Source organism: Mus musculus, chromosome 15 (genome assembly GCF_000001635.26).
Source record: "Mus musculus strain C57BL/6J chromosome 15, GRCm38.p6 C57BL/6J".
NCBI lineage: Eukaryota > Metazoa > Chordata > Mammalia > Rodentia > Muridae > Mus > Mus musculus.
In genome coordinates, this window is record NC_000081.6 from 57,668,394 (window position 1) to 57,956,751 (window position 288,358).

General features: G+C 45.8%; 3 protein-coding genes across 13 annotated transcripts in view; 2 read left to right on the forward strand and 1 right to left on the reverse strand.

Annotated features, from left to right (window-relative positions):
- The first annotated feature begins 26,273 nt into the window (after positions 1–26,273).
- Zhx2 (zinc fingers and homeoboxes 2) lies at positions 26,274–171,439 on the forward strand. 3 transcript variants are annotated; one of them, NM_199449.2, is made up of 4 exons: positions 26,274–26,611; positions 94,253–94,326; positions 152,639–155,358; positions 170,198–171,439. In NM_199449.2, the coding sequence occupies exon 3, from the start codon at positions 152,844–152,846 to the stop codon at positions 155,352–155,354; it is 2,511 nt and encodes an 836-aa protein (NP_955520.1). In that variant the 5' UTR covers positions 26,274–26,611; positions 94,253–94,326; positions 152,639–152,843; the 3' UTR covers positions 155,355–155,358; positions 170,198–171,439. The 3 variants fall into 3 exon arrangements, with proteins under 3 accessions (NP_955520.1, XP_011243990.1, XP_011243991.1); XM_011245688.3 differs by lacking the exon at positions 26,274–26,611 and adding an exon at positions 26,812–27,393; XM_011245689.3 differs by lacking the exon at positions 26,274–26,611 and adding an exon at positions 93,743–93,920.
- A 29,669-nt stretch (positions 171,440–201,108) lies between these two features.
- Derl1 (Der1-like domain family, member 1) lies at positions 201,109–224,025 on the reverse strand. The gene is made up of 8 exons (NM_024207.4): positions 223,750–224,025; positions 215,042–215,153; positions 211,607–211,671; positions 210,656–210,682; positions 210,092–210,187; positions 209,025–209,077; positions 207,104–207,214; positions 201,109–203,513 (listed from the first exon to the last, which is right to left on the reverse strand). Exons 1-8 carry the CDS (start codon positions 223,900–223,902, stop codon positions 203,375–203,377), a joined length of 756 nt encoding a protein of 251 aa, NP_077169.1. The 5' UTR covers positions 223,903–224,025; the 3' UTR covers positions 201,109–203,374.
- A 19,266-nt stretch (positions 224,026–243,291) lies between these two features.
- Tbc1d31 (TBC1 domain family, member 31) overlaps positions 243,292–288,358 on the forward strand; it is a 58,384-nt gene continuing 13,317 nt past the window's right edge. For 2 of the 9 annotated variants that reach the window (NM_001081396.2, NM_001167679.1), the window contains exons 1-16: positions 243,806–243,998; positions 247,577–247,723; positions 251,538–251,653; positions 254,564–254,742; positions 264,139–264,290; positions 267,698–267,857; positions 269,509–269,709; positions 272,230–272,406; positions 273,977–274,056; positions 274,140–274,286; positions 280,556–280,689; positions 282,582–282,715; positions 283,240–283,419; positions 284,363–284,595; positions 285,095–285,247; positions 286,880–287,015. In NM_001081396.2, the coding sequence (NP_001074865.2) occupies positions 243,922–243,998; positions 247,577–247,723; positions 251,538–251,653; positions 254,564–254,742; positions 264,139–264,290; positions 267,698–267,857; positions 269,509–269,709; positions 272,230–272,406; positions 273,977–274,056; positions 274,140–274,286; positions 280,556–280,689; positions 282,582–282,715; positions 283,240–283,419; positions 284,363–284,595; positions 285,095–285,247; positions 286,880–287,015 (2,406 nt within the window). In that variant the 5' untranslated portion in view covers positions 243,806–243,921. Of the gene's footprint in view, positions 243,999–244,571; positions 244,720–245,461; positions 245,578–247,576; positions 247,724–251,537; positions 251,654–254,563; positions 254,743–264,138; positions 264,291–267,697; positions 267,858–269,508; positions 269,710–272,229; positions 272,407–273,976; positions 274,057–274,139; positions 274,287–280,555; positions 280,690–282,581; positions 282,716–283,239; positions 283,420–284,362; positions 284,596–285,094; positions 285,248–286,879; positions 287,016–288,358 lie in introns of those variants that run through there. The other 7 variants (XM_006520702.3, XM_006520700.3, XM_006520698.3 and 4 more) reach the window with 7 other exon arrangements.

Sequence of the window (288,358 nt, forward strand, 5' to 3'; positions counted from 1 at the left end):
GGGTAAGTGTAAGTTGTCTTTAAGGGTATGGCCCCAGGTAGTTCAACCACATCCTACTAGTTGACTCCATCCTCAGGAGTATATAGACAGCAGAAATGGGACTCAGCAGGTTTTTTTAAAATGGACTCAAAGTTGAGAGGGTTGAGGTTGAGAGAAGCTGGGGGAGGGAGAGGGGATTAACTATAACCAGAATACACTATACACATACTGTACACATGTATGAAAATACTGAATATTTAAAGGTAGAAAGCAATTGAAAAAGACATCCTGACATCAACCTCTGGCCTCTACATACCTGTGCACACACGTGAACACAAACACGTACAGTAAATACACGATGCACACATGCCCAGAGATATAAATAAAAAAATTTAAAAGAAAATAGCATAGTACTTCCACCTGCTGCCCAAATCTTCTTGCATAGCTTAAATCCTCTTACGTCACCTATGGTGCCTCACAGTGTGTGGTGGTCCTCATAGAACGGATTGACAGTGACAAGAGAAACATTGTTGCCAACATTCTCAGCACAAACACAATGTTTCTCTTGAATGTTTCTGAGCTGCGGTTGGTGAAGTCCATGGAGGTGACTCTGTTTCTGAATTATGCATTGCTCTAGATCCGATCACTGAGTGTGAGTGCGTCACAGCACATGTGTGGCAGTCAGAGGACAACTCCCAGGAGGCAATTTTCTTCTTCCACACCAGTTCCAGGGATCAAACCTCCACAGCAAACCCCCTCCTTGCTGAACCATCTCACTGGCCCTAAATGTTTTTTTTGTCTTTTGGGTTTTTTTGTTTTGTTTTGTTTTGTTTTGTTTGGGTTTTTTTTTAGTTCAAATGAAAAAAAAAATGTAGTTCATGACTTATGACTCCTTTTGTAAATAAAAAAGAGGGGAACGGGGCTGGGAAAGAAACTTTGTAGGAAGGTTTTGAACACACCAAAGGGTAACGAATGCTGTGATGACTATTCTCTGTTATATTTAAGTGGTTTTCTCTGTTATATTTAAGTGGTTGTGATGTCAGCTCTAACGTTCTAGCATCCTGGGACCCTTTTTGGTAACAACAGGAGGATGACTTCAGACTCCACTGACCGTCCAGCTGATGACATGGCAGATCTGTAATGCTGGCATCCTCCATGCAAACCCTGTGCTACAAATATTAATAGAAGTCAGCCGTCATCATCCCTGGCACTGTCACAGCAGGCCCAGACAAGTGCTGGGACGAGAGAGCAGGGGGAACAGAGAAGGAAGCCAGAACATGGCATGCAGCACATCTGTGAAAAACTTAGATCAACCTGGGTTATCCAAACCTGCCGGATGTTGTGGTTTGGATCTGTATCTCCAACCCCATCATGCTTTCAATTCCCATTGTCTCCTTTCTTATGGGGGAGTGTGGAGCTTTCAGGAGGTGGCTATGCTAGCTGACAGAAAGGGGTCACTTAGAGCAGGTCACTGAGGGCGATTCCTCTGACCTTGCCCTCTTTTTCCTGCCCCACTATTATATGAGCAGCCTTTGCCAAATGCTCTCACTGACACGAATTTCACCTGACCCACTATTATATGAGCAGCCTTTGCCAAATGCTCTCACTGACATGAATTCACTACACTTTCCCCTCCGTGATGACTCTCTGAAAACAGGAATCAAAGACATTCTTCCCTCCCCCCAGTAGTTTGGGTCACAGTGATGTGAAAGTAATTACAGCAGTAGGTACCAGGCTGCAACTGGGCATTCGGGGCTGGTTTGGACTCTTATGTGAATTGATTCACATAGCCCCTTATGGCCAACATAGTGCAGTAGTGACTAACCACGGTTGTCTCTGCTTAAGAGAGGACACAGAGGAGCAGAGAGGTTAAGTAACTAGCCCAGGACAACACAATTAGTGATCTCATTCCACATCTGGGTAGAGAGCTTTTGCATTTGGCCTCAGCTTTCCTGTGTATGTGTGACCCCTAGGCACAGAAAGGTTTGTGCATAAGACATCATTTAGTGGTCTGTTTGTTGCTTTCTTACAGTCATGTGTAGTCTACCACACTTGTCAATCTGCATGTACCATGAGTGTCCCACCAACATCAAAACCCACAAACCATGGGGTCTCGCAGTACACACTGAGCACATTTATGTGGGCTCTGGGGAATCCCCAGCCCTGAGAGCCCTGAGAGCCCTGAGAGCCCAGGCCCTCTCCAGCTCCTGCTAAGTAATATTGCAGCAGCTCATCTTTTCCACTTAAAAGCCGGCCAAGGCAGGCATGATGGCTCATGCCTCTGATTCCAGCACTCAGGAGGCTAAAACGGGAGGAGCAGGAGATGGAGGACAATGTGAGAGACACACTGAGACTCGGAAACAAAAACAAAAAGTAAATATACGTTTTATTGGGAAAATGTAGTATCATGCAATAGATTTTTGACCATGACTTCCCTCCCCAAATTCCTCCCAGATTCTCTCCCACCTCTCTCTCTACCCACTCAACTTTGTATTCTTTTCCTCTCTTTCTCTCTGCAAAACAAACAACAAAAATAAAACAGACACACACAAAAACAATCAAACAAAAAAATGGAAATCAAAATAAACAAGAAAAAGATCATGAGACAAAAAAAAAATACACAAACAAAGCAAAAGGAGTCAGAAAGTATACAAAATACTATTGAGTTCATCTTGTGTTAGCCAGCCACTGTAGGACATGGGGCCCTGTAGTTAGTGAGACTCCATTGGAGAAGACTGAGTTTTCCTTTGCTGGTCGGTATCAATTGCAGATAGCTTCTTGGTTAGGGATAGGAGACCATGTCGACCTTCCCTTCTTAGTGCCAGGACCCTGGCTGGCTGGGACCAGTGCAGACCCTTTGCACAATGCCACAGTCGCTGAGTTCACATGTGCCCCAGTCCTGTTGTGTCTGGAAGACACTGTTTCCTTGGAGTAATCTATCACCTCTGGTTCTTACACTCTTTCTGTCTCTTCCTCTGCCAAGATCCCTGAACACTGAGGAAGGGCTTTAATAAAGTTAACCTATATAACTGAGTTCTCCAAAGTCGCTCTCTCTACTGGTCAATTGTGGGTTAAAAACAAAACAGCCTGGCCAGTGGTGGCACACACCTTTAACTCCAGCACTTGGGAAGCAGAGGCAGGCAGATTTCTGTAAGTTCGAAGCCCGTCTGGAGAAATAGCCAAGCTCCAGGAGAGCCAGGGCTACGCAGAGAAATAAAAGCAGAACAAAACAAAAATCTAACCAAGTAGTATGGGCACAGTTATCTGCATGAGAAACAGAAATTAGACACGATGCCAAGAGTAATAATAATATTTATTATATACCTTATAGACCTATAACTTAATCCTCTCAACGGTTCTGCAAGGAAGTAAGTTATCAGGCTCTGCTGCCCCTGTCTTTCACATAGAAAACAGACAGTGGAGAGATGAAGTACACTCCACGGGCTCCCAAAAACAGGAATAGTTGATTCTGTATAAATGTCCCACTCTAACCCCGGTGCCTACACATGACGCCACAAAGACCACCCTGAGAATCCTAAGGGAGCCAGGACCAATTCAGTTCAATTGATAGTTATCAATTACACGTGTGTATGCACAGTATTGTAGTAAGAGTTGACAACCCAGTGATTGAAATAATCCTTGCCCAATGGAATTTAAAGTTCAATAAGAAAAGCTACAGAGTATATTTATCCAGCTACTTACTGCTGAGCATCTGCTGCATCCCTGAGACAGGTGCATGGAGAAGAGATTTGGAAAGATTGTAACAGCTAGAAGTGATGGCTGAAGGAAACTGTCTTCTGGACATAACAGGACTAAGGCATATATGAACTCACAGAGACCGTGGAAGCATGCACAGGGCCTGCATAGGTCCCAGCCAGGCATCGTCCCAGCACTGAAGAGGGGAGGTAGAACTGGTCTCCTATCCCTAAGCAAGAAGCATCTGCAACCTTTTGGTACGTTTGAGGCTGGTGGTCCCTTGCTGGCAAGCATGATGACATGTTTTTCAATTCCCCAGATCCACATGGTGGAAGGGAAAAACTGACAACTGTAGGCTGTCCTCTGACCTCCACATACACTCTCCACCCCCACCCATGTTCAACACACACACACACACACACACATCAAACAAAAGAGTGAATAGGAAGGAAGGGAAGGAAAGAGGGAGGAAGGAAGGAAGGAAGGAAGGAAGGAAGGAAGGAAGGAAGGAAGGAAGGGAAGATAAAAAAGAAAAGTCTAGTTGTTTGGTGAATAGAAAAGGTAGACTTCTTACCTTCTTAAGATCAGAGCATTCCACGATAGTGGAGATGATCATTCTAGACAGAAAAGGGCCATATTCCATTCCCACCCAGGTTATGCTGATTGTCCTCTGGTCCTCTCTCTAGCATCACCCGACATCACAGAGTTAGGTGTACCTTCACAGTCCAGGAGCTTCCACCCCGTGGGGCACTAGCAAATGGTGTTGTGTAGCTTCCCCCTCCCCCACTGTGCTGAACCCCAAGAGTTCTGCACTGCTCACCAAGGGAGGTCATGGCATTTTCCTCACAACTGCTCTCAAGGAGATGAATTTCAATTCACCCAAGTTTCAAGAGGACTTGTGTTGGTGAGCAACAGTTTGTCGCAGGAGAAAGGGACAGAGGGGGGTTAAAGGCAACGTAAAGATGCTAAATCTCTGCTCCGAATGTTTGGGAATAAGGAGGCACTTTTTCTTAACTGAGTACCTCAGAACTGGGACGAGGAAGGGTGTGGTTGGAAATTTTCAAATGAACCAACAAACAGGTTTCCTTTCTCCTGCCCAGGAAGGGTGACATGCCACCAAACCGTGTAAATCAGAGGGTGTCTGTGTTTGGAGATTCCCCATAAGTGGACCACTGCCAGAGAACATGTTCCTCACAATGCATGCTAGGGTATAGATAGTGCCCTGATACCCATTTTTTTCCTCAGGCTGGGGTTTAGACTTCAGAGGACCCAAAATTTAGCTGCCCTTGTGTGCCCTCAAACTGTTATAGCTACCTTCCTGCCAGGGGGCACACATCCCACAGCAACACGAAGTTTCCTCTTGAAAATGAGTCATATTGGAGAAAGGGCTCTCAACAAATACAGACGTCGGCAACACTGCCATGGAGAACACGAGCTGGGGCCGTTTTCATGGCTAAAGATCAGAAGCCCAGATTTGCTCCATCCACATCTTTTTCAAGTTTGAGGTAGAGGAATGGTGGCCCTAGAAAGTTGACTCCCTAAGGACACGGCAAGCATGTCCTCTGACTACCTCATTCACCTGCTAGCTCTTTCACCTGCTTCGTACCTTAAGAGTTTCAAACAGTATAAAAGAAGTGGGATTAGAAGTTAGAAGTGAAGCTTTGAAATTCTGGTCAGTGCTCGTGGGAATGCTTTCTCTCTCTCTCTCTCTCTCTCTCTCTCTCTCTCTCTCTCTCTCTCTCTCTCTCTCACACACACACACACACACACACACACACACACACACACCACACCACATACACACACTGTAACCCTTTAGGGACATAACATATATCAAAGGCAGTAGTCCTTTCTGTGAGAATGTCCACACATTGTCCCTGTGGAAGAGCAGCTGAGCAGATTTCATAAGACAGTCATACCATAATGACTATCACAAAGGCACAGGTGCTCCTCATAATCCTAGGGAACTGTTTTTCTAACATGGCCCTTTAAGGGATCTGCCAGCGGGACTCAACTAAAAACCCAGGGTGTCCTCTGTGAAATGAACTCTGAGATATTTAAAGGAAAAAAAGGAAAGATGACCAACAACAGACCTTAGGAACTGAAGAACAACAAGGTATAAGGACCCATACCCCTGAGTTTTTATAAACCCTATATTCCTGCAAAAATGAATGGGAACAGAAAAAAAATTTTAAATACCAGTAACTTAATCAAACTTTACTCAGGACAAGGAACTTTTAGACAACTGTCCTACTCTGACCAAGCCTCCCCCTCCCCCCAAAAAAAATCCTTTAGACCAGCCCCCTCCACGCCACACCTAATAAATAATGGAGCTGTCCACCACCAAGAGGTCATAAAAGGCATACAAAGAAGACAAAACTTTCATGGTCACCATTTCAGTGTCGTCCATGGGGGTAAGTGGACCTCTGACTTTTCCAAACAGTCTGAGGAATGAGGAGACCCAACTGGAAGTTTTGACACAGACCGTTCATAACTTCACGTCAAGCCTCATGGTGTCAGCGGAAGCAAAATGTGAACCATGTATGTCCAGTCCTGTTTAGAAGTAATTGCCTGGGTTCTTTCCAGCTTCTGGCCATTATAAATAAGGCTGCTATGAACATAGTGGAGCATGTGTCCTTCTTACCTGTTGAGACATCTTCTGGATATATGCCCAGGAGAGGTATTGCTGGATCCTCTGGTAGTACTATGTCCAATTTTCTAAGGAACCGCCAGACTGAATTCCAGAGTGGTTGTACAAGCCTGCAATCCCACCAACAATGGAGGAGTGTTCCTCTTTCTCCACATCCTTGCCAGCATCTGCTGTCACCTGAATTTTTGATCTTAGCCATTCTGACTGGTGTGAGGTGGAATCTCAGGGTTGTTTTGATTTGCATTTCCCTGATGATTAAGGATGTTGAACATTTTTTCAGGTGCTTCTCTGCCATTCGGTATTCCTCAGGTGAGAATTCTTTGTTCAGTTCTGAGCCCCATTTTTTAAATGGGGTTATTTCAACAGAGGAATGGATACAGAAAATGTGGTACATTTACATAATGGAGTACTACTCAGCTATTAAAAAGAATGAATTTATGAAATTCCTAGGCAAATGGATGGACCTGGAGGGCATTATCCCTAGTGAGGTAACCCAATCACAAAGGAACTCTCACAATATGTACTCACTGATAAGTGGATATTAGCCCAAAACCTAGGATACCCAAGATATAAGATACAATTTCCTAAACGCATGAAACTCAAGAAGAACGAAGACCAAAGTGTGGACACTGTGCCCCTTCTTAGAATTGGGAACAAAACACCCATGGAAGAAGTTACAGAGACAAAGTTTGGAGCTGTGACGAAAGGATGGACCATCTAGAGACTGCCATATCCAGGGATCCATCCCATAATCAGCTTCCAAACGCTGACACCATTGCACACACTAGCAAGATTTTGCTGAAAGGACCCAGATATAGCTCTCTCTTGTGAGACTATGCCGGGGCCTAGCAAACACAGAAGTGGATGCTCATAGTCAGCTATTGGATGGATCACAGGGCCCTCAATGGAGGAGCTAGAGAAAGTACCCAAGGAGCTAAAGAGATCTGCAACCCTATAGGTGGAACAACATTATGAACTAACCAGTACCCCGGAGCTCTTGACTCTAGCTGCATATGTATCAAAAGATGGCCTAGTCGGCCATCACTGGAAAGAGAGGCCCATTGGACATGCAAACTTTATATGCCGCAGTACAGGGGAACGCCAGGGCCAAAAAGTGGGGGTGGGTGGGTGGGAGGGTATGGGGGACTTTTGGTATAGCATTGGAAATGTAAATGAGGAAAATACCTAATTTAAAAAAAAAAAAAAGAAGTAATTGCCTGGCCGGGCGTGATGGCACACACCTTTAATCCCAGCACTTGGGAAGCAGAGGCAGGCAGATTTCTTAGTTCGAGGCCAGCCTGGTCTACAAAGTGAGTTCCAGGACAGCCAGAGCTATACAGAGAAGCCCTGTCTCGAAAAACCAAAAAAAAAAAAAAAAAAGTAATTGCCAAGCAGAGCAAAGTCAAGGACAGATGAGGAAGACACAGGAATAGAAATCATATTGTTTAAGAAAATAAAATTTCCCAAATGTGGTAAAATGTATGACCATATAGGTAGTGGACTTTCAAAGGTATCTACTTAGAGCCAAATGAAATAAGGTCATCTCTTCATGTGTTACAGTGAAACTCTCAGAGGTCAAGATAAAGAAGAGATCTTGGTAGCAGCAAGGGGTGGGGCATGGTGGTGCACACCTTTGATCTCAGCTCTTGGGAGGCAGAGGCTGATGGTCTTTGGGGGTCTGAAGCCAGCTCAGTCTGCATCACTCTACATGGTTCACAGAGGGAGTTGTAGCCAGTTACTGAGACCCTATCTCAAAACACACACAAAGACAGCAAGAAAAAGAGGAACTCCGATGTGGAATCCTCAGCAGAAAAATTAAAAGCCAGGAGACAATAGGAGATAATACATACCTTATTCAAGATAAGGAAGAAAAAAATAATAAAGTCTCCAACTAAAATAGCATACCTAGAAAACGCTTCCCTTCAGAGATGAAGGAGCGATAAAGACTTCTCTAAACAAAGAAGACCTGGCGTACTTTATCATCATTGCTCAAGAGAATCCTTTAAACCAGGAGAAAATAATTCTAACAAGTATACAAAAAAACCAGCCAAAAGCCTAAAACATGGTGGCACATACCTTTAGTGCCAGCACTTGGGAGGCAGAGGCAGACAGATCTCGGTGGGCTTCAGGCCAGTCTGGTCTATATAGTGAGTTCTAGGGCACATAGAGCTACATGGTGAGACTCCATCTCCAAAATGCAAACAAACAATAAACCACAAGTACACAGTTAAATTCAAAACATTTTAATAATATATGGAAGTTAAAAGATGATACAGCTTTGTAAAGGAATACATGATATAGGAATGTTCAAATTGTCGTGGCATGTTGCGGCCGCCAGCAGCTCGCAACATGAACGGTTTGACTGAGAAGGCTACTCGAGCTGTAAGAGAGGAATCTAGACGGGGCGAAAGAAGAAATGGAGCTAAGACAAATTCATTCTGATCAAAGCTCAAATTTTATTGTTGGGACACTAGTTATAAAGGAAGGGGGAGGGGACCCGATTCCCGCCGAATAATCTCGGGTCTAGTAGAAAGGTGCACGCGTGTGGCTCCTCAGGTTCCAGCAGTGGGCGTGACAAAACAAATGAGCAGGAAGCTCCACCCCGAGCAGACAGGTTTCAGGCTGGGGGAGGAGAGACTACAGTGGCAAATCTTCAAAGTGTGACTAACGTTGATGTTGCTTTCCTTAATATCTGTATCTATAGTTTATGTTCATTGTAACAGTATTTATAATAACCAAAACGCTGATCAACCTTAGTTGAATATCAGCAAGCAGATGGAGAAAAATGTGTGTGTACACAGTGACATGTGACTCATCCATTGAAAAAAGAATGAAATTCTATTATTTGTGACAATATGAATAAACAACTGTACGTTATGTTAAGTGAAATAAGCCAGGCACAAGACTGTCACATAATTTTCCTAGTATGTGGACTCCTAAAAGCATATCTCACAGAGGTAGAGAGTCAAATGCTGCTTATCAGAAGGTACAGTGATAATCTGTCTGTGCCTCTTGGCTAGGATCAAGGGCAGAATTACAGTGAGAAGAGGAAACACGGGAAAGGACTGGTCCAAGGACTTACAATCACAGTTCAGAAGGAAGTGTTCGAGAGACGTACTACACAGTGAAGTGACTATAGTGAATTCTTTAAAAATGCAAAGACAAAAACAGATGTGGCTTCACAGATCTATAATACCAGTCTTCTCAAGGCTGAGGCAGGGGGATTCTAAATTCAAGACCAACAGTAAGAATCTGACTCAGAGGGGGGAAAAAGTAAAGAGTTACAACTGTACACACATACACACAGAGAGGCGGGGAGAGAAAGAAAGATAATTACATGTGTTTTGTAATTCTTAATTAGCTATATTTAATCATTCTACAATTTATATGTACTTCAAAACATGTTGTTGTATATGATAGGTACATACAATTCTATTCAATAATGTAAGACATGCCAAGTGAATCCAGGTGGGATTATTGTGTATACATCAAAAAGCAGAGTAGCAAAATCCAACAGAATGGAAAAGTAATTGGACAGATCTGTAATGTTATCCGAAGATTGCAACATCATCATTTCAAAAATCGTGTTTTCAATCTAACTAGAAAAGAAAATGCAGCTCAATAATATTATCAATCAACAAACAGGACTGAATAGACATTTGTAGGCTAACTCAAAAACACAAAATTCACATTTTTAGTGTTCATGAAGCATACAGTAAGTTAAGCCATATGATAGGCCACAAAGACTTTAACAAAGTTAAAATAATAAAAACCATGCATAATATATTCCCCTAACCACAGTGGAGTCAAACTAGAAACTAACACAGTAAGATAACTGAATAACTTCTGAGCACTTGAAAACTAAACAATGTTCTTCTACATATCCCATGGATCAAAAAGAAAGTTTAAAAGAAAATACAGACTAACACTTGAAGTACCAAGTTGTGAGACACATCTAAAATAGTGCTGAAGGCAAGTTTATAAAATTGAATACATAATTGGGGCGGAGAAAGTATCAAATAAAAATTTTAAGCTCTTCCTGTATCAGGAACCTGGAAAAAGTAAGAAAAAACTCAAGAAGGAATTATATTTTAATGCAAAACCAGAAATCAATAAACTAATGGAAAAAAATTCTTTACAAGCATGAAATTAACAAACCAATAAGACTAACACAGAAGAAAAGAGAGGATACAGACCAGTGTTTCAGGAATAGAACAAAGTACCACTAGAGAGTCAGCAAAACATCAAAGCTCTAAAAGAATACTAGCCTACTCGAGCATAGCCTCTCCTTTCTCCCCGATTCCCTCTGCCTTGCTAAAAACCATTAGCTTACATTTCTAAAGCCTCCAAGATCCCCCTTACATGAGTATGACCAATTTCTTCACCTGAGGTCCAACTATCAAAGTATTGAAGTTCAGCAAACTAAAACCCCCTTTGACTCACCGAATTAACATGGCCACTTAAAATTAAACACCTCATCATGACATAGGGTTTTCCCCTTTCACCTTTACAAACTGCCATTTGTCTAAATGTCACTTCTATTTCCTCACTATCCAGAGACAATACTTTGTGCCCCCAGAATAAATATCCATTGCCTCTCTCCCTTGCCCCTTTTCCTCCCCTCTGTTTTGTTCCCCTTCTCCCTCTTCCTTTATCGCCTCTTTGTCCATTATCCCTACCCTCTGTCCCTCTGGGACAAATGAATCTCCTTGGTGCTGAGAACATGGTCTTTGTGGTGTCTTGAGCTGACTTCTGAAGCTCCTTACAAGCACTGCACACATCAATGTAGCAACTCGAACTCACTGAGTGAGTTCCTTTAAAACAGAAGCCACCACTGTTTGTTTATTATTAAACACCTGAATGCCTGTATAGATTTCAAGAAAATTTAATTAATGATTTTAAAAATTTTTAAAAAGAAGAGGAAATTTACTTTCCATGTATATAAGTCCTCGCTGGGCAACATACTGAATGCTTAAAGAGAAACTAGAATAATTCTGTATGACATCTCTCTGGAAATGAAAAGGACATCTTGTTCATTTAACGTAGCTCAAATTATGTCATACCAACCCCATACAGAGACCATATTGAAAATAAAACACCTAGTGGCATGGATATGGCTTAGTCACTAGAATTACTTCTTGCCACACAAATTTGATAACCTGAGTTTCATCCTTAAATCCAACAGCAGAAGGAGAGAACCAACTGTTAAAGGAGTCCTTTGGCCTATACACTTGTGCTATGGCATGAACAGCCCTCCTGCCACATTACCAGGGCATACACAACAACAGAAGTTTGAAAGTAACTGCACTGGACGGTTTTGTGTCAATCTGATATAAGCTAGACTCATCAGAGAAGGAGTCCCCATTTAAAAAATGCCTCGAGGAGATCAAGCTGTAAGGCATTTTCTCAATTGATGATCAATGGGGGAGGGTCCATTGTGGGTAGTGACATCCCTGGGCTGGAGGTCCTGGATTCTGTAAGAAAACAGTTTGGGCAAGCCATATAATGTAAGCCAGTAAGCAGCACCCCTCCATGGCTTCTGCATCAGCTCTTGCTTCCAGGATGCTGCTCTGTTTGAGTTCCTGTACTGACTTTCTTCAATAATGAACAGTGTAAACGTGTCTTTTATTTGCCAGATGTAATTGTCATCTTGAAGGCTTACTACTGAATAAGCTCACCCTTTCTAACTCTTTCTGAACTCTGACTGGCTGGTTCAACTCGGCTGTTCTGACCAAAACTCCTCTCTAAGCTAACTGATTCAAAATGGCTTTTCTTGGCTTCTGACTGAATTGCTCTGCTTGGCCTCAAACTAACTCTGGCAGTATGTTCTAATCTTCTGGCTTTTACTCTCTGGCTTGTTCTGTCTGCACCTGCAATATCTCTCTCTCTCTCTCTCTCTCTCTTTCTCTCTCTCTCTGCCTGCTCTCTTCCATTTCCTCTCTTTCCTGTCTGTTCTCCTGAGAGTTGAGTGTACCTGATCTCTGACTCATTCTGTCTGTTCTGTCAAATCTTTCTCTGATTTATCACTTTGTCTGCCCCACAATTAGATGTCACTTTCAAACATGGCAGCTTCCTTCTACAAACTAATTTTACCTACTTCGTTTATTGTTTGGGATTAAAGGTATGTGGCATGTCTGCATTCCAACTGGATCTCACACGGATCTTGAAGATCTTAGAATGTAATCCCTTGCCATAGCAGCCATGTTGCTGGGTTAAAATTCCTCTACAGGACAATATGGAAATGATGGATTGCTCATTGCTTTATGCTTTGCTAAATTTCTTATAATGCCCAGAATCACCAGCCTAGGGAATGGCGCTGCCCATGGAAGGCTGACCCTCCTACATCAATTAACAACCAAGACAATCCCCTACAGCCATGCCCACAGGTCTATCTGATCTATATAATTCTTCAAACCAGGTTTTCCTCCTGGACAACCAGGTTGTGTTAAGTTAACACTTGAAGCTAACCAGGAGCCAGACAGTGGTGGCACATGCCTTTAATCCCAGCACTTGGGAGGCAGAGGCAGGCAGATTTCTGGGTTTGAGGCCAGCCTGGTCTACAAAGTGAGTTCCAGGACAGCCAGGGCTATACAGAGAAACACTGTCTCAAAAAAAAACAAAAAAGAAAAGAAACAAAACAAAACAAAACAAAACAAACAAACAAACAAAAAAAGCTAGACAAAACTACTTTGGATGCAGACAAGATGGACTACCAAACACTGAGGTCCAGTTTGAAAAATAGTTGGGCAGTTCCTTCCAAAACCAAACATGAAATTACTCTAAGAACAAGCCATTGCAAGGACAAGCACTTACACTTTACTATATAAAAATGGGAACACAAGCATTTATCACCTCTTTATTCATAATATCCAAAACAGGAAAACAACTCAGATCTCCTCCAACATACTAAATCCATATCAAAAACAACAACCAAAAAAATTCCTAAGAATAAAAAGAAATAAACCGTTGGCACATGGGACAACTGGAATCAAACCACGGAAAGTGATTCTAAATGAAAAATGTCAATCCCAGAAGGTCACGGATTGTATGGTTTCATTTACAGATGATTCTTGAAGTAATGAAATAAAGAGATCTGTGGGGGGAAGAGGACAGAGATGGAAGTGGGGCTATAAAGGGCCTACCCAAGGGACCCTCTGCTATGATGCCACAATCATCTCAAAGAACAACTTTGAGGAACTGCAAAAGAAACCATTAAATTCCACAGACATAAAAAAAAAGTGCATGCAAAGTCTGATGAAATCCAAATAAAACTTTTGTTGATATTATAGTAATACTTGTTTGCAACTTCCGAAATGTTATCATGGAGTGATGGGAGAGAGTGCATAAGATCTCTAGGTACTACTATTTCTTGTGACTTCTTGTAAACCAAATTATTACTCGATCAAAATTTGTAATTTTTACATCCACACATATATGAATATGTGTTTGGTGTATGTGAACACATGTTTTTGAGTGTGCATACCTGTGTGTGTGTGTGTGTGTGTGTGTGTGTGTGTGTGTGTGTGTGTGTGTATGATAGAGGATAACGTGTTCATCTTCCTCTGTCATTTTCCATCTCTCACTGAACCTGGAGATTGCTGTTTAGGCTAGCCTGGCTGGCTAGCAAGCTCCCAGATCCATCAGGCTCTGCTTCCCAACATGGCGGTTACAGATACATGGTGGCCAAGCCCAGAATTCATGTAGGCAAGGGGATTTGAGCTCAAGTTTTCTTGCTTACATAATAAGTGCTCTTACCTAATAAGCCACATTCCAGCTTCCAAAATATGACTTTTCAAAAACCATTTAATACTTTTCTTAGTATCAATCAATTCTCTCTCTCTCTCTCTCTCTCTCTCTCTCTCTCAAATAGAGTCCCATGTAGCTCAGACTGGCCTCCAACTGCTTCTGTCTTCCTAGTGCTGGCATCACAGACGGTACCACCATGCCTGGCTGCTGTCAACCAATTCTTAAAAGATCACAGAAAAAAAAAAAAAAAGATTCTGGTAACTGGGTTTCAATGTAATCACCACGAAGCTACATGCACTGCCCTGAGAAGAATGTATTCTGCTAAGTGCATTTCAGATAAGAATCAAAGTCTGTAACTCATACGTTCAAGATTTAGGATGTTGTCAGTTTGGGTAGTACAATTTCATTTATATTTTGTGCTCACGTCCAGCTCTTGTAAGAGAAGCAATCTTGGGCAGTTCAGCTTTCTCCCTTATCTCCTTTCCCCGAGGTGACAGGATAAGTTCTATGTAGAGCCTGGATTAATTTGTTTGAAAGAAGGAAAGATGGTGCCCTCTTTGGTTTGGTTCATCTGCCCACACTGTGGCCTTCTAAGGAGCCAACAACCCTTTCGTTGTTGTCCCTCAGTCACTTGTCCCTGCAGAACTCTACTGAGTCAAGCTGGGGCTCCCCTTGCAAGGCCTCCCTTACACTCATCACCACATCAACACCATCTCTTCTCATTTCCTATGGATGCTGTAAGTGACTACCACAAGCTGGTGTCCCAAAACAACACGGAGAGTTTACCATTTAAAGAGTTTAGAGATCTGGCATGAATCACAAAGGCCCAAGCCAAGGCTTTGATTTGATGGAAGCACCTGCAGAGAGTCTTGGTTTCTTGCCTTGTTCTTATTCTAGAGGCTATGGACATCCCTGAGGCACCTGACTCCCACTACCTCTTATCTTCTTATAAAGAAAAAAAAAAACTTGTTATCTCCTTATAAAGAAATTTGTACAGAAATTAACTCACCATGGTGTTATGGGATAATCTCCCATCTCAAGATTCTTAACCACATCTTTAACGTCCCCTTTGTCATGTACAGGGACACTCACAGGTGCCCGGGATTAGGATTTAAACACCCTGTGGTGGGGCATTACTCTGTTCCCATATCACAAATGGTACTTTTGATCAACCTACTTTTGACCCTCCCCTTCACAGATTACTGTTTGAGCACAAACTACCATGTTATTATGCCTATGGCATTAGGTTCCATAGTGAAGCAGAAGCAATAGAGTGCAGCCATGATACAAGGGGCTTCATTGGATTGTCTTACATGATAGTGAATAGTCCAAGAGTCTGCCCAATCCAAGAAGCTGGATACAGCAGTCATAATCTGTGCTTAAGGCTGGGAGCTCCCTGGAGAACTGCTTGCACCGAATCCACCTGAAGGGGCTGACAAAGATGGAGTCTGACACGGGCTAACGGGGACAGCAGTCACAGAAAGAAAAGGGTGCGCAGGTGCTCACACACTAGCTTCATTTTCATTTAGGCTACCTATTGGAAGGTGCCACCCACATGCAAGGCAGGTTCCTCAGTGATTGTGTGATGTGTCAATTCTCTCCAAAAATGGCCCCAAAAGCACACTAGAGCCTTTCACCATTCCTGGGCATCTGTTCATCCAGTCAGGTTGACATCACAACTAACCATAACACTCAATTATGGCTTCTTTGGCTCAAACTTGGGCAGGACACAGTGGGCATGCCTTGGCTCTGCTCTGCAAAGTCTTGTCCATCCATTAATTAAGACCCAGTACCCAGAAGTGACTCAGCAACCAGACAGCTGGAGTCACCATCACTTCCCATAGTTGATGACAGTGACAGGATGGGACCCAGCTGGGGCTGCCGACTCTTGCACCTGTATGGAACCTCTCCCTGCTTGCAGAGGTGACCTCACAGTACTGCATCCTCCAGTGAGTCACACTCCTTACACAATGGCTGCAGACACTAGACCCTAGTTGTCTCACTATGCAAGCTGCTCCTTCTTAGTCTTGGAATTCACATAGAATTATTTCTGCCACAGACTGATGGTCAAAGCGCTTGTCAATTCATCCAAATTCAGAACGGGGGACATAGAAGGGGTAAAATATAATTTTACAGGGCAAGCAATGGGATAGGACATGTGCTCTAACTCTCAGTTTCCCCTAGGCTTTACTATCCATCCTCAGAACACTACTCAAGTACAGCACCAGGTGCCCTGACCTCTGATCTCACATCTTCTTGATCATCCAGACAGCAGGAACACTGTGACTTTCCCTGGGGAATTGTGAGCAGACATCTATTTGACCTTGATAAGGGACCAGTGATAAACAAAAGAAATAATTCCACCCAAAACTAGTTGGGTGTTAGTTACAGAAGTGTAAGTGAGAGGTTAGTTAAAAAGTATAACTAATTGTTGTTACATACACACACACACACACACACACACACACACACACAAAACCTAAATATGCAAATACAACCTGCTTACTCTGTATGTTACTTGTATATGTATAATTTCATGGATGATCACTGGTATTGCATAACCAAATTTTAAACAGTTTAAGAAATTGAAGCTATGAATTTGAGAGGAAACAAATCAGGGTACGCAGGAAGGATTTGTGGGAGAGAAAAGGAGAGAAGAATGTGATATAGTTACACTTTACTTTCATATATATTTATTATATGATTCATGTATTAATATATTAATAAATATTTATTTTTATTATTATAACAAATAATAAGTAAACACAGTTGCATTACTGAATAACCCAGCACAGGATGGGCAATGACCCATGGAAGCTGTGTCCCTGGAATTCACATCCCAACTTGCAGGCAGCTCTGAGGAACTTAACACCAGCACCCCCTGTTTATCTGTACTTGACAAATATTATCTAAGAGCATTCATCTGCTTAGGATCAAGACCTGTGACTCCTTCACGTAAGTTTATCGGTTTGTTAAGAAACAACTGATACTAAAAAAAGAAGAGTAGCTGGCCCAAGCATCACAGAGCAAGAGGCCCTTTTTCTCTTGTGCTGGACTGATCTGTGATCTCTGGACAGCACACTCTGTGGAGTTTGGCAAGGAGAGTCATAATATGCAGACAGAGGGTGTAGACATCAATACAGGGAAAATAGCTCCCACTTCACAGATCTATGGCTGTAAAATGAGCCACCCAAAGACTTAGTTAAGTAAGTACCATTCTACCATCTTATGACCCTGCAGGTGGAGTGGGTTGAGCTGGGAGGTCACACAAGGGAAGGAAAGATTGACAGAAGACTTCTTGAGAGAATATCACACTTAGCAAAGCTTCCATTTAAGAAAATATGTAATTACACTACTTATTTATATTAGTTTATTTATGTGTACATGTGTGCACATGCAGGCATGCCACAGTGTGCTTGTAATGGTGGTCAGGAGACAAGTTGCAACAGTGAGTTCTCTCATTCCACCACGCGTGTCCTGGGCCTCACAGGTCATCAGATGAGATAGCAGAAGCCTTGGCTTGCAGAGCCATCTTGCCAGCCAGCCTTCAGTTCTTGCCAGTAAAGAAACTTTACTTTTGAACTCCATGTGTATTTCAACCAAATGAATTTATCCTAAGAAAACAATTGGAATGAGAAGGAAAAAAAAACCCACAGGATTTTCCATTGGAAACAACTGTAGTTACCCAATGCCCAGTAGTAAAAACCAGTTAACCCCATGTGATCAAAGACAGTATTTTAGGAGCCAATGCCCAGAAACCAGGTAGGATTACATTTAAATTCATCTACATCACTTAATAGCAAGATGATCTTGAGCAAGATACTTAAGCTTGTGAAATCTCAGTTTCTCTACAAAATGAAAAGAAGGCAAAAAAAAAAAAAGCACTTTTTGATGATTCAGTGAAATGATGCATGTGAAATCAAAGTAATTGTAACTGGTATTCCTGAAGGCTCTGGTGTATTCGAGCAAATATTTCTCGATGTCCTCATTCCCATGCAAATACCACTTCCACGAACCCATGTAGCTAACCTTTTTATTAGTTCTGACCAATGATTTGTAAGTGAGAACAACATGTGTTACCTCCCAGCCAAACATTTTAACTGTTGGTAAAAGATCTTTTCCCTATTGTGCAACAATCTAGCAACATTTTGTGAACTCTGTAATTGTTTTTGTTAGCCTGAGTCCTTGGGTGTTTATGATGGTCTATCTTCTTGCTGATCCTTCATGGATACACTGTTGTAAGGGCAAAAAGTAGATCCCCTGATTATAAATTACTAAGGTAGAGGGCTATTTGTTACTGCAACATAAACTACCCTGTTGTGACCTATGCAATGCTGCTGTTCAAACTTGCAGCAAACATTATTATGACAGCACTAAAATTAGCAACAAAAATTATGTAAGACAGACTCATGGCACACATCTGCAAACCAGCAGTTGGGCAGATGCGGCAGGAAGATTATGAGTTCAAGACGAGCCTGAGTTATAGAGTTATTTGTTAGTTATTTGAGGCTATCTTCTCACCCGACATAGGAAAATTCTCCAAAAAGACAGTATACACTTTTTATAGATGTATTTATTTTTATTTATATGAGTACACTGAAGCTGTCTTCAGACACATCAGACAAAAGAGGGCATCAGAGCCCATTACAGATGGTTGTGAGCCACCATGTGGTTGCTGGGAATTGAACTCAGGACCTCTGGAAGAGCAGTCAGTGCTCTTAACCACTGAGCCATCTCTCCAGCCCAGCATATAGTTTTTTAATGATGAAACCCAGTTACTATATAGGGGATCTATTCATCCTGAAGATTTTTTTAACATCACAGCCACATGAAATATTCTTGCAGCTTCTATGTGGTTCCTTCATCTCTCATTCAATCATTGGCTCAACAACATGTCTTCCTATCCTTTCACCCAACTTTGCCAACCTGTGTGTATGCATGGAGGGGTGGTGCTGAGTGGGTGTGGGAAATCTGTAGTGTGTACAGAAACTCATTGCCCTAGGCATAGAGAGAGAATCTTGAAGTTTACATCCCATGAAAATAGGATAGGCTATTTTATTATATATTAACGTATTATCTGATCAAATAGTTTAAACTCTGCAGAATGGAAAGTGCTGTGAGGAACAAAGTAGACACACACACACTCACACACACACACACACACACACACACACACACACACACAAAACACACCTTACTTGTAGGGCTGGAGAGATAGCTCAGTGGTTAGAGCACTTAATCTCCTCTTCAAGACCCAGGTTCAATTCCCAACACTCACATGGCAGCTTACAACTGTCTGTAACTCATGTTCCAGGTGATCCAACACAAGGGCACCTGACACCCTCACACAGACATACATTCAGGCAAAACACCAATGCACATAAAAAATAATAACAATGAAAATAAACAAACCGCTTTAAAAATCTAAACTAGAATGTATGGGAAATGTTTACATTGCCTTCTGCTGGGTGGTACAATTGGTTGATTTCTATCTATTATTTATATAATTTATTTACTTTTGTTTATATATCACATATGACATATTATATGATAACATACTGTGCTATTAATAATTTAAATACCATTAATTCATTTTCCTTATTTGTTGTCTTTATATTTATCTAATGTAGGATCCCTTCAACAAAAACTAGATGAGAATTTTCTAAATTTCAGCAATGAAAATATATTAACTTTTATATGAGAAGTGAGACAGGTTATATTTTCTGATCCCTCAAAGTAGGTTGAGCCTGGAGGCTCAATAATTTGCATTAATTATCTCAACATTCCTAGGAGTTGAGTGTTTACCATTGTCTCCACTTACTCTTCATAGCTAAGGGTTCTAAAGTACCGAGAAGTGAGCAATGGAGCCCAGATTCAAATCCCAGAGCCTCTGTCCCAGCTGTGATGTAACCGATTGGTCAATGGTACATCAGTATATCATGATGAGTACTTAAACTCTTGTACCAGTAAAGGTGTACAGTCCTACGTCATGTCTTATGGAGTGCTCGTGAAAATCCTTTAAAGAAGGCAGCAGGCATCGCTTCCCCACTTTCCAGGCAGAGTTGCAGACCCATATGCCTCCATCATGGCTTGGAGCAGGTGCTTCTTGCTCCCACAAGTCTTCCCACAATGCTCAGGCATGCTGATCTATCTTAGCTCCTTTGCATATCTACTGAATACATAGTTCTGTTGCTGTATGTTAGCTGCAGGTTCTGTTTGCAAGCAAATCTGTAGGGGTGTGAACACCAGACAGAAGTTGGGAGGCTTGGGGTCTAGACTTGGCAGCATTACCAAGAACCTCAGTCTGTGCACCTATAAAATGAGCGTGTTAGCAAGACAGAAAGAGGCACCAAAGGACCAGTACAGAGCTATTGTTCTCATGCTGGAGATCTGGGTGAGGACTGCCTATCTGTACATTGTCTCACCAAACACACAGCCCCCACAGCCCAGAAGCAGGTGGGTGGGGTGGGAGAACAGCCCTTGTGAATCCATTCCAAGTAAGCAGAAGATGTAGTGGTTGATGTGTTTATGTTCTGGAGATCAAACCCAGAGCCCCACCACCTGAGGCAAGTACTCTATCAGTGAGCTACATCTGCAGCCCCAGAAACTGGTTGCTCTTGAATAACAGTGGTTCACTTCATTCATTCATTCATGCATTCATTCATTCATTCAATAGTAACTTGGGAATCCATCCTGGGCACTGAGAGCAATTCTGATTTCTAGGGTTCTTTACACTGAACTAAATAAAGTTCCTGCAGGTATGAACCTTAGATTCTTGTAGGGATACAAATGAATAAATGAATCAATAAGTAGATAACAGGAAGCCACTCTTCCTGGTGGTAATTGTATCCACACTTCTACAAAAAAAAAAAAAAAAAAAAAAAAAAAAAAAAAAAAAAACCAAAAACAAAAACATGTCTCTCCTAAAGGCTATTCTTAGGGCAAAAACAAGTGGCCAGCTAGATATAATGGCACAGAAACAAAAGGATGCAAAGTTCAAGGCCGGATATAGCTACATGGTGAGACCCTGCCCCCCACCCCCAACAAATACACACACACACACACACACACACACACACACACACACACATACACACACGGAAGGTAAAACCATTTGCTGTGCGAGTAAGGCTGATCAGCTGAGTTCAGTCCCTAGAACCCACATAAGAATCTGGATGTGGAGATCTGCATCTATAAAACAGGAGGCAAAGACAGAACAAGCCAGAAACTCACAGGTCAGTTAATCTGGAGTCTTGGGCAACATCAGAAACAAGAGAAGCCCAGCCTTAAAAACAATGTAGAAGGTGTATGCGTGCACACACACACACACACACACACACACACACACACACTAATAATTATAATAACAACAACAATTTTTAAATAAAAGTTTGGATTTAAGTCATAGTTCTAAACTTAGTCCATGAGTTTAAACTAATTACTATCATTATCTTTACAAGCCTTCAACGGCATCCTCTATAACCTGATGATCATGGCTGCTCTGCCTCCCTTGTAAGGTTGACTCAAGGTCCAAGCCAGCCAGTAAAGTCAAACAGATAATAACCTCTGACTTTCTCCACTTACAAACTTTTGGTTGTACACTCTAAGCAAGTTCAAGTTGCTACTAAGTCAGGCTTGTGTTATCAAGTTGGAAACACTGTCAGTCTCAGCTCGTGCCCAAGAGCACTGTGGGATTCCTTTCAACACACTGTACAGTGAATATCGCCCTTTCCTAGCATAGGCATTGAGAAGAGGTTGGTGGTCTCTCATTCTTGGCTCTGAAGACACAGGGCAAAAGTTGGAGTTCAGGGTCTAATATTAGCTGGAATTGCTGTGTGACCTTGGAGAAGTTTCTCTCCTTCTAAAGATCTGTCTTGTATGTTATGTGTATGGTTTTTTTAACATGTGTGTGCACTGTGTGTGCCTGCTACCTACAGAGATGAGAAGAGAGCATCCAGGAACTGGAGTCACAGATTAGTGTGAGCTGCCAAGTGGGTGCTGGAAATCAAACCTGGATCCTCTAGAAGAGCAGCCAGTGCTCTTAACTGCTAACCCATCTCTCCAGACCCCTGGGGACATTTCTTAACCTTCCTGATCCTTAAATTCTTGTCATCAATACAGTGGGGAAATCGTGATTGCAATCGAAGGGAGTCTAAGGATTTGATAAGCAATGCCTAGCGCCCAGTAAGTCCTGTTGCTATTAAGGAAGACAGTCCCCAGAAGCAGTAAGGCTGCTCCTGCTGAGGTGGGGCTGGGTAGGATTATTAATTCTGCCTCTGGATTCTAAGGAACTCACAAAGCTTAGTTTCTTCCACTTGCCTGTGCAAGTTACTACAGCTCTCTGTGCCTCTTCATCTGTGCAGTGAGGATGGGGCACACACCATCAACAAAGCTTATAAATAACATGAGGTCCAGAGACTCTGGAATCCGCACACACACACACACACACACACACACACACACTCACACACACTCAAGAGCCTTTCATGAAATCCTCAAAGTCAAATTTATTTTCATGAAGCTGGAATTTTGCTTGCCCTTTTGACTCTTTTTCTCTCACTGGTGTCAGCAGACTGCATGACATGTTGGGACATTGCTTTGCAGTGCCTGATGGGAAGCATGTCTGACAATTGTTTTGTATTTCTCTCTCTCTCTCTCTCTCTCTCTCTCTCTCTCTCTCTCTCTCTCTCTCTCTCTCCCCCTCCCTCCCTCCCTCCCTCCCTCCCTTCCTTCCTTCCTTCCTTCCTTGCTTCCTTCCGTCCTTCCTTTTTTGGAGGAAAAATAAGCAGACCTGGAAAAAAAATGTGTTAAGAGAAATGAGCCAGAGTCAGAAAGACAAATGTGAATGTTTTCTCATATACAGAATCTAGATTTTTTTAAGAACATGAAAGTAGAAGGTGGAGCTGGCAAGATGGCTCAGTAGATGAAGACACTTGCCACCAGTTATATGAGAGTCATGGCACACAGACTCTGAGCACACAGACATTAGATAGATAGATAGATAGATAGATAGATAGATAGATAGATAGATAGATAGATAGACGGATGGATAGATAGATAGACAGACAGATAGGGTCTGGGAAGGGAACCAGCAGGTGATGAAGATTGTGGCGAGGGATAAATATGATCAAAATAGTGTGTGTGTGTGTGTATGTGTGTGTGTGTGTGTGTGTGTGTGTGCGCGCACACACACACACATGGGGGGGAGCGCAGGCACACATGTGTGCATGCGCACAGGTACTCAAGGAGGCCAAACCGGGGGAACAGATCTCCTATAATAGTTACAGGCATAGTTTCCTGCAGTCTGTGAACTGTCCAGTGTGAGTGCTAAGAACTAAATCCCATCCTCTGTGTGCTCTTAACCTCTAAGAGCCTCCTTTTACTGTTTTTGCTTCGGCACTGAGAATCCAATGCCTATTAAATTTTGGACCATTTAAAGACGTTACAGCACAGAAGCCCTCACCCCTCCCATCTCTGGGAGATGTGCACCCTGAAGGTACAGATCCTTCTGGGGTCACTGGCTTCCCTCACCCTGGCTTTCCCCATGCTATCTATATACAACCTGTTACTCAGCTGGAAGCAGGTGGCAAGGAAAGTCTCTCTTATAGAGACTCTTCCTAAGTGATTGCTCATCAAGAGGAAGTGGAGCCTCAAAATAGGAATTGCTTCTTTAAGGTTTCGGCAATTTCCATGGAAACAGCATGCTGAGTATACCTAATTTTAAAGGGCTGGGGGTGTTGGTGGAATGACCTGGAAGGGCATGCATAACAAGATAAATGGCGAGAAGTGTTGAGCTGGTGACAAGTTTATTGTTTGTCTGTTTGTCCTTTCACTATTCTGGCACACCCTTAAGTAGGGTGTCTTAGTTACTATTGGTGTTGAGATGGTAAAACGCTATGACCAAAAGCAATCGAGAGGTTAAAGGGTCTATTAGGCTTATAGGTTAAAGTCCATCATCAAGGGAAGGGAAGGCAGGATCTAAAGACACGCCCTGGAAGCAGAAACTGAAGCACAAGGCATAAGGGCTAGCTTGCTCAGCTTGCTTTCTTATACCACCTGACCCGGAGTAGACTGCTCCTGCTCACACATCAACCAAGAAAATGCCCCATAGATATGCACCACAGGCCAATTTTGTGTAGGGAATTCTTCAATTGAGGTTGCCTCTTCCCAGGTGACCCTAGATTGTGTAGAGTTGACAAAAAAAATCACCAAACTCAGTTAAAGATCCCCAAATACTGGTGTTGGATAAAAGTTGACAAGACTCTCAGATCATAGGTATCAGATGAGTCTGAGAAAGTCAGGGCACGATCCGGATTATAGTCACCAACAAAGATCTGAATGGAATCCTCCTAAGAACCCCGTCGGATTTTGTCTCTCGTAAGAAAGGAAGCACTAAAGCCAGTCCACAGTCAGAATCCGGTTTTCTGGGCTTTTAAACCTATCTAGGAAGAAAAAGACAGACGGACAAAGACGAGTGGGGGGCAGGGAGAAGAGAGAGGCAACCCCTCCACCCTCAGTTAGCAATAACCCAACTAAAGCTGGAAGGCAAGTAAGAAATTTAGCATGCGCGCTGATTTAATCTTAAATAGAAAAAAAAAAAACCTAATACGAAAGAAAAATGCCAGCAGAGGCTCCCTAGAGCCGTGACCATCCATCAGCCCCCAAAACCAGTCTTCCTCTAGACTAAGTCATCGCCATTGGCCACCCCGCAGTACACAGCCACCTGTTGCTGTCCTGGCGCCCCGAGCGGAGTCGCAAGCGGCCGCTAGAGTTCGTTCTAATTCCCCGGAGCAGAGCTGGCTGGGAAGCCGGAATGCGATGCGCCTGCTAATCCGCAGGATGGGAGGCAATTCCGCAGTCTTCAAGTCCCAAGCCCTCTGTTTTCTCCAGTAACTCCTAGTGTCAAATCTGGGTCCCAGAGTTAGCCTCCACCCCCTACGGTGGGCTCCAAGAGCGCTCACACCCAACAAATTCCCAAACGCCCCCAGAATCTGCGAAGGGGGAAAGGGTCTCTGAGAGCAAGAATGCACAACGCTGACAGGTTGCTAGGTCCGTCATCTTCCCTCGGATGCTCCCTTAGAGAATTTTAACCTTGCGTGATCGCCGGAGCACAGCAGCCGGGTCTCTAGTTCACGGTTCCCAGGGCTGCAAAGGGCAGACACCACACACACACACACACACACACACACACACACACACACACACACGCACGCACGCAGATGGAGGGCTCGTTTGGAGACCCCTCTCGCCGGGAACGCGGCTGTCCCAGCTCCGAAAATGACCCGTCTCGCTTCTGGGGGACTCCAGTGTGCGCGCTGCAGGCGTGTGCATTTTCCCGAAGCTGAGAATCGCTGTGAATTCGGGCCACACAAGTTTGAGTCAGCTCCCCGGGTGTCTTTGTTTGTTTATGGGTTTGGAGGGAAAAAGTTTGAAGATCTTTAACCAGACTGAGCTCAGGCGCAAGCGGAAATCCCCAGCAAAAGTGATCTAACTTCAAGTGGTTATGTAAGTGGGGCGCCTTCTTCCCCGCCCTATTCCCAAGCCCTCTCATTACTATTCCGGGAGTAAAACGCATCTCGATTTAAAAAAAAAAAAAAAAGAAAGAAAAAAGTTTTAAAGTATGTTGTTATTTTCTTTTGCCAGAAGGCGGGCGAAACTCAAGCAGAGCCCAGGGCGCGTGACGACCCCACCCGCGTTCTGCCCCCACGCACTGCAGAAGGACCTGGAGTCTGGGGTGTTGCTGGCGCCGGGCAAGCCCTAGCGCCCTGCGGTCTCACGGTCCGCCACTCCACGTGGTGAGGATCAACAGTTTGTTGAGCTCATCAGTGACACCTTGAACTTTTCATAAAGAAAATGGGTATTGCACCGAGAGGGTTTGGCCGCGGCAGCGCGCCGGGTCGTGCTCAATAGTCAATGATCTCGCTTGCGCCTCCCCCACCTCTTCCCGCAAAAATTCCAATGAGTCCGTTACTGGACTCAGACTTTTAAGCACTCCCCCCCCCCCAACACCCGGGATGACCACTCATCTGAGCCTTTAGGGGCAGCCTCCCCCCACCAGCAACTCCCTCCTAAAAATGACATTTTGCCGAAGTCTGCGGGGGGGCCTGAATTTCACTTTGTAACTTTCTGCGGAACCCGAGCCCGGGTGGCAGCTCCGGTGGTGGTATCGTATGCAAATACGCATGCTGACGTTACAGATCATGTGGGTTTTGGCGTAGATTCCCCACTGATCGAGGCATTTTCCCCCTTTTTTTCTTTTTTCTTTTCTTTTTTTTTTCTTTTTCTTTTCTTTTTTTTTTTCTTTTAAAAAATTCGATCAACCGTTCTCCGTACCGGGGCTTTTTTCTGTCTATCTGTCTGTCTGTCTGTCTGCCAGGCTGGCTTTCCCCCACCACCACCTCTTTCCCACGGAGCCCGAGTCGGGCGCCGGGTGGGGAGTGGGGAGTGGGTGGGGGGAGCCAGCAGAGTTCCATTTTGGAACGCCCGTGCCTCGTCTCCGCGTTCCCAGCCCGGGTCCCCGCGTTCGCAGCCCCGGCGCAGGTAAGAAACTTCGCCCCGGCGCGGAGCACCCGCAGCGGGCACCGCCAGCCCGGAGCCCGACACGCCGGGCGCCCGCCACTCCAGCCCAACTTTCCCACCGCCGCCGCCGCTCCCGAAAATGTGTTGTTAATGGGACTTGGCCGGGTTAGGAATGGGGGTGCGCGGGAGGGGGGTGTTCAGGCTTTTTTTTTCTTCTTTTTTTTTTTTTTTTTTTGAGGGTGGGAGGAAATCCGCGGTTTCGGGGAGAGGAGTACGGAGATTTTTTTTTTTTTTATGAAATAGTTTTGATTACAAGTTTGGATAAATGGAAGCCAGACCGAGGAGGAGGAGGAAAAACATGTCTACGTTTCCCTATGTCGACATAAGCCACAAAAAAATATGGCGTCCGCTTTCGACAGGGCGTTACGTAGACTCGACTCTGTTTTTTATTTATTTATTTTGTGGCCGGCTTCCTGCCTTCTTGGCCAAACTGCGGCGCTTTGTGCAAACCGGGCAGGTCCCGCGGGGACTCCACCGGGACGTGGCCCCGTCTCGGCGCTTTTTGGAAGCCTGGGGGCTGCGTGTGGCTGCACCCCTCCCTCCCCCGCTCTCCCCTCTGCTCCCCTCTCCTGGTGACGATTCGCCGTAATGTGGTGGCAGGAAGCATGACGCCGTGTTGAGGCTGCCTCTCCTCGCGTCGCTCCCGGTGGCTGCAGGCGGCCGGCGCGCAGCGCGGCGCGGGCGGCGGGCGAGGGACCTGCGGGCAGGGCCTGAGTGCGGCGCTGTGCCCACGCCCCGCTCAGGTGCGCGGGGAGGGGGATGCGGGGGACGCGCGGACCCCGGGGGCCCTGCTGTCCCTGGCCTGCCGGGACCAGCCGGAACCCGGGTCTCCCGCCTAAGTGGCCGTGGCGTTTTCCAGTCTGCCCCACAAGAGGTTAAGCATTGCTGGCTGGCGTTGGAGCGTCTTTGTGGCTTCCCCCAGGACTTGGGATCCTGAGCTTTGCAAACTTGCCCTTTCCCTAGCAGCTTTGCAGGAGACCAACAAGCTCGGAAAGTTGGAAAACAGGAGCATCACAGGAACGTCCCTTTGGCCCCCTAGCTGTACTGTGCTCTGAAGGTGGTGGAGGAGGATGAGGAGAGCTTATCCAACGGGGTGGGTGGAGGAGACCTGTCGCGGCAGCCAAGTCGTGATTTGCCCAGACTTCCACCTGATTGATTGGCTTCAAAGCTAGTGGGGTCTCTGTGTTCCACTGTTCCGCGAAGGCCTTTTGTTGGGGGCGGGGAGGAGGAGGAAACACCCCTCCCTCTTCAGAGTCAAGGCTCAGCTGGGGCCCCAGGCATCACTGTCCTTTAAAGCCCAGCGTTCTCCATTTGCTGCTCTCTGAAGATCTCTTTCTTTCTGGAAGTGAACAGCTCCTCAATTTTCAGGCCAGCTCCCTGTTGAAGCAGGATATAGGAGACTGGAATGCCTCTCTGTGACCCTCTAAGCTCTTGGACTTCCCACAACAATTCTCTTAAAACATACTCTCTCGGTTTTTTGGCTGCTCTAAGAGTAGAGCAGAATTTAATGCCATGGAAGTGAAGAGAGGCTGAGCGCTCCTGGAGACTTAAGTCAAAAGGTGATTTTCTGTTTCTAAGAGCCTCCAGTTTAAGCGGTTCAGACCCAGGGCAGTAATGTCAAAACGCATTTGGATGACGGCCAAGAGGAATAAATATCTTGTTAAATGACCTGTTTGATAGTAAAAATAGACTAATGGGGCCGGCAAGTGGTTCCGTGGGACCAACATAAAGGTTTAAGTTTAAAGTGAAAGTTACATAAAGCTGTTTACACTTGTTCTTTTAAAGCCAGGGGGGAAATCTAAGAATAAGATTTTAAAAAAAAATGTCTCCCTGACAATAATCAGGCCTGTGGTGTGTGGAATATTGTTACTGTTTAAAAAAAAAAATCTCGACTCCATCACTATACTATGAACTTGTATCTTACTTTCTAGCAGGGTTTGATGTCAGCTAAGGAGAAAATTCAGAAGGCCGAAGTTTTGGAATAAATCAGTGACACATCATTTAAAGAGCGGGGTGGAAAAATAAAAAGCAAATACACTGCAAACGTTGGATTCCCAGGTTGAAAACAGAGGAACTTGATTTGTCCAGTGTTGATCACGTCCTGGTGCATCAGGCCTTGGTGGTTTTGAGAACACTGTGCCTTTAACAACCCTGGGGGAGGGAGGGGAGATCATGTTGCTGTTTGGTAAGTGTTCAGAGTACTGCTGTTACAGTATCTAAGCTTGCTGGATGGTTAGCATGCTTTATCATGCAATCTTCACCATTACCCCACAAACCAACTATTAGTATTGTCTTTAGATTCTGGTGGAGGAAACAGAAGGCTCCTAGAAGTAAAGACAGCTTGGCCAACCCACAGGGCACAATGTAGAGAGTCTGTGTTGACGCCATGGCATCCATCTCTGATCCAAGGGGGTCTTTACAATGACCAACTACAGGGTCAAGTGCAGGCAGAACTGAGTGCAATAGCTACTGCCCTGGGTCTCCACTCAGAGACTCATCTGGATTTCATTTGTTTCTTCATTATTTGGCGAGTAAGCATTTGATGCATTTGTTCATTCAACAACTATAATGTTCCGGATACTAACAAGAGCCCACAGTCATTAAACACTTTTCTATGCCAGACACTATCCTAAGTGCTTATTATTAGACTATTTTGTCTTCATGACAACCAGGAGATATAGAGGCTACCGTTCTCTATAGATGAAGAAGCAGACACCCAGAGAGGTCAACTCACTTGTCCTAGAGCAAACAGCTCATGAGTCTCCTGTCAGCACCCGCAGCATGGGTGCTCCCACTGCTGACACGGTGCAGTGCACCAGACATTGTGGGGATGCTTCGGAGACCAGAGCCCCTGGGCTGGGCACAAAGCTTGGCTCCACGCTAATGGAGATGCTGGTGGGATAAAGACCCCCTACCCTCTAGGAGTTTGAACAGACAGTAGGAGAGCTCATTAGGCCCAATCAAGCAGAATTAAGTAAGTGCTATAATTGAGGAAAGCAGCCATTGTGGATGCTCAGGGAGGGTGTGATTGTGCTGCTTGCTCAGAGGGCCTCACGGGGACTCTCCTGGAGGGGATAGCATCTAAACTGACCGGTGAATGAGAAAAAACAATGCCTGGGTGAAGTTGCATAGGATAGCATTGATTCAGCTGTGAGCAACAGAAATTCCGAAGGTCACATGACATTTTTTTGTTGGGGTGGGGGGGAGGAATGCTGCCTCAGCTGTATCCTTGGGAACCCAAACGGTGTCCTTTTTCTTGTGTCTCCCTTAGCATGTGGGTCTTAGGCCTGAGGTTTAAGAGAGGTACTGTCTCCAGGCCTCCACCAGAGCTATGCTGTGTGGTGACCCAAGTGGACCAGGGAGAGATTGGTCAAGTGTTCTTAGTCAGGCACATTACTGCTGTGAACATAATGGAGTTTGGCTTACAGGGCAGAAAGGGGGTGAGTAGCTGTTGATTTAGCAGGTAGGATGTCTGAAGTCTCAGATAGGAAGTGGAAAAGAGCTGTGGGGGGAGGGGCTGGAAGCTGTCTGCAGCCTAGGAAGCGGAGAAAGGGATGCGGGAAAAGATGTGCTGAGGTCAGATTTCACTGTACAGGTGGTTAGATTTACTCTGTAGTGCCAGGAGCCATGGCAAGCTTCTGAGTAGGGACTGTCACATATTTTAAGGAAGGTAAGAGAAAGGCTGAAGCAATGGACCTCATACCGGCGAACCTGCTTAGCTCTCATTTGACCTAGAATGAAATCAAGGACATTTTCAGAGAGGGGCCAATGTCATCTCGGAGAAAAAAAGATGGCAGAGTACAATGGAGAGGGAAAAGGAGAGGAGAGAGAGTCTTTAGATCCTGCCAGTAGGAATCTAAAATTAAGCCCTGGTACTGAAGAGATGGCCAGGGGGAGTTCATAGATTTCCCTGGCCAGACAGTCTAGCTGAATCAGTGAGCTCTGGGTTCAGTGAGAGACTGTGTCTCAAAAACTAACTCAAAGAGTGATAGAGGTCAGTATGCAATATTGCTCTCTACGTTGTGTGTAACCACACACGCACACACCCTCGAGCTCAGGCACACACACCACCCCCCCAAAACCAGAAATCCAAAATTATTTTGAGGCATTTGAGCTGTCCCAGGATGTGTGTGCCTCTTTCAACAGTGATTCAGTGCATGGGGCAGAGGACGTTGGACAGAGGACTTTACCAGTCAAGCATGCCATTGTCTTCTTCCTGGCCTTCTGCAATTCCTGGGTCAGCTCTACCTCTCAACGACAGAATCGCCTTGGTCCGATCCCTCATTGCTTTAAATCAAGATGTCCTGAGTGGGCCTCAAAGCTGTGTCCGTTCCCTCATGCAAGACTTTCCAGCAGGAGTCAAGTTCTCTGACTCTTCTCTGCTCAAACTCTATTGCTTGAACACAGTTATCTGCCTCTCTGAGCCTTGTGGGTTTTGGTTTTGTTTGTTTGTTTGTTTTTGGTTGTTTGGTTAGTTTGATTTATTTTTGTCTTGAAACAGAACCACTTGTAGCTGCTGTATGGATTATTGTGAAGCTTAAGAAGTTCAGACAAGGGCTTAGCACTTCGTCTAACATGTTATTGGACTCAGCAAACCAGCCCCACCACTGTCATGGTCACTGCAGCCTCCTCCAAGGAATGGGGTCCTGGTATCTTGTACTTAGCATGTTCAGGGTTAACCATCCACCAGGGACTCCCCCTGTTCTCAGCTCATCATGTTCTCCTCTTCTCTGAACACAGCCACTCATTCTGTGGCAAATCACAGCAATGGAAACCCTAAGGAGAGCCTGGTGCCAATCACTGGCACATCCTGTGTGGCATCATGGTCCACACCCTGGCAGAGCCATGCCGAGGGTCACGTTGCTATCTCCACGCCCCTTAGGTAGACACTTGGGCGGGCATTGTGTGTAATTGATAAAGTAGTTTTCTTCTGAACTGAAGAGGAAAAAGAGAGAGTAAGACAAGGCACTGTGGTCCTGTTTCTCCTCCCCAGCCCTCTGTAAAGCCCCCACCCTACGTTGAACAGGTTGTGATATTAAGAGCATCCTCCCACAAGCTGTTTCCTGTTCTGTGCTTGTAGTCAAGCATTTAAGAGAGGTTGACTGGCAATGGTGTGTGTGAGAGAGAGACCCCCAAGGAGCAAAGCAGCCTTAACAACACTACGTCAGTATTCACCCAAATTTCTCCAAGAAACAGAAAAGGACAGGACCAGAGAGCCAGGCTCCCTGTGCCCTGGTGGAAGGCTTACCCCCTAAAATCCTCAGCTTACACCCCTTCTTCCTCCTATCCTCCCCTCCCCACCCCACCCCACTTCCTAATATGAGAAGGTTCCTGGAGATTAAGTCTAGCCACACTGTGTTTATAGCAATAGCTTTTAATATGGAATGCAATCTGCAGTGAATGAAATCTGTGTAATATTGATCCACTGGAATTTCAATAGTAGGGAGCACGGCCCAAGTGTTAACTTCCAGGCAAAAGGTTTATCATCTGCCTTAGGGGTACACAGACTTAGTATGCAATGGAAGAGTTACAGGCCTGCGATTTATTTATCTTACAGAAGGAAACAGTGAAAATCCCAGGGAAACCATTTGCCATGCGGTAGGAGGAACTGATTTTTGTATCCCTTGGGTACTGGTATGGCCAAAAAGAGTGAGCTCCTTCTTTGGAGGAGGAATCCTTCCTTTTGGGGTCTCAGGGCCCATTTGTGAAAGAGAGAAGCTGGCCTGGCTGACGAGTTATAAGCAGAAGGCCCTGAGCACAGCTTCTCTTTGGTCTGCTTAGATACCTGCAGCTGTAGCTGCAGGACTCTAAACCATCTGCAGAAAGTAGGGGTGGGGGGCTAAGAATTCTATGTTAGAGATCAGGCAGCATGCATGGATGTAGACATCAGCTGCATACAGGTGACAGTTTCAAACTAGTATTGCAGGAAGATTCCAGAAAAACCCTCCCCTGTGGGCCAGCTATACTCCCAGTCTTGTCAGCTCTGACTGGTGAGATCCTGGCTCACCCAGGCACACCACAAGCCCACACATCAGCTCATCTGAAGAACGGCAGTGGCTACTGTGTGCCAGACACCGGGATGAATGCTTCCCCTTCATTGTGACACTTAATTGGAGCAGGAGGAGTGACTGGGGAGCTGTGTATGGTCCCACTGCAGAGATTGGAATGCAAAGCTCAGAGAGCCAAAGCCCTGGCTCAAGAACACAGAGGGGAGGTAGGTGGGTCACTCAGATCAGTTTGTTTCCAGGACTTTGAAACACGGGGACAGACAAGCTCCAAGCCAGACTGTAAGGAAGTGTGGAGAGAGGGGTTGGTTTGGACATACTTTTGGACTCTATCTGGTTGCTTGGCCTCTGCAGAGATTTAGGGAGTGGGCCAACATGTGTACCTGTATGGATACATACAAGAATATGATCAGAACTGGGATTCTAAATTGTCACCTGTCGTCTGGAGAACGGTGCCACCCTGCCTCAGTCAGGGGCACCTCCATGCTCTCCCTGACCTGGACAGAAAGAATCCCAGGGAGCCAAAAGCTGTAGAATTGGGACCCGAAGAGGAGCTTGGGCCTTCAGGATGCAGCACAGCCTCGCTGGCCAATGAGGAGCAGGGGTGGAAGGAGCAAGCATAGGGGTGGGGGCGGGGAATAGCTGTGTGGCTGTTTTTATACAATAAAAGAGGATCATTGTAATTGGGAACCTTTGAATCATAACACGTCTGCCCATGGCTCTCTCCAGCTGCAGAGCCATTTAGTTAAATAGCACACAGAAAACTCCTTTCAGCTGCTATTACGTTCCCGCTGTTCTTAAAATATGAGACAAGGTAGAATTGCTCTAACGACAAAGCCATCTCAGGCTCTCCCAGCCCCTGGGCCTACCCAGAGTCCCCAAAGGATCTCCATGGCCTGTGGAGGATGACATGTTGAAATTATTTTCATTTAAACTTTGCTTCTGCTTTCCTAGAAACAGATTCAAGATACCTGCACACAGCTTGGCCCAAGCCTGAGGGGACGGACGGTCACGGTCACGTTAGAGATGGCAGAGGATGGGCTGTGGGGAAAGAAAGCACACACCCCACTTCTTGGGATGGGGGTGCCTTGTCTTTTTCTTTTTAATGTCTTTGTGTTGGTGATGTTAGAGTGGATAGCGGGAACATAGGGACTGGAAACGGGAAGCTGGGAAAGGGGGTTGTCCTCCAGCCAGGACATTCTGGAGGAGGGGTGAGCTCCAGGCAAGAGCAGGCTGCACTCTGATCTCTTCAGTTGATGCTTCAGCTTCTCTTGGTCCTCTGGAACTGCCATCTACCATCTTCTGGGGAACTTTGTGTTACAAAAATTGATTCTGAGCAGGCAGAGTGCTGCTGCTGCTGCTGCTGCTGCTGCTAGAAACTAGAGCTATCTCGCTGTAAGGTTGAATAATGAACTCGATCACTTCAAGGGTAAATGGTGGATGTCCCAGCGACCAACATTCTAACTAACAGTGTGCAGTTGGACAGTGTCTGGCCTTGGTGCTTTTAGAAAGAGGGCGCTGGGTCTCTAAGTGCATAGCCTACAATCAGTTGAAAGGACATTCAAGGAAATGAGTTTATTAGTAGGACCCAGGGATGTTCCAGCAACAAGAAACTTTCAAAACCAACCCCAGTGCAGTGGCACACACCTGCAATGCCGTACTGGGAGGCAGACACAGGAGAATTGGTTGAAAAGGGAGTTCTAGGCTACATAGGGCAACAAAGTGACATGATAAGGCCCTGCCTGTCTCCAGGCAGAAGGGAGGAAGGAAGGCAGGGAGGGAGGAAAGGAGGGAGGGAGGGAAAAACTGAGACCTAGGAAGCTGTACCAATCAACCCAGGATCCCACAATCCTGGAGCAGTTCCCTTTGATGTCTGGCGCAGACACTTCAGGCCTTTCTGCTTGCTTTATCAGCCAGCTCATCTCTGTACCTTTTCCTCCCCACTAACCGGTTCCTCTTTCCTGGCACCAGGGGAGCACCTGCCAGAGTGACAGATCAGTGTCCCTCCTCTCAGGAAGTCCACACACAACAGTCCTGAACCCCCAGCCCACGTAGCTAAGCCTACTGATGTCTTGAGTTCAGTTCTAGGCATTTTGTGGATGTGCTTCTGGCACCCCTAAGAGATATTAGATAGCCTCCTGCTTTTGACAAGCAAGGCACACAGAAGAGGAAGACATTTGTCCGAGGGCTCCTGAAGCCATGCAGTCTAACACCATCTAGCTCCGTGACTAATGAGGCTCCGGGCATACATTGCTTCTTCTACCCCCTGTGCCTATGGTTAGCACAAATGGGGGAACCGGAACTTGAATGCAGCCATCTAGGATCCAAGAACTGAAGGGTTTTATCCACTTCAGGCCTGATGCATTCTGTAGCTCTTTCTAGGAAGCCGATATCAAAGGCGGGTACGTTACTCAGAGGTACAGAATCACAAGAGACTCCCAGGTTCATCCCTCAGAGTCTCCTATGTGGGGAACGTTTAGTAAGCTGAGGTAATTATAACAAGCACTTAGTGGCATGAAAACCATACGGTTAGACGGATTTAAAACTCTGGTGTCAGGCTTTGTGAAGCTTGGAGCCACACATAAGTGGGACCCCTGTTTCCTTTTCTTTATCTTCCTTCCTTCACTCCAGCTCTTTCTTCTTTTCTCCATATGTAGCCCAGGCTGGCCTTGAACTCACAACCTTCTGCTGGGATTGGAGAAGGTGCAGCTAAGTCTTTTGAATGAGCTCCGTTGAAGATAGCACATTAAATTATCCTACCTAAAGTATACCAATACTGCTCTTCAGGGTCTTTACCTAATTTATGTAGCCGTCACCATGACGTAACTTCAGAACACTTCCATCACCCCCAAACGGGACTTGGAGCACCCATTAGCAGCCGCTATCCGTCAGGCTTACCCCCTCCCCCACTTCACCCACTGTGGACAGCTGATCTACACCTTTGCGATCATATAGCCTGCAACCATGAAAAGTCATATAGCTTCGTTTACATGGCTTAAAGCACTTGCGGTCATCTGCCGTGGAGTAGTGTCTATCAGTCTTTTATCCCTTGGTATTACCGAACAGTACCACATGGGGAAGATATACCTTATTTTGTTATCTCTTCACCAGCTGGCGAGCACTTGGGCTGCTTCCCTTTGGGGGAATTTGAGAAGGCCGCTGTGACCATTTCTGCACATGTGTTTTCATTTAAGGATGAATTTTTGTTGCTGTTTGTTTTGTGTTGTTTTGAGACAAGATAGCCCAGGCTGGCATTGAACCCTCAAAGTAGCTCAGGCTGGTCCTCCTGCCTACCTACCTAATGCTGGGATTATAGACATGCAATGCTATAACTCATCTCTGTTGCTGATCTTATCTGATACCTTCTCAGCCTCCTGGCCTTTCACAGTTGGAGTATGGAGGGGATGCACAATCTATAGGAGGGGACTTGGGGAGTTTACTTTGAAACATCTAGATACAGAAGAGATGTATTAGTTGTTCAAACAATTAGAATGGCAGGTGTCTTGTTACTCAGCTTAGCCCAAGGCTACATAGGCCCTGTGTGTGTCTTAGACTCACTCTTAACAACAGAAGCTCAGGGGTTCTGCTCAGCCTTCCAGCTACTCCTCCTAGCCTTGTGCATATAACATGCTTAGCATCTAGCTCCTGGTGATCAGGGCTCTCTATAGAGAAGGTCACCTCTGCCTCACACTGCCCACCAATGGTGGAGCTCTGGGGAGACCTCAAGCTAGAACTCTGGGTCTTTCTCCTTTGAGTCTCTCCCCTCCCCATGCCACAAGCGCACCTAGCCCTGACTAAGTGGTTGCTCAATAGTTATTAAACTGGTAAGTGGAATTGAATACAAGAGAGTTCTCCATGTGTGCTGTGCTCTGTGTGTGTGTGTGTGTGTGTGTGTGTGTGTGTGTGTGTGTGTGTATGTGTGTTGAAACAGGAGAGCAGTGTACTACTGGCTCTAACTACACTAAAGTGAATTTTTATTTTTTGGTTTTCTTGTTTGTTTTCTCTTTGTATCTGTGTTTTGTTTTCAAATAAGAAGAGGAAGTCCTGCTGGAAGGGCCAATGATTTGTCATCTGTCGCCAAGCCCTCCCTCAGCTCCACCTAGGTGTAGTTTGAAAACCCTGAATCCGTTGACTTTCACTAAACCTTCCCTGGTCACTCGGTACCCAGAAGTCCAACCCAAATGCTTCCGGGGGATCAGCAAAGGTGTGGCAGACTGAAGGGTAAAGTATAGACTGATAAGATGTGGTTTGGTAAGATAGAGGAGAAAAGCACGCGCCTTAGCTCTTAGCATCAGGCCTAGTTCTCCAGTTGAACTCTCCAACCTTCCTGCAAACGAAAGTAACTTCTGACCCATGGGGTCAAGTCCAAATTCCTGACCCTGGTACACTGGCTGTCTTGGAGCCAATTTCTTCGTAGCAGGCAGATTTCCTCTAATTGCTTTACCTCTTGTTGCGTGTGCCCCATTTCAGTTGCTCCAGACCCCCAAGAGTGCCATCCCTTCCCCCATTTATAGCTTTGCACATGGGACTCCCCCGCCCACATCCCAACCTTTCCTTTCCTTCTGTGGTGATTCTTGCCCCTCCCCCTGAGAGGCCAGGGTGACCTGAAAAGAGTTGTCACTTCGTGGATTTTGATCTGATTATGTATCTGTTTGCCTGGAGGAGCGGGGGAGGGGAAGGGAAGGGTCACTTTCCACCAACAGGGAGAGCTTCCTGTTTGTTTGTCTGTCTTCTCTGAGCACCAGTTCAGGACTGGTCCACTCTGGGGGTTGAGAATGGAGGTCTGCAGAGCGCCTGGGTGGCTGCAAGGGTGAGCAAAAGGCTCTCTTTCCAGAGAGAGACCTCCAGGAGAAGGGTTGTACAGGCTTGGCCCAAGTGCTTAATGCGCTGCTGCTCACTGCTGCCCCTGGTGGCCAGTCTGTGCCAAAGGACTAACTGGACAGTTTTCAAATAGGAGGCCATCAAGGCCGCTTTGCCCCAAAAGAACTTTATCTTAAATTCAGAGGCTTTTGGCAACCTCTGCCTGCCTGCCTGCCTGCCTGCCTGCCTGCCTGCCTGCCTGCCTGGTCCCAGCAGGCTGCCTCATCTGGACACGCAGGCTAGGTATTTTTTGGATCAGCTTCCTGCTTTTGGCAGGGTGTCATTCTTTTTCCTCAGAAGCACCGGGCCTCCCCTTCTGAATGGCAAACGGGGTGTATGAGCACTGTCCCTGCAGGGCCTTTCTACTGCTTCCAGTTTTAGACTTAGAGAGACTGAACTGGAAAGCTAACTTTAAGTTGGGCAACGGGAAGTGGGGTAAAGTATAGAGCGGTAGGAAGTGGCACAAAAAGGTAGTCGTTCTGGCAGTCAGGAAGCTGAGGCAGGAGGATCATGAGTCCAACTGAGGCCACCCTGTTCCTAAATAAACCAAAACAAAATTCTGAAGTATTAAAAAGGGGGGATGAGCTTGCTAGACAATCGCCACTGAAGCAAGCATGGTGTGTGTCAGACCCTTACTTAATGTAATTTAAGATTCCCCAACTTGGTAGGAAATTTACAGCCATTTTCCACAGGAGGAAACTGAGGCTACATGACACGAATCTGATGGAGTACATGGAAATGGCAGAGCTGTAGTTTAAAGCCACATCTGAGTGACTGCAGAGTCAAAGTTTTTTTCCTGTCACTCTGTAAAGAGTGACACTGAAGAATCAGTGTCACACCCTTAGCAAGAGGATAAAGAGACCTGCCCTGTCTTCCCCTAGTGTGGCAGACTCTGTTCATGAACAACAAGACTGGAGCCAGCAGGAACATTTTCTCTTTCCTGGCAAAGATGCTTTGGGCACTACTGCAGCCCCTTGTCCTCATGACACTCTTGTGGTTTTGTCCCCTGTCAAAAGAGACGGAAGACCAATAACCCTACTGAACCAGCCTGTGCAGTGAGAATCCTTGTTAGGTTTATAACTTCATGTTTGCATGCATGTGTATGTGTAATAGTGACTAGCAGGCCGTTCTTCAAGGAAGGTACATGAAACTCAGTGACGGTTATTTTTAATTGTCAACTTGACACAGTGTGGAGCCACCTGGGAGAAAACCCTCAAGGAAGGACTATCTAGATCTTGCTAGTCTGTGGTTCTGCCTGTGAGAGTTAACATGGTGGAAAAACCCACCCTACATATGGGTGCCACCATTTCATGGGCTGAGCCCTGAACTGTGTAAGAGTGAAATCAATTGAGCTAAGCAGTATGTATACAGACATTCATGTCTCTCTGCTCTTGACTGAATGTGGTATGGCCAGCTGTCCCCCGTCCCTCCTACCTTAACTTCTCTACTCTGATGAGCTATGACCCAGAATTGTAAGGTGAAACAAACCCCTTTCCTCCCATGATGATTTATGTTGGGTTACTTGTCCCACCAACAAAAATAAAATTTGAGATGACCTCCAGACTAGCATAAGGTGTGATGCTGTGTGTGTGACAGATAAGCCCCACTCTCCCAGGGGCTTAACAAACTAGGGTCTGCCTCTCAGGAAGTCGGTCCCCTGAAGGGTCCAACCACAGCCCTCCAGATAACTTTATTTTAAGCTCTGACTGGAGGGTCCAGGCTGCTGAGATTTTATAGTTGTGACATTTGAAGCCACCAGCTTTCTGGCTGCTGCAGCAAAGAAAGAGAGAGGGACATCAAGCCACTCTCAGAGATGCCACGAGTGCTCACACGGGGAGCCTGGGCAGTGTTCGGTGTGCCTGATTCCTTGTTCCATAGCAAGGGGGCTCTGCCCATCAGAGCCCTGGCTGTGCTGCTCCAGCAGACACCAACTGCATCGGCTCTGTTTTGGTCTTTGTGTGCTGAAATACCAAAAGCTTTCGCCCACCTCTGGTAGCGCCTGCTCTTCTAGAGTTAAGACTCAGTCCTTGCTTGAATTGGGAGTCAGGACCACAATGATTATTAGCAGGAAAGCCAAGGCCTAAGCAAAAGCATCCAGGAACTTAGTCCAGGGGGCATCTTACAGCTTTAAGGCAGCACCAAGTTCCCCTCTCAGTGAAAGGTGAAGGAGCCATCGTAGGAAAGTGAAAAGCCACCAAACATTTTGTTGTTGTTGTTGTTGTTGTAATGTATTACCTATTTCACGTACACTTAGGAGCATACCATTACAGTTTCGGTTTGCACTGAACACTCAGTGTAGCATAAAGGTTAACATTCAGTGAGGCCCCAACTTAACTGCGAAGCATCCCAGTACGACTGCTAACGGCCCCAGTTCACCCCAGCCGTCAGCGTGCCGCCCTTCCACAGCACTATTGCTGAAGCTTGTTCACTCCACCCGTGTGAGGTCATTGCTGTTTCTCTCCTCCTGAAAGAGGCTTGGGGAATCTCCATGGAACAATTGAGAAAAGTGAGACAACATTTAAAACGATAGCTAAGAAAGGGTCCAAGCTGAGCCTCACAGTGCAGAGGAATGGCTGACTCGATACGCATCACTGTTAGGCGGCGCCCAAAGGGCCAGGGCTTCACTCTCAGGACTCACGGGGTTTCACACATTCTGCACCACCAGCCATTCTGGGGTCAGTCCGAGGCCGTTGGGATTCTGGGTGCTTGGCTTGTTTCTGCGTGTGGTGTTCCTATAGGAAGCAAGCACAGGATTGCTATATGCTAGGTACCACATTAAATGTTAGGCCTATCGTAATGGCAAAATGAAACACGTCTTTTTCCATTCAAATCTGTTTAGTTCTTCTTCAAAGGATCCCTTAAGAACCTTGAGCTCCAAGAAGTGGGAGTGGGTGGGTGGGGGAGCATGTGGGGGACTTTTGGGATAGCATTGGAAATGTAAATGAAATAAATACCCAATTTTAAAAAAAAAAAAACGAACCTTGAGCTCAGCACTCTGGTCAGGAAGGGTTGGTTGTCTGTTTGGATTTTGGCTCTGAAACGTTGCCTGGCAGATGGGTTCCACGTGGGCAGCAAGCCTTCTTCCACCAGCCAATCCTGGGACTACCCAGCAGGCAGTGTGTGTGTGACCGACTTTGCACTGGTTTCTGTGGTGACCAGTCAGCTGACCGCCTTCAAGTTCATCTAGTCCAGCCAGCCGTGGCTTTATAAGATGGGGAATGTGGACTCTCCCTAGCCTCTGAATTACTCAGGGTCCTATTGCTAGTATGAAGTGTCTCCAGGTTAGATGGTTTCATAGTACCGCTCTGTATAAATGGTACAGTGAAGCTTCCTCTTTATGGCATTAAAGGATGCCCCGTAAATCACTTTTTGCCCTTGTGACACTTTAGACCATTTTCTTTTGCTTCTCCTCTCTACCTATAGTGTCCAGGACTGACAGTGACCCAGGACTGTCTTCTCATCTGTTGGCAAGACTCGAGGGACCAATCACAGTTGTAAGATCTGTCTCAGAAGAGCAGACTGTGTCCAGCCTTAAATGTTTGCCAGTGGAACCTGCGCTAGAACCTTGTGATTCCTTTTCTTGTTTGGTTTTTAATATCAGAGTTTCAGGCCAAGTTCTCTGCTGAAGACAGATGTTTAGCCTGGTGGTAGTGGTGTAGGCAGCAGGCAGAGTTTGAGGCCTACAGAGTGAGTTCCAGGACAGCCAGGGCAACACAAAGAACCCTGACTTGAAAATAAAAAGGAAAGAAATAAAGAACCAAAAGAAAAAGATAATTATTTAAAACGATGGATAGGAAAGAGACTAGGAAAGAAAAAAGAAATGTGTTATTAATTATTATTTGGGACATCCTGAGCTACATAATGAATTCTAGGTCAACATAGGCTATAAATAAGTGTGTGTGTGTGTGTGTGTGTGTGTGTGTGGCATGCACTTGTTAGTCTGAGTGTGTATAGGTGCCCATGCTTTGGAGACCTAAAGTCAGTATTAGGAGTCTTTTCTTAATTACTTCCTTTATTATTTGAGACAAGGAATTTTTTTTAAAGATTTATTTATTTATTTATTTATTTATTATATATGTGTACACTGTAGCTGTCTTCAGACACTCCAGAAGAGGGCATCAGATTTTTGTTATGGATGGTTGTGAGCCACCATGTGGTTGCTGGGATTTGAACTCAGGACCTTTGGAAGAGCAGTCGGCGCTCTTAACTGCTGAGCCATCTCACCCGCCCAAGACAAGGAATTATTAATAGATCATCAATTTGACTAAGCTGGCTAGCCAGTGCTCTGCCCCACCCATTACTGGGCCGTAGCGTGTTCCTCCACCCTTGGCCTCTTACATGGTCTGGAGATCCGAACCCAGGTGCTTGTACCCGCACTCTGCCAGTTGAGCCATCTCCCCAGCCTAAAGTCCATGGATTTTTTTTATCACATGGTTTAAATAGTAAAACATGCTGCCCAGCTAATGGGACTGGTTTAATTACGCAGCAGAATCAGAGAACTTGAGAGGTCATCAGCCCCCTGGGAAGCCAGGAAAGGCACCTCTGGTCTGGGCCTCTCTCGCTGGCAAGCTTAGACAGTGTGATTGCATCCTCGGGTGTGGGAAGCAGTCTTGTTCCTGAGAATCTAAGAGAGTTCTGTCTGCCTGCCCCCAGCACCTTTCCTCTGAAGGAGTAGCAGGTATCTGAAGCAGCATTCGAGAGCAGAGAATGCATTTGCTTCCTCCTACAGGTGGTACAGCTGGAAACAGTCTGCCCTACAGACTTTGTTCCTGAGAGCCAAAGAAGCAGGTCATCATTATATCCCTTCCATCTCAGCCCATGTCCCTTCCTCTGTCCTATATCTACGCAGCAGCCATAGCCAGAATCCTGGTGGCCCCAGCTCTTCTGCTCTGGTAATCATCCCTAAGGCATCTGGTGACCTGCCTGTAACCCTTGGCCTCTTCAGTCCCAGACAGCACAGCCAAGCCCCCAGGCTGCAGTGGCCACCCTTTCCGCAAGGTGGGCGCTTAGTGCATATTCATGGAATTTCTCAATGCTGATGGACCCACAGTGACCCTTATCTGAGATATAAGCAGTTGGAGACTTGGCACACTGGTGATTTGTCCTGGCAACAGATGAGACATCTTTGTACCCTGTGCTGTTGGTAACCCCAAAGGCAATGCTGGAGTTAATCATGAGAGTAGCGGGTGGTCATTTACAAGCCAAGTCTTTTCCCGGGAGAAGACAGAGAGGGAGGGAGGGAGGGAGGGAGAGTGGGGGAAAGGAGAGAAGGGAGGGAGGCAGGCAAGAACAGAGAGAATTTTCCTCATTTCCGATGCATGTTGGGGGCTTGCCTGGAAGACATGCAAGCAAAATCAAGCCCACATCTGGAATTACTCTGCACATGTAGACAGGTGCACACACTGCTAGGACATTGCTTGGACTCTCTGCACAACCTTGGCATCCGCAGACACACATGCAACCTGGTGGTCTGCTTTGTGGAGTTCCCATTTGTAGACGCCTCACTCTGTCCGTCCCGACTTTTGGCAAATGGAAAAAGCTATACATTTGTATAGCATTTGGAGGCTTGTTTAATAGCAAATCTGTAAAGCACCCCAAATCCTAGGTTATCAGTCAGGGGCTCATTATTGCTAATTATCTATTCATTTTGGATATATGTAATAAAAGTCTCAGGACCTATTGGGCAAATTATCATTTTTAATAGGATAGTTACTTAAGTCAACATATTCCTGCACCTCTCCCATGATGACTCCTTTTGTAAAGACGAGATGAATTTTATAGGTTGAGATTGACAGCTTTTCTAATGAGCAATATTTTGATATGGAGTTTATTTTATTAAATTGGGGGGGGGGGAGTCTGGGGAACATGATGGGTGTTTTTATTTCAGAAAGTAAATTCAGGATCTTAAGAGACACAAATATTTACTGTATCCTCTCACCGTCCCCAAAATGCGTTGTTTGAAGTAGGATTGTAGCTAATGGCCCACCCTCTCTCTGTTTGGATATGCTGTCGTGGAACTTTCTACTATGGAGCACACAGCCCGAGAGAAGTTCATGAACAGGCAGGGCTTGGGAGAGCGGAAGCCAACTCCTCCATCCTGCTGCTGTCTTTGAGCTAGTCATTCACCCCTCCGTGGCCTAAGTTTCCCCCACCTGCCTTCTGGGCTCTGAATCCTGTTTCTCAGTGGGCTACCCATCGGGCTGGCTCTGCCCAGTTCAAACTGACAGGCATCTGCAGGTGGGACTAGCCTATCAGAAGTCCATTGGCTCCCAAGTTCTTGGGAGTAACCAGTTGACTTAAGCCTTTCTGGAATTCTTGTAAGAGAACTTGACTTGCCACCTAAACTGTTCCTGTGGAGCCGAATCTGTCCTGACGGTTCCTTGGAAAGCCTGCACAGTGCTGAGCAAGCCAACTGCCTTGCATGCCTTCTGCAGGTCCAAGCCAGTGCGTTCCAGAGCACTGTCTGTAACCGATTTAAGGAGAAGGTGCTAGAAAGGGAAAAAGAAAGGGTGGCAGGGGGTGGAGAGGAAAGAAAAGGCTGGCAAGTTCTCAGTCCCAGAGCCTGGATGGAAAAGTGAGTGGGTCACTGTAAGGGGAGGGCGCATGCGTACTGAGGAGCTGGCCACAGGGCCCTCCCTCCTCCCCTTCTGGAATGCAATGTGTATTTACTGCCCCGTGGATCCCAGTTTCTCTCAGGAAGTCATTTTTTCCAGGGCTAGAGGAGAGTAGCAGGCTATCTCTCTGGAGAACTCCGCCACTCCTGGAGTCAGAACTCTTGGGGATCAAGGGGTGGTAACTACAGGGGAGCTGAGTCAGAAGATGATATTGAGGATATATAAATGACCCCCACCCTCTTGACCCCACTCCTGCTGCGAGACTGGGAAGGAAGTGAAGATAGAAAACTAAAAACAGCGTAGTAACTCCAACCTTCTCTCTTTCCAGCCCCAGACAGTCCCAAAAGACTATGGCCAGCACAAGTGTAGCCCCTCTCTTAGGCGGGCAGGTGGGGCATCATCTTTTTGCTGAGGGTTCCCACTTGAGAGACAGGGATTTTCCCCTTCCTTCACAGGTTTTTGCTGGAGCTTTCTCTACTGTGACATCCAAGTCTCAGCTCTCCCCCAAACAGGATGCTCTCTAACTGGTCCCTAAGTCATGTTCATCTATCCTATAACCCATACCCAAGCCCAGGACTGCTTGGCTTGGATGGGTCTTTGTTCTGGAGTTGTCCTAGGCCTCGGCTGTGAGCTGGTGTTTAGGAGCGGTGCCCTAGCCTCTTCACTTTCCCCCAGAAACTCCAGATTGTGTCTAGCCCCCTGGAAGTGTGAAAACGTCCCACTAAGACCCCGGGTCCAAATTACTCCCCTTTCTGTCTTCCCATCCCTCTCCACTCTCTGTAATGGTCCTTATTTTTCCCTTGGCCCAATAGTTCTCTACCTGGCAGCACACTGCACTCACCTAAGAAGTTTCTAGAAACCCCTTTCATACCTGACCATACCTTAATCATTAAACCTGACTCTCTTGGGTGTGGAAACTCTTCGAAAAGTGTCCCAAATCAGTCTGGAGGCCTTCCTGTAGGCTCTCTGATCCCCCCTGGATAGTAAGCCACCCCAGAGAAGGACGCGTAGTGGGCTTTGGTTGCCACTGCATTGTCAGCAATTAGAACAATGCTTGCATCCCTGTAGGGACTCGAGACTAAGACTGAGCAGTGAAGGAATGTTCCAGAAACTCCATCATCACTCATGGGTGGGTTCTCTGGAGGGAGTCTTTCATTTTTGTTACTCATCCAACAAACATCAAGTCTTTGCTGCTGTGCCAGGAGCAGGAGCAAAGCCTAGAGTGGGAAGACATGGAGAGTGTGACCCTAGGAGCCTCCCGTGTCTAGGTGCCAGGTGCAGATGGCAGTTAGAATGCAAAGCAAGCTGGTTGCCCCCAACAGGCACCAGACACCCTGCACCCCTGTGGAAGGTGTTCCGCTCATATTTTCACACTTGCTAATCCACACAGTTCTTCACAGTAGGTGCTGCTGCCATTTCCCAGGGGAGAAAACTAGGCTCCAGGGAGTTACCTAATGCCCCCCAGAGTCACCTGATGCAAAGCCAGGTCTGCCTCTTGAAAATCATTCACTCTTTGCATCACTTCGTGCCATGTGCAGAGGTGAGACTGGATGGGAGGCTTGTGGGTCCCCATGAGCAAGGCAGATGCTACAAAGAGAAACCCTACCCCAACCAAGAAAGTTACCCCAAGCTCTTCTGTGCTCTGATACCATGATTGTCTGGATTCAGGCTTCTTAGGAGCAGACCCCAAGGCAAAGACTGTCCTAAAACAGTTCTTTGATAAGGGGAGGACCACTGGTGGCCAGCACGGAGAAAGTCCAATAAGAGAAGGTAGTCCAGACAAGCAAGTCACTGTGCCGGACAGCTAGAACTAAATCCTGTTGTAAAACTGGGCACCACAGAAGACCACACTTCTCAGGGTTGTCTCACAAAATATTATGATCCTTCCTTAATTATAGTGTTCCATTGGCCTTTATACCTCTGTTTTCCCATCTGTGGAAATGGACACAAACAGGCTTTATTACAAGCACACATTAGAAAAAACTCATAAACACTGCCTACACCATGGAGTACTGTAGAGGCAGCTGAGTCAGGTATCCAAGAAAGAAGTGCCATACACAATGCCAAGAGAGTTTATGAACTGCTTTATAGACAGGCAGGATTAAACAGGATCTGCAAGAGCAAAAAGAAAAAACAAAAACAAAACAACAACAAAACCACAGAACAAAACAAAAAGCCCAAGAACTAGACAAGAACTAGATGACAAGGCTGGAAGTTCTGCCTGAAGGAGCCAGAGTGGGATTGGCCTGGGACTTGGGAGAAAGACTGTCCCATTTAAGAGCTGGTATACCGGCCAATATTGACCCATGCCTAATGAGGCCAGCCAGACACCCTGCTAGATACACTGAGACATGCAAGCTATATTCACGGTGAGGGTTGCCCTTGCCCCATTCTGCAGGCTGGAAGCCTGAGGCTCAGGACTGTCTTTCGCTCTGGTCTCACAGTGGCGAAGGAGAGCTGGGATCTCTACCCGATGACTTGGACCTTTGACTTTCATCTCTCTTTCCTTCTTCCCACTGTCAGAGCTCAGCAGGAGATGGAGAGAGGTTGCTGTAGTGATGAAGATGGTGGCACAGAGGGTAAAGCAGGCGGGCCGTGGGTCTGCAGGGGGATCTGACCCGGAGCAGCCTGCCAGGGAGCTGCTCGTGCTGTCCCTGTTAGATCATCAGAGATGGAGCAAGGCCTGACTCCTCGTGGGCAGACTCAGAGATTTTCCAGTGAGTGAGCTACTGACCTATTAACTACAAATCAGACCATCACTCAGGCCCTAAATAGCGTTGTTACTGAATAATATAATTGAAAGTATTATCCCTTTAAGCTTCTGCTAATGGAGAAAATAAACCATTTGTTCCTAAGGGTTTTGAAAACTATATATCTGTTGATTGAGGGAATCCTTTTTTTTTTAACATTCATTCAGAATTCTACACTGCATGCGAAGGAAAGCAGAAGCATTACAATCAGGGGTTATAGGTAGAGAGAACAAAATATTGATGTGTGAGACATTTAGTGGTGACCTTGCCCTTGAAGTGAAGGGCTTAAGGCTCCTGCTTGTGGGGCCAAGGATCCATGGAGGGGACATGGGATGGCCACAGTGAGGGTTAAGATCACAGCGATAATGATATATGTAGGGTCCAAGGTTAATGGCAGCATCGACTGATTTCTTGCATCAGCCACCCTGACCCTCCAGACAGGTCCCTTACCTTTTTCCAGTTCATTTACTCATCATATAATGGGGCTTATAATTCCAATTTTAAATACTTGTAAGACACTACTGGTCTATTTTTGCCCAACTCTTCTTTCATGTGAGGGCCACACAGCTATATCTGAAGATAAGAAAGGTCAGGGTGAGAGACGGCAGCACCAACAGTAATAGTACAATCACAACCCCTTTCACCAAGAGGTCTTTCTATAATGCCCAATATATAGGTATATAAAAATAGATACACAAATAGAAGTTGCTGAATAAATCATGAAGAAATGCCTCTTACTATAATTCTTTAGTATATATATTTATTTACATCATATTTTGCATGAAAACAAATCACACAGTGATGAGACAGGTGTATTAGTTTATTCTTTCATAACTATAAAGATTTAAACCTTGGCTGAGAGTTTGATTTCTTAAGTCACACAGCATCTTCAACATTTTTCAGATATAGTAAATACACAAGACTAAGAGGCAGACAGATGTTTAGGGCCATTTCAGAAGCTGTAGGGAATCCTATCTTAACCCCAAGTGAAACTTCAGTTAACAGTTTTATATGAAACCTGTCACCCACTCAGATAGTAACTTTTAAAATCCAACATCCTAACCTAGCACAATTCAAAGGTATAGTCATTTGATACTTATGTGCTGAGCAACGCTGGTAGGCAAATATTAAAAGTCTTTGTCCTCTGTAATTACACCATTTTGTTTCCGTGAGATCTGGATTTTTGCATGGATAATGAAAGACACTAGAATTCATAACATGTATTAATCATAATATACAAAATCACTAATTAAGCTGGGTGTTTGTAGTGTGTGCAGTAGCCCACACATGCAAAGCAAAGCATGTATGTTGTATGTTCACAACCAAGGACTCAGTGCCATCATAAGACGAAACATGGCGAGTGTAGCCATAAACAGCTGGTATTCGGTACACATCTGATTTCTAGTTCACCTCTGGCTATCACACATCTTCAGAAACCTTTTACTGTTGCCGATTTGTTTTTGTTCAGTTACATCGCTACTCTACCCTATAGGTTAGGAAGCTGAGTTCTAGAGGGTGCCCTCACTATTCAGCAGGATCCACAGGCTATCTGCTAACTCATGAGTCAGGGTGACATCTGAGGAGCCAGTCACAGAGAAGGGGGACACTGTGCCGATCACCAAGCCAGTGAGTGAATGCCCTCAGAAAGATCTGCACCCAGCTTTCCTGGGTTGATTCTTCTAACAATGCATACACATCTTAACAGTAACCACAGAGCCAAAGGAAGCCATGTCCTTTAAAAGCTAGATCTGGAAGGAACTGGGATGTTTTGTGTCTCTGAGATGAGATGGTAATGAATGCCATTAATCCTACCTCCTCAAATGAGAGACAGGACACTTGGAGGTCCTGAAGTCATGCCACATTTGGACTGAAACAGCAACCAAATTTGCCATGCTTGCAAGAAGTCTCTACAAGAAGGTCCCCCATGAAAAGGAAGCATACCTGCATGTCACTTTGGCACAGTTAGTTACATCCACCCTGAGTGCTTTCAGACAACAGAGGCCCTGTACCTTCTGGCAGGCATGTTTGTGTCCCAGAATTTATGGAGAGAGGTAGATGTGAGTCTAATAACTGCCCTCTCCCACACAACCCCTTTCATCTCCACCCCTACCCCACCACCCATCCTGGCCACATTTATGTGGCCACTTTATCATCTGTAAGCAAGGGTCAATGTTGTATAGTTGCTATCTAGTCTATCTGCATATTAAAGTGTTCTGTACTTAAACAAGTCATACACTAAAAATAGTAGCAAAGGGGGTTAGAAAAAAATGGCCTTTGGGGGAACGTGATGGAAGTGGGTAGGTTATAAACGGGTGTGTTTTGTTATAAACCTTTCGACCGACCGCGGGCTCGTCTTTCTTTGCTAAAAAGGTATTTTTAGACATCTTTGAGAGGTTATGCAAGTCCAATGCTATGCACAGTGCTTAGCAAGTGGTAAGCACTTAGTAAACAGAGGCCACTCATTTCCATGCAGCAGGCTGACTTGCTGGCACTGAATGGCTCAGAAGGAACTTAGGGTTCCCTAATTCAACTGCTTGCAGCCCTAAAGCTCCAAAATTCTAGGACGGGAAAGGGAATACACAGGCCTCGGCAGCGTCCCTCTCACCAGTCGGGCCCTCTGATGCCTTCTCACCCCGCTCCACGAGGAGTACCTCTTCCTCACCCCCAGTCCTACTTGCTGAATAGGGTAGGTGGGCATGTACCACAGTCCTGACCTAGTTGGAACCCTTTACCAGAGTCAGCCTCTGGAGCCTCAGTCCTCGTGTTTCCAGACCATTTCTAACGCTGTGTTGGAGAACTGAAGGGATAAAGAAGAGGTTAGGCGAATCCAGCACGGGCTTGCCAAAATCAGGAAGAGCCAGCTTTACTTCATTTTTAAAAAATGTTTTCTGAGCTGCTGAATGACGGGGGTAGAAGCAATGAACCAGGCATCCCTGCCTTTTAAATCAGGGTACCTGAGGAGGCTAGTCATCTGTCCCTTGGACAAAAGGGTCGCAGGAAAACTGCAGATGGATCCCGATGACATCAGCTGGGCTGGGGGACCAGTTTGGGAGCTTGGATTCTCTGGATTGACTGCCATTCTGTTCGCGGTTTTTCATTTGTAGCTTGTATGCCCTTAAGCGCTACCTACTGGTGTTCTCCAGCTTGTAGGCCTCAGAATGCTCACTGGTACTTATGACCTAATGTGACAAATGAAGGCACTTTACAATCCCCCAATGACCTGACTGTAAAGCTGTAGGAAACTGTAACCCTGCCTCCCTACTGGCTTGCTTGGATCACTAAATGTAACAACACAGAAAATGCTTGACCTGTAGCCCACTGCTTATAAGCATCCAGTCCGAGGTCACTGTCACTTCTTTGTGGCCAGAGATGACCTGAAGTTGGAAGCAATGATGTCTCAACAGACAGGAAGGATGAATGAAATCTAGTGACTGAGACATGGTGGTAGGGGCTCTGTGGATACAGATGCAGGCAGGGCCGCAGTGGATGACGGACATAAAACACGTCTTTTAACAGCAGCCTATGAGTTACTTTACTTGTAATGCTGTAATAAAATACCCAGAGGAAGCGATGTCAGGGATGACGGTTATTTTAGGCATAGAAGGCATAGCATCAGAAGCGGCTGTCAGCTGTGGCAGCGGGAGCCTGGGACAGCTGGTCACTTTGCCTTTGCAGTCAGGAAGCAAAGAGACGTGAATACTGGAGCTCAGCTCACTTTCTCCTTGTTACTGAGCCTAGAGCCCTGGCCATGGGGGAAAGTGCTACCCACATTTAACATGGTTCTTCCCACTTCAGTTAACACGATCTAGAAACGCCCCACAGATGTGCCCAAAGGTCTTTCTCCTGGGGCTGTGGAAATCCAGGCCAGTTGAGCATAAGGGTAAGCCATGGGCTGCTGAGCATGAAGATAAGCCATGGCTAGCAAAGCGAAGCACTGACCACTCCCCTCCCCTAAGAGTACAGACCCCAGCACAGACTCGTTCAGCTTCAGTTATTGTGGGTGAAGTGGAACACCCACAAAAATAACGTGTCAAAGGAGCATGGCCGGGATTGTGGACAGTCTGGAACAAGGTGGAGGATGGTTTTCTTTTTAAAGCTGGGAGTATTTGGTGTTGGTGTTTGGGGCTCAGCAAATGGTACAACTCCACTAACTGAGCAGCTTCAGAACCACGTAGGCAGAGTGGAGAGCCAGACAGACAGCTGAAGATCAAAATACACACAGTGTTGCTGAGCAAGGCAAACTTGAGACCATGACCCAAGTCCACTAGACAACTGGCTACTCTGACATGCCCTGCCCTGGTGACCTCCAATGTAAGAGCCCAGCAAGGGAACTTGGAATCTTCCAGGCAGAGTCTTGCACAGAGCAAGCCATTGCTGCTCTCTGAGGGCTGAAGCCAGGCCAAGAAATCTCTACGGGAGACCAACCACAGCAAGGCAAAAGAGGGAGAGGGTCCTTACCAGATCACTCATTCGGGGCCACATCCCCTAGAGGAAAAGTAGGGTTCATGGTAACAGGATGGGCCCTGGGTGCTGGTTAAAGATGTTTCGGTATAGAAAGAAGACAGGAGAGTAACTATTCTGGCCTCTCACATTTAGGAAGGCTGCTGAGAACTTGGCCACCATGCACCTTATATATATATGATGCGTCTTGTTCATCCATACATTGAGTCTCCAAATATTTGTTTCTAACCTGTTCTGTACCAGATGTTCTCCTTGGGCTTTGAGGAGGAAGAAAATGAAGACTTTTTTCTTCTCTTTGAACTTACATTTTTGACCTGGGGAGAGACAGAAAAGGCAATGCTCATGCTAAGTAGTAAATGAGAGGCTCTGCTAGAAAGGGGCAGTTGTTAACGGGGCAGCGAGAGAATTGAAGGGGGTGAGGGAATGTGCTATTGGGGCTATTTGGGAAAAGAGGAGTCCAGAGAAGGGGACAGTTGGGACCAAGGCCATATGGCAACTGTGTGCTTGAGAAGACAGAGGAAACAAAGGCAACGGTGGATGTACCAGAATAGCTGAGTTCCAGAGGACACTAAGGCTGGGTGACACAGTGCCACAAAGCCAAAGACCTCATCCATGGCAGCTCCGGTAGCTGCGGCCATTTGATCTTTTTTTTAAAACATGAATGGACTGAGATGTGTAGCCGAAATCCTCCTTTGTTTTACCACTGAGAATATTAATACCAAAGAGAGAAAAACAACTTGTCAGTGACCACAAAATAGGATCAGAGCACGGAGCTGGGACATAGCTCCCCTGTCTGTGTCTCTGTCCAGAGTGCTCTTCTTCCATGTCTTTGCTCTGGATGTCGACTTCCTATGAAGAAGGTGACTGAGCCCCTCTGGAAGCTTCGTACGTAAATGGCGGGACTCTTAGCACGGCTTTTATGGCATGTCAGACTTCTACATTGACAATAATAGAACTTCTGTCCTAGTGAAGGATGTACTGTGGGGCATCGTTGCTAACACGTCAAAGGTTACACTAGCAAATCCAGGGTGAGGGAAGGGAGACCACTGGCCTACAGTACGATCACAACATCAGCATTAATGCATCCTGTTGTGCAAGCAAGCCCTGCTTCCCGGGAACCTGGCCCTGTTGTAAAATGCCTGCATCTGACAATCGGTTACCCTTGACCACCACCTTAAGAGACAAGCTCTGGTTCTTTCCCTCATTGTAGAGCAGAGGGAACCAAGCTGATGTAATTAGTCCAAATGCATGCCACAGATAAGTAGCTGAACCAGCCTGGAAGCCTGGGCTACTGGCTTAAGCATCTGCCTTCTTGACACGTCTGATCGCAGACAGTGGCCAGACCCAAGGAAGTCTGTAGCAATGGCCAGGCTCAGGTAACGCAGAGCAGGTATCCATTTCCTGTGAGGTCTGCACTGGGGATCAGCCGCTTTCCTTGCCTTGCCTTCTTTCCTGGGAGATACTCTCTTACGACTGTCCATCCAATTCAAGGACAAGAGGACTTTGGGGTCCCCTGGAAGGGTTCTCTAGGTATATGTCTTTTTCACTCCCTGATGTACACTGTAACTGAGTGAAGCATGTAGAGAAACCGGACTGTAGAAAGAAGCCATCCTCAGGGACTGACAGACTCGGCATTTAATAACCTGGTAATGATGACTAGGTGTTTGTTTAAGGCTTACCCACTTGTCTTAGGGTTTTACTGCTGTGAACAGACACCATGCATGACCAAGGCAACTCTTATAAGAACAACATTTAGTTGAGGCTGGCTTACAGGTTCAGAGGTTTCAGTCCAGTATGATCAAGGCAGGAACATGGCAACATCCAGGTAGGCATGGTACAGGCTGAGCTGAGAGTTCTACATCTTCATCTGAAGGCTGGCAGGAGAATACTGGCTTCCAGGCAGCTAGGGTGAGGGTCTTAAAGCCCTCAGAGCCACGCCTACTCCAACAAGGCCACACCTATTCCAACAGGGCCACACCTTCTAATAGTGCCGCTGCCTGGCGGAGCATATATAAATTATCACACCACTGCACTGGGCTGTCATGTCCAGGTTTTGCATCATTTAAGCCCCACAGATTCTGCACATAGGCTTCTCAGCACCATCTAGAAATGAGAAGCTGAGAAATTCAGGAAGGATAACCTATTTGCTCAGCCACAACATCATAAGGATAAGCTGGATCAAAAGCATGGATCCTGGTCCAGCGGTAGCTACCAGTCTTTGTTGAGTGAGCAGCAATGCTCCAAAGAGAGTCTCAAAGTCCCTGGAGGCAATAAATCACAAAAGCCCCCTATTTCCCCATCTTCCTGAAAAGAATCGTGAAGAGCCTTAACAAGTTCCTTGCAGTATCTACTTAGAATAAAAAGATATCAAAGAAGCCAGTCTTTAGGGTTGGCTCTCTACTCAAAAGATTGTTTTCATTTTCTGGGAACTGGCTGGCTGCATCTGTTGTACTAAGTCAGGTTGTCAAGGGATTGACATGCATTGGCCAGGTTTAGGAGTTTGTGTTGATATTATGGCTGTGAAAAAGCACATATTGGTCCCCACCATCTATATGACTGTGACTGATTTCTTTTTCCTCTTTCTCTCCCATTCCATGCAACTTTTGCTCACAGCCTCGTTGGCATAATTGACACATTGGCTCAGGCCGCCAAGATTGCCAACTTGGAGTCTTGGATTAGTTAAATCAGTTATGACAGATGTGATTATTTACAAGAAAATAGAAGTCACTATAATTAGACCTTCTGAAGAGTACATTTGGATAGAGAACGAGAAGCATGCTTTAATCTGGCACAAGGTGTTTGGTTTCAGCCCTAAGCAGGTTCTTCTCTATTCTGTTAAAGGAGGTGTCGGTGTGTCTGCCACTCTCTTCCAGACTGCCATCTATCAGTTCTGTGTCACAGCTCCTGAGAGATGGAAGAGGCAGGTGGCCAAGCGAGCATCTAGGGCACCAGGAGATGTGGCTTCGGTTCTTGCTTTCAGCACTCATCCTCAGCAACAGTTGATTTTGTCAGTCATTAAAGCAGGTTTTAAATAGAGGCCCTGCCTCATTATAGGCCTGAAAAACTAAGGGTAGCTAAGAAGGAGAGTGCCTGGTGATCGCTGGGCTCTTTTTGCACGTACCATTCAAGCACGGCCTTCATCCTCCACTTTCTCATCATAAACTACAGGCACAGCCATCTCAAGTCAGGGATGAGAGTTACAGGAAATGCAGGATGCAAAGGCAGCTTTCCAGCCATCAATGCTGTCTCATGCTTCATAGCTCCCATTACTATATTTATAAATGCCCATTTTAGTTGTATAGATTATACACATTCTAGGCTGGGCATTCTAGAAGGTAGCCAACTCCTCTGTTCAGCACAGCAACACCATGCCTGTGGCCTGTGATATTTTCAAACCCCCAAAGAACATTTAATTTTGTTTCTTATAGAATCAGGAAGAAAGCAAAGAATACAAGAACAAATCTAAAATCAAGTATCAAAAAAACAGGACTAAGCATCATAATTATATCAACCTGGATTGTATCTATCTATGTTACGATGCAATTATAACACAGAATTTATGTTTATTACTTATTTCATCAGTGAAAAATTATTTACTAATATTATTTATGTGTGGAGGAAGAGACCATGAAAAGCAGAACTGAAAAGCAGGGCTCGTGTTAAGTCACCATGCAGCCTTGGATGTGGGAGCTTTATAAACATTGATTCAATTGTTGGTATGAAGGCCTAGTAACTCTCACTCTCCAAGTGAGAAAAATCCAAGTTGAGAGGCTAAGAAACTTCTCCAAAGCTACTCAGTTACTTAGAGATGATACAACATTGGGTTAATAACTGTGGTGACCCAAAAGATAAAATGACTCAACACATTAAGACATTGTTTCTTGCTTATACCACCAATCTGGTGTGTTTAACTTTCAGCCCACAGTTATTCGGGAGACAGCACCATCTTTCTTGTAGCCCTGCCTCCCTCTGGTTTACAGAGCTCTCACAGTTTGGTGGTGGATGGGGAAACTATGAGAACCAAATTTCAATTATTAGTCAAGTCAGTTAGAATTGACCACATCACTCTATTTGGATATCACTGGCCAGAAAGCAGTTACAAAGTCATATCTGACTGCAAGGGAGGCTGGGAAATGTAGTCAGGAAACCAGAGACTGAGAGGTTCAAGCAAGTCCATGAAGTCAGCTAGGCCTCCCACGCACAGCATCCATGTTCTTCCGGCTTTCCTGAGCTGCAGTTCTCACGCTCAGCTCCCCGCTGCCCACAGTCTTATGTCCTCACGCACTGTTCTCAGCACCAGCCTTCTCCCATGTGGCATGGTTTCCATGTGAGGCAACAGGAAGACAACTGCATTTGGGGAGTTTCTCTGATAGCTCAGGAAGGCTTAACTCGGCGTCCTGTTTTCTATGACCCCTGACCCCAGGCCCACAGTGGCACCACTGGAAGGATGTAGAAAATGGTGGTGGCCTCTTCAGTATGGGACACAGAAGTGTACAGAGAGTTTTAGAGAACTGAGAGAATCGGGCTAGAGGCATTCTCTTGACTGGACCTAGAGCACCATCAGGCAGCAGCGTAAAGCAGGAGCTACTGATGGTCCACCAATGCAAAAGCTCTACAGCCATGGGATTCTAGCCCTTTGCCAGAAGTAAACTGTGTGTCTCACCCCTTGCTTTGCAGTGAATACCTCAACTGAGCATCTGCCATCCTCAGAGATAAAGCCACTGCACCAGCTAGAGGCTAGATACCTTACGGACTCCTCCCTGTAACTGCTGGGCAGGCCCAACAACCTTGGCAAGAACCTTGTATTAAAGGCCCTTAACTCCTCTAGATCGTGTCAAAACTGTTTGTTTAGAGACCCTCAAACAGGCATGTTTCTCATTCCCCAAGAAGCCTTCATACAGTACTCGGCCCTCAGTAGTCCCCACCTCTCCAGATCCCAGAGTACTTGCTGACATCCTGTCTAAAGGGCCTGCTTCACCTTGCAACATCTCATTACCCTCTTCTTATTCACTGCTTGGCTTACAAGTATAAATCCAGGACCATGGGTGAAGCTATAAGAGCCAGTGGCTTTCCCAAGCATTCTACAGAGACCCTATACTAGCTGTCTTAGGGTTTCTATTGCTGTGACAAAGTACCATGACCAAAGAGACGGTTGTATTTGGCCCACACTTCCAGATCATAGCTCATCATTGTAGGAAGTGAAGACAGGAACTCAAGCAGGGCTGGTACCTGGAGGCAGGAGCTGATGCAGAGGCCATGGAGGGATGCTGCTTACTGGCTCACATCACATGGCTTGCTCAGCCTGCTTTCTTATAGAACCCAGAACCACCAACTAGTAGTGGTACCACCCACCATGTTCTGGGCCCTCCCCCACTGATCGCTAATTGAAATATGCCTTACAGCTGGATCTCATGGAGGCATTGCCTCAAGTGAGGCTCCTCCTCTCTGATGGCTCAAGCTTGTGTCAAGTTGACATACAAAAGCAGCCAGTACACTAACCAACATCAAATCAGTTCATCCAGATTCACATCCAGGTCTTGGCTTGTTGTAAGGAGAAAACTGATTCCAGGTTACCATCTGTTTGGTACCTGCCCTTCATTTTGGCGATGGAAAAGGTACCCTAAGAGGAGGAAAAGAGGGGAAGGGCGTTACTTACAGTTATCTGAAATATTTACAGCCCCACACACCCTTCATCTCTGTACGGTGACTAGTCACATTGGATACCCATGTCTGTGTCCTGTGTCCAAATTAGTCAGACTTCCATCAGGCCTTGTCACGTGACCTCATTGTCATTGAGAAGACACTTGGCAAGGGGAGCTTCCCTCCAGGCCCTGCTTGGCCTTCATGGAAGTCCAAAGCTGTGCTTTAAAAATATGTCTCACGAAGAAACTTGACATCTAGGACTAGCCCTGTGAGGGACCCCTCCATGTTTCTACATCAGATCCTGCCTCCAAGTTCCTGCCCTATTTTTGTTTTTCAATGATGAGGACATTTGCATGAATCAAGATCTTCATTGCTTAGGTTTCAGCCACCTCATTGTTGTCTTCGACATAGTCATCGTGGTTATCATCATCATCAGAGTCAATGTTGTTGCTGCTGTTGCTGGCTGTTGCTGGCTGCTGCTTTGTGCAGCTGACACACCATTCTCAAATTTGTCACAGGCAACAAAGGAACTCTGGAGCACATGGTCACTATTTAAGGGTTTCAGGGTCCACCTGGTCTAGAGAGTTAAGTGTCTGTGTACAAGTGAAGAGAGCTCAAAGATAGAAGGTGTGCACAACCAGAAATGCCATTGCATGATGGGAGATTTCTTCAGTTGACCTAGTTGGTTCCAGGTGCTGGAGGAGGGGGTGTAGGAGAGGAATGGACACAGAAGACATGGTCTCGACATGCGAGGACCTTAAGAGGCCTCTGAACAAGCAAGGTGCCAGAGCCTGACAAGATACAATGACTGCATACAAATAACAAAGACAGCACATGTGAATGACAAGACCCAGACCTGTGGTCCACAGGAAGGTTTCACTGATAGAGGCTGGACACACCTGGGACCTGCTCTTTGCTTCCCTTTCATTTCTTACAAGCTAATATCCAGACTGCAGAGAAAGGAGTACATGAGGATGCTCTTAGATGGTTGACACAGAGTAAGCACCGCATTGGTCCAAGCCTGTTCTTAGTATTCACAGGCTAACTCCTCCCCATCTGAAGGAAGAGATAGCCAAATGGCCACAGGAAACTTTCTAGAGGAAGGATTTGAACTAGGCTTGAGGATGTAGCTCTATGGGTAGAATGCTTGCCGAGTGTGTGAAAGGCTGAGGTTTGACCCCAGGAGTGCATAAACCAGGCATGGTAGCAAACACCTGTAACCCACTCAGAGATGGAGGTTCAGGGTTATCCTTGGCTACACACAGGGAGTTCAACCAGCCTGGACTAAAGACTGTCCAGAAAAAGGTAAATAAAATAAAAAGACTCAAGTTTGAGCTGAGATAAGAAGAAACATGACCGGAGACCTATAAAAGTGTCGCCATCTGAGCCTTCAGGCTAGGACACTCCTGTGTGTAGAGCAGACATGAGCAGGCAGAGTGAGCACTGTGCTAGATCGGGCCTTGTCTGTTTTCCGGCTTGGCTTCCAGATGTCAGTGAGGTGTCTGCATCCCACCCTCCCAGAAGGCCAGCTAACTTTTCTTCTGGTGCCCTTAATGCATGCTAATGCAAGCTGAGAGCCAGCAGGAAGTATCTATTTCCCCACCATCCTATAGCTCTGCTTTGGCTGGCTCTGCTCTCCCTCCTGTCCAGGGCATCTTTAAATCCCATTTTCACAGCCCTTAGGGGTTGGCAAGGCTGCCATAGACCTCAGTCACATCACGGTGGAAACAATTGAAAATCACTTGGCAAAAAGAAGGGGGTGACCTAATGTTTTAGAGCAGGATTCATTTTACACACACACACACACACACACACACACACACACACACACACACACACACACACCTCACCACCTGAGACAAAACAATTGCTCTACCGGCCCAATGCCCCAGGGTCCCCTAGCATGCTGCCTCAGAGAGGACGTCTGTAGAGCGACCCGGGTGGGCAGAACAGTCTAGAGCTGTGGAGCTGGCTTTGCCTCCTGGTTTGCCAGGGTTCCTAGGGCCTCTCAGAGGCAAGGATGTGGCACAGAGGCCTGTGGAAAGGCCCATATATAGAGCCAGGGGAATGTGGGCCTCTGGCAGGTGGCCTGGAATAAATGGCCATGTTCTGAGGGTGAACACAGCCCTATTATAAATAGCACCTGCCTCCCTCCCCTTCCAGCTTGCCGTGTCGATCACTGGATGGTTAAAGTTAAGGAGACTGAGCAGGGCAACGAAGAAGGAGAAGGGAGATGCTGAGGGCCAGGATGTGTGTGCTACCTGTGCCTCCACCGGGTGCAGGAAAAGTCCAGCTTAGAGAGTTGCTTATGTCCTTTGTCTAGGCAATGAGGCTCAAATTTACAGCCATGGCTTTGGGACTGGATTCATGTGTTCACTCTCCATTCTTGTCTTTGCAATGCTCATTGTTCTTATCCTTGAGAGCAATATAAACACACACACACACACACACACACACACACACGGAGGGCCAGGCAGGGTGGTGTCCACCTTTGATCCCAGCCCTCGGAAGGCAGAGGCAGGCATGTGCGCGGGTGTGAGCATGTAGCTAGGGTAGCTAGACTCGGCGCCATGTTCGTAATGACCATCTATAGCAATGGCAATGTGCCTCAAGGATCTGAGCTACACGGAGGAGGTTCAGAGGCCACTGCAGAAAGAGACCTTCCAAACCTTCACCCCCCATGTGCAAAAGAACAGCTTTACTCTGACTTAAGTACTAGATTGCACCAGTTGAAAAGTGGATTTCATGCCTTAAAAGAGAAAAGCAAAACCAATATTGTACTTGGTGTTCTCATGTTCGTGCTGAGTCAATGAAAGTCCAAAGAAGGAGGAGCCTGTACCAGCCTGACTGGTCTGAGGTACCTGGGGGTTTTGTTCGGTAAAGGGTGATCCTGGAAGGTAGGGGACAGAAGGGTCCTAGAAACACCCTTTCTATCCCTATCCTTCAGTGAACGAGGTCAGAGGAGCAATGGGGCTTGTTTCAGTACTAGAACTGCCAGACCTAGGGCTTGAGGCCCTACTAAGTGTTTAGCCAGAGATGTGAGATGCTGTAAAGACTCAGAATGGCAGGATTTGTCCCATGGAGCTGTGTGGCAGAGGGAGAGGCACGAGCTGAGCTGAACAAATGCCTGGTAATGAGATAATGCAAAGGGCAGGGAGAGCAATGCTCACATCTCTCTCGCTCCTGAGAAACAGAGGCCTAGGGAAGACAGCAGCGCCTGTGGCACAGCCTCTGCCCATCAAACTCCACAACAGCTCCTCCCTAAAGGGATGTGTGATACACGCTGGTGTCCTCACCACCCTCCAGGAGAGCCCAGGCCCCAAGCTTCTGGAGTGGCCTTCCTGCAAGACAGAGCCCTGCGGCTTTGAGGCTGCTCAGCACAGGGAAGGGGGGGGGGTGTTCATTCTGCTGTGCCTGAGCAGAGCCCTCAGGAGGGAGGCTGGAAGGCTTCTGCTGCAGGACCTGAATGCATAATGTGCCTTGAGCAAACTGAGCTGTGCAGAAACCCAGACAGTCTCCTCTGCCCAGGAAAGAACATGGCTTGGACAGGTGGCTTGCCCTCTGCAGCTTCCTCCCCAACCCCACTCCCCGCGTATACCTCAGGGAGAACTTTAACAACTTTCTAAAACGTACTTTTCATGAATCCAGGGTTCATGAACCAGCTGGGGTCCCAGACTTTATTTCCTGGTCTTTGGATATAATATGCATTCCTTACATGAGACTGAAGGAAGATATGGATGGGTAAAGATTTTCATAAAAGTAGACCTTGATCATCATATCTCAGACACATTTAGAAAATAAGTACGCAATCTTTACAGTCTATTGTGCTAGTCTAATCCCTGGCCTTAGACTTCACTGCCAGACACTCGGAAAGCTAACTCGGGCTCACCTGATCTGATCGGACAGTTTCTCTTCTAGCTTCTCAAACCTCACAGAACGTAAAGAAATCCAGGGCCGTCACCGAGTGTATGCACAGTGCTTTATCAACCCTGAGATTGATCCGAGACATCCGTACACCTCATTTTCTAATGTGTACATGGAGAGGTGACTCTTGCTTGAGACATCTGACCTTGCATTTGTCAGTCCCGGAGTCTCCATCCCAGCCTGAGATGGAGCAATGGAGCAATTATATGGAGTAATTATAAAGACACCACCTTCCTTCTTCAACTCTGCACACTAGCCTTTCTAAGTGAAGTGAGCAGAGTCCTGCAAGCTCTGTAATGTGACAAGGGGATTCCTCCTGTGAGCCTAAGACAAGGGGGCTTCCTAATCCCTTTGGTTTTGGAAATGGGACTTGTTGGGGTGCAGGTGTCAATGGCTGTGGGAGGTGAGACATCTCTGCCCTCTTCGTCAGCTCTTCCATGTTTTTACATCATGATACGGTTGAGTTCTTTACTGTTGTGTTACCTTCCATCCCACTCTCTTAATCCAAAAGAGAACTTAATCATGGATTCTAGGGGCCGGGACTAGCGTATCGGAGGGATGGAAGGCCTGCATCCCATCATGCTGTAGTCTGTGGTGATGTACATCTTTAAGCAAATACACAGATCCTCTGTGACCCAACACCTGCTGCACCTTACTGCCATTATTGCATAACTTAGCATCCAGTCCAGGTAGGCACCAATTTGCTCCCGAGCAGGGCTGGCCATCTTCGGTCTACCCGTCAGCACATCGCAGACATTTAATAACCTGCAGGTTATTGTGCTGCTCCTCTTGCTGAGACAGAGATGCTCTCCCTCCTCGTTGCTCCTTGGGCATTATGGAAGAGAGACCCCCAATGACTTCCATATTTCCCATCTGCCGGCATGTTAGGACGTGATTAAATATTTAAACACTGGAACATAAAAACTGAATCTATAAAATATTTAAGTCAGTAAGTCAAATGTTTTCATTTTTAGTCATTAATTATCTTATGTGGCAATTTCATGCAAGTACACAATGTATTCTGATTGCTCACTCTCCACCCCATGTATCTTCCCTTATCCCACCATCCCTACCAACCCTCCATCCTCCTTGCCTGTCCCTTTCCCAGATTCATGACTGTGTGTGTGTGTGTGTGTGTGTGTGTGTGTGTGTGTGTGTGTCATTTAGCTTAACCAGGGCCATCAGTGTGATAGAACTATCAAATTTTGTTTTTTGAAACAGTCTCTCGTGTAGCCCAGGTTGGCCTCTAACTTAATGTGTGTGTGTGTGTGTGTGTGTGTGTGTGTGTGTGTGTGTGTGTGTGTGACCTTGAACTCCTGATCTCCCTGCTTCTACTTCCTGAGTCCTGGGATTACAGGCAAGCACCCCCATGTTCAATTTATACAATGCTGGGAATCAAACTAAAACAGGCATTTTATCAACTCAACTATATCTCCAGAACCCAATATATTGATAGTTTTATGTTTAAAATGCTATGTAATAGCTTGGTGCTGTGTGCTAGCTCATCACGTGTTAATATTTCAAATCTGTTATTCAGGGCACTGCATAGGCAGTATAGTCCCATCTCCAAACTGCTACATATAGCTCTCCGCAGACTATGTCATGAGCTTAAATTTAGACCCTTTCATGAATAGGAAGGTTGGCGAAAGACTCTATCCTGATCAACACTTTGCCTCCAGGCTTCTGGCCCCTGTGAGAGACTCCATGTAGAATAAAGGCTGAAGAAAGACCCGATGGCGCCTGCCAGGAATTTTGGCACCTGGGAGGTAGAGGTGGGAGAATCAGTTCATAAGGCCAAGAGAGAAAGAGAGAGAGGCTTGGGGGAGGGAAGGGGACATACTCAGAGAGGGGCAGGGAGAAAGAGACTCTTGAAATATACAGTCTAGGTCAGACCTTGTGCAAGTCACATCTGAACTTGAGCCACGTGCACTCACCTGTCAGCTAGGGGCTTAGACTCCTTAACCTCTGGTTCCTCTTTCTGCAGCAGCTTGTCTTAGTTGGTGCTGCCAAGCAGAACACTACAGACATTTGCCTCTCACCCTCCTGGCAACTGACTGGATTAGGTCCAAGATCAAGGTGCCGGCAGATTCCGTTTCTGCAGAGGGCCCCCTTCTTGGCTTGCAGATGGCTCCCACCCATGTGTCCCTAAGTGGTGGGGACAGAGTCTGTTCTCCCTTTCTCTCCTCGGGGCTGTCATCCCATGAAGATGGCGCCACCCTCATGACCCCATATAAACCTAGCAATGTCCCAAAGCACCCTTGCTTCTTCAGCATGGGGACTGGGGATTAGCAGTTTGAACAAGCACTGGCCCAAAACAGGTCTGTGACAATTCTGCCATCTGGTTTCTGGTAGGCACCATTCTGCTGTAGCCAGAGCAACCGTTTCGCTTCCAGCCTCAGCTCATGACTACATCAGTGTCTCTCTGGTGACAGCCACCCTGGCAGGTTCCTCCTACCCTCCCTGTCCTTCTCAGAATCCAGAAGGAAAACTGCCTTTCCTGCCTGTCAGGTTGGAGCTTGGGCCGCAGGTTTTCCAACTGTCCCCTAATATATTCACCATTCCACACCAAACAGAAGGAGTTTGGTTTCTTACTCTAGTGAATGCCGACTTTAAAAAAAAAAATCTGGTGGCTTAGGGAAAGGAAATAGAATTAAAAAAAAAAAGAAAACCCACACATGAATCGTTGCAGACAGTCTATGTTGAAGTGTCATGTGCAATTCTGCATTCTATTTTATAATAAAAATACATTTTAAAAGTCACAAACAAAACTGGGTAAACCAAGGACCAGGTCCTAAGCTAAGAGACCTGCATCTCTCTCTTAAATTCTTCCAGGTTTCTCTTGCTCCATCCTTTACTTCTTTTTAAGATCCCTTGTTCACCTTGCCTTCCAGCATCTAAAGTCAGGGCATTTGTGCATCCATTGGCTTACCCATTTATCAGGTGGTTGTGGCAGTTTTACTGCGATACTTATGGTACCTGTATCCCTACATCGCCTTGGTAACAACACACAGTGGGATGTAGCCCAGAGCACAGGCCCAGTGTCTATCAGAGCACCAAATTCAAGCATGAACTCAAAGTCTTAATCTCAGCCTCACACCTGTAACTTACAAAGAAAGAGGCACGAGGCCAGGCTTGCAGACCAGTGCCTGGAATAAAGGAGACAGAGATTAAGTAAGAGAGAGGACGGTGGATTTAGCAGTGAGGATGCCAGACTAAATGGTCCATTTGCCACTGAATCCCAGCCAGTGGTTCTGAGATCTCATGAGCTCTGGGATGCTAGCTAGTCCTTTCTTACTCTTTTGAGGAAAAGAAATCAAGAAACTCTTGGTTTCTCAGAGATATATCCAAAATACTTAAAACATGATGTAGGTGGAAGAAAATGCATCTGAAAGCCCAAACTAGCTTCAAGCAAACAATTCACAGGTGTTGGGCCTAAGACTCCATAGGGTGCATAGGGCTTTCCTCCGAGAAGCAAGCGTTCGACCATGCTGGGCCTTAGCCTTGAACCTGGGTGTACCTCTCGCACTGCCACTGAAGCTTGTATTAATGCTAAGCTCTTAGGAGTCCTTGGGAGATGGTAGTTGCTTGATAATTATAAATGACTATACCCACACATCTAAATGTTACTGCCCCCCCTCTCAGGGCTCGTCCTGGGGTCCTGCACGTACAACTTAGGACCCAGCAATGTATACTTGTTATGTAACCCAAAGATGCGACTTCCATTTTGGCATTGGTTATTAAATGAGTATAAGAGGCTCAGGGCTTGGGGCAAATAGATGTAATATTTGGTAATGAACTGATGTCCCAAGACCTCCGAGAGAGCCCCCCCTCGGGCTGTGATTTATCTTCCTCTTAATGCAGGTAAGAGAAATGGAGCTTTGCAAAGAACTGGACTGCACCATTTGTCAAAAGCTGCGCCGAACCAGTCCTTTTGGCCTAAATTAATTTACTCCTCCGTGCTATGAATTTCTCCTTCCCACTCTCTCTGTTTCCTCTCGCATTGTGTCTTTCTTGCTGGGAGGGAGGAGTTCACACTAACTGAAGGGCACATCTCACTTACCAGGGGCCGGACTGGGGCCGGGTAGCCAAGAAGCCCATTATTTCTGAATCTGCAACTTTCTAAGGGCGTTCGCACCTTCTGCAGCTGAAGGAGTACAAAGGAACTCTTGAGCCGGGGTGGCATCAGCCCTATTTTCTTCCCTGGAGGGAAAATGGACCATTATTCTCGCAGTGCCCATTTCCCACCAGCCTTCCATTTAACTTCCATCGGAGAGAGGCCCCAGCTTCTTGCAGGTTTCACTGCTGGACACTCCAACAACATATTAGCATATTTTGCATTTAAAAAGAGGCTTGAAAAATGAATCCAATGATTGGCATGGTGTTTCAAAAGGACTTCCCAAACTACTAGTAATTGTGTGGTTTTAAAATTCACCACTCCTGCCTGAAATGCCCTGTGTCTGGCAGCCAGCTTAATCAGGAGAAACTTGCACCAGGCGGGGGCCATATTTCCAGGCCCATGATACCCAGTGATTGCCTGCTCAGTACCTGGAGACTCACTAAAGAGAACCTTACCCCAGTTTTTTCAGCAAAGCTCGCAGTTTGTTCTTCTTCCTTACGCGGCAGAGATTTACACCAGTGAAAGCTTCTACTTGGGGGGACAATTTGGGAAGCAGAGGGGGACCAGCAGGAGGAGGAGAGGGGACCAAAGAGGGTAGCAGAGGGAATGAGCATGCTCAAAGCACTTGATATTCATTCGTGAAACCCATTATTTTGTACGATGAATGGAAATATTTGAAAGGCCCTTCTTCAGAGAGTCTGCTCAGCCTTCTAGACTCTGCCGAGGTGCCAGGCGGTGTAGCCAGGATTGGAATGTTGGTTGGCACAAATGACTGAGATGTTGTGTGAGAGACAGGTGCTGAGACCCATGCTTGTTCACAGAGCATGGCTCTGTTCTGGTCCAGGGGGCTTTGCTATAGTACGACAATTTTTGAAATGGAAGTTTCTAGAACGATCTTATGGAACTGCTGTCTGGGGTCCAACTTTCACTTATAGGAAAGGAAAGAGAACCCAGAAAGATGGTTACAAGATCAGGGTCATTGCTGTTTTGCTCTTTCATGAAGGTAAAATTTTGATCCCCAATTCTCAGTAGAGATTAATCTTACAAGTCTTTAAAGAACATTCAGCCAGAAATAAGAGCCTGGGATGCACAGAAGACAGAGGTCTGAAGAGGAGACACTTAGAACCCGGCAAGCTGTGCTTTGTAGAAAAACAGGGGACCGTGACAAATATATTAACGAACACAGTAATAGTGACGATGATTGCGAACGTCTGTGAGCTTTCTCCATGCCAGGTTCAGTGTGTGGATTATCTCACTTCATTTTTACAAGTCTGTACAGCAAGGTAGATGCGTGCTAACCATGCCCAGTCGGAGCATCTAAACTCAGAAATGCTTCAAAGTCCTGACATGACTCCACAAGTAGAAAAATCCCACACCACAAAAGATTGCTCCATGCATACAGTGGTTTAAAATGTTCTATGAATTATCTTTAGGCTACATATATGAAGTATATATAAAGCATGGATGAATTTCATCTTTCGACTTAAGGTCCATCCTCAAGATGTCTTACTATATCTATAAAAACATGTCAAAATTCAAAACACATTGGATTCCAAGCGTAGGGGATACCTTGACTGCACTAATACAGTCCTGTTCCATGCTTGATTACCCGGATCTGGCAGACTTTGGAACTGGAATCTTGAATGAGAACGAAGGAGCAGATCTGTAGGTAGATGGCGAAGAAATTGGGGTTTCCAGGCCAGTGATCGCTGGAAAAGAATGTCAGCCAAACAGATGAGAAGACAAGGAAGGAAACAGCCAGAAGATGAACAAGAGGGTGCCTGGGACCTGGGGAGCAGAGAGGTGGGGGGGAGGGGTTGCGGTGGTTGCTGTCAAAGGCACCTGTAGGAAATGGACAAGTGGCAACCAGGAAAGCAAAAGAGTACAAGTACCCACATGAGCTCAGAAGAGGAGTGAGCTACATTCCCATTTTCTTTAAACTAGAGGGGGGGGGGAGAGGGAGAGGGGGAGGGGAGAAGAGAGGATGTTTATAATGGGGAGAAGGAGCAGCAGGGGGACACATATACCCAGGAGAGGTGTGGGGTGACAGGTCCTCACCCCAGTGGTGTCATGTGCAATAGGAGGAAGGGACTTGATGAGAAGAGACTCTGCTGGGTGAGGACTAGAGACCATGAGTGACCCATGACTGAAGAACAAGCAGGAGGTTTAGCCCACCTTCTTTGACTGGAGAGTCTCAGGATGCTTCCCTCAGGCCATGGGAGCTTTGGCTGACAGTCTGATAGTGGAGTACTGTGCTGCATAGTCTGCAGGGGCTTCCCTCCCTGCCTGGAGCCTGTGAGGGCTGGCTGTGGGTTGTGCTTACTGAGAGGACACTGGGCTGTGTCTGGGCCTTGTGAGCCGGTAGTCACTTTTCAGTGCCCAGGATCTGGCAGATGATAACTGCTCATCTACAATTCAATTGGAGGGTGGTGATCTTTTTGAAAAGTCATTAAAACACCATATTTTGCCAAAAATAGTATTTGAAGAAATCCTTTGCTTGACTCTGAGTCACAGATTAAAAGGAATCTAAATAGCTATGTTAGTAATAATGGATGTAAGGATAGAGGCCCTCCTGGTTTATAACTATATTAATAATAATGGATATAAGAATAGATGCTCTCATAGGTTTTAGGCAAAACAAAGAATACACAGTCTTTCATGGTGGTACACACCTATAATCCCAGCACATAGACTGAGGCAGGAGGATGCTAGTTCAAGGATTGTACAAGACCCAGTCCCAAAACAGGGGCAGATGTGTAACCTGTATGTCTCCTTGTCCTTACAATGTTTTGAGCCATCTTCTAAATAAGTGCAAAGTCAGAGGTGTGAAGCAGTCACAAGGGAGAGACTGAGCCAAGCTTCGTCTTGCATAGGCCTCTTCCTCTTTCATGACCGCTATTCTAATCTGCACAGTGAGTTTTCTCAAGTCAGGAGTTCTAGTACTGTCACAGGAATTTGTTTTTGTATCTCGTCTCTACCCTGTGACTTTGCCTCTACATCTACAAATCCAAAATAATGTGTTTGTAGCTACCAATGTTCATTTAAGCCCAGCCTGTCACCTTTTACCCTTAAAGACATTCAAGAAATTACCATAGTGGCTAAAAAGTTGGTTGGGGACAAAAAAAAAATAGATCACGTTATGTCTATGCTTTTCACATTTAATATTCCTTTTATAGGAACATATGCGTGTATCCATCTATATTAATTAGCAGGGAAAAGAGTTGGCTCAGTGGTTAAAAGCATTGGTGGCTCTTCCAGAGGACTTGAGTTCGCTTTCCAGCGCCCACATGGCAGCTCAGAACTGTAACTCCAGTTCCAGGGCATCCAACACCCTCATACAGACATACATGCAAGCAAAACACCAATGCACATAAAATAAAAATAAATGAGTTTTTTTTTAAGAGCATTATGAATACTCTCCTACCTCATGGGAAGAGCTGGGAAAGAAAGTGCACAGGCCTCATAAAGACCTGGCTGCCCATCGAGGACAGAGATCAGATGAACAAGCAAATCCCCAGGACAAACCTGCAAAGCCGGAGCCTGGGCTCAGAGCACTCTGGGATTCTGTTTGTTTGAGAAAAGGCCTTGCAATGAATGTATCCCAGGATGACTTCAAACTCTAAAGATGACTGCTCCAGCCATCTCTCCCAAGTGTGGCTGTCAGGATTGCACACTGAAAACTGTGACTTCGGCATGCCAGAGATGTGAAGAAAATAGATGCAATTCATCTTGGTGGCCTTTGTGACATCAGAGCGGCACTCGATGTAGGCATGGCCCTGCGCTGGTAGAAGGAAAGACAGGGACATATTGTGAAGAAGAATTTGCCTGGTGATAAGGACGTGTGTTTGTCACTAGCCAAAGAGACTCTGATCCTGCCATGTGAGGCCTACAGCATGTGCAGGCTCTGCCTCGGGAGTTTCCACAGGAAACCGCATCTAAGCACCTGTCACAGACCCCTTTCATCTCTCCCTCCATCCCAGAAATCCTGGTGCTGGCAAAGTTGTTTAACAAGCTAGCTCACTGCCATCCCAGTACCTTTCAAGCGGTAGCCCTCATTTCCAAAGCAGGGAGTCCTGGTCTCTCCATTTGCACTTCGTGATCAGAGCCCACCAGGGTAGGATGGAAGCAAGGTAATTTTACAGATTCCTGGTTGGTTTCAGAGTTGTAGAAAGTGAGATCCGAGCAATGTGTTTCAGAAGTGCCAGCAAATTAGAGCCACATCTCAGTCCCTAGGGTGGTCACTGAGTAAACAGCTTGATTTCCATCCATGCTGGAGGGACAGAAAGCAGCTCTCACAGTTACCGGGAGATAAACGTCTCCATCTCTGCTGGTGCAAAATGGCTTTTAGTACAGTTGGCCCTGGGAGAAGGGAGCTGACTTACTCCTTTGGGACATAATGGAAAAAGAGAGACAGTTCTGCTTGGGGCAGACCCTGTCCTCACATTACCAAGCCACAGCCCTTCCAAACCCCCATTGGGCTAATTCAGGTAAAGGGAGGCAGAGGCCTGTCACAGAGCACCATGGGAGAGCAGATAGATTTGCATTCCTAGCCACACCAGCAAAACACGCCAGACTGCAGGAGGCAGGAAAGAGCCCCGCTGCATAAACAAATAGCTGGAGAAACCGGGACGATCTGGCTGGGATGTCAGAGACTTCAAGTTAGGGCACACTGGTTAGCTTCCGCTCATGGAGGGGAAAACGTCTTACCATTCCACTATGCAGCTCTGGAGTTTATCATTATATCTCCAAAAAGAAGTGACTCTGTCTGCAGGGAGGTGGAGGCAGGAGGATCAGAAGTTCAAGGTCCTCTTTGGCTACCTCTCAGGTTCAAGGTCCATTTGTATACCTCGTGGGACTCTGCCTTGGAAGCAGCACCAGGCAAGTCTATCCCAGCAATATTTTATTCAGCAGAAAGCTGGGAAGAGGAAAGTGATGTCAACTAAGAGATGGATTGTAAGACAATTTGAAAATTACAGAAACTAATGATTAGGAATGTGGCAGAAACCTTTAAGTTTTCCAGTAAGCTTGTTTAGGATGAAAGGAGAAAAACCCAGTTAAATGCTAAATACAGATGCAGAATACTACATACGGAATATCATTTTATAAAAATAGGTGTGAACCAAATTGCAGCAAAATGTGGAAATACTTTAAATCCTTGCACGTAACATCAGAAAAGATTCTTTCAATTCTGAATTTATTATGAATGGTAAGTTGCATGTACATGTGTGCATGCGTGTGTGCGTGTGCGTGTGCGTGTGCGTGTGCGTGTGCGTGTGCGTGTGTGTGTGTGTGTGTGTTGAAACAGAACATCATCATACACCTTTTGCTTTCTCTCCGTTTCTTCTTTATTTTTGTCTGGGTACACACACATTCAGGGAAAGCATAGGTGCTTTGTTCATTCAGGAGTTTCCTGGCCAATGGGGACCTGAGCAGGCTACAGAGACCTGGACATCACTCATCTCTCTCCCCCACCCAGTCACTGCCCACTCATCCCCATCCCTGAGCCATCCACACTTTCTTCGGCTTGTTTATATTTTTAGCTCTCAGGCCCAACGAGTTCCATGTGTTTTCCACACCCAGTGCAAAGTGGCAGAGGCCTGCCCAGCTCGTGTCCTCGTGTGGCCTCCTTTGGACTTCGAGGGGTCCTTCCTGCTTACTACACAGAGGGACAAAAATAAGTCTGGCAGTGACCTGTTCCCATTAGCAAAGCACACACACACACTGATTTTTTAGGATTGTAGGGCTTCGTGTCAGAGAGACCTAAGACTCTTTAGACTGATGTTTTCCTAAAACCCCACATGACTTTCCAGAAACCAGTGGCAACTGTAAAAGATGCAAGGTTATGTGGCTCTGACAACTTAAAATGTCACAGGCTCGTGGCAGGCAGAAGAACTGTCTTGGTTTTGTTCTGGGCTAGAATAAGATAACAGTAGTTAGCTTGTTCAGCTCACAAACTCCAGTCTTTGTGTTTGGCTATACATGTGTTGGGCCGTTTTGTCAATGGGGAAGTTAACTGATGTATGAGAGACATGATCTTTTAAAATGTGGATTGTCCAAACTGTGGACATCGACAGAACCATGCTTATCTGGTCCATGCATGTGTTGGGAAGAAGGAAGAATGCTCTAAACCTGCCTAAGTAGATGATACAATGGACCCAGAGCAGCTGCCTGCTCCCACTGAAAAAACTGCTACATGGGCCAATTGGTCTAGAGTTAGGTTGTCCAAAGCTAACACCTTAGTGTCTATGGGGCTTCGCCTACTGGGATGTGTTTCCTGAACTGGGAATAGTCTGGCAATCGATGAATCTGTGTTTCCTTCAGCTTCCTTTCCCAAATGCCTTCAGCATGGCAAATGGCTGCTGGCGCCAATTGTCTTTCCTCTATCCCTCCATCTTTCCCAACTGGAAACACAGAACTGTCTGCACAGCAATGTGCAAAGGAAATCGGTAGGCTTTAAAGCTGATGGCCTATGTTCAAATCCAGCCTCCCTCCCTCCCCACCAACAGTCCACGGTCCCAGGGTTAACTTCTCTGCCCATCTGTTTCTCCAGTTTCAAATGGGAATAATGATAGCATTTGCCTCAAAAAGGCCTTTGTGAGGAGCAATCAACTCCATGAATGGAAAGCATTTGTCAAGAACATAATAAACATGCGCAGTGACGGGCTTCACGGTCTCGGATGCTACTGACAGTTTTCATAGAAAGTCAATGACCAAGCCATAGGATCAGCTTTGGATGCGCTTTGCTTTGCTGGGCCAGTGGTGGCCAGCTCCTGCCTGTGCTGTTGGCTTTATCTTTAGGGAAGAACTGAAAACTGCCCATCCCTAGTCTCTCAGAACCTTTCCAAGGGTTCCAAAGCCATCATAGATCTTCAGGGCTACTAGTCAGCTCTGCCACTGGAGTGAAATACTGCAGATGGTTAACCTATGGAGAGAAAAAGGTGGCTCACGGTTTGGGGGCTTCTAGTTTAAGAACTATGCCTTTGGGCCTCTGATGGACATGCCGGCGGTGGTGATAACGGAAGCATTGGTCAAGATGAACTACATAGCTCATGGTTGGGGAGTAAAGGATGAGAGAATTCTCATTCAGTGGTCCTCTTCAGTGGTATATAAGTGACCTAAGGCCCTCCCTATAAGCTCTTCCATACAACTCCAGAACACGTCCCATCACGTGTGGTACAATGGATGGATACATACTGAGCTTTGGGCCACAGGGGACAGTCAACATCCAGACTAGAACAAAGGCAGAGTGCCAATGTCCTGTCTACTTGCCCAGGAGTCTTCACTCCCCAGGCTCTGGTATCTCTAGATACCTCTTCTGACGCTTCACACCAGGATAGAGGGAGGGACGGGAAGAACTAATACCAGAAGAGCCTTGTCTTGGTCATCAGCATGTGCTGTACACCCTGCACTTAGTCTCTGGTTGAGCAGCATAGGGTCCTGCAGATGGCTCCTGCCTCCTTCCTATGGCTCCTCCTGCTGTCTCCACTGACTGTTCTCTGCAGGAAACCATGAGCCAGGCAGACCGGTTGACACTGGGTCCCAGCATTCTGGAAGACATGATTGTTTCTCCAGGAGGCTGTCCTAGGAATCCCTGATGTATTTGCTCCCCAGGAACCCGTTCCAGGTCCTCCCTCTCTGAAACCACCATTTCCTGAGCACTCTCTGGAGGTGCCAGACCTCCTGAGGATACAAATGCAACTCCACTTTCTACCTGTGGACTGCTCAGTCCAGCAGGAGCTACAAAGGAAACACAAAAGGGATGCTTGCATAGCCTAGGTATGGGATGAGCACAAAAGGGATGCTTGCATAGCCTGGGTATGGGATGAGCACAAAAGGGATGCTTGCATAGCCTGGGTATTGGGATGAGAGTGGCCCTTCAGGCCCAGGGTTCCCTGAACAGGGTCAGAGTTCACACCGGGTATATGGCCAAGCTCCAGTGTCTCTGAGTGTGCTTATCGCTCTGGCTATATTACAGATGGTTCTGGCAGGTGTCATCACGCAGCCTCAGTTTCTGCATTCCGGGAGGGCTGATGGATAGCATGGGACCCACCTCCTTGTATATGATCGCATTTGACCTAATCCAGCAGCTCTGTAAGGGCAAACATTACACCCATTTTACACTTCCTGATGCCCTGAGGGGTGAGCCAACCTTGCCCTGTTATGTGAGGGCAGATACCAAGCCCATCCAGGTGTCTAGGAAATGTATATATGCACAATGCTGGGCTGCAGAGCCAGATCTTGGAGACGCCAAGCAGGTGGCAAATCCCTGGCTCTCTAATCCTAGCTCTGCCTGGTGTGTGTCATACAGACTTAGAAAAGCCATTTTTTTTCTTGAGAACTCTGTTTCCCTAGCTGGCAAGTGAAGACATTGGAGGAGAGATTCCATGCCACAGCTCTATAGAACTGAGGCTGAGAACACCTTAGTACTTCAGTCTGAGGTCTCTGTCCTTGTCCTCAAACCCCACCCCACCACCTCCTGCTTTGGGTCCCTTCTTTCTTTCTTCCAGTAAACTCAATGTGTGCGCAACAGTTATCTGGGGAGCTTGTTACGTCTTGGCCACTACCCCAGAACCTATTGACTCTGCATAGCCCACAAGAGAGAACCCGGTCACTTGCCTTCTGTCTTACATACACCACAGGATTCCTGATGACCAAAGTCCAGTAGTTCTCAGATTCCAGTGTGCATCTCTCTCACTTGGGCCTTGTCATAGGGCAGAGCCTACCCTCAGAATTTCTGCTTCCATGGTCAGGGGTGAGTCTACCAGTCTTGATGCTTCTACCAAGTTCTCACATAAAGTGGGGTCACTCTGAGAGGGTCACTGTCTCAGCTCATTCCCTGCAAACCCAAGTAGCAAGTGAGTGGTGGGATCCTGATTCCCAGGCAGCTGTGCATGAACTTTTAAAGAGGAACCTTCTAAACTACTACAGTAGGGCTGGGAGCTGGCTCAGTGTGTCGGGTATGTGTTGTGCAAATACAAGAGCCCAAGTTCAGATCTGCAACACTAACAGAATGTGGGCATGGGAGTGTGTGCCTGTAACCACAAAGGCGGAGGCAGATCTCACTTCTAAGACCTTTCCAATTCTGCTATAGCCTTAACTTGCATTCATTCTGCAACCCATATAGATATAGATATGTCTGCTGTGTGCCATGTGAAGCATTTATCAGAGTGAATGTTCTTAAGTAATGTTAGAATAAAGAACTTACATTAGCTTGATCAGGGTACCAAGATAGGTGGATTTCGTGATAATTGCCCTCGCTGATGCCTCTAAATGTTGTGAATTTACTGTTATTTAATAATTTCTGACACTGTGGAAAGACACACACACCAAGATGGGGAGCAAATAGGAGATACTAAATGTTGAACAGTGGCCTCTATATGCACACACGTGGATAAGCACATATGCACACATACATGTGGACACATATATACAACACACACAAACATACACAGACCAAATAAAAGTACTGAAATAATTACAAATATGACTATTGTTTACCTCTGACCCTATCTACAAGACCCTATTACTACTATATCATCAACAGTTCTCATTGTTACTCAGGACTTAAAGATTCACAAGTCAAAGGTCAAGGAGAATAAGTAGTCACACAAGATTATACACATCACAGATGCAGTAAGAATCTCCTAAACACAGTCTGGGATGTTTTTCATAGTCTACCAGACCTCTCTTTGCCTAAGTTAGGGATATTCTATCGTGAGACTTGTAATAAGATTTAGAAAGAAGTCCTCAGGGTGGAGTGATGTTTCTGATTTGAAGAACCTTCCATTGGTTCACCGAAAATCAGTAGTGGCCTTTGACCCCATGGTAGGACAGCATTGATTGATAACTCACTATGTAAGCCACTATGAATGGATCCCTGGTCCAAGGGACTGTCGGGAAGATGGGTAGGTAATACATCCCCAGCCTACCTGCTTAGATGTGAAAGCCAATGGTGGCCAGATCAAGGGAACCCCCTGGCCTTGAGACATTCCAGCCTGACTGGTGGTCTGTTTGCCTATAAGGGACTTGGGAAAGGAGTTCTTGGCACCTGAAAACACTTGCCCAGTTGATGTGGAGGAGTTTGGATCATAATCTAGTGGCATGCATCTTATGGGGGAGTTTCTCATTCCCTGATTTGTGAGAATTCATATTAAGAGGAACTGCATTGATTTGTAAAGATCCAGAGTAATGGGAGAGAAAATTACATCCTCTTTACACATTCTCTCTCTCTCTCTCTCTCTCTCTCTCTCTCACACACACACACACACACACACACACACACACACACACACACACACATTCACACATTGCTACTTACAGTTTTCACATCTGGCTGGAACCTCCGTCATCTAAAGTGCCTATGTCTTTTGTAGCGCTCTCTCTCTCTCTCCCTCCCTCCCCCCTCCCTCCCTCCCTCCCTCTCCTCCTCCTCCTTCTTTCTTCTTCTTCTTCTTCTTCTTCTTCTTCTTCTTCTTCTTCTTCTTCTTCTTCTTCTTCTTCTTCTTCTTCTTCCTCCTCCTCCTCCTCCTCCTCCTCCTCCTTCTTCTCAATCTCTCTCTCTCCCTCTGTCCTCTCTCTCTCTCTCTCTCTCTCTCTCTCTCTCTCTCTCTCTCTCTCTCCCCTGCTGTCTGCAAGGAATAGTCATGAAAGAAGAAGGACATGCCTTTCCAGCCACGAGCCTCTGAGCCAGTGGGAGCCCTTTACACAGTGGCTTCTGAGTGTTCATTATCTTTCTGGTTTTAATCATAGGCTTACATTGGTCCTAGATGGGTTGTGCCCATTTCTTGGAAGGCAGCTTGATAGAATTGTTGCCGTTGAAATTGGCATTGAAAGTCATGGCTATATCACCTTCTCCAAGAGCCTCTAGATGCAAAGGGGTGCATTAAAAAGCTCACTCCTGCAGCCAGCCACCCTTTTGTAATCTGAGCACTCAGGCTGAGGTAGGACCATCTGGAACTCAGTCATATAATGAGTTTGAGGTTAGCCTGGGCTCAACAACAACAAATAAACACAGCAAACAGAGGACAATTAGAATACAGTGTCTCACCAGCACTATGACCTTGGGTGAGTCACTTAATCTCTCTGTGCTCTGACTTTCTCACCTCAAGAAGTGCTCAATACAAGGACTGAGGGTAAGTTATCAGGTGCTGTTGAAGATACCAGAGAGGACACTAAAGAGCATACTTTTGTTATTACCTTGAGGGAATGACCTGGCTGATAATTTAAGGATCTCATTAGGCCCCCAGTAACCTATGAGGGCTGTGTTCTAGAACTGCTTTTACTTCTACTCCCCTGGAAGAACAAACATTGCCTGGGGTCCAAGCAGCGCAAACCAGAACTTTTGCAACAATGTTGATACTGTCATGGTAATCATCAATAGTATCCTGCTCGGAGAAAAGCTGAGAAAATTGCAATACAATACAAGAACCCTGGAGTGATTGAGAGGGATAAAATACAAAAGTACAATTTTAAGCCGGAGCAGAAAAATTCAATGGTAGGGTGCTTGCTTCTCTAACGACCAGGTCCCAGTTCCCTGAACGGAGCAGCAACAGCAACAACAACAAAAGCCCAATTACACAGTCTAGTCCTGCTCTCAGTCTGCCAGCCTAGGGGCGGGATTATTCTGCCCATCTAGGATTCTGAGCTAGACAGACAGACAGACAGACAGACAGACAGACAGACAGACAGACAGATAGGAGCCTCGGGCTGGACCTTATAGGACTGTGGGATGAGTCCTATATTCAATGAGAGCCTTCACAGGTTTCAGAGAGTGTTGTGTCTGATCTCCATTTTGAGATGACTATTATGGGGGAGGGAGCTGGGGGCGGGGAACAGGGAGGATAGCTGAAGAGGAACCACAGAAGGGGAGATGAGGTGAGGGGTGTGGAGGGGACGACCCTTCAGGGGGCTGCTGTGGACATGCATGCCAGAGATGACAGCAACGCTGATGGAGAGAGCCCTGAGTGGATTTGGGCGGAAGGCGAGAAGCAGTCCTTCCGGTGGGTTGGATGAATATCGTTGGCAAGGAGGAGAGCCACAGAGGCTTCTGGGTGCCAAGTTGGGAGGTGGTGGGAGTCTTGAGAAGAGCAGCCTTAGAGGAGAGTCAGACATTCCTGGGAGTTCTGTAGGAAGCAGCCGTGTAAGCACTGAACCCGCACGTGGGCACTTGTTTCCTCAGGGAAGAGTGCGCCCCATTCTCTGGCTTCTCTGGAGCATGCGGGTCACTGGCCTGCTCCTGGCGTGCAATCAATGCCTTCGGTGAGGCTCTCAAGCCCAGCCCCCTCTCACTCTGTCTGTGAGGATTCCTTCCATCGGCTTTGAGAAGCCCTGTGTTCCTTCTGTCGCCAGGGAGTAATTAATAACCCCTCTCAGAATGCTGGGCCTGGAACCAAAACCAAACAAAAGCCCCGATGTCCTCCTACCTTCTAATGTTACGGCCTTTGGGTAACTTTTTTCTTGTGCCAGTCTTAAGGGATCTTTCCACTGCTGACGCTTGAAAGTGGATTTTTTTTTTTTGATATTGTACGTAGGCCTCAAATAACCTTTGCCTTGTGATGGCTTCTGTCTAGATGGAACCCAGTAAAATTTACAGTAATGTCAACACGGATCACAAGGGTTCAGAGTTCCATTCCACCCAAAGGCCCAACTGATTCATGTGACTTGATCTTAAGAGCACCTCAGAGGGGTGGGAAAATGAGTGTCACCTGAAGTCAGAGGCTGTGGTAGACAAGAGCATGTAGGTTGATGCTTTTAAAATCCGACAGCGGAGTAAATTAGAATTGTGCCACACAGGGCACAGGAGCAGGGCCAAGGATGTGAATTTAGATGCTGCGGCCAGTGTGGGTAGTTTCTTGAGAAGAGCTGAAGGCAGAGCAAGGCCGAAAGCCATAACCAGTAGCCTGGTCCATTCCAAGCTATTCACACTCCACAGCATTCTCAGATGCCGCTTGCAAAAGGAATCTGTGGTTCAAAAGGATGCTGGATAGGACAGGGTTAGGTCCTTCTGTGCCCCACTCCACCTTAAAATGAACACCCTCTCCCCTTGTGTATTTGCCTGCCCCAAAAATGGACTTGCAGCCTGTGATCTTTCTGAGTCTGCTCTAGCCTACCTGCCTGGGGTTTCAGACATCCCCTGCATCCACTATGCTCACCGATATTCTTTGAGGTGAGCTTCCGGCCCCATTTTATGCTTTCTTTTCTGAGCCTACACCCTTCCTTACCTTATGCTAGTGGGTTTCTGTAGTTCAGAGCCAGACCATGGAGGCAAGTGCATGGTTTTCAACTCCAGGTTGCTCTCAGACGGGAGTCTTGGCTCCTCTGTTGGTTGTTAGGGTCAGAGGCCTTGTCTTAAAGCTCCATTTTCTCTGTGGCCATGTGTTTGGCTCAGGACATATTACACATCTGACTTCTGAAAAAGAATGAAAAGAACTTAGTACCCACCCGGCAAATGGCCCCTATGCTTGTCCTCAGAGGAGCCGCATTCTATTCTAAAGGTGGACCAGTCCTCAGAATGTTTGCGCACCTCCATTCCTGACACTATTCGCTCTGGTACCAGCCACCCTCTGCCCTCGGAAGGTGACCCCACTTGTCACATCTAAGGACAAAAGTGGGATTGTCCCCACTAGTAGCTATGTGGGGGGGAGATGGATGTCAAAACACTGAACAAATTATTCAGCTCAAATTATTCAGAAACATCCCTTTGCCTCCTAACTCCAACTTTGTTCCCTGAAGACAGCTTTGAGGGCTTAGCTTCACACGGTCACCTCACTGAGGGACCTATGAACGCTCTGCCACAGGCGACCCTTTGAGACAAGGCTTCTCTGTGAGCATGCTTCAAATTTGTCCTCTGCACATTTTGAGGAACAAATAACTCAGTGAAAGCTCAGGATGTGGTGGCCACAGTGTGGCCTTGAGAAGCAGTGTGTGTGTGTGTGTGTGTGTGTGTGTGTGTGTGTGTGTCTGTGTCTGTGTGTCTGTGTCTGTGTCTGTGTGTCTGTGTGTGTGTGTCTTTGTGTGTCTGTGTGTGTGTCTTTCTGTGTCTGTGTGTCTTTGTGTGTCTGTGTGTGTCTTTGTGTGTGTATTTGTGTGTGCATATATATATATGTGTTTGTGTGTGTGTATATGTGTGTGTGCATATATGTATGTGTTTGGTGTGTGTGTGTGTACACGCCCATGAGAGCGCCTGCCTGCATGTGCTCACTTCTGTGTCCCTGTGGGATAGAAGCGACAGAAGCAGTCTGTTGAGCTAGCCCCACCTTGCAGAGATAATTCCCTTTATGAAACAGCCTCTGGAGGAAGCCACTCCCCTTCAGCTGTCCCTGGAAAAGGTGGCCACGATCAATCCCCTCTTCCTGTGCTGCTGCTGGCCTTCCCCCATGGGTCTGCAAATTCCTTCCAGTTCAGCGGCTCTTTCCACTGAACCGAATTTAATTATTTTATTCTTTATAACTGGAACACAGCCCCCATCCCATATTCTTACCGTCAACCCCAAATTAACTAAGTTGTCCTCATTAAGGATCTGCGGACATGGCTGTGTGTGGGAAGACATTCAGGTCTCATTCTCAGGCCCTGTGTTTGTCTTCAGTCTCATCTCTTAAAATAACGGAGATTTGACAGAGGCTGGGTAAGCAAGGCCTGTTTTCCCTAGTCCTGGAGTGCACTAGGTCTTTATCAACCTGAGACATCCTTCTCTCAGCTATCTCTGTAGGCTTCTGCCTCCAGAATTCAGTTCTGTTTCAAAGATGGGATTCGTAATTTGAATAATAGGCAGTCATTGGTCGTTAAGAGAAATGGCCTCCCAAGGTCTCACCACTCTCTGGGTCTCAGTGGATGGAGAGACGTTTTCTTCAGTGGTATAGACACTGGTAAGGTGCTTGTGTTCCTGTGGGTAACCCCTCACCCAAGCTTCTGCGAGCAACTCTAAAGAATCCCACTGGGTCACGGAACACAAGTATGAAAGTAGAGAGGGGATTATACATATACATATATATATATATATATATACATATATACATATATATGTAATTAGTATAGGCTAATAAAAATAAGTAATAAAAAATACCTCCCTCAAAGCAGCCCTTCTTGATCACTAGAGGGTCAGAGCTACTGAACCGCTCATGAATCTCTTCCAAGTAGCCATCATAACTGACATTTGATACTTATTTGCTTGTTGAGTTATCTGCTGTTTTATCTGCATCTCTAAGACTCTACCAAGGGAAGGAGTTTGTGTTGATAGCTTTGGAGCCCCTGGCACGTATTGGAATCGCAGTAAATATTTCATAGCTACAGAAATTATTAAGGGCCAGGCTCTGGCTTTGCACGAATTACCTCATATTTCCCAATACTCCGATGATGTCGGTGCCATGAGGTCCTCATCTATCAAAAGCTCAGAGAGCAAATAAATCTCCTCTGATGACCAACTAGTAAGGGTTAGCTACAGCTTCTGGACCAACTAGTATTGGTCCAGAACCTGCTTTAACCCATTGACTGCCAGGAGGTAGAAACAAAGGCATGCGTGTGAGAGATCTGAAGATGGAGACGCACCCATAGGCAAGTTCCAGGTCGAGGGTAGCTGTGTCCAGGGCTCTAAGCAAACCTCCTCCGCTCATTCCTGTCCCCTTCCTGCTTAGATTCTAAAACGTTGGGGATAATGATCTGCATTGCCTTCCGGGGCAGGGCAGTGTGAGGGGGTGAGAGTCGTCAGGGAGGCAGCACTTCATAGCTCAGTCACCAGCAGACTATAGTGGTCCAGGCTGCTCCAAATGTGGCAGTGAGCTGCATGTATGTATCCCTTATCCCCAGCACAGACCCGTCCATCTGTGTGCCTACAATGGCATATTGGTTGGAAACAAATATTTCAACATCAGGTGACACAAAGAGCTCTGGACTGCACTGTCATGATTTCTCCTCCATCCTATCACTAGAACACCTGTGGCAGCAGATAATGGTAACTCTCATTTCCTAAATCTTAGCTGGCATGTTCCCAGCATTCTTTACTTATAAATAGTTTCCCCGGGTTCCTCCTGAGAAAAATTAACCCCAGTTACTACTACGCACAGAGATGTCCAGTAACTTTGCCAAGCCACAGAGCTGCGATCTGATGCAGCTAGACGGAGAAGGCAGGCTTTTCTTCTGAGGACGAATCATAACCGGCTCTTATTGTGACTCTCAGCTTTATAAATTTGGGGGAATGTTCTTGATCACACTTCCCAGCCTGAAACGCCTATGCTCTTTGAGACTGAGAATGCAGTGGGAGTTTTGAGTCATTGGTGTGAATGAAGGAACGGAGACCGGGCTGAGCCAGGCACAGCTGGGGATACTAGGCGGATAGGTCTGAATCGCAGCTCCCTTTGATGGAGTGCTTGCTTGGGTCTTGCTGTGCTACAGATTGCTACTTCCCTTCTATCTGTGGCTTGTAGAGCCCCGTGCCTGCTTCCCGCCGCCCCCCATCCACAAACACTGCTCTGTATAGAAAAAGGAAACCCAGAGTTTCTTGACCAGAGCCTCACATCTTTCCTTCGTTCATTCACAGAGCCCTGTGTATACTACCAGGGTTGTTAGCACTTTATAGACAAGGAAACAGAGACCGGGCTTAGAAATGGTGGTCTGAAGGTCACACCCCTCCCTACCCACTATGACTCTCCCTAGACCCAGGGCTTTTTCTATGTCACTGGAATAAGCCCAGCCTTCCGTTATCCTCACCTTCTCCCACTTTTGCCACACCTCCATGGAGTTAAAGACACTATGACAATAGCTGGACTTCTCTAAGCGAGTTCGTGTACCAGAAATTGTGCTGAGGACTCCTCACCAAGCCCCGTTGATTTCCCGCCGATCCTCTCTAAACCCCTTTGGGGTACATAGCATTTGGGTGCCCATTTTATGCAGCCTCAAACCCTCCTTTATACAAAATCACACAGCTAAGAAGTAGCAAGACCAGTCACTGGGACTCCTAGTCCTATAGAAGAATGTCTAGATTCCTTGGTGTGGCATTCATACACCACGTGCCCACTGCTTGTGCTATGCTCCCACTTGGTGTGCTGGCTCCTCTCCTTCCCCACCCTCTGTCAACCTTGCTGCGGCTGCTCAGTCTCATCCTCCCTCTGGCCCTGCTCTCTAGAACTACTGGCTCACAATGCTCTGCTGACACTTGGCTCCACTCATCTTCCATGTACCGGGCAAGCCTCACCCTCTCCACACAGCCTCCTCTACCCAACTTCTCCCTCCTCATGCTGCCCAGGGCACCCTCTGTAGCTGTCAACAAGTGCCACAAGCACCTGAACACATTTCATACATCTGAGAGATCTAGGACAGTGTGGGAGGAAGGCAGCTAGAGGCAAAATGACAAAGAACGTGACCCTTCCTAAGGGCCTTGTGATTCCTTTCTTCTTGCTTTGTTTGTTTGTTTGCTTGTTTGTTTGTTTGTTTGTTTGTTTTTGAGGCAGGGTTTCTCTGTGTAGCCCTGGCTGTCCTGGGACTCACTCTGTAGACCAGGCTGGCCTGGAAATCACAGAGATCCATCTGCCTCTGCCTCCTGAGTCCTGGGATTGAAGGAGTGCACCACAACCACCTGGCCCTTTTTGCCTCATAGCGCCAGACCAACAAAACATGTTTGCTTTGTTGAAACGTGAACCATGAACAGCTAGTCTGAGACTCCTGGGGGCTCCCTGGAGCCTCATGTCTTGTCAGTGCTTAGATGGGGGAGGAGGGAAGCTCTTCACTAGCAATTTGGCATCATAGAAATTAGCTTTTTATGTCATTGGGTCTATGAGGAATGTCTTAACAATTCAAATCATGGGCTATCTTATCAGATAAATTCAAGTTTAATGGGCAACTCAGCCACATATTTCCCAAAAGATCAGAGGGAACTAGTGGGTTTCGGAGTTTTCAGAGCCTCGCGTCGAGTTGGAGAGAATAATACCATTCACAGAGGGTTTGTGGGCTTAGCCAGGTTAGTGCACACTCATGGTGCCAGGCAAACCAGGAGCCTTCACCAGACGTGCCAAGCTGGACCTCTAGGGGATTCTGGAAATCCGGTGGTGATAGTATACAGCATCTTTCTTCCTCTTCCTCATTGCCCCTCCTCCTCCTTTTTAGTGAACATGCAAAGCAATAAGCTTCAATAAGGCATCTTCCTACATATGCCCTTAGGTTTTGCTCTTGCTTGCCCACTCATGCACTCTCCCAGTCCTTGCTCCATTTTTTTTTAGTCCACTTCTTCCCCATAATGAGTTCCCACTCTGATTTCATGTCATGTATATTCTGTTATCCTTCTCTTGCTCCTCATTCTCTTCAGATGTCTTACTTCCCTCATAATCTCTACTTTATTCTCTCTCTCTCTCTCTCTCTCTCTCTCTCTCAACACACACACATACACACACACACACACACTCATGCATACATCTATATACATTTAAATCTAGATTTCCCCAAATGAGAGGAAGCATACAATATTTACTTTTCTTGACCTGGCTTATTTTATTTAGCATGATGACCTTTAGCACAAATTATTTCCCTGAACAATGATATAATTGCATTCTTTGTAACTGGGTGAAATTCCATTGTGTACACATACCACATTTTCATTATCCAAGATGTGGGCATCTAGACTGGTTCCAAATTTGAACTGTCAGTAGTGTAGACCCAAAAGCCAATGTGTAATTATGACACATACATTTTGGGTGGGGAGTATATTCAGGAACGGTACAGCTGGATCATACAGTAGTTGGTTTTAGCTTTCTGAGGAGGCACCACGCTAATTGTCTTAGTGGCTCCACCAGCTTATGTTCTCATCAGCAGAATGTAAGGGCTCTGTGTTCCCAAGCCTGTCACCAAGATACATTGATTTTTTTATAGACATAGCCATTCTGACTTTGGTGAGATAGAATTTCAAAGCAGTTTGCATCTTCTTGATGGTTAAGGAGGTTGTGTGTTTGGTTTTTGTTTTCTCCGGTACTTATTAGCCATTTGCACTTCTTCTTTTGAGAACTGCCTATTCAGATCAATAGCCCACTTGTTGACTGGGTGATTGGATTGTTCTTAGTATTTAATTTTTGGAGATAGAAATGCCCTAGATTGACCTTAGGTATTAATGCCCTGTTGGATATTTGGTTGGTAAAGACTTTCTCCCGTTCTACATTGTCTCTTCCCTGTTCTGGTTGGTTCCTTTCCAGAGCTGCCGTCCTCGGGCACCTATTGTTACCCAAGTGACAGACGAGCAGCAAGCCACTGTTTAGGCAATAAACAAATCATTAGTTTGAGAATATGCTATATGACATAGGAAAATTAACTAGAGAGTAAGACAAGGGTCTAGGGGAGGACGTTAGAAGGAGATTAGGAGAGTCTTTCTGGGAGAGGACTTTGCCCAGAAGATAACGGTAATACAGCCCCAGGCACAGAATTCTAGGTAAGGGACAGAAGTCTGAGGACCTGGGAGTGGGCACACTTGGCATTGAGCACTGTTATTCATGGTGTTTGCTGTGATTAGCACAAATGGCCTCCTCCTTGAGTCTGCCACCCTCAGGGACACGACTGCTGCACAGTTCTCCTGTCTATACCAGGACTGGGATGCAAATCATGGCTGAACGATATTTCAAAATGGAGCAGCTGAACAAGGGCTGGAGAGAACTTGGGAGGGTGATGGAGCAGAAATGATGATCAAGGGAGGGGAAGGAGGAGAAGAGAGTGGCTAACCCTCCAGGGGAGGGAAATTTTGAGGAAGAATCTGGTATCTGAGGGACACTGGAATCTTAGGACAACTCAGGCAAGGAGGTCCAAGTGCCATTTGAATGACATCAGTGTTGGCTGACAAAGGCAGCCTCCATTGTCACCGCAGGGTGGGCAGGTTGTCAGTTCAAGAAAATGTTCTCCCCACTCAAGATGTACGGCCTTGGGCAGAAATCCAGTGTGTGAGTCACTACCAGATGCATGTCTTGTTAGGGAAAGCTGTGGCCATAGAGAAACTAGTCACGGGTTCCCAGAAACTTCCTGAGGATGGGGCAAGGGTCCCCGTGAAGGAGATGTGCAGGGAAGGGGGAGGTCCCAGGCTGGTGACCTGATCTGGTACTGTCAGGATCCATCACTAAGACCCCAAGGTACAGAGAACTGTACCACTGGAGCATCCGAGGCTCGGCTGCCTCCTCTCCTCTTCTCATGTCATGGCCATAGCCTCCTGAACCTCTCAGAAGTCCACAGAGTGCATGAGGAGGGAGTGAGAGAAAAGGAGTACCCTGGCCCTCATACCAACTGGGTTCAATTCCAAGAACTTCCCCCAAATGGAGTGCAGCCCTTGATTCTCTCATCTACAGAGGTGACAAGATGGGAGCTCTCCAAGGTTCCACATAGCGGGGACAAGGAGGACCTCCCTTCCTGTCCCCCCTTGTAGGAGGCTGGAACTGAAACCTAGGCACATGGACTTTGTCAGAACCAATCAGATACACATACACACACACACACACACACACACACACAAGGCTGGAGCTCCCGCCCTGACCAGGTCTGCATGTCTCCACTTCATTCGGATAGCCTCCTGCCTCTCTTCCACCTCTAGTCCTGAGGTGTGCTCTTCCCCACTCGTCTCTGCCTACAAGTCTCTCCTGCCATACATGGAGGTTCAGTGACCACAGGAATGACCTTTCCACCTAGGGAGAGTGGCTCCTAACTCAGGACCAAGATGGGAATCCCCAGGGGCAGTGCCATTAGGAAGCAAGACCTTCTGTTTGAATCCTGTGTGTCCTTTAATCCAGAATAAATGGCAATCCTACCACCCAGCCCATGTGGTCATCCTAGCCAGAGTTTCCACCTTGGCAGTCCCTCCCATGCCACGTCATGGTCCCACCGTGGGTGTCTTCCCTCCTTTATTTATGCATAGATTCTTACTTCTCTATGTAATTTTAAGCCCATTGAAAGCAACAACCAAGCTGCAAAGCTACACACACACACACACACACACACCAGCCTCCTCTTCGACACCTGATGCAGTGTTTGTACTTGAAGTGTTAGAGAGGTATTTGTGGAGTAAATCTTTCTTCTGTGCAGAAGGATTCTGCCCTTGTAGAGGAAATGGTGGCGTATGTAAGAGCGCCTGTGAGTCTTAGCTCCACCCCCTGTACACTGTGGGACCTGAGTGAGTTATTAACACTTAGATGCCTCAGTGTCCTCATTTGTAAATTAGGGATAATCATAGCACCTGCCTGCGCGGCTGCGATGACTTAATGAGTCACGCAGGGGAAGTGCCTCCTTCCGCGGCCACCATATGCTTGACAACATCTGTGGAGGCGCTCAGTCTGGGGTGGTCCATGGTACAGAATTGTATTTCAGCTTTAAAAAAAATATACTATATCGCCTTGACACTGAAGTTTGACATTGGTTTGCTGCCAAATCTTTTCCAGCCCCTGCATTCGATTCCCTACAGTTACTGTGTGTATGTACTTGCCTATGTGCAGTGTGACCCCAGTTACACTTGGCCAGAGCAAAGCCAGGGAAGCAGAGGTGGGGCGGAGGAAAGCCTGAGTCTCTCGTTAGTTCTGGGCTAGGCACCACATCAAGCACTCTTTTCTCAATTCCTGTGGCTGGACAGATGTGGACGGGGTTAAGGAGACAGCAAGTCTCCAGCCTTGAGTCAGCATTTTGTGCTCAGGTGCATGTTCACACACACACACACACACACACACACACACACACACAGAGTTTTTCTTTTTTAAGAAAAATGAGTTTAGTGAGTATTATTTATGAGAGCAAAGTGAAAACTTCTGGCAATTTTATTTCGACCCTGAAGGCAACTGATATTTAAGATATTTAATAAAGGGCTGGAAACAAAGCCCAGCTGGGAGAAGCCCACAGGTAGTTACTTTCTCTTATCTCTACCCACTCAGTCACTCATAGGACAATAGAATGTCTGTGGGTTTACCTGATACCCTCTGGAAATCCAGGTTTTTGTTAAATGCAGTCAAAAATAGGGGATGCTGAGGAGAAGGGAAGCAGACTCAGCAGTAGTCAGTACGGTGAGTTCACGCAGTAGCTAGCATGATGTGAGGGGCAGAACAATTATAATCACAAACCTAATTATAAAACTACTTAATCTCCATCCTATTCAGCTTTATAGTTGACTCTGTGTGTGTGTGTGTGTGTGTGTGTGTGTGTATCTTGTCTCCAGCCACAAAACTCTTGAATAAAAGACACCATCTGTCGGTCTGTAGGCAGGGACATAACATCTCAGTGGACCAAAGACATTAGGGTCCACAGCCAGGAGAGAGACGGGTAAGCCCACGCTGAGGTGACACCTGCAAGTCCTAACCTGTCATGACATCCTTTGAGTCCTGTATCCCAGCCTCCTCCATTGTCTGTGTTTGACTCTTCTTTCTTGGAGATTATGGAAAAATTCCCAGTTGATGCTGTCTCTGCTGGAGCTGTTTATTTAAAGAAAGAAACCACTGCCAGCCCTGGGAGCTTGGGTTTCCAGCTCACCTTTGTGTCTCACAGGAAGATTCAAGATTCCCATGGCTTCCCAACCTCGCAGCAGTGCTGAGAGCTGTAATCAGAGGTGTTTTCACCACTCCCCCATCCCCCACCCCCCATCCCCCATCCCTATCCCCCATCCCCCATCCCCCATCCCCCATCCCCCATCCCCATCCCCATCCCCATCCCCATCTCCACACACACCTGACAACAGCCACAGTGGAGCCAGGATTCCCTGGGCCAGACAAAGGAGGCTCAAGCAAGAATTCTTCTCTCCATAAATCAGACAGCACTGTGGTTGCTCTATCTGAAGATTTCAGAGTTCTAAGCAAAGCTTTCAAATTATGGAGTACCCAGATACAGGGGAGGCAGAATTCCGTTCAACAGACACTTGTGACTAACCCTGAGTCTGGACCAGATACAGAATCCAGGTCACTGATGGCCTTTCGTCTCTCCCAGGTGAAGATTCAACTCACTGAAAGGCTTTCAAGGCCCAGAGAACTCCCATCTTCCTTTGCTGCCCTCTCCACCACAGCCACTCTGATTACCTTCATGTCTCTCCCACCGTAGGCACCCACCCCCTCTTTTACACAACTTTCCCCTTCTCTATTCCCCCACCCCCACCCCTATGTCTCTTGGGAGTCACCTCATTCTGTGTTGGCCTCATGTGCCCTCCTTGCAAGTTTGGCCCCATTGAACTGTGCTAGGATTAGCACAATAATGGCTTTGATGTCTTTGTCCCCGTTCTGGTAAAGCCAGGGTTCACCTTATCCACAGCGTGGCCTGTAATCTGTGCCCCTGTAAGGGGGTGGAGAAACAAGAAAGGAGCAGCCTGGGACAAAACAGTTGTAGCCCTCCCTGGAGCTCAGGATATCCCTGTGCTGGACAACGATGAAGAGGAAGTGTTTTCTCCCTCTTTCATTGTGGGCACGCGTGCATGCATGTTCATGTTTTTGCAGGTACACCTACGTATGTGTGCATACATGTGCATGCCCATGTCTGTGGAGGCCAGGAGTCAGCCTCTAGTATAAGCAGTTCAGCACTGTCCACCTATTTTTAAGATAGGGACTCTTATTGGGACTTGGGTCTCACGGGTTAAGCTAATGTACCCTAAGAATCTTCCTGTCTCCATCTCTCCAACGCTAAGATTATAAGCATGGGTACCACTATGAGTGGCTTTCCCTCCTTTTCTCAGGCATAGATACACACACACACACACACACACACACATATGTGAATGATGTGTACACATGTTCCATGTATGTAGGTGCACTGTATGCATGGGTATAAGTGTGTGTCTGTATGTGGAGAGCTGAGCTAGATATTCTTTCTACCTAATTCATAGAGGCAGGGTCTATTGGTCAAATCCAGAGCTGCATTTTTTACCACTTAACCCAGGGACCCTGCCTCCGCCTTCTAAGGCTGTAATCCCAGACAAGTCATGTGCAGTCAGCATCCACCTTGGTTCTGGGAATCTGATGCTGCTGACCGAGGTGGGATATCACCTGGAATAGGTGATTATCACATTACCAGGCCAGGGAGTGATAACCAAGCTGAGGCTCCGCAGAAGCAGTGTGTGGCTTTCTGTCTCCTTCAGTTTCTGCCCCCTCTCCTGGTCGTAGTCTATGTTGGGTCCAGCCAGAGCCCAGGGCTCCCTGTGCCATGGTTCTCCGTATGATGCTTTTGCCTTAGGGTACAACGACATGTTGTGAGTGGTTTCTTACTGCCCAGTACATGTTTGCTGAATGAACATGGAATGGTCTATATTAGAGGAAGACATCCTAGCAGAGGGTGTCTCTCAATTGCAAACCTTTAATATAGCCCCGGTCTTTTTATTTTCTTCTTCTTCTTCAAGATGTACAGATCATGTAATACCTTTGGGAATTTTTAAATTTTTATTTCATGTGCATTGGTGTTTTACCTGCATGTATATGTATGAGAGGGTGTCAGATCCTCTGGAACTGGAGCTGCAGACAGTTGTGAACTGCCATGTGGGTGTTGGGAATTGAACCCAGGTTCTCGGAAGAGCAGCCAGTGCTCTTAACATCTGAGCTCTCTCCAGCCCTAGCTTTTAAAGTGCCCAGCAGTGTAACAAGATTAGACCAGGCCCAGAGGCAAAACAGTGACCCATATAAGGAAATTCTGTCTGCATATTTTTTCTCAGTAACATTTTGCTTCATAGGGCCAGTGTGGCAGGGGTTGTAGGCCAGCAAGAGAGGAGACGTGCATATTTGGAGATCTAAGGATGCTACAGAGCCTTTCATTCATTCATAGTCTCCTTTTGAGCTCTGCCATTCATACCCAGAGCTGCAGGCTCCACTGGGCATATACTAAGGCAGTCCCTACCATTGCTATCTGGCATCCCTCCCACGCAGGAGGAGGAGGCAGGCTATGTGCATAGCCCCCCAAGGTGCACAGAAAGAAGAAATAACTGGAGTCAAAGAAGGGGCCATGCAAGAGCAGCAGCCCAGTGCCTTTCATCTCCATGCATCACACCATTTATCATGCTTGTCAAAACTAACGGTTAGCTGGAACAGTGGTTCTCAACCTGTGGGTCGCGACCCCTTTGGCAAACCTCTACATTCAAAACATATTTACATCAGGATTCATAACGGCATTCAAGTTAGAACTATGAAGTAGTAACAGAAATAATTTTAGGGTGTGGGGGATCACCACAACATGAGGAAACTGTATTAAAGAGTCACAGCATTAGGAAGGTTGAGACCCACTGCTCTAGGGGGCTGGAGAAAAGCTGTGTTCATGAATAAACCAAAGCACAGAACTGATTCTGTGAGCCTGGTCTCCGGGTCTGAGAGTCCCTGCTGGTGGGACCCCAGCCAAATCATTGTGCTACTCTGTGCTCTGGTGGCTGCCTAATCGCCTGTGAATAACAATCGGAACTGTCACAAATAAGAGGGACGGCCATCGCTTACCCAGTTCTACTCTACCTCCATCAGACATCAGGGTGAGATGCTAGTAATTAGGGTAGGAAGGAGGGCGGAATGTTTGAGAGAGTAGCCTGCCCCAGCCCAGCCATGGGGCTGCCCAGAGCGTAGGAGCTGGAACTGGCAGACATCAGCGAGACAGGACACACAGATGGAATTCTCATCAATTTTCTGTAAAAGGTGGATGTTGACGGGAGGCAGATAGAAGACTGGGGCTATGGAAGGGCTGAGGTTAGCAGGTTGAAGAGAAAGGACAAGTCACAGGATATCAGGTGTCGGAGCAGGCCCAGGCTTCAGAAAGGTGGAGCCGAGGTGGACAGCTTTGTCCAGCCTTTGTAAAGGGCTCAGGAAATCCTTCTGAAACTACATGCAACCACAGCTGAGTCAAGGAGGTGTGGGGGCATGCTGTGTGGTGTGCTGTGGTCACCTTTCAGGGCACTTGGCACCCCACTGCTGGTGCTTGAAAGGGTAGGACATTTGTGTGAACCAAGGAAGTGTCTGCATTTTCTTGGCATGTGCCTTAGTCAGGGTTTCTATTGCTGCAACAAAACACAATGATCAAAAAACAAGTTGGGGAGGGAAGAGTTTGAATAAACTCTTCCACTTCCACATTGCTGTTCATTCCCAAAGGAGGTCAGGACAGGAACTCAAACGCAGGAACCTGAAGGCAGGAGTTAATGCAGAGGCCATGGAGGGGTTCTGTTTACTGACTTACATCTCATGGCTTACTCAGTCTGCTTTCTTATAGAATCTAGGACCACCAGCCCAGGCATGGCACCACCCACTATGGGCTGGGCCCTCCCCTGTTGATCACTAGTTGAGAAAATGCCTTTCTGCTGGATCTTATGGAGGTATTTCTTCAACTGAGGCTCCTCCCTCTCTGATGACTACAGCTCACTTGTGTCAAGCAACCAGTCATGACTCTCTGTCTCTTAGAGGAGGATTTTAATACCCAGATAGGGTCCTGAAACCAATGCTTCATGGGAGGGGAGCCTAACTTTAAATCAAGGATACCAATGGGCTACTTGAGATTGAGAAAAAAACAGCCATGGACCTATGTGGGTTGTGGACTATCTCTGTCTTTGTCCATGCGTCCCACAAAAACCCATCTTATGGGCTGGTGAGATGGCTCAGTGGGTAAGAGCACCCGACTGCTCTCCCGAAGGTCCGAAGTTCAAATCCCAGCAACCACATGGTGGCTCACAACCATCCATAATGAGATCTGACTCCCTCTTCTGGAGGGTCTGAAGACAGCTACAGTGTACTTACATGTAATAAATAAATAAATAAATCTTTTTTTTTAAAAAAAAACCCATCTTATAATGTGAGTTTGGAATCAAAACATGGAGTAGGATGTCACTAATCAAGAGCATTGAAAGGGGATGGAGCCTGGAGAGATAGCTCAGAGGTTAAGAGCACTGAATGCTCTTCCAGTCCTGAGTTCAACTCCCAGCAACCACATGGTGGCTCACAACCATGTATAATGAGATCAGATGCCCTCTTCTGGTGTGTCTGAAGAGAGCTACATTGTATCTGTATGCATAAATAAATAATTCTTTGAAACAAACAAACAAACCTCCCTGGGACATCCCTTTCCTCATTCTTTTGCCCACAGAACCCTATAAAAGAGGGAGAGAAGGATTGTAAGAACCAGAGGGCTTGAGGACACCATAAGACCATGTCCCACGGAATCAACTAAGCAGGGCTCACAGGGACTCACAGAGACTGAAGTGATGATCATGGAGCCTGCATGGGTCTGACCTAGGTCCTCTGCAAACATGCTGCAGCTGTTTAGCTTGGAGTTTTGGAGGAACTTCTAACAGTGGGAGTGGGGTTATCTCTGACTCTTTTGCCTGCTCATGGGTCCCTTTCCTCCTACTGAGTTGCCTCGTTCAGCCTGGATAGGAAGGTTTGTGCCTAGTCTTATTGTAACTTGCTATGCTCCGTTTGAGTGCTATCCCTGGGAAACCTGCTCTTTCTTAAAAGGAACTTGAGGAGCAGGGGATGTGGAGGAGTAGGAAGGTATGGGGGGGGGGGGGACTGAGAGGAGTGGGGGTTGGAGTAGAGGCTACAGTGGGGAGTTACTGTGTAAGAAGAGAATAAATAAACTATGTGTGACATCCCTTCCCCCATCATGGCTAGCTTGAGGCCTCTGGTCTTCTCTTGGAAACAGAGAATAGTAACTCTCACCTGCCTGAAATAGCACTTCCTAAGGGTCACTCACTCACTGCCTGGTCTCCTTGGGGAAGGGGAGGGCTCTTCTCCCAGATAGGTCATTCTATGGGTAGGGATGAGAGATCTGAATTCTTTGAATCAGAATCAATTAGACACTGGGACTCTATGCAGAAGCTTGTGTCCGTCCGTCCGTTTCACACACACACACACACACACACACACACACACACACACACACACACGAGGGGAATGGTCCAAGACCTGGGGATTTTAACATAACAGAGAAGGGGATGCTCGTCTCTGGCCTGAGCTCATCACTCCCCACTGCAGCAGACTGCTCTTCCCAAGCCACTCTTACTAAGCATGGCCTGCCTGGCCCTTCCTTTTACTCCGCCCACAGATAGTGTGGTAGAAAGGAATGCAGTTTCCAGAAGCCAATGGAAATGGCTTGAATCCACTCTCCCCGTCACCAGCTCTTTAGCGGAGGCAGCTAACTGTGGCTTCCCTAGCTCATTTCCTCACCCGGCAATGGTCAGAGACTTCCTCCCATGGCTGAGAGAATAATAAAGCCTGTCGTACAGCCCGCACGTCGCCTATGGCTCTTGTTAAAATGCAACCTCCGAATCCACAGCCCGGAGCCTGCCTTCCCAGCTAGGCTCTCTCTCTTGAGGTGTGAGTTTGTGAGTTTGCACTTTGCTATTCAAAGGAACACGTCTGCACAGCAAGAATCCTGCTCAGGTGTGTCAAGAGCAAGTGTGGGGAGCGTGGTAAAGACTCAATAAACACTAACTCCAGCCCTGATGATTCTCTTTACGGGGTCAAAAGGTTTCCCCCGTGAGAACACAGAAAGTTCACTTGGGAGTTCATAAGGAAACAAGAAGAAAAAAAAAAGACAGGGTTTGAGGATCATGGCCATGGGGAGCAAGGGAAGGGAGTCCCACAAGCCGTAAGCAGCCCCATGTGTCCTTACAAGGTACCCCCACTGACTGCCTGCAGAGCTCTAGGGCCTAGACCTCAGCTCACCATGCTATGGCACAGAAGCAGAGGCCCCGCGTTCGCGCACACACACACACACACACACACACACACACACACACGCCCTGTTCTGCCAGCTACAGCTCTCCAGAGGAATTTTCAAAGCACACAGGGTGTGTTTGGCAGGAGTCTCTCCACAGGCCTTGGGGCCTTTTGCTTTAAGGACTGCATTATCTTTTCTGCTTGAAGCCTGGACACTGAGCGTCCCCCTTTGCTGGTACCCTAAAGAAACCCTGCACAACCTGCTGCTGGTGAGAGGCAAGGATGCTCTGAGGAGACACTGAGTGAGGTTAGACAAGCCCAAACCCCTTTCCACACCCAAGCCATCTGCCTTTGCTTTCACACGCCTAAAAATTCTTTTTTGCTACAAACTGCTGACTCATCCAGAGTTGGGGTCCCCTCCCCCCACTTTTTTTGTTCCTCTTCTTTCTCTGGCTCAGAATTGCCACAAAGCCTGGAGATTGTGAAGTTGCTTTGATGAGTGCCTGGGTCCTTACAGGGGTTTATTTTCCCCTTCCCACCTCCATCCTAGTTTCCCAAGGGCTTGGTCCTGCTTGGATACAGAGCTGGATACCTGGTTTGTTCTGCCCTGCTTCTCACACAGTCTCTTCTTCTTTGCAGGTCTCCATGCACTGGCTGCTCTGGGAATCTGGCTGCAAGATCCCCAGGATGTAAGGAACTCACAGCAGACACTGGTAAGTGGTACAGCAGTGGGCTGTGCTTGCACCTGGCCCAGGTTGATGTCGGGGAAAGGATAGGAGCTGCATGGGAAAGCCAACCTGGCAACTCTGTTTCCATCCACCCAGCACCTGGACACAGCACAGAGCCAAGCTTCCAGGTGTAAACCTCCCAGAATGGCTTCCTGCCAGGGCTTCCCTAGACGCCATGAGCCTGCAGGTGGCTGGCTCTCCCCTCTCTGCACAGATGACAGCAACTCAGACTTCCAGGCCAGGGACATATTTTTAGAGTTATGTTCAAAATGAGGGGAAAAAGTCTTAGAACACAGTGTGTAGTGCCTGGCTTAGCCAGTAGGCAAAGCCACCCTAAAGTACTAGCCCTGATAAGAGCTGGGGGGCAGAGGGGGGTGGGGGCGGGGATTGTTGATGACTTGGACTAAGCAAAACTCCCTGACAAGAGATATGCACAAATGCAGTGAAAAAGTTGGGTCACTAGGGAGTTCCCTGTCAGTGACAGAATTCAAGGAGAGGCTGGACAAATGTCATGAAAAATACTGAAGTGGGAAGCTTTGATAAAGCAGTGTTTTCCCCTCTTCTGTGATAATCTAGAACCTTTGAGGGGTGGGATGTATAGGAAGAGGATGGAGGCTGAGGAGAAGACCGGTGGCCACTGCAGAGTCTACTGAGTAAGGAAACCTTGCGTCTTTCCTGTGCCCCAGTGCCACCAGCTGATGCCGGACAGCTCACACGCACATCTGTAATCCTAAATACCTGGTGTACATGATAGATGAAGAGTATGCAAAGAGTATGATGGGAGGTTTTTCTGGGGAGTGGCTTAGCAGTGGCCCCTCCCACAGCAGGGCTACCCAAAGAACGTTCTGCTAGTCACACCATCAGAAGATTTGGTCTAATAGGCTGACTGCTCAGAGTGGAAGAAAAGGCCTAGGGAGCCTGTATAAAAAAGGGGGTGGGGATGGGGTGTCACCCTTCTGCCCAATTCACAGGAGGAATAAGGGAATACATGGGTAAGACCCAAGTAGGTGGATGCCAGAGAATATGAAATGGACTTTACCCAGAAGTTTGGAATCCTTGGCAGGGACAAGACTTATCCCACACATTCGGATGACCAAACCCCTACCTGCCAGACAGGAGAAGAGCTGGACTCCAGACCTAAATGAGGGCATTAGGCAGGAGTGAGTCCAAGATCAGACTTAGCACAAGTGACTGGTCTCTGTGTCCTCAGGGTAGTGATGCCACTGTTTGAGGACAGAAGGGGAGAGGAAAGAAAGGGAACGCAGAGGAAGTGGGCTGGATGGTGACTCTGCGACATGAACCATGACATCCTTAAAGCTGAGCTGTGAGGATAACTGTGTCCTTGCACGCACAGGCCCTGGCACATAATAGGTGCTGAGCCGATGGTGGTGAGATAAAGTGGGGAAGGGGAATGCAAGGAGAGAATATTTGTGCAGAAGGACAGGGGTCCTAGAGTACACCACCACGTTCAAGTCCTGGCTCTCCACTGGCTTTGTGGCCTTGGGCAAGTTGCTGGCCTCTCTGTGCTTCAGTCTCCTCATCTGAGAAATGGGGACAGGGTCATAAGGATTCCATGATTAGTATAAAACTGTGCCAGGACACAGCAAGGACTTCATCATGATCACCCCTTCATCCAGAGTGTCATGGGGGTCAGAGGTAAAGCTGGGGCTGTAGTCAGAGGCTCTGCTGTAGCTACATGGTGGAACCAGGATGAAGTTACTCGCTCTGAGGTCGTTCTCCAATCTGGAGATGCTGTGTATGGTCTACTGGGTGTGCATCTTTCCTGCTGTCTCTTTCCTGTTTCTGACCCTGCTCCGAAGTCAGTTACCAGCTGCTGGCCCCAGGGAACATGGTGTGGCTCAATGTCCAGTTCCTGCCTCCTCCCTCTTGCCATCTAAGAGTCTTGATTGGGTTCATTTTCTCTGCCAGTTAAAGAATTAAGAGGCAAGGAAAAAGATCTTGGGTGCATCAGATAGCAGCAGAGAAAAGACACAACAGACAGAAGTCAGCCAGTAAAGGCATTAATGGGGCAGGGGCATGAAGAGAAAAAGACTCTGCAGAGGGGGCACTCAGAAGCCTCATCCTTGAGGTATGGGGATATTCTAAATCTTTGAGGGGATCTCTCCCCCCCCCCCTCTCTCTCTCCTTTCTCTCTCTCCCTTCAACCCACTTTTTCAGGTAAAGGAAGGGAAGCATTATGTCTCCTTTCGCTTTGTCTCCATTTTTTCTGTATTTCTTCCTAAGGCGGTACAGCAGGGACCAGCCATGTCTCTGCTGTATATGTGGAATGTGAGCTAAAAATGTTTGCCTGTGTTTATAACTGCAAAACAAAAACCCCAAACTTGACTCTTCTATGGAAACTGTGTATTGCTCCATTTTCAGTTGCTATAACAAAAAAAAAAAAATCTGAGTCTGGATAATATATAAAGATAAGAGGCTTGTTTGGTGGATGTTAGAAGCATGTGTGGAAGAGACATATGACAAGACAGAAAGCCAGAGACAAGAGATTCAGGCTTGTTTTCATTATGTTGCCTTAGTCTCCCTAGCACTAATAAAGGCCCTGAGAGAACTACTTTAATCTCCTCCAGGGGTGGCACTCCCAATGACCTAATCACCTTCATTAAGCCACGCCTCTTAAAAGCCCTGCACAATCCTGGAACCCAGCCTTCTAGGTCATGACAATTTGATGGATCCCCTCGTACACCAGACAGTGGTGTACGACCACCATCTGGCCCCTTCCATGGAGAACATACAGACTTCAGAAAACACTTGGGCAGCGGACAGGACCCACTGGGCTCTTTCAAATGTGAGTGCACCTTGAAATAGTCCTTCAGTGGTATCATTGACAACCTCTGTAGCCAGAGCTGCGGTGCCCGTAGCAATAACAGGCCAGTGGAAAATTGGGTGGTTGGGATTTGAGGCTATTATTTGTCATCTCTCACCTGTCCTCAGACACAAAGCCAACACAGCTGTGGTCGGCTGACAAAGGTGGAAGGACAGGTTTGGGAGAGTGAGTCACTCCTCACAGTACAGGGAGCTAGCTAGGATTTGACCCAGGCAGCCTGCTTCTAAGCTTCTTTACTTTGCCTCTCTGTTGCTGCCACTTGTTCTCCCTGTGAGCAAAAGAAACAGTGCCCCCACCCCCTGATTTGCTGTCCTGGCTCTTTTCCCCCAACTTTCTGGCAAAACTCCTCCCCACGATAAAAGGGCAAATGAAAAGCAGAAGATCTGTCAGAAACAGCTCTAACACAAACAGCTAGAATTTGTTTTCCAGAATTCCTTCATTTGTCCATCCAGCCATCCATCCATCCACCCATCCAACAAGCACAACTCAGCTCCAGGACCTCATGACAGCCTTCATCTTTGGCACCAGCAGCTTGCAAAAGTTCCTGGATCCTCCAGAGTCATTGTCACCAGATAGCTCAAAGGAAGGCTCACTTCGTAGTGCAAAGCACTTGATTAATATGCTGCAATTTGGGCAGCGCTAGGCTGTTCTGGCACCCCCACCCAACTCTGTTGCCATGACGACATTATTTTAACAAACAGCTCTTTAATATTTAATGAAAATTATACTCTGACAGGCGGGCAGAACAACCGCACCACAGAGGGCTTAGAAGGGTCCATGAGGACAACTTTGCACAAAGCCATCCGTCCCCTGATCCCTGTAAGCTGTTTGTCACCAGAAAATGCAGGTGCTCTGGGGCCAGGAGTCACTGTGATGCCAGACATGGGTCATGCATAGCAATTGAAGCTTGTCACATTTTTAAATGCAGGATGTCACAACGGTTTCATGAGGACAGGGTAGCGTGATAGCATTATTAAATACTGCTTTCTACACCGAGCTGCCGAACCCACCCCCACCCCCCACCCCCCAGCTCATCTGGGGATGCTGAGAGCCTTGTCTGCTTCCTGGGCCTTGAGTCAGGCTGAATTGTAAGACAGCATGTGAAGAGAGAGCCCAGAGTGTGCATGCCAGGCCGAGAATCAGCCTGTGCCTCCTCGTCAAAGCGCCATCTGTCCAAGGCAGCTGATTCAGTAGCAGAAGGTGCAGAGATTAGGCGATCCAGACCCCTGCCTCAAAGGGGTGTGTCAAGACGGAAAAGACCATCACTACGCTCTGGCCTCCTCCATCATTGAGTTAGTCTGTACACCAGGCACTGTAGTAAGCTTTTGAAGGCAAAAGTCATTACCCTCTAGATCTGCAATGAGAAAAATGGATGGATAACTAAAGCGGAGAGAACAATACGGTGGTCTCTCAGTTTTCTCATCCATAAATTGGGAATATAGCACTATCTTCACAGATAGCTGCCATGGGGTTCAAAACACAATAAATACATGAGAAGACCTAGGGAAAAGTATTTAAAACAGTGAGACATGCCAAGTATGACATAGATGCTAGGTAGGACTTCTTTGTCCATAGTACCACGTTTATCATTATAGGAGCTAGCATGTACCAAATGCTTACTCTTCTGCATCTCTGAGGCTGATTTGGAGCTGTACGATCTCATTGAAATTTCACAGATAAGTCTGTGAGACTATATAATCCTCACCATCCTCACTTTGCAAGGGAGGACATCGAGGTGCCATGGAGTTCCAGGATCTCTAGATGAAGTCTTGAAAATCCCCTAGGTAAACGGCCACGGCTACCACAGAAGCCAGGAATGTCCACTGACAGCATGGGACTGAAGCAGGGAAGAGCCTCTGGTGCGGAGGAAGGAGCCTGCAGCAGCAGACATGAGCTGTATCCGAGGGAGGGAGCGTGGTCTGGCTCCACAGTTGAAGAAGTAGATTCTTGGCACCAGCAGAAAGCTTGTCTTAAACAAATATAACCTGTTTATTTAGACTGTATATAAGACTTTTATTAAAATAAATAGATTGGGAGAAGAAAGGGAAAACAGAAGGGAAGGTATAAGACTTACAGTTTTCTGTTCCTCCTACTAGGATTTCACTGAGTATCTGTATGGCGAGCATAGGTGCGCGAGTGCATGTGTGTGTGTGTGTGTGTGTGTGTGTGTGTGTGTGTGTGTGTGTGTGTTAAATAACAGCCCCTGCCTGTTGTATCCCAGAGCAAAGAAACAAGCAGAGAAAGGGAAGTTCAAATTGTGCACCAAAATACAGGCAAAGTCATTAAGGAATAGCATGCCCCAATTTTTAAAACCCCTTCTCTGGCTATTTTGGTTATTTATTACCATGGTAGTGCTTTGTATCAAACAACCCCATAAGCCTATGGAGGACAGTAGGACATATTTAGTCAGCTCCCAGGTCTGAAGGGTGAAATCAATGGCCTCTCATTCCATGAGATGGCTAACATATTTGATGTCAGTTTAGGGGGAACATGGACTGTGTGCTGCTTGACATGAGGTAACCTCAACTAGGATGACAAACGCCAAAGCTGGATAAGTCATTCACCCTGTAGAGGCTTACCATGGCATGACCTCATGGGAGCGACAGTAGAGTCTACAAAGAGAAAATAACAGGACATATAGAAGCCTTAGTTATCACTAATATCCACCCTCCCAAAGCCAGTCACAACGCAGAGCCACCGTGAGAGAGCTCCACTGAGCTGTGCCACAGAGCATGGGGGTGAGGAGGCATCATGACTGAGCTATCACCCAAGCATGGTCACTGGACTTTCAGAGGGAAGAGCCCAAGGTTCAGGACAGTATGTGGCTTCCAGAGGTCCCACTGTGGTAGGGCTGGAATGTGGACACAAGCTGACTGGCTGGTCCAAAACTGGCATATTTTCCAACTTCTGCTCAGTAGGAAGATGCTCAGAAGAGGAACTAGAATAGAGTTGCTGTTGTCTTTCTGAAGCTAGAGACCCAGTTGCCCCTAAAGGAGGACAGGGCTTGTGGAATCCGTGCCATAGAAACCACATCACAGCCCCGGGAGTACGCAAACCCATTGCTGCCTGCTGCCTGCTCTTCCGACTGTGGGAATTCAAGCTAGGAGGTCCTGTGTGCCTCCAAGAAGCAACCAAGACGGGACATTCCAGTGCACAATTTGAGCTCTATGAACCTGAGTGACTCCGGATGGTAGTTCATCTCCATTGTCAACTTGTAAAATCACCCAAGAGACATAACACAGGTCATGTCTGGAGCAATTCTACTAAAAGGGAAAGACCCACCCTGGGTGTGGACAGCACCATGCCTCCATGGGCTAGAGTCCCAGACTGAAGAAAAGGGAAAAGGCGAGTGGTTCACCTTCGTTCCTGCCCTTCTACTTGTAGTTGGAAAGCAGACCCAGCCAAGAGGGTATCACATTCGTGCTGCATGCCGCCCACCATGATGGACACTATCCCCTTGAACATCCACTCAAACTCTGAGCAAAACTCAACCCTTCCTTCTGTGTGTTGCTTCTTGCCAAGAATTGGGTCAGCACGAGTTAAGTCACTGACATACTCAGAGAGCTGCAGCATCCTCTCTCTTAGTCACAACACTTGATGTTGACACCCAGTGGCCAACTTGAGCTAGGTCTTCCGATGCAGGTGTGACATTGCTGACAGGACATTTCTGCCACATGGGCCTGGATAACAAGAATAAAAGGAGCCAGGCTGAAGTGATCAGCCTCCACTGTTGGCACAGCAGACCTGTCCATGAAGCCCTTTAAGCACGTTGACAATGTGGCCTTTTCTCTTACGGGGAAGAGCATGGCAGAAATGAATTTCTAAATTGTACGGAGAGGGAAACTGAGTAAGTTAGGTTCTGGTAACCTGTTCCTAGAGGAGGTAAAAGTGAAGACGGACACAAACTAATCAGAGTTGAGCATCCTTCTGTAGCAGTAACTATCCATGCCACCTGCGCAACTCAGTCACTTCTCTGTGCCCATTTGCCCCTCCACAGAGCAGGCTGGCATCTCAGAGCACTCAGTGAGTTAATGCATATCAAGCACTCACAGCATCACACGGGTAAACTCAGGAAACCGCACCCGCCTGGCATTGCTGCTGAACATTAAGACACAAATGGAAATGAAACACATTGACAAATACCATCCGTGGCATGGGGTAGAGCCATCCAAGGTGTGCCGTGTGACAAGAAGATGAGGAGTCCTTTGGGATGAGTCACCTGGCCAGGGTCAAATGAGAGGCAGTACAGAGACTAGAAACCAGCTCTCCCCAATCTGACTCTCCTGAGAAGGGGCTCTGTCCCCACATAAGTCACTCATCTCCCACTCTGATTCTCCCTGTTCAAAACATCTCTGTATTCATAGGTCCAACGGACACCCACACCTCCTTCCCACTTTAAGCTCCTAAATGCAATCATGCTACGTACTCAGACCTATATTAGCCATGCAAGAAGGATGCAGTGTGTATCCAAGAACAAACACTTCATTAAGCCCTAGATTTAATTAACTTAAATCATTTTCCATCCCAGCTCCCATGTCCCACTTGAAATAGAGAGCCATTTTAAGTGTAGTCCCTAACTCTTAACTAGAAGTTCTGATTTTAGTGGTTTTGAATCAGACTCGACATTAATAGCTCACTGTCTTCATCTGCCCCCGAGGTAGCTTCCTCCCCCATGTGATTAATTTCATTTTTCTCTGGCCTTGTTTCAGACACAAGCTTCGCACGCACTGTATTCTTTTATGTTGTGGCTATTGTTACTTTAAAGGGAGAGCTGGAAACAAGAGCTTTTCATCACATCATTCTACATGTGTATGCACACGTGCACACACAGAAAAAGCTGCATGCTTTTGCCAACATTATGACCATTATGACCGTGGTCCTCTGCCTCCCTAGAATCTTCGATTTCATTTGGAGGCTTTTTCTTTGTTTCTATCCTGCACAGAAAATAACATTAATGAAACACCCAAAATTCGTCTCTAGGTCCCTAGAATGTCCTCTTCCTCCCCAGATACAGGGACAACAGTTTTATTGTTTTCTAGTCTCTATTTCTGGCCAAGGTACAGACCCTTCCATCTCCTATATGGACATGAGGGACACATTAGTTGCTTCTGTGCTGCTGTTACTAAACACTATTGCTAAGGCAGTTTATAGAGGAGAGAGTCTGCTGGGGTTTACACTTCAAGAGGGTTAGAGCCCATGATGGCAAGAAAGCATGGCAGCAAGCTCTAAAGATGGCAGATGCAGCATAAAGCCTACCGCTAACACCCTCACTTGAAAGCATGAAGCAGAGAAAGTGAGCCAGAAGTGTCAAGGACTCTTGAACTCTCAGAGCCTGTCTCCAGTGACATACTCCATGCAGCAAAACCACACCTCTTGAACCTTCCTAAATTGTGCCACTAACTGGGGGTCAAATTTTCAAACATCTGCCCATAGGGGGATGTCTTAGTCAGGGTTTCTAATCCTGTACAAAACATCATAACCAAGAAGCAAGTTGGACAGGAAAGGGTTTATTTAGCTTATATTTCCACATTGCTGTTCATCACCAGAGGAAGTCACAGGGCAGGAACTTGGGAGGCAGGAGCTGATGCAGAAGCCATGGAAGGGTGCTGCTTATTGGATAGCTTCCCCTGGCTTGCTCAGCTTACTTTCTTATAGAACCCAGGACCACCAGCCCAGGGTTGGGACCACTCACAAAGGTCTGAGCCCTCCCCTATCGGTCACTAATTAAAAAATGCCTTACAGCTGGATTTCATGGAGGCCTTTCCTCAAGGGAGGCTCCTTTCTTTGTGATAACTCCAGCTTGTGTCAAGTTGACACACAGAACCAGCCAATACAGGGAGATATTCTCATTCAGGCTACTAAAAAGTGTCTCCCCACTCAAGACCTAACCAAACTGTTAATTCTTAAATTATGAGCCAAAGCCAGGTATGGTGTCTTGTATCTGACATCTCAGCATTCAAGAGAGTGCAGCAGGAGGACTTAACAGAGTGCATTTGAGGCCAGTGTATCCTGTCTCAAAACACCAATAAACAAAAAGTCAGAGCATGTACTTCCCAGAACCTGTACCCATCTATACCTTTTGCTATGCATAGTTTGACTTCTAGACTTTGTCCTGAGCCTGGAAAGGTCTCATGCTCCCTTCCTTTCCAATCTCATTTCCAACCACATCCCTTCTCACACCCTAGATGCCAATCCCACTGCTTCTTCTTGTTCTTCGTCTGCACCAAGCCTGAGTCCTTGACAGAATGATGCACTTACTGCTATGTCTTGCGCGCGCCCTGACTCGCCAGCAAAGCAGACGCCACAACAGGATCCTTCTGCACACGTTTATTGGGAGAGCTTGATTGCAGAGGCGAAGAGACCCCAAGCCCAGAACTAGTGCTGCTTATATAGGCCTAGGCGAGGCGTGTCTCACACCCCGATTGGTTATGCATGGGTTATGCTTACCACCTCATTTGCATGTCTCACATCTGATTGGTTAACTTCTCTCTCATCTGATTGGTTAACTTGTCTCTTATCTGATTGGTTAACTTGTCTCTCATCTGATTGGTTAATTCTCAAAACCTCATCTTGGCAAAAAAAAAAAAAAAAACTTTACTACCTATGTATTCGTGGTGGCCAGCGGTAGCCAGCACCACCCTGCAATGGCACATGTGGCTTCCCACAGCTATGCCTGTGTAGATTCACTCTCCCAGCCTAGGGTCCCTCAAAAATAGAGGCTGACACAAAGCTCATAGCTTTGTATGATGCACAAGACAGGGATGGGTGGGGATGCTGTACAGTCCCAGACAACAGCAAGAGTAAGGAGAGGCAAGAGGGGAGAAGAATGCAGATCCCATGCATGCAATGTTCAGCCACCCCATCGCTCCATGAGCTCCCGCAAGTTGCCACGACACATGAAGTCTTCAGAGTGGCCATGGGGATTGTATGCAGGGTGTGTGTCCCTCAAGGCACCGTGCCACAAAACTGTATGAAAACTCAGAGGGCCATGGGGAAGATGTGCTTAGGAGCAAAGTGTTGTGAGTAGGAAACCCAGGTGCTCCTAACAGAAGCATGGTTTTACAGGTCACCTGTGGTCTAGTAATGCACAAATAGGGCAAGGAGTGTGGCCCCTTGCTTGGCAGAAAGGCCCACTTGACAAAGGCAAGTGACAAAAGTGTCGCCTTGTAAATGACTGTGATGTGGCAGAAAGACGGTGTAATTGGACCAGCTGTGAACGTTATAGCTGGTAAGCCATCAGGTAAACTGAACAAGCTGGTATGTTTCCGAGGTGTGCATGTGTTTTGTTGTTTGGTGCCTCTGAGAGAGCCACCTTTCACCATGTGACTAACCTCAGGAAGTAGTGACATCATAGCATCCTGTGTACTTAAAAAGGAAGGAGACAGTCTAAGGACTCGGGGTCAATTTTGTGTATTTCCTGCACAACACTGTTCAGTTGAACTGTTTCTGTGAGAATACCTACTGTATCTCCCTGCTGAAAACAGGCACAAGCAAAAGCTAAACTCACATAGTGCATAGCTATCCTCTAGTTCATCGGTCACGTTGGAACAATGTTTTGTTTTCAAGCATTGTAGCCCCACTGACTCTGCTAAGTCTTGGCCAGTGGGGCTGGTCAGAGACACATTGAAGCAGGAGTCATTACGGAGGAAGAGGCACCATGAGCTGTTGGTGGGTATGAGAGAGAGAGAGAGAGCGAGCAGCTAGCAGCCTGTCATGACCCTACTGCTGAGACCTTTCTTGCTCCAGGGAAAGTCCCTGGACTGTAGCCAGTAGATTGTCTTGACCCCATTTTCCAAATGATGTTTGGCGCACTACTGAGAACTTAAACTCAATAGCATGTCAAACCTGTCATCCCTAGAAGCAGCAGCCAGAAGCCAGACTGCATTTGATTGGAATCAAAGCAAACACATCCAGCAAGAGTGAAATGTAGGGGATGTGGAGAACTGCCAGCCCCTCCTGACCATCCTATATAGACAAGGGGACTTGGGTGGCACTGAACATTCTCATGACATACGATTAAAAAAATTGGAACATGCCGGGCGTGGTAGTGCACACCTTTAATCCCAGCACTTGGGAGGCAGAGGCAGGTGGATTTCTGAGTTGAAGGCCAGCCTGGTCTACAGAGTGAGTTCCAGGACAGCCAAGGCTACACAGAGAAACCCTGTCTCGAAAAACCAAAAAAAAAAAAAAAAAAAGGAACATAATTCGCAGCCACTAGAAGAGAAAGGAGCAGCCCCCTCCTTAGGAGCCAGCTGTCAATGGCTGGATACATCTTGAATTGTCACAGGATGCTATTAGCAAGCTGTACAAAACCTGTCAAACACACAGAGCCCCCCCCCCTCTGCCATGAAGAGTTCTCTAGCCCAAATGGCAGTCTTGTGAAGGTCAAGAAGCCTTGATGTAAAAGTGTCATGGCACGTGAGCACGCACAATATTTTTGAAAGGTTGTAGGGAGGTAGGCATGCCCACATCAGCTGGGGTGGGGGTGGGGAGACTGCAGCCCATGTAATGCGGCTGCCCACACTCAGGGTAGGTTCAACTCTCACAGACACACAAGAAGTCCGGCTCCCTAGTGACTACAAGCCTCATCATCAACCGTGAAGATTAGCCATCACGACCCTGACAGCATGCCTAGTGCTTGATGGCTTGAGCCAGTCTTAGAAGGCTGCACAAGGGTGGAAGTACACTATAATCGAGAGAGAGAGAGAGAGAGAGAGAGAGAGAGAGAGAGAGAGAGAGAGAGAGAGAGAGAGAAGTAATTCAAACCACTTAATAAAATAAAGAAAGCTCCACACTGGATAATTCCTACTTCAAAATGTTCTGCTCCAAGCAAAACTGTGGAGGTAGAAGAAGATCAGAAGTGGGGGTGGGGATAAGCAGGTAGAGGACAGAGCTCTAAGGCAGTGGAACTATTCTGTGTGACACTGTAATGTCACCGGGTGGCTGTGCATTTGCCCAAGCCCAAGAGAATAATCAGTACAAGAGGAACTCTGGCATGAGCTATGGGTGTCAGTTAGTAGCCATCTGTCATTGCTGTTCCTCGGTTGTAATTAACACACTGCACTGGGAGGGAAGGAGAAGGGTTACTTAACCCCTTCTGTGCCTTCTGTCCATCTTCACTGTAAACCTGAAACTGCTCGAACCATCAGTCTATTGAAAATGCTCAGGGCCTAGCATGTGAGTATAACCTTCAATCCCAGTGTTTGAGGGATGGAAGCAAGATGATCAATAAGGCCAGCCTCAACTACCATAGAGAGTTCAAGGCTAGCCCAGGCTACCTGACATCCTACCTAAAAAGGAAATAAGTACAAGTTTAAATGATATGATTAACAGAGTTGAGATAATTGTTATAATCATCATAAGGTTGAAGACTGTCGCTTAATTCCAAAGACACTTAACACATATTGCATTGTTGATTCTGTCCTTGTTAGTGAGCAGAATATACCAGAAGGAGGAGGGGACTGTCCCATCTAAATAGCATTCACTTAGGTCCAGGCAGACAAATTTCAGAGACTTATGCATCAAGTCTCCACGGCTGCTCTAGGAGAGAATCTCAATCGTAAGACAAGGAAATGGAGACTTGTGGAGGTTAAGTCACATGACCAGAGTCAGAAAGCATCACAGGAAGGATTTGAGCCAGATCAATTGTTGAGCCAGTATAGCTGATATTATGGTGTGTGTGTGTGTGTGTGTGTGTGTGTGTGTGTGTGTAGGTTGGAAGGTTCTAGAAGGTAACAAGAGACAGGCACCTCTCAGCTGTCTTGAGCCACTAGAATGGGTGGTGGGCTGAGGGACCCTTCCCGCTGGCCTACCGCCCTGTTGTGCCTGAGTCTTTCCATGTGGGTGTGGCCATCTTGCCTTGTATGCCCGCCAGGGATCATCATGGAACAGTGTCCAGTGGTGGCCTGAGTTGAGCGGTGTTTCCCTCTGGATCTGCTCTGCAGGTGGAACAGTCCTGCATCCCTTGCCTTCTCCAGGTTGTTCAAGGATTCTAAGCTCCACAGAGAAACCACTCCATTCCCTTCTGCGAGGTATCCTTCACTCTGACGACCAGGCAGGGCCATCCATCCTTAAGCTGGCAGGGAAGAATAGACTCTGGTTTTGCAGACCAACCCTGTTGCATATCCGGTCAGAAAGACCCTTTGTACCTTAGACACTAAAAGAAACTTCTCTGAACCAGTGTTTCCTAGGCCTCTGATCAGATCACTGTAGACCAGCTGTGTATCCAAACACTCTCCTCCCATTGGCCTCACCTCGTTTTTTACAATGTCCATAAAGTGTTAGCCTCCAGACCTGAGGTATCCCTGCCACACCCCACTCCATCCTTCCCCTACCCCCATCTTTCATCCTGTCTTACCTGTCCACCTATTATAATATCTCGTCACCACCCTCCACCCACTCACAAAGATACCTAGCCCAGAACGTGGCTCTTGCCAGAGTAACTTCTGTTCCCCTGTGTCTGGTACAGTGCCTGACTCAGAACATGTCAGGAGAGTCTGAGACACACTGCACAGAATCAGAAACAGTCTTGACCTGGGGGGCAGCAAATTGACACAGACATTTTTTTTCCTCAGTCCATTCGAGAATTTTCAGTGAAAGCCTATTTCAGCTCTCATATTGCTTTTCAATCACCACAATTGATTCCCCTTACCCTTGTCCCCAGTGAACTGTATTAAATTGCAATTAACGTTGATGTGGGTTTTCCCTCTCCCCGCCTTTGAAGGGGGCACACAGGTGGCAACAGACAGAAGGGCCTAGTCCTATCACAGAGGAGGTGGAAGCTCATCAAGGGCATTTGCAATTAAATTAGGTGACACTTCTACCAGCGGTGAAAGGCTCTCTGAGGAAGGGACCCCAGCAGGGTGATGCCCACTTGCAGGGAGCTGGAGTCTATCCAGAAATGCTGCAGGAGCCACGACTGCATCGCACAGGAAGACGGTTGGGTTGACCGCTGGGATCATTTCCAATGTAATTGGCTTCGTATAGCTCGAGTTTAAGCAATCGATTTCTATAAGCTCTTTTACAGTTGGAATTCATAAACAAATCTGTGCACTCTCGCCCTGCAGCGTCCTGTTTGATTTCTGGTCCCTTGCTCTTTTTTACTGATGCCTAAACTCCCCGTGTCACGAGTACAGACCTGACAATTCACCCTGGCTGCGGATGCTGCCTTAAAAGACACAACAGAAAGGAGATAGAGAGATGCAGGCCCTGCCCTTAAGGTATCCCACGCCCTGGCTGAGATAAGAATAGAAAAGAAGGAATGTTCTGCAATTTGACTGTCAGAACCATCTTAAAAATCTCCCGTTGGATCCTGACATCCCCAGCCAAGCCAGCCCATGCCAGAGAAGGAGCTTTGTTACTTTGTTACTTTGTTACTTTGTTACTTTGTTACTTTGTTACTTTGCTACTTTGTTACTTTGTTACTTTGTTCAATCAGCTTACTCATAGGGGTTGTTTTCCCTCCCCTGCAATCACTGATGCATCAGCCTGCCATTCATTAAGATTACTCTTATTGTCAGTCATAGCACAGCTGGGTACTCTGTCTCCAGAAGACCCTCTGCACTGACAGGAGAGCCCATGCTGGGGTCAGAGGTATGGAGTCTACCTTACTGGGACTGGGATGGCTCTCACAGATGGAAGACTCGGAGGGAAGGCAAGATTACTTGCCAAGCTAGATCCAGGATCCCGAGTCACCTTAGAACTTGCCATGACTCCTTGCTATGACTTTTTTTTTAATTGATTTATTTTTCATTAGAAAACAAGTATAATTTTTTTTTGCTTTAACGTCCTAACGTCCTAACAGAATACTTTTATTAATTCTTTGAGAATTTCATGCAATGCATTTTGATCATATTTACCCCCCCCCCCGCGCTCCCCTCAGATTCATCCCCTACCTCCCTATCCACCCCAACTTCATGCACTCTGTTTTTATAGGTGTAGCCTACAGATTCTAGTTTGTGCTGCTGAAATACTCATGGGTGTGGGACCATCCAATGGAAGTTGTTAGACCGACCAGGGCCCACACCCTTAAAAAAAACCTAACTCTTCCTTCCCCAAGAGAGCATCAACTGTCAATACCTCTTCAGCTTCGAACTCCCACCCATACCATGCTAACACATTGTCTGACTTGACCTCATGCATGTCTTGTGCCGACAACCACAACTCCTGGGAGTTAATTGGTGGAGCAGAAGACCCTGCTTTGGTCTGGTCTTCCCCAACCTCTGACTCTTACAATCTTTCCACCATCGGCTATGATGATCCCTGAGCCTTGCAGGGTTTGGAGGGGTGACATGGGTGTCTTATTTGAAGCTGAACACTCCACTGACACTTAATCTATGCACTTTGATCAGATGTGTGTCTCTGTGTTAACAACCATCCGCTGCACAAGGAGATTTCTCTGAGAAGGGCTGCACTAATCTATAGGCATGGAGATAGAAATTTAGGAGACGTGTTGATATATCCGTTTAGCAAAATAATAGTAGCAAGTTCAATGCTGGGGTCTGTGAGTTCCCCAACCGTGGTTGCTTGTCCAGATTTATAGTACCAATCATGTGTTCCCTCTTGTGGAGCAAATTTTAAATTCAATCAAGAAGCATTTGGTTACCCCCATAACATTTGTGCCACTATTGCACCAATAGTTATAAGACTATTGATGGCTAGTTAGAAGACTGTTGATGGACTCTTTCTCCAGGAGCTTCCATAACACCATGCAGTACTCTAAATAAATGCTAGCAGCAAAGATGCTTGGTCATTACCAACTTGGTTTCTTTATGTCCTGTAACCAAAGTGTGTCATGTCTTTAACAAGAAGGTCTTGCCATCAAGATTAAGTAGAGAATCGAGAGCAGTGATAGTAGCCTGGTTTCTTTTGGATCCTCTACAAACGCAGTATGTACTCTTAACTGCTGAGTCATATGAGCCCCCTAATCTTTTATAAAAGGCTCTGATTCACTAAAAGGTATGTATTCTCAGAATTATTTTATTCCTTTTTAGTTTCCTCTTAGAGGAAATGGGTATTATAAGAGTTACCTCATAAGATTCTTGAGACTGTGTGACAGATAATACACGTAAAGGTCTGTAGTACTATAATGGGGGTTCAGTTGTCTCAGAATCTGCAAGTGATTAATTCCAAGGGTCCAGCAGGTAAAATATCCATGGATGCTGACATTCCTTACATCAGTGATGTATGTAATATTTGCTTATAACCTATGTGCATCCCCCATATTCAATCATCTCCACACTACTGAGTGCAATCTAAATGCTAGGTAAATAGTTGTAGCACGTTGGTTAGAGACAAAATGATGAGGAAAAGCCTATACCTACTCAGTACAGGTACAGTATGTCTTCTTTGTATGCATATGTATGCAGTTAAACATGCGTGTATGGTTACAAATGTGTATGGGCACACATGTATTTGTGAATGAGTGTGCATGTATGTAAACATTCACGCAGAGGCCAGAAGACAACCTTGGGTATTAATCTTCAGGCACAGAGCAGCTTGTTTTTTGACTTCAAAACACTGATATGTAACTCACCAAGTAGGCTGGGTTGGCAGCCCGTGAGGTACAGAGATTAACTATCTCCACTTCTCCTGTGTTGGGATTACAAAGCTTGCCACCACACCCAGATGCTTTTACATGAGCTCTGGGAATTGGGTTCAGGCCCTCACACTTACAACGTAGCATTTATACTAACTAAGCCATCTCCTCAAGCCCCAAGTACAGTATTTCTATGAATGCTTTTGGTTCTTAAATAGTTGGCTCTCTAGGTATAGAACCTACAGATATTGAGGGCCATCTGTAACTTGCATCTGGGACATGAGTCTATGTTATGAATTGTGCATACAGTAGCTTATTTAATCACTACAGAAACACAATGTCTTAGTTAGGGCTTCTATTGTTGTGAAGAGACACCATAAACAAAGCCCACCCTTACAGTGACACAATTACTCCAACAAGGCCACACCTCCTAATAGTGCCACTCCCTGGGCCAAGCATATTCAAACCACCACATTCCATTCCCTGACCTCATTGGCTTGTTCAAATACATGAGTCTATGAGGGCCGTACCTAAACATAGCATAGTGCAAAATACATGTATTCCAACTTCAAGAGTCCCCATAGTATATAGCAATCTCAACAATGTTAAAAACCCAAAGTTCAGAGTCTCTTTTGAGACTCATCTAATCACTTAACTGTCAAAAAGTAGATCACACACCTCTAACATCACAGGATGTACATTACCATTCCAAAACATCACAGTGAGGAAATACTGGACCAATGTAAGACCAAAAATCAATTGGTCAAACTCCAAACTCCACATCTCCATGTCCAATGTCAAAATGCTCTTCAGATCGCCACTCCTTTCATCCTTGTTGACTGCTGTTGGCAAATCTGTCATTTACAGCAACAAACTTCTTTCTCCTGGGCTGCTTCCACCCTCTGTTAGCAGCATTCCTCAGCAGGTATTTCATGGCTCTGGCATCTCTAACATCTTGGGGTCTCCACGACAACTTAAACTTCACAGCCACTTGTTCCAATGTCTGGGATCCATACATGATCTTCTGGATTCCTTCATAGGGTTTGAGTCACTTCTCCAGCTCTGCCCCTGTAGCACTCTAGACTCTGGTTGATTCCACTCCACTGCTGCTGCTGCTGTTCTTGGTGGTTATCCCATGGTATTAGCATCTCTAGTACACTAGGGTCTTCTGCTGCAACTAAGCATCACTAATAGCCTCTCATAGGCTCTCTTCATGGTGCCAGACTTCAATATCTTTGCATGACCCCTCCAGTCCTGGGCTGTGAACTGCAACTGAGGCTGTACCTTCACTGACAGCTTTTCCTGGTATCTCATAGAGCCAAGCAGCAGCTGCTCTCCATGGTCCCTTCATACCTTCAAAACCAATACCAGCTGGGTGATTCATACACATTACCAAGTCCAGCTGCTGCATAAAGTACAACTTTGGTTATCTCTGGAACACAGATTCTTTGTGTTCTCAGAAAACACTTCCCAGAAGATTTCACCTGTTCTTAATCACCATTAGATTCTTAGCTCCAGCATCAATTGTCATAGTAAACTCTTCTATCCTTGACTCTGAAGCCAGAACAACATGGCAGAAGCTGCTGAACTCTGATGCTTGCAAGGGCTGAAACATGGCCCTCCTTGTCCTATTACACTGTCGCCAGCTTTCTGTTTTCCAACTCCTTCACTGCCTATGCTTGCCTGTCCTGGAACTTGCTCTGTAAACTGACCTTGAACTCAGAGGTCTTTGTGGCTCTGTATCCCAAATTCTGGAATTAAAGGTGTGTACCATCACACCTGGACCTAAACTTTTCTCTACTTGGAACTTGCTCTGTTCAAGGCTGGCCTTAAATTTGTGATCCTTCTGCCTCCATCTCCTTCAGCAAATCCTACCAGCATGTGTCACCACAATTTGGTGGTATCTTGCCCCAAGGACATCACTCCCTTACTCTGTTGATCTCCTTATGTTCAAGGATTCAGCTCCATTCTACTTCCTGATGACCCTTTAATACTTGAACCATACATTTTGTATTTTTTCTTTCTAAGCTTGCTACCCTTGATCAAAATAATTTTCAAGAGAGTAAACTAAAGGAAATCGTCTATGCTAGGCTTTTCTGAAATTTCCTTTGTCAATACAATTAATTGAAATCTCTTTACCTTAGCCTCAGGCAGACTCTTCAGACAAGGACAAAAAGCAGTCACATCCTTCATCAAAACATCATAAGAATGATGTTCATGCAACATACTAAAGTTCCTCTCCATTGAAAACCCTTTAGCAAAGGCTACACAGTTCTAATCACCCACAGCACCAGTGTGTCTTTTGTATTCCTACTAGGATGGTCCATTAAGCTCCACTTAAAGTATTCCACTGATTCCTAAACCCAAAGTCCCAAAATCCACATTTCTCCAAACAAAAGCATGGTCAAGCCTATCATAGCAATACCCCACTTCTGGTACCAACTTGTATCTTAGTTAGGGTTTCTATTGCTGCAAAGAGATACCATGAATAACGCAACTCTTATAAAGGACAATATTTAAATTGAGGCTGGCTTACAGATTCAGAGGTTCAGTCCATTATCATCAAGGAGGGAAACATGGCAAGTATCCAGGCAGGTATGGCCCTGGAGAAGGAGCTGGGAATTAGACATCTTGTTCTAAAGGGAACCAAGAGAAGACTGTCTGATGCGAAGCTAGGAGGAAAATCTCAAAGCCCACTCCCACAGTGACACACTTCCTCCAACAAGGCCACATCTACTAATAGTGCAACTCATGAGCCAAGCATATTCAAACCACCAAACACAATGAGGTGATTTTTTTTCCAGTGTTGTTCATCTATTCATTCTATAAAGTACTGATTGGGCCATGGAGATGGTGCCATGGTTAAAAACTCTTAACATACAAGTCTGACAACCCGAGTTCAACTCCTGGAACTTACATGCTAGAATGGAAGAACCCATTTCTGAACACTTTCTTTTGACTTCCACACACGTGTCACACAGGCATCTGTACCCATATACAAGCATCATTTATATGGACAAAATAATAATAAGTAAGCCAAGAGTATTTATTGAGCATCTACTATGTACCAAATGGTGTGCAAAATGTTGAAGTTCCATCCATGAACAGAACAGAAAAGTTTTTTGCTGACGTGGAACTCGTGTCCTAGTAGATGATGTTACACCGTTTTACAAGCCAGGACACCAGAATTCAGAGATGATACCTCACTTGGTCAATGCTCACATAGTCACCCTTTTGGCTCTCTACAGCTATCCTCACTGATTCCTTGGATCATAACACCAAAGAGATGTGATGGAAGTTTTGCTAAAGTCTAGAACCTACATGACCCCATCTTGGTAATGTTTAGACAGGACCATGTGTCCTCCAAGAGATACAGTATTCAAGAATGAGGCAATATTGTATACAGGCTCTGTTTATATAGTTCATTAGTTGTGTTTGACCTGAAAGGAGGTTTTACTCCTTTGAGTCTTGATTTCCATAGTTGTAATATGGAGTATGAATATAATAGCCAAGAATTATGATCTACTTTGAGATGACTACCTAAAGGAAAAGCACTTTGAGAATATAGGTCAGTGCTGGTGACTGCTAGGATGTCACAGGAATTTCTTTGAAGAGTATCCTGAACTATTTCCAGTACTGGGCACTTGACCACCTTTATCCTAGTTTTCTTTAACTCCCAACTCGACATAGCCTAGAGTCACTTGAGAAAGGGCTCTCAAATGAGGGACTGTCCAGATCAGATTGGCTTGTGGACATGTCTGTAGAGGGTTGTCTTCATTGTTAATTGACATAGGAGTACCCAGCCCACTGTGGGCAGCACCATTCCTTAGGCAGATGTTGCTGGGTTATATAAGAAAACTAGCTAAGCTTAGGTCTGTGAGCAAGCCAGCAAACAGAAGTCTCCTACCATTTCTGATTCAAGTCCTGATTGAGTTCCTGCCATGACTTTCCTCGAGGATGAACTGTAATCTGAAATAAACCTTGTCTTCCCCTAAACTGCTTTTGCCACTGTTTTATGGCAGCCACAGAATTGAAATTAGATCCTTAGGGACAGAACAGATGGTGGTTAAGAAATATGGTTAGAGTTCTGGCTCCCCGACTTACCAGTAATGTTACAAATCTCACTGTCTCTCAGTTCTGTTACCACTCTCTCATTTGGTTGAGAGATCTAAGTGATCTTTTGAGGTAACAGTAACTACCATGTGTACATGCTTTGAGATCTGTGCCTTTGTTGTTTTCTGAGGAGTTTAACAGCAAGTCGTTTTAGTTCTAAGACATCTGCAATGATAGCATTTCTTGTTCTAAAAACTCAAGTCTAATTGTTTCTGGAAAACATCATCATCCACTCTTTGGTTTGGGGATTGTTCCTTTTCAGCCTGGGAAGTTTTTGTTTTGACTGTCTCTTTTGTTTTGTAAATGTGGCATTTGGAAATTTAATGAAGCAATTTAATTTCCATTTGCTAAAGTAGATTGTCAAAGGACTAGGAACAGGCAAGACAAAGTTAGGATCCCAGGATGTTGCCTCACATATGATGTGATTTTGTTTCCCACACAAAGAACAGAGAGTTTGTTTTTCCATAAGATGGTCTGTGGCAAAGCTCTGGTCTCATACCAGGTCAATCCAGTGTCTTCGTCCAAATGACTAGTAATGGGCCAAGAAGATGACCCACCTAGGGACAGGGACAGATCCTCACTGTGTCCAGACAGAGTCATCCTTACTAGATGTGTTAGCCCACATCACTGGAAGGCCTCATTTTGTCTTCAACCTTTTGAACACAGTCACTCAACCTGAAAATTCGAATTTGTGAAGGAAAGTATGGAAGGAATTCACCTTTAAATAATCGAGTATTGCCTGGAGAGTCCATTGTAAACCAGCCACCACTTATTGAGGTATCTGATCATAAGACATACTTCCCTGGGTGTTCCCTTCATGCGTTGACCAGAAACTAACCTTTAAGATGAGGAAACCTACTATCATAGAAGTGAAGTGATTTGCCCACAGCCACACAATTGTGATGTACCACATTATCGAAGAACTCCTCTTTATTCCAAAGCCCTGTCATTGTGGTAATCTACCAGGAGGAAAAGAATATTTTAAAAACACCTTAGAGAAAGTTGAGGTGGTGGTAGAATGGAGGTGGAGCCAATGGCACCTATCAGTGGAAAGGTATTTCTCTTCCTGAGAACAGTGATGCTCCTAGTTGCTAAGCCACAGAAGACATCCTGCAACCATATCAGAGATGCATATACCACTCTGTTCTAAAACATAGAAGAAAGACATGAAGCTTGCAGGCATGAGTTCTGAGCATTGGGTGGGTTTTTCTTTCCTACCGTCACCTATTACAGTCACCATATTGTAGAAATATTATGTAGTTTTAGGTCAAATAAGAGATAGTGCTTTAGTCCCAATGTGTCCCACTCACAGAAAGGTAACAGAAGCCAGCACAAGTTAAGCACTCTTACCTGGTACTGTTCTAAGTGTCTGCCTGTATTCAATCCTTAAGGCCTCCTTACATCTTTTACGGGTAAGGAAACTGAGGCTCAGAGATGCTGGGTCATTCAGGTAGAGAGTGGTTTCACTTGCCTGCACGTCCAGACAGGCTAGCCCCTAATCTGAGCCTTTCTCTTCCAGCTGCTGCTGTCATTCTGCACAGACTTGTCCAGTACTTGCTCACCTCAGGTTCTCACAAGGTTATTATCACAGTTCTGGATAGAGCCCAGGGTTATTAAATCCTTCCTGGATCCAGGTTCTCATTTGAATATTCATAGAATTCCAAGTTGCCAGGCTGCCAGCCAAAGTGCAGCTTTCTTTAAAGACTGTAAGTCCTGCCTCTGTCCCACCACCCTCCTTCTCTCTTTTTCTTCTGTCTTACTGATACTCAGAGCAGTTCCCCCCCAGGCATACATTTAGTGGGGTGTCTATTGTAGTGGTGAAACACCATGACCAAAATCAAGAAGTCCATCATCCAGGGAAGAGGGGGTGGAGCAACTCAAGGACGAAATCTGAGGGCAAGAACCCATGCTAAGGTCTTAGAGGAGTTTTGCTTACTCACTTGCTCTTGATGGCTTGCTCAACCAGTGTTCTTATAGCACCCAGGAGAACAAGCCTAGGGGTGACACTACCCCGTTGTAAGATGGGCCTGCCTGCATCAATCATTAGTCAAGAAAATGCCCCACAGACCAATCTTATGGAGACCTTTTCTCAATTAAGATTCCTCTTTCCCAGATGACCCCAGCTTGTGTCAAGTTGACATAAAAACTGGACAGTGCAGAGCTTCTTTCTTCATCTCTGCTCAAAGACCCTGATACATAGACCTGCTTGGATCCTGGGTGTTCAGCACATACATACTTGGTTAATGATCACATTCCATATTGTCTTCCTTCCCACCTTCCAGCTGAGATTCTCTGTATATCCCTGGCTGTCCTGGAACTTACTCTGTAGACCTGCCTCTGCCTCTGCCTCTGCCTCTGCCTCTGCCTCTGCCTCTGCCTCTGCCTCTGCCTCTGCCTCTGCCTCTGCCTCTGCCTCTGCCTCTGCCTCTGCCTCTGCCTCTGCCTCTGCCTCTGCCTCTGCCTCTGCCTCTGCCTCTGCCTCTGCCTCTGCCTCTGCCTCTGCCTCTGCCTCTGCCTCTGCCTCTGCCTCTGCCTCTGCCTCTGCCTCTGCCTCTGCCTCTGCCTCTGCCTCTGCCTCTGCCTCTGCCTCTGCCTCCCAAGTGCTGGAATTAAAGGAGTAAGTAACCACCGCATGGTTCAGTCCATATGGTCTTTTCAATTCAAGCCCAACAGGAATAGTTAAAAATTGAACGTAGAGAAACTAATGAACTAGCAAGCCCCTTGAGACTGTGGTAAAAGTGTGTTCATTTACAGTGCCCCCAAAAACATTTTCCCCCTTAAATCCCAAATCTGTCCCAAAGAGAAGGTTGTCACAGGATTTGGGGGTTTGGGGTTGGGGTTGGGGTTTGTTCTATTCTGTTTTGTTTTTCTGCATCTATCCTACCTGGCCCTGAGAATGTTGTCTTAGTTTTCCTAACCTACAGTCACACCTCCCACCCCACTTCCCTGCCTCCTGACTCATGTGGCAAATCAATGAATGTCAAATAGACGCAACTAATACAGAGAGGTTTCGCCTGAGGTGGGAATTATGCAGGCAGCATAATTGGGGGGGGGGAGCAGAGTGGGGGCGGAGCATGAGCTCTGATCCTCCAGGTCTGTGGCAAGGCAGACCCAGTGAAACTAATACAGTGTCAGATTTTGCCTTTACAGGAAAAGATGTAAATAAGAAGCAAGAGTGGGTGTGCTGTGGACACCATTGCACATGCCTCTGCCTGCTGGCTGGCCTTCCTACCATTACCTAAGATTCTAAGAGCAGGAGGAAGAGAAGGGAACTGGTTTCTAGGTAAACTCACTTTTGCTTGGTTTCTGAGTTCTGATGTTCAGTGACATTCACACCTCATGAGTCCTTAGTTTTGTCTTAGTCACAGCAGTCCCTCTGCCTCAACCTCCCAAACTAGGTTTACAGGAGTGGACTCAGCTAGCAGCAGGTTTTAGCAGGTTCTTTTCAAAGGCTAGGAGCTCACACTAAGTTCATGAGGCTGACTATGCCATGCTGTCTCTTTGAGGCATTTCCTATTATTCTTCTAATGGATGGAAGTCCCTTGATGGAAAGAACCTAGTCCTAATCACTTCTGCCTCTTCACCACATCTTCTTCAGTGCCTGGTACAGAAGAAGGCCATTGTTCATGTTTAGGCAAATTTCCCTAAGGTGATACCCTAGCCACACAACCTATCCACAGACATCTTGAATTTGCATTTCAAGACTCAAGAAGAGCTGTGACCACTCCAAGGTGTGGTTGAGCAGAAGGGCATTACTGTAGATATGAGAGAGAGTACAGCCAGAGGCATCTGGAAGAGTCCAGAGCAGAGACAGAAAGGAATACACTGAACATGGCCAGCAGACTGAACTTGGCCATGAGAAGAGAAGGGGAGAGAGAAGAACTAGGGAGAAAGACAGAGAGAGTGCCAGCAAAGGAGATCAAGAAAGAGGGGTGAGAGAGAGGGACCAAGAGGGAAAGACAAAAGCAAGGACCAAGAGAGCAGCTGGCCCAAATGGCCTGGTTATATGGTAATGAGAAGCTGGGGGAGGGAAGCCCATGAGCTAAAGAACTTTAGAGTAGTGGGTGGGGTTGGTTGATAAGAGCCACAGGTACTGACCGAACCTGGAGGACAGCATGAGCTTTGGTGTGTTAATAGGCACCACCAGACCCATTTGTCTCTTAGGACAGTCATGGGGAATGGCTGCTTTGGTCATGGGGATAGCCCCCCAGAAGTTGGGAGAGTGGAGTTTCCTTTGGACCTGATGAAGACCTGTGAATCTGTTGGCTCTTCTTCCTCTTCTAGGAAGCAGGGGTTCATCTTCATCCCCAAACAGAGGCTCTGAGGTTCCAAAGCAAGAGGCAGGCCTGACTGGGCACAGGCAGCCTGTGCAGTTCCTGTTTCCAGCGCTCTCTGATAGACTCTGATTGCTTCCATAATGCTGCACTTGCCATGGGTGCCGCGTGTTGATGTTCAGGCATGGGCACATCCTGTTTATTCCCATAGCTCTGTGTTCTTTAGGACTATGAAGAATGAAAGCCAGCTAATCAACCTCGTGGCTTCGCGAGGATGCTTAGAAAGACTAAAATTTCCAAAGGGATTTGGTGTTTTCTTGTTGAAAATAGATTTTTTTTCACATAATGTATCCTGATTTTAGTTTCCCCTCCCTCTACTCCTCCCAGTTCCTCCCTAGCTCCCCTCCAAACCAGTTCCACTCCCTTTTTGCTTCTCATTAGAAAACAAGCAGGCTTCTAAGGAATAATAATAAAAGACAATTTAATATGATAAAAACTAACACATTGGAAGTGGAGAAAACACAAACAGAAGGAAAAGAACCCAAGGGAAGGCACAAGAATCAGAAACCCACTCAGGTGACCCATGAAAACACCAAACTGGGAGCTATGATGTCTAAAAAAAAGGACCTAGCATAGACCCACGCAGTCTCTGTGCAGGCTGCCTTGCTCTCTGTGAGTTCGTATATGCTTTGATCGTGTTGTTGTAAGAGAACCTTGTTTTCTTGGTGTCCTCCATCCTCTCTGGCTCTTAAACTCTCCACCTCCTTTGCAAAGGATACTCTTAAGTCTAGAAGCTAAAGGTTTGATGGAGACATCCTGTTTAGAGCTGAGTGTTCCAAGGTGTCTCGGTCCCTGCATGATGTCTGGCTGTCCCATCAGCTGCAGGAGAAAGCTCCTCTTATGACGGCTTAACAAGGCACTGACCTATGAGCACCGCAGAATGTCATTAAGAGTCATTGTATTACTATGTTTGCAAAACAAACAAACAAACAAACAAACAAACAAACTGCTGTATTTGGTTTTACCTTGGGTCCCTGAGCTAGCTAGTCTCAGGTTCTTGGTCACCCAAGCAGTGTTGGGTGTGGGCTCCATCTCATGGAGTGGGCCTTAAGTCAGACCAGATATTGGTTGGTTACTCTCACAAGCTTTATGCCACCTTGGTACTAATGTATCTTGAAGGTAGGACACCATTGCCAATCCAAGGGTCTGTGGCTGGGTTTGTATTGATATTTCTCTTCTGGTAAGGTGCAGATTACCTTCATGTACCAGACACTAGAATGTAGGGTTCTGTGAAGGCACCAGCTTGACATCCCCAGGTTCAGGGAGTGGTGTAGGTGTTGTCTTCAGTAATGGGGCCTTGCTGGCAGTTTGTGGAGAACTAACAACCTATAGTCTTGGCAGCAGCTTGGGTTGTTTGGAGATTCCCATGGAACTTTTTTGGCCAACAACTCAATTAGATGTAACTCAATTCCAGGGCCAGAAGCTTCTAGTGATAAGAGTTGTCCATTTGGGGCTCTGTCTCCCCATTATTTGGCGATTTCAGTTAGATCACCTCCGTATATGTATATATTTTAGGATGCTTCTACTGTTTTAGGTTTCCATACTCACCCTCAAATGGCCCTTAATTTTAGCTGTCTCTCTCCTTATTCCTTTCTTCTTTCCTCCCCATCCCCGTGTGTTAGTTCCCCAATCCATCCATAGCTCTCTGCTCTATTTATCTCTCCTAGTGAGATCTACTTGTCCCTCTAGTCCCTTACTCTATACCCGACCTCTGTGATTCTATGGATTGGAGCTTGCTTATCATTTACTTAACAGATAATATCCACATAGAAGCAAGTACATACCATATTTCTCTTTCTGGTTTGGCCATATTCAGAATGATTTTTTTTCTAGTTCCATCTGTTTAGATTTAGTGTTCTCTTTTAGTTCTTAAGGGATAGATCTGAGGCTGGAGAGATGGCTCAGTGGTTAAGAGCACTGGCTGCTTTTTTAGAGGTCATAAGTTCAATTCCCAGCAACCACATGGTGGCTCACAACCATCTGTAATGGGATCCAATAGCCTTTTCTTGTATGTCTGAAGATAGCTACATAAATAAATAAATCTTTGAGAGATGAGAGAGAGACAGAGAGAGAGAGAGAGAGAGAGAGAGAGAGAGAGAGAGGGAGAGAGAGAGAGAGAGAGAACGTGCACGCAGCAATTAAAAGACTTGCCTTGCAACAGTAAGAACCTGAGTTTGGATCCCCAGACCCACATAAAGTGTGAGCCTACAAGCCCAGAACTCCTATGGTAGGATGCAGAAATTACGACAGAAGAATCCCAGAAGCTCGCAGGCCAGGTGGTCTGTCATACACATAAAGAAGAGAACCCCTGTCTCAACAAGGTGGGAGATGAGGAGCAAAGCTCAGAGTTGCCCTCTGACCTCCCAGGCTTGCAAGGCACATGTGCACCCATACCCACACAAACTCACACGCGCACTCATACACAGACATACATATTGTACACAGACAGACAGGCAGAGAAAATTTTTAACGAGTACCAGGGGTGATATATGCTAATAAAGCCAAGTGCCAAATTTTAGTTTACATTTTAAGAACCTCTGTCCCCTGGCCTGGGCACCTCCTTGTATCCCCCAGCTTACTGTCCTACTTCTGGAAGAGGAAAATGGTAGTGCCATGGAGATCACCTCAAGATGTCCACTTACTCTAGCCAAGAAGGAATGCTTCCACAGGTTTGAGGGTGGCCTGGGAATCTTTATTTTACTAAGCTGCCCAGCTGGCTGTGTGGGACAAGCGCTCAGACCTTCTCAAATCACTGTTGTAGAACGTGTTTCTAAACTAACAGGCCTTCTTCTGGCCATGAACGCTCCTTTCCTTCTCTCCCCTATGACCTGTGCTGCTCTCTGGAAATGAGTGCTCATAAAGCCCAGTTTAATTGTTGAGTGGTGCCTCCTCTTTCAAACGACTGGTCCATGCCCAGTGGGAACAGTCTGGACAGCTGAGGTCTCTCCCCTTTAGCACTGTGGGCTCGCTGATACTTTATTACATGCATTATTACCGCATCGATTGTGGGAATGGCAGCGACATCCCTGGCCTTTTCTGACTAGATGCTAATAGCACATACTCAGCCCCGCCTTGAGACAACCAAACATGTCTCCAGACACTGTGGCATGTCCCTGAAGGGGCAAAACTACCCACTACTGAGAACCTCTGGGCTAGGCTGATGACGTCAGCCCCCTTTGATAAGGCTTTCCCATCATGCCTGTCGATGAAATGGGATCTGTTCCTGTCCCACGGCTGATGCTAACTGACCAGAAACTCGGGCCAGAGGTGAGAAGTGTGCTACACTAGAATTTATTCATGGCTCTCAGGGTAGCTAACCTGGCCTACATAGCAGAGAACAATAAGAGGCCCTGTGTCAAACAAGGTGAACAGCAAAGACTGACAAACAAGCAAACCAGAGCTGCACTCTGATTTTCACATGCACACTGTGAAACACTCTGCTTCCCTCCTCCCTCTCTCTCTCTCTCCCCCCCCCACTCTCTCTCTCTCTCTCTCTCTCACACACACAAACACACACACACACACACAAACACAAACACTCTTTTTTTAAAGCAAAATAGGAGTAAAATGTTAGCTGTGTCCAAGTGAAGGATCCAGCAACATAGAAGAATTTTAGACAGTTCCATTTTGTTCCAGATGCTCCAGAGAAAACCGTGACCTAGACTTTGCTCCATCAGCAAAAGCTGAATGAAGGAGGAAGCCAATCTTACACCTTCAGTGGGCTGTAGCAAGCCCCCACCCTTCCCCTTCATTCATTTGACACCCTTCCTTCTGACACCAGTGTGGTGTCAGAGAGTAAGATAAAGGTAGAGAGTGGAATCTCTCACTACCTCCTGGAAGGCTATACCTATTGGCTGAGTGGAAACAAAAACTTGACATGCACAGTGGCTCCAGACAGGGGGTTATCCATGGAAACCACTGCACTACTCACCCCTTCCAAGTAACAAGGAGGCTGCCCATTGAGAGTCCATGAGGACCACATAAGGACCCTGAGCTTCACTTGGAAGCACTGAGTTGGCCACACTCCGTTCTCCTGATAGAAGAGTGTCAAAGAAAGCAAGCTGAATCGAAGGTTTGAGTAAGATCCCATACCTCATAATGAGGTTTTAATTTCAACATAATCCATCAGGAATATCCCACAGTGAGTTATGAAGAGACAAGAAAGGCAACATTAGAATAACAGAAGAGTAAGAACTGACAGTGGTTACGAAGTGGCCATTATAAAAACACTTCAGTGAGAAATTATAAACATACATCCCAGATGTGAGCAGATGCAAAATCTCATCGAATGTATGGATAATAGAAAAATTCCTGAGGACATTTTAGAACTGAAAAAATAAAACAAACAAACTTCACCAGCTGAGCTCATCACCCAAACAGAGGGGCCAGACAAAAACGACCACGCCCTTCAAAATGCATATAGAAAGGCTAGAACCTAAGAAGACAGACTGCAGAGACTTACACAGAGCCTTGGGGACCTGTGGGGCCATCACAGAAGGTGTGACAATCCTGTCGTCATAGTCCCAGACAGGAGAGAGATGATAGAGCTAAAAACCACTCAAGCTACCATAGTTCCCCTTTACCTGCCAGGACAAGTTCCGAGATCCCTTGTGCACTTGAAATTGTGGATAATTTCAAACCATGTATACCAATGGTGAAATACTATGACACCAGCCTGATAACTCAAATGAGACCACTATACGACTAATGGGCAGGTAGCAGATAGAGAGACACACCCCTTGAAAAAGTTAAGCAGGCAGATCTCTATAGAAGTCGACCAGCCAGCATTAGATCAGGGCTCTCCCACTGCTTTGTTTGGATGCTCTCAGCTCTCTGTAGTCAGAGTGGGCCCTCTCAGCTAGAAATCAGAGGCATGCCCCATGGTATGCCCTGAAGACTGAACAAGATTGGAGATCTCCACAGTGTGGGTCATACGTACTGTATCAGAAGGGATAGTGGTGGCCACTTAGGCAGGGGAGAGCCCAGCTCCAAGCCTGGGACAGCATTCCAAACATGGGCAGGTCATTTTGATTTGTTTATCTCAGCCAACCTGATTTTAATGCCTCCTGGTGCATTTCTGTATGATCCCCAGATGGTTTAAGGTTTTGCCTTGGATGTCATAATAGGACTGAAGGACAGACAGCAGAAGATGGAAGAGCTGTCCATATCCTTGCCTGGCCTATGGTTGTAAATCAGTTCAGAGGCCCACAAGTTCTGTGTGTGTGCTAGTCAGCTTTCTGTCGCTGTGACAAAATGCCTGAGGAAATCGACTTTAAAAGACAAAAAAACGTTTGGCTTCTGAATTCCTTGGTTCCAGGCCATGGTCCCTGGGGTCAGATGTTTATGCGCCATGGAAGGGCTGGGTGGGTATCCTGCTGAGGAATGTGGTGGAAGAGAGCTAATCACCTCTCAGAGGGGGAACGGTGTCAGTGAACTAACTTCTTCCAACCAGCCTCCCACCTCCTAAAGACTGCACCGCCTCCCAACAGCTTCACAGACTGGTCACAAAGACTAACACTCAGCCTTTGAGAGACATTTCCCAGCCAGGAGGACACAAAGCAAGCAGCTGGGGACGAACACAAAGGGGGCAGGGAAACCTGAGGAAACACTTCCGCATAAACGCATAAACCGGAAGAGCTGCTTGAGAGGGAAGCCCTGGCTCCTGTTGACTTCCTTTCAGTTTGGCCTGACGCTGCTGCAATGAATGTTTACCCACCCCCACCCCGCACCCTCACTGCACCCAGGAATCAGAGACTGAGGCTCCAGAATTAATTGTTAAGAGCACTCTGCTCTGAAGCCTGGCTCACACCTTCCAAAACTGAAGGTTGTTCCCGAGTGCACTTGGCTCTACCCCAAGTGTACTCCCCAGGCCTCCCTGAACTCCTGTGGGCAGCTGGGAACTTGCCTGGCCTGGTGGGGCTGAAAGACGAATTGCTGTCTCAAGTTTCCTGTATGGCTTCCTCCCTTCCATGGCTCACTTGGTTCTAACTTGCTCTATCATTGAAAACTTCTTCTTCTGGGTTCCAGAAATCTGTGGCACTGAGCCAACAAGGGGCTTAGAACTTACCTTTGTGGAGGCTTAAAATTTGAGCTCTGTAACCAAAGGGTCTAAATTTAGTTGAAAGCAACTAACATTAAAAGGGGGAGGGGCAACTTTGTGAATACTCATTACTGTTTACAGATTTGTATACTTGGGAGTTTCTGAAAATAATTTTAATATCATCATACTCAGTCACCTCCTGCCCCCTCTTTCTCTTGTCCCACTTACCCCAACCTGATTTTCCACCTGGTCCCCTCTTACCCAAGGCAGAAGCCTGGGAGGTACCCACATGGTGTATTCTTACCTCCCACACCCTCCACTGTCTCTCTCTAATATAAGCCATCACATAAATCTTGCCTCGGCTGGGAGTTTTTCATTTCTTCCTCCCATATATCTTCCTCCTGGGGTCAGGGAGATCTTTAAAGACATAGGCTCTCTCTTGCCTAAGTCCTTCTAATCTCCCTAGGAACACCCCCACTTGTACCACTTATATACCCTATAAGCATCTGTCTTCCCACTTTGGCAAAGCCCCCTTTGCGATCTGATAGCTTCTGTCCTTGTCTGCCATGCAGAGCACCTCTTCTGGGCTCCTCAAAACCCAGTCCTTTCTCACACACAGTAGGGAGAAGCAGTCCCCAGTGAAAGCCACACTGCTCTCATTGGTCATTATTCAGAGCTCTGTCCTGGGCGTTCCATGGGATCTTCAGTTCCAGCACAATTCCCAAAGGATGTCTCCATGTTATCCTGGTTTTACAGATGAAGGTTGGTTTACAGCAGGGGTTGAGAGTTCAGTGAGCTGCCTCAAAACACATAGGGCATATTATAGGATTGGTGTAAGAACTTCAGTCTCCCTGATGGTTTGTGTGTCCATCAGTTCAGCATTCTACTGAGTGCCTTGGGTGGTGCCTGTGTGGACATCATGTGTGTGGAGTCAGACATCTTGACTCCTCGGGCATCAATACCATACACTCCATTCATCAAAAATGATCTAATGAGCAACTTTCAATATACACAGAGCTGTGTGGCCACTACCCAATTTTAGAAGGTTCTTATCACTCCAGAAAGAAACTCCTGTCATTATAACTTGATTCCTTCCATACTTGCTGCCTCAGCCCAGCTCCTGAAGGCCAATGTGCGCTCTCTCTCTCTCTCTCTCTCTCTCTCTCCACCTTTGTAGACCTGTCCATTCTGGATGTCACAGAAATGGAATCAGACCATATGGAGAGTCTTTCGTGACTGGCTTATTTCACTTGCCACAGCATTCTTGATGTCTCTACACGTTGTTACATGTATCGGTGCTTTGTTCCTTTTGCCAAAGAGCATGGCACTGTGTGTGTAGATAGACCATACACTGGCAGATGCTTTGATTATGGAGAACAGTGCAGCCAAGAACACTACATACACCTGTAGCTTACTTAATTACTTCCATCCCCGTTAGCTCCCAAATGAATGAGACTCAAACTGTGATTTATTTGTTTAGCTTGGGCACAGATGACTGGGGGAAATTACCCCTCGTCTATTTTTCTAATAACTACTTCTCCAGCTGTGCTCCCCCAAATGCCTGCTGCTTTTCTCTCTCCCAGGCTAGGTCTGCTCCATCCATCTGTCCCCAGAGTCCATTTCACTCAGACATGTACTCCTTCCTGGTTCATCATATCTAATGGAGACCTCCTGTTCCCGCCCTTTTTCTTTCCTCCTTCTTCCTTCCTCCTTTGTTCTTCTCCTCTCCACTTTGCCTCACCTGCTACCTGCAGCCCGGCAACTCAAACTTCACACATTCTATTCTCCCCCAAAACTGTCTGTAGCCACTTTTATTTAACCAATAGCTTTACACTTGGGAGCAAAGTTTGCATAGCATTACTTCATGTACTTGAGGAACTGCTGCTAGTCAGGGACAACCAGATTTGGGGGTGGGGCGGGGCCTGAGGGGACAGTATTTAACATTTGAATATATAGCAGCACCAGACCAGCCCCCAGCATACAGCTTCGTGTAGCAGAGGCTTGGATTTGAACCTGTTTCTTCCAAAACCTATCCCAAGCACTTCTTAACAGTTCCCACGGCACAAATGATAGTCCTATGGCCCGGCTGGCAGAAACTAGAAGGATAGCGTTCATGATCCTGTATCCTGCCCCAGAGGCTTCCTGGCAACCCTAGCTGTCTCTGAGGCCTGGGTGTGAGAAAGCAGAGGATGATCGCCAGCATTTTTGCTGTCCTCCCTGCAGGAGCAGGCAGAGAGAGAAGTCCCAGGCCTTTGGACCTCAGCGGACCAAACCCACCGGGTTCTGAGATGCACATAAAAGCCTGGGTAGCATCCAAAATGGAAGGTTACATATCACATGCTTTAATCTTAGTCACTTGTGGCTCTTTCCTGAGCCGGTTACCTCCTTCCCTGGTTTCTTCAGGACAAAGAAAATATTGTAACACCATCAGTTGTTGGTAGAGAGACGGACATACAAGCACCAGATCCTAGTGATCTGTCAGTTATAATGAGGGGTCTGTCCTTTAACTACAGCCTTAATGCATGCGCTGACTCAGGGAGCCAGCCCTATTGGATGCTCCGTCCACTAGTTGCTGAATAACATTTTCTCCTGCCTTTTAAAACAGAACTCAAACTGATGCTTTTTCTCCTGTCTAACTTCTTATCCCTTGAAGTCTACTCGAGTTTGGGAGAAAGGATTGTGTGTTGGTGCATTCCAAGTAAAGCCGCTGGCATCACTGAGGTGCTCAGAGAAGGAGGTAGCAAAAAGCAGGCAGGCAGCCAGCAGGATGGGGATGGGGGTGGGAGGTGGGTACTGCAGCTCTCACCTGGCTGCCTGGTCCTGGCAGTGAATCCTCTGCCAAGTTGGCAGGGTGGAGATGGCACCGTACACTAAGCCAGAGGGGACAGAAAAGCACTCTCAGCACTCGAGTCCCACAAGCCGAGGTCACAGTAACAAATGGTGACTCTGGTAGAGAACTCGACAGTCAGCGACAGCTGGAGCAGATGGCATTTGTCCTCAGCTCACAAAGCACAGGGGCTTGTCACTTATTTCTCAGCCACGCCTTCAGCACACACACACACACACACACACACACACACACACACACACACACCCTTACTCTGCCCTGGCCTCATTTCAGCCTCATTGCCAGCTGCTGCCATTTGTGGGAGCAAAACATGGGTGTCCCAAGCTGCTGGGTTCTTCCCTCTCTGTCCCTTCACACACACCCCCATTTGTCACCCATTCACACTTAACCAAACTCTAGCTAATTAAAGCTCACAAGCAGTTCCTTTCCTGAAACAATGGGCTTCTCCTCGGGCAGCAAATCCTACAGCTAATTCAGACACTTCCACCAGAAAATGCTTCCTCCTCCCTTAGCTTTGTCATCCTAGGTCTTCCATCTCTGCGATCAAGTCATCCCAAGCTGCCCTGGGGTGGGGCATCTCCCTTTAAGACTCTCCCAAACAGGAGTATCCTGTCTTCCTTCTTTGCTTCCTCCAAATCTGAATATTGACTGGATCTGTCCTGTCTGGTTCTCTACAGCTAGAAAGAAGCATCCTGGAGCTCGCATCTTACTCTGCTGGCTCTGAGAGGCTCTGATGATCCTGGATACTTTCCAGTGGTTCTCAGCCTGTGGGTCTCAAATTCCCTGGGGGTCGAATGACCTTCCCACAGAGATCACACATCAGATAGTTTGCATATCGGATATTTGCATTATGATTTATAACAGTAGCAAAATTACAGTTATGAAGTAGCAATGAAACACTTTTGTGGTTGGGGTCATCACAGCATGAGGGAACTATGTTAAAGGGTTGCAGTGTTAGGAAGGTTGAGAGCCACTGCTCTGAGTGGCCTTGAGCCCCTCAGAGTCCTGTATAGCAGATGCTGAGGCTAAGGGATCGCCCTACCAGCTATGGTTTGAATGTGACTCACAAAGGCCCAAGAGCCAAGCCTTAGTCCCCAGTATGATGTTTTGAGACAATATAACCTTTAAGGGGTTCGGTACAAAGTAACTAGGTTATAGGTCTCTATCCTCATTTAAAAAAAAAAATTAATGCAGGCCTTGCAGGATGCATTAGTTCTCACAGAAGCGGGTTGTTATAAAGTGAGTCCACCCCACCAGCTGGACCCCTTCTACATGCAGCCATTTACCCATTCTCCTCTCCAGCCATGTTGTGATGCAGACAGAGGGACCCTCACCAGAGGCCCAACAGGCATAGCAACCTGGCTCTCCTGACTCTAAACCTATGAGGCAAATAAACCTTTTTTTTGTAAAGTATCCAGCCTTGGGCGTTTTGTTATAACAACAGAAAGTGAACTAAGACACCATCTAATTAGACCCCAGGTCCAAAGCAGATCAGAGCCTGCCCTGGATGGTCCCTAAGTAGGTACCAAAAGCACTTGGGAGCTTCTAGTTCCTTTCCATGCCATGCCTTCCTGTGCAAATGTGTTTCAGAGATAAGGCAGAAAAGCAAGAGCCAACAATGCTACTGGAATGGTTGGGCCATGAGAACGAATGAACGAACAACTGCCTTTAGCTCAGCTCCTTCCCACTTCCCTCTGTCTCTTGGATTTGCTCACATCTCTACGTTTCTCAGCTCAAAGGAATAGCATACAGTCTTTGATCCTGGATACCCTCCTAGGTCTCTTCCTGGTCTATTTTTGGGAAGCAGTAAATAGATTATAAGGAATTTCGTTAGAGTCCTGTTCTGATTATTTGGGGATTATATTCAGAAAGCAATTCATTTCTTTGCTCCTTTGATTTCTTGGGTTCACCACAGGACAACTTTTCTCTCCTGGTGCAGGGTGACAGATAAGACACACTCCGTCATTCATCCCATTGGAAATGGACCCGTGTTCTTGATTCTGGTGGTCTTATTTCCTGAGGCCCCTGGAATGGCTAGCATGCAGCACTGGCTATGTCTTCCCACTACACAGTCATCTCAAGACCAAAGACGCTGATAAAGAGTAAATTCTAGCATGTCAGACCAGGAACAGGGGTGACGGAGCCTGAAGTCTCTGACGCTTCCGTGAAGCAGGTTCTGGATCCTGAGGATTTCGTGGTTGGATATTCTCCTTGCTAGCCTCCCTCTGAACATGGCTGACCAGGCCCAGGGACCAGGGGAAGGGCAGACTATGGGCCTCTGGTCCCAATGAGTTTCACACTGCCTGCCTTGAAGTGTAAAGGCAGGTGCCAGCTCCCAGCCTTTCAGAGCATCGCCTGACTCTTTTATGAGATTACAGGCCCTTTCATCTTGCCTTTGGCCTGGTTTTCCTCCTTCCTAGCAAGGCTCCAAAGACAAGAACAAGGAGGGGGTGCTCATTCATAGCAGAGTCCCCGCTGGGCACGGTGACCTGGCCTATGCATCTTCCAACCATGTGCTTTTTAGCAGAGCAAGCCAGGAAGGCGCGCAGAGGACAGGGTTAAGAGGGGTCTTTCCCCTGGCATCGGGAGGAAGTTGCATTGCATCCTGGGAACGCTCTGATCATGCTTTTGCTTTGTGTCTTCCACTTCAATTCAGTGGAAAGCGGCTTTAGGGCCTTTTCTTTCTCTTTTTCTTCTTTCCCTAGAAGGGCTCTTTTAAGGCCAGGGCTGAGAACACAACACACCCCTTGCGTCCCTGTTTTCTGAGCGCAAGAACACGCGCCGCCTTCGTTCTTTTCTGTGTTTGTTCGTCGTCTTGCTTAACAAGTTGGCTTGCCTTCAAAAGCACAAACGGGGTTTCCTCCCCATGTTGCTCTCAATGAAGCACCAGGAGCTCTGCCCTCTCTGAAATCCCAATCCATCCCTTCTACCTGGCTGTCCTGTCTTTTAGCTATTCTCCGCGCAGCGTCCCTCCGCTGGCTTGTGGTTCCAACATCTAGAAACAGGACAGCAGTGAAACAGAATCCTTGTGCTTGGCATCCATGCTTCTTCCTTCCACTCGTTTTGGGGACACACACACACACACACACACACACACACACACACACCAGCTCCAGCTCCAGCTCCACCACTGTCCCCTCAGACCCACCCTCCCCAGGCTGTGCACCCCAGTCCAGCAGTTGCTTTCGCGTCTATCTTTATGCTTCAGCCATAGCACTTCCCCAAACGGGGCAGCCTTTCTTTTCAAGATCTTCTGTTTCACAAGGCCAACCCTTTATCTCTGCGCAGCCTTTGCCTCTGTACCTTCTGGCCAGAAACACCCTGGGTCTGCACTAAGAGCACTCACCCCATGCCATGTGCCCTGGGTCTGCAATAACAGCATTCACCCCACACCATTATCATCAGGAACTATGCTTTAGGAATGTCCAGCCTCAGGCTCCAAGTTGGGTCCCTGTGCATGGAACTTGTCCCACCCACCACATAAGGCCTCTGGACTCTGATCATATTTAGCCCCTGGTCCTTGGAGAACTCTGCAGGTGTCCCTCCTTCTAGAGAGCCACCAAATCATCACCTCCTAATCCAACCAAAATAAGGACACTTAGACTCCTGCCCCTGCCCCAGAAACCACACAATATCTACACCATACTCTGATGCAACCCACGACACTTAGCACACCTCAGTCCAGAGACTCTACTATAGTATGGAGAAGCTTTGTCTTATCCCATACCTGCCCCATGCTGTGATCTACATCAGTCTCCAGAATTCTGTTGAGACAGCTCTGCCAGACTCAGACATGAACCCTTGGGACCTGGGTCAAAGGGTGACCTGATAAAGATCAGGCAGCAAGCCATTGTCAGACCTGTATGCCCATCTGATGGCTAAAACCCCTGTGTACTCAAGTCAGGTTACTGCCTCGTCTAAGGATGTGTTGCTTCCTCCAGACAACCCTTGGGGCCATAGACATCACAAAATTACAGTCCTGCCTGTCCTACCACAATTCTCAATGTGTCCTGACATGTCTGAATCCAGAAACAAGCATAACATAGACCAAGGTGGCACACACACCATTGTCCTTTCCTTAGATGGCGCGCGCGCGCGCACACACACACACACACACACACACACACACACACACACACCATTGTCCTTTCCTTGACCAGTGCAGACATCAATAATCGATCACAACACAGATTCTGCCTAGGAGAGCCAAGGAATCCACACACATAGACTCTACCTCCACTCTGAGACTTTCCAGATCCCCTCAAATAACTTTATAGTGTTTTTAGGGTTTTTGTTGTTGTTGTTGTTGTTGTTTGTTTTCTCATTTCAAGGCCCTCAGGATTTGGCTACTCCTGCCTGAGCTCATCTAGCTTGTAATAATAAAACTTATAGCCAAGATTTAAGCTCTTCTCTTCCTTGACCCAGAGACTGTTATTCTCTGTGTCTCTTATTAAGCTCACAGGTTATTTTACCCTCACTGTCATGTGAAGTCAGTACCATTATTGGCCTCATATGACAAATGAGGAAATGGAGACCTAGGAATTGTTCTCAAGTTAGAGAGTATATCCTACCTACCTCGTCATTTCCATCATGTAGGGACCTTTTTTATTAGCCGCCCCTCCCCAAGCTATTTGTTGATGACTGCAGTGGGCCCTGAGACAAAAGGAGAGTCTAGCACTGTGCTCGAGGTGGCCAATATTTATTTTGATAACTTATTTTGAGGGCTATGTACAGGGAGAGATGGAAGAATAGAGCCCATCTGAACAATGGGCTGTTGAATTGGACACTGAAGCAATGTGTAACCAGGGAAATAGGAAAGACAGAGAGCTGAAGCATGCGTGCCTCTTACTCCTCCCCTGGTGGAACCTCCCTCCTCCCTCCTCCCTCCTCTATCTTCCTCTCTCCTCCCTTATCCCTCCTCCCTCCCTCCTCAGCAAGCCTATGCTCAGCTGACAGAATCAAAGTCTGCTGAAAGGTCCGAAAGCCTTCCTCCCGGGCTGTGGGCACCCACGCCCATCACAGCAGTCCAGGCAGGACAGGCCCTCACCACCAGGCTCTCCTGAGTCTCATTGCTCCTGCCAAGACAGCCTCTTCCAGCCTGCAAGGAGTATCGGAGTCACTGCAGGCATGGCCCCATATATGTTTGCCTTTCAACATGATGAATTTCAGGTTGTACAGCTTATGTTTATACATACAGCCCCCGCAGCCTTGGGTTCTATATCTATGGCTTCAACCCACCACAGTCAAGAATACACAAAAGAAAATATCCATTGTAGTGACTCTATGCAGATCTATTTTCTTGTCATTCTCCAAACATATATTATAAAACATTTTACATAATCTTTACAGGGCATGCGGCTTAATAAGCAGCACAGAGATCATTTTAAAGTGCTAGGAGGTAATGTGTAGGTTCTATACAAACACGATACAACTTCATATAAGGGACTGAATCATTGATACTCTTTGATGTCTGTCAGGGATTCTAGAACCAGTTGTCCCCAATAGCACCAATTTTTTCAGTTTCAATAACTCTTTTTACAAAAGTTGGAATCATATGTGTTTGTGTGCATATATATATATATATATATATATATATATATATACACTATGTATATGTATATATATGCACATATATGTATATAACTATGGCACATAGCTGTAGTTTTTGTCTTTTTTCCTTAAGATTCGAGTTGCATATAATAAAACATGCTTTTTCAAGTGCAATTCTACAGATTTTAACAAATGCATGTTATTGAAGTCTCACTACCAAAATCAAGATGTAGAACTACTCTGGCTCTCTCACTCCACTCCCGATACACCCTTGCCCACCGTGCAGTCAGCCCTGATCCTCGACCTCCAGAACCCACTGACTCTTCTCTCTGTACTGTGCCTCGCTCTCAGTCACATAACTGGGGTCCCAGCGTGCTGCAGCTTCAGTTTTCACTTGGCGTTATGTGCATAGGTCCCCGTACCGTTACATATTCTTCAAAGGTATTACTTTTTAATGACTGCCCATCTCTCTCCGCACTGCATGCCCTCCAGTTCCCCACAGCAGTCTCTCTCAGAGAATAGATATGAGAGAGAGGCGGGAGGTCATGCTGGAAAGAACAAGGGCAGGTTTGATCTGATTACTGCTCATCACCTTTGATGGGAGATGCTGGCTCTCCCACCATCAGCCACGGTGGATGAGCAACACGGAAGCCAAGTGGACAATAACAAGCTCCCCGTGACAGTGACTGCCCCAGGCTCATGTTATTGGAGCCATGGCTGACACGGGCACCTTCTGGACTCACGGGTGGGGTTCTTGTTAAGGAGATAAAGGAGGATTGCTTCTCCTCCCTTCAGACGACCGGGAGGATGGCAGGAGATAACTGCCTCAGAGAGCCGACCACAGAGCCAGGCACACGGGGTTTGTTCTCCTTTCTCCTGTCCTCCCAAACCCCAGCCACCACCTTCTCCTGGTGTCTTGACCCACAGACTGTAAGTACTCTCACCACAAAAGAGAGAAAAAAAATACAGTAACCATAGGAGGGATTGGCTTCATAGCATCTTGTCTGTGTCCAAACACCACAGTGTACACTGCAAATACATATGATATTTATTTGCCAACTACATCTCAAGAAAGCTGGGGTGAGGGGCAGAGAGACAAGTTGAGCTGCCTCCTACACTCTCAAGAGGGTTCGAAGACAGGGGACGGGAGGGAGGGAGAACTTCAGGAAAGAACAAGTCCATGATAGGTTAGGCGTCTAGATAGATTTCCCCCATGGATATAAAAGGCATATGCTCAGTTCATAATAGAAGCAGGGAGTTGGGGTAATAACAGCTGTTTCTCCTAAAATTGTCCAATGCCTCTTCTGCATTGGCTGAGGGCATTGGAGTTACGGAAACCGTTCCCCATGGCCACCGGCATTGTCTTCTCCCTCTCCCTGGTCTCAGAATTCTCCCAGCAAAGCAGAACCGGTATCCTAGTGTGTTGCTATGGAAAGAATGGTAACATCACTTGGGAGATGGTGAAAAAAGGGAGGTGGGGGTGAAGGAGGAAGAAAAGAAGGGAAAAAAAACGGAACAGACAGGATTTCTTTTTAAGTGTTACTGAACTGGAAGAAACGTGGAAAACTACATGTACCCATGTCCAAAGTCAGCGGGCGTTAGGGTATGTCCCTGTCCTGCGGGAAAGTCTTCATGGAACATTTTGGTACCCATTGCTCCCACGCAATTCTGGGATGCTGTTAGATTTCCAGATTTTCTGTTTGCTAAATGGACCGTGCAGTGGCCATTTTGAGAAATAGAATCCTATTCCCTGTGTCTTTTTTTTTTTTTTGAGGGGGGAGGGGTTGGTTGGTTGGTTTTATTTTGTTTTAAGCCAGGGCTCACATAGCCCAGGTTGCCCTCAAACTCACTATGAGGTCAAGCATCACTTTGAACTTCTGATCTTCCTGTCCGTCCTGAGTGATGGACTTTCAATCATAAGCCTCCACTCATGGCTTATACAGAGGTGGGGATTAAACTCAGCATGTTAGGCAAGCACCCTACCAACAAAACCGCTTTCCTAGCTCTTGGGGATATCTTTAAATAACCAGATTCATCTTCCTTTTTTTGTTCTCTCTCATTTCTCACATCGGTTTAACTCAACTTCAACACCCATGACTTGCTTCAGAAAGTTCAGCTTAGAGCCTGGGTTCAAATCCCAGCCTTGCTCAGCCTTGCTCGGTTCTGGCCCTCTGTGCAAATTAGCAGATACTTCTAAGCTTCTGTATGCATGAACTATTTTCAAAGACTGTGAAGTTCAGGGATGACATGTGACCGGGTAGCATCGGGGCCTGCACAGAGCTGTCCTTGGGGACTGTGGGGGTCATCGTGTCTTTCATCACACAGACAAGGCCAACCAGGTAGCCCCATCAGATGTGCACTCAGGCTCAGTCATTCCTCCGCATCTGTTAGGGGTCGCATGTGAGATGCCTGCATTGAGTCACCCGTTTGAACAGTGGTCCCTGGTGTTTGCGGCACTGTTTGGAGAGGTTTGGAATCTTTGGGATGGGAGACACAGCTGGCAGAGTTAGGCCACTAAGGATAGGTCTAGGACCCTTGCAAAGCTTCTGCCTCTCTCTGTTCTCCTTTACACCCTCTGCTCAGGTGGTCAGCACCTCCATAATGCTCTTGTTTCCTCACTACTTCTCCTGGAACCTAGCTAGCTCTAAAACAAGCTGCCGCCCACCCCCCTCCTTTCTCCTGGTCCACCAGGAGAAAGCTGACACTAAGTGGCCGTTGCAATATATGTTAAGGAAACTCCTCAGCAACAGTGGCTACAAGTCAGACAGCCTCGCCTCTGAGAACCTGGATTTGTCAGAGAAAGCTTGGTCTCCTTTGTTCTCTGCCTTGTCTGCAGTGTCTAGACTAGAGGTCTGGCTGTTGCGTCACCACAAGTATCTGGCAGTAAGGAGGGGTGTGCAGAGAGACCACGAGACACAGTGTGTGGTTCAATAAGAGCCCTGGAATTGTGTCATGAGAGATCAAGGGTCTGAGAGAAGGACTGGAATGAGATTCAAGGGAGAATAAGGAGCCACCATTTGTCACTTCTGAAAAAAAAGAGTCAGGGGATATAGAGACTTGGAGAAGAGGTGCACAGGACAGCCAGAGTGGGAAAGCATGTTGTATGATTTAGATACAAGGTCACGAGTTGGAATTACATCCTTGTTGTGAGTTATTAAGGGGAGCAGGAACTTAATCTGACTGTGGCCTTTAGAGGTGGGCTTTGGAGAGTGATTAAATTGGAAAGGTCATTAGAGTAGAGCCCTCGTGATTGGATCCTGGAGGGTTTATAAAAAGAGGAGGGAACAGAAGAGCCTCAACCGCTGTACATGCACCTCCTGTGAGTCTCTGCATCACTTCAGGACTTGGCCACTGAGAAGGTCATCACTACAGCTGGGCAAGGTGATGCAAACCTGTAATCAGAGCACTTGGGAGGTAGAGGCAGGAAGGTCACGAGTTCAATGATAGTGACATAGTGACATGAGTTCAAAAGTTTGAACTCTTGGAGACTGTGTCTCAAAACACACAGAGAGGAAGCCAGGGAGGTAGGGAAGAAGAAGGAGAGAGAGAGAGAGGGAGGAAAATGCTGTCACCAAATGTGGCTCCCTTGACCTTGGATCCCCAGAACTGTGACCCCCAAATCTCTTTTCGTTAGAAAGCACGTGGATATTTTGTCATAGTAATACTAGTAATAAAATTAAAAAAAAAAAAAAACAGACTAACTCACCATGAAAGGAAGCAATGTTAGTCTACCCCTGTAATCTAGTAAGACGTGAGCATGGCTTGACCTCATATGGAACCATCTAGAAGGTTGTGCATAAATAACCGAGCAAGGAGGGCATATTCCAAGTAATTCTGTGTTGTCATGCTAAGTGACAGAGAGCTTGGGGTCCCCACAGAGCAAGAAAATCGGGCGGTGATTTTACTTAGGATAAAGTCAGGGCTTGTTCAAAGGATCCCATACTTCTTTGTTGTCTTATTAATAAGTTGACGGCATGTCTGCTATATGCCAGGTTACATCACATACTTTACCTCAATCAACCAGAGTATTTGACTCCCACAGCAATCTTGTGAGTATTCATTTCTTGTTCCCCTTGTGGAGCAGATGAGAAAATCTGGATACCCTTTTGTCTCTGACCTGCTTTTTTCCTCAAACGAGCTAGCTGTCACAATGCTTTTCTAGCTTCTTTCTGTGACTCCAATCCAATGACAGAAAACCTGTCTCCCCCTTCCCTCCCTCTTCCCCTCCCCCCGCCCCCCTCCCCCCCCCCCCCCCCCGCCCCTGAGTGTGTGCTGTCCTCAGCCCTTGGCCCTTGGCCATTCTTGCTTATTCTCTCAGGCAGGGACCTCCTTCAGTCTCTCCTCCAGTTCAGCAGGTGGGCTCAGCACTGTGTCTCCTGTGCACATACGTGGAAGGCACCGGCCTTCCAGTTGGCTGCTCCTACAAAGCAAAAGCTACCAGCAGAGAACGGGTGTGAAGAAGCTCTGAGATGGATCATGGCAGAAATCCGCTTCAGCCTCCCTCTGGGGCCTTGTGGAGAAACAGGTTCTAGCATTTTCTGCAGTGCTCAGCAGGCAGGGTCCCGGGCCTTATGCAAATGGATATGTGTGAATATGCTCTGTGACCTCTGGTGCAGCAGAGGCCTGAGGGACGCCTTTCTGTCAGGATCATTATTGTTGCTAGTACAGAGGAATGAGGGCCATGGGGCCCAAAGGAATAGGAGATTTTCCGTAGGAGAACAGCGGCTCTCAAAACCACTCAGAGATACAAAAAGAATTATGCAGGAGTGGACTGCCTGCCGGAGGTTCTCTTCCAAGTTTAAATGCAAAGCATCTCTTCCTAGAATGCATCCACACTGGCCAGGCAGGGGAAGAATTCTGATGATGGTGACCATAAAAGGGGGGCTTTTCCTTCCTGCTGAATCCAAGCATGTTGCTGAAAACCCTCGTGTGTTTAGGAATAGAGAGGACAAGAGGGGGCTCAAATAGGAAAGAATGCATGCATGTACCCTCACTCCCAGGCCTTAGTGCAGCTCCAGGCTTGATCCATTCACCAAGACATCCATTCAGCAAAGCCCAGTAATGCCATCACCCACCTAGCCCATAGTTGGTCCAGGTGCCATCATAGACACCCCCTGCTTACCAACCTGGTAGCTGCTTTTGGTTGGGTCAGTCCAACTCTGTCTTTCAATAAACTGCCAGAGGTCACCTGCCAAAAGCCCCTTGGCCTATGTACCTATTTGTGAGCTTAGACTCCTCAGATTCTCCAGGCTCCTCATTTAAAATGAGCTCTGAATCAAGTAAGAGACCCTGCCTTATTTAAAAAAAAAAAAAAAAAAAGCCAGTTGAGGCACGGTAGCGGTGGCACACACCTTTAATCTCAGCCCTTGGGAGGCAAAGGCAGGTGAATCTTTGTGACTTTGAGACCAGCCTGATCAACAGGGTGAGTTCCAGGACAGCCAGGGCTGTCCAGAGTAGCCCCGTGGAAATAAAAAAATAATAATAATAATAACTGTAACATAAAAATGGGAGTTGAAGAAGGAATAAAAAGAAAGAGGGAAGGAGTGAGCAGGAGGAGGCAGCATCACCTCTGCACCCAGGATCTCATTTGTTCCTCTCCAGAGTCCTGAGACATGGTCAGCTTAGATGCAGTTCTGTCTCTAACAAGTCTTCAAGCAAATCCCTCCACCACCACCCCAAGCCTCCGACTAACAGGAGTCGATAGCCAGGGGCACCCAGCTATGCACCCGGTCATTGCTTTCTTGTTGAAGCCTAGGAGGTTCCAGGGCTCCTATCCTCACTCTGTAGGCATCTCTTGAAGATCCCCAAGAAGTCCACTCCTGAACCCGAGACTCTGATGTCACAGGTCTGGAAGTGTCTTCTGAATACCTGGGTATATTACAGGTGTGCTCTCCAATCCCCAAAGATCTTTCTGGAGAAACAATGAACGGGAGAGGACGGGGTATATGTAAGTCAGAGCCCAAGACAGATGAGGCAGAAGGTCCAGAGAAGAGGCAGCACGGAGAACAGCAGGCATGGGAAAAGAGATGGAGAAGACTCAGGAGGCTAGCTTAGAGACTGAGGGAACAGGGCAAGCTAGGGCACATCTCTGCGAAAACTGTCTCCCTAAAACGCAGACAGAGCAAGGCACCCACTGTCCCTACTGAGGCAGAATGTGGAGGCTAACGTGACAGACTTCGACCCTGTGGCTCTGGTCAAACAGGGTTGAGAATGCTAGCTCTCTGCTCAATAGGAGGAAGCAATGGTGGTATCACCATGGCTGGTGGGAGCCTCTCCTCTCCCCTCCCCTCCCCTCCCCTCCCCTCCCCTCCCCTCCCCCCTCCCCTCCCCTCCTCTCCCCTCCCCTCCCCTCCCCTCCCCTCCTCCCCTCCCCTCCCCTCCCCTCCCCTCTCCTCTCCTCTCCTCTCCTCTCCTCTCCTCGAGTCTGGAGAAGGTGCTTCTTCAGGCGAGCAAGGCTGCAAAACCATCATAGGCTGTTATTGGGTTCAGCATACCTTTGGGCTCATTTCCGTGGACACAGAATAGCCGCTTAAGTGTAGTGGCTCAAAAACCCTTGTGGGCGTGGAGTGGGAAGTTGAGGGTCAGATACACTACACTCACGTCAAGGTGAGGCTTCTGAGGGCCAGTGGGGAGTCCTTCCTGCCTCTTCTGTCTACTAGGGACCCGGTTGCATTCTTTAGCTTGCAAGACCAGTTTCAAACCATGGGAGGAAATTGTGTTCCCAAAATATAAGTTGCTCCCATGGTCGATTCTCCTTCCTCTCCTCTTTCTTACCCCCTCCTCCACACTCACTGTTAATTGTACCTCCCTCTGTCCTTCTCAGAAGGACATTTGTGGCCATATATAGGACCCACCTATGTAATCCAGAACAGCCCACCTCTCTCAGGAGCCTCAGTCACATTGCCAAAGCCTCTTTTCCATACAAGTTAAGATTCCCAAGTTCCAGAGCTTAGAACCTAGATATCTTCGGGAGCCATTTTTCAGGCCCCCATCCCTCTGGGTCCTTGGCAAAGCATTATGAGATGGGAACACGGCTTGTGGTTGTAGTTCAAATCTACGTAGGTTTTGCTATTGAATGAATGGCTTTGTGGAGGACATTCAATCCAAGAATAAGTGTAAACCCTGGGCCTTGATCCTGAGTCTTTGAGATGAAGGGGGAGATAAAAGGGTTTGGGAGAAAGCTGTGGGTTCGGGAATGCAGAGGATCCGCTGGAGGGAGGGAGAGATCTGACAGACAGAATCTAACAGCTGCTGAAAAGCCCTGTCTCACCCTGACGCGTGCCTGGGGAGCGGAGAAAGCACACTGCTCTCTGGCTCCAGGAAGATGGAGTGTGTGCCGATCCCCCGCAAGGAGGGAAATGAAAAGGTTACACTGGGATTGTCAATATAACAAATCCCAGGAGCGTCTCGGCCTCTCTAAATGTTTTGATAGCAGAATTTGATGGCCTGTAAATCAGAGCAGGCCTGTCTTAAACATTTGATCGTGCCTTATTTATTTATGTATGTGACACATGCAACTAGAATTGATTCCCTCTCCTTTCAGTCGCAGGGAGATTTTTTTTTTTTTTTTTTTTTTTTGCTCCTGCTTTAGAAACACATCACTCCTCTCCTGGCCCTGGGGGTGGAGGTGTCTTGGACACAATGGTAACTGCTAGGATGCTTCCTACACAGAATGCTATGCCTTGGGGAGAAAATGATCAGGAATTAGCTGCTTCAAAAATATGACTTCATCGTTGTGTTGTTTCTTTCTTTCTTTCTTTTTTTAAATAAGATTATTGTTGAGAGAAAATGAGAGGGTAAGGGTGTTCAGTGCAGAGCAGTGGCAGACACACAACAGGGCAGTTTCCTTTGAATGTGGAGGAGTCAAAAGCCACCTGGACCTCTCCCTAGGGGTTCGGGTTAACCTCGCCTTTGTCATGCCCTTCAACAGACATAACAGACTGTGTTTGCTTCGTGGGTATGGAAGCCAGCTGCAGAGCATCTCAAGTACCCAGTGTTCTGATGCAGGTGCTTATCTGCAAGCCTGGGATGTCTCCCTCCTCTGTGTAACAAACTCCATAGGCCAGGACTCTTGCATCTCATTTCTGAGTGTCTGAAGCAGACTCTGATGTAGTGTACTTGACAATAACATGGGACTGAGAAGAATGAATGGGACGTGTGTGTGTGTGTGTGTGTGTGTGGGTGTGTGTGTGTGTGTGTGTCCGTGTACAGGTCAAGGGTCAATGCTGGATATCATTCTTGATCTAACTCCACCTGCTTTTTTGAGAATCTAGAACTCGTCAATTGGTTAGATTGGAACCCCAGAGACCTGCCTGTCTCTGCTTTCCCAGAGCTGGAAGTACAGGTATACTTGGTCACGTAGTCACAGGGGATCCCAGCTGATCCCCATGCTCCACAGCAAGCACATTGCTAACCAACCCAGCTCCACAGTCCCAGGTTATTGCTTTCAGATTAGCTGTAGGAGCCCAACTCAACCAAGCCAACTCAATTCCAGCGTGTCTTCCTGCAGCCATACTGTGCCATCCTGCCATCCAGTGCCTGGCATTCTGCCTTCTACTCTTTGGTGAGGTTGTTATGCCTTGCTTTCCCTGACTCCGCGTCCTCCTCCCAGTTGCCCATCGTGCCCCTCAGGAGTACCATATCCCACCCTAGTATCATCTCAGAGAGCTGGGCTGCTTCTAGCCTCCACTGTATCAAGGAACATCACCGCTTCACAGGACAGAGCTGGCTTCTGTCTTAGTTAGGGTTTTACTGCTGTGAACAGACACCATGACCAAGGCAAGTCTTATAAAAAACAACATTTAATTGGGGCTGGCTTACAGGTTCAGAGGTTCAGTCCATTATCATCAAGGTGAGAGCATGGCAGTATCCTGGCAGGCATGGCACAGGAGGAGCTGAGAGCTCTATGTCTTCATCCAAAGGCTGCTAGTGGAAGACTGACTTCCAGGCAACTAGGGTGAGGATCTTATACCCACACCCACAGTGACACACCCATTCCAACCAGGTCACACCTATTTCAACAAGGCCACACCTTCAGATGATGCCACTCCCTGGTGCAAGGATATACAAACCATCACAGCTTCTGTCCAACCAGCAGATGCCAAGAGATGCCCTTTGTCTCGACCTTCAGCATGACCGATGCTTAGGAATGCAGGTCCCTAGGCCGTGCTCAAAAATGTTTGGGATTGATTGGTTTGGACTGAGTCTCAAGAACTGGCAGTTTTTCATCCCCCACCTCCAGGTACAGTGTGATTGTGCAACAGACGATTTGCTGACCTACCCATAAAATTCAAGCATAGACTTAAGATAGACTGGAAAGAAGTCAGAAAATTAAGGGATGAACTCAGGATCACCACTGGCCTACTGACAGCAATTCCTATCACGTGGGTGAGAGAAATGGTAGTAAAGACAGAGAAAGATGAATGAGTTGGAAACTGGAGCTTAGAGACAAATCCAGGACCACTAATGTCTGCATCGAATCCCACCCCCACCCCCCATGCCAGCATTGTTTCCCCCAAGACACCTACTGGTCAGAAAACCTTGGGATAGATGGTAATGTTGTGACTTTAAAACACAAAGGAGCAATGTCTATTCCCTTAGGAAGGATCTACCACCCTTGATGAACTGTAGCCCCAACTTCTAAGAGCTCTGTCAGAAAATCCAGTGGAGCTAAAAGCATCCTTCTTGACTTTGACACCTCTGGGAGAGGCTCCCTGTCAAAGCTTCCAGACAACCCTGTTATTTCCTTTGTCAGCCTCCGTGCAAGTCCCTGAAAACGAGAGATGGCTCCCACGAAGGTCCCAGGTAGGGTCTCATTGAGCTCTCCCTGGCTTCTGATCATCCACACCCCAAACGGGTTTTGGCAGAGCCTCTGGCCTCTGCCTGAGTCCCCTCATACTGGAAACCTGCATAGAAGGTCCTCCCGCAGGGATAGCTCCCTCCCTCTGGTACCTTCCTTCAGAGGACAAGAAGCTAGACATGACCATCGAGCTGATGGTCATGCTCTACATGGCTTCCCATCAGCCATGTAGAGCAGAATCTTCTGGGCTGCTCCGAGACTTTTGCTTTTCCTTCCTTGGGAACTTCAGGCCACAAATAGAGAAAAATCAGGAAATGCCGCCACCGTGACTCAGGACCTGAGAGTAAGGATCCGCTCCACGTGTACTGACCATAATCCGATCTTTGAAAGATTCCTACACAGTTTGTAGATAAAGTCTGTGTCCCGACACTATTGCTCTGAGCCATTGACCACGCTCCTTTATCTCTCTGAGCCTCAGAGCCCACGTAAAGTCTTGGAGAAATGAAACTCTGTCTTTGGCATATACTACATAATGAGTATCTACTGTCCTTCACTAGAGAATTGAGCATGGAAGAATCTAGTGGTGCCTGCTTCAGAGAGCAACACCGAATGGGAGAAAGTTCTAGGTGAAAGAGTGAAGCTTTCTCCTCAACTACTCAAAGAAGCACGGGAGCTTGGAGAAAAATGTCTCACAGCCACCTACCTGGCTCCTGACTGATTTGGCTTTGTTAGGATGACTGATGGATCACTTGTTGGGTCTCGAGGGCCTTACCTTCAACGACTATCCCCCCTCTTCCTGACTCCCCTGGCCCCAAAGTTGTCTCTTCTGCCTCTTGGACCCTCCCTGTCTAAAAGGCTCTGACCCTCCATTGCCTGAAACATCAACCTTCCGCTCCTTAGTGCCGCTGTGCAGCCCCCAAGCCTGCATCTGCTCTCAGGGCTTAGCCTTGTCAAGCCCGGGAGGCACCTTTCTTGTTTTCAGGAGGAGGATTACGGTCCTCAGTTCAGATGAGCTGTCATTTTCCTTCCCTGCACCCTTCCACCTTTGAACTCCTGCTCACTAGGGGAGGCTATATGGTATGGGGTCAGATAACATCTGTTCAAATCCCAGCTCTGCCAAGAAATGGCTGTATGTTCTCAGTCAAGACTCGCGCACTCGCTGGTCTTAGCGTTCCCATGGGCGGGCGTTGGAGTTAATCATAGCTACTTTGCAGAGGCATCATAAAGATTCACCCAGGCGGTGTGGAGACTTAGCATCAGCAGGTCACCTGCCTCACGAGATGAAAGAGGAAGAGGCTTCGTGGTTCAAAGCTTCCATCCACGCTTTGTGCTCCGTTGTCATCTTCTCATGGAGGGAGGTTACCCCCATCCTGTACCCGCCCCTTCCAGCTCCCTTCTTTCACATGGTGACCTCAACTCACTGCTCACAGAGAACCTTGGTCCCTGAACCCATGCCTGACCCTGACAGGTGCCTGGTCAGTCTGCCCATTCACAAATCACTTCTGTGCCACCGAAGGGCTTCCAGATGGTGGGCAGGGCCTGGCTCCAGTGTTAATGCGGTAAACTGTGCTCAGACCCCCTAGACTCACAGGTTGAGGTTCTAATAGCCCTAATAGTGTGGAGAGACGCTGGATGAAGGTGATTAGTGTTGAGTTGTTGTGGTGGGCCCTAACCCAGTGTGGAGGTGCCCTTCTGTGAAGGGCAGTTAACCCTGTAAACAACTCTAATGAGATTCACTGAGTTTCTCCTCCTTTCCTCTCACCCCCTCCTCCCCCCACAGAGGCAAGGACAGTTCACTGTTTTTTTTTTTTTTGAAGTGAAGCAATATCAGTGTATTGGAGGTATGTCTGTGCCCAGTCCAAGCCCTTAGAGACACCAAGACCACAACTCACAGCTGTTCTATCGGGGTACTGGCCATTCATTCCAGATAGAACTCTGTATCTCAATGTCTTTTATCCATTCATTTACTCATTTCTATTTTTTATAAGATTTGGTTTTCTTTCTGTGCATGCATGTGAGCCTGCACGTGCGTGTATATGCACCGCATGCATGTCGGGGAACCACAGGATGGAAAGGATATTGGATTCCCTGGAACAGGAGTGTACAGTGTTTGTGAGCCACCATGAGGATGCTGGCCACTGAAGCTGGGTCCTCTGAGACAGCAGTAAACCCTTTTAACTTCTGAGCCGTCAGGTCTACCCTCCAGCCTCTGACTTGTTTCTATTCTTGCCTGCTTTGACCCAGTGCATCTCAGGCTTTGCTCGGAACACTTTAGCTTCTGTGCCAGTGAGTACCAGGCTGCAAGGTGACAACCTTGACCATGGCTCACATGCCCAGACAGATACCCCCAAGCACTTGGCTCTACACACCCCCAGACCTTGCTTCCCAAGGCAGTGTTTCCCCCCAACCCTTCCCGTGAGACCCAAGAGATGAGCTCCACAGGGGTTCCGCATAGCAGGAGCCCTCTCTGGTTTCAATCTTTTCCCTCCCTTTTAATCCACCCTGGCTTTCATGTGTGCTTGCTGAGAAAGTTTTAGACGTTAGTGCATGTTTTGAACCAGTCTTGGAACCCAGAGAAGTGGAACGCCTATTCCATTACAATCTGCCTTCTCTCTCGGACTCACTTAGTAGATTAGAATCATTTTGGTACTTTCTGTAAAAAAAAAACCCCTTTCTCTCCCTCACTCACCTCTGACTGGTGTCTCTGTTCTACATAAATGAAGTCTCTGTTCACTCCCTCTTTTTGGAAAATTAAAACTCAGATGTTCCACACCCCTTGGCCACTGGGTGAGACACATCCTCCTGTGTCAACAGTGCCCGTGCAGAATGTTGGAGGCGTCCCCTTCCGGTATTCTTCCACTTACGTAGCTCAGCACCCGCCCACTACATGCGTGCACATACGTGTGCACCCATGCATACACTGTCAAACGTTCCTGAGAGCTTTTACCTTACCTTGCCACTCTATTTGAATAGCTCACTACAGTCCCCACAAAAAGCTTTTCCATTCTTCTCATGCGGTTACCAGACTTATTAAAGCCAAAGCCTGGACCTGCCAGCCTTAACCACCTAGGATCAGCCCCCTGTCGTCCACAGACAGCAATGAGAGACAGGGGCTGGAGGAGATTTATTCCATAGAACCACACAAGAAGAAGAACCAGGAGGAAAACAAAGTAGAAGTCTACTGGGCCCAAGTTCACCTTCAGATCGCTAATGTGAGGTCCAAGGTTGTTGTTGTTGTTTTGTTTTGTTTTTTCAATTAATTAATTTATTTTTATTTTAGGTGCTTTAGTGTTTTGCCTACATGTGTGTCTATGAGAAGTTGTCATATCCCCTGCACCTGGAGTTACAGACAATTGTGAGCTGCCATGTGGGTGCTGGGAATTGAACCCTGGTCCTTTGGAATCACAAGTCATGCTCTTAACCACTGAGCCATCTCTCCAGCCTAGAGGTCCAGGTTTAAATAAAGGGAAAGAGGTATACAGTCCTAGTGAAGGTGTGGGCCCGCCTGCATATTTAGCTCCTGCCTTTGTGTCTATCCTACAAGCTGTCAGAAGTATGTGGTAGCTCTTTCTAGGAGACATGCCCCACCTCTAACTGACACCAAGGTCTCACCCATTCCATTCCCTTATGTGGTACTATAAAAAAATCCCCCACCTTTAATCCCAGCATTTAGGAGGCAGAGGCAAGAAGATCTCTGAATTTGAGGTAGCCTGGTCTACAGAGTGAGTTCCACCGCAATCAGGGCTACACAGAGAAACCCTGTCTCAAAAAAAACAAAACAAAGCCAGGCAGTGATGGCACATGACTTTAATCCCAGCACTTGGGAGGCAGAGGCAGGTGGATTTCTAAGTTTGAGGCCAGCCTGGTCTACAGAGTGAGTTCCAGGACAGCCAAGGCTACACAGAGAAACCCTGTCTCGAAAAACAAAATAAAAATTTAAAAAATTAAAAACAAATCAAAAAGAAAACGAAAGAAAATTGCAATTCCTTAGAGTACATTTCTCAATTGGCTGATAGCCAAAGAGAGGTGTTATAGGCATGGACTGGAGTAGGATCTTATATGTCACAACAAAGTCTAGGAACAGATAATAGAAACAGAGACTCTTTATGAAGACACAGAAAGCACACCTGAGCCTAGAAGCAGGGCCAGAGAGCTGGAGACAGATACCAGCTCTAAGTAGTGTTCAACTCCCACCCCAAGAGCGGCAAGCCTTTGTGGGTCATCCATGTAGCACCCAGCGTCTCCCACACGTCTGTATCCTGTACCATCCTGCTCATGTTCTCTCCTTTATATGCAGCCCTGACAGGGAGAGGTTTGTAGTCTTCTGACAGCTGGTTTCTTTCATGTCAGTCTTGATGTCTCTCTCCTCACCCCACGCTCCTGCCACAGAGAGGCACAGTGTAGCTCTTAAGAATGTCTTTACCCCTTCTAGGATGGCTGCTTATGGCACTGCCCATGAGACTGTCCCCTGTGGCAGTGAATATGGTAACTACTCCACTTGTGACTTTAATTAAATGCAAAGAGCCGTATGTAGCTGGTGGCTCCCAAACTGAACAGCACAGGTCTAGAGCAATAGCCAACCCATAAGCAAATGAGTAGCTATGCTCTTAACCACTAAGTAGAACAATTTAGTGTTAGTTATTGGAAAGTGCTTTGAAGAAAGCAAAGAAAGTGAAGAAACAGTATTGGGGAGAAGTTCACTTGCAAAGAAATGATAGTCAGGAATGCCCTCAGAGGGGGTGGGGGTGGATTATCTGACAAGAGGCCCTGTGGTGGAAGTGTCGCTCCTGCTCGAACAGCTGGAGCGTGTCAGCAAAGCAGAGGGGGCATGGGTCAGGATATGTCCAAACTTGCAGGCTGTTACAAAAGAGTGGAGTTCACTGTGGTGTGAAACCAGAGAAGCTGCGAGAAGCACCCAGAACCAGCTCTGGTCTTAACACACGTCCCTCTGTTGCTCCGGAGATGCAGCCGAGGATTTGTGGGTGGCTGTGATATAAATCCAGGCTAGAGATAATGGCAGCTTCTCTCAGAGCTGAACAGGTGCCTCTGAAGAGTAGAGTGGACAGGACTGCTGGTGAGACGGCTGTGTAGATCCGAGGCCCAAGTGGGCAATGGCGGAGCCCTGACAGACTTGAGTGCTCATGAGGGGAGCGCATGTTTGAGGGGGATGAAATTCGAAGAGGAGCAGGGGGTTGGAAGAAGCCGATGTTAGCACCCAACTACAGACTTCAGCTGCAGCCCCTGCAGCCCCGAGAAGGTAATCGTGCAACCCACCCCAATATGCCAAGAGAAATGGAGAAAAGCAGAAAGAATTTTTATCCTTTTATTTTATTATTTTATTTGGATTTTCTAAACAGGGTTTCTCTGTAGTCATGGTTATCCTGGAACTCACTCTGTAGACCAGGCTGGCCTCCAACTCAGAGATCCATCTGCCTCTGCCTCTTGCGTGCTAGGATTAAGGGCGTGCACCACCACTGCCGGGTGAGAAATTTTAATCAGAGTGTTGGGAAGAGCAAAATTAAAGGAGTCTAGTGACTACAGGTTCATCTTCTAAGAATTGATACGAGCTATGGGTTTAAAAGAGGGAGAACTGGGGCAAAAGGTGTGTAGTTAAGAAGACCTGGTTCAAAGTATGATCCCGTGCATCACTGTCTGATAAGTGATATAATAACAAATTCATCTGTCAATCACTGTTATAGTCAGGATCCCTTCAGGATAAGCTACGCCGCCTCTCTATCAGAGATCTCACCTTAGGGTGGCCCACCCTGTAGGATTTGCCATTACTGGAATCCACAGTGACTGCAGCTTTAAGACAATGACTCTTTGTGCCTTAAACCTTAAAGGAGGCTGGCACAACTTAGATAGGGACACATGTCTTAATGATGAGCATGCCTGGGCCAAGTCAAGTGAGAGTCTGAATCAACGTAAAATAGACAGACACGGAATGAAGGCAGAGGCGTCCAGCGTCCATCCGGCTTAGTTACCTTTGGAGCCTGAGAAAGGAGTCAGTATTTCTCAGCAAAATCAGCTTCCCAGAGTCTGACGCAAGTACAGCCATCAGAGGGATGTGGTCGCTCTCTGCCCTGCTTTTCCCATGGTGGCTCCTTGCTGCCACTCCAGAGGGACATGCACCCACTGTTGACAGAGTGCTCCATCCAGAAAACACCAGTGTCCCAGTGACAGGGAGATCAGGCTCTTGTGCTCACCAGGGGGCACTGGCCCTTTCCTGAGTCCTATGCAGTTTGGCCCCTGAGCCCTAGTGTCTCACAAAGTTGCCCGTTATATAGGTTCTTCACTTCTGTCCTTGAGTCCTGTCCTAAGTGGAACACAAAAGCCAGTAAGTCATCTATTCCGCTCACTTCTCCTAGATGTGAGATACCCTTGTCTCCAAACACCCTCGTCCTCATTCTAAATACACAATGACAATAAAAGTAGTCACAAAGTAAATGACATTGAGATGCCAACAGTGGCCTAGCCCAGCAGTTCCCTAGAACTAATATTTGTTTGATGCAGTTCCAATCAAAATTCAAACAGGATTGTATTTTGCTGTTGATTCTGCTTTATGAGAATAATCAAAATATCCAAGAAAGGGTTGGGGGGAAGGGGCAGGGAGGAGCAAAGAGGAACCACCATGATGTTAACATGCACTCCAAATATTTAAAAAATAAATTAATAGTAAGCCCCAGAAGCTAGACCAGATGTGGACTGGGCACCTAGGAACAAGCTGTAGTAAATGTAAAATGTAGTATGTGGTGAAGGTGTTTCGTACACCCTACATAACACAGGCTGCTGAGATAACCCACAATTGCTCAAGGAAAAGTGGTTGTACTTAACTTGAGTGTGTTATACTTAACTCAAGATAAATTCAGTACTGGTGACTCAAATGTAAAACAAAAACCATTCAGTTGGCAGGAGTTGGTAGCAGGACACCTATAACGCCAGCATTTAGCAAGCTGGGGCTGGAAGCCTGCTGGGAGTTTGAGGTAGGCCTGAGCTGTACATAGCAAGTAGCCATGGCTTAATAGCAAGGCCCTATCCTACAAAACAAAAGCAAACAAACAAACAAAATTAAGCAAAAGGCTCTGAAGAAACCGTAGATTCCTTATTAGCAATTAGTCAATATGATTTAAGTGAATGGTCAGCATGTAAAAAGAGGAAGCATGGATTAACACATCATCTAAAAACAAACAAACAAGCAACAGGATTTCCAAATATTAAACCATAATGAAAGAAGCCACAAAAGGAAAAAAATGATTAATTTGTTATCTAAAACTTAAGATTTCTATATGTTAGACTTATAAAAATACCCTCATAACAGCTGAAAGGCAGACTTAAATTTTGCAGCAGGGGTGTAACTTGTACAAATTAGTCATAAAGCCACTGAGCACCATAGTAAGGGAGTGACATTAAAAAACAAGGCCGTTCACAGAGAGAGAGAAAGAGAGAGAGAGAGAGAGAGAGAGAGAGAGAGAGAGAGAGAGAGAGAATAAATGGCCAGGAAGCCTTTGAAAACAATGCAGCTTTTGCAGCAGTCAAACCCATGGGAGTAGGTGAGGGGGGTGGCTCGTCGGTGGGTAAAGCCCTTGCTGCATTCAGATCCCCAGAGCCCACATAAGGCCACACATAGTAGTACCTGTCTATGATCTCAGTACTCCCACGGTAATGTAGAAGACAGAGACAGGAGAATCCTCAGAAATTCTCCGTGAGCTAGCCTGTCACACAGACCAGTGCGCAGAAAAAAGACCTTGTCTCAAGCAAGTAGAAGCCAAGGGCTAACTTCCTGAGTTTGTCCTCTGATTACTGTACACATGCAATAGCAGTTACACACCTACACACACACACACACACACAGGTGGGGGGTTGTTTTGTGTTTTTAAAGTATAGGGGCTAGCAAGATGGCTCAGCAATTAAGAGCACGAGGGGCTATCCTACAGGAGCAGAGTTTGGTTCTCAGCACCCACATTAGGTGGCTCACAACTGCCTGCAGCTCCAGGAGATCCGACGGCCTCTTCTGACTCCTGCAGGGATCCACACACAAGCACGCACATAGGAGTAAAATAAACCTTTTTGTTGTTGTTGTTGTTGTTGTTCTAAATCACAGATTCGTCTTGAAACAATTTTCCGTATCTCATTGTCAAGGCCCTTTGGTGGTAGTGCTTCATGGAAGCTGAGCTGGGGAGTCAGAGCCTCTCAGGCATGGCCAGAGGAAAAGGCCATCTGAGGCAAAAATGCAGTCACGTGAGTCAGGAGAACTGTTTCCAGGCCTGTGTCCAAAGGCAGTTTATGACAGCCCAAACTGAGCCAACCATGAGAGCACAGGCCCGAGATCCCAGCACTCAGGAGACTACAGCAAGAGAAGCCAGACTTCACGGCCATCCTAGGCTGTGCTGGGGAGGGCAAGGCCACCCTGGACTCACAAACATACAAAACAGTGTCACGTCCCTATAGTGCAATACTATGCTGCCCCTTTAAGTGAAAATGGGGTACGATTTGAGAGAAAGAAGGAAAGGACTGAGCTTGGATTTGTGGTTTATATTATCCTTTACACAGGCCCTACATTTTCTATACTTGTGTTTTTATGATATGAAGCAACGTGTCTGCATCTATTTTCATTTTTACTGGGTTTTGTTTGGGTTTTTGTTTGTTTGTTTGTTTTTTGTTTTTTTTTTTTTGTTTTTTTTTTGTTTTTTGTTTTTTTTTTTTTTTTTTGATGGTTGTGTTTTGGGACCGAATCTCACTATTTAACTCAGGCTAGCCTTGAAATGACACCCACGATCTTAGTGCCTCAGCCATCTGAGTATGTGCCTCACAGGCAGGTGTCTCCACACCAGGCTCTCTTACAGCGTTGTAATGCCATGGAAACCCATCTGCAGGCCCCAGTTAGGTGTCTTGCCTCTGATGTTGCACAGATAAAAAAGCAACTTGCAACACCTTGCTTATTCTGCACAGCCCACTCTGCACTTCTGAAGAGCCTAGGCTCTTTATTCTCTCCCGTAACTTTGTGTCTCTGAGCATGGAGACCCCAAGCTTGTTTGCTTGCCTGGTTCCACTTTCTTCCCAGAGAAAAGAAGAGAACATTGCCTTTCAAGTTTCTAACCCACTGCCAGCCTGCCATGGGGGTTTACATGTGTGCTTGATTTAGTGCCAGTTGGGGTGGGTCATGGGAACAAAAAGCTGGTTTCTTTTGCATAGCGAAGAGTCGCTGAGTCTGGCTCTGTTCTTGTCCCACAGATAGGAAGCTGCCTGGTTCGCTCAGAGATTGCTACAGTTACAATTGTCTGTGCTGAAATCCTTCTGAAACACTCACCCGGAAGACGTCAGCAACCAAGGGAAGCCAAAGGCATTTGAGAGGGAGTAGAGCCAAAAGCTGAGAATCTCACTGTCCTGCACCCACCCACCCACTCCAGAAAGAAGCTGTTGCTCAGAGGCAGACGGCATGGCAAGCAAACGGAAATCTACAACTCCCTGCATGGTTCGGACATCACAGGTACTGGAACAAGATATGCTGGAGGAGGCAGACAGGGCCAAAGACAAAGGAGCGGGCATGCCACAGTCCGATGTGACAAAGGACAGCTGGGCAGCGGAACCTGAACATTCGTCCAAAGAAACCGAAGTGGTTGAGGTGAAATCTATGGGGGAGAACCTGTCCAAAAAACTACAGGGCGGTTATGAGTGCAAATACTGCCCTTATTCCACGCAAAATCTGAATGAGTTCACAGAACACGTGGACATGCAACATCCTAACGTGATTCTCAACCCCCTCTACGTATGTGCCGAATGTAACTTCACAACCAAAAAGTACGACTCCTTGTCTGACCACAACTCCAAGTTCCATCCGGGGGAGACCAACTTCAAGCTGAAATTAATCAAGCGCAATAATCAGACGGTTCTAGAACAGTCCATCGAAGCCACCAACCACGTCGTGCCCATCACTGCCAGTGGTCCTGGAAGTAGTGATAACGACCCTGGGGTCTCGGTAGGAAAAACCCCCATGACAAAGACAGGAAAGCTGAAGGCAGATGCCAAGAAAGTGCCCAAGAAGCCTGATGAGGCTGCCCCAGAAAACCACATGGAAGGGACCGCCCGCCTGGTGACAGACACAGCTGAGATCCTCGCCAGACTTGGTAGCGTGGAGCTCCTTCAAGATTCACTGGGACATGTCATGCCTTCCGTACAGCTGCCACCAAATATCAACCTTGTCCCCAAGGTCCCCGTCCCGCTGAATACTACCAAATACAACTCTGCCCTGGACACAAATGCTACCATGATCAACTCCTTCAACAAGTTCCCTTACCCCACCCAGGCTGAGCTCTCCTGGCTGACGGCGGCCTCCAAACACCCAGAGGAGCACATCCGAATCTGGTTTGCCACCCAGCGTTTAAAGCACGGTATCAGCTGGTCCCCAGAGGAGGTGGAGGAGGCCCGGAAGAAGATGTTTAACGGCACGATTCAGTCAGTACCCCCGACTATCACTGTGCTTCCTGCTCAGCTGACTCCCACAAAAGTGTCACAGCCCATCCTCCAGACAGCCCTACCATGCCAGATCCTTGGCCAGCCCAGCCTGGTGCTGACTCAAGTGACAAGCGGGTCAACAACTGTCTCCTGCTCTCCCATCACACTTGCGGTGGCTGGGGTGACCAATCATGGCCAGAAGAGACCTCTGGTGACTCCTCAAGCTGCCCCTGAGCCGAAGCGTCCACACATTGCCCAGGTGCCAGAACCTCCACCCAAGGTGGCCAATACCCCGCTCACCCCAGCTAGCGACCGCAAGAAGACCAAGCTACAGATAGCTCACCTCAAGGCAAGCTTCTTACAGAGCCAGTTCCCTGACGATGCTGAGGTCTACCGGCTCATTGAGGTGACAGGCCTTGCGAGGAGTGAGATCAAGAAGTGGTTCAGTGACCACCGCTACCGGTGTCAGAGGGGCATCGTCCACATCACCAGCGAATCCCTTGCCAAAGACCAGATGGCCATTACTGGCACCCGGCACGGCCGCACCTACCATGTATACCCAGACTTTGCCCCGCAGAAGTTCAAAGAGAAAAGCCAAGGACAGTTGAAAACCCTGGAAGACAGCTTTCTAAAAAGCTCCTTTCCCACCCAGGCAGAAGTGGAACGGCTGAGGGTGGAGACCAAGCTGAGCAGGAGGGAAATCGACTCCTGGTTCTCAGAGAGGCGGAAGCTTCGAGACAGCATGGAGCAGGCTGTGTTGGATTCCATGGGGTCTGGCAAAAAGGGCTCAGACGCGGTAGCCCCCAATGGTGCTCTATCCCGACTTGATCAGCTCTCTGGTGCCCAGTTAGCTGGTTCTTTGCCCAGTCCTTCATCAGCAATTGTACAAAATCAAGAACAGGTTCACCTGCTCAGGAGCACTTTTGCAAGAACCCAGTGGCCCACTCCTCAGGAGTACGATCAGTTAGCTGCCAAGACCGGCCTGGTCCGAACTGAGATTGTGCGCTGGTTCAAGGAGAACAGATGCTTACTAAAAACTGGAACGTTGAGCTGGCTGGAGCAGTACCAGCGGCATCACATGTCAGATGACCGTGGTCGTGATGCCGTATCAAGAAAGGTGGCAAAACAAGTTGCTGAGAGCCCAAAGAATGGAAGCGAGGCGGCACATCAGTATGCCAAGGACCCCAAAGCACTCAGCGAGGAGGACTCCGAGAAGCTGGTCCCGAGGATGAAAGTGGGTGGTGATCCAACCAAGGACTGTTTGGCAGGCAAGCCCTCAGAGGCCACCTCAGACAGATCAGAGGGCAGCCGAGATGGCCAGGGCAGTGAGGAGAACGAGGAGTCAGGCATCGTGGACTTTGTGGAGGTGACAGTTGGTGAGGAGGACGCCATCTCAGAGAAGTGGGGTAGCTGGAGCCGGAGAGTAGCAGAAGGCACAGTGGAGAGGGCAGACTCCGACTCCGACAGCACCCCTGCAGAGGCCGGCCAAGCCTAGACAGGTAATTCTGCCTGTTTACTCCAGGGAATGGGCGAATGCAGGTTTCCTTTTTTTTATTGGCAGCGTTAACATAAGACAATGAGTTCCAAGATGTTGACAAAGACAGTATTCTTTTTTAAAATTAATGTATTGATTGTCAATATATATTGACACACACACACACACACACACGCGCGCGCGCGCGTGTGTGTGTGTGTGTGTGTGTGTGTGTGTGTGTGTGTGTGTGTGTGTGTGTGGCAGATATGTCCTTTTTCAAGGTTCTTTGGAATAAGGCCTGATAGTCCTGTAAGCTTGTCTGTCAGGCTGGTCTCAGCAAGATGCCCTGCTGCCTGGGCCTGTTTGGACACCAACCTCCAGGCCTGCTCATACTTGAGTCCTCTCTAACTGTTAGACCAACACACCCTCTGTGTGTATTATGGTCATAGCTGTAGAAAACACACACATACATAACACACACACACAAACCCAAGAAGGAAAGGCGTGTATTGCATCTTTTCCTTTTTTTTTTTTTGTTTTGTTTTGTTTTGTTTTATTTCAAGTTTACCGAATTGGAGACTCAAGGTTGTTGTTTTGCACCTGAAAGGCTTTGACAATGGCTCCTTCCTTGCTTCTGCCTCTCAGGAAAAGGTGCCTCTCTGCTTGCCTCGCAGTAACTCCCTCAAATCCGGGACAAGACCTGTGTAGATTTAGACCTGAGGAGCCACAAAAGCCAGGGAAGGGAGGTTACCATGGTTACTAATGGCCATGTCATCCACATAATGGGACGGGCCTTGAAGCCCTTGGTGCGTTTGCTTCCCAAGAGGTCAGTGCAAGTCAAACCCCAGCGTAGCAGCTTGGCTGCGGGAGAGAAAAGGAGGTGGGAGGAGGGGCTGCTTGGCTGAGAGATCACAAGAGCAGCCTGAAACGCAAGCCTGAAACGCCTGCCATGATCTGACCAGGTGAGCTGCTCCAGAAGTCACTTCAGCCATGGAAGGAGCCTCCCAAGCTACCCTCTCACATAAGGGCTAGAGTCTCCAGGATGGTGGGTATGGTCCTGAAGGAACCCCTAGAAATCACACACCTCATGGTTGATGAACTTAAACAACGTGGGCCAGCCGTGTTGCTCCTTAGTAACTCCATTATTGTATGCTAAAAACAAGGTGTCCAGCAAATCACTGAAACCCTCTGGAAGCTTCTCCCAGCCAGTCCCGGCAATAGTTTAATGCATTGTCAACCCCGGAATATCATCACATCTCCTTGCGGAACTGCCCGTGGATCTGAGCAAGGATATAGCCCAAAGAGGAGGTGCTGGTGATAGGTGGGAGTCCTGAGATCAACAGGAGTATCAACAAGCCACTTCTGTCTGGCTTCCTTGGTGTCTTCCCTCTCTCTAGCCATTTCCCCACCTTCTTAGAACGGCCTGCCAGTCTAGCTGTCTTCCCTGTAGAAGCAGAGTCATTCTGTTTTGTCTTGTCTTGTCTTGGTTTGTGTCTGCATGAATGCTGGAGCTGGCCCTGAGCTTCTCTTCTTGATCTTGATCCATGACAAGAATTTACAACGTTGCTATTTATTCCCACCTTTGAGCAGACAGTAGGTTCCATTCCGTTCAACAGTATATTCTGAGCATCCTGTGGCTGCCATGGTAGATACCAAAAGACAATGGAGGGAGACAGACAGTGCAGTTTCCGTCCCCAACATAGCTCCTGTGGACTGAGGGCAGAGACAGAACTTCCCATCACTAGCAGGTGTGGCATGTGATAGGATGGGGACATGCACTGTAGTGTGGGTACTCATTGGAGGCATACCCAGACTGGATATCATAAGGGGTTAAGGGGACAGAGGAGACTGACTTTGGGGTAGCTTTTAGGAGAGTCAAGAAATTAGACAAAGAAAAGAGTTGCTCAAGCAGAAAGAGCAGCATGGGCCAAGGTCCAGAGATGGCAAAGGGACATTACATGTGAGGACCAGAAGAGGATTGTCATTGCCAGGAAGTACAGCAGCTCTGTTAATGATTAAAAGAAGCAAACTGAAGGCGAAGCTAACTGTCTTCTCTAGGATGCTGAAGCTACTCTGAACCAGCTGTGTTGGCTGAATTGAACATGAGGATGCAAGTACCCCAGCACAGGCTCTTCCCCACAGCTGGGTAAGAGGGAGCCTAGGGGCAGCAGGGTAAGAGAGACGGGGCCACCTGTTGGCATCCCTTCCCCCAAAGGGATACACCATCTGGGTAGGCTAGGATGGCCTCATTCCCTGAGGCCTGAAGGAAACAGAGCTGCAAGGATCACAGGAAGACACCTTAGGGAAGGAGAAGGGAAGACAGGTGAAGGTCTCCAGAGGAGCAGCAGCCTAGCCTGGGATGCCATGTTCTCACCTAGTTCTCTGGCAGAGGTAACTCTATATAGTCTTATAATCCAAAAAGTGAGCCTCAGACAGCAAGAAACCCACATCCCTCCATCCATTCTCCAGCTGGATTCTAGATTCCCACTCTTCCCGATGCCTGTCAGTTCTCTGCATTCTGACAGGCAGAAATGTCCCATTGCTGTTGGTCACAGCCTTTCCTCTCTCCATTTAATAACCCTCCACTGTCTACTCCAGGGTGAGGAGAATGCCCAGGGGTTTGGAAGTTGAGTGTTGAATTAACATCAGACCATTCAGAGATGTAGGAAACTACCTGTATCCCCATTTTCTGTTTATGAGGAAGAATCTCAGTCGTGAGCTGCAGATATTCCTAAACTAGATACTGGAGCTGTTCAGCATCTGCTGGTATCACATATTCATGATGGCCTCTTGACAGTTCAGGGAACTGTGCTATAGAGGAAGGGCCTACAGGCCACACAGGCAGAGCATCTGAAAACCGGCCCAAGACCTAACCAGAAGCACCCCTAAGAGACATCCTCTAACTTACAGGGTGGAAAAAAAGTCTTCCTAAATTATGGATCTCTTAAAATCCATGGGTACTACCTAACTTGTGTATTGGGACCGAGGAGATGGTTCCGTTGATTAAACTGATGGCTGAGAGTCCCTGTACAAGTGTGAGCACAGCAGTGGTACACAGGGGTAATCCCAACACTAGGGAGGCAGAGTCGGGAGGATCTCAGAGCTCACTGGCCAACCAGTTTAGCCAAACCCTACAAGCTCCAGTTTCATGAGAGGTCCTATTTCAAAACCTTAGATGCAGAATGATTAAAGAAGAAACCCAGCATCAACCTCTGACTTATACACACGCACATGCACACACACACACAAGATATATCTAGGAAATTGCAGTTATCTGCAATGGAAACATATATCGTAATCCCAAAAATAATTGATGGTTTTAACCTTATGAAGGTGTTACATGAAACCCAAGATGGCAGAATGGTAGCAAGCCTTGAGAGAAGCAACTCCATGGGGCTCGAGGATTGGATTTTCCCCTACGGGACTCAGTAGTTCCCCTAATCAGCCCCTGAGTATGAATATCTGCAAGCTCCATGTCCGTGGCTCACCTCAGCCTTAAGGTTAGGCGCAACCATCAGTCATCCTTCCCAGTCCTTGGATAACGTTGTATTGGTTCAGGCTTAGGATTTGCATAATTTCTTATTTATCTCATTGATAGATATTGCTTAGAGAGAGGTTAGGAAAATATACTTTTTTCCCTCTAAAACTGAGTCAACCTACTTAGGCAAGACATTCTCAAGCTTATGTCTGAATGTGTGATCAGATGAACTATCTTATTGCTGCTGCTGCTGCTGCTGCGACTGGTGATGGTGGTGATGATGGTGGTGATATGGTAATTATGGTATGATAATGATGATGATGATGTTAATGGTGATGATGATGATGGTGGTGGTGGTGATGCTAGTGATGATAAGCTTCCATTCATTGGCATATACAATATGCTTAGGTTTCTCTGAAACATACCTCACAAGTCCTTTGAACCTCCCCACCATCTAGGGAGTCAGGCACAGCTTTTCCTCCAGCTCATAGAGCACAAAAGCTGTTATCAATTAACACTTGGAACCACCTTTCATCTGTCAGGCCAGTGTCTAATCACTGGGGCCAGCACTTGCTTCAGTGATAGCAACATTCCCTTGCTCAGGCCAACAAACAGAATGCAGTCATAATTTGCTTGGGAGTGGAAGCTAACATTCTGTATTAATTACATTCTTGTTACTGTTAAGAATATAGGGCTGGTGAGATGGCTCAGTGGGTAAGAGCACCCGACTGCTCTTCCAAAGGTTTGGAGTTCAAATCCCAGCAACCACATGGTGGCTGACAACCATCCGTAAAAAAGATCTGACTCCCTCTTCTGGAGTGTCTGAAGACAGCTACAGTGTACTTACATATAATAAACAAATGAATCTTTAAAAAAAAAAAGTATATGACAGAGACAACTTAGGAAACGGAAATTCATCATTGGTTCATAGGAAAAGCACGGGGACAGTGAGGTCACCTCCATCCTCAGCAATGGCTTCACTACAGTGTGGCCCAGGAAGCAGATTAAACAACTCAAAACCACAGAAGATGTAGTCTTCAGAGGCCTGGCCCCAGTGGCTTACTAACACCAGTCATTCCCCACCTCTCAAACACTCAAGAGCCTCTGAAAGAGCCCTAAGATGGGGAAGGAGCCCCAAAGCATAAGCCATAGCACACTGCTCAGCAGGAGCTTCTGAAAGAGAGCCCTAAGATGGGGAAGGAGCCTCAAAACACAAGCCATAGCACACTGCTCAGCAGGAGCCTCAGAGAACCTACTTTGGGCCAGACACTATGAAAGTTCATGGCTTTGCCAAAACAAAAAACCAACACACGGCCCTACCTGGATCTCAGCCTAAGGGGGTAAGACATCCATAAAGCAGAAATCCATCTGGATGGCTCTTTTTTAAAGACTTTTTAAATTTTTATTTTCAATTATATGAACAGAGAGGGTGAGGATTATGCACCCAGGGCAAAGGAGGGCGGAAGAGGGTGTTAGAACCATTGGAGCTGAAGTTACAGGCAATTATGAGCTGCCCATCTTGGATTCTGGGAACCAAACTTGGGTCTTCTGCAAGAACATTATGTATTCTTAATCACTCAGCCCTGTCTCCAACCCCCACCATCTGGACTGTCTTATGAGAACTATGCACACAGAAATTGGAGGAGCCCTGAGGGAAAAAGGTGGCTTTTCTGGTAAAAACTCATATGCGCAAGCTTTCTTCGCGTTCAAACAAAGGAAACTCAGAAACCTGAAAGAAGGCACCAGGATTCACTCAGCCAGTGTCTAAATTTGGCTCTAGATCTCCAGCCACTATCTTCATGGTCTCCAGATTTCTAACAGTTTCCAACTCTTGATGATTTAGCAATAGCTCAGGGAGGGTGTGAAATGTTAATAAAAATAGCAATAATAATAATTGCCATGGTTTAGCTTCCTTAAAATACTTAAGGCTGCTTAATTGTTACATGTTGGATACAACTTAGGGTCCAGAATATTTATACACACATATATATAAATATACATATATATCCATCCCTCACACACTGTACAGATTAGTTGTCGATATATAGATGAGTGAACAAATGAATATAAATGAGTGAATGAATGAGAATGAATGAATGAATGTATGCTAATCATTAGTTTTCCTCCTCTCTTCCCCACTAGACTCTTGAAGTCAAGGGCCCCACCTCACCTCTTCAGTCCCTGGTTCCCTGTGCACAGGCAGAAGAGACACTCAGTCATGGGTGTCTCTGTCCATCAGCTAGTAAGGCAGGCTGGACGGTTTCGAATGAAAGGAGGCTGATTTGGGCTACACTCCTGGAAGTGCATAGTTGAGTGACCATCTGGTGTTGGCCTTCTTGCTGGTAGAATCCCAAAACAGTTCAGAGACAGGAAGCATGGAATATGTGGGTGGGTGGGAGAAAAGGAGGGAGGGAGAGATTATGGAGAGAGAGAGAGAGAGAAAGAGAGAGACTGTGTGTGTATGTGAGAGAGAGAGAGAGAGAGAGAGAGAGAGAGAGAGAGAGAAGGAGGGATCATGGAGAGAGAAAGAGGGAGGCATCATGGAGCATATCTGTGTGTATGTGTATGTATATGTGTGTGAGAGAGAGAAGGAGGGATCATGGAGCATGTGTGTGTGTCTGTGTGTGTCTCTGTGTATGAGAGAGAGAACAAAGGATCATGGAATGGGGGGCGTGAGTGCATGCATGTGTGTGTGTTTCCTGATATCTCTCTATCTTGTGTTTTAATTATAATTACTAAAACCATGTTATTTGTGCAGACTTGGGGTTTCTTTATGACATCCTTGGGCATGCTTTAGTTATGTCCCCCCCTTCACTCCCACACCTCCTTCTTACTCCCTCCGAGTCACTCTGGTGCTCCCAAGGCTAGTGCTGGCTTGTTTTGCTCCCTTGCTTTTGTTGTTTGTCTTTCTGTGTCTGGGTTACTTCTCTTAACACAGCGAGTTCCAGATCCATCTGTGACAAGATTTCGTTTTCCTTTCTAATGAAATGCTCCATTGTGTTGCATGCACAATATCGGGTTCTGACTGCCTGACTGTCTTTTGATAGGCACTGTAGACTTACTGCATATAGACACATGGCTCTTGTGGACCAGGCTTCAGTCAACATGGCTGTGTAGATATCTCTAGTTTGTGTTCCCTTGAGTCCTTTGGCTATAGAGCTAGATCAGAGAGCTAGAGCTCTGTTTTTAGGTTTTTGTTTTGTTTGATGTTGTGGTGGAGGGTGGCTGGATTTTGTTGTTGTTGCTTGTTTGTTTCTAAGGAACTTCCATACTTTACACACCACACTGCTGCCTATTGTAACAGTTACCTTTCTTGTTGCAACCAAATACCTGATGAGAAGTGATTTAAGGAAAGAAAGGGCTCTTTCCTACTTAGAATTCCAGGGATACATCTTATCATGGTGGGAGACTCACAGTGGCAGGAGCAGGGGCCAGCTGGCCACCTTGCATGAGCAGTCAGGAAGCCAAGAGAAAGAGGATGGGACCCTGAAATAAAACAGCTCACTTCCTCCAGCAAAGCTCTACCTAGCAAAGCTTCCGCACCTTCCAAAACATCATTACTAGCTGGGAACCAAGTGTTCAAGCACATGAACCCGCAGAGGACACTTGTCACTCAAGCCAAACACACAAGCCAAATACACAAAACACTATGGCCAAAGTGTAACTTCTCAATACCTGTCTTAGGGTTTTTCTGCGGTGAACAGACACCATGACCAAAGCAACACTTACAAGGACAACATTTAATTGGGGCTAGCTTACAGGTTCAGAGGTTCAGTCCATTTTCATCAAGACGGAAACATGGCAGAGTCTAGGCAGACATGGTGCAGTAAGAGCTGAGAACTCTACATCTTCGTCCGAAGACTGCTAGGAGAAAACTGGCTTCCAGGCAGCTAGGAGATGGGTCTGAGAGCCCACTCCCTCAGTGACAAACCTACTCCAACAAGGCCACACCTACTCCAAGGCCACACCTTCAAATAGTGCCACTCCCTGGGCACCACAGTGCCCAAAGAAACCAGCACTTTCACGTGGTTTGCTTTATTGGTATATTTACTCGGTTAAAGTAGTCTTAAAACTGAATCCATAGACTTGTCCAAAGTTCCCTGTAAGATCGGATGCTCATGAAACTCCTGTAGCTCCCCAGAAAAGGGGACTGTGCTCAGCATCATCTGTGTCCCTGCTGAGGAAGTCTGAGTCTCTGGGTGGGTGAAGGGAGAGAGTGACGGTGGACAACACCAAAGCATGAATTACAGCAACCGTTTAGTTGCTGTAAGGCTCAGTGAGGCTCCCATAACAGAATCCCAGAATGCTTAAGTAACATTATTTTTCACAGTTCTGAAGGCTCGAAGATCACGGTCAAGAGCTAGTCAGAGCCACTAGTATCCAGCGAGGTTGCACTCTTTGGTTTACGGAAGGCCGCCTTCTCAGTCCATGCCCACATGGACTCTCCACTGTGTGCTCACACCCCCCAGGATCTTTCTCTCTGCTTACCCAGTCCTATTAGATTAGGATGTAATTCTTCTATAGTCAGTTACCTACCTCAAGGTCTTATCTGCAAATACAGGGCTATGATATGCACATACGGGCCAGTCTGTAACACCTAAAGAGCTTTCTGCTGCTGCTGCTGTTGTTGTTGTTGGAATTAAATGAGATAATACATGAGCGCCCCTAGGTGCCGGCATTAAGAGCGGCGGCACCTGTTCAGTAGAGACACCTGTGAACTTTTTTTTTTTTTTTTTTTTTTTTTGCCTTTGCATATGGTGAGCTTGGCTCGTTATTTCCTGCCTTTCCAGACTGGCATTTTCTGTCGTGGACCCGTCTCATGCAAGCTCATGCCATCCACTCACTGTATATCAAGACGGGTGTGCTTGAGAGGCCTGTGACAGCAACATGGGCTGGCATTCGCTGAGGACTGACCATGCCAGGCACAACTCAAGCACCTTACACCCGATCATTCATCCTTCTCAGTAACTCTGCAGTCAGCGTGAGTTTCTTCGTGTATGGCCCATAGAAAGAAGCAAAGAAAGATGACTTACCCACAGTCAATCCAGATAGAAAGTAGTTTAGGATTCAAACCCAAACCTAGATGTATAACCCGATTGGCCTATGGGCATGTTTTAGTCGTTACTTCATGTCGGAGGTCCCAGCTATATAAGAAAGCTAAGTGACTATAAGCCAGTCTAGGGACCAGCCAACAGCCTCCTCTATAGTCCCTGCTTGTACTACTCCCTTGGCTGTGAACACAGTGAGTTTCTAGACAGAGGCAATGTGGTGTGGACTAACAGACAGGCCTGCTTTCAAGTTCCTGCCTTGACTTCCCTTAATGATGGACTGTGTGTGCTCTAGAATAGTAAGCTCAAACAAACCCTTCCTCCCGTAAGTTGCTTTTGGTTAAGGGGGGTTTATAACAGCAACAGAAATGAAACTGAAATGCCACTTTCAGAGTCCCCCCTGATAGAACTAAGATTTGATTCCACTGTAGTTAGATTCTCTTATACCCCAGTGGGTTCTGCCAGCCAGTGGAAGGGAGAAGAAGGAGCCACATGGCCCATAGATGCCAACCGCACTTGAGCCCCCTGATCAGCCTGGGGTGGGATTTACCCAACCTTTGGGTCTCAGCAAGTTCTCCTACTCAGAAGCCCCCTGCCCCCAAGCTATCCTATAAATGAGAGCTTTAGCCAGATGAGGCAAACTGGACCCAGATCTGCTCTGGGGTCAGCTTGGAATGACAGTTTTCTAAGTCGCCTTGGAAGTTGCTTAATCCCCTTTCATGTCAACTTAAGTTCTCTTCCTGAGTTCTAATTAAAGTCAGACCATTGCCCTCTGCCCCCAAGGAGACAAATGACTCGGAAATGTTATGGAGAGCTTTAGACATAGACAAGAGAATGGTGTTGGGGGAGCTTGAGGGTCACACTGTGGGTAGAATGGTGCAGTATCTTCTAGAGATCTGCTGTCCTGTGGAAGTGCCTAGAGTGCCATAGTGAACAACCAGGTATTATATACTACAAATATGTTAATAGGGCAGATTTCATATTAAGTGTCCTTACCACCAGGAAAAAAATAACCAGGGAGGAAACATTTTGGCAGGGGACAAATATGCTTACACTGACACTATTGTGAATATGTGTACATCCAAATTCACCAGACTGTATACATTGTCATGCGAGGTTTTGAATACCAGTAAAGTGGGGGGGAGGATTACTGTCAGAATGTAAAGTTAGAATCTAGCCTCTACTGGGTGGGTTACAATGCCTGCAGCAGCCTTCTCTCTCACTTTCACAGATAGCAACAGGCATCCTGCTGAGACATGGTCTCTGGGCCCCTAAATAATAGACAACCCAGTGCCCAGGGTGAGGGTTGTGGGGGGGGGAGTCAGAGTACATCAAAGCAACACACCCTGCTCTCTCCACCCTTCCATGCCTCTGCTTGGGAATCTGGGAATGAGAGAGCATGGCTGCAGGCTCTTGCAATGAAACCCATCCCTACCCTCAAAGCTCTAAGAAGAGACTCCCTCCTCTGCCACACCGGCTCTGATTGTCTTCCGAGCCCTGGCCATGCTGTCTGTCTCTGTCACGGGGGCCTAAGCTATCCTCAGAGTCTCCCCCATGTTGTTGCCTTTCTGTCTCTCTAGCCATGGCTATTAAAAAACTCTTCTAGTACACCCTTTATTCCCCCAGGAATCTAGCTCTGTATCCTCTTGAACCCACCCCTATCCAAAACCTTATGGTGACCGACAGAGGAACCACAGTTTTTTTTTGTTTTGTTTTGTTTTAATAAAAAGCAACATTTAATTGGGGCTGGCTTACAGGTTCAGAAGGAACCACAGTTAAACTGAAAGCAGTTTTCTTCCCAACAGCAACAGAGGACCCATGATTATTGGGTGAAATGGTTAGCATAGAGCCAGCCCTCGGTGAGTAAGCAGTACACTTGCTTAGCCTATCTACACACACATACACACACACAAATTCCAGATGAAAGACCAAAGCCAGACTCCCAGGCTCCATGCCACTGGAATCAGGATTTATGGCACATCAGTGTGACGGGCATTTTAACATGCCCCACTGCAAATCTGGACACATTTGGTACTTTTTGAACCCTGGGCAAGTTGGATTCAAGGCTCCCTTTCTGCTCCCTCATTGGTGAAACAGCGTCCCAGCCTACGTAACTGCACGGCCCTAAGAAGCCTAACCTTTAGAGTCTAAGAGATATAACTGTCAGCTTCAGATACGGGCACAGTGGCTGTACATCCCCTCTGACCCCACAAGGAAAGCATCTTCCCTTAACAAATGTGTTGAGAGACGGCTGCGGCTGGCTTGGATGACGACCTCCCAAAATATCCACATAGAACACAGCATTGTCCCGAGGGGGCTGGTGATGGTTTGTTTATGCTTGGCCCAGGGAGTGGCACTATTAGGAGGTGTGGCCTTGTTGGAGTAGGTTTGTCATTGTGAGTGTGGGCTTTAAGATCCTCATCCTAGCTGCCCTGAAGCCAGTACTCTGCTAGCAGCCTTCAGATGAAGATGTAGAACTCTCAGCTTCTCCTGCACCATGCCTGCCTGGATGCAGCCATGCTCCCATCTTGATGATGATGAACTGAACCTCTGAACCTGTAAGCCAGCCCCAATTAAATGTTGTCCTTATAAGAGTGGCCTTAGTCATGGTGTCTGTTCACAGCAGTAAACCCTTAAGAACAAGCTAGACTGAGTATGGTGAGGCCATTGAGAGGAAACGGTACCAGACCTAGGAAAGCGTTCATCCTTGCTTCCAACGGCTCTCCAGCTCCTCCCTGGAATGTGATGGACAAGATGAGCCATGAATGGACATCTGCACGCCAGCAGCCACAGAGGACAAGGGACTTATCTTCAGCCTCATAGTGTCACCAGCAGCCAGTTATCACTGAAGTAGAGGAATAGGGTAGTTTGGGAGACAGATAGACAAATAGATAGACAGACAGACAGAATATAAGAATATGTTATGGGAAGATATTCACCATCTCTCTCAGATAATGGAGTTATTCTCTCCCAAGTTCTCAGGGGCTGGAAAGAAAGTCCTATGGTGGAAAAAAGAAAAAAAAAAAGCTGATTCTGGGGGTTTTTGTTATTGTTGTTGTTTTGATTTTTGTTTGTTTTTTCATGTTTTGCCAACATGTAGAATACTAGGGAAACAGATTTTGCCAAAGAATTAGTATTTTCAACATGATAAATTATCCTCAGGACAGATGTAGGAGGCTTCCTGTCCCTGGGTTATACTGAGGTTGGATTTCCTTGTGGTAAAGCCTTTCTAATGGAGGCCATAAGAAAGTGTGCCTAGTGGCCTTGCAGTTTCCTCCAAAGCTCTGGGGTGAGGTGACCCACGGGGCATGCCTGCTCTGCTGGGTGGTATCCAACCAAGCGATAAGACTCCCTAGGGAAGTAGTGAGGGCTACCCAGACACAGCACAGTGATAGGTTATAAAGAAAACAACCAAGGCTCCAGGGTGGACTTTGTCACTCGCTGGACAGCAGTTACGGCTGGAACAGCTCCTCGCTCGCTCTGCGTTTCCACTCACTAACAAATGCCGGTTGAGTATCCCATGTGTGCACTCCAGGGAGATAGTGGCTAGGGCCAGCACCAAACACTACGGGTACCACAAATGGCCTGACCACCTCACACCCACATACAATCAACCAGACAACTGAAGGCAGTATGTGATGGCCACTCTGGAAGGTATCTTGGATGTGTGACTTGGGGACAACTCTGTGTGTGATGAGGTCAGGGACTGGAAGAACAGCGAGCTGGTGAAATGGAAAAGAACAGGCAAAATATTCCCCGCCCATGTCTGATCTCATTCCTGAGGGGCCTGAGGCTTCATAGAGGCTGGGCCTTGTTCCCAGAGCAGCATGTCAAGGTGGTACAGAGAGGAAGCAGAGTGACCCAAGAATGCCCCTCAATAACACGGAAGCAGGACCATACCCAGTGTGCCAGGGCCTCTCTCTGATCAGGAGCCCGATACTGGCATACACTGACGGAAGAATGACTGCTGCAGATGGCGAAGGGGACCATGGGATCAGAACTAGCTCTGTCAACCATGCTTCCTTCAATGTGCACACAATAGGACTGTGAGGAGCACAGACTCGTTCACTCTCACTTTACACGTAGCAGGACCGTGCACTGTAAAGGAAACAAGACTAGCCTATGGAGCACTTGTTGGCCTTTAAGTTTGGACCATGAGCATCTGATGCCCGTAAACAGGGCTCCCATTTCCAGCCTCACTTTGACAGCTCTGCCAGTTCCCACATCCTGAGCCCTCCCACGGCCACCTACTCTGGGAACATCAGAGGAGAATTAGAGTCCAAGAGAGCTGAAAAATGCTTTCAGGGTCTGGAGCCATGCACATGTAGTTGGGATAACTGAAGAGAGAGAAAAAGAGGCGGGGAGGTGGGGCAGTGGAGCGTGCCAGGAAACCTTGGTGTCTTAGTCAGTGTTTCTATTCCTGCACAAACATCATGACCAAGAAGCAAGTTGGGGAGGAAAGGGTTTATTCGGCTTACACTTCCATACTGCTGTTCATCACCAAGGAAGTCAGGACTGGAACTCAAGCAGGTCAGAAAGCAGGAGCCGATGCAGAGGCCATGGAGGGATGTTCTTTACTGGCTTGCCTCCCCTGGCTTGCTCAGCCTGCTCTCTTATATAACCCAAGACTACCAGCCCAGAGATGGTCCCACCCACAAGGGGCCTTTCCCCCTTGATCACTAATTGAGAAAATGCCTTACAGTTGGATCTCATGGAGGCATTTCCTCAACTGAAGCTCCTTTCTCTGTGATAACCCCAGCTGTGTCAAGTTGACACAAAACTAGCCAGTACACTTGGTAAGGTCGAGCTGGTTGGAAGTCCTGGAACCTCATACCAGAGAATGGTAGGAGCTTCACCTGCTTCGGACCAGTCCCCTGCCACGTGACCACACTCCCTACATGGGAATGTGACCTATGGTCACCTAGATCATCAGAACAGAGTTCTCCATGCTAATGAGGTACCTAGAGGCCCTGAGGGTTTGGCCAATAAGCTTCCCTTTCTGAACATTCCTTTCTGGAAAAGGTATTTAATCTCTGGCCCACCCTGAGGAAGTGCTATACAGCCATTTCTCACGATGAGCAGTCACTAAACAATATGGATAAGAATGGACTGTCTCTTTCATCAAGAACCACCGTAGGCCCCTCCATGTTCCCAGACAATCACCTCTAAGCTAAGGACAATTGCTGATGAGCTAAGATGGACTTTCCCATCCCATGGCCCTGGGCTCATTCATCGCCCTCTGCCTGTAGGCCTCAACTCCCCAAGACCCAGCAGCATCTGGATGTCCAGGACCTTGCGAGCCCCCACCCAGGCATCGTAGGCTGCGTCCCCTGAGCAGTGCATCTGTGCTTCCCGCGAGCCTAGCACCCAACAGCAGGGGCATAGGGTAAATGCAGCCTAGCACCCCTCTGCACAACTGACGGCTGATGTCCTACACCCCAGCAGAGGGGCGGAGCTTGGAACCATGGGAGGAGCTTTGTCTCCCTTTATCTGGGTCAGACTTTTGGCCTGTCAATCAGTCCCAAGGACTCATTTTATCCTCATTGCTCAACATTTTATCATCGTTATCATCATTATCATTACACCCATCTTTAAAATCTATCTAAGGAAGGCCGCTAAGATGGCTCAGCTGGTGAAGGTGATTGCCAAGCCTGAGTTTGATCCCTGGAGCAGACACAGGAAAAAAGAGAAGTGACTCCCGCAAGTTGTCCTGTGACCTCTACATCACACACACACACACACACACACAAGCGCGCACCTTGTCAGCTTATGCCCTGTGCCTCTAAAGTTACTCCTAAATCAGAAAAAACAAGGCAGTATCTCTTGAGACCCTGTAGGTCAGGCTTTTCTTGAATATAGCAGAACACCTGACAAGAGTGACTTAATTGGAATTTTAGCTTACAGTTCAGAGCGGTCAGGCCATAGTGATTTGGAGCTGTGTTTCTGGGTCTGGATCGTGGCAAAAGATGCCGGCAGTGGGAAGGAACGTGTGATTGACAGAAGGCAGAAAGAACGGGAAGCAGCCAGGGATAGCATATACCCCAAAACCCTCCCCAGGTGTCCTGCTTCTTCCCCTTGGGCCTTACCTCCCAATGTATTCATAGCTGCCCAAAATAACCCAGCAGCTTGGGATCATGTGTTTAAACACAGATAGGCCACAGGGGGCATTTGAGGTTCAAACCTAGCCCCAGCTTGAAGGGCTTCTGTCCCTCCTTCAAACCCCATGAAAGGCTTTGGAAGGTGTTCCCACCCTGCAGGAGGCCTGCGAAGAAGCCTTCCACCCCTAGAAGATGGCAGTCCTCTTTCTGACATCTCTTTGCTTTGTGTCATCCCTCTAGGGCATCGGGTCTGAACCTCCGCACTGACGAGGGAGGTGCTCTGTCTTTGAAGAGAGAAGAAAGCCCCGCCCCAGTGGCTGTGGGCCACCTCACCAGCGACTCTGAGCAGGCGTGCTTCAGTGGTGCCTGGAGGCCACAGGAACTCCGGAGCTCTCAATGTCCCTCCCAGAGGCTGGGTGGGAGTTGTTCATAGTGCCAAAGTCCTACTACTGCGTTTTCAATGGGTCCCTGTGCGTAGCCTTTGCCTTCGCCCCAGCCCCGCCTCTTGCTATACTGGAACTGATTTATACAATGTGGGAATTTTGTTACCTTTTTAATCGAGGGCAACTTCCTTTTTCCAGCACTTCTGTGGTAAGGCGTTTGCATTTTGTTTTGTTTTGTTTTGTTTCACCCCCAGGAAGGAGGGCTAACCACATTGCTTTTCTTTTCTCTTTCTTCCTTTCACTTTAGTAACGAGGGGGAGGGAGCATTAGCATAAGTACCACTGTATCTACTGGATTTTAGGTAGGACGGATTTCTTCTTTAAGGTAGTTTGACATGGGAGATGCCTTGGTGGGAAGGGCTGACGTCTGGCGCAAAGTGGGATGAGCTCACAAAGAGCCTTCCCCATCAAACCCTTCCCAGTTCCCCAGCTGCCTTTTGGGGACCCTGCCTCAGCTGGCTTCTCAACTGCCTTGGATAATTGGGGAACAGGTGGTTGCCCTCTTTACAAATCGTTTTGAAATACCAGCAGAAAGGGCTCCCACAACACTTGATGTCACCATCACTCTTGGGAAATTAAGAGAGTGGTCTTCCCGGCCTAGGTGTAGTACCGAGGTAAACATCCCTGCTTTTCTTTTCTCTTCTCACCACCTTTTCTTGGTGTGGCTTTTGGCAAGATTTCAGCTCAAAGCCTCACTAATGGATTGATTTGTTGTTGTTGTTGTTCCTGTGTCTGTGTGTGTGTGCGCGCGTGCGTGCGTGTGTTGGGCCAATTTTAGATACCTGAGTGCACTTTTTTTTTTTTTTTAGTTAGTCCTAGCTTTTAAAGAAAGAAAGCCAAGAGATCTAGTTGGTGTAAATGTGGAGACAGGGATTCTGTTCGCTGTCCTTGTCCCCTCCCCCACCCCGCAGACCCCCGACCCCACTGGAGTACACTGCACAAATTAAATGCTAGGGAGTTTGAATAAAAGCAGTTTTTCTAACTTGTTGCTCATCTGTTGTAACTCAATAAAGCAAAGACTAAACGTTTTTCTAACCTTCCCTCTGCTCCCTGTTCTTTATTGTCGCCTGGCTCCTAAGGCCTCAGCCTGTAGTCCTGACGTGGCCGCCTCTCACTGCCAATTCATTATGGCCATATATTTTTAAGGTTTTTTTTTTAAGTGTATGAGTGTGTATGCACACGCACATGCGCAAACTCACAGACATGCATAAACTGGTTTTTTATTATTATTATCCCTTTTGTTCATATTCCCGTGACCAAAATTCAAAGTCATGGTAACACCTGGCTATAAGAAAAGCTGGCCAAGTAGCCAAGAGTGAGAAGGAGAAGCCCTATCCTAAGAAGAAAGGGGAGTGGATACCATGGTCAGACAATCAACCACAAGGAGATTCAGACCTCAGGTCCATCTCCCTTCCTAGTTAGATGAGCTACCACCAGCTACTTTGCATTGCATCTGGTTTAGTCTGAGAATCATGACCAATGTCATCCTGAACTTAGAACAGAGTCCAAGACTCTCCAATGTCAAAGTCGACTCTTACCCATGATGTCGAATGTCTCTAGTGTCTAGATCAGTCTCTGTCACATACACCCTTGTGGTTGCTATCTTTACTGAGGCTTCTCGCCACAAGACAGCCATGCCTGTGGCTTGGTAAATGGAGTGGAGATAAATAATTCTGGAGTTGACCTCAGGGAACAGTGCCTGCTTCGTTGCACAGGGGCAACCACTTACATAGTGGAAGCCTATGTACTTTGATTGGTTAGCAAAGAACCTTAGATTGGACAATGAGCGTGCACACCACCAGAGCCTCTAAGTGGAGGAATCACATAAAAACACGTAGAGCGCAGACTCATCCAAAGGCAATTACTGGCTAGTCACCCTACTTCAGAATCCAGTGTTCTGACTTTAGGACCTCGGTGTGCCATACTTATTTAGAAGCACGGTGTGCCATGTAGCCTGGCTGCCTGCAGATCACGCCTGCAGAATGTCTCCTACATGTGGTGCCAAGTCACGAGCGGTGAGGCCAACGGCTTAGGGGTCTGGTTAGAGAGAAGGCTCTTGAGAAAGGAAACCAAAAGGTGCATTAAGAGTCAGACCTAAGCAGGGTTCCTGAGTGTCCGCCCAGCCAGAGAAGAGGACAGGCAGCCTAAAACGGAGGCTATAGGCTCATGTCCAGACACAAGGAAGGGAATAGGTGAGCTTCCACCTTCTACCACACCTTCTACCACGAGTGAAGCTAGCCTCTGCACATCTTGCTTCCTCCTGAGTTCCAGGAGTGTAAAGAAATGAAGGTGAGGTGGTTAAGGGATTGAAGCCAATCCCACCCCCACCCCCACCCCCACCCCCACCCCCACCCCACCCCCACCTCCCGTTACTGTCTGAGTTGCCTTTCTATTGCTGTGATGAAACACCATGACTAAAGCACCTTATAACAGAATTCAAGAGAGGGGTGAGGGAGGGAGAAAACAAGAACTGGGAGGAGGAGGGAGAGAGAGGGAGGGAGGGAGGGGGCAGGGAGGCAGGGAGACAGAGAAAGAGAGAGGGAGGGAGGGAGGGAGGGAGGGAGGGAGGGAGGGAGGGAGGGAGAGGGAGAGGCTGGCATAGCTGGCTAGTTCTGGTCCCTGCACTGCCTTTTCTCTGTGTCACCAGCACCTGGCCCCTCTTCACTCCCATGCTGTCTTGTCCTTCCCATTAATGAATGTCTCCAGCACATCTCCACAGGTGGCTGCACTTCCCTCCTGCTATTTACCACCCTTGCAGTTAGGCTTGCCTCTCAGAAGCCATTTAAAGGAATCCTTCAAGCAAGTCCGTGGGAGCCACCATCAAATGCCTAATGTCTGTAGCAACCTGGGGGAAAAGAGCCCTGATAATAAGTCAGGGATGAAAAGCACGGGGAAGATGGCTCTGTCCTTTTAACCACCAACAAAATGTATCAAGCTGAGCTTCTCCAGAATGGCGGGCCCGGGAGAGAGACTGTGTGGGACAGGCAAGGGTCCTGAGGAGGTGGGAAAGAGCAGCAGGCAGAGCCTGCCAGCAGCTGCTTCTATCTATTGTGGCTCCTTTGCACTCCTAGCACTTCTTTCCAGGGATTTTCTCTTCTGTGCTAGGTCTTCTGTTGAGGGTGGGGGCAGTCCGTCATGGGGATTCACTTCCCCCACCGGGAAACAGCCGTCACACTCTAGTGTGCCTACACAGATACAAGGCCACACACAAAACCCAGGCTGGACCAGTCAGGTTCTAGGAGAAAGTCTGCTTCTTCCAGGGTAGATGGTGAGTGTGGTAGTATTTGCCAGGAGCTTTGCCAGCTTCTGTGACTTTTTATAGGACACATGAATAAATTATCTACGCACCCTGAGCTAGGGCACCAACAACAGGACCAAATAAATGGTCCCTCCAATTTTAGCGTGATGAGCCAGTAAGTTTTACAGAGACTTCTTACAAGAGTGCCGGTAACTCGGGCATATATATCACCTAGCATCTATCACCTATCACCTAGCCTGGGTGATGACTCACAAGAGCTGAGTCATTGCAGCTCTCTGTGCAACTTGCTGAGGGCCTCTGCTTAATGGTATTCAACCTCAAGAGGAGCCTTACCTCCTGAGCCTTGTAAGTTTCCTGAGACTCATAAGCATTTTTCCTCACTCTTTCCCTTGTCCTCCCCCTCCTCCCTCCCTCTTTGCTCTAGGAGAGAACATATCAAGCCAGAGGAGACAGCCATACAACAAGCCTCCCAAAGTTAGAGGTCTTGCCAGGATAGGAAGCCAATGTATAAATGAAAAGTCTATGTGGCACAAAAAGTCAAGAAGGGAGTGGCATCCAGAAGGGATGCAGGTGATGCTAAATGGTGGCAGTGACATCATTTGAGTCCCTAAAGTCCAAAGTTCTTAACAACATCCATCTCCCTGTTCTTCCATTTACATTAATGTAACATATTTCCCCATTTGGCATGAGCTAAACAAAGTTGTGGGTTGGGTTTCGGTTGCTAAACCAGGTGACAAGAGAAAAAGCAAGGAGGATAAAATGCATGTAAAGAGACATACGGGGCTAGTGGGTGGCTACAGAGCTGGGTGGTGCAGCGCTACATTGTCCACATTCAAATGTGCTCCCCAGATCTCCAGCAGCAGCAACTGCACAGGGTGCCCAGGTCATCGGCATGGTCATTAAAGGTGAAGAGGCCACACTGAAGACATTGGATAGCTCCTCCCCACGTATGGGTGAGTGGTAAACCCAATCACGTACCACCCTGTCGTCAGCATGTAGACCAGTGGCCAGGAGAGAGAAGCAGAAGGGAGCAAAGGAGATCGGGTGTGGTCCAGCAGGCATGTGCACACTTCTCTATCTAGCACACTTGCGCTGCCACAGCCCCCTGGTAATGACAGCTCTCAGTGGCCTGACAATACAATCTGGAGCCAGGAGTGTTAGATCCCCATGTAAAACACCTCACAGTGCCTCCCCCTTATGAACCGTGGCTCTAGTAATGTGGGAGGGGTCAGTACACATGACTAAGCACTTGAGCACTTTCCAGAAGGCCTTAGAATCAGATATCCCACAGCGTGGAAGAGGACTCTGGTTCCTCTCAACTTTGAAGGAATTAAACTCTTATGGGGAGAATAAGGTTTCCCTCCATCATTCTAAAACCTTCTCCATAGCAAGCACCTCAAGGATTAGACTTTGTTTGGATCCTTGCAGGTGAGGTAGAGCTTACACTGCGTAACCTGGGGGCACTTATTCAAGCTACAATTACAATGGTGTAGGTAGGGTTTGGGAAAACAGCTAAGGATGGAGGAAACGAGCTTGTCTAGAAAAAGCAAAGGACCAGTAGTGGACAGAAGTACAGAGTAGGCTACCTGAAAGGAGATACAATGTAAGCCACATTGGCTACCTGAAAGGAGATACAATGTAAGCCACGGTGGCTACCTGAAAGGAGATACAATGTAAGCCACGGTGGCTACCTGAAAGGAGATACAATGTAAGCCAGGGTGGCTACCTGAAAGGAGGAACAATGTAAGCCATGGTGGCTACCTGAAAGGAGATACAATGTAAGCCACGGTGGCTACCTGAAAGGAGATACAATGTAAGCCACGGTGACCCAGCAGGGATAAAGGCAAGGGAATAACCATTCTCAGATCACCCTCTGTTCTGCTGCTGCCTCAAAACAGCCACTGCCAAGTCCAAGTCCCAGCACAAAAGCCTCTGTTGATCAGATCCTTCCGATGCTCCAGGAAACAGGTCAGTCCATGGAATGGACTCAAGGTGGCAAATACACACCAACCTTGCCATTCTGCCACATTCCACCTTTAACAACGAACAATGATTCATCAACTTGACCTTTACCTGTCAGCTTCATAATAATTAAGGTAGTGCTCCATCATGGTTCTGACTTCACAGTGTGAGATGAAACACATGTGGGCGCCACTGGTTGCCTGGCTAACAGCTAATTCCTCTTTCTTTGTTATTTTGTTTTGAATTTGTGTGTGTGTGTGTGTGTCTGTGTGTGTGTGTGTGTGTGTGTGTGTGTGTGTGTCTGTGTGTGTGTGTGTGTGTGTGTGTGTGTATGTGTAGGTGTGTAGGTGTGTGTTTGTGTTAGGGTTAGACATACTTGTTCATGGGCGTGCGCACATGTGCACGTGCACACGCACTCACGTGCTGCGCGCGCGCACACACACAGGTCAGTGATCGCCGTCACTTGTTCTTCTCTATCACTTTCTACTGTATGTTTTGAGACTGGAGCGTTCTATTTCAGCTGGACTGGCTGCCTAGCAGGCCCCCAGACCTTGCTTGTTTTTGCATTCCCACCCCACCCCTCTTCTTTGTAACCTCACAAACATACCTGTTTCTCAGTAGGTGAAGAACTTGACTTCCCATCCTCCCTTGCAGCTAAGGTGGCTACTAGGACACGAGCAGAAGAGCACTGTGTAGCGGTCATTCCCCTTCCTCTCCTCCTGCCCTGTACAAGCTAATGCCCATGAGATGGGGCAGATGCCTGCCTTCAAACTTCTTTATGTGTGAGAAATGTAAATCACTGTTTAACTAACCTTGCAATCAAATGCACTCACAGCCTGCACGAGACCTGACTACCGTCCCTGCAGGACCTAGAAATCTCTTCATTCCGATGTCTATCCATCCATCCCTGCACTAATGCCAAGGTGGGAGATGGAAACTCGGTCTGAGTTTGAAGGACTAGTCGGCTTCTGTTACGTGAATAGATTCAAAGGAAGACACAGGAGGCAGAGGTGAAAGGGATATTTAGAATTTTTAAGGAGTAAAAATCTAACAGGCAGCCAAGTGTAACCAAGGAAGAAGCCAACAAGTTTGAACAACCACTTTTGACAAGCAAGTTTCCCTACATCTTTGATGAGCAAGTCACCCTCGTCAAGCTAGACAACAGCACCGGGACCACAATGGCCCTGGGACAATTGCTCAGTGGGTGGCGTGTTTATATAGCAAGCAAAGCCCCAAGCTAGAACCCTAGCACCTCATGCAACTAGGTTGCACGTATGCCATCCTAAGACTTATCCCTGAGAGGCCAACAGAAGTTCACAGTCATTTGATGCTACATAGGAAATCTGAAGATAGCCTGGCTCCACAAGACCCTGTTTCCAAAGAAATCAGAAGTTATTGTTTCTTTAGAAAAGAACCTGAAAAACAAATGTGGTTTGGGATTTTCCACTCTAAGTGAAACAGCATATGGGAAATGGATGGAAAGGGGACATGGTATGTTTGCAGACTTTTGCCTTGGGATTGCTTCCCTTGGCTGAATTTATGCTACAAGCCCTAGAGCCCAGTAACTCAGTCCAAATCTGTTTCTTAGCTCCTTACACAGTCTGTGGCTGGGGCTGATAGATAAATGGTCCCTAGGCTGATACGTTTCCCTTTGAAATGCTCATACCTTCCATATTCCTTGCCTAAATTTCACCCATTCCTAAAAACCCAACCTAAACACCACTGGAACAAATAAAGGTATACATGGAAGGATGAAGAAACTGGATTTAAGGATGACACACATCCAAACTAGCTCTCGGGATGCCCTATTCTTTTGAAGTCATGGGCAATCACCAGCACCAACAATTAACTCTAATCATGTGAGCATTCATTGTCTTGCTTCTCCATCCCTTGTGAGGCTCCTGTAGGTTTTCATCTCCCCAATATTGCTGCTCCCCTTTATTAACACACCCACGCCCATTCAAAGCCTTCTGGAGCCCTGCTCTATCACATATAATGTTGGCATGGTACCTCACAGATCATGACCCTTCTGTCCATGGATGGTCATATGCTTCAGACCTAGCCAGTAACAGCACATCTCTCACCTCAATGAACAGTCCAAACTGGGTTAGTCATTGTTAGGGTTTATAGTCATTGAAGGAGGGACAGCTTCAGAGAACAGAGTGTGAAGAAACTAGGCAGTGAAGAGCACACACAAAAAGTATTTAAGATGTGTTGCCCTGGGCTAAACATGGAAGCCTGTCTAATGTGTCCTGGGAAGACAAGAAAAAATAAATCCCCTTTCAGTCCTGTTTTACTTGCTTAGCCTACGATGCCAGGATGGACCATGTGATTATTTTTCAACAGAGTTCCATGAACACGTTCCAGCAAATAAGAAATGAAGCTAAAAACTAACTGGAGCCTTACCCCTGGCTCCCCTGGCCCTAGCGCATGCCTTGTCACCCATTTTTTTACAGATCTATGTGTCTGCACATTTGCTTGTATTGCCTTCCACCTTGGAGGAACCCTTATGAGGCCTAGAAGAGATAGAAACATGACTAAGCATTGAAGAGAATGAGTTTGTCATAAGGGCTTGCTATGACAAAGCCCACCCACCTGCCCCAAGGAGTCAGAGGTTCCAGAATTCTGGCCCTGGATTTACCACTAATGGGGCTCATGAGCCTGAGAAAGTCGGTCATTCTTCCTCCTTTAGCCTCTGCCTCCTCTTTTGAAAACTAAGAGTTTAGACCTTTTAACTGCCAGTCCAAGTATGAGAATTGATGGTTCCAGGAGCCGGCGCTATCACCATGAAAAGGGGCCCCAGATTCCAAATTTCTACATCTACCCCAACCAAAGCTTTTGATGAAGTTTCATGGGACAGTAGAGAGCTGAGTGTACTTCTGGACAAGCTCCCCTGGAGGGCTCTGGAGAAGCATGTGACTGTAGTACCAGGAAGTGTTGGTAAACCCCCAAAGACAAACCAGGAGCTGATCTCATGCAATCACACAAGGGTCTTTATTCACAGCCTCGAATAAAGGCTTGGGCTTAACTCACCAAGGACCCACAGGATGGTTCTTTATAGTGGAGAAAAAACCCCAAACACTCATCGAGACAAAGTTTTATAGAAAACGGCAAGTGAGAGAGGTAAGTGTTTCTAGTCTGGCAAGCATCTAATTGGGGTGGGGGTGGGGGCTACTATGGCCTTTAGCAGAATTGGCTGGCGCTGGGAGCCAGACCATAAACTTAATTTCTGCTTTCCTCCTGATTGGTGGTTGTTAGGCTGGGGGTGCAGATCTGTTGGGGGAATAACCTGGAGACTGATGCTAGAAGCAAGTCTTGTTGGGGGTGGGTAACCTGGAGACCCAAGTCCTGTTGGGGGGAGTGGTAACCTAGAAATTGGTGCTAGGTACCAGCCTTTTAGTTTACTTGAATTCAACCTTAGGTCAGGTTTTCTAAGACGGAATCTGAACCCAAAAGATTTGATCTCTTATGTTACCAATGTAGAATTAAAGAAGAGCAGACCGTAGGGTGGAAGAGTGTGGACTGTTGAGGAATATTTATCTAAACCCAGAACATACCATTAGGTATCTCTCCTCTGCCAAGCGACAGCCACAGTGGCGCCTGTTAAAAACAACAGAGGACCTTTGTTGGAGTTCATTTAACCAGCTGCTCTAAAAAGACAGCTGCCCCTGGTCTATGTCTGGATGCAACCTCCATGCCGAGGAGATGGGTGAACCTTCCAGACACCATCACCAGAACCAAGCTAAAGGCTGAGATGGCCTTAGCAGAATTGCTTGCTCCCTGATGGATTTTGTTTTTCAATCCATGTGCACTCCAAGGGATGTTTGGCAGGGTGCCTCCAACTGCCTTGTGTGGCAGAGTGGCTGCATATTATGTAAGAATGGCTAGGACTCTGGGAAGGAGGATGTCCGTGGAACATTCAAATTTTTGATCCTCCACATTGGGAAATTGCATAATTTTCCACATTAAAGGACTAAAGCCTGAACTTCAGAGTCCTTCAAGATTGGGTTTAGGAAACTTCCCAAAGCCACACATTTAATGAGTGTCAGAGCCAAGCTTTCAAGCCAGGTTTCTCAGAAACCAAAAGCTGAGCCTTTAACCACAACAGTCCAGTCTCTCATCAAGTGATTGTCACGGCTGGGAACCGATTATCACACTGAAAGCAGCCCATGGGCACATGCGCATTCAGAGCAGCTGGCACGTGGTGGATGTGTTCTGGACACTGTGTCCCCCAGGATTCTCCCACACACTCCCAGGCCAGGCACTCCCCTAAGAGGGTCTGACAAACACGTCTCTGGACATGGAAAGCTGACAGAAATGGGGATATGGCTGGGATAGAGCCTTTCAAAGAACTTATGAAGTCGACTTTAAACAACTAAAGTATAAAGATTAAGAATCACTTCCTGTTGATTCATAAAGATGAGGAGACTACAAGAATTTCAAATCTACCCCATGACCCACAAAACTCTACTTTATGTAACTGTTAATTCCGTCTGAGTTCTCAGCTGAGGTTTCTTTCTGTCCTCCTCCTGTGTAGGAAGCTGCCGACCTTCCTTTCCGGCGGTACACGCACAGGCTACTTTATAATTAGTCATCTGAGGGCCTATTTTCATTCACTAGCCTGTGCCATCCCTGAGGAGATGATCTGACTGTACTCATCCTTACATCCCAATGTCCAGCTTAAAGCATCACAAGGTTATTAGTAAATATTGAGGAAGGGAGAAAAGGAGGGAAGGGAGGAGGGAGGGAGACAGGGAGAGAGAAGGAAAAGAGAGATGGGAGGGAGGGACAGAGGAAGAGGGGGAGGGAGGGACAGAGGGAGTGAGAAGTAAAGGACTGAGGGATTAACAAGGAGATAAAACAAAGATCTGGCAAATTCATGTAAAATTAGCCCACCGAGAATAGAACATAAATTTTAGGTTTTTATTACACAGCAACAAGGTGGGATGCATGGTCTTGTCTGGCATAAGCAGATGAATTTTAAGAAACATTTGGAGTCAAGTAGAGAAATCTGAATGTAGATGACATTGGGGAACTATTATTAATCACATCTGCTAAGTATTTATTGATGGAGTTCCATAAGAAAATGTACTCTCTGTTACTACTGCATAGTGAGGGAATGGAATGGGATTATATGTAACATACACAGGATTTAAATGCTTAAAATGTTTCAAAACTACAAGATAGTACACTGCCCTCCTTCCTCCCTTCAGGAGGATATCACTATACAACAAGCCTTCAGTTAGTCAACCAATCCTTACTAATAGATCTACATATTTTTTTCCAATTTCTTTGCTGCCATAATCTTTCTTTGTTCGTTCTCCGTTTCTCACGTATCTGATTATTTCCTCAGAATGAATTCGGACAAAGCTTTGGCTGTGGAGATCAAAGCCAACCAAGCCTGCCTGAGTGACAGGCTGTGTTATGAAGCCTGTTGTCCTTTCCTTCCCTCCTCGCACCCTTTCCCTGAACAGGAAAAAAAAGGCTCCTGAGGCAGCTGCTTCCTGCCTGATTGAGCTGACCCTGCCAAGCGTGAAAACTGTGTTTCTGCTAACCACACATCCATTATTGCCAAGACAGGTGATCTGAGACCATGGGTACATGTTGACATCTTATAGACATAAAATTGGAGCTTATGGAGACTACTATCCTGTCTAATAATGGAAAGGTTTAGATGCCACTTCTGCCTAAATAAAGGGAAGGGCATGGGCCAGGAGATGTTGCAAGTCATCAGAAGAGTGGATAATCGGCCACTGCAGCAAGGCACTCAGTATACTTCTGGAAGCCGGGTAGTTCACACCCTGTGATTGGGACAGGTCACTTCGCCTCTCCAACCATGGTTTCCTTAGGTGTGGAGTAGGAAGCTAATATTCACACATCATGAAATTGTGACTTAAATGCTAATATGAGGCATGGGTGTAGTATTCGGTTTTCCAGACTCTCAAGAAGTACATGCCTGTAATCCCAGTACCAGGAAAGTGGAGGCAAGGAGATAAAGAGTTCAAGGTAAGCCTGGTACCAAAAAGCTAAAAACCAGTCTGACTACACAAGATCCTATCTTTAAATAAAGAGTCCCAAGAAGAACTCTAATCATAGATGATACTGTATCAAAGGGACTTTGGAGGCAGATATAGGCAGAGCTGAAAGAATATGCAAGAGGTGTCAGAAGATATATAAAGCAATAGAAGAGTCATTATCACCAAGGCACAAAGGGAACAGTGTTATCAGAACCCAACAAGAAAGAGACACAGAAAGGTCAGGGCACATTGCTAGAGTCATATGTGTAGCTACTGCCAGCCACAAAGCAGACAAGAACCAAAAACATATTGCCTGGGGAAGATGGGGTATAGGAGAAAACGGAGGGGTCATAAGGATATATGAAGAAACAATAAAGAAGCCTATTACTTTACAAGCTAATTCACAATATAATTTTTAAAGGGGCTTGAATAAGTAGTAGCACACATGCTTTGGATGTAATCAATGGCTCTCTAATTGGACTTAATACCCACTCAACAAGAGGGAAAACACACCTGGTACTGGAAACCTACCTAATTACTCAGCTCTAGAGAAGTCACAGTTCTTAGAAGAGACTTCACAACCACTAATTTACCAAGCCAGCATAACCCCTAACAACAATGTAAACATTTGTCCTTACACCCAAAGATGAGTGGACACTTCACCCCCAGTCAGGGAAACTTCTCTTTGCAACAAATGGATACCACTACAGAAAACCACAACCTATCAAAATGCAGAGTTGTTGAGCACAGTCCCAGTGGGATATCTATAAACACTCCTGCACCAAAGACTCAGGAAACATTGCGGAAGAAGGGATGGAGAGAACGTAAGGGACAGAGGGTCCAGGAGTTTGCTGGGAGATTGTGTTTCCTAGTAATATCAGAAGCTACACTCACCAACATGACTGCCTAATTACGAGCTGAACAAGGAAGACACATAGACATGCCAGAGTGGATAAAGGAAACCTACACACTGGTTTGCTCCCTGTGGCTTGTCTTTCTTAAGCAGCCCAGGCTCACCTGTGTAGGGATGGGACCACCCACAGTGGACTGGACCCTCCTTTATCAATGCCCACAGGCCAATCTGATGAAGGTAATTCCTGCATTGAGAGTTCCTCTTCCCAGGTACATTTGGCTTTAAGTCAAATTGACAAAAACTAACCATCACACTCCTCTAGCTCTGCGATCTTAAAAAAAAATAGAGTTATTTTATGTGTAGGAGTGTTTGTGTGTACCATGAGTATGCTTAATACCTAAAGAGGCCAAAAGGCATCCGATGCCCAGGAACTGGAGTTACAATTGTGTAGGTGAAGAGAATTGAATCTGGGTCCTCTGCATGAGCAGTGAGTGCCATGGCTCCAAACCACACACCCATCCACCCCACACCCAAGATATTCTTAAATAAATACTCTTTACAGCCATTCATCCAAGTTGTCTTTGGTAGACACAAAGACACTTGAAGTTGCTCAGCCACAGAAGACTCCTCGTAAAATCTGCCCAACCTCAGCTACAAGAAACTGGGGTGGCTTCTTTTATAAATGTAAGAAAGAAAAGAGAACAGTCTTCAGAGCTCAAAAAAAAAAAATAAGGAAAGGTTTGGGGTGTAACTCAGCAGAAGAACTTACACTAGTCCCTGAAGCCCCGAATCCCAATCCCCCAGCACTGCCTAAAGGATACTCGTAAGAAACAACCCTCCCTCCACATTCAAATCACAAGCCTAAGTTCAAGTGGGCTTGCTGGGAAAGAATGGGTATTTGTTATGTCATCACTGACCTATTCATTTAACTTTCTCTTGCTGAAGATTGTAGCTGTATTTCTTAACATGGATTCAGCACGGCTTTAGATGCTGTGATTGCCAAATAAAACAATAAGAAATTGTCTTTGAGCATTCATCTTGCTATTCTTTAACCAACCTCCCCAAAACATCTCCGGTCACATCATTAATAAGCCCATACATCTTGCACCTGATGACACAAATCACAAATCATGTGATCAGCTATTTTCACAACTGTCACCTGTAGAGTCGAATGTGTGTCCTATTTTGCCATGGAAGGGAGACAATCACTCTTTCTGATTGCCTATTGCCCTTTATACAGATTTCCGTTATTGTGTTCATCCCCTGGCTACACCAGACAGAGCTCCCCAGGGGAAAGAGACAGCCCAGTCTCCTTTATAACCCCTGTACCTTCATGTACTGTGTGGCACGTAGCAGAAATTCAATATGTTTATAAACCAAGTGAATGACAGATGGATGGATGGGCTGAATGAATAGGTTGTGTTCATGAGTGGATTAGTGAATGAATGAATGAATGAATATGAATGAATGAGTAGGTAAATCAGAAGATACATAGACATTTGTGTGGAGCAACAGAGAAGCAGATATTTGAATGAGTGGTTAGGTAGATATTGGGTGGATGGATAAATAGATAATTGGATGGTTAGATGGATAGGTGGACAACATGTCATCCAAAAATGAAGGTATGGTTTTGTGGTTTGAATGTGAAACATCCTCTGTAGGCTCATGTGCTTGAAAACCTGGTCCCCAGCTGGTGGTGATGTTTTGAAAGGCTATGGCATGTTTAGAAATTAGAGCCTTGCTGGAAGAATTGAGTCACTGAGGGCAGGACTTCTGGTCCATTCTTTGATTCCTGACTACAGGTGCAGTATGACTATCATGCCTTTCTCACCATGATGGATCCCAACCCTTCAAACAGTAAGCCAAAATGAGTCCTCTCTCCCTAATGGTGTTTCTTGTCAGGTTATTTGGCAAACAACCAAAACAGTAACTAACAGAGATGGCTAAATGATTGAAAAGATACTCATCTTTCTTACAGATTCAGTATAAAGCACATCCTATCTACCTCTCATGATAACATCGTATTAAGAAAGAGGATACGGAGGTAGGCAGATTTCTGAGTTCGAGGCCAGCCTGGTCTACAAAGTGAGTCCCAGGACAGCCAGGACTATACAGAGAAACCCTGTCTCGAAAAAAACCAAAAAGAAAGAAAGAAAGAAAGAAAGAAAGAAAGAAAGAAAGAAAGAAAGAAAGAAAGAAAGAAAGAAAGAAAGGAAGGAAGGAAGGAAGGAAGGAAGGAAGGAAGGAAGGAAGGAAGGAAGGAAGGAAGGGAGGGAGGAAGGAAGGAAGGGGATACGATTCTAAGTACACAGTGTGTGGAGTTGGCCAACATAGTGTCCAAGGCTTCTATCCCCATTTTTCACCTAGTAGTTAGGTATGGCTTGAACAAATTCCCAGCTTCTGTGGGCCGTGCTCCATGTACTTTTAAGAGACAATAATTCAGTAGCCAGTATTCTGCAAACCAGTCGCCACTGGGATAAGATACCATGTACCTTACTATGCTTTGTCACAAGCGATGAAGGATAGCATAGTTGTCATCTGGTCAGTGTCCACAGAATGAGAACATAACTCTCGATTCCAAACCCCAGCCCTCCGGTTTCAACCTTCCCAACTCCCTAGCCAAGAGGCAGTCTCCTATTCCACAAGCCACCTTCTCCTTCCCACAATCCCCTGCCCTCTGCTGCAGTGCTCGTGCCTGTGAGAAATGGGAGATTCCCACGGAGGGCCCCCAGAAGTGCAGCTGGCAAAGCCTCGCTGCTGAGTCACTTTCTGAAGCACTCTCGCTTTCCTTTTTTTTTTTTTTTTTTGGAAACCTGAAAAATACATTTATAGTGCAAAACTATTCAGTCAATATTTACTTATTGAGGACATACTTTATGACGAGCACTGTAATTTCTGGGTAAACTCAACTAAACAAAATGCTGGCCCCTCCCTACTACCAGTGGGAGGGAAGCCTCATTAGTCTGTGCCTCAGCGAACTGGAGGCCACCCCAGGACTTTCTCCAGTCCCTCCTGACCCATTCAGAACCTGGCACAGGACGAGCACACTGGTACCACTCACGGCTGCTGAACTTCAACTTGGTGTGCCATGGGGAGGCAGACATGTTAATCAACAACTGCAGTTGGACACAAGAAACAACTGCAAAAGCAGCTGAGAACTGGATGTGAAGCTAGGGGTCACAGGGATATTCCCAGAGAAGGGGATGCCAGCCAAGCAGAAGCCAGAGACAAAAGCAAAGAAGAAAAGATGGGAGGGGTCAGGGTCAGACACAAGAGAGACGATGATTCTCTTCGGGCTTTTCCTGCTATTCAACTTCAACCTGCCCCTACCTGGGCACTGGAAGGGGTTTTACCCCTACTAGGTAAACAGCTCCCGGGAAATCTCATAGATTGGTTTATGGGTTTGGTGGTTTGTTTAGTTTAGTTTGGTTTGGTTTGGTTTTTTTGTCTCCTCAAAAAAAATTATCTATCTGAAGGTAAGTGGGGAATTATGGCAGGCACCTGCTAGCCTGTCAAACCTAGAGGAGCGAGGACATCAGATTGTGACAGGTGCCAGGACCAGAAGGCAAGAAGAGAGAGGAGAGATGGCAAGAGCAGCTTCCATGCCTGCAACTTCTCTGCGTCTGCTGTGAAGTGCAGGCTGGGGCAGAGCTCACTCGTCCCAGGGGAAGCGTCTCCTCTAAGCTCATGTTAACATTGGACAAAGGCACAGAGCCTTACGTGCCTTGGATTTAAGAGCAGGTGGCATGGCCACTCTTGGCACCAGATGCCTGTAAATCAGCCTAGAGCTGGGCTGCAGGCCAGCCGCCTCTCTCCTAAGGCAGAAAATGTGCCCTCCACACTGATGGGGACAAATCCACTACCTGGCAGCCCCAGCCCCAGCCCCAGCCCCAGCCCCAGCCCCAGCCCCAGCCCCAGTCTCTCTCTCTCTCTCTCTCTCTCTCTCTCTCTCTCTCTCTCTCTCTCTCTCTCTCTCTCTCTCTCCCTCCCTCCCTCCCTCCCTCCCTCCCTCCCTCCCTCCCTCCCTCCCTCCCTCCCTTCATCCTTCCCTCCCTCCTGCTTTGTACTCTCACCTAGAGTTCCTTCAAATCCCTCATGGCTCTCATTTCCTGACCTGAACAGCCACTAGCTTAGACACCTCCCTTCCCTGTTCTTTTACCTGGCTAACTCTTAGCTTCTCCTTCAAATCTCAGCCTAGAAATCCAGCTTTTTAAAATATCCAGTGTCCCACCTCCAAGTCTGGATAAGCTCTCTTCTTTGAGGGTCCTTTGCCTCCTCTACATCCTCCCTAGAAATGCCTCTGTCATGCAGCATCATAAGACACGCCACACATCCCCCATCTCCTACTAAAGGGCGTCTTCTGTCTGTATCCCCGGCACCAACACAACTGCAGACCTAAAAAGCATGCCAAGTCAGATGAACAAGCATAAGCCACTGAGAAGGTTTCAAAGCTTTCCCGTGGGAGTCTGAAAATGCCCTCTGCATGGAAAACCAAGCGGTGTTCACAGACACCTGTCTACTTGACTTCCTCATGGCTCTTGATGTAGATATTAATCTATTAACTATACAGGTGAGGGAACTAAGACTCAGAGAGACATGTGAGCGCTTGAGAATGTACCTTGGAATATCCAGTGGCAAAGGGTGGGAATCCAGGGCTACCTGACTCTAAGATCGACCCTTCTGATAGCTCTTTCGCTCTCCCACCATACACTCCAGGCCTCTAGCATTGCTGGGTTGTCTGCAGCCTGCAATCCTGCAATCTAGGCAAGCAATCATGGCTCGCAGCCCTCCAGTGGCAGATGAGGGAGTCATCCTTCCAGTGATCTTCAGGACTGCCTGCCTGGTCCTCCCTCTCTCTATGGCGTGGAGACCTCAATTCTCCTAGGCCTTACACATACAGCTATGGAATCTTCCACCCGATGGCTTCCGCCTGTGTGTTCCAGGCCTGTCGATGAGCAGAGTGAAGTGGGTGACTCCAGAGCATACTGGAAAAGCCATAGGTGCACATGGAGCTATAGCCAGAGCTTTTGTGCATAAGCCCTAGTGACACTATTGCCAGGAAGATGACTTCGGATTTCCTCTGCCTATTGAGCCTAGCTTACCCTGTTCACTTACTGTTTATTCCCTTACTTAGCATCGTTTACAAAATAATCTATAGGAATCTAGGAAAACCAGAGAAAGGTAGTTTCCCAGTCTTCAGGGTAGAGTAACTCATATCAAAAGGCAAAGGGTAGTGCTAAGTTTCTAACCTGGGACAAATGGCTATTTAACATAGCAAAGTGACCTGGCCTCCAGCTCCCTAAAGCATCCTCAGTCCCTAACTGCTACAGGATAAGAAGGGCATGCTCCACCCTCTCCCCCATCTCTCCAGCCCGGGGACAGGGCTGCCCCTCCCCCAGAGGCTCTTTTGTATATAATCCAGACATTTTGGTTACCCACCCCATTTGTCCCTTTGGCCTCCTGGCTGCTGCCCCGGGGTTCCCATTCTCCCCTCATTGCCCAACTCAGCCTGATCATGTCCACTCTGAACTCGCCCAGGTGTCCCTGCCTCTGCCCTTTTATCTATAATAAACGTTCCCTTCCACCATAGCCAGGAGCAGTCAAAGCCTTTCCTTCTCATTTCTTTTCCTTACTCAAGTAGGTATGGAGCTGGATGCCAAGAGGCATCTATTACACCATCAGGGCGATGAGAGAATAAGGTGGTTGCCCCAAAAGGTCTCTGTTGAAATAAATACAGTAGCGTTGCCTCTGCCATGTTTTATGACTGTTGTTTCTTTTTACAGCCCTCTGACATTTGAGGAATACTTGCCTTCTAGCTCCCAACAGAAGCTATGGTCTTTGTCCACCTCTCTTGAAGCTCAGAATGAACACTGACTCCACATAGCAGGAACTATCGGAATGGAAGCATCCATCAACATCCATGTTGGGGAGGTGGCAGAGTTGGCTGAGCTCTTATGGACGGAGGCCTTGATACTGGGGAGGTATGATGGCTAATCTTAGGTGGCGTCTTGGCAAGCCTAGGAACTTCAGCTTAAGAACTGCCTCCATCAGATTGGTCTGTGAGCATGTCTGTGGGGCCTTTCACGTGGGACAAGTCTGGAGGATAGCCCTTATCATTGTGTAGGTGCCATCCCCAGGCAGGTAGGGCTGGGCAGTATAAAGTGTACCCATTTTGGAGTGATGGCAGCTTCCTCATTCAACTAGTTCTGTAGCAGAGTTGGTATTATTCCCAGGAGTAATACAGCCTGATTCTCCAGCTTTCCCAATGGCTTTCTTAGTTACCCAATCTTTTAAACGACAGAACTAAAGGATGGCCTCACAGAAAAGTATACTAAGAAAAGAAAATACAGCCCAATAAACTGTCATAGAGTGAATCACTGCTCATACCAATAAGTAGATCAGCCCTAGATGGATTCCCATCAGCCTCTCCCAGCAATTGCCCCCTCTGAGGATCCCCAATTCTGTTTCTCATATGATTAACTCAACACTCCAGTGGTCAAAGGGGACACATGTAAGAGGGTCTCACTGCTACATTGTAGCCTTGACTTTCACATCAGTGGGCCATGCAACAACGTATTGGTTTGTGTAAAGCTTTTTCCACTTTACCTGTCTCAGATTTGTCGGTATTTCTTCCCGTGACATCACAACTGATCAAATGCCTAGATGTATAGGATATCCTTGTATGGTGAACAAGAACTCAGCCACTCTGGGATTGCTAGACATTGGGTTGTTTCTCATCTGGCTTTATTGCAGATGCTGCTGCTGTGTGCATTCTTACATGTGTCCCCTTTGACCACTGGAGTGTGAGTTAGTCATATGAGAAACAGAATTGGGGATCCTCAGATTTTGACAGGGACAAAGAGGTTGTGTTTTAAGCTCTGCCCCCCAGTCTGTCTTCAAAGCAAGTAGAATCATTTTGATGGTAGATTGTGATCTCCTGGGCACACAGCATCCTCTGTAATTGACACCACATCAACATGAATCTGGAGTTAAGTGAGGTCATTGCTGTTTCACTATTTCATGGCAGGATTAGCAGGCTCCCTGCATCTCTGGCCCTGTCTCCCTACCTGTATCAAAGCCACTCTGAAAGGTTCAAAGGATCAAACTGATGTCAGGCCTGAAGGGCATAGGGCCAGCTTAGGCGGCGGGGCTCATCTTTCTCTTTAAGAAGCTGAGACTCAGAGAGGGTTGGCAACTGACTCAGTGCCATCCAGGTGGTCAAGGCATTAGCTTTATCAAAGCCTGCCAGGCACCTCAAGCCCTGCTGGCTATCCACGAAAGGCAGGGACTTAAACTCAGCAACTGAGCAGTTAGGGGGAGCACTCACCGCCTCTGAGTCTGGTATCCCCAACCACTCAGGGCCAGGCACCCTTCCAGGATGACTAGGGAGGACTAAAGGGACACATGGGGAAGAGCAAGCGAGGGAAGTTTCTCAGGGTAGCTGAGATCTAACCTAATCTCACCCTGGCCTTCAGAAGTTGAGAGCTGTCCTTCCATTTGGAAGTGAGGCTGGATTGTCTCCTAATTCTGGCACCCTGGGGTTAGAGAATGTGTAACCGAGAAAGAAGAAAAGGCCCGACTCTCAGCTGCCCTCACTCCCAGCAAGCCGCAGCTTCTGCCCAGAGAAAGGAGCCCAGTAGGAATCCAGCCTGCACACTAGAGAGAGGAGCATGGCCTGCGGCCTAAGCACACTCCCACAATCCTCCCTGTGGCTTTGTTTCTCAGGTGTGTATATAAACACACACACACACACAGAGAGAGAGAGAGAGAGAGAGAGAGAGAGAGAGAGAGAGAGAGAGAAAGAGAGAGAGAGAGAGAGAAAGAGAACTCTGCACAGCAGCTCTTCCCAGCCCCCATCAAAAAAGCCATTGTCAAATGCACATGTTCAAGATAGCAAAATGCTAAAAAGACTGCTTTTTTTTCAAGAGCCCCTTCCTAATCACAAGAGGCCACTTAGTCTGAGTGGGACCCAGTAATGTTGATTAATGATTATGTATTTCTCGTGAGAGACGGGAAAGCTCAGGCCTCTGCATCTCCCTAGGTGCAGGTTAATCAAGGCCAGGCTATGGTGAAGTTAGAACCTGGACCATTAACTCATCCCAGGGATTCTCCGGGGCCCAGCCAAGGAGCCACGCCTAGGTTTCCTGCAGAGTCTAACAGCCCTGTACCCGGATCCTACGCCAACGCCCTCCCTGTCTTTCCTTACAGAGCTGTGGGCCCTCTGCCTCCTCACTCCAGTCCTCTCTTCCTCTGATCACAGCCCTGAGGGTTTGAATATTAATAAGAATCTTCTCCCCTCAGGTTATTTCCTCTTAATGCTCTTCAAGGGCTTCTCGGTAACTCCCCTTCTCTGTGCAGCGGACACAAAAATCATCAGTGCACGAGAGACCCCCAGCTTCCTTCCCTACCACGAGCTCTAAAGAAAATTGTTCTTCCATTTTTCTGGCCTTCATGTCCTTCCTGTTCTCTAACACCAGGCCTGTTCTCTAACATGGAGGCTGCATACTGGAATGACCAGGAAGTCACCAGAGACAGGAAGAATGAAGGGGGGTGGGGAGGGTGAGCGTTGGATTCCAAAATTTAGGATGTGAATCCTTTTTTTTAAGGTAAGAAGTCAAAGCTTCTAGCAGTGCCTCGGGTGACAAAGTGAGAAAGCAGGATAGAGAACTAAGAAGCACCAGAGGGCACACTGTCACCTGATGCACTATCATCACCACACAGGCCTGCCCGGAACCTGTTAGAAGCAGGACCAGTTAGAAGCCTGTTAAGTTCCTTATTTTCTAGATTGACTTACATGTGTGTCAATGTTTTGCCAGCATGCATGTATCTCCACCACATGCATGCCCGGTGCCTGCACATATCAGACCGGGGTGTTGGATCCATTGAAACTGAAGTTACAAATGGTTGTGAGTCACCATGTGGGTGTCGGGAATTAAACCCAGGTCCTCTGCAAGAGCAACAAGTGCTCTCAACTGCTGAAGCCTTTTCTCTCTTCTCTCGCCTACCCTGGTGGGGGAGGGGAGGTATCCACGAGCGCATGCACATACAAATACGTCATGGTACATGTGTGGAGGTCAGAGGGCAGCTTGCAGAAGTTGGTTCTCTCTTCCACTATGGGATCTGGGGCTAAGGCCATCAGATGTGCACAAGCACTTCTACCTTCTGTGCTATCCTGCTGGCCTAGGAAACCTATTGGTTTCCAATAGTTGTGAGTATGGCTGAACATGTTCATGCTTTAAACTCTGCAGTTTAACTTCTAGGAACTGGATATAGGACAGACCAATGAGACATGCATCCAAATGGTCTCCAAAGGATGCACAGAGACCATTCATGGAGACATTGTGTGTCATACCATACATCTATCCACACACAGCCACAGTGGAATGACAACGCGTGCTTCCCTCGTGCCATGGAGGACGACAGCAACAAGAATGAAAGCACCAGAAATGTGGATGACTCTCACAAACACGCTGTTAAGTCAATCGAGCCAGGCACATAAGAATGCATGGCACTATCCCTTTATACAGTACTCAGGACTCGGCAAACACCAGTCTGTGAGGTTACAAAGGTTACAAGCCACACTTGGGGGCTCTTCCTGGAGGGCTAGTGATGGCTACTGTAATGGGGTTGCCAGTTCTACAAGCATGGCCAATGTGACAGCTGAGTATGCTTGCACATTTCTCTATCAGCTTTCCCTTCCTCAGCCTGACCCCTACCTTCAAAGGATTCAGTGGGGAACTTGGGTCCTGGGAGATGGAGTAGCTTAGAGTTTCTAGCATGGCACAAAACAAATGCTTAAAATCTCTGCAGTAGATGAAAGAGCTCCTGGTCCCCAAATACCTGCAGGGAGCACAATACTCACTTCCTGCCTCATCACTGCACACACACACACACACACACACACACACACACACACCCTTGCTTACTCATACTGGACTGCAACTTGAAAGGAGGTAAAGCTCTAGTATGATAAGAAATGGAGATTTGGGGGCTGCCATAACTATTAATTCATATAAACCTTACTTAGGTCCTGAGTCGCCCAAGAAGCACCTTGTGTCTTATGAATGAGAATAGAAAAGAACCCCCTTAGGAAATATTTAGTATTCATCCCCTGAATTTCCAGGGAAGAGAAGCAATTTTCCCCAAATGGAAATGTAGGAAGAGAAAGATTTAGTAATTGGTAAGGAACTGAGCGCAGCTCTGTGAAGCACCTGACACTCAGAAGTTGCCCTGTCCCCCAACCCGGCCCACCGTGTAAGCAGGCAGCAATTGACTCTACTTACCCAGCTGTGCCAGTGGCCAATGGAAGCTCTCAAAGCTTAAAGTTCACCTTCAAGATCTCCACACAGTCCCAGCCCTAAGTGACAGCTTCTCTAGGATGATGCTAGTATTTGCTTTCCATTAAATAACTGTGTTTCCTCCCAGTAGCCAAACTGTGGAGGAAAGGATGAGCTATTGACCCCCTGAAAAGTTTGAGGTTACAAAGATATCCTGTCCAGTGGTGGCCCAGAAATGAAGCCAGATTAGAAGAAATCTGTATGTGTGCATGCATGTGCACACATATACTCAAGTACATGCTAGCAAGTGCTAACCTGTGTGTGTGCATGTGCACACATATACTCAAGTACATGCTAGCAAGCGCTAACCTGTGTGTGCACATGTGGAGGCTGAAGGTTGACTGTCTCTGCCATTCTCTCACTGCACCTGGTGCTTTAACAACTGGCTAGGCAGCCTCCTGGATTCACCTTTGCCCCTCTAGAGCTGGAGTTGGAGGCATACGCAGCCACGCCTGGCTTTTAACTTGGATGCTGGGAATCTGAACACAGCAAGCACTAGACTCACTGAGCCATCTCCTTCACCCAGAACACAGTGGCACGTATACATGTAACCCTCGCTAATGACCACCTGGACCACAAGTTAGATCAGCTCCACTTGTCTTTCACACAGTAACAGCAGAGATTTCATTAGAGCCCAGTCTGCATAAAAATAGTAGGAGAATCTGATTTAGGTACCCTCTACTCCTAACAGTGATCTCCGACACAGGGGACTGACCCTAGTTTGCAGAAAGAAGCCTGTGGTCAGCTTCTAAACTAGTTTAAAAGTTCTTGAGGGAACAAAGAGAAATATACAACTTTAAGCAATGGTGGCCAACCACTGGTGTGCTGAGTGGAGCTGGAATGTGGCTCAGTTGAAAAGAAAGAAATCTTTGGGTACATCAGTTTTCTAGAATTGCTGTGACAAATAACTGGTCTTGATAATATATAATAAGACAATGATTTTCTTAGTTCTGGAAGCCAGAAGTCAGAGAGCAAAGTTTCAGAGGACTACCTTTTCCTTCACAGTGCTAAGAATTCAGTTTCTGCTTCCTAAAGGTACACCTTGGCTTGTGGGCACATTGATCCAACTCTACCTCCAGTTTCATACATACCATCTTCTCCTTTATGCTTCCCCCACCTCCATGTGTCTCCTGTCTCCTAAGACACTTGCCACTGGATCCAGAATCACCCAGATAATATAAGATGACCTCATCTCAACAGCATTTAATTACATCTGCAAAGACCTACTTTTCCAAATAAGGTCACACTTTGGCTTTAGAAATCTAATTTATATGTGTACATATAATTTTGGCACCCCTACTGAACCCACTATTCGGGGCATAGAAGAGTCTTGGAGAATAGGTCTGTAGGGAACAACCGTAATTTTAGAATTCACCTGCTTCCCTCATTTGACCTCTGTACCTAGTGAACGGCTTTGTTATGTGGTCTTGAGATAGATGGGTCTACAAAGCCTTTGTTTTGCTGGGTAAAGGCTTGGAACCAGAGCTAAATTAACTAGATCAGAGGGGGCCATGCATGAAGCAAGGATAGAGAGAAAAAGAGATCCAGTCATAGCAAAGAAGAATTTAGGTTATGAAATATAGTTCTTCTTTCAATAATTCTTTCAAAAAGCCTATCCAGGGACGGCTCTATTAGGGCTGTGATGAGAGACAGAGACAATGCTTACCTCTGGAAGCTATATAAACGCCACCATATCTGCCCTCCCTTAAAGACTTAGAAAACTGTATACTCCCTGCTAACGTCTTGGTAGCCCAGCTCAAGGGCAGGGATACTATCTCGTTTCCAGGCTAGACTGAAACAAAGCCAGAGGTTTCTCCCAGGAGGCCAAATGTGTGTGGTGTACATACCCAGTCGGGGCTTGCTGCCTACCCAGTACCCACTTCTTCCTTCCAGTAAGAGCTTTTAGACAATGACCTCTCCTCCTGTTGTGGGTAGTTGTAATGGGACTGCCAGTCAAATGTTTTTCCCTGAATTAAAAGCCAGGAGAAAACTGTCTAATCTGGGTCAACAAGACTCGGGAGTGGAATCCTAAACAGAACACCAGAACAGAATTAATCGTGAAATGAATGTAGCCCAGCAAGAGATGAGCCCAATGCTTGCCTCTCAGATGCTAATGTCCTGCCAACGTGAGAATTCTCAGGAGGTCCGTACCCCTCCAATAGATTCTCTTCCAGCTTAATTTAGCCAGGGTCCTTTTTACAGCAGAGAGCCTATATGACATCTCAGAAACCATGAAGTCTCAATCTCCAGGCATGGGTCCCGGCACCTCCAGGAGAGACCCAGTCCCTGGCTGAGATGCACTGCATCTTCAGAGCTGGGTTTACTACTTCTTCATCAAGGCAGGAACAGCCCAAAGCCAAAGGCTCCCTTATGCCAGCAGTGACTGTCCTTAAGTAACAAGGACACCCACTGTGTCCGTGCCAGCCCCTGGGGAAGGGCCAGCAAGCACACTAAGGCGAGATCAGAGTCATCTGGGTCAGGTGAAGGCTTCCAAGGAGTCCTATTATTCTGTCAAAGAAATCCTTATGCCCTGCACCTAAATTCGGTTCTGTCCTCCATGAGGTCTGTGTGGTTCCGTGACAGGGCAGAGGTTTCTTCTCCCTCGTACACTGACATTTGTGCTGGCCTCAGGGGAATTTCTTAGAGGAGAGCAAACTAAATTTCCACCTTCAATTACTTCCCACATGTTCTTGCTTGCCTTCAGTCTGTCAATCTCCGTTTACCCCGACCACCCCAAGTACAAGGCTCATTAACATGTAACTACGCCCTGTAGTCTGGGCTGTTTTGATGCTTTTAAAAGAAAGCTTTTGAGTGCATTCTTCCCATTACTTCCAACCTCTTTTAACGCCCTGCATCAGAAGTCTATGGCTTTTTATAGGAACAACAAAAATCTTCTAATGCTCTTGGGAGACCAGGTCCTTAGAGCTTCCCCAAAAGCCGGCCAAAGTCTCTATTCCACTCAATTCAAAAATCACATCACAGGGCCAGAGTCAAGTCAGTGGGCACAGTGCTTTTCTAGCAGGCATAAAACCCTGAGTTTGATCCCTAGCACTGCGTAAACCAGACAAGGCTGGCACATGCGTATAACCCAACCATTTAGGGAACAGAAGAAAAGACTCAGAAGTTCAAGGCTATCTTTGGCTACAGAATGGGACCAACATTTGCCTACATGTGATTTCTGTCTCAAAACCAAGCACCTAAAAAACGAAACAAAATCCCACAGACCACCTGCACTTTACCCGGTGAGCCTTTGCTGCTCTTGAATAGCCTTGAATGTGGAATGACAGTTACCAACCATGGGTGGGGGTGGGGGACGACACATGGAATGGTACTTAACTTTTCCCTGCAGGTCTCTGTCTCTCCTTGATGAGATACTGCCTGAGCTGGGCCCCACAGGATGGGACAGAATCAGAGCTGCTTCTCCTTCACCCGGGCCTGCAGAGCCACCCAGCTCCCATCAAGAGGTCATGTTGTAAAAAAATGCTTGTTTTAAATTTTTTGATGGGTTTGGAGTTCATGATGCCTTTTTCTACAAAGATATATACAAATGATGCCTGACTGTGGGGGCTGGACATCCACCATCTAGTTATCTACAACGTACAGTGCCAATACTGCCCGTAAATGAAGTCTATCAGGCCTTTCCCTACTGGTAAAGTACCCTGAGCCAGGATGTCCAGTGGAAACCATTTAGCACAAACAATCCTTCCTCTTCCTCATTAAGTCCCAGCAACTCTGCAACTGGGTCGCTCAACATGGTCCATGTGTCCCGCCCCTCCCCCAACCCTATCCCGGTGCCTTGGGTCAAAACAAGCCTTAGCATAAGCTGCATCATAGCCACCAACACAGAACTTGGCCACTTAAGTCTTTTGCTTCTTTCCCCAACCTCCCTTTCCGACTCTTTGCTGAATTTGGATTTTCAATTTTCTGCCTACAGATTGCAGTTCAAAACTGGGCCACCAAAGGATAGAGATTAGGTCTCCATCTCCCTTCTCAGCCTTTCCCCATCCACTGCTTTCTAAAAGTCCAGCCATAGAGTCCTCTCAGTTCTAAAAGGTCTGTGTGGTTTGTGCTGTATTCGGCAGTATATGTGAGGTTGGGCATCCACTTGTGCACTTGGGTGTAGCAAGCCAAAGGTGGACATTGGGTATCCTGCCTTGATTACACTCCACCCATTTTAAAAAAGTTTCTCACTGAACCTGAAGCACATCAATTAGGCTAGGTTGGCTGGCCAATGAGCTTCAAGGATGCACTTGAAGCTCCAGACCCCAACTCCCAACACCAGGATTACAGAAACACGCTGCTATACCTAGCAGTCTAACTTGTGTCTTAGCTTTGTTGCTACTCTTGTTGATGCCTCTAACCCAGAACAAATGGCTTCTCTCTACCTAGACCTACAACTGCCTACCAACTCCTTAAGACAACGCTGCTCTTTCCTAGCATTTCTATCCTGGCAGCTTGCTCAAGTGGAACTGTGTTTGCCTTCCTAACAAGGATGGGATTAGCTACACTGGGGCAAGTGGGCTGCCTCAGTAGAAAGCACACATCCTGAAGGCAGACCATGTCCTGCTGGCACCTACTTTGGTTTCAATCATACACAGCACAATGTTAGGTTCTTGTCTTTGGCACTTAGCTACATAACTTAATCTTTGAATCTTTCCTTATGTGGAAAAATACTTCAAAATTTGGTTTACAAAATGAAGGATGCAGGAAAAAGCCATTTTGGAAACCTACGAGTTTGTTAGACAAATAAAAAAATATGAGTTAGGAGGGTTGATAAGCCTACATGGCTCAAAAATGCTGAAACTAACAGCCAGGAGTTATCAAAGCAAAACCCTAGTGCCAACTATGGGATATCTCTCTAGACATAATGTTTTTGGGCTCTGTGTAAAGATTATCCTTGTGATATTCAAATGCTGATTTCTCTGACCCCGTATCTTGACATGGCATTATAAAGCTTATTCTAAGAATCTCCTGTCTCGTTTGTGTAAACACTGCTTCCCATTTATTCTTGGACTTGTCCATAAAAGCTGATCAGACAATGGCTGGGCAGAAGTGAGAATAAGGCTGAGTTTCCACCAACCAGGGAAGGGGAGAGAGAGGAGGAAGAGGGAATTCACCATGAGGAAGGGGTCCAGAGACATCATGGAAGAATGCCTGAAGCCCAGAGAGCCAGACCAGTACTAAAATGTAAATATCTTGGACATTTTGGCTGGGAGGTAGCCAGATTAGTTTAGAGGATTAATGACTGCCCAGGTATTGTGCAGTAAAGCTTAATTAAATAAATCTAAGAGACTCAGTCTCATTCATTAGGGAACTATCCAGAGTTAGAGAAAAACTGCCACTTTTAAAAATGCATTTACATTTAACATCCCATATAGGACACCAATTATTGGGAGTGTTTACTTTTCTGGGGGGATCAGTTCACCCCCTTTTACTCCTGAATTTCTATTGGGGTTTCTATCCCACTTCTTGCTTGTACATTCCTGAGTAAACAACACAGAAACACTGAAATGTATTAAAAAGCTGTTGGCACTGAGCTGGGCAGGTTCTGGGCTATCCTAATCCCTCCACCTGTTAAAGCCCATGCAAATGTCAGTCACCTGCCAATCTGAAGCCTCCCAGGATGCTTTTGCTCCATCAGACTGTCCTCACGGTGCACTTCTCTCAGCCATGTGCTCCTGGTCCATCCTGCCTCCCGGTGACCTCCTGCTCTCTCCAGTCTCCTTTCTCCTCCCGAGAGATCTCTCTCTACTGGCACTGTAAACACAGCTAAAAACTACTGCCCAACCTCAGGCTCTACTCTTTTATTAACCATTAGCCTTAAATTGGGGAGCAAGATTTACACGGCAAAGACCAGTGCACATGAATGGATTTATCTGGACAGCAACCAGATCTTGGGGTTCAGAATTTAGTACTTGTATACATAATAACAGACTAACCCCCAACATACCTCCTTAGGGTCAAGGAGGTTCCAAAAGTTTCCAATACAGTATAGATTCTTGCCATTCTTCCTGGCTGCCCTTGAGAACTAGTTGCTAAGACCCTATGACTGAAGACACCACATACATTGGGAATAAGATACAAAGAAATCAAACGGGATCTGAGCTGCAGGTTTCCTCCCTGACAGCTAGCTTTCAGAGTATCAGAAGATACAATGTAAGCTGATGAGTAGCCTTACCCAGCCAAAAACCTACAAACTACAATACCAACCTGCCAAGTAAGATGTGCCCACTAGTGCAATCATGGTACAACTGATATGGGGGCAACCAAGGACTCTCCCTGGTTTTGAGGCCTATCCCACAAGAAGGAATCCATGCATGCCTGACACTATAAACAGTTACAAACTCATGGCTGAAGTTTTACACCCTAGTGAAAACTTACTAGTGGTGTTTAGCTAAATTGACACAGTATCAAGCTCCTTTCTAAAAACTTTATAATAAAAGGTAGCAAATGAAAAAGGAGTTGCTCAAGATACTAAGTTACAGTCAAGGGCTTAGCTCTCAGCAGGACATAGTATCACTCTCTCTAAAGTTCCCAGAACCATGCAGAAGGAGAAGACTGTTAAAAACTGCAAGATGCCAGGGGTGGTGGTGGGGGTGGGGTGGTGGTGGTGCACGCCTTTAATCCCAGCACTCAGGAGACAGAGGCAGGCGGATTTCTAATTTCGAGGCCAGGCTGGTCTATAAAGTGAGTTCCAGGACAGCCAGGGCTATACAGAGAAACCCTGTCTCAAAAAAACAAAAACAAACAACAACAAAAAAAAAAAACCAAAAAACAAACAAACAAACAAAAAAGAACTGCAAGACAGAGTGCTCTATGAGATTGATTGTGTGGGTGTGACAGAGCCATTGCAATCGTGACCTCACAGCAGCAATGGGCCTACACTAGACAGGGTTTGTCAAGAGTCAATCACCGATCAAGGAGCCCACGTGACCCTACTTTCCCTGCTGAACTATGAGCTACTGATGCATTCTGGGGGAGTGCAGATATTGTCATCAACTGTGTGTCCCTGACAAGTTCACCCTGCTCCAGTGATTAGCAGCAAACCTATCAACACATAAGTAGCCCTGCTCCCACGCTGGGTCACCACACTGTAGTCCATGACTGTGTGAAAGGGACTTGTAGGGGGCTGGGAAGAGGTGTGAGAGGGGGATGAGAGAAAGAAGGTGGCAGTAATCAGAATGTAATATATACACATATGTGAAATTAATCAAAAGAACACATTTAATAACAGAAAAAGAAGTTGGTTTAAACACTGGTTCCCAAAGCCAACTGAGCATCACGAACCACCAGGAACTTTGAAAACATGTAGAAAGGGCATGACAAGATAACCACTCCCCACCGATCCCAAATGATCCTCACTGTGAAGCAGAAAAGAAACCAGAGTCTTCAAGTAGTCATAATGGGATATAGCTGAGTACGGACATTAGTGTGTCAGGACAGATAGGAGCAAACAGGACAACTGACTTGGGAAAAGGGAAATACCCAGGCCAGTGCCCTGTTACCTCCCCAATCCCAATCCAGAGCCACTCTAGAAAGCAAATAAACTGCCAGCAAGCATGCTTGCCCAGGCCAGGCTTCTAAGACACTACCTGTGAGAAGGCCAGAAAGACCTGTACCTTCCCAAGGGTTAGCACGTTTCATTATCCAGGATTGTTACTACTGGAAGGGTATAATGGCAAGGGACCTCACACACAATTGGCAACGGAGACGATGACAGCCGCAACATTGCCTATTATTAGCTATTCAAAAGACAGCTCAACTACCACGAGACTGGCAATGTCCTGTCTTTCTAAATCAACAGGGTCTTTCCTTCTTATTGGCTCATTATTTCTCTCTTAAGATTTAGGTGCACAGCCCTGCTTCCTGTTGTTGACCTATCTTGGGATAAACGCATCACAAGGCCAGGAAGCCACACTCAAACTGCTCACCTTTAAGAGAAAACCTTGGCATGTGTGTCCTAGTCTGGTGTTCTTACCTATGGAAGGGTTTATCTGACTTCAGAGTTCCGAAACTCACACTCATGGGTGAAAGCTATAGAAATGCACAGTCACAGCTGTGACTCCTAAAATTTGGAAGCATCCTGCCTCATTAAATAAAAACCAAGCCAAATGTGATGGTATATGTCTAATTCCAGAACTTGAAAGGCTTGAGGCAATAAGATTCCAAGTTTGCAGACAATATAGGCTATATACCAAAACTCCCTCCCTCCCCCCCCCCTCTCTCTCTCTCTCACACACACACACACACACACACAGGCACTCACATACCATCTTTTTCTCCCTCACACACTCTCTCCCCACACCAACACCCACACCCTCAGGCAGGTTCAGGCGCGTGCACACACACAGAGGAAACCTCAGTACTGATTTCTTCCAGGAATTCAGACATTCTCTAATACGTGAGCACCAATCACATACAAAAAGGCTTGCTGTCCTGCTAGTCATAAACTACTGGAGATCACATAAAACCGACCCGGTGAAGGCAGTGACATAGATTCCATCATATAACACACCACCGCAAAGGTACGGAAACTTAACACAGACAGCCTTCAAGTTGCACATTTTAATTTACAATATTTACCAGTAAAAAGGATTAGTTACAAAAAGGAAAGCTGTCTGTACAAAATAAGGTTTGTTTGTTTGTTTTTTCACATTCATGAAGAGAACCCACTATGAATTCTTACCTTGTGAAGTCAACACTCAAAACCGGCTCACTTTGGTAAAACTATCCTGGAAGGATAATAAAGTTATCAGCTTCCTAATCAGGTCCAGGGGAAAAACTGTTATGAACATCTGCCTTGTACAGAAAAGTTCTGCATTCTTGCAGACCCTTCGAAAAGCCAGTCCTCCCAGAAGCCAGCCGGGTACCAGGACATTAGAATAATCTCTCGCTCGCTCAAGTGGCAGTCCTTTCCGAAGGTGAGTCTCCACCTTCCTTGCACAGAAGTGCACAGGCACCGGCACAGGGAGATCGGCTTGTGGATCTTAGACAAACACATTTTATCACAGCCTCGGGTCGGCAGGAGAACCAGGCGGCTCAGGGTCAGCCTCTCTCCACCCGACAGTTTAATCACATAAATTAAATATGGAGAAAGGGAGAGCTCTTTTTCAAACTCCCCCTTCCTAATATAACATACATCACAGTTTTAATGCGCAGAGAAAGACAAGTCACACTGTTAGAGCACATTGCCTCAAAGGAAAAACCCAAGTAGCAAAAACCTTCAGACATCATTCAGAGCATACCAGCTACACCACACTGCGGCCAGCAGCCTGATTTCAGAATGACAACATAAAGTAACTATATAAAGCACTGTAGCCTTCAGAAAACTTTATTTAGTGATAAGCTGAGCTCTGCTGGCAAAAGCCCACCTATGAAAAGGGAGCAGGTCTGATTCACAAAGAGTATACATGCATGACTCAAGATAATAATGACCTCCAAACGCAAATGATCCTAAAGCTATTGGAACCTCTAATTATGAGTGACTCATTCAGATGTGCCTCTATTAGCCTTAAAAACTGATCGACACACATCTGAGGAGTTGTACTTCCCTTGCCATTAACACAAACACTCGACCAGAAAAGGCCTGGGACAAAAAACAATGAACAAAAAATTTAGAGCCTGACACTCTTTTCTCCACCGACTCGGTGAACACACATCCGCAACGAGGATGGAACGGAATCAGTGTCCCGAAGCTTGCCTCCAGGGACGTGTGTCTGGCCAGTGTGATCTGGAACCTCCTACCACAACACAGCGCAGCACAAATGCTCTGGGCACACAGTCAGTTCACCCCTCGGAAGAAACCCAAGGGGATCGCGGTATTTAAACCCATCCTGTGTCAGGAGCAACTCCACTATGGTTCTGATCACATGGCTCAGAGGAGAAAAGTGCCTAGCAACGAGTCCTAACCCTCATCACTCCCAGTCTGGGCCACCACTGACTCAGTGGTGCCTTTGGGTATGAATATCTGAGAAGGCGGCAAATGGCGGCACTGCGGACAGGCGGATGCAGGCCCCACAGCAGAGGAAGAGCTTCCTCAGCTGCTCCATCTTCTCCTTACTGTTACAGTCCTGCTTGTGATGGCCGAGAGCCATGTGTGAAGCAGCTCTTTGTGACCAAGCTTTGGCAAAAGTCAGCAAGTTTGTCAAAGGCAAAACCCTTCTGTGGACAACTCTAGCTGCAACTCTGGGGACATGAGTGAGAGGAAAGGGTTCTTTGACTGGATTTGGTTAACCAACCCCTCCTGCCCAGCTCATTATTCAGATGGAAGGGGAGGAAGAGAAGACACCAGAAAATGAGTCAGTTTTGAAATCTGCACAGCTGATATTTGTTCTTCATAGCAGTAAGGACTTGAATGAGAATCATGAAACTTGAGGAACACTTGTATTTTCCTTGAGGACTTAAAAATGTGTCTTGTACTGAAAGACTACATTCAGTGTGGGTCAGGTCCAAGAGCGGCAGCAAGAGCTCGGCCACTAAGCATGCCCAGCACTGGGAGGAGACTGTCATCTGCTCGGCATGGCTGGTGAGCAGGCCAGGGCTGCCCCTCACTGGTCTCCAAGTCGGAAGCCCTGGCCCCAGTTGTGTCTCCCGCCTCCGCCATTCTGATCAGCAGCTCGCCTCATGCTAGCAGGGGGCACACCAAATCCTGACACCCCTCCTCTCCTACTGGGTAGCCAGCGGTACCTGGAGTAGAGAGCAGAAAAAAGACAAAGATGAGAACAAAGTCACTTACAAGTGCCATCTCCAGTCATTTGGAACATCTCCCTCTCCTGGATGTTGCAGGACATTGGTCACATTGAAAGAAGCCAGGGACACTGCCTTCTTTAGTTTCCTGGTCAGCACTTGCCTTTCATGTCTCTTAACTTTATCAAGCTTTCAGTTACATTCACGCTAAAGTCACGCTCTCCACATTCTTCCCACTGATTATAAAAGTAATTCATCAGAGCAATACGGAAGCAAACAGATTACATCCACAACCCAACAAGCAGAAAGCACCAATGGCTTCTTGGCGTGTCAGCACATGGGTCAGACTGGATCAAAGAATTTAAAATGACTCACTCTCAGAGGACAAACCCACAAGCAGGAGGACTGAGGCCGCAGAGCATCTCCCCGCTCTGGGCTGAGACATGCAGGCCACAGGCTTTCTGTCTGGAAGCTATGGGTGTTATGCCTAGATCACTCATCACCTGCCTTCCAACTGCATCCTTCCCATCCCAGACACACCAACACCATAGCCCAAATACGGTCCCATGATGTTTTACCTACAAATTAATAAACCAGATACCACAGGACAGCTAACAAAACTTCAATCCGTCTGCGTTCTCTGTAACATTTCCCAACAGTTCTCTCACTGTCTGCATTACTAATAAATTGACAATGTGTTTCTAGGGTTCTAAAGTTTATATTTCTATTGGAAGGCAGAGAGCACAAACTGATACCCTGGTTTTAAACCGTTTGTACCCAGAATAAGCCATTACAAATAGGCCATTACAAGTGCCTTTCCTGCCGTGGCCAATAGCACAACCTAAAGCCAAAGCAGTTCTCTCTCTGGCCAAGGATCCCCTGCACTACAACACGTTCCAACTGCACTGGATTGTCGCAGCAGCCCTGTGAGGACATTACACACACAAACCTCTCTTTTCCTTTTGGGCTGTTCTGAGGTAGAATCTAAAACCTCAGGAGTGCTAGGCACATACTCTACCACTGAGCTCACAGTCCCTTTTTGTAAAATTTTCTTGCAACAAGGTCCCACTAAGTTGCCCAGGGTGGCCTTGAAGAAGGCTGGCCTTGAACTGCAGACCCTCTGACCTCACCCTCCCAAGTATCTAAGATTAGAGACATATGCCACAGTTGCCAGCAATCAGACTTATTAAATCAACAACAAAATGGGAGCAAAACTGAGTGAAGTTCTTCAAGAATAACCATCAGTATCCAAGCCCAGGCACCACGGCTCTAAGCTAGTACCTATCCTCCTCAACGTGCTACAACGGTTAGTATTACTGTGGTAATAACAGCTAGTAGCTGGCATCAATTTGCAACATTTTTAAAACCTTCATCCTCCTTCCCCTTAAAAAGAGAAAAGATCTCTTTTGAAACAGAAAATTAACTGTTGGAGAGAACTATATAAAAGAAGATATAGCTGCTTTTTAAATGGAATGCAGGATATGAACCATTTTAGAAATCTATATGTCAAGTGTGGTGACGCACACCTATAATCATGGCACTCGGGAGGCTGAGGCGGGATGACAAACCCCCAGCCATCAGTGGCTACACAGAAGAGCTCTGTCTCTAAAAAACTAAAACATGAAAATAAAATACAGTTTTATCATTAAATCAAAGTGTAGTTTCCAGGCACCCAATTGTCAACATCTATGACATCCTGTACAATGATACTCCTCTAAAGTACATAATAAAACACAGCACTTGAGAAAGGCACTGGGGCTGTCTCCTCTGCTGCATATAGACAATATAGAAGCCAGCTTCATTGCTTAAGCTCAGAGTGAAATTAAATGCCAGTAATTAGAATAAAAAGACACCCAATTATACATAATCAACAAAAATTTATGGTAATTCCAAAGCAGTTACTGCTTTTGCAAGGAGCTACATTTTACCATCTGATCTTTATGCAAAATTTAACAGAAGGGCATCCACCAACAGAGAAAACTCAAGTGGAAGGCTGGCTCCAGTGTGCTCCCAGAATTTTACTGTTGGAATTTTCTACACTTTTGTTCACAATTCAAAAATATCTGTAAGCTGTTAAATCAGAAAATAGCCATTTACGGTAAAGTGACTGTTGGCTACTCCCCAGAGCACAGGCTTTGTAAAGCGGATACATCTGCCAGCCTACTTGATAAATCTAGAACAAAAATCCCAACCTGCGGCTACTGTGTCCTTTGGTAATTAGAAAACACACTGGTCATTTATTTTTCAGCCTGAAAGCAACCCGAGGCACAAAGAGAAACAAATTTCATTTTACTCTCTTTTAAAAACAAACAAGCCACTGGAGTTTTCTGATTATAGTTCGCAATCAAATGTCTTCTACAAACACACCCTAACCTGCACAGAGCTGGGGCGGAAGGGGACTGCTAAAAGTGTTTCTGCCCTCACCTACTCCTTGAAAAGAAAGAGAACTGCAGACATTAAAGAAACATCTTGATTCAAAGGGGTCCCGTCTTTTAAACTCTTAGATGCAAGACATTATACCATCTCCCTCGTGGGATTAGGTGTGACTGTCAGGCAGGCTGGGACACTCATAAGGTGATTTGACTGGTCCCGATTTCAAGCCTTTTGCTTCACTGACAGAAGGGTCATGCTACTTACACACTCCAGTGTTTGAGCATCTCTTCTCAGCCACCAGCCCTCCCGGAGACATCAGGCACAGGGCTTTTATTAACCCAGAACCCAGTACTATGTCATTAACCCACTACCCACCATTATGCTTCCAATAATGAGTCTTGCTCTACCCAGTCCTATGAGAAAGGGACAGCCTTTCAACTCAGACTTATGAACCAAAAATTGGAGGTTTTAATAAGTAACTTCCCCAGTATCAAAAACAGCACACAAAGGGAATGGCATCTGATCCGGAGTTCTTGCCCTTGGCCTCTTCTACTTAATTCACTCTAAAAAAGAGAACGACCAAGCACCTGCTTCCAAGGAGTCGGAAATCTCAAGTCTCTCGTTCAAACTTTAAACAATCTACAAAAGTTCTAGTCTATAGCATTTACTATATGAAAGTTTAAACCAGGCAGGGGGTGGCACACCGATGGTTCTAGCACTTGGAAGACTGAGGCAGGAGGATAGAGGGTTTAAGGTAAGCCTGAGCTATATAGCAGGGACCCTGTCCCTAAAACAAGAACAAATAAAAACACATTTTAAAAACAGCAAATAATGAGCTAACTTCTCAGTCAACATCATGGGTGAAACCAATGTTTCAAGAAAAAAAAAAAAAAAGCAGTGTTATCCTTTATGACACTTGTCCCCCAGCCTACTGTTGGCACTCTAAAGTAGCACCAAATAACTCGACCTGCTCAGCATAGGTGATCTTTGTAACGGCTTAACCCAGTCAGTGATCTTTACCCAGATGTTATGAAAGGGACTAAGCTGTGGCATGAATCCCTGGTTTCCTGACTGTGACCACAGTAAGAACTTTATTGGCTCGAATTTCTTTCTCGCTTAGAGAGGGCAGTGAAGTGTCTCCTCATGAAAATGTCTCCTGTTGGGATACCTGAAACCACAGGACAACACAATGTTCAACAAGAGAAGAGAAAACTTACAAAAACTGAGGTGTGGACAGAAAATTCCTTCCTCCCAAGTCCATTGGGTATCTGAACATCAGGAAGAAATAAAGATGGCCGACAAGGTTTCCAATGAGCTCATTGATCACCCTGCAAAGAGAGGCAAGTCAGTGCAAAGACACCCAGGCAACACAGTGAGCTGCAGCAAGCTGGAGCCAAGAGCATGGGAAAGAGTCGTGTTCACTGTCGTCCATTACCGTCCCCGGGAGTCGGCGACAGCTCTACAATGGGCCCTTTTATAGTGAGGGACAAACGTATTCTGAGGGAGAGGGAAATCAGGGCTGAAGAACGAATGAGGCCCACAGCTTCCAGGCCCAAAGCACCTCTGACATACATCTCTTCCAAGACCCCAGTCCATCCTCAAAACATTAGTTTTATTCCAGTATGTCTCAGGAGGTGGGGCAGGCGCAACGCGAGTGAGTTTCTGAGCTCTTGCCTACACACACGATGTTTGTAAAACAGACAAATACGCAGACTACCAAGAGAAGAGCATGGGAGGGAGGAAGATGGACAGCAACCACTGCTCCCACATTTCTGGAGCTGTGGTTTGCATCTCTCTTGCATCGCTGTCAGTGAGATGAGACACACAGAGATCACTTAGGACTGCTGAGCCTTGCCCTGCATCCTAAAGTCAGTACTGACTCTTCAGGTCTCCCAGGCTCACACAGGCACCTGCAGCAGCCACGGCTGCTATTTACATATCCTTCTTCCATCTTTACCCACGTGATTCTTGCCGGAGCAAACGAACACCTGCAACTTCCCACACTCTGCCCGAGTAGTAGGGGAGCCGAGAGAGGCTGACCAATGTCAAAAGGTGCTAAGCTCTACAATGTCCTTCTCTTCAGGCCACTCACTTCTCTCTGGAAATACACAGGAGTAGTAAGGACCATCTAGCTCCAATACATCAGGCTCTAAGAAGGGTTAGGACTTTTGCAATCTACTAACTCTTGAAAAATTGGTAAGAAAGAAATGAGAGCTCTTAAAATCTCTACCTTGGGTTTTGTTTTGGGTTTGGTTTATTCGAGATAGGGTTTAGCTATGTAACCCTGGCTGGCCCACCTGCCTCTGCTTCCCAAGTGCTGCAATTAAAGGTGTGTGCCACCTATCATGCAGAGGAAGGCTCTTCTCATTCTTAAAGATTTAAAATACATATCTGTAACTGTTGTGCATGCCTATGTGTATACACAGCATGGGCACAAGCACAGAGGGGCTGGAGATATCAGAGACCCCTGGAGCTAAGGTTACAGGCAGTTGTGCGCTGCCCACCATGCGTGCTGGGAACCAAACTTAGATCCTCTGCAAGAGCAATCTCTGCTCTTAACCACTGTGTGGTCTCCCCAGACAGCTCCTTCTAAAAGGTCCCTCTCTAAACTTAAGACTGGAAACATGAAAGGGTTTCCTACATCTCAGTACCAACTCCAGACCAACGGAGGAGAAATTTGACCCTGCCTAACAAAGTTCTACACCATCAAACCATGTACAGAGGTACTTCTCATCTAGAAATCTCCATTTCTATGGCAGTAGCCATTTCCAAGGCATTCTGGGAGTGTCTGAAAACAAGCAGTAATCTTCCAGATAAGATCCGAAGACAAACCAAGGCAAGTAAGTTCTGTATTTGCCCAGTATGGATACTGAATCCAGACAGGCATATATTTATTCAAACAAATAGGTCTAGAAACACAATGTGTCTAGTGACAAGCTAACAAAATGATAGCCATCCAATGTCAAAGGTGCTTACATCCTGTAGTGCAACCAATTATATCCAAACACCTTTCTCTCTAAGGTTCTAACATATCAACACTCAGTCTTTAAAGTCTTTAAAAGCCTAAGAAAGGAAAATAAAAATGAATCAAGTTTCCCAAGGATTAGTCTCCAGATAAATAAATCTAACATTACTTACGAGCCTCCAATGATATAGTTGAATCCAAGGATAACCCAAGGTAAGTAACAGGCCTAGGAAAGAGGACACAGATGTGAACAGCCGAGTCTGAAAACACATGGCACCTGGGGAACTGAAAATGGGGAGAAAGTAGTGACCAGGGCTTTACAGAAATCACTAGGTCACTACAAAATTTCTCAAATCTAAGGCCGGCCCTACTGCACTTACATCTTCCTATCTAAAACTAAACTTATTTGTCCTACTAAGTTAATATTCACAAGGAAACTAACAAGTATCTTATGGATGACAGTAAAAACACCCCAAACAGAACCACTGGAAGACTTCAAAAGCGATTGTTATAAGTAATTAACTTGAATTTTTATCTAACATTGTGTGTGAATGTCCTGAACTAACAGTCTCCCAACAAGATATTAGGGTTCCAGATCTGACACCCTAGACCAAACTTAAGCTGAGTGAACTTCAATGGAACTTCAGAAACTAGTAAAAGGGAGCTTAAAAATAGTTATGAGTCTAACTGGGGTAAGTAGTAGCCCGCAGACTAGACAAGTCTAACTCCAGCCAGGAGCTCAAGCAACATTCAGTTCTATAATTACAGGTCGTCGTTACAGGTAGAAAACAGCAAACTCCAGGAACATAGGGGGTGCTATTCTAGGTACAGTATGTGGCACCTAATAGGAAGTGCAGGAGTGACAAAAAGATTAGAAATCGCGGGTTTCTGCATGTTGTCTCTCTTGTAATCCCTCTTGTGTGCTCGACCCCTCTCTCTCTCCACACACACACACACACACACACACACACACACACACACACACACACACACACACACACACACACACGATCACTGAGGGGCATATCCCTGAAGAGGCTTAGAGGGTTTGGAAGTAACAACAGCAAGGGATGCTGGGATGCTAGGAGCAGGACTGAGGAGGGGGAGGCAGACGCCTGCCTGTGGTACACTACTCTGCAGCGACCCCTTCTGGAAGTGTCAGAAGGTACACATCTGAGCTCAGGCAAGATTACCACAGACTAAGTTCCACTGAGCTATATATTCCTCAGAGGTAAACTACCTTAAATCGCGTTCCGAACCAGAACGACACGATCAGGTCTCTGTTCAGCTGGGCCCAGACGTAGAGCACTGACATGATCAGAGGGATCATCAGCAGCTGCAAAGGAAGTCAGGACAGGAAGCTCAGCGCCACAGGCACGAAACAAGGCTTAATGTGACTGCCTGCCTATCCTGCCCACCTCCCAAACTGCACAGGAAACCCTAATGTCACAATCACAAACTAACCGCATTATTTATCATACAATGAATGCCATAAAAATCTATGATCAATACATGAACTCAGAAACATCAGTTCAAGCTGTTATTTGAAGGAAAAAAATATTTTCCTTAACTATCTAATCTATTTTCAATGAATACATAACCCCACACACACCCAGGAAATACTGCATAACCATTACTCTGAGCATTCAAGCATAAGCCAGAAATGAACAAGGAAGCCAATGGTTAGATATGCCTACAAGAGCCTCAAAGGCTTAGCTAACAGTATAATCAGTTCTCATTCTATGCATTCAATGTAATCCCAACTTCTGAAACATACAGAAGGGCAAATAGTTGAAAGTCTTACCTGCATATCCATTGCTAAGCCAGTAATCTTGGTTTGTAAAGTCAAGGATCATATGCAGAAAGTATTCTATAGATACCAAGGCTGAGCTGCTCATTTCTCTCCAGTGAACGTCACTACACTGTTCCAAAGGAAAACACTTTCTAACTATCAGATTACTCAAGATATAGGAACACACAAAAGTTCTGATCACTGCAGAAATATCCACTCGCCAGTACAGTCAGTAGAGCAGGAGACATGGAAATGAACAGCCTCACCATGACCTGCTCACCTGGTATCTTCTTCTACACCCTACTACTATTTTACTATTTAGCATTCAACTACAGGATAGACAGATCTGTGCATTTGAAACAAATGCTTACACTCAGGGACAGCTTTTTTTTTTTTTTTTTTTTTTCTCCATTCTCTTAAAGGAGAGGGAGTATTCCAGGCCTTTATGTTTCTGGCTCTTGATCAACTTTAAACAGTCGTCAGGTCCAACTGTTTGCTTATCAATAGTGCCTCACACAGAGATAGACCATGCCCAGAGGGGGGTGCTTTATGGACTAGATTGTTATTTAGGACCAAAAGATGGACAGCAACGAAGTCATGAAATGATGCTGGCTGTAAATTAATTTCTGGAAAGAACCAGAAAGCTGTCTTGTGGCTGGCATGGAATATCTGTGCTTCAGTCAACAAACTGTCATCCCAGGGAACACAGAGAACTGGGCTCAAGGAGACAGCAATAAAATTCCACTGAATATGGATAAAAATCCCAGAGACTCCAGTGAGAGAAGGCATCTCCAAAACATGGGATTTACCCTGGCTTCAAAGACAGAACCTGATATTCTCATTATTAACTATAGTTTTTAAAAGGTATCAAAACTGATTTAAATCGTTTTTAGAATACTATTTCCCAAAACCTTAAAAGGGAAGTAGGGAGTTCATTATGGCCTGAGCAGCCCTGAAGGATACAACGATGCAGATCCAGTTAAAGAGAAGCATGAATAAATAGTCTGCTGGCCTCCCGTCAAAAGCTCCTGGAAACAAACACAAGGCAAACATCAGGCTTTAGAACTGGGGAACAAAGTAGCCTCTACAGAGAAAAATACTTTAAAAATAATACTGAAGACATTTAACATCACTTCTTTAAAACAAAAAGTGTGACCTTTGGGACATAGGAGCACCTATCTGCAAAACAGAGGACTAAGCAGGATAGCGTGGACGACTCCTCTCTACGGCAATGCTCACAGCAGCACTAGTCACGGCAGCCACGAAATGGATTAAACCAAGGGCCCATCAACATTATCTATATAACTGACAACAATGAGGGATGAACTACATCTACATGCTACGTAGGAGAACCTTAAAATGACACTAAGTAAAAGAAACAGTCACAAAAGATCACAGATGGTATGATCCTATCACAATTATTACAAGAAATTACTAGTACAGGCGACTCTAAAAAGCAGAAAGGGAACAGAAGTTTCCTATGGCTTGCATGGAAGATGGATTGAAGGAAATGGGCAATACTAACAGATATAGACTTTAGAGGCAAAGAAATGTTGTAAATGGATTATGATAATGGCTGCACAATTCTACAAACGTATTAACTGAATTTAAACTCAAATGAGGAAGCTAGATGGGATGTAAGATTAACATCCTCCACTGGAATCCATGGAAGATGGGAGCTGAGAGCTTCCCTGTATACTAAAACCTACAAATATCCACAATCCTTAGATAAAATGGTATAATATTTGCATAGAACCTAGATATTCTGACCTATACTGTAAGATAGATCACATTCCCTATGGTCCCTTTTACAATGTAAATTGTGTACCACCAGTTGCTACAATGTGTTGTTTAATAAGTAATGACAAGGAGGAAACTGTACAAGTTCAGTAGACTTATTTTCCAGCTATTCCAAATGTTTCAGGCAGCTGACTCATGACACAGAACCCACAGATAAAGAGAGCAACTTTTTATCTCAAAGAAACTGTTTCAAAAGTGCCTCTCAGTTTCAACATTCCAGAGCGCTCTGACTGGAAATAAAGGGAAGCAACTTCTAAAGATAAAAGCAAACAAAACCAACCAGTCATCTAGCACGGCAGGTTCTCTTGCCTGTTTTTCATACACAAAATATTACAGCAGCTTACGTTATCTGACCAAGTTAATAAAGTGGGTAAATGGACTCAAAAACACAGATAAACAAGAGCAGAAGGTGGCCAGAGAATCTCACAATTATATCAGATCTAGCTCCACATCAGAAAGAGTCCTTAAGGCCTGACTTCAGAGCTATGCTGGGTAGCAATGAGTGAAAGAGAATTATATGTGACATTCTGCTTCAAATAACCAAGGCAAGAGCGCTGATACAGACAAAACCAGATATGATGGGGGGACGACAGTCAAGGAGACTCACACCAACATATACCACAATATGAGTGAATTGTAACAGGAGTCTGCACTAACAAAGCCAACACTGAGTTAAAGAAGCTGGTCACAAACTACATTAAACATGGCCCACACAGGCAAATCCACACAGGAAGTAGACTGGTAATAGCCAGGAGCTGGGGGAGGGGTACTTTGGGTCTACTACAGGGGTGCTAATGAAAACATTGTGAAATTAAATTGCTGTGATGGTTACAAAAGCGTTAAAAAAAAACACTGAATCATAGGCTCACAAAAGGTTAAAATGTGATGTGAGATGAATTTTTCTCAGTAAGAAGAAAAAGGTTCACTGGTCTTTTTCTCTAAGAAGACCCTGTATATGTTTACATTTTCCATAGGAAAAGCTCACAGCTTGTCACGGATCAGCCACACTTCACCCAGTATGTACTACACTGGTGTTTAAAGTAAGAGCTACTCCAACAACTTCATCATCACTTAGACGAAATGGAAGAGCAGAATGCTAAGCGACTGCTCCTCACTGCTCTACTCAGCACTACCACCAAGAACTGAACAAGGGAGAGTGAAACCCAAAGGTTCTGGGAGGCAGGAGAGCCCTGGTACACTTCAGGAGGGCTCTGGTATGGTGGTGGGGCCTAGCACATTTATTGGGGGGGGGCGGTATGTGTGTGTATGGTATGGGCATGTACATTAGTGTGCATACAAACAGAGGTCAGAGGATAACTTGCTGGGAGTCAGGTCTACACTTGCACCATGTGGGCTTCAGGAAATTGAATTCAGGTTGTCAGCCTTGGTGGCAACAGCTGTGAGACAGAGGCAAATTTTCAAACACTTGAGCAGACTCTTAAGGACGATTCAGAAACCTGACCTAAGCAAGAGCCAGCAGTTGTATAAAAATCTCTGAAGTCAGCCAACTTTGCAAATCACTTACATTTAACAAAAGTGGATCTGTATTTTGACTAGGGTATCAATTTACTGCTTCCTTGTATAAGCAACTCAAGCTAGCATATAAGGTATTGTGGAAATACTTAATTCAACAAGACACTTGTAAAGCACTGGATTGCTTCTCTATTATATCATACAAGATGGTATATTTGGAAAAACTACCGCAGTACAAATCCTGCCTTAAAGCTGTTGTCTACATGTAAACACGTAGCATATGTATACTACATGTGTAGTATATGCATGTGTGCATGTGCAGGTGCCCATGCTGCATGTGTGAAGGTCAGAGGTCACCATCAGAATCTTCCTCTATTGTTCATCACCTTATTTTTTGAGCAAGGCCTCTGACTGAAAATGGACCCCAACAGCTGACTCCTCTAGGTAGAGAGAGCCCCCCAGGATCCTCAGGGGTCTTGGTCTCCAGGCACTGGACTGCAGGCGCACAAGTGCCACACCCAGCTTATCTGCGTGGCTGAAGGGTTCTGGACCGGTCCTCACAAATGCATTTTCTTCACTGTACCATCCTCTCCAGCCCCTGAGAAGGAGACTAAGCTCTGAACTGCCTCGCACTCTGTCTGAAAGACACGTACATTCTAGCCTGGCTTCATTCTAGCAGGACAAAGACAAGAGTAAGTATAAGAACACAACCCAGACAATCAGGAGATGGAAGGACATGCAAAATTTTGATCTGATATTATTTCTTTTTATAACAAATTACAACTCATTCTGTGATTAAAAACTCAATATGGCTGGGCATGGTAGTGCATACCTTTAATCCCAGGACTCAGGAAGTAGAGGCAGGTGGATCTCTGAGTTGGAGGTCAACTGGTTATAGCCAGGGATAGATGAGACTTTGTCTCCAAAAAAAAAAAAACAAACACAAAAACACAAAACAAAAATACTCTACTAGCCTAATACAGTCATGACCCAGTGAGCATGCAAGAACTATCAATACACATTTCTTTATATAATATTAATGGTCCTGAAAATCCAAGGCAACATATTTAGAATGAATCAGTAACTTAGAATGAAACAACACTTTGACAATGACAGGTAACTTACCTGCTTCAAGCCGAGTAGAATACTGATATAAGAAATATAAATTGACCAAATACAGAAATCCAGTCCCTGGGCCCACGGGGAAGTAAAAGGTGGCAGTGAACGGCCTCCATATCTGAAGAGATCAAAACAAACAGCTGTCAGTTCCTCTGACCTGGGATGAACACTTTTCTTATTTAAACCAAACAAAATCACACTATGCAAAGCATTCTTTCAAGGCGAGCTAAAGTGACATCACAGTATGAGGAGACAGCGTAGTTCCCGCTGCCTACACATCATTAGTTCACAGGCCAATGAGATAATGGGGCATCAAAATCATCTGTTAATATTTTTAAACAAGTTAGCAAAAACAATACTATGCAAATATATGGCCTTGCCTAAGACGGGGCTAAAAGATAATCCTCATTAAAAGTAGCATTCTCAAATGCTAGAGGCTAACAGGAATCAAAACAAAGTGCTAACTAGGCATATGGGCTCAAAAGGAAACAACGCAACACACACACACAAACATGAAGAGGGGAAGTCCTAACTCCAATCTCCAAATGTTATTTTCAACAACAACTAACTGCTTTCCTTTGGGGGCAACCCTGTGAACTGAACCCAGGTGGACTAGGCACTCTACCACTGAGATTGGTCCAAACTCTCTTTTCACATTTTGAGAGAGGAGGGACTCACTGCATTGCACAGGAGGCCTTAAACTTATGCAGCACAGATTGTTCTTACATTTTCAATCCTCCTGCCTCAGGATCAAGACTTGCTGGGATTACAAGAGTTGCCTGCTCCAAATGGCCAAGCTTTTGGGTGTTTTTGTTTTTTCAAGAAAGATCACTCTACATAGGCCTGGCTGTCCTGAAGTATGTAGACCAGGCTGGCCCTGAACTCAGAAATCTCCCTGGCTCTGTTTCCCAAATGCTGGAATTTAAGGTACACGACACCACGCCTTGCCTTAGTTTTTAGAGCGTCAAAGGCCAGGCTTTCCTGGAACATTCAGTCGGCCTGCTGGCCTCAGCCTCCTCAGTGCTAGAATTCAAAGGCGTGCGAGCACGCACAGCCCGTTTCTGTGAACGCTCTGCCATTTCCTCCCTCCTCACCATGCTTTAAATCGCAGTTTTATGTCTTCATTCCCTTGACAAAATACTTCTATTTGCTTCACAGACTTTCTTTATGTGGATATGTGGGTAGACAAACTTCATTTAAATTGTTATGATGCCATGATGAATATTCTTGTATATTCTGTACACACACACACACATGCACACAGACACACACACATGGAATAAATGCCTGGGAATCAATCTGTTAGATCAACAGACATATGCACTTATTTTGGTAGATATTGCCAAATGTCTACAGAAATGTTTAATTAATTTATACTTCCTCCTAAAATGTAGACGATTGCTATCTTTCTACACATATTCTCCACAAAGGATATTTACAGCCACTAACCTGAAAACTAATCTTTGTTTGCTTTGAGAAAGCTGAGCATCTTTCTTCATTTTAAAGACACATTTTAAAGGCACATCCACTACCCTGATAGATCTGCATCTCTGTGTGTATTATGGAAATTTTCTTGTTACTTTCTGTTCTGTCATTAGACTCATGCTTTTAGAGTACTTTTGCTGTATTTTATACAGCAATATCTACTTTATAGTATATTTATTCCAAAATACACTGATTTTATAGAACTTTTGCTGTGTATTCAACACAAAAGTTTAACATAGGAAATGCACCCATCACTATCATGCTTGCAAAGTCGCTAAGATTTTTTTTCATGGATAGAAACATGTTCAGTTTTAAAGCCTACTTTTAGATTAGATAATTTACAATGAATGCCTATACTAAGTTATTTTAATTCCTGGTTTAATAAATATATTTTCGTATCTAAGAAAATGTAATGATCGTCCTCTCCTTTCTTTCCAAATCCTTTTCCTGGCTAGTCTTGATACTATTCTAAAGAAAATCAGATCCAACATCTCTCTTTTCTTATCCCTGTGACACTAGCATACTCTTGCCTATCTTTCATGGCTTTCTGCAGTTTTCTCTTTTTCCTGTCATAATCAACCACCAAAGCAAGTAACATTTGAAAATTGAACCTCTTGACCTCGCCAAACACACAAGTCTATCAAAAAACAAAAAAACAATCAAACAAAAAAGTCTCTGCTTTCTCCCCTTTCACCCTTACCACTCACTGGCTTCTATCTCAAAACATTATTAAACAATAAAGTGATGGCCCCTAGACAGTGGAAAACAGAATAATGCTGACCTTTGACTTAAAAGCTATGTGTCTTGTGGCATACTATCATGTGCCAAGCACGAAAAGCACGGCTGGATCAATCAGGGGAAGACTGTCAAAATGAGCAAGAGTTGGCACAAGGAAGGGAAAATACACTCTTGGCACAAAGCCCCCAAGAACTGCAAGAGCACAACAAACAGAAGAGGGCTGCTAACGATGCGGGGCTGCTAGAATGGAAGACGGCAGATACAGAGCTGCCAAGCCCACTCTCCGTGGACAGAAATGAAAGCCTCAGAGCTTAGCCCTGTGTAGACTAAATGTGACCTTCCAAGACCCCTGCAATGAAGCAGTAAAACACCAGGTTAAATCAGCTCCATTCGCAACTGGACCACAGGAACAGCACTGCCTCAAGAAAAGGGCACTGCAGATGACAAGAGAAGCCCTGGAGGGAAGTTTCTGTAAAGTTACCATTTCTCAGCCCCAACTTCAAGGCACAAGGGAAGAATCACGCCCAGCCCCCACTGACTAATGTGTTTATTTGTTTAATGAGTTCTGAGGATGGAACCCAAGACCTTGATATGCTGAGCAAATGCCCTAACAACTGAGCTGCGTACATCCCCAGACCTTGAACAATGGCTTTAAAAAAAAAATTAATGAATTAGTATGCTACTCAATTTATTTACACACACAAAAAAATGATTCAGATGGTGGGTTTTACAGTATTGATAAAGGTAACATAACAGCTAGGAACTGGTGAAGAGAGAATTCTGTTTTAGCATGACTCTAGAACTGTAAGACTTAAACCCTCTCTACAATGTCACTCAACAGAGAGCCACATTACAACTACATTTAGTAAAATTTCCGATACTGCTATCCTTGTTATGACCTAGGAATGAGCTGAGAATAAACCCACAATTCTGACTCCCTGTTTGCAAAAGCAGCGCAATACAGGGCAGAAGCAAGTCTCTAACCTTGGAATCTTGTAAGTCTAGACTTACGAGGTGGCTTTTTTCTGCTTACGCAGTGACATGTGTCCTGGGATACCTACCCTCATCCTGTCATATTGCTTAAATGATTGGGCTCAAGAAAGTGAATTGAAATGTGCTCTGTTAAAGTGTTTTGAAGCATATATGGAGGTGTGCTACTATTACAACCTTTCAGAAAACACCCACTGACCTGGTTTTTAACATTCACATCTCACCTACTCCAGTGTTCCTTTAAGTTACTCAATTCTTGATTTTAGAAAAAGAAAAAACCCTGAGGCTTTTCCCCTGACTACATTTTCTCTAATGCTGATGACACAATACTATTTTTAGCCACTGTGTGCACCTGTTCTTTAGAAATCAGTGGCTGTCAAAATACCTCACTTCTCTTCCCTGTTCATTAAGCTTACCCTTGAGTTATACTTGCTTTCATTCATCTAAGACTTATTATTTTTTATTTAAAATTATAATTTGAAATCACTAGGCACTGAGTTTTTTCAGAAGGATGCAGTGTTTATTTCTGAAATCCCCAACAGCCCCTTCTTTCCTCTATCTGACATGTAACTAGGATAAGGAAACAGGCTTTATTTGCAGGGCCGTGAGTAGAAATGTACATTTAACTCTGGAGAGCCAAAGGAGCAGGGGGGATAGAAAGAGGCCACACAACCTAACCTAAGCAGTGAGCCTCAGGTACCAGGGAGAGCACTTGTCTCAAAACTCATGGTTTACTGTTCCTGAGGAATGTCACTCAAGGATAATCTCTGCCCTTTGAATACTTGTACACTTGTCCATGCACACACGTGCAACACACACACAGCCATGCATGCCCATGAGCACTGGCACACGCATGGGTCTCCAAGCAAGCAAGATGATGGCAGCACCTGTGTGCTGAATGCTGGTGTAAGCAAATCCTGTTACCCCCAGGTCAGCCACAGTTCAACTTCACTCTCCTTCCAGCTATATATAGCTATATAGCTAGATAGCCTGCATAACCCAAATACTCTTAAAACAATTGCTAAGCTTGTAGTCATTGGGTTAAATGTGACAATAACTAATTCTGGAAAACAAGCTAGAGAAGCAGAGAGCTCACAGCTCTCCAATCTAAGTTAGAGTCCTTTTTGTTTTGTTATTCGTTAGTTCTTTCTTCTTTCTTTCCTGAGATAGGCTATTCGTGAAGCTATTATAGTAAATCTAGTATGACCTCGAATTTGTGCTATCCTGCCTCTCTACCTCTCCACCACTGGGATTACAGATCGGGCCTCCATGCCTGGCTTTATGTGGTACTGGGGATCAAACCCATGGCTCTGCGAATGCTAGCAAGCACCACACCAACTGAGCCACGCCCCAGCCCTCAGTGGCCTTTTTGTTCTTCTTGCTTACTTTTTACTTTCTTGGGATGACACCTCACTCTGTAGTAAAGCTAGCCTGAAACTTGCTATATACAGCCCAGCCTGGCCTCTATTCCCCAACGACAGAATTACAGGTAGGTACCATTATGTCCAGTAAATTGGGATTCTTTGACAGGGATTAAGTAACAACAATAATTCATGAATTATATTTCCAATTTAACTTAAAATCTTATATTATTACTAATAAAAGGATCATCATTTCAATAGTTTTAATAAAGTATATATTGGCTATTATAAAAACGATTTTCTGTGTGTTATACTTAAGTATGAAATAGCTAACATATTTTCTTGATTTGAAGGCACTTTTGTTTATGTTTATGAAATCAGTACTTAGCTCATAATTAATATAATCATTTAATGCAACTTCTACTCTTTTCCTTTCCAAAAAGACCATTAACTGAGGGAGGGCCCTACGGTCAAGAGTCCTGTTAACTGAGTAGTTAGCACAGCATTATATTATCACTGCTTTTAGGTAAAGACACTTTAGGTCCAGACAGATAAATAACTTGGTTCACAGCACACAACTTGTAAGGGCTACGCCGTGGTGTTCTGACCTAACTTCTTGAAATACTTGAAAGCCTGCAGTCTCTCTGTCCTACATGATTAACTAACTACCTGATGCCTTATGATCTTCCAGCTCTAGGGAAAAAAGGAAAAATCATTTCCTATAACTATAACAAAACACTTTGCTAAACACTTTGTGGATAAGGGGTTATGAAGGAATTTAAGGCAACTTAGACCACTGTTAACTAGGTGAGACTGACACCAGCTCTAGCTGCCCATACACGAGCCAGCATGTATTTCAAGCTGGTTACAGAAACTGAGGTATCGCACATACAGGGACAGCACAGCACTGACAAAAAAAGGGAGCGACACTATTTTGTTTCTAAAATAATGAAATATAGTACAGGCTCCACGGGAGGCTTATCTCAGTGAATAAATATGAAGGCATCCAGAAACTGCCACCTCTCTTTAATCACTGGCCGAGAGGAAGACACACCATCACTGGAAAGTGAGTGATAAGGAGAAACTGTGGACAGCCAGGAAGTGAGGCTTAGCCCATTTGCTGTATTTTATTATCCAAACTGGAGAACTAGCATGTTAAACTTTATAGCTTCAAACCATCACATTACACAGAAGTAAGAAAAGTATCGTTACTTCGGTCCTTCAAACTGGGAATGCACAACTCGAAATCAATTATCCCCCAGTTTCTCTAGGCTGACACAGATGGAGCGTCTAAGGAGAGGCGTCTCCTGCAGAAACTGTGAAAGCACACCTTCTGTGCTTTTCCATCCTTCCTGCATGGTTTCTACTAGGCTTGTTACAATCTGCACCTGAGGGGCTGGTGTATCCACACAAGGTGTGACACAAATGCTGTCTCCAGTGGGTTCCTGTTTGGTTTTGTTCAAACATTATTACATCTGTAGCTTATTAGAAAAGCTTTTGATGTTGGTTACTCTAGCAATCTGACTACACAAGTGAGCAAGATTTCACAAGGCTCAGAGAGTCAGTTTTGACCACGTTCTCATAAAATGATTTACAGCCAACGCTCCCCGTGCACTCACATTACCCAACATGCCACTGGGTACAAGGTTCACAACAGCACTCTGCCAAAACACATTTATTAACGCAATTATTTTCTTAACACATAACAACACTAAACAATTCAGGCTAAGCTTTAGACTCATGTTCTTACAACTGCTGCAGGAAGTCTCTACTGGGCTGCCTGGAAAACACCTCGAGATTTAACACTCATCAAAGCACACCATTAATCCACACTTCAAACCAAACCCAAGCCCTGCTAAGCATTCCCACACTCAGTAAAGTAAATGTGTATGTCTCTGAGTCCATCGCCCAGTGCTCCCGACACACTGACTTCACTCTGAGTGAGGAATCAACTTCCAGTGTTTTGTTCCAATCCCCCCAGGTGCCACGGGTGCTCTCAAATCAAAGGTGGAAGGCAGAGGATTTCCTGGCATGTGCAGTGCCCGAGGCTTGATCCTTAGTGCTACAGAAACTTAGACTGTTAGCCTCTTACCTTGAACTACAAGGCCCTCTACGACTCACCTGTGCTTTACAGCACAGACCCCAGGGTAACGCCCTGTCTTCATCTACCAGGCTTCCCACTTCACTTGGCTCTCTACTTGGTACCCGGTGTTCTTTCTATTCCCATTTTTTGCCTAGTTTCCCAGTTTACTATTAGTTCTTTCTGAAAGACTGGGTCCAAAAGCCAGACTCAAAGACATTTTCAAGTGTTCTCTTAGATTTTTCGGAAACACTGGTACCTTGAACGATGTCCTTAGCAGTATGCCTCCCTCTGTTTTTCTCATAGGATCAGGAACCTCTGTCCTATTTGCCGTTGTAGACAAGGGCCCAGCACATAGCAAGCTCCCAGAATGTCCACGAACTCAGGCAATACACAAGCAGATGCTATGTGCCCAGCACTCATCTAGGTTCTCAATGGGAAGTGAACTAGCAAATACCAGCAGGTGGCATGTCGCAAGAAAAAGGGAAGGGAAGGGAACAGTGAAGGAGGAACACTCTGATGGACAGCAATCAGAGAAGGCCTACAAGGGAAAATGGCATTTGGGCAGAGACCTGAAAGACACACATGAAAGTGAATGAGCCATGACTACCTTTTTCAGGGAGAGAAATAACATGTGCAAAGGTCCTGGGGTCAACTTAGGTACTGCAACAGCAAGCCCTGGCACGGACTTTACCCATCCCAGTTCACAGATATGGGAGGAGTCTCAGGAGACTGACAGGACATGATTTCTGTTCTCACACGATTGCCCCGGCTGCTCAGCAAGAACAGAAAGAGCAAAGCCGGCATGCTAACAGCTTTCGATGGAGAAAGGCCTGGATTCCGAATAGACAGCTGAGGCAGAATCAGCTGTCTAAGCTGACAGATTCTGGGGTGGGGAAAAGAAGTCAAGAGGCCATACAAGATGTGCATCTCGATGGCAGAGCACTCAGCTAGCACGTGCTATGCTCTGGGTTTGAGTCCCAGCACTAAACAGGAAACCCAAAAAAAGAACTCAGGGATGTCTCTATGACTGCTAAACCCCCCTAGCAAACACAGTTGCTATTTGCAAAGATGAAAGGGAGATTTGATTATATGTCTACTGGTCACCAGGTGGTGATTTCCACCACTACAATAAAGATACTCACATATCCGACAGTCTCCCATTCATGTGTTTATGCCCCTTGTATGATAAAGATCTAAGTCCAAGGGATGGACTACAGAGGATCCTATAACGGACTCCAAGAGCATATCCCAACATCTGGGTGAGGAAAATGAGAAATCAGCAAAGGAGACGAGAAAATAACATCCAGTGGAAAGTAGAAAGAGAAGGCTAAGGAATGTGTGGAAATCCAGATCTAATATAATCTGAGCGTCCCCTGATTAAATTTTTATATCACAGAATCAATAAAAATAACCTCTAGGAAACTAACATTCTTTGGCTTAGAATGATAATCTTGACTAATATCCTTAATGCTTAAGAAAATTAGTATCTCCCGTTTCCTGAGTAGTTTATTCATTCACTGGTAACATTTAACGGCTATATGCCAGGTGATCGGATAGGGCCCGTAGGAAATACAGATAAATTAATTCTTATTAATATCTGCCTTTACACCACTGCTTTAGGGAGGAGAGAGAAACTGTAAACACGCTAACAACCCACGCAGAATTATGTCAAGTAGACACCACTGATTAAGATGGCATCGCCACCCACGACATAGATAGAAGGAGGGAGGAAGACATTCAGGTAGGTGGGCCCAATTTGCCAACAGAATGGCAACTTACCTCTCACTTCAGAGTGCGGAAGGCGGGAAGTACAATCTTGCCAGACAGGTATTGTGAGTCACGTCCTAGCAGGCCAGTCCGCGACTCTAAATTATCTAAGCCTTAACACTCGACCCCAGGACCTCCCGGGACCCAAAGGACCCCAGCCTTAAACCCCTGGAGGCGGACGCACTACAGATCCCACCAGCCCCAGCGCGCCCCGCAGCCCGGCGAACCCGTTCCGTAGCCGCGGGGACACCTGGGGGCTGTAGTCTCCACCGCCCTACGCCAGCTACTACCTGGAAGCGATAGAGGAAGGCTTCGGGCCAGAGGAAGAAGTAGGCCGGGCTGATGATGCCGAGCTTGCCGATCAAGGGGACAGCAACGGTGGCAGCAAACCAGTAGCGCGTGATGGCCGGGATGCTCCTGAACCAGTCCCCGATGTCCGACATGGTCGCCCGTCAGGTGACCGGCTGCGCAGCGCCGCGCGTCCTCCCGTGCCCACCCCGCGCTCCGCGGCCGGCTTGGCCAGGGAAAGTGGAGGCGCAGCCGCTGTGCAGGAGGCGGAGACCGACGGACGTGGCGCCACCGAATTCGGACAAGCTAGGCAGCGATCACAAGAGAAACTTCCCCTTCCGGTGGCCGCGGTCCACGTGACCAGAAGTGTCCCGGCGGCTTAAAGGGCCAGTGCCGTTTTTGCAGCTCAGTACCGGGACTCGACGTCCTGGGGTGGGGCCAAGCAGGAGAGGCGGGGCGACGACGGCAAGGCTAGTAGGAAACAGTGGTTACCCAGAGCAACGGCCAGTCTTGCAAACCAATGGGGAAGCTACATGCCCTAGTTCTCCCCGGAGTTGTAATCGGAGTAGTGCCTCTTGAAGAGTATTTATTTAAAGGGAAAGGAAGAGATAGCGCATATAGTTCCTCATTTAGTCACAGCTTCAGGCAAATTTTTAGACACTGGGGATGCAGCTGCGGCTGTGAGCACGGTAGCGGTACCTGAACTTTGCAGTCTCAGGGTAGACAGAAAAGCAAATGAGTTATGAAGAAGAATTTCAGAGGATACGGGAAAAGATTAGGATGATGGGGGGGCTAGAGTGGCAGCGGAGGACTGGGAAATCTTGAGACGCATTTGAGACCGCATTTATAATTGGACATGATCTGGTTCATTGGGGGGCTTTAAATTAGAAATGAAGATGGTTGTTTTAAACAAATGGTGGAAAGATACCGATTTCACTAGAACTTTTATTCAGTTGCTGGTTTTTGTTGTTGTTGTTTTGGTTTGGTTTTGTTTTTTTGAAAATATGGTTTAGGATCAGTAAAACTTTCCGTAAAGAACATAGGTGTAAACTGACCTGTAGTAAACTAAGTATCTGAACTTACTGCAATCAAAGAGATTGCTCACCAAAGAACCCTGGACCCATTTCTCTAAACAAAATCCAAAATCATCATTATTGGATGGTGGAGGGAGAGGAACTGTCGGCCAAACTGGAAGAGGCAGTGCGTTGTAAACACAGAGCTGAGGTGTAACATAATTACCATCAGGTCTGGACAATAAGAAAAGAAACAGACTCGGTGTTCTCAGATCGGGAAAAAAAAATTCCTCAAACTTAAAAAATGTGAAATTTGGGCTCTGGAAAAAAAAATTATTTAACGTTGTAAAGGAATTGAAAATCTTAGGTCCAAGTGGCCCACGTGACTCACATCCTCCAGGCAAAGACGAGGTCCATGTGCATTTCCACATACTTTCCAGTGCTCCATTATTTCAAACACTCTAGAAACACTGGCGTTTATACTGTGACAAACCACTTCTTAGCAGTACCTAATGTTGTGAAAGTCACTTCATCTCTCTTTGGGGTCCTTGCCTTTAGAAGGACCTGGTAACTGGACGGTAGAGATGGCTCACATGGGAATGCACCTCAAAATGAGACATCCACATAAAAGCCTAGGAAGGAGTCCAAGGTAGATGTGGGGGAACAGGCAACCCCACACTCAGAAAGCTTGAGAGCAAGAGTTTCAGGACATCCCAAACTGCATAGCAAGATTCTGTCAAAAAAGCAGAAGGAAAGAAGAAGAAGAAGAAGAAGAAGAAGAAGAAGAAGAAGAAGAAGAAGAGGAGGAGGAGGAGGAGGAGGAGGAGGAGGAGGAGGCTGGGGAGATGGCTCAGCAGTTAAGAGCACTTTCTGCGCTGCAGAGGACCTGGGTTCTCTTCCTAGCACCCACATGGTGGTTCACAGTCACCCATAACTCTGGTTCCAAGGGATCTGACCTTACCTCAGTTCTGTAGGCACCAGGTACATGCATACACCATGTGCATGCATGCATGCAGGCAAGACACTCATATACATAGAAATCATTTTTACACCTTTTTTGAGATGAGGCTTTTCTGTGTAGTCTTTACTATTCTGGAACTTGTTCTGTAGATCAGACTGGCCACAAACTCACAAAAGGTCTGCCTACCTCTGCCTCCCAAGGGCTGAGATTAAAGGCAGTGCGCCATCATACCTGGCTTGATTTAAAAATAAATAAATAAAAATAAAAGCCCATTTCCTATTATTTCTATTTAAAAAAAAAACCCTGAAATTAGAAAAAAATTGGAGAGATGCCAACAGTCAAAGTCACAAGGCTGGCTAGAGCTGAAGCTCCATATTGTAGGCTCCCTAATGCTGACAGGCGGGGCCTAGTGACTCAAGCTGAGAGCCTGTCCCAACCATCATCCAGGAGCACTGTCCCCAGGGGATGCCCGAGACAGGATCACATATTTCTTTAAGAAGTTCACAGCATATTGGCAATAGGTAATTAATCCTCAGCATATTGGCAATATGTAATTAATCCTCCTGTTGAATAACAGGCCAGTTAGCCCCACCTTGCAAATGGAGATGCCATGGCAACAATCAGGACATCACTACCTCTCCCAGCAGAACCAGTCCTGCCTTTTAGTCACAGCTATGGGAAGTTTCCAAACCTTGACACTCTGGACTAGGAGATAAAGGGGCTGCCTCGCAATGTACTAAGTATGTGTTTATTACTCTTGATGTCTTTGTATGTGTGCACATATACTAACATACCCGTGTATGTATATGTGTGTTATAAAGTCAGTCTGTTAAAAAGCAACCTGAAGCTGGGCGTGGTGGCACACGCCTTTAATCCTAGCACTCGGGAGGCAGAGGCAGGAGGATTTCTGAGTTCGAGGCCAGCCTGGTCTACAGAGTGAGTTTCAGGACAGCCAGGGCTATACAGAGAAACCCTATCTCAAAAAAAAAAAAAAAAAAAAAAAAGAAACCAACCTGAATTCCATGCTTCCTTCTGTTGTTGGTTGTTTGTGTGGTGCAGACAATTCACTAACTAAGCTGATTCATCCCTCCCACCCACCCCCCAAAAACTAGTTCATTACCTGGTGCGTACACTGAGATGGTTTGCTTTAAGAACCTACCGTATACCAAGTTCTGCACTTGCACTTTGATAGTTCACCTTGCTTAACATAGTAATACCAATAGATGAGTACTATAATTATGCAAACTACAAAGCAGGCGAAAGTTCTCAAGGTCACTTCGAATGCTGAGATCACAATTGTCATCAAATCCATAGAGTTGGGCACAACAACTCTCCTTTATGAATCCAGCCATTAAGAGGCTGAAGCAGAAGGTTATGTGAGTTCAGGGCTAGCCTGGGCTACAGGGTGAAACCTAATCTCAAAAAATCTCAAAGTGCCAAGTTTGATAGTCTGAGTTGGGTATCTGCAACTCCATATGCTGGAAAGAGAGAACACCCACAGGTTGTCTTTTGTCACTGTTTGTCACATGTGTGTCATGGCAGACGCCACACACAGACGAACACAAGGAAATTTTTAAAATTTCAATACAAGATTGAAAAATCCACTTAAGTCTGGCTAAGGAGCCCATTTGTTTCACGGCTGTGCTTTGCCTGTGTGACAAATGGAAAGATTATAAAGTCCAAAGCCTCTGGTGGGTCCCAGTTGTGTTCTTCTTGGCAAAAGAACAGGAGGCAGCCAGTGCTTACCAGATGCATAAGCCAGACCACCTGAAACAAACTGTATGTAGAAAGGATTGGGAAGAAAACAGTTTCTGAGCTGAGTCTGGCAGGACACAGCTGTAATTCTGGTACTAGGGATGCTGAGGCAGGAGAATCACAAGTGTGAAGACAGCCTGGGCTATATAGTGAAACTGTCTCATACTGGGGAGGGGGGAAAGAGTAGGGGCATGTTTGTGTAAGCTTTTAATCACGGCACTCAAGAGGCAGAGAGTTCTCTGCGAATTTGAAGTCAGCCAGGTCAATGTATCAGGCTTCAGACCAGATAAGGCTGCCCAGTAAGACCCTGTTTCAAAGAAGAAGAAAACAAACAAACAAACAAACTAACAAGAAAAACAAGAGCAAACAAGTAAGCTTAACATTTGACTTCTTTTAAACAATTCCTATAAATCCAATGAATCAGAATAACACCAATTCAAGCAATAATTACCGGTACATATCATAGTTTACATTCATAATAGAACAAGCATTACCAACACTTTGCAGACATATACTGGGAAGTTCTGTGCGTATCAGAAGTGCCTTCTGTCTGAAACAAAGACTGTTTAAGGTACTGCGAGACTTAGCATGCGAGGTGGGTTTGAATGTAGAGAACTCTTTTCTGTTAGCCTTGGATTTAAATCATCAACTGTGATATGGAGATTGTATTAGAATTAAGATACAGGCAAAACCCTTCAAAATGAAATAAAGAAGCCCTTTAGTTGGACATTGGAAACACACTAGAGAGTGCCCTGACCTTTGCAAAGACTTGGTGTCTCTTCCCGCCACCACCAGGAAACAGCAACATGGAAGCAAGAGTATGTGTTTTTGTTGCTTAAAATGACAGAGGTGAGAGAATTTGTTTGGTGCATATTTAGAATTCTAGGACTCAAGAAGTTGTAGCAGAATTCCAAGACGACTATATCGTGAGACCCCCCCACACACACACACATACACACCTCAAAAAGAATGATAAGTGAAGATGTTTATTGGGGAGAAAAGTGTATTAAAAGAAGATTTGACAGAGGAGACTTCCTGAGAAGAAATGAATAACAAAAATTGTATTATCATGTAGCCAACTCTGTGTGTGTGTGTGTGTGTGTGTGTGTGTGTGTATCTCTGTGTGTACCTGTGTTGTATATCTCTTCTGTGTGTCTCTCTGTTTATCTGTGTGTGTATCTCTGTTGTGTATCTCTTGTGTGTGTGTCTCTTTGTGTGTTTATCTGTGTAGTGTACCTCTTGTGTGTGTGTCTCTTTGTGTGTTTATCTGTATGTATATCTGTGTTGTGTACCTCTTGTGTGTGTGTCTCTCTGTGTGTCTCTCTGTGTGTTTATCTGTGTTGTGTATCTCTTGTGTGTGTGTCTCTCTCTGTGTTTATCTGTGTGTGTATCTGTGTTGTGTACCTCTTGTGTGTATGTCTCTCCCTGTATTTATCTGTTGTGTGTATCTGTGTGTGTGTGTGTGTGTGTGTATCTGTGTGTGAGTAGTAGTATTGTTTGATCGTGTCATTTAGCTTTACATAGAGTCTTTGTGTGTTTCTACAAAGTTTTATTATGTCACTTTGATGACTAATTTTCTATCAGTGATGAGGCATGATCTGTGACCATTTTCCAAACTTTGAAACTTAACTTATTTTTCATTACTATGAATGGCTCTATAATGAACATCTTCATGATATAGATATATACATTTTTGCACAGAAATAACTGTTTACTCACAGCTAACATTCATTGAGTGTGTAAATTTGATTGGCACTGACCTATGCCCCTTATGGGCATAGCTGCAATAAGTCTTCACAATAGCCAGGTACTTTTATTTTATTTATAAATGCAGAAAGAGCTCAGCAGTGGTAGTGACCTCCTTTGATCCCAGCACTTGGGAGGCAGAGGCAGACAGATCTATGAGTTCAAGGCCAATCTGGTATAGAGATCTAGTTACAGAACAGCCAGGGCTACACAAAGAAACCTTGTCTAGAAAAATAAAAATAACAATAATAAGAAATAATAATAATAATATAATAAATAAATAATAAGTTCAGTAGGAGCCTCAGTTTGGTGTGATGGTGCACAGCCAGAGTCACAAGGGTCAGGAGGATGAGATGAGAGACTGTGAGCTTGAATTTAAGCTACTGGAAGATATACAGCAAGTTCAAGGTCAGCCTGTACCACATGCAGAGTGAAGCCCTGTGTAAGGAGCAGAGGAAGGTAAGGGCCACTTTATGCTTAGACAACGTGATGCTGACATGGATATCCAACAATGCCAAGAGGGAATGCGGAACATCAGGGGTTATGGGTCAGTACAGAATGGCTGACACCACACATCTGGGGATCCCCAAAATAGACATGCCACTTGTGCCTTAGTTCCTTAAGACAATAATTAGTTATTAGTAATGCAGTGGAGATGCTCTGCCTCCATCTCCACACATTTTCTTAAATCTTCCAGCTTCCTTGAGACCCTCAAACCCTAGCCCCACAGTTCAGATCCATCACCCTGTCTCAAAAGGTAACAACAAAAACAGACAAAACATATTTAGCTTGCCATGTGCCATCAAGAGCATATGTAATACTTAAGCCATGATCTATCAAAGCCAACGGTGGTACCCGTTCATACATTTATTATGCTAGCAATGTTTTGTTCAAAGTGTGCTATGCACAAGCATTCCTCTAACTTGTTCATCCTTGACAATCACTTCTACTCCTTTGGAGCTTACTTTCTACACATCCTGGAGGCAAAGCCTCAAGATGGCTAAGAACAGACTGTGGATATTGGTGGGGAGGTGCACTGGCTGGTTTTGTGTGTCAACTTGACACAAGTTGGAGTTATCACAAAGAAAGGAACCTCCCTTAAGGAAATGCTTCCATGAGACCCAGCTGTAAAACATTTTCTCAATTAGTGATCAAGGTGGAAGGGCCCGTTGTGGGTGACACCACCCTGGGCTGATAGTCCTGGGTTCTATAAGAGAGCAGGCTGAGCAAGCCAGGGGAAACAAGCCAGTAAGCAGCATTCCTCCATAGCTTCTGCATCCACTTCTGTCTCCAGGTTCCTATCCCGTGAGTGTTCCTGTCCTGACTTCCTTTGGTGATGAACAGCAGTACGGAAGTGTAAGCTAAATTAACCCTTTCCTCCCCAATGTGCTTCTTGGTCATGATGTTTGTGCAGGAATAGAAAACCTGACTAAGACAGGAGGGGAAGCAGATCCACTTGGAAGATAGAAAAGACCTCCAAGACATCTAGGAAGGAGTCTTGCACGAAGGCCCTTAACATGACCAATGTGGTCAAGTAGATGAGGAGAGGGAGTAGGAGTCAAGAAGAGGCATATAGATAATTCCACAATAGTGTGATGTATAGATATAGAAACAGATATAGATACAGATATAGATATGAAAACTCTGGCACTCTGTCTGGACATTAGAAACAAAACTGTAACAGCATAAAAATACCGTACAAGGAATCAGACATAAGGTAATTTAATGTTGTATTATTTGTAATTGCAACATACTCCACAGAAACTAAACATGTATATGTAGGAGATGATTGGTCAAGTAAACAGTAATATTTGGAATACCACACAGCCGTAAACAAGGAATAAGGGCTACAGTATTTTTATGAGTACATAGTGACTTCCAGTATCCCTGGGCAAGTGGACAAAGGGCACAAATTACAATATAAAACAGGAGTTTTCATACAAAGAAGCAAAGAAAACAGTATGTACACATACCCATTTTTTTAAAAGGGACATGGCTCTCACAGTACTGGAAGGTGCCGTGCAGCTGCTGGCGAGGGAAGGAAACCACCAGCAGGCTTACCCAGCTGTGACCTCTGTGCATGGCAAGGACTAGGATGGTAAGACATTGCTCATGGCTGTGATAGTGTCAAGACAGTCAAGGGAGTGGCCAACTGTTTTCTGATGGGATTTAATGCACACTCCACAGGAAGAAACACAAGCCTGGTGTTAAGACCTGGGTAAGAATTCCTGGTTGGGGAGCTCCCAGGCCCAAGAGGTGAACATACTACTATTATTTTGCTAAATGGACATAATATCAAACTTCAGGAATTGAGACTAGCCTGGTCTACACACAAAGTTCCAGGACAGCCAGGCCTTTATACTGAGTCTCCCTCAAAAAAAAAAAATATATATATATGTGGGAAGCCGCCCTCACATTTGCCATTACAAGATGGCGCTGACAGCTGTGTTCTAAGTAGTAAACATAATCTGCACACGTGCAGGGGCAGTTTTCCCGCCATGTGTTCTGCCTTTCTCATGATGACAACTGGGCCGATGGGCTGCAGCCAATCAGGGAGTAATACGTCCTAGGCGGAGGATAATTCTCCTTAAAAGGGACGGGGTTTTGCCATTCTTTCTCTTGCTTTCTTGTTCTCTCTCTCTTGCTTTCTTGTTCTTGTTCTTTTTCTTGCTTTCTTGCTCTTGCTCTTGCTCTCTGGCTCCTGAAGATGTAAGCAATAAAGCTTTTGCCGCAGAAGATTCCGGTTTGTTGCGTCTTTCCTGGCCGGTCGCGAATGCGTGTAAGAGTTGGTGCTGAAACCCGGGACGAGAAAACCCGGGACGAGAAATCCTGGGATGAGAAAACCTGGGACGGTTACCATCACCGGCGCAAGGAAGATCCCTCATTCCGGAACCAGAACTGCGGGTCATGGTAATGAAGTGTTCCCGTAAAACAGACTGTTGAGAAGGATCCAGCCTGGATTCAGAACTCCTCAGCTGGGGAACGGTGGTAATGAAGTGTTCCCGTAAAACAGACTGTTGAGAAGGATTCAACTGCGTGAATTCAGAACTCTTCAGCTGGGGAACGGTGGTAATAAAGTGTTCCCACAACACAGACTGTTGAGAAGGATTCAACTGCGTGAATTCAGAACTCTTCAGCTGGGGAACAGGGTACCCGTAAGTATAGCTTTACAAGGTAAGTCTGGTCTTGAACTTTCTAACGAAATTCAAGACAGTCTATCAGAAGTAAAGTGGGAAATAGCTTTACAAGGTATGTTTGGCCTTGAACTTTCTCTAGTGTTAGGAGCCTTTTTGTTCCTTTTCACATGTTATCAAGCGGTTAAGGCAGGGCTGAAAATTCTGGATGAAATTCAGGGCAATCTATCAGAAGTAAAGCGGGGAGAGAGAGTAGGAGCAAAGAGGAAATATGGTACACAAAATAAGTATACAGGCCTTTCCAAGGGTCTTGAACCCGAGGGAAAGTTAAGGTCAGGTAAGAATACCTGGGGAGAGATTGGAAGGAAGGAGAAGGAAAAAGAAAAGAAAAAAGATCAATCAGCGGAGGTCTCTATGAGAAGGAGCCTATACTCATCACTAGATGAGCTCAAGGAGCCAGTTCTTAATAGTTCTGAATCAGATGAAAAGGCTATTAGGGCCTGGAAGGCGCTCTCCGGAGCAGGTGAAGCCACTGGACAACTAACAAAGATCGTCCAGGGACCTCAGGAGTCATTCTCAGATTTTGTGGCCAGAATGACAGAGGCAGCAGAGCGTATTTTTGGAGATTCAGAGCAAGCCGCACCTCTGGTAGAATAGCTTATTTATGAGCAAGCCACGCAGGAATGCAGAGCAGCCATAGCCCCAAGAAAGAACAAAGGTTTACAAGACTGGCTCAGGGTTTGTCGAGCTTGGGGGACCCCTCATTATGCGTTACTTCCATTCAGTATGAAAAATTTACTAGGGCAGCTAATTTGTCAAAAAGTCTTTCTCAGTATATGTTACAGAATTGGATGGCTGAATTTGAACAGACCCTTCGGGAATTGAGACTTGCCATCATTCAGGTCAACTCCACTCGCTTGGACCTGTCCCTGATCAAAGGATTACCCAATTGGATCTCCTCAGCATTTTCCTTCTTTAAAGAATGGGTGGGATTGATATTATTTGGAGATACACTTTGCTGTGGATTAGTGTTGCTTCTCTGGTTGGTCTGTAAGCTTAAGGCCCAAACTAGGAGAGACAAGGTGGTTATTGCCCAGGCACTTGCAGCTCTAGAACATGGTGCTTCCCCTGATATATCTATGCTTAAGCAATAGGTCGCTGGCCATTCAGCTCTTGCACCTCACGAGGCTAGTCTCATTGCACGGGATAGAGTGAGTGCGCTTCAGCAGCCCGAGAGAGTTGCACGGCTAAGCACTGCAGTAGAAGGGCTCTGCGGCACATATGAGCCTATTCTAGGGAGACATGTCATCTTTCAAGAAGGTTCAGTGTCCAAGTGTCCTTCTCCCCAGGAAAAACGACACGGGAGCAGGTCAGGGTTGCTCTGGGTAAAAGCCTGTGAGCCTAAGAGCTAATCCTGTACATGGCTCCTTTACCTGCACACTGGGGATTTGACCTCTATCTCCACTCTCATTAATATGGGTGGCCTATTGCTCTTATTAAAAGAAAAGGGGGATCTGTGGGAAGCCGCCCTCACATTTGCCATTACAAGATGGCGCTGACAGCTGTGTTCTAAGTAGTAAACATAATCTGCACACGTGCAGGGGCAGTTTTCCCGCCATGTGTTCTGCCTTTCTCGTGATGACAACTGGGCCGATGGGCTGCAGCCAATCAGGGAGTAATACGTCCTAGGCGGAGGATAATTCTCCTTAAAAGGGACGGGGTTTTGCCATTCTTTCTCTTGCTTTCTTGTTCTCTCTCTCTTGCTTTCTTGTTCTTGTTCTTTTTCTTGCTTTCTTGCTCTTGCTCTTGCTCTTGCTCTCTGGCTCCTGAAGATGTAAGCAATAAAGCTTTTGCCGCAGAAGATTCCGGTTTGTTGCGTCTTTCCTGGCCGGTCGCGAACGTGTGTAAGATATATATATAATGTGTGTATATATATATACACACACATATATATGTAAATGTAACTTTGTTTCATTCACTACTACAGTCCAATGAGCAGCTCCGTGTCACAGTAGCAGCTCAATGAATAACTATTAACAAATGAATGATTATCACTTCAGCCTAAAGAGAGCCCAGGTAACCTTTGTATCATAAGAAATCAAATTGTTCAGGGAGAGAAGAGAGTAAAGAGTAGTAAGAGCGTCAGAGAATTAGGGGGAAATGAGGTAACCAGAGACTTAGTGAGCAGAGCATGCCCAGCCTCCTTTAGTCACGGGATGTTATTGCTGTTGATGTGCAAGCGTGCATATGCCTGACTGGCAAGGCATCTGAGTCCAGAACGCTACATCTGTCGTGTTTGTTTGAAGGCAATCCAGACAGGCTGAGTGCGCATTTCCAGAGCTCGGGGATAATTTTACATTTTGTTCATGCTGTCAAAAGCAATCGGGGAAAAGTGTGTTGGGAAGAGAAAAGGTACATGTTCAACACTCAGTGCCGTGCCTGTGTGAGGTTGCATCCATGGTGTCTCACTGGGGCTGCAGTTTGGTTTGATTTGTTTTTTGTGAGGCCCTGACCTATGCACCCCGGGCCACCACTTGGTCAGTAGCATCCTTGGGCCACCACAAACAGCACCTTTCCCCAGTTATGACAACTGAAGTGTTGCAGATCTTCTCAATGCCCTGTGAGTGGATGGGGTAACATCCCCCCTCCTCCCGGAAGCTTTCGGTTGTGTGTGACACCGATGATGCTTATCCGCCCCTCCTCCTTTTGTAGCTGTATACTTATCCCAGCGCACACACAAGCGCACGTGCAAGCGCACACATGTCTAAGGGTCCTTAATTCCCTGAAGAATGATACCTCAGACTCAAATAGTATATAAATGCAAAGAGTGTTTTACTCTGCAGAAACCCAGCATGCTAGGGTCTTCCATTACCAGATAGAGAATCAACCAAGTGAGCTCGCAGGCTCGATTTAAAGCACATTAGAGTTCCGGGGCAGATGAGCTCTGTCTTATTCTATCTCTAGGCATCCCAGAACCATTTCTGGCGTGGAGGCTGGAAACTGTCGTTGAGGAATCCCGGGGTAGGTGGCCTTATCTTGCCCTAGGTATTCTAGAACCGTTATCAGGGTGTGAAGGCTGGAGCCTGGGTTTGGGATTTTGTTTGTTTTTTGTTTTGTTTTGTTTTGTTTTGTTTTTCAATCATTAATTGACTTGCCTGGACTTGCCCAGTTCTTAGATCTAGTCTCCTTAACTGCCAATTTGAAGTCTGCCATGGAATCAGTCTAGTCTTCTCGAGACAATCCCCACCCAATACAAGATGATTCATTCCTCTGCATATTCTTTCCAAATGCGATTTCCTACTGCCATCTGGGAGAAACTATTGAACAAAGAGCCTCTAACAAATCGTATCTTTGGGGGCCTGGGGGTTCACATCGGTAATCCTAGTACTCAGGGGCTAAGGCACGAGAAATGTCCAGATTTCAAGGGTCTCAGGGGTACAGAGCCAGAGTCAGACTCAAAGAAAATGCCTCCTGGATTCCGCACTTCCATCGTTCCTTCCTGCTGACCATGTGCTTCTCTGCCATTCCTACTGTAATGCCCCTTTCTTATAACTCAGTGTCATACAAAAATGGTCCGGGTAGACTGCTGAATGGCGAAAGACCCCCATGGGGAGAGAGAGGGGGTGGTATGGGTGGGTGAAAAACAATCCCAGATATTCTAAGCCCAGCTGAGCCTCAAACTAAATGCCACCATGAATGACCATAGCTGTACCATGTGGATCAGAAATGTTTGGCTGAGGACAGAAGTACAAAAGTGTGAGATGTAGGAAATCATTTTGAGGTGGTTTGTTAGACACTAGGAAATAGCTGAATAAATGCCCAAGTGAGTGAGCTACACAATGTTTGATGCAGTTGCTACCAGCATCTTCAAGCCATGACACTTTCTCAGAGATGCCCCGAGTCAACAATTAAACATAGCTGTTATTAAAAACTAAATAACAAGCTCTGATTAAAATATAAGTTTAAGATGTAGCAAATATGTCTTAATTGCTAATGCCACACTTTATTATGTTAGCTTGAAGTTATTGATGTCTGACGTACCTTTATTGAAGCTCAACTCTTTAGTCAGGGATGCCATTTTGGTAGCTTGAAACTGGTCAAGGGAGGGGTATTTACACCACAGAATTGCCAGAATAGAAATGCCACAGTTTGTTTCGTTTTGTTTTTTTCTTTAGCCCAGAGAGCCAGCTGCTGAACATTTACAGTATGGTACCCTTTTGAGCAGGGCTTTCCTGATGCCCATCACCCACATGCATGCCAGACACTGTTCTGACTCGTTCACAATTCCAAGGTAAGTACCACTATTATCCCAATTTTTACAGATGAAGTAATCAAGACACAGAGACATTAAATTCTTTGCCTAAAGTTAGAGTCCTTATAAACTGAGGATTCAAAGAACACGGGTATGCTTAGTCCCGTGTCTAAGTTTCTAATCCATATTTTCCAAATAAGATAAAAAAGCGGGTCAGTCTAAGTTGGTAGAAGAGCAGCAAAGCAGAGGGGATACCGAATGGGAGGTCTCTACTTAATGTACAATGCAGATACAAGGTCCCATGGTATTTAAAATAAAAAAGCAAGTGATTGTTTTTAAAAGCCCCGAGGAAATGAAAAACAGTGGATCCACAGATGCCAATCAATGTAGGGCCCATTGGCTGCCCTCCCTCTCATTCCTTTGCATAGGATTCTCTGCAGAGTTAGGTAGGTAGTCTGAGCTGCTGGCATTGGACTTTGCTAAAAAAGACAACACTCTTCTAATGTCTGTCGGTTCAATCAAATAGCTCGCTGGATACCCTATCTCTTCCTTTGCTCACTAGAAAGTGTTTCCGGTATTCCCCAAGCTCACCAGTGCATTAAAACAGCAGAAACCAAGCCAGCGAGGGAGCATCGTCTATAAAGTCCTTCTCTTGCAAGCGTGTTGACCTGTTTGCAATCCCCAGGACCCGTGCAAAAAGCCGAGCATGGTGATACATATCTGGAATCTCAGCCCTGGTTAGCTTTAGGTCAAAGAGAGCCCCCCCCCCCCATGGCTAAGAGTAAGGTGAACAGTGCCAGAGGAACAATACTTGAAATTGACCCCTCCCCTTGGAGTGCATGCACAGAATACATAGAAAATGAGAGATGCTGGATAGCAGTTGAGATGCCACAACCTGGGAGACGAGGGGTTAGGTACAGCTTTCTTCTAGGTCATCTCTACGTGGGTGGATGGCTTCTCTGCACACTTCTCCAACTGGGGCACTAAACCCCGGAACAGTTTCCTGGATAATTAACACTTCCCTCAATCAGAGTGTCTTCCTTCCTTATAGCAATTACAGGGGCTTTACTCCTGGTTTACTAGCGTCCTGTTGTGCCTGATTGATGGCTTGTCCTCTGAGCCCGCAGATGCTGTTAGAAGCCTGTGAGGCGGGCTAATTATTCAGTGCCACAGGAAATATTTCCAACATCCTGACTTGGGAGCTGGAAACTGCAGAATGTAATGTTGAAGGTTTAGCCTTGATCAAGAGAACTTTCCTGAGCTGCTGTGTATTAATGCCCCCAATAGCGTGGGTGGAGGATCATTTTTCTGTCTGGCCCAATCTAAACTAAGTGCAATGGCCCATGCCTTTAATCCAAGCACTCCAGAGACAGAGACTGGCAGATCGAGGCCAGCCTGGTCTACAGAGCAAGATCAAGGACAGCCAGGGCTACTCAGAGAAACTCTGCTTTGAAAAACAAAACAAAACAAAACAAATAACAGCAAAAAGAACCCCTGCCCCCATCTATGTCACCAGTTGTCTTCTATGTGGACACGGACTTCCTGCCTGTCGAGATAGGCAGTGCATTTCTGCCCCATCCCGGGATACTGTACAATTTCAGCTTAAGTGCCAAATCCTTTCCATTCTACATGAAATGTCACTCTTGCTTGCTTTCGTGCATGTTTTATGAGAACACCTAGGCATAAATATTCAATCCCTCCCCCTCTCTTTCTCTTGTTTCTGACTCATCTGAAAAAAAGTGGGGGAAGTGGCCCATATCATAATTTGCCTACAGTGGCTTCTGCCTCTCTCCACCCTCTCACAAGGTCACAGAGCTGAGTCATCAACGGAATGAGAAACATTGCCTGGTTTTGCATCAGCTGGCAGCCAGACACAGACCTTGTACTGATGAAACACAACTGCTTCTTTCCCAACGTCAGCCTTCCTACACAACATATCAGTGTCAAGACAGCTGTTGCCTGCTTGCAGTGACTTGTTCAGTGACTGCCCTATCCGATTCCAATTCCACTTCAGTCTTACTGGGGATGACAGGCCCTCCCCTCCCCCGTCTCAAGCTCAGACTCCTTATTTTTAATTTTGTGTATATGTTTTTGTGTTTTATAAAAAGACAAAGAGAGGAGGATGGTGGATGTGTGGTGAGGTATAGAGGAAGGGGGTGCCTTGGTGGGCCCATACTGAGGCATCTCTTCCTCCTGAGGGACCAGTTATGATATAGTATAGAATAGAGTTTATTCAGGCTATGGGAAGGGGAGTTAAGAGGGTAACAGAGGCAGAGAAAGGCAAAAAGAAAGAGAGTAGAGAAGTAGAGACTGGCCGTGAGCACATGGAGCAGGGTGGGTGGGGAGGGAATTGGGAGAGAGAGGGAGCAGGAAGGCCAGGGCAAGAGAGAACAAGAGAGAGAGGAGGGAGCAAGAAGCTCCTTTTATAGTGAGTCAAGCCTACCTGGCTGTTGTCAGGTAACTGTGGGGCGGAGCTTAGGCACAATGCTAACAGTGCACATATGACGGATGCACGTGCATGTGTGTTCTTGTTCACGTATATGAGTGTGTGTGTGGTGTGTGCATATGTGTGCCATTGTGTGTGCATGTAGGTCGGAGGACAGCCTCTCAGGTGTCAGTCTTTGCCTTCTACCTTGTTTGGGATAAACTGTCCTTACTTCTCCCTGTTAAGTAAGCCAACGAGTTTTGGTTATTCTCTTGTCTCCACCTCCCATCTCACCACAGGAGTGCAGGATTAGGTCTCACACCACCGTGCTCAGTTCCTGTTCTGGTTTGGGACATTCAAACATGGGTCTTCATACTTGGATGGCAAAAGGTTTACCAGCTGGGCCATCTCCCCAGTTCAACCCTTAAATTCTTTTAAGTGGACACTCCCCACCCACCCCCACTCCCCAAAAGACCCCCCCCATAGACAAAAACAGGGATTTCCATTAGATCCTTGGCATAAGAGTCAAACACCATCCAATGGCAGCTTGTGCATTTCTACCGTCTGACTTGTGCCTGCCTGCTTCTTGATCCTGCCATGTGTTCAATACTAACAGTTGCTGCTCTTATTGTTGCCAAGGGCAGTTTTGCAGTATGAATGTGAAAAGAGATGGGTTGAGGGTTTATGGGAGGAATAGAGTGCTGGCTGGGTGCATGCCTTTGTACTCTTGCGTATGTAGGCAAGTGTCAAACTCAGTAAGTAGTCCAGGCTAACTGGCCATGGAGACCCTGGGATCGATCTGCCAGTCTCTGCTTCCTCAGGACCAGGATTATAAATGTGTACCTCCATGCCCAGCCTTTTTGGTGTATCCTGGGGGTTTGAACTCAGCACAGCAAGCACATTTCCAGTTGAGCCATCTCCCCAGTTCCATAGGAAAAGGTTTCTTAAAGATGATTCCCCAAATCCCCTCCAAATATGAAACACTGATAGGCTGATCTTCATTAATATCATGTTTGACAAACAGCCTTTTTAAAAAGTGGAAAAACAAGCCACAGACTGAAAAAAAAATATTTGCAAAGCGAATATATGTACAATGAAAAGCTTGTACTTAGGATTACATGAATGAGTCTCAAAGCACAATAATAAGAATTCAAACAATCCAATTAAAAACGCATAAAGGATTCGAGCAGATACTTAGCAAGAATTCACATAGAACACAAATAATTGCATAAAGAGATGCTAAGCCTCATTTGCCATTTCAGAAGAAGAAATTAAAATCGCCATGGATACTGCAATATCCTCAGAGTGGCCAAAATGACAGATTCATTACCAACGAGGAGCACCTGGACTCCTGCTTTGAGGTGGTGTGTGTGTGTGTGTGTGTGTGTGTGTGTGCGCGCGCGCGCGCGCGCGCGCGCGTGTGAATTACCACCCATGTGTGGAACACATCTGCCAGCCTCCTGAAAAGCTAAACTGATGCCTGTCACACAAGGCAATGGCTCCACTCTCAGGAACACCTCCCAGAGAAATAAAAGAGTGTTCATAACAGCTTTACTCGGGAGAAGAAAAACCGGAAACCATGGTAATGTTCATGAATGATAAACAGATCATACGGATATAATAGAACACCACTTAGCAATGAAAATGATGACTAACTGGTGTCCCAACAAAACAACTGAATCTCTTCATAACAATTTCAAGCTCATGGTATATAAAAGAATCCAAATGGGGCTGGTGAGATGGCTCAGTGGATAAGAGCACCGGACTGCTCTTCCGAAGGTCCAAAGTTCAGATCCCAGCAACCACATGGTGGCTCACAACCATCCATAATGAGATCTGACTCCCTCTTCTGGAGGGTCTGAAGACAGCTACAGTGTACTTACATGTAATAAATAAATAAATAAATAAATCTTAAAAAAAAAAAAAAAGAATCCAAATGAAGGAGAAAAAGGAGGGGGTGAATAAGATTCCAGTTATATAAATGTCTAGAAAATAATTAATGTGAGGGACAGACAACATCCAGCCGTGGCAATACACCAAGTCGGATGGGGATAGAAAAAGATCACAAAGAAGAGACAGGAGGGAGCCGGGCGTGGTGGCGCCTCTAAGGGCTCTGAGTACCATGGGAATCATCATTAATGTTACTGTTAATCTTTGATGCTTTGTATACATTAATTTTATTGGTGTATAAGACACATGAAGAAAGCTGTTGCCGGGCAGTGGTGGCCCATTCCTTTAATCCCAGCACGTGGGAGGCAGAGGCAGGTAGATTTCCGAGTTCAAGGCCAGCCTGGTCTATAGAGTGAGTTCCAGGACAGCCAGGACTATACAGAGAAACTGAGTCTCAAAAAAAAAAAGAGAGAGAGACAGGAGGGAGTCTTACGGTGACAGATATGTTCATCCTCTTGATTTGGTAGTAGGTTCACAATGAGTACTTATGTCAAACTTACACAATTATATACTTTAAATATGCAAATTAAGAATATATATAGAGTGTGTATGTGTCTGTTATTGACTAATGATCCATAGGATTTTTTTTTTCTGAGCCAAAGTAAAATTTTGTGGCTCAGGCTGGGCTCCAATTTGAAATCACCCAGTCTTAGCCTCCCAAGTGCTAGTATTATAGGAATGTGTCATGCTGCTGACCAAACATTTCTTTTGTGGTTGCTTTTTTTGTTGTTGAAAATCATGGGGCTCAAGAACAGAAGGATCATGCCTCTCTTTTGGCTTTCCTCTTACTTCAATTTCCTAGGAAATAGGGATAATAGTAGCACCTATCTGTGGCAAATCAAATTCTTTCCCCTCTCCCCTCATATATGTCTACATACTACTCGAAGTATGCGTGAAGCCTAGCAAACATATACATAGACAGACAGACAGACAGACACGCACACACACGTGCGCACATGCACCAATCTTTGAAGATGTAAGTTAAGGAGTTTCCGGCTGGTGAGATGGCTCAGCAGCTAAGAGCACTAACTACTCTTCCAAAAGTCCCGAGTTCAAATCCCAACAACCACAAGGTGGCTCATAACCATCCGTAATGAGATCTGATGCCCTCTTCTGGTGTGTCTAAAAGACAGCTACAGTGTACTTACATATAATAATAAATAAATCTTTTTTTTTAAGTTGAGTTTCATCTAAGAATATCATTCTGGACTATTCTTGTGAACCCTAAATCCAACTGTAACTGTCCATAGTAAATGGCAAGTCAAGCTCTGAGACTTAGAGAGAACCTTGTGAGATACCGACTCAAATAGCCTTGCATGAGTGCCCCAAAGGGAACAGGAGACAGAAGCAGGTGTGGGTCAGAAGTGCGGCTGATCTATGTTAATGAGGGAGCAGTTGTAAGAAGCTTACTGAAGCTGACAAAGGGCAGAGGCTATGTTACAAGTGTCATTACAAATAAATAAATAAATAAACCAAGTACCATTACATGCCTCATTAACAACAAGAAGGAAAGACATACATACACATCGGATAAGTCTTTGGCAGAGCCTGACTATGTCTGGATACACACCTTAAGTCTCAGGAGTCATACACACATCAGATGACTACAGCTCAAAACCGATCAGGAGAGAAAGGTCCTTTCCTAGCAGTGTGGTGAACTCAAGTCGTGTTCCCTTAAAAATATTTACACTCTCTTTTGAAAACCTCATTTAATTTTTACTTTAAGATTTTTCATTTATTTTCATATATGAGAAAAGTAAAGAGATATTTGCAACAAACAAAAGGTGGCTATCCCAGACAAAGAAGAAAATCTTTGTTGCCAGACTCTGTTGACACGGAATGTTGAGAGAATACATTTCTGGTCTTTTCATTTGGTTTTTGGTTTTTCGAAACAGGGTTTCTTTGTGTAACTCTGGCAATCCTGGAACTAGTTCTGTAGACCAGGCTAGCCTGACCTCATAAGATCTGCCTGCTTCTGCCTCCCAAGTACTGGGATTGAAGACGTGTGCCACTACTACCTGGCATTATTTCTGTTTTATACGCCAAACGTGGACCGATTTCATTAGAAATCGACTTGCAACTTCATACATCACTGAAGTGGAGTTAAAAGTATTATCTAAATTGCTTCTCTGTGAATTAAGTGCGTTGGCCTGTTAAGCACGCGGGACAGCCACACGTAGTAAGCACTAAAGAAACACTGAGTGAATTTTGCTAAGTGAAAAAGATTTCCGATGCCAGTGCAGCTGGTTCTTGACGTTTTTTTACTTTTCTAGATTATGAGGAGTGGGTTGCAAACCATAATGTGGGAGCATCTTGTAAATTTACGCAATTAAAGCGTGATGAGTATGGCAAAAAATAAACAAAAACAAACCAAACAAAGCGGAATTCATTTAGGTCTGTGGAGTTCTGCCGTGCCTGTAAGTTCTAGGAAAGGAACTCCTCCATTTCTCAACGAACTTGTCTTTTGCATCTTTGTTATTTCTATAAATCTCTTATTCTAAACGCAATAGAGAACGAAATGCAGGAGGCAGCAAGCTCTCAGGAGAAAAACACTTTTGGTGTCTGTTTGAGCCTATAGGTGTCAGAGAATTGAAGTCCCAGACTTGGTTTTCAGAAAACTACAACTCCCTGAAGCCTTTGGGTCGCAGAATTAGAAGCCTCAGAAAAGGGGTGGAGTCTAGAGAGAAGCCGTTGGTTGTTTCCATTGTCCAGAGTGGAGGGACCACAAGAGCGGAGGTGGGCGGATCCCCGTCCTGATTGGTTGTAACTAGAAGGGGCGTCCCCCGCGTGATTGGCACAGTCCTTGGGGGCGGAGACCCCGCGGCGGCCGCTCGAATTTCCCGGGTTGGGCGCGCGGGGACTGCTGGGTAGCTCTCGGGACGGTTACCCTCACCGGGTCAGCCGCGGATCGGAGTCGGGGTAGGGGTCGGGGTTCGACATGCAGAGCACTGACCTGGGCAACAAGGAGAGCGGCAAGATATGGCACCGCAAGCCATCGCCAGCCACTCACGACGGGTGAGGCCGCGGGCTGTGGAGACCGACGAGGGGGCGGGTCTGCGGGAGACTGAAGTGGGAAGCGTGGAGGAGGAATGCTGGCCCGGGGATTCTGACTCTGGCCGTGCGCTGCATCCCTGGGTTGGGACCTCAGGAGGAGCAAGTAGCTCCGGAAACCGTAGATTGCAGTTGTCCCAGAATCTGGTCCCTGGTCACGGTGAGAGGCAGGCAGGAGAAGGCTCTACGACTTGTGCAAAAGAATTTGCAGTTCAGCTGAGTGCCAGGACTCCACCTGCTTTGATTTATTAATGTCTATTCCAGTTGGGGGGAAAAAAAACTCCAGGAGGTGATGGGAGCAAAGAAAGCAATGCACATCTACCTTTCCAAAAGCCGATGCTCTCCATCCTTAAGTCATTCATTACATTGCACACCTGTAATGTTGAGAGCCTAGTGTGGGCCAAGCACGCTTTTCACTATGGAACAACGCTGGAACAAACTTAAGTTCTGCAGTGAGTGTTGCAGGGCCTGTCATTGGTGCGGGGACTTTTACCCGCCTGTGCTTCCTTTTATTCTGTTTGGAGTAGCGGGTTTAACACGCAGCCTCTTGTGTGACGTCAGTGGGAGTCTTTGCCCCCTCCCCCATTTGTTTTGGTTCCCATGGTGCCTGCCTAAGCGATCTTGGTGTTTCTGATTACCTACGTTTGCGTGGACTGCATAGTATCACTTGGGTTCATACCTCGAGGTTTGTTTCTCAAGAGACTTTTCTATTTATCTTTTAGTTGCTTCCCTAGAAATCAGACTAAGTGTTTTTGTAAGCTGAAAGCAGTTATAAGTGGATCAGCCACTTATTTGACTAGCCAGCCAGCCACTGTGGTTTCTGGTGGCTGTCCACCCTTTATCAGTGCTATTCACCCGTTGACCTATTGAATAAACAATCTTGTCAATAGTGGAGATTCTTCGGCGTTTTCCTTTCAGCTCGGAAAGCAGTTTTGAGCCAGGACAGCTAAGTTGAACCAGCCAGCAGAGCTCAGAAAGAACTAAAAAGGGTGAGCTTACTCAGCAGTAAGTCTCAGAGGTTGAGAACATTCTAGGTTTAGATTAGGTTGTCCGGAGGCTAGAAGCTTTGGGGACTAGGCCTAGGTTAAGAAACAAAAGGCAGTAAGCCTCCAGGATGACAGTTATATCAGGAGAATAAAAAACGTGTGTGTGTGTGTGTTGATGTGTGTATGTATGTATATATGTGTGTGTGTATGCATGTGTGTGTTGATGTGTGTATGTATGTGTGTGTGTGTGTGTGCATGTGCATGTGTATGTGTGTGTGCATGTGTATGTGTATGTATGTATGTATGTATGTATGTGTTGATGTGTGTATATGCAGGTATGCTTGTAAAGCCCAGAGATTAGCATCGGCATCTTCCTTAAGTGCTCTTCACCTTAGTTTTTGAGACATAGACTCTGACTGAACTTAGTGCTCATCTCTTTAGCTCCAGGGAACTGTCTATGTTTCCAACGCCCCGTCACTGGGGTTCCAGATGTGGGCCACGATGCAAAGATTAATTTTTGTCTTTCAACACCATGAAACTCCATAAAGATGAACAGCGTAAGATTTTTTTTCTATATCCCTGATCAATCTGTTTAAAAAGCTCTATGTTTAGACAAACAGGAAGAAAAATAATTTTTTCCACTGCTGAAGATTCAACCTAGGGCTTTGTATATCTTAGGCAAGTGCTTTACCAGTGAGCCCAAGAGGAAAATGTTTAACCCACTTATCAATGTAGCATGTAGCATCTTTCTGTAAGTTTTGAAAATGAGATCTTAATTTGGAATATCAGAACTCAACATATAAGGAACTAGGGAAATGGCTCAGAGCTTAAATGCATTGGCTGGTCTTACAGAAGATCCAAGCTTCATTTCCAGTATCCACTTGGTACCTCCCAACCTCCTATAATTCAAGTCTCAGGGGGAATCTAAGACCCTTTCCTAGCATCTGCAGGCACCAGGCCTGGCACAGTGCACAGACTGCTCAGTCAAAAGATAAATCATTTTTAAAAGATTCATACGCAAAAGATAAAATTTTCATGATTAAATACTATTCTTGAAATAAAGGAAGGAGGCTAGCCAGAGGGCTCAGAAGGTAAGGGAGCTTGCAGCCAAGCCTGATCTCTTGAGCTTAGTCCTTAGGTACCTTATGGTAGGAGAGCGCCAACTCCCGTAGGTTGTCCTATGACCTCCACATGTCATGCATGTGTGAGCGTGAATGCACACACATAAAGTCATTTTAAACAGGGTGGGATTGTGCTGGTCTTCAAGATCAGAATGACGATGCATGATTTCGTTTCCCCATCTTTTGTTTTTGAGATAGGATCTCACTGTGCAGCCGAAGCTGGATTTAAACTCAGTTTTCCTGCTTCCACTTCCTGAGTCCTGGGATTATAGGTGCGCATCACTGCACAATTCTGTAGAATCAAGAAACCGTTTGGGGCTGCAAGTGTTTTTTCTCACATTTGCCATGTGCACGGCATGGTATATTTGTGGAAGTCAGAGAACAAGGACAACTTGTGGGTATCATGTCTCTCCTCCCATCACTGGGGCCTACGGGATTAAACTCCGGTCACCAGGCTTGGAGCAAGCATCTTTGCCTGCTGAGCCATCCCACTGGCCCAGTAAGTTTTCTAAATAGTTTTTCAGCAGATGTATGGCACAGGAATTCTCCAAAAATAGTAAACTTAGACAAGTATCACTGTGCATTCTGTACAAAGTTTGCCCGTGAAAGTAGTGCATGATGACGAACAAATATATATCAAGTCTAGAAAAGCAGAGTGGGCAGAAACTACCCCGTGTTGCTCTTCTCCACGCACAGCAAGCAGCATTTATATTTATCCATCTTTCCCCATGTATACACCATTTCTTTTGCATATTTATGTTAATTATATGTTTGTTTGTGTATGAGTAATTTAAAGCTCAAGGTTAAAATGGTTGAATTTTCCACATAGCTTTAGTGCATACTCTATGTATCTATAGGATAATATTGAGGAATTAACTCCACTTCTTACCATTGGAGTAGAAGTCTGATTCATGGGTTTTCGAAGAATGATGTAAAGCACTTCACTGGCATGGAGTGAGCGCTGTGAATTATAGGTCAGGTTCAGGGACACAGCGATGAACATGTAGTCCTTAGAACACGCACTTGCCAGGGCACTGTGGAGGTCTCAGAGGTGGAGCTATAACTCACGCTTTGTGGAGCGTTTTATGTCACAGAAAGACTCTCCTATCCCGTTGCCTATTCGTTGTAATGCTGTTTGTATGTGCCTTTTTACTGTCGTCTTTGCCACTAAACTATAAGTGACAAAATAACCTTGTCTCCATTATTCCTAGTGTCTGGCTTCATCAGTTCTGACATGAAGTAAGTTTTCTAGTATCTAGTGAATAAATGAATGTTAGCTTTCTGAACTGTTTAGAAATCCTTCTAAGACTGATTCTAGGGACAAGAGGAACATCGGTAGGAAGGATAAGCAGGCAGGAAGCCTTCAGTAGAACCCAATACATAAAAGCCGGTATGTGGTGTGGAGTGTAACGTTTAGATGGTTGTGTTTTGACAGAATTATAGTGAACATTGTTCACAGCACTTCTGAATACCATCCCAAAGTCTTGCGGTTTTTGAATGTGGCTTTTGATGGCTCAGGCGATTCCTTCATTGCTGGGGACCATCAGGGAAACATCTATGTTTTTGACTTGCATGGAAACAGGTAAGCAGACGCTTTCAACATGTGCCTTATTACTTAGGGAGTTATCGTCGACTATTCCAGTTACTTACTGATGACGTACGAAGCCCGGCTGAGTTCTTAGAAAGCGACTTTAAGTGCTGGTGGAAGAGTGGAGGACTGGCTGGTTTACAGGGTGGCTGGCAGCTCTGAGTATTCTTCCTGACACCGGGTCTTATTGTGTCCCAGGGTGGCCTCTCGACCCTGCAGTGGTTCTACCTCAACCTCCCCATCGCGGGGAGCCACCAATCCTGCTAGCTTGGGTTTTTTTTTTGTTTTGTTTTGTTTTGTTTTTTCATTGCAATTTCTATATTGTATTTTATTTCTTTTATGTGTGTCTGTATGTGTATGCATACATAGCATGCCACAGCTTGCATGTGCAGGTTAAAGGGACAGCTTCCAAGAGTCAGTTGTCACCTTCTGCCATGTGGGTCCAAGGGATTGAAGTCATGCCAGTTAGGCGTAGGGGCAAGCACCTTTCCCCACTGAGATAAAGTCCTGCCAGCCCTGCTCGCTTTCCCTTAAATTTAAGTTTTCATCCCTGCTCATGTGTCATTAAGTCCTGGTACTTTGTTAGTTGATTTAGAAACTTGGTTTCCTCTGAACCTTTTTGTTACAGTGTACTAGATCCAAGAACCACAAGGAGTTGGAGTCTCCCTCCTTCCTTTCCTCCCAGAAGCAGTTAAGTAGGATTGAACACTAAGTATCTATGGCGAGGGGAGGCCAGGAGACAAAGTAGGAAGGGAATGTGCTGTACATCCAGCAACAGTCGCAGGATGACTGCTGGGGCAAGTGTCACTGAGGAGGAGTTAGTTTAGAGAGCCTTGATCAAATCAGAACACACTGGGAAAATAATACCGCACGAGGACTTCAGGGAAGGAGAGGAAGAAAGCTAGAGTGAACCCTTCCGTTTTAGATTAAAGTTGGCATAAACTCTGGGTTTGCACAGAGATAGAAATAAACACAGACATCTATGTGAAGAGGAACACCTCTTTCCAGGTGTTGTCCCCTCAGAGGGCCAGGACAGTGTGCCAGGAGCAGTGTACAGACCTTGGGCTCAGTTCTTAGATTCTAAGAACTAATCATTGGTAAAAAGAAACCAGAAGCCCTTGCAGAAATGGCGGGTTTCAGTATAGGAGCAGGCGTGCTATAGGATGAACCTGTAACATTTCATAGACAGAAAAATTATTCCCAGAACAATAAGAATGTCAGGAAGCCAGCTTTCGAGAGTACCGACAGCGGAAATAATTTGAGCTGTACTGTAAGTACTGAGAGTGCTGTGTCATGCCCCTGATGCCAGTCACGACCCGTGTGTTCCTGCTGTAAGCAGCGCTTTAATGCAGACGGGGATGTGGCACAGTCAAAACTTTTTCTCCCTACAAAATTCTTTATTTTATCTTCCAATACTGGGGCTTCAAACTCAGGGCTTTACACAGGTAAGCATTCTGCCACTGAGAAATCCCCAGCCTCACCACAAAATCCTAATTATAGAAGAAACAGAGTAATGGTTAAAGTGAAGAGACTGGCACACAGCATGCCGGTGGCCAGATGCGGTAAAAAGCGCACAGTAGTTCTGTGTGGTTCTTGCCAAAGACAGAACCCAGATGCAGCCAGATGGAGTCATTCACCAGCTAGTAGGGACTTTCACTAACAAAACTTGTCCTGGAACTGTCACCAAGGTCACAGTTGAGAATGTTGGAAAAGGGAATAGACCCTCAGATGGAGGGAGACTGGAGAGACATGGTGGAGGCATGAGTCTGCACCCATCCGCCTCCTGTCAGGCCACTGCGGGACACCTGGCAGGCTGTGGAAGGACTCTGATGATTAGGGGTGGAAATACTGGGGACATGATTGTGGTCACATACTCAAGAGAAGTCACAGATTTATCTGCAGTCTGTTAGAAATCTGCTAACCATCGTTGTTGCTCCTCACTAAAAGTAGCAGTGACCCTGCTGCCCCCGTCATTCTTCCTCACCTTCCTGGCGGTCTCACCTGGAGTCGCTCCTGTTGCTGGCCAGCAAGAAGCTGGTCCAGGCTCCCCTTACACAACAGCATGCCTGTGTCAGCGATTCTCAGCCGGTCCTTGCCCCTTTGCTGTTTGCCATTCTCCGGCAACTGCTGCGAATGCTTTACAATGTCTTTGCCTACTTGTGTCGGACATAGACCTTTCTTTCACTGCTCAGGCTTCTGATTTATGAGAAAACAGACGCCAAAGCCTCCCTTTCTTTCTCCCCATCGCAGCCTCTCTTCTTAGGCTTCGAGTTACAACTCTGCTGGTTTTCCCACCTCTCTGATCTCATCCCTTGCTTTGCTGGCTCCTTCCAGTGTCTACTGCCATATATTGTGATGCTCAGGCACCTGCCCTCTCAGGCACCTGCCCCCGGCGTTGTCCTCCCAGTGCTCTCTGGAGTCATCTCACCAGAAGAGCCTTGGGCATTACATGACCAGGTGTCGTGTGCGTTCTGTTGACCGCTGTGTAGCTTCTAGGATTACTCTGATGGGTTCTCCAGTAGCTACTAGCAGCTTGCAGCCCTTGAGCCTTCATAAGGTGACTAGATACACTGTAAGTGTACTGCCAAATCACACACTGGAGTTGAAGACTTAGGATGAAATAGAAATGGAATATTTGATTAAACATTGAAATACGGTTTTGGATATTAAAATTAGTTGTATCTTTTTCTTTACTATAACATAGCTCCTAGACAGTTTTAAATTACACATATGGCCTATATAGCATCTCTTAGACCCCATAGATCTGAATGTGGGGCCTTGAACTCAACATCTTTAAGATTTAAGATTCCCTATCCTCAAGCTTGTGCCCTTTCTCCTAAGCACAAAAGCTTAATGTAAATGAATTTGTAAATGAAATTCTTGTTATGTGTCAAGCTCTCTTAAGAACTCACTACACATTATTTAATCCAATCACACCAAACTCTTGGGCTTCTTTTTTGTTATTTGTTTTGTTTTTCGAGACCAGGGTTTCTCTGTGTAGCCCTGGCTGTCATGGAACTCTCTTTGTAGATCAGGCTGGCCTCGAACTCAGAAATCTACCTGCTTCTGCCTCGAAAGTGCTGGGATTAAAGGTGTGCGCCACCACACCCGGCCTTTTTTTTTTTTTTTTAACCATACTATTTTTATTGATTATTTGAGATTTCATGTGAGGCCTGCCAATCACATTCACTTCCCAGTCCTTCTAGGTCCAACCCCCAGCCCTTTTGGCTTCCTGTTCTGATCTTCATTTAACTCTTGAGAAACTCCTGTTCTTCCTCTTGCCCTGTGTTTAATGCATCCCTGGTCTCTCTCAGCTTAACACAGCCCCTCCTGTGCATCCTCACTGTGTGCCTGTATCTCTGGGTGAGGTCTTCCCTAGTTGCTTTCACAGTAACTGCCTTTTCTTCTCTGTCCCTCCATCTGTCAGTTGTCTTTGCTTCCAGAAGCATCCTTCTAAAAGACATGGCTAGTTGTAATTTTTGCTATGCTAAATTAACAGAAACTTAACAATGGCTCCCCAATTAACAAATTATTAACAAAAAAATTAAAAACTTAACAAGACTTCCCAGTTGTAGAAGTGGAACCCAGTGTCCTTAGCATGGCTCCTGAGAGAGAGAGAGGTAATTGTAGCCCTGGCATTTTGCACGTGGCAGGAATCCTCTGATTATTCACAGTGGAGCTCTCAGATCTTCTGTCTGGTTTTAGCCCACCATTTTTAGGTCTCCTTTTCCCCTCTGAGAACTCCACCACTGTAAAGTTTGTGACCACTGGTAGACTTCCTGATACTAATACAGCCATTTCTTAATAGGTTTAATCTTGTTCAGCGAACAGCACAAGCGTGCACAGCTCTGGCCTTTAATCTTCGTAGAAAGTCTGAGTTCCTTGTGGCGTTAGCTGATTATTCTATTAAATGTTTTGATACAGGTAAGAAGTCCTCCTGTTTGCCTTCTGAAGCTGACTAAAACACAGCCCAGCAGACTGCAAGGTCCTCCCAGTCTGTGTTGCCTCAGGAGCAGTCTGTTCAAGGTTGCTCACACGACTTAAGAAATCATTGTACATGTGACTGACTCCAGCCTTAATACAGGATACATATATGAGAGCCAGCCAATGAGAGAGGTGCGTAGGGTAGGATCTGGGAGACTTCTAAGGATGCTTCTATGTCTTCCCAACATACATGCAGAGACTCTGCTGGCTATGACTGAGGTAGGAGGGTTCCTCAAGCTTTGGTGTCAAGAATTTTACCTGAGGCTCTTGCATGCAGACATAGTTAATTGCATTACTGCCTATGTGTACATGTGAGGGCAATCTGACTGTAACATCTCTCACCCCATTATCATCAGGGTTGATGTATTGTCTATGAGGTTGAATTCTGTTTCCAGTCCTCCTGCCTTCCTGATGCCCAGTCTGTTAGAGTTGCTGGTCCTGCTGGTGAGACCAGCCCCAGGTCTGAGTCCTTAACAGAAGCCATATATTTGTAGCTATGGGGCAACTGAATAATAAAGATATTCCTACCACGTGGGAAACCCCAGGAGTTAAGGATTACCTCCCATGAGCGCAAATATGACACCTGTCTTTCAAGACCAAATTCCATACTATACAGGTATTCTAAAAAAAAAAAATACAAGCAAAAAATCCCACATATTTCATACCATATTACATATATTCTTTAAGTTGGCATTCTGGAGTGCTATAGTTTAAAACCCTTACTCTTCAATCACAAGTGAAATGAAAAAAAGTAACTATTTTTGTTACTAAATAATTGATAGTATATAATATTTAGAAAGATATAAATATGGTTAACAATGGTGATAATAAATGGTTATATTGTATTCTTTTCTGAGGACTATTTTCTGACTTTAAGTACTGATTTATTCTTATCCTAGTAACTCACTGAGATGAATATTCTTATGACCATTTGCAGAGAGGAAACTGAGGCAGTGAAATAGTTTGACCAGGGCTCCACGTTTATATAAAGTAAAGCAAACACTGGGAACCTGTGTCCTGCACGCTCCCTGCAAATAAGTACAAATTGTTATCTTTTTAGTAGTGCCTAGAAATTCAGTCAGCACCCTGGGACAAAAGTTCTTTAAAACATTAGGTCTGTCTATGCCTATAACTAGCTTCTTACCATTTTCTTCTGTCTGAGGTCCATTTTTTAATAGCCTACTCTCTCATTGAACCTGACACCCATTAAGTTCCTTAGATGCTATCTCCAGTTCCTGACTTCCTCTTCATCTCTTTCTTTCTGTTTGTGGCCAAATCCTGCTTCCTCACAGTATCTATTAATAAACCCAACTTCTGTGCCTCCTACTCCCTACAACGCAACACTACCCCACAATAGCGAGACTGTCTCCACGGTGTAAGGGCCGGACTACTTCATCTTCAGCCGGCTGGCCTGCTTCTTGGAAGTCTGCTGTGCAATTGAGTCTCCTCAGAATGACAGAGAAGCTGCTACACCCTTGATACCTCAACAGTATGGCTGCCTAAACAAGCTATGAGCATTGATACCACTTGTCATGCAGTACTGGAAGGAAGCAATCTCATAGGCTCCACCCTTCCCCCAGACAGGAAGCAATCTCATAGGCTCCACCCTTCCCCCAGACAGGAAGCAATCTCATAGGCTCCACCCCTAGACAAAGAACTACAGCATAGTTAGCCAGCTCTGAATTTTCTATTAACATCACGGAAAAATAAAAAGAACTGCACTTCATAAAACAGGAGGGTTTTTTCCCCCACCATATGCTGATGGAGACAACATAAGGAATTGAAAAGCAGTTCTTTGAATGTAGCTTATGAAAAGCTACAATGTTATCCTCCCTCTTTTGCTGAGGGTCAGGAAGGAATGTGTAATAATGGCAGACATTAGGCTAGTATTTGGAAGCCCCTGTTCCCTGAGGGACTTGGTGCTTTGTCTTCACCTCTGACCTCCTTTGTATCTGACCCTTCATGCTTTCTCTCTCACCTCACTTGCATCTCTCTGGAAGAATTTGGATCACAACAGTGATATGATACAGACAACTTAGAAATATTCATACAAGCATGAAGTTAAATGAAACTCTCATTTCGTTACCCGGTGTTAATTACCATGAATAGTTTGGTATTTTCTCTACCATTCTGTTTTCTCTGTTTACACACACAGACACATGACTACCTCAAAGTCAAAACCTTTGTTTGTTTGTTTGTTTGTTTGTTTACTTATTTAGACAGTTTTGCTGTGCAGCCTCTGGCCTGGAATTTACTGTGTAGCCCAGGCTTCAAACTCATAACCTTTCTGCTTTAGCCTGCTATGTGCTAAGATTAGAGACCCATACCACCACACCTGCCCCAAATTCAATTTTAATTTTTATTATGTGGTTTTCTTTCATTTATTTTCTGAAATAGGATCTCTCTGTGTGGCCAGAACTGACCTCATATTTACTGTTGCCCAGGGTGGCTTTAAGCTTACAGTGATCCCCCTGCCTCAACCTCCCAAGTGCTCACAGGGTGACAGGTATGTGTCAGGATGCCTAGCAATATCAGTTCTTTAATTTAGATTTATCCTTTTCCCCTGCCATGCTGAAACTGTTCTCCTTTGTGTATTATCACATGGTTTGACACAGCACCAGCTGCATGTGTGCCTGAACTGTGTCCGCTGGAGCCCGGAAGCTCAGCGCATGGACAGTGTTTCTCCTTCACTGATAGCATTTGAATTTGTTCCTTTTCTCCATTGCCTTTTTCTTAGTTTAAGCCCCTATTTCTTGTCTGGATTGTCACAGCAATGTAAATTAGCCCTGTCCTAATTTGTGTATTGGTGAGAGATGGCTTACCGATGTAACAATTTCACTGTTACCACAGTCACCAAGGAGCTGGTTAGCTGGATGAGAGGACACGAGTCGTCGGTGTGTTCCATTTCTGTGCACGCATCTGGGAGATACGCCATCACCACTTCCTCTGACACAGCTCAGCTCTGGGACTTGGATACTTTCCAGAGGAAGAGAAAGCTGAACATCCGCCAGTCGGTGGGCATACAGAAGGTCGGTGTCTCAGCGTGGCCTTCTCCCGCTCTTCCTGGTCACAGGAGTCAGGGTGCAGTAGCAAGGAGTCATTGTGTTTTCAGTAGCCGAGTTCTCAGCACAGCACAGGCAGTCAGGCTCAACTGTCGCTTACAGCTGTGTTCAGAACACAGTTCTGTCTGATATGTTCAGAACATGGAGGTTTTTCTTCTAAATTACTATAGCTGTGAAATGTCCACTGCCGTAAGCAACAGATCTAAGATGTCTTAGTGTAACATTAAAACATTTAAGATGTTTTCCAATTTTGCTATGAACAACTTTAAACACACAGCAGATCTATAAGAACTTCATAGTAAACAAGGGTGCCTGTCATCTAGAATTCTTCATTAACATGTTACACTACTGAGGCTTCAATACATACTAGTATAAAGTAAATTTAAATGCAAGCAACATTGTACTTAAGTATTTAAGCTTGTATTTAATCGATCATGGTTGAAGTGTTTGTTAATAGAATAATTTACATCCGAAGTACGTACACATCACTAAGTGAGTGTGACTACAGATGTGTGCACCTGTGACCTATGTGGGGTGGGTGATCTTTACTGTTGCCTGAGAAATTCTCATCATATCCTTTTCTTTCTCTTTTGCTTTCTTCCTTCCTTCCTTCCTTTCTTTCTTTCTTCCTCCTTTCTTTTTTTTTTTTTTTTTTTTGCAAAGGAGATGAAAATGTACTTTTTATTATTGTGGATTCATCTTTTTAACATGTAAAACTTTATTAAAGGTGAGTCTATATTGAAACCCACTCAATGGGAATGACCAAAGCTGACTATACAACACTATTCATTTAATTAATCCAGGTAATTTCCATTAATTGGATTAAAAACTATCCAATCTTAACCAAGCAGTAAGTCTTACTGTCTTATGATTTTTGCTGGCAGCAATGGCCACTTGCTTCTTAAACTTAGAGAAAAAGATAACATGAGAATAAAATCTCCACATAGTGAAACCAATTTTCTAAAAATCCTTTTTGATGATTCCTTAGGAATCTCTTACATGCAAACAACGTATTTTAATCCCATGCACCCCCTCTACTCCCCTAACATCTCCAAGTTTCACTTCTCCCACCGTCAGACCTCAACTTCATGTCTTTTTAAAGAAAAGAGAACAAAACACTATTTGCGTTCATATGGAAGCATAAATGACCTTGGATAACCAAAGCAACCCTAAGCAAATGAACAGTATGAAGCCATAGTTTTTTAAAGGAGTAAGGACAAAAAATAAAAACAATGTAACATACAGCCAATCAAGCATCCGGAGGGAACCAAAATAAAGCGGGGCAATTAATCATTCACTGTTCATTGAGTGACTGTCGTTAATTATGAGTGAGTGCCAGCCTGTGAACTGAAGGTTAGATGGAGGATGACTTCTTAAACTAGCGTTCAGCTTTGCTGCACTAGCATGCAGAAATAATCCACCAAGCCCATTTGGCCAGCATTATAAAAGTAACTTCTACTCACCTGATTTAATTGCCATCTCAGAGACTTACTGCTGAATAAACTCACCCTTTCTAGCTTTTTCTGAACTCTGGCCAGGAGGCCCAAACTCCTCTCCAAGCGGATTGATTCGAACAGGCTTTACTCCGCTTCTGACTGAGTTGCTCTGCTTGGCCTCAGACAAACTCTAGCAATTTGTTCTAATCTTCTGGCTCCTTCATCTGCAACCTGTCAGTTGTCGTGAGAGTTGGGAGTATCCTGTCTCTGACTCCTGCTGTCAAGTCTTTCTCTGATTCATCCCTTTTTCTGCCCCTCAATTGGATGTCAATTTCAAGCATGCTTGCTTCCTTCTACAAAGCAACCTTCCCTCCGTTGTTTGGTGTTGAAGGTGTATACTAAGGGTGTGTGTGTACTTCCAGCAGAGGGATTAAAGGTATGCAATGTGTCTGCATTCCAGCCAGATCACATACACCTAGACGGTCTGGATAGAATCCCTTGCTATACCAGACATGTGGCTGGATTAAAATCCTCCACACAACAGTCTCATACATTGAATTATTCTTATTTTATGACACTTCTTTATGTTCTTTCTCAGTGCATAGTTTCATAAACATATAGCTGCTTTGCAGTATGCGTCATTTCCCTCCACTGCTCGGTAGTCACAGCCTTTCATAGATGTTTCTGATACTTTTCTCCTGTGGCTTGGTTTTGTCTCTTATAAAACTCATAAATGGAACTATTTGGTGATACTTATATAAGGCCTGTTTTATGTGATTTGTTCCTTTTTATCAGTAATTAGTATTCCATATATAAATATAGTACCTTTAAGAGATTCACTTATTTTGTTTTTAGAGTTTATTTTTTTCTCCTCTGATTAGCTAAATACTATTTTCAGGAGTATCTGTGTCTCCAGTGAGATTGCTTTATTTAGGCTATGTTGTAATGTGGTATTGCCTTTATTCTCTTCCTTATTAATATGAGCAGCTACTAATGCATGTCAACCAAAAATTTATCATATGGTCTCCATGGAAATCCCAGAGTTCTTTAGTGTGCTTTTAATAATTAAAAAGAAAATAGAAGTTGTAGCCAAGTATTCATTAGGGACATGGACCAAATGTCTTAGTAGGTCTTCTCCTCTTTAATTGCTTTAGCACTTAAATTGAATTTTAAATCCCAAAGCAGAGAGAGAAGTGAGAAGTGGGAGTTGAGCCCTCTGTGGAGATGGTTGTGGAACAATGAGAGGAAGCCTTCTGCTCCTCTTACCCTGGGTCCCAGTGAGGACACTACTCGCTCACTCACAGTCGGTTCAGAATGCCTCCAGATTCTAGTAGGAGGATGCAACTTATGGATATATAAACCTTGTACTATATATATATGTGTGTGTGTGTATATATATGATCTATGATGCTTATTTGTAAAAATATTGCAAAGTAATAGAACACTGAAGTCTATAATCATTTACCAGCAAACAATTAAAAATGACCGTTGAGCAAACGGTGACTCAACAAGCTTGCTGACCTGTATTTGATCCCTGGAAGCCACAGGCTGGAAAAAGAGAATTGAAACCTACAAGTTGTCCTCTCTCCTCCATATGTGTGCTGTCACATATGTGCATGCACACATATGTGCACAAAAGTAAATATAATACAAAGCCAGAACCATATAGCCCTTACAGTGGTTTAACAATGTAAAATAGCCTGGTGTGCAGAATATTCCAGTAATCTTAGCACTCAGGAGGCCTCAGGGTTGCCTCGAGTTCAAGGCCAGCCTGATCTGCAGAGCCAGTTGCAAGCCAACCAGGGCTATATAGTGAGACTCTACCTCAAAAATAAATAAATAGAAATATTCTTTCTCCTGGCCTATGCAAACTTTGGAGATAGCCAAATAGTCTCTGCTCGTGCACACAGTGTTAGAAGTGGGAACTAACTGTAACCCAGTCTTCAAAATGAAACTGCTTAGCTTCTTCACTGTCCTCTGATTCTTTTTTATTTTTAAGATGTATTTTATTTATTTTATGTATATGAGTACCCTGTTGTGATCCTTCATGTGAGTACTGGAAATTGAATTTTAGGGCCTCTGCTCACTCCAGTCAACCCCCTTGCTCAAGCCCAAAGATTTATCCCTGCTTGCTCCGGTTCAAAGATTTATTTATTATTATAAATAAGTTCTTCAGGCACACCAGAAAAGGGTGTCAGATCTCATTATGGGTGGTTGTGAGCCACCATGTAGTTGCTGGGATTTGAACTTAGGACCTTCAGAAGAGCAGTCAGTGCTCTTACCCACTGAGCTATCTCGCCAGCCCCCACCCCCACGCCCCCACCCCCGTCCTCTGATTCTTATAAGCAAGAAGTTCATCTAAAGGCTTTAGTAGATTCCTGGTGATCTTCGCCACAAGGTACTGTACCCAGTGGAAGAGAAAAACAGTAGCAGCACCTATCTCAGCAGTGACTTCAGGACTTCAGATAATGCATGCAAGGCACCTATGTAGTGCTTAGGAAAATTGTCACCTGTCATCCATCCATCCATCCATCCACCCACCCACCCACCTACCTACCTACCTATCCACCTATCCACCCACCCACCTACCTACCTATCCACCTATCCACCCACCCACCTACCTACCTACCTAATCTTTCTATCTGTGTGAGACAAGTTAATATAGCCCGGGCTGACCTTGAACTCACTATGATGGCCTTGATTTTCTGATTTTCCTGTCTCTGTCTCCTGTGTGCTGAGCCTTACAGGCATGTGCCACCATGCCCAGTTTATGTATGCCATGTTGGAGTTTGAACCCACGGCTTCATACTTGGTAGGCAAACTCCCTACCAACTGTGCTCTGAGTCTCTAGATGTGTTCTTTAAAATGTGTTCTAAAAATAAAATAGTAATAATATTTTTCTTCAGCTGTAGGCATATAATTCTTTACTAACATTAAGACTCAGAAGGAGTTAACTCAGTTTATGGCAGCTTATGACCCAACCTTGCTTACCTGGCAGCCTACTCTGAACTGAGCTGGCCGAAACCTAAAGCACAAATGTATGGCAGGATGCGGCTGGCTGGGTCTGCCTGTCAGAGTATGTATCACATTACAGAGCCTTTTCAAGTGGGTAAGGATGCTAACTGAAGCGTCTCCACTCCTGTGACGTCCAGAGCAGTGACTGTGGATTTCACTTGGATTTCAAAGTGACTTTTGTTGTTCTTGGTGTCGTTGGTTCTTTTTGGGAGGGGCGATGGGGTGGGAAATGAACCCAGGGCCATGTGTAAGGCTGGTGCTCTGCCGAGGGACTGTGCCGCTGGCCTCTTGAAGTGCCTTTGAGGGACTGAGTGTCACTCCAGCTTCTTTGCACTGCATGTGTGTGTAGTATAGAAGCAATGCTATCATCAGCCAGGCACAGCGATGTACCCTGTACTCGCAGATGCTCTAGAGGCTGAGGCGGGAGGACTTCTTTTTAAATATAATGCTATATTTTAAAAATAGTTTGTGCATTATTCATTTATTGCATGTGTGTGTGCACATACACAAGCATGTATGTGGAGGTCAGAGAACAATTTTCAGGAGTCAGTTTTTTTTCCACCATATGGGTCCCAGGGACTGAACTCAGGTGGTAAGGCTTGGTGGCAGGCGCCTTTACCCACAGAGCCAGTTCAAAGCCAGCCCGGGCAACTTAGGGAGACCCTCATCTTAAAATCTTAAAAACCAAAACTGGGGAGTGATAGAAGGCAGTTGTTGAGAGCCTCGCCTTGCATGCCCCTAACTCACCCCCTTCCCTCCTGTCTCCCTTTCTCCAGCAGAATCTGACCACAGCTGTCACTGCTCTAGAGCTTGCGGTGGGGTCCCAGTGCTGAGGTTATAGAGCGTGCTCCACCAGCACTGTCCTCATAGCTATTCTCATCTTAATTCTAAAAGGCACACTGCTTTCCAAAGGGACACCCTGAGCTCCAGAGTCGTCAAGTAACTCGCCCAGTGTCAGGTCATCAAGTAGCTTATAGAATGGTTCTGGTGTGAATCCAGACCTGTCGCACTGCAAAGCAGTGCATAGCACCTCGTTGTGATGTAGCTGAGACCTGTCACAGAAGAGCAGAATGGGACACTGTTTCAGACTTAAAGTGCCAGTATGCAATTAACTATATAGTGAAAGACGCAAAGTTTCTTTGAGAGTCTGCTGTGTCGTTAGTAAAGGTTCCACTTAAATAACAAGAGGTTAACCAGTCCTACCTCTTCAAACTAGGAACTCTTGGTTCTTGTAACGCTGAGTGGTAGGATTTTCATTTCTCAGTTAGGACTTAAGGAGTATATCCTTGTATTTTCCATGACTTTTGTTCATCTGTCTGTGAAAAAACTTTGTGATCTCTGTCAGAAAATGTCCCATAATGAAGGTTCTTGCTTGTCGGCCTATACACAGTGGGCACTCCTTGTGTGTCTGTGAAATTCTGCACCCGACCCTCACTTTCTCACTGTCCCCAGCCTCGAGTTTTGTTGTTGTTCTGGTTTTGCTTTTGTAGTGATGTGAGCTCTCATTTTTGCCCCAGGCTGTTCTGAACTTACTCTCCTGCCTCAGCCTCTGTGAGCTGGGCCTCTGGGGTGTGCCGCCATCTCTACCTTTCGTCTTATTTTAGTTTTTCACACACAAGAGTGTTGCGCATGGTAAGAGCTGTTATACCTCCCCCAACTGACCAGGAAATACTGAGTCCGGTGTGCTTGCTCCCGAAGGTGCCTGTCCTGGCAATGTGTCCCAGGTGTGACCGTGTGGCTGTGAGGCAGAACTTTAAATTGTTCTACCCTCAGAGGGTTAAATGTTCTGAGGAACCCTGAGAAAAGAAGGGAAGAGGGAAAGATGATGAAATTAGAGAAAAGGCAAGAAAGCCTTGGCTTGGAGTCTCTGGCTTCCGGCGTAGCCGCGGGATCGCTCCCTCTGCCACTGTGACGCTCTGTGGTGATGTAGCCAGACTCTAACTGGAGCCAAGCAGACACAGGCACCACCCTGCTCTCAGCTCTCCAGAACTGGGAACTAAATACACTGTTTCTTTACAAATTACTCAGCCAACAACATTTTGTCATAGCAACAGAAAATGGCAAATCCAGGAAGCTTAGATTTCTCTTATTCCACAGGTAACAAGTCTGGCCCCTGGAACTCAGTGCCCTCCTCCCACCACCCCTGCATTTTGTAAATTTTTTTCAAGTTTTTTTCTAAGTACTTAATGTTGTCAGGAGATGACATTATCTAAATAATAATGACATGTTTCATTAGGAACAATTTTACAATCATTAAAATCTAGCAATTAAAATCACAAATCTGGTAATGAATAATCATGCAGCCAATAATCTTATCACAGCTATTCACCTAAAATAGCAGTTGATGCTCATTAACTTTTAAGCCTTTGCTTCTCCCAGTAGGAATAAACTTTATTACTTTTCTGAAAGAAAAAAAAAAGACTGCTAATTAAAATAAGAATTTTCTGAAGTCACTTTTTGACACCAGTTTTGAAAGTGTCTTAATACATTCATTATGGCTTGTAATCTGTTCATTGCAGATTCCTTCTGTAACTCCGTGTTACAAATCTCACACAGTGAGTTACACCAGAAGGTCCACAGTGAGAGCTGGGCGCTGCCTCTTTGTTGGTGGCTTACATCTTATGTACTTTGGTTAGCCTTTCATTGTGGCTTATCAATGACCTTGACTGGATAATTTTAACTAGTGTTTTCATATGCCTTACCCATATCTATCTATCTATCTATCTATCTATCTATCTATCTATCTATCTATCTATCTATCTTTCTATCTATCTATCTATCTATCTATCTATCTATCTTTCTATCTATCTATCTATCTATCTATCTATCTATCTATCTATCTATCTATATTTGTTCAGATAGATTGAGAGAGTTATACTGAGGCCACCAGTGATTAGTTTCAGCATTTTGGGTTTTTTTTTTTTTTTTTTTTTGAGATGCTAAGGTAGAACTAAGGACGTCTGCTACAAGATCACTCTACTGCTGAGCCACAACCACATCCCGGGCTCTGGCACAAATTCCATATTCAAAAGGAAACACTGATTAAAGCTTATATAACAAAAAAGTAATAAAAGATGCTATTTTCAGCCTTGCTATCAGTGAATTTCACCCATAGTTCTCCGTTAAATCTCTAATAAAATGTGGTTTGATGTACACTTTGATTTTACTTGTATACATACTATTTACATTTAGCTTCACTTTTTCAAGTATTCCCACGGGACTCACTCTTGTTTTGTTTTCAGACAATTTCACTGTGTAGCCCTGGCTATCCTGGAACTTACCCTGTAGACCAGGCTGGCCTCAAACTCAGATATCCACCTGTTGTGTCTGCCTCTGAGTGCTGGGATTAACGGTGTGCACCACCACTGCCCAGCCTCAGAGGACTTACACTTATGAATGAGCTGGCTAGTTCAGGAGGAAGGCTTTCAATCAAGGCTTTGGATAATGTTGCCTTATCCCATTTACAGTCAAGTGTGACAGGGCCTCTCCCTAGGTTTAACAGGTAGTGTTTAGCACTGTTAATAGTATTTTAAAGTATCATATAACTATAGAGTTGTGATCCCTGAATGTTCTGGAGTGTGTTTTGATAGATGCATTGTTGAATAACACATGAACATACTTAGAATTTACATGGAGCCGGTGGGTTACCCTGTGGGGCTTCCTAGTGTAGTTATGAAACAAATGAGCATGAGGTGGCTGAAGCTGTTGCCAGTGAGAGTCAGCATACTTAAAAAAGTGGGCAATTATAATCTGAAGTAATGATGAGAAGTAGGGAAGATGTGTAACTAGAGCCAGTCATTATTACTGTGTTAGGTCCTGGGCATCACTGTGTTACACTTAACACAACTAAACATTTGAGTAGTGAGTTGTGCTACAGCTCTACAACACGCTTACAGTGCAAATGTTTCATCTTCCTTACATCAGCGGGATAATAGGCGGATGACTGCATAGTCCATAAATATATGTGTGATTGTATATGTATATAAATATGCTCATCAGTTATAAAACATGATACAAAGGGATCTGTTTCGTCTGAATTTTTAAATATAAGGTGACAGATTTTATATTATTACTTAGAATTTTGTGTACTTCCTCATCGTAGCCAATAATTTTTTACTTGAAAGGGTTTACTATTTGTTTATTTTAGCTTTTAAAATATTAGTATTAAAACATATTTTTCTCTAGTTTAGGAGGTAAGTTTAAAAAGGAGATACATAAAGTTTGCGTGTCCAATGGGCCTCTCTTTCCAGTGATGGCCGACTAGGCCATCTTTTGATACATATGCAGCTAGAGTCAAGAGCTCCGGGGTACTGGTTAGTTCATAATGTTTTTCCGCCTATAGAGTTGCAGATCCCTTTAGCTCCTTGGCTACTTTCTCTAGCTCCTCCATTGGGAGCCCTGTGATCCATCCATTAGCTGACTGTGAGCATCCACTTCTGTGTTTGCTAGGCCCCGGCATAGTCTCACAAGAGACAGCTACATCTGGGTCCTTTCGATAAAATCTTGCTAGTGTATGCAATGGTGTCAGCGTTTGAATGCTGATTATGGGGTGGATCCCTGGATATGGAAGTCTCTACATTGACCATCCTTTCGTCTCAGCTCCAAACTTTGTCTCTGTAACTCCTTCCAAGGGTGTTTTGTTCCCATTTCTAAGGAGGGGCAAAGTGTCCACACTTCAGTCTTCATTTTTCTTGAGTTTCATGTGTTTAGGAAATTGTATCTTATATCTGGGAGTGGGTGGGTAGGGGATTGGGGGTGGGTGGGTATGGGGGACTTTTGGTATAGCATTGGAAATGTAAATGAGCTAAATACCTAATAAAAAATGGAAAAAAAAGGAGATACAATGATTGTGTATAATTTTAAATTTAAGAGGACCATGTGCTGAAAGGTAACCAACCTTCTCTGTCCCTAGGTTTTCTTTCTACCATTAAGTAACACCATCCTCAGCTGTTTTAAAGACAACTCCATCTTCGCCTGGGAATGTGATACTCTGTTTTGCAAATACCAATTGCCAGGTCCACCTGAGGGCTCTAACATCTTATACAAAGTGTTTGCTGTGACCAGGTAATGAGCTTTTTTTTTTTTTTTTTTTTTTTTTTTGGTTTCTCGAGACAGGGTTTCTCTGTGTAGCCCTGGAGCTCACTTTGTAGACCAGGCTGGCCTAGAACTCAGAAATCCACCTGCCTCTGTCTCCCAAGTGCTGGGATCAAAAGGCGTGCGCCACCACGCCCGGCTCAGCAATGAGCATTTTTAAGGAGTTTAGTTTCTGTTTAGAAACAGAATTTCCATTCAGTATTTTGAGAAAAAATTTTCTTTCGCTTTAGAGGTGATCTGCAGACTTTGGCTTTGTTTTACTTTATTGTGCAAACTTTTAAGTCTACAGAAAAGTGGAGACACACAGGAACTCCTAAGGACTCGCAGCTGTAGCAGTTGTCAGCTAGTTCCGGTCCTGTTTCTGTCTCTGACTACTGATTGTTTTATTGGTAAATATTCCAGAGTATATTTCTGAAAGTTAAGAGCTACTTTTGAAGAACATAACCACACTATTATTATCAAATTTTTACAAATTAACAAGTGCTCCTTAGTATTATTATCTAGCCAGCCATTGCTGAGATGTCAGTCATCTGTCCAGTACATTGAACTAATGACTTCTGTGCTCTGACCAGGACACAGCAGGCTTTACACAGCTCACTTGGTGGTATGTCTCAACTTGGTTTCCTGTAGACGGGCTTGATAAGTTCATCAATAAACGTGTGCAAGGACTTGAAGGCTTGAGTTCAGTCAATAGAGCCATGTTCATTTCGTGTGTTGGTGGGCGTGCTAACATATTCTTGTAATCACACCACTGGGAAGATGCTGGTTAATGAGTGTGTAGGCCCTAGAGAGTCTCTGCTGAGAGACAGACAGAGACAGAGAGACAGGGGAGATGGGACCCGAAGAATCACAGCCCACCATTGTCTTCCAGCCTCCACATGCACCTGTGCACACGTGCTTCTCTCAGGAGCAGCGTAGGCCTCTATCTCTTGGGACCTGGGTGGAATTTGTAATCACCACCTACCCCAGCATGGTGCGTGATAGAACAGTAGTGTCGTGGCAGTTCTGTTGTCTGTCTTGGGTTGCTAGCTGTTCTACCTCTGCATTTTTTGCTTGGCTTCTTAAGAGCTTTAGCTCTGGAACGTCCCTCACTAACTTTTCCTTTTTGGTTGTTCCTTGACTTCTGATTCTCTAGCTGTTCACATACGAGTTAGAAACTGTAAAAGCAGGCATCTGCATTGGCGCTTTGCTTGCTTTGACATAGTTTATGGAAAACAGTGGAAGGACAGATAGTGCTTGCTCCTCCATCCCTCCTTTTCCTTAGTTGTTTTTGCTGTTATTTTGGGGTTCTGCTTATATGTATTTGTTTTTGAGATAGGATCTTAGTCTAGCACAGGCATACCTCAAACTCATGGCAATCCTCCTGCCTCAGCCTCCCTAGAGCTTCTCTTTTTTGTTGTTCTCAAACCAGTTTTCAAAGCAATAGGTTAGTTTACTGGCATCTTTCAAAGATGGCCATTGAACTATAATCTTTTCAAACTCCAGGATTTAGTTGGGAAATCTGAAGCCACAGTTGTTAGGAGTTTTAACAAGTTATGCTGTTCTCTTTTTCCAACCACTTAGTCTGTTGTAACTAAGTGTTCGGGGCTGGAGAGATGGCTCAGCGGGCAAGACCACTGACTGCTCTTCCCAAGAGCCTGAGTTCAAATCCCAGCAACCACAAGGTGGCTCACAACCACCCATAATGAGATCTGATGCTCTCTTCTGGAATGTCTGAAGACAACTACAGTGTACTTACAAATAATAATAAATAAATCTTGAAAAAACAAAAAACAGACTGCCAGCAGAAGTGTAGCTAAGTGCTCCAGATCTAAGTGCTACAGATTGTGCCGAGCCTGTAGCCAGCTATTTCTCTAAAGAGTGAGTGGCCCGTGCTGGGAAGTGATGATTCGAAACCCTACGTGCCACGTGCTGGGGGCGGGGGGGGGGGGGGGGGTGGGGGCGGGATTGGGCTGCTTGTTCTTTATAAACCTTTCCACTCCCGTTGAAAAGACTAGGAGGTGGATTGGTGTCTCTCTCTCTCTCTCTCTCTCTCTCCCTCTCTCTCTCTCTCTCCTTAAAGCTTAGGAAATCTCACCAACTCTATTACCCTGTATATTGAACTGTGCATGGTATTTTGTTCACTGGCATAAATTCTTACCTAATTCGGCCACTCCAGACTCTTCAGTCACTAATGTATCTCTGCCAAACTAGTTGACTGGTGTCTGCACATGGCCACGCTGGCTCAGCACCTTCCTCCTTCACTCTCTCTGAACTTCCCAGCACACTCAGAGTAGATTTCATACCCTGCCTTGCTTGTAGCTTAGGCTGTCACCTGCCACAGACCTCCCTCTCTCCGTCTGCTCCCTTCCCTCTGCTCCAGGCACACGTGACTGGTTCTTTCTCCTCCTATAGAAGAATCATATTCCTTCCGCAGTACTGTTACTGGGAAATGTGGAGTTTCTCCATGTTTCCTAGAGTTGGTCTAGACATGTCACCCAGGGAGCAAGTCCTCCTTTCCAGCTTCTGTGACCTCTTTTTACAGCTGTACAGAGTTTCTCACTAGCTGACATCAAATGTATTGATTTGCTTGCTTTGTTCCTTCAAAGGACACAGGTTCCCAGCAGCCACGTGGTGCTTCAAACCCACCCATAACTCTAGGTCCAGGGGATCCACTGCCCTCTTCTGGCCTCCAAGGACACTAGGATTACATATGGTACACATACAAACATGCAGGCAAAACTTACATATAAATTGTGTGTGTGTGTGTGTGTGTGTGTGTGTGTGTGTGTGTGTGTATGAAATATTATAAAGCCATGAAAGAGAAAGACATTTTGTACTACTAATGATTACAGAATAATTTCCAAATTAAGAAAAAAGGTATGTGGGTGTGTGTGTATTTGGGACAGGGTTTCTCAGTATAGCTTTAGCTTTTCTGGAACTTGCTCTGTAGACCAGGCTGGGCTTAAACTCAGAGATCTGCCCGTTTCTTCCTCCCAAGTGCTAGGATTAAAGGCATGTGTCACCACCACCTGGCTAATAAATCATTTTTTTTTAATATATTTAAAATATACATGATCCTCAGCCCCTAATAATGCATTCAGCAAGTCAATCCCAAACTCAAGCTGGTGCTTTAAGGCAGTAGGTAAACTTCTAGTTCTTCAGTAAGCCTGAGCCGACCTGCCCAGCCCACTGGCCACGTGTAGCCTCATCAGTTAGCCACAACTCCAGAGTCCATCACTGCATGTGGCCAGAGGCACCCTGGCTCAGCGTGGCTGGAGGAGTTTACCAACCCCCAACCCCCACCCCCACCCCTGGCAGGGAGCCCCGCAGCAGAAGCAGCCCGGCTGGCAGCTGGGCTCGCCCCCTCACTGTTGGGTTTTGCTTTTTAAATGTAGAGATGGCCGAATCTTGGCTGCTGGAGGCAAATCCAATCACCTGCATTTGTGGTGCTTGGAGGCCACAGGGCTCTTCAGAATCATTCAGATGCCTGCGAAGGTACGAGCTGTTCGCCATCTGGAATTCCTGCCTGATAGCTTTGATGCCGGTTCCAATCAGGTGAGTAGCAGTAGCTCTTGCTTCCAGACCTGTGTTGGCTCTGATGTTCATACACTTCTTCTCTTCTGCAGTAATCCTTATTCTTTAAAAGTCCCCACACTTACACAGTGTATGGTAGCCATTTCCACCCACACAGGTGCCCTCCGGTGCCCCGTGGTTCCCTGCTTCTCCTCCATCCCAGCTCTATCTTCATCAGCTCTCAGCGTAGCTAGCATCACAGCTGACTTGAATCTAAAACTTTGGGTAGTTTATTTTTGTGAAGAATCTAGAGTTGAAAAAAGAATTCAAAATCTTGTGTTATTTATTTAATATTACTGACAAGTAATTGTTTAACTTTTTTTATATTGACAGTCGTAGTGAATTTCAAAGTTAAATTCAACATGTTTCATGTGGTTGCATACATACACGCACATGCAGTATGTAAGCATGTCGGTATCTGTCTCATTTAAGATTTCTAAATTGTTGATGTGTTCTTATAGTTGGAAATGTAAAACTTACAGTTGGAAATGTAAAACTTACAAGTGGGTGTTGGTGGTAAGCCTCATCCTGTCTCCTGTTGTCTGGGTATTCACTTCTTCCCACAACTACTGTTGTTACATATAATATGTTTCCTCTGCAGATACAACCTTACACCTTTTTTCTGAATTTGGAAATGATTCTGAAATTATCATCAGTACAAAATGTCTTCCTCTTTCATGGCTCTATATTTCATGTTTCTCTTTAAACTAGCCCTCTGTTACTGGGCACTTAATCTATTCTTAGTCCTTTTCTGTTATGAATAATGCCTTGCAAATGACGAAATTTTTACAAATGTCCTTTTTCCTATCCTATTTGTAGGATAAAAATCCCAGAGTTGAGATAGTTTCATGAAGGCATATGGTCCTTGCAAATTGTCCTCAAGGCAGCCTGCTGCACACGTGGACAGCTATGCGCTGCCAGCCAGCCATTCAAACAGCACATTTTCCTCTGGACACTGCCAGACAACCTAATGTAATACAGCCCTACATTAGAATGTCCAAGGGCCACATGAAGTTATACTTGCAGCCATTGGCCCCTAACCTGCAGGCAGCAAGAGAGAGGGTTTATTCATTTAAAGTTTCATTATATGTTTTTAATTTTTCAAATTATATAACACATTTATTTTTTTCCCTTCAAAGACTGGCTTCCCACCTACTCTCCTACCATAATCTAGTATACAACCCATAATCTCAGTCCACTCTCCAAATATCAGTTAGAACGGCTGGACATAGGCAGAGAGTGGGGAGTTTTACCAAGAGTGCATGTGTCTCTTTCCTGCATCTGACAGCCAATGTGGAGGTGAGGGTCAGTGGCTGATCCCTGCGTCTCAGGAGGAGCCTGCCTGGAGAAGCTAAGGCCTTCCATAGTTTGCCAGTGTGCATTCCATATTGTGTAGTCAGTCAGACATGGCTGGGCCTAAAGACACATCCACATGAGCCATCATTGGTGATTTTAAAATGTGTAATGGCACGCTGGAAATTGAGCTGCCCTCTTAAAAATTATATAAAATGAATATTTTACTTTTAAAATGTATTTACGTCATATAAATATAACATATATACCTCGGTCTATGTATATAGCCTTTCAGGCTCTAGCTTTCAAATGTTAAGCCCCATTGTTTCTGTCGCTTCAGGTTCTTGGTGTGCTAAGTCAAGATGGGATTATGCGGTTTGTCAACATACAGACTTGTAAACTTCTCTTTGAAATTGGGACTGTTGAAGAAGGAATTAGCTCGTCAGTAATTAGTCCACACGGTCGGTACATAGCATCCATTATGGAAAATGGAAGTCTGAATGTATATTCAGTTCAGGCTTTAACACAAGAAATAAATAAGGTATGTCTTCAAGTAACTGACTCCTCTCTGTGCTGTGATAGTGTATTGCCAACAAGGAAGTATTTGCTACCGTCTTATGTCATCGGGGCACACCTGTCCTGGGTATATTTCCTGGCTCTTTAGGAACTGCTTCTCCAGCTCTGACTTCTCGCCGTGCTCCTTCTCAGCCTGGTGTCCACCCATTCAGTGTCACCTGTGACCACTTTCCTAAGAGGCCTTTAATTTCATCTCTTCCTTTCTGTTCTGTTCTTTGTTCTCATCATCTAGGTTACAAGCCTGGGGGCTCTGTGTCTGGTTTTTCCTTATTTTTTTTTCTCTCTTTCTTTTTCTTTCTTTCTTTTCTAATCAAGTTACTGCTAAATCATAGATTTTCTTACATTTGAAACCAGATATTAGATAGAGACATTATCTACCATCCACCCCTCATTAGCCTATCAACTGTCAACCTGTCACCTACCATTATCTATCATGTATCTATCCACCATCTGTTTATCTTATTTATCAGTTATCATCTACCTTCTCTCTGTTTATCTATCAATCACATACTAACTCAGTACTTCCGATAATTCTATAAAATTATATACATTAAATGACAAGACTTATATGTATTTGTGCGTGTGTGTATTTGTATTTATTATAATATGGGATTATAATCTGTTGTTCTTGTATATAATCTACATAAAATATGCACTGTAGATGCCATAGTTACTACTTTTATATTGTCGGAACATTAGGTATACAATGTTTTTAAATAACCGTTAGTTATATCCCATGTTCTGGCTGAGCATCTTCAGCATTTCTGTATGACTTTGTACTACTGAGAGAATGCTGAAGGAGATGGGAAGAGACTGAGTGATGCTCAGGGTGAGTCACAGACTCCTGGTGCTCATGCTGGTGCCGAGCACACCGAGCTGGCTCCAGCTCCAGCGCACCTGCCTTTTACCTTCAGGGCAGGCACCGTCCACTGTCTCTGGCTGTTGCAGCTGCATAAAGATCTAGCCACACTTCCTGTATAAACCTCGGCGCATCTGTGCCCCTTCCTTCTGACTTTTACTATGTTTTCTCGTCATTTGATGATGTTCTAATGACGTCAGTGAATTTTTATGTATTCATTACAGAGGTGACATTGAATCCAGTGACATCTGGGGCTCTAGCCTTGGAAACACTGTGCTCAAAGCCAAGGAAAAGCCCCAGCAGGGGAAATAACTGTATGGGGCTTTGACAAAAATTTGGAAGAATGGATTGAAATTAAAAATAAGGGGCCGGAGAGAAGGCAGAACAGTCAAGAGCACTGGCTGCTCTTCCAGAGGACCCAGATTCAATTCTCAGCACCTGCATGGCAGCTCATAACTTCCTGTGTAACTCCAGTTCCAAGGGATCCAATGCCTTTACACGACATACATGCAGGCAAAATACTAACGCACATAAAAGTTAAATCATAAATAATTTTTAAAACGTAAAGGATGGCAGTTCGGCAATATTAAAGGCTGGCGTAACCTGGTCACATCATTTTGGTCCCATGCTAAGATGAAGCATTAGGTCCCAGAAGGGAGCACTGGACCTTGTGACCTTGTCATCAGGACTCAGCCCGTGGCCTTGTTTGTCTCTTTCCTTTGAATAAGGAAGATCCTTTGATTTCAAAAGGAGTGCCATTTATGAGGGAAATGTTCTCCTGAGAAATTTCTGCTCAAGTAAGCTGACTGTTAGATTTTTCCCGTTTGGTAGCCCCCTAAAAATGAGCTCTTGGGTTGTGTGTGGTGTTGCCTGAGTTGATGCTGAAAGGACTGTCAGCCCTTGCTATGTGGACCATAGCCCTTGACCTCACACAGTGCAGGGACCCCATGCTCCCTCAGAGGATCCGCACTGGAGCTGTGACGGTGCTTCACTCCCAGACCATGCGTCCAGCCATGCCTCTGTGCGTGTCGTCATGCAGTGACTTCACTCCCGGACCATGCGTCCAGCCATGCCTCTGTGCGTGTCGTCATGCAGTGACTTCACTCCCGGACCATGCGTCCAGCCATGCCTCTGTGCGTGTCGTCATGCAGTGACTTCACTCCCGGACCATGCGTCCAGCCATGCCTCTGTGCGTGTCGTCATGCAGTGACTTCACTCCCGGACCATGCGTCCAGCCATGCCTCTGTGCGTGTTGTCATGCAGTGACTTCACTCCTGGACCATGCGTCCAGCCATGCCTCTGTGCGTGTCGTCATGCAGTGACTTCACTGTGGAAGTGCAAAGTGGTTTGCCTTCATAAATTTTGAGCCACCTTTTGGGAATAAATTCTACTTAACTGCTGTTAATCGTATACATTTATTCTTTAAAAGACTTCACTAGTAAGTGATTTATTCATCACTAAGCATTCTAAAGTATTCCTAGACATTTTAGCTTAGACTTTATACCTAAAAACTAACTGTATAAAAAAGTGCCTGTATAAATTAAAAACTAACTGTACAAATTAAACCTCACATACTTTCCAAGAATAGATACATAAATCCACAGAGCCTCTCTTCTCCTCTTTCAGCCTCCTCCTCCTCTAGTTAAGGTGATTGAAGATTTGCCCAGTAACACAGTGAGTTCCAGCAATCTTAAAATGAAGATAATGCCAGGAAGAGTACAGCGGCCTGCAAGATGTAAAGAGAGCAAAATTCCAACCAGGGTGCTCAAGCAGGACCTGACTGGGGACTTAGAAAACAAGGAGGTAAGAATGTTTTACACTTGAGCTCCAGCTTGCCATGGCCTGCTCTTGTCACCTTGTGACTGTGGGCTCTGTGCGGCCGACGATACTGAGGTGTGCTAATCTGAACCGGGGTATGTGAATCAAGCTGTCGTGGCGTGCCATGATGCCTCCCACCTGTAGTCCCAGCACTTAGGAGGTAGAGACAGGACTGTGGATTTGGGGTCAACCTGGGTTACAGAGTGACACAGTGTCTTAAAACAAAACACAACAGACCCTCACAATCTGAGTCCCATCCTTGGAACCCACATAGTAGACAGAGAGGAACCAACTGTTGAAATTGTCCATTAGTCTTCACATGTGTTGTGGAATGTACACACACATTCACATTGCATGTACTAAATACAAGTTTGTAAAGGGTATTGTAAGTGTAAAACATGTACAGTGAGAAAGTAGGAGAACCCAGAATATAAAATATCTTATTAATTGATCATTTCATATTGATTATGTGTTAAAGTGCCTTTTTCATTATGTTGGATTAAAAGATTATGAAACGGAATTTTTCCTGTTTCTCTCTACTTTTGTTAATGTACTTGATAACCATCTCATTACTCCATGTACTTTTCTAAAATGGTTTTCTCATTTTTTTTCTGCAAAGCATATATATTATTTTGAAATAGAAAAAATATAAATATTCATAGAAATGTTTAACACTATCTTCAGGGAACTTATTTATTGCCAATTAAATATACACATGAACTACATAGTGAATTTTCACAAACTTAATATACCCCTGCTACCAGCAGCCACATCAAAGAGTGGAATGTTCCCACGCCCTCTAGACATTGCCTTTTGCCCCAGTGATAATGCGCTCTTTGCTGGGAAGAGTGAGTGTTGGGGATTGAATTCTGACTTGCACATGTATACTAAGTATATTTTCTGACACACATCTTAGCCTCTTGGTACCATAGGTTTGTTTACTGAATACTGTCAGTTTTTCCTAACAGCAGGAGAGAGAGTTCTAGTTATTTTATATCCTCAGCATCACTTGGTATCTTTAACATTTATTTTACTAACGGTTTCTATAAGCATTTACAAACTTGTGTGTATGAAAGACTGTATAAAGCAGATTACAGCTTAGTGAGAACGAGATCACATTGGGCCGAGTCGGGTATCGCCATGCTGGAGCCTTGTCAGGAGGTAACATGGAGTGAATGTCATAGCCTATGTTTTCTCTGTCCACAAGCGTCTGCCACAGAATCCAGGCTCGTGAATACTTCCTGCTGTGTTGTGTTCAGTTGTGTTCTGTTGTTTGACCAGGGTCTTTCCTGCAGCTCAGGCTGGCTTCAAACCCATCATCCTGTGAATGCTAAGACTGCAAGCATGTGCCACCCTGCCTCTTTCAGCCTCCTCCTCCTCTAGTTAAGGTGATTGAAGATTTGCCCAGTAACACAGTGAGTTCCAGCAATCTTAAGATGAAATAATGCCAGGAAGAGGACAGCGGCCTGTGTTCTGAAGTTTGGGAGCTACTGTGGACGAGATTACCATGTTTTCAGTTGCCTAACGGTCACTTATTGATATCATCTTTTTATAGAATGAATTGTCAGAAGGATTAAATAAAAAGCGCTTACAAATCTTATTAAAAGGCTATGGGGAATATCCAACAAAATACAGGTAAACTTCAAATTCTTTCATTCTAAGTCAGTTTTGCTCAAAAAAAAAAAGTTGTTTTATTTACAATTAAACTTTTATTTCAGAATGTTTATCTGGCGTTCCTTACTACAGCTGCCGGAAAATCATACTGCATTTAGTAGCTTGGTGGACAAAGGGACTCATGCGGCTTATCTCAGCCTTCAGAAGAAATACCCCATCAAAAGCAGGAAACTACTGAGAGTATTGCAGAGGTATGCCCAGCTCACTGCAGCGGTGCATGGGGTGCGGACCAGGGTCACAGGGTTTCCGAATCCCCGTCTCATAAGACACTGTCCGCTCAGCGGTGACTGTCCTTGTCTGCTTGCTTCAACACATCATGTGTGGATAGTAGTTTGTGCTGATGTTCCAGAAAAATCATAATCTCTTTCAGCTCAGCAGAAAGCTTGGGCTTTAAGACAGAAGACCCAGTTTGGACTCTGTTCAGTCATTTCATAAATCATAGAGGCTGTGTCTTTCTTCCCCCATTCTTTTTTTTTTGGTCAGGAAATGGGGTTGAAGCTAACAACTCCAACATCATGAGATTATTGGGGTGTTTGAGGACAGTGTCACTTAGGATGTACCGCACACCAATGTCTAGTTCATAGAAGACACTGTAAATGCTGGCCATGAACCTAGCCTGCAAGTATGTCCATCCGTCTGCAGCCTAACTGCTGCGAGGAGCTGAGCGGGCCTCTGAAGATGACTCAGCATGGAGCTGGAAACTTTCTTAAAACATTGTAAGAGTGTCTCTTTTCAGATGACACAGTTCTCAAGTGCGGAGTTTGTAGGTGACATGACGCAAGGCTGAGCACAGATATCTTTCATTATTAGGTAAATATGTACTTAATTCACATTACAGGTAGAGAAACTAAGGTATACAGAGGTTGGTAATGTGATGTGATCACATTTGTCAGAGCTGGAATTGCTTCCGGTCTTGAGAATCCAAGGCTGTCTTGCAAAGTTAGGTTTTCATGATGAATAACTGTGAGCATAGACGTGGTAAAGAATAGCCTTGCGCCCATCACTCACTTGAGCAGCTACCGACTCGGGGCCATCTTGTCATAGCTCTGCCCTCTCCACACCAGCCTCTGCTGCCTCCCTAGATGTGCGTACACATAACATACTAGTATGCACACACAAGCCTCTAGGCTAGGGACCTTTCTTCTAGCACAAGTCCGTGTGCTGCCTGCTGAGACTGCCCCATCAAGAAAGAGCCCATTCTAGTCTCCTCACATAGCCACTCAGCATCCCGTTACTGAGTGACTTGGGAAAGTTTATGGTAAACTCATTCACACCTGGATTCAGTCTAGTTGCAGCTTCCACCAGGTGGTTTGTTTGGTTTTTTGGTTTTTGGTTTCTGGGTACTCTATGCCCTGGCTGTCCTGGAACTTGCTCTGTAGACCATATTTTTATATTTTCACTGTTTGTTTTGGTGTTTTAGAGACAGTGTTGGTTTCACTGTGTAGCCCAGGCTAACTGTAGCCCCGCTCCCTCTGCCTCATGAGAGCTGGGGTTCTGGGCATGTGCCGCACACCAGGCCTCGCGGACTCTTCATCTACAGATTCTCCTTGTTTCCCTGGCAATGCACGCACTGGAGAACCAGGAATTACCGTACAGACTCTATCGAAGTCTGGATTTTGCTGGCTTATTCCCTTACTCTCTGTTTCTCTTTCTCCATAATGCCCTCTAACCTGATGAGAGTCAGGATATTAATCTTCTCCGCTCTGGTGGTTCTCCAGGGAAGATTATAGGTGGTTTTGGTCACCTCTGTTAGCAGGGTTAATCACTGCTTGTCTCTTTGCACAGTGTTACTGGTCATCAGTGCTTACTTAGCATCTGCATCCTTTGCTTCCCAGAGATGAGCAAACACTGACAGTCTAGCTCAGCGATTTCTTTTTATGTGAAAAATCTCTATAACAAAAATCCTCCTGAGGGTGGGGAAATGGCTCAGTTCATAAAGCACTGGCCTCGTCGGCCAAAGGATCTGAGTCCAATCCCAGAACCCAGATAAAACCTGGGGCCGTGTGCATTTTTGCAGTTGCAGAGGGGGTGAGATGGACTCAGACAAGCAGATCCCTGTATGCTCGATGGCTGGTTAGTCCAGCTTAGTCCTGAGGTTCAGACCAGAAGAAACCCTCTCACACCAGTGGTGAAGGATACCTGAAGAGCAGCCTCTGAGAGTGCCCTCTGACCTCCACACACGGGCACGTGGGCTACACACACACACACATATACACATACACACACACACACACACACACACATACATACACACACACACACATACACACACACACACATACACACACACACACATACACATATACATACACACACACATATACACATACACACACATATACACATACACACACACACACACACACACACGTTTTCCTCCCCACCCCATGAAGAGCATATGCACAGACAAAGAAAGACGAGGTCCTGTCGCCTTCCATGCCCCTCTGGTATACAGACTATAAAGGAAGGACAGGTTAAATGCTCAGTACCTTTAAAAAATGTTAACGGTTTTCAAAGTAGTAAATTAATTATCTTAGGATGCCCAAAATAATACATGTATATATTATAAGCTCAGATTTAAGCATATGCCTTTCCAGTGGACAGGGCCAGGAAAGACTTTATAGTGATATTTTCTATCAAAATTATGATTAAATATTTTTGCATAACTTTGATTTTATAATTGAATCTTTTAGAGTCAGAAAGCTCTTGATTCATAATAGCATTGACATGCAAGTCTGTATATGTTGCTGGGATCAAACCTAGGGCCTTTGGCATGGTAGATGAGTGCCCTGCAACTGAGGTACGACATCTACAGCCGCTTTTCCCAAATATACCCTGACTTCAGACTTGGTGTGGTGTGTATATAAACTCTGTAGTGTACTGATAATGGGACTGCTAGATCTCACATGATTGTTTTGAGTGGTTGGTTGGCCCCGCACATGGGATGTAAGCCAAACTTGCCTTAACTCATGACAATCCACCTGCCTCAGGTTCTGCAGGCTTGTATCACCAAACCTGGTTCATGTTATGATTATTGAAAAAGTTCAAATGATTTTTAGATTTTTTTCCCCTAGACTATAACTTACAGCATGTATAATCAAATTATTATTTTAAAATGATGTAACCATTTCTATGCTAATGGCACACATTTACTGCATGGTTAGCTTAATTTGTCCCGTTCATTTCCAGTGCTTTTGGTTCAATCAGTACTGTTTCCTCTTCACTGGAGGCTGAACACGGGGTCACTGACCTGTCTGCTAGCCCCTGAAATTTTTGTTTAATTTAAACTTTATTTTGTTTTATACTCTCATAAGGTTTATTCAAGCCAGTCTGGCTTCTTTTCCTTCCACCTTGTTTCTCCATTAGTAATACTGTCTGCAAACATTACATAACCGCATGTGTATTTGTGCTTTCCCCTATACAACTGTTTCTACATCTCACACATTTCTAGACCCTGCTTCAAGGTGAGAACATTTTGAAGCATGCAGAAACGTGCTGTATCTGACTCCAGCTGCCTGTGCCTGTCACATGATTCATTGCCCTGTCCCTGCTAGGGAACATTTGGATCTTTTCCAGTCTCTTGCTCTTACAAGGTGCTGAGTTAATTACCTTTGCCTATACATACTCTTAAAAAGCTGATGTACCTTACGTTTTAACTTATTGCCTTTGAATGTGATGAAATATCAGCTGGTGTGAAGACTTATTTACTACATTTAGTATGCTTGCCTGCTGTGCACAGTAAGTCTTCATAAAAGAACACTATCGTTCAGATATTTTTGGAATACCCTCGTGCCTTGCCTTTGATTCTTGGATTCAAGTTTGCAGAGCTAAACACTGCAAGTACTTTGGCAGGAAGCCCTGGGAGGAATATACTACTTCAGCAATGAATGTTTTTACCCATTCCTCTGCAATGCTAACTTGCATGTGTTCAGAGGATGAACAGGCTACATATTCCTTCTGTTGATCCCATCGTAGGAAATCAAGAATTGATTTTGTCAATAAATAAATGCTGACATTTATCTGATGATTCAGATGGTCAGAGAAATGCTCTCGTTGTGTGTGGACGGGCTCTTCCTGAAGACAATTTCCTAAACTCTGCTAAGGTGGCAAGAGTTTTCATAAGATGTAGTAAGTTTGATGCATAAAATCATTCTGTATATACCATTTATAATTAAAGTTACTGTTTTAATTATAATTCTGTATAAATACTTCAAGTTATAATCTTCATGTTTTCTTTTGATTTTCATTTTTTTTATTTATTTATTATGTGTAACTACACTGTAGCTGTCTTCAGACACACCAGAAGAGGGTGTCAGATCTCATTACAAATGGTTGTGAGCCACCATGTGGTTGCTGGGATTTGAACTCAGAACCTTTGGAAGAGCAGTCTGTCAGTGCTCTTACTCTCTGAACCATCTCTCCAGCCCCAATTTCTTTATTTTAACTTCTTTTCTGTGAGACAGACTCTCACTCTCTAGCTCACTGTGGCCTGGAACTTAGCACGTATTCAGGCTGGCCTCAAGCTCTCCATGTTCCTGCTTCAGGCCTCCACGGGCTGAGCTCGGAGGGAGAGGCCATCACACCAGGTTTGTTTTTCTATGTTTTAATTTAAAAGTTCAAAGTTAGGTGCTAGGGAGATAGCTGGGTGGCTAAGAGCACTGTGTGCTCCTTAGAGGGCCCACACAGCAGCTCACAGCCATGTGTAACTCCAGTCCAAGGAGCCCGACATTCTCTGCTGGCCTTCGAGGGCACCAGGCAAAGTACTCATTACACAGGAAATAAAATCCTCATTTACTCTTATTTGTTTTATAAATTTAATTTAAAATTATGACTTAATGAAAGAGAATTATTGTTTTTAGCTTAATTCTGCTATTGCAGAAAGTTGAGACTTGCCAGCCTATGGGTTGTACTGAAGAAACCATGTTTGTTTGTTTGTTTAAGATTTATTTATTTCATTTATAAGAGTACCTGTAGCTATCTTCAGACACACCAGAAGAGGGCATTGGATCCCATTAAAGATGATTGTGAGCCACCATGTGGTTGCTGGGAATTGAACCCATGACCTCTGGAAGAGCAAGCAGGCAGTGCTCTTAACCGCTGAGCTGTCTCTCCAGCCCCATGTTTATTTTTTAAGTATTATCATTATGTTACTATATAAGAAAATGGTTGTTTTTTAATTAAAACTTTTTTGAAATCACATTTATTTATTTACTTATTTATGTATTTATGGAGTATGTGTGCATGTGCATGTGTGTTTGCTGTGCATACATGTGGAGATAAGGGGCTGTGAGCGTTGCTCCTTTCGGTCCACTATGTGAGTTCCCGAAATTGAACTCAGGTCACCAGGTTATAGGGCAAGCACACTTACCTGCTAAGCCATCTTGCCAGCACTGCCACGCCCTCCCCTGCTTTCTCATTATATTAAAGATGGGTACTTAACTATTAAGGAATACAATGATATATTAAAGACTCGCTTTAGCAGACTGTAGTATAAGTGGTGGAGGCAGGGTCTTCTGTCGGACGTGGATAACGGTGCATGACAGGTCACAACGATAATCCATGTATGTACCTTTGTGTGATAATTGTGTGGAACAGACACACTGGGGAGCACTGGGAAGATCCTGGATCCTCTGTAGGAGCAGCACGCACTCTGAATGGCCGGGTCACCTCTCCAGCCCCCACTTAGATTAAAAGTTTGACAGAAATGTGTATGAGTCAGGGCTCTCTAGAGGAACAGAGCTGATAGAATGGATATGAATACGTATGTGTGCGTAGGTACACACACACACACTGAGAAAGGGGATTTAGTAGAGTACCTCACAGGCTTGTGGTCCATCTAGTCCAGTAATAGCTGTCTGCCAATGGGAAGTCCAAGTTTCCAGTAGCTGTTCAGTCCAGGAGGTGAGGCTGGGTGTCTCAGCTGGTCTTCAGTATCCTCCAGAATCCTGAGAAAGTCGGCTTTGATGCCAGTGAAGGAATGGACTTGCCAGCAAGTAAGCAAAGAGAACAAGCTTCCTTTTTCAACGTCCTTTATATATGCTGTCACCAGAAGGTAGGGCCCAGATTACAGGTGGATCTTCCTAGCTCAAAAGATCCTGATTAAAATGCTGTACATCCTGATGTAAACGTTTCAAGTAAGGCACAGGACAGTGTCTATGTAACGCCACCATTTGTGTGGGGGGAGACTGGGGTGTTTGGGGGGAGGGGCAGGGTCTCACTCTGTAGCCCTAGCTGGCCTAGACCTCGCTGTGTAGACCAGGCTGGCCTCGAACTCCCAGAGACCTGCTTGTCTCTGCTCCTCCATTGTTGGGATCTAAGGTGTGCGTGCACCACCATACCCAGCGCTTCTAAGGAGACGAGCTGTGTGCTGAGGATGGGAGAGAGCCTCCACCAAGTCTGAGTCATCTCCTCAGACATACTTGAATCATGCTCTTGCTTTCTGGCCTTTTTTTCCTTCCAGAACCCTCTCTGCATTAGCTCACTGGTCTGCAATCTTCAGTGACACACCATACCTTCCACTCTTGGCATTTCCATTTGTAAAATTATTCCAGAACAATCAGCTCATCTGTTTTGAAGTTGTGGCTACTCTCATAAGTAAGTACTTCAGGAATCTAGATTTTTTTTTTCTTAATAGGTCAAGAAGTATAAAAGAGTCACATTTAGAGCAAAAAGTGGTCAGGGAAACCTTTACAAGAAAATGCGGAGAGTTGAATTTCTTAGACAGCATTTATTGTTCTGGGCTGGGTTCTGTCAGAAAGAATTCAATCTTGTACCTACTGGGGGTTGGTTGCTTTTCATGGGACTGCTGCAGGATTGAGCACTTGGCAAGCAGTGCCTGCTGGCCATTGTCTGCTGTCAATGCCTGCTGTCAGTGCCTGCCATTCAGTGTCTGCTGTCAGTGCCTGCTGTCAGTGCCTGCTGTCAATGCCTGCTGTCCAATGCTTGCCATTCAGTGCCTGCTGTCAGTGCCTGCTGTCAGTGCCTGCTGTCAATGCCTGCTGTCCAATGCTTGCCATTCAGTGCCTGCTGTCCAGTGCCTGCCGTTCAGTGCCTGCTGACAGTGCCTGCCGTTCGTGCTCAGGTGCTGGCTGCTGCCCTCACGCCCCTCTGAGGCTCACAGAACTGAACAGTTTGTAGGACACATTGTCCTCAGTTCACTTTTGTTGCCTCCTTTTTCCTTCATCACTACCCTGTGCAGTAGCCATGGCTGCCCCCTACAGATGAGACCGAGGCACACAGACCTCTAATTCTGAGGCTAGGTTAAGACAGTGTGCTCCGGGTCACTCATTGTGTGTAAAGTGACTCACTCTAACAACAGCAGTTTAAAGAAGTTGAAATCTTTGCCAGATTTTACCTCTGGCCTAATTACTAGCTCAAGGCTAACTGTCCTGTAATAAATGAAGTAATAGCTCTTGTAAACTATATGATACTTTGCTAATGAAACTTCTGTTGATAATTTTGAGATAGGAGGTCGTAACATTGAGGGATGTGGCTTTCCCTGTTACTCTGATAAGTTCCTTCGATTACTTTAGTAACTAAGGAAAAACATTTGACTTCCTGCTACATCGTGGGAGGGGAGTCACGGCAGCAGAGAGTGAGGCAGCCAGTCACACTGCATTGTAGGCAGGCAGGCAACAGGAAGCATGCATTAGTGCCGATGCACCGTGTGCTTGTTCTTTTATTACACCTAGGGCTCCGTCTGTGGAGTGGAGCGCCACTTGGCACATTGGCAAATTCTCTTTATTCATTAGCAGGGCAGTGGTTGGATATGTGTCAATAAAAGCATGTATGTACACACACACACACACACACACTTCCTAATCCAGCATACTGGACGTTCTGGTTCCTGATGACTTCTGTTTTGCTGTCTTTGATTAACAAAGGGATTGTCTTAGCAAAGGCTATGTGTTGTGGCTTATCCTATGGTCAACTTGACCGGACTTAAAGTCATCGAGACAAACTGCTGGGCCTCTCTGTGAGGACATTTCCAGGAAAGGTTTAAATGAGGTGAGAAGAGCCACCATCAGTGTGAGTTTGGAACCTCATGTTCTAGCAGTTAAGCAGTTACATGATCTTGTCTCTATTCACAAGCATATTGAGGGGGGGGGGGGGGGATTAACCAAGTCTGATGGTATAGGTCTGCGATCCCAGCTAGCCCAGAGGCTGAGGCAGATAGACCACAGGTTCAGCACATGCCTTAAAACCTACAACTAAATAAACAAATAATGAGTAAAAGGGCTGGGAGGTAGCTTAGGGCTAGGGCAGTGCCTCGCACGCACGACCCTTATGTCCGACCCACAGTACTAAAGATAAAAAGCCCCAACATTACAACGTTAGGTAAGCTGACATAGGTGGATCAGAAGTGTAAGACTAGCGTGGGAATATGAATATATACATATAAACAGACACATTGTGACTGTAGAAATTCCGTCTATAGTAATAAAAGTATTTAAAGACTGATTTTCTGATTTTTTTTCCCTCTGTAGTCAATTGGTGTCAACATTGGTTTGAGTACTTTCCTAATCCTCCTATCAACATTCTTAGCATGATAGAAAATGTTTTGGCATTTCATGACAAGGAGCTGCTGCAGCACTTCATAGATCGTGATATAACTTCCCAGGTAAGAATAGAAGGGCTGCAGAGGAGCATTTATTTGGGAGCTAAGGTTGATTCTTGAATGGATAAAACACGATGTCCCCAATAAATAATATAATTTTTAATTTATTGTGTGCATGTGGGAATGTGTGTGTGCACACATGTGTTTGCGTGTGCGTATATCTGTGGGCCTGTGTGCAGGGCTTACACTCAAGTCATCCCCTTGTTGGCAAACAGCTGGGCTGCTGAGCTGTCCTGCTGCCCACAGTGTGTGTTTTTAACAATTTGCCATTCTTTATTAAGGTCCCTCCTGAAAGCCGACCTGCAGAGAGAGGCCAAATAGGAGCTGAGGCTGTAGCTCAGAGGAGCCCTTGCTTCGTGTGCATTAAGCCTGGTTTTAGTCTCTAGCCTGTGGGGACGCAGAAGTGTTGTCTAAATTAATGTAGTGCTTTTAGTAATATAATTGCTGCATAACTTAACTTGGCAATGAACGCTTTGACTCTTACTTAGAATACTGGAATGGTATCCGTCATTTCTTGCCTGCTTTAGGTGTATGCCTGGCCTCTCCTGGAAACACTGTTCTCAGAAGTGCTGACGAGAGAGGAGTGGCTCCGCCTCTTCGATAACATCTTCTCCAATCACCCTTCCTTCCTCCTGATGACTGTGGTGGCCTACAGTACCTGCTCCAGAGCGCCTTTGCTCAACTGTACTCTTAAGAATGACTTTGAGGTAAATCCCCTCTCATCCATAAGAGAAGGTTCTCGAGGCTGCATGTATCGTCAGTGGCGGCATGCTTGCCTAGCTCACACGAGGGTTCCAGCGCACCGCTCATCAAAACACATCCCACACAAGACGTTCTCCAGTCTCGGGGGTTCACACTGCGCAGCTCATCCCAGCTGAGCACCTGCTTGTACTGGGCATTGATGCCAGATGGTAGGGATAGAATAGATAACAAGTCAGACCACACCCCTGACCTTGCGTAGATTCTTGGCAAGCAGGTTGTTATAACTGCTTTGTGTTTATTTTCTCCGTTGTAAAGAGCATTGACCACTTGTTGCTCATTGTTAGAATGATCTCATCAGTGGCCCCTCTGGTCTGTGATTGTCTGGAAATGTGTGTAGACGAGTACTTAGACTTTCATTGTGCTTGGCTGGTTTTGTGTTTTTGAGACAGTGTCTTGTCATGACCTTGTAGCCCAGAGGGAGGCTTCAAACTCCCTCTGTTACACGGGCCAGCATGAGGCTCAGGGCAGGCCTTTCTGCCTTTCCCTCCCAAGTGTTGGAGTTACAGATGTGTGACTTGTGAAGTCAGCCTGAGGAAAACTGAGGCAGGAGGATCACAAGTTTGAAGCTAGTCTGGGCTGTGTAGCAAATTCCAGGCTTGTGTAAACTGTTATAGAATTAAAAAAAAAAAAACAAAAATCCGCAAACAAGCCCTGTAACTGAACCCCCCACAGGGCGTCTCCTTCCCCACTGTGACCCTGGGACTCTGGCTCCATAGCTCAGGCCTCCCCTTAGCTAGTGTTTTCCTATAACTTCCTCTAGGTCAGTTGCTCTGTTTCCCTTCCCTAGCATGTGTGTCTCTGCATCTCATGGTCCTCATTTTTACTGCTCCTTCTGGGTAGTGGCCTTTGCTGGGTAAGCCTCGATTTGAACTTCAAGTTTTCTTACAGTATTTTTTTCACCATCGGAATAACCTGGACATAAATGTTGTAATTAGAGAAGTTTATCATCTCATGGAGACAACGCCTGCTGATATCCACCCAAATAGCATGCTGGATGCTTTCGTTGCACTGACGAAAGGGCAGTACCCTATATTTAATCAATATCCAAAGTTCATTGTGGACTACCAGACACGGGAATGGGAAAGGATAAGGAACGATGAACTGGACTTCTTGAGAGAGAGGTAATCAGAGAATAATCGTTCTTCAAAGAGTGGGACATTAGAAATAAGAAAGGTTTTGTCTTTAGATTGTCTTATTTATGTGTATGTATATGTGCCTGCATGGGCTTGTATACACTATGTGTGTGCAGGTGTCCAGAGAAGCTGGAAGGTATCGGGTAGATTGTCTGGCATTACACGTAGTTGTTAGCTGCCAGAAATGGTGCTAAGAATGGAACCAGGCCTGCAAGAACAGCACATGATGTTAACCTCAGAGCCTTTCCTCCAACCCCAAGTAAAGGTTTTTATGAGATACAACTTCGAATTATACAGTACATGTATCAAATCCAAATTTGAAGGCAAGAGATGGCTTCAAAGATGACTAATTTCTCCTAAGTCTGGAAATAAAAGCACATACTGAACTTGCACTAGGTTCTAGATTTTGTATCTTGGTTGTTTTGAACTAAATTACTTCACTGTCTTGTTTACATTTTCATAATAGTAAATATTGTGTCTAATTAAGGCAGACAGTTGAAAATATGCAAGCTGAAGTGGATGAGCAGAGAGCTAAGGATGAGGCGTGGTACCAGAAGCAGGAGCTGCTCCGCAGAGCTGAGGAGACAAGAAGAGAGATACTTCTTCAAGAAGAGGAGAAGATGGCCCAGCAGAGACAAAGGTGTGGTCCTCATGACCCAGCAAAGACATAGGTGCAGTCCCCATGGCCCAGCAGGGACACAGGAACCATTCACATGGCCCAGCAGAGGCACACGTGTAGTCCCAATGGCCCAGCAGGGACACAGGTACAGTCTACTGCTGTGGAAATCATAGAATGGAAGTCAGATAAGTTCCATTTCCTTTTCTTACTTAAACACTGTATAAAGTTATCCAGCGTAATTTCCATTAAGCAAATATATGAATTAATAAAAAGCATATATACCACTGAAAAAATCTTCCATGTAGTAAAGTTAATTCTAAAGGAATGTTGAATATTATCCCTTAGCTAGAATTTTCAGAAGTAATATGAGCTCTAATATTTTTTAAAACATTTAGAAATATTCATTCTACACCAGGCATAATGTATGCCTGTAATCCTAATAGCCTGGGCTGTTAGGCTCTTAAAGCTAATCTGGGTTTCATGGTAGACTTCTAGACCAGCCTGGGCTAGAGAGTAAGACCTTGTCTTTATTTTTAAAAACATCATTTTATGGTAGGCAGAAATGCTTTGTAATAAGAGTGTTGGAAAACCACTCCTGGTGCAATGTGGTTTTTAAAATTATGCTTTAAATATAATTCTGACCCAACAAATTGAAACATAAATCATTCCTCCTTGTGCATTTAGAGCTTTGGCAGTGCCAGGTGTGTTGCCTGCTTTTAATCCCACCACTTAGGAAGCAGAGGCATGTGGGATGTGGAACTCTGAGTTCGAGGACAGCCAGGTTTAACTGTGTAAACAGTGAGACCCTGTCTCAAAGCAAGCAAACAAACAAGATCTTTGACAAGAGCCTAGAGAGATGACTCAGTGGTTAAGAGCATTTGCTGCTCTCTTAGAGGACCTGGGCTTGGATCTCAGGACCCACCCACAAGGCAGTTAACAGCCATCTCTAACTCCAGTTCCTAGGGGTCTAAGACTTCTTATGACTTCTACAGGCACCGGGCATGCACATGGTGAACATACATACATACATACACACACACATACACACAGGCAAACACTCATACATACAATCAATAAAGTTTTTAAAATTTGAATCTTGGCAAAGGAGGAAATCTCTTGCCCCAGCTTCTCTAGTACTAAGGAAACATCAGTTTTCCCACCGGGGCAACAGTGTGAGAGCCCCCACATTCAGCCTAGGAAACTGTCTTCTCTCCATGTTTTGATTCTGGACATTTGTTGATTCTTATTTCTATGCACAGTTTAAAGCAATTCTAGAACTGATGGTGTCCACTAAAACTGTAAAGGACTTGGGTACCATGTATGATGCCACTGTAGTGGTCACCCTCCTCCTGTTGAAGAGTATCCCTTGTATTGGAATGTTCTGACAGGGGTGGGTGGGCTGCAGCTTGGTTTAGTGCTCCTGCCTTGCATGCACTGGGAAAGGAGCCGACAGGTAGACTGTTGGAAGTCAAGTCTGAAAGGGTGTGGCCAATTCCGAAGACCACCGCAGCCTTGAGTAAGGACTTTGTTTATGTATTGTAAACACAGCTGTGTTGAAGTGGATACAATGTATCCAAACAGCACAGGCAACTCAGTGGAAAAAAAAGAAATCAAAGGTGTGTTGGAGAGCACTTGATACAGTTTGTTTTTCAGGCTAGCTGCCGTGAAAAGGGAACTGGAGATAAAGGAAATACACTTACAGGATGCTGCGAGGAGACGCTTGCTGAAGCTTCAGCAAGATCAACGGGAAATGGAGCTGCGCAGGCTGGAGGATGAAATTGAGAGAAAGGTTCGCCGGCTTTAATCTTAATCTTCATTCTCGTTTAACAAACACCTTCAGGTTAAGTAAGATGCTAGTGTCCATGGTGAACACTAACCGGCTCCCTCAGTTTTATGGACTTAAACAGGCACCTAGTCTTAGACCAAGAAAAGTAGTCAATTTAACGTCTGTTTCTCTAGAAATAAAACTGTGTCAGGGAAATAGTCTTCTCTATTTTAAACATCCACATGTGCTCAATAGAAAGACAGTTTCCAGCATAGAACATCCGGAGTTAGAGAGCTGGCCCTTCCGCGCCTCCGCATTTCTAAAGCTGAGGTGTCTGCGCTGCGGGTACCTTAAGTAGTTTTTATCCTGATTGTACAACATAGTGCCATCTGTAACAGTCACTACACGTAACCCAGACACCCAGTGCAAAGGATTAAATGAACCATGGCACACAAAAACAGAAGGCAAATGGAAATTTACGTTAACATAAGAAAACATAAAAGATAGTTACTCCTCCACCTGTGGAAACATACAAAAAGACTATGTAATTAACCGTTTCCTAAAAATAAAATCCAGGTTGCTCTGAAGAAGCCGTGTCTGCAGATTAACCCTGACCGCTCTAAGCAGCCAGCGCTCTTTTGCCTTTACATTTTTTTTTTTTTTTTTTGGTTTTTTGAGACAGGGTTTCTCTGTATAGCCCTGGCTGTCCTGGAACTCACTCTGTAGACCAGGCTGGCCTCGAACTCAGAAATCTGCCTGCCTCTGCCTCCCAAGTGCTGGGATTAAAGGTGTGCGCCATCACCGCCCAGCTTACAATTTGTTTTTTACTCAATAGTCACGCATATCTGGTGGCTGCCATGCAGTCTGTGGTTGAGGTAATAATCCTTGTGTGTTGTAAATATTTTCAGCTGGTCTTTACCTATTGCCTATTAGAAATGTCCATAGTGTCATATCTTGATTTTAGAATTATTTAGAAGGCAGGTGGTTGTGACCCTCCAGGCCTACAGTGTTTGCTATCTGGTGCTCAGTAGAAAAGGTTTCCAGCCCAGAGCCTGTCTGGAAACGGACTGTAAGGTTGAGTTAGGGACCACGCTTACCTCTGTCTAGAAGGCAGGCTGTTGTCCCGACACCATTTGTTGAGTATTGGCGAAGTCCCTTGCTGACTGAGGGTTACTGCTACATGGACAGGTCTGTATAGCCCATCTTCTCCCTTGCTTTGTTTGTCCGCAATGAGTCCAGTAGCTGGGAGCTTCTCACCTCATCGCCACTCATTGTTCTTCCTCTTTCTTTAACTCAGTATTCTCAAATATTTATATTCCCAACAGAGAATTTTATTTTTCTGAATCTTCTCTCTCATCCAATTGAAA

Coding starts and splice junctions, on each gene's coding strand:
- Zhx2 (NM_199449.2), top strand. CDS start 152,844: ATGGCAAGCAAACGGAAATCTACAACTCCCTGCATGGTTCGGACATCA.
- Derl1 (NM_024207.4), bottom strand. CDS start 223,902: ATGTCGGACATCGGGGACTGGTTCAGGAGCATCCCGGCCATCACGCGC. Junction 215,154..223,749: donor CCTTCCTCTATCGCTTCCAG/GTAGTAGCTGGC, acceptor TGATCTCTTCAG/ATATGGAGGCCGTTCACTGC. Junction 207,215..209,024: donor AACTATATCATTGGAGGCTC/GTAAGTAATGTT, acceptor CTCTCTTTGCAG/GGTGATCAATGAGCTCATTG.